General features: G+C 40.4%; 2 protein-coding genes across 4 annotated transcripts; both read left to right on the top strand.

Annotated features, from left to right (window-relative positions):
• Window positions 1-33,969: 33,969 nt before the first annotated feature.
• On the top strand, window positions 33,970-76,787 carry slc9a1a (solute carrier family 9 member A1a). Its single transcript, XM_026184573.2, has 12 exons — window positions 33,970-35,110; window positions 45,411-45,883; window positions 46,276-46,526; window positions 50,786-51,003; window positions 53,818-54,020; window positions 56,980-57,069; window positions 59,467-59,537; window positions 59,859-60,035; window positions 60,852-60,975; window positions 61,334-61,435; window positions 70,507-70,588; window positions 71,433-76,787. The coding sequence occupies exons 1-12, from the start codon at window positions 34,828-34,830 to the stop codon at window positions 71,720-71,722; spliced, it is 2,364 nt and encodes a 787-aa protein (XP_026040358.1). The 5' UTR covers window positions 33,970-34,827; the 3' UTR covers window positions 71,723-76,787.
• Window positions 76,788-84,719: 7,932 nt separating this feature from the next.
• Window positions 84,720-286,838, top strand: LOC113031368 (mannosyl-oligosaccharide 1,2-alpha-mannosidase IC). 3 transcript variants are annotated; one of them, XM_026183375.2, is made up of 12 exons: window positions 84,720-86,897; window positions 163,942-164,038; window positions 192,651-192,766; window positions 211,934-212,014; window positions 268,390-268,484; window positions 272,893-273,019; window positions 273,173-273,266; window positions 274,773-274,888; window positions 278,322-278,541; window positions 281,608-281,780; window positions 284,031-284,146; window positions 285,317-286,838. In XM_026183375.2, exons 1-12 carry the CDS (start codon window positions 86,352-86,354, stop codon window positions 285,456-285,458), a joined length of 1,923 nt encoding a protein of 640 aa, XP_026039160.2. In that variant the 5' UTR covers window positions 84,720-86,351; the 3' UTR covers window positions 285,459-286,838. The 3 variants fall into 3 exon arrangements, with proteins under 3 accessions (XP_026039160.2, XP_026039161.2, XP_080164185.1); XM_026183376.2 differs by having other exon boundaries at window positions 84,721-86,897; window positions 272,896-273,019; XM_080308059.1 differs by lacking the exon at window positions 84,720-86,897 and adding an exon at window positions 108,928-110,159.
• Window positions 286,839-288,286: the final 1,448 nt, after the last annotated feature.

The raw sequence follows: 288,286 nt of genomic DNA, 5'->3' as shown, positions 1-288,286 counted from the left end.
CCTCCTGTGTTTTTGTTGCTTGTTCTGCAGCTCAACATGACTCGCTCAGAAAGGTCAAGCGAGAGGGAAAGAGAGCGAGAGATAAAGGAGTGATCTCCACATTTCACGCACACCTGTTTCTCATTCCCGAGCTCATCACTCTTGACGGAGCGGACAGGCCGGTGAGGAAGCACGGTGTAGCAGAGAGCCACTGGAAATATTTTACTGAGGACATAAACAGGCTCTGAAACACAGAGGTGCAAAAGGCTCCACCCAGAGTGTATAAATCATACGCAGAGTCTCCTCTCCTCCAGTCATTTGTGCTGTGCCGGCTTTGGCAAACACTTTACACGTTACATTCAACAGAGCAAAACTCATCCAGTCAAGCTTCTATGTAGCTCACAGGGTAAGTGTTGAACTGATGTTTTAAAATAGGAAAATATGCAAATGTGAACCATAAAAATAGCAAAAGGGCTCAACAAAGCCTTAGAAGGTTATATCTTTTAAAACGAGATCAAGAAACATCTGTATTATAAAGGAAAGACACTTCCAGAATACAAGTTCCAGTTTCTGCAGAGCTAAGCTTGCACAGTACATTTGGAGCACCTTGAGATTGGAGCTGTGGCTTTTGTTTGCCACATCTGGGTGCCGTAACACGATCTACCATTCCTGTTCTCTGACCTCTGCCCTCACGGCAAAGACTCAAGGAAGCCACACTTCCTGTTGAGCGTGGTGCGCGAGGTGGCGCGTGACCCTCAGCCTTGTTTGACGCCATCCTCGCACCCAGGAGTAGGCCTACATTCACCCATCTCTCTCCACTGCTGTGTGGCTGTGGATGGCCGATGCAGCAGGTGGCAAATTCCCAGTACGATTCCTGGTGCCAGTGAGTTATTTAAGACCCTGTTAACTCAAGGCGATAATCCTGCAAAAGCTGTGAAACATCACGTACTGAGAGGGTGACTGAGACAACAGGGTTGCGCCCAGGCTCAAAAAGGAGATGTAAGGTTTCAACTGAGAAAAAGTGAGTTTTATTTTTGGTGGAGCTATGTGGAAGTGAGAGAGTCTCTCATCCTCAGTCGTACTCATACTTTTTTATTTATTTATTTTTTATTTGAGCCCCCAAAGTCTTGTTCTCTAAAAGCCCTTGTTCATTTAAAACAGCATTATTATGTACTCAAGCATCATTTAGGACAATTTTAACATTTAACATTTTTATTTTAACTACAACAACCAGAACTACCCGCCAACAGTCTCCTGATTCTTATTCAAAGGTTAATGCATCCTGATTGCTGCACCAGATGTGTCACCACCCATTTTCAGCGAAGCTCATCCAGCTAGAAGAGCTACTGCATGAGAGGAAATAGAAATACTCTTCAGATGCAACTACTATATCGAAGGCTGTTGTCATAAAAGGATTTATAGTTTCATGTGTAGTTATTTACATTTTGCACAAGTCACAGCAGACCTGAGCCTGATTAACTCTGACACAGCATGGGGGTGGGCTGAAAAGCAGCTTGCAGAGTGCAACAGCTGTGGGCAGGCTAAAACAACCTCGGCAGTGTGAAGACGTGAGATTTGTTGATATGCTGCGTAGGGCTGCGTAAGCTGAGCCATGAAGTTGGTTGGTACTGAGATCAGCTGATCTGTGGGCGAAGTTTAACTCCTTAGACTCTCGATATGCTCGATAAATTTCAAATGAGGGAATAAACAAAACTGTTGTAACTCAGGTAGACAGAGTCACTGCAGGCTTTTAAAACAAGTGAAATGTGTAACGATGGGTGGAAAGCTTTACACTAACACTAGTTTGAACAATGGTTCTTTACAGAGGAAGCTGCAGTCAGGGACCCTCTAAAAGCATTGCGTGGTCAGTAAACGATTATAGGAAAGCATTGAGATTATACTATAGGTTGTAGGTAAAAGATAAAACGTCTTAAAACTGAAGCCAATGCATGATTGGGTTAAATCTGCATCATTTGTAATAGCCAACAAGGTTTAATGGCTGTGGTAGCAAAAATATGTCTGGCTCTATAGCACTTTATAAGAAAACAGGCTTTCCTCTGTGAGCTCCATAGAAACTTGCCTGATTAGTTTATGGGCTCACTCAGCAGTTATAATCTTTGTGAATACAACAGGATGTTCATTTTGTAAATTATTGTCCACACTAGAGTAAAAAAAGATGGTAAAGTAGGATATTTATTTCAGTCAAGGCCATCCTTCGATCATCAAAACAGAGACACCGATGACCAAAACACTGAGCCTCAACAGGACTTCACTAAACTGCTAGTAACATCACAGTGGTTATATCTATCTGTGCCTAACTTTATTTTAAATTTCTTTTAATTTAGAGGTGATACTTTATGCTAATTTATATCACACAGAAGAACAACAATTATATTAAAAAGCCTCTCAAATCAATAAAATTGTTGCAAAAGACTGAAAATTTTCTAAAGGTCTCTTTATGAAAAAAAATGATCTCAATGACACTGAATACTTTTCAGTTTACACTGGAAAACGTACACTACATCTATCTTTTGGGAGCGCTTATATCAGAGGTTGCATTTGGTCAAATCCCCATATATCTGCTTGAAAGAGGTTATAAAAGCACTTTCCCACAAACTTTAATGCTCAAGACTCTTGGCGTGTCTGCTTTAGCACACTTTAAAGGATTGATGGACAAAGTCATGCCCAGCTGAAATGCTTTTTTATGTCTTCTTATTTGAATGTACCTCTTTCCTTAAGCCAGCTCTGAACTCGTTTCCTCAGGACCCTCTTTGGAGCTTCTGCTTGCGTGTATTATCTAGCATAAGAAGGCTTAACTCCCATGAAAAATCAAGGAGGTATTAACAGTGAAGTTGTGAGATTTGTGGGGTATGTGTACAGCATCACTTCATAGTTAAAAGTGGCACATGTGCAGAACACAACTGCCAGGTTTGTCTTTATTTACATTTAAGTTGCCTGCTTTTTATGGCCTGCGGGTTAATAAAGAAACATCTGATTGAACCCAACCTTTTAATTTTCATATGGATGCATTAATGGATGCACTTTAACAGTTAAATGGGTCCTCGCAAACATAAAAGCACAAACTCACTCTCACATAAACAATGTGGGACTGAGGATTAATGACACTTCAAAGGGAGGAAGCTGCTCAGTGGCCAGTTTCCTGTCCTGGCCCATTTGGTGGCATCTCTGTGGGTGACGAGGGCGTCGTGAGCCATGTGGTGGCTATTTGGACAGAGGTGATCTGTCTGAGGTGCCTGCTGATGTAGCAGCACTTTGCATTCTGCAGGTTAAGTTAAACAATAAGTGGCACAGGGTTAAAGCTCTGAGACTGAGCAGATGATTTGGCTTAAATTGTCTAAGATGTAAAAATGTGCATGGGCCAGACATGCATGCTGTGATTAACTTACAGACAGCTATCTTCAGTGTATTCCTAAGACGTACATTTCTTTTGGGGTCTTGCACAGTAATGAACTTAAATATCACCAGACTCTGCAGCTCTGTTGACCTCTAAAGAACTTTTTAAGAAGTTTCAGCTGAGCGTCTTTTGCCACACACAGATTTTAGTCACTATAAGATCTTGCAATCACTGTTTTCCACCCATGAGTGTATTGTCTTAAGACCTGCTGGTTAACCTAAACATGCTCAGACCGTCGTGTCCTCCTCGTGTTTATTTAACTCTCTGTGCTGACCTTTACCCCTCTCCCCACCACTCCTCTGCCAGTTACGACGCCTTTTGTTTGGAGTTTACATCTGGTTGGAGGAATACCATGCACAAGCATTATTCTGTTTTAGTGCTCACAATCTTGCTAACAGAAGACGGACAGCGGTGTAAAAAAAAAAAAAAAGAGGACAATGTTCACAAAGTCTTAAACATGTCAGAATTGTTGATCGAGTGCCACAGCTGCTTGGTGTACGTGAAGTCTTGTTTTGCTTTAGCTCCAATGTGCCGTTGCTCTGATTGATGTCTGGTTCGTGGCTGAATCCTGGCAAGCCGTGGAGGTCTGTGTTGTGGATCGTAGCCATCTGCTGGCACGGTGTGGACAGCTCAGAGCTCTATCATATTGTTTACTAAAGAGGGCAGTCATAACACTGCACTGGAAATTCTTAAGTGTATGATGAGAATGCCAGGGATGGAGAGGGTGCAGTATTCCCTTATATTAAAGCTTATTATTTGTTGTGTCTCATAGGAAGACATTCTCCTGTATTTCCAGCTGGCTCGGGGACTCATAGCCTTTGGCAGAATGCCCTTCCTGTAGTTGAATGGCTGCACCACAGAAGGAGGTGGCATTATGAAAAGCTGCAGAGAGACTTAGAGGTCAATCAGCCAAAAGGTCTCCACATAAACAGCTCGAACTAACACATTCAAGCTGTCTATGAAAACAAACACTGGAAAGTAAGGGTTTAAGGTTTGCATGCGGGTCAGAGTCTTTAAGATGCAGCGCTAGAGAGTATGTCATGGCTGGATGGCAGCGCTGCCACCTGCAATAATACTGAACACTGTAAAAGTCGAGGTATTTGTTGGAACAAGACTGAAAATTAGGACAGTGTGCTGGTTTAAAAGCCCCATAATTCCTGATATTAAAGTGGCACTCTAATCCAAAATCACAACTTTGCCTCAGAAACTTTATAATCCGTAAAGCATTTACAGCAAAACCCGTCTATCTTGAATCCCATGAGATAACTGTAGTGTTAGTAATGTGGTATAGAAGCATCTTATCTGTCAAACATACTGAATTTACTAAAACCAAACAGGAATCCCCCAGGTAGAAAATCAAGCCAAAGGGGAGGTGCTAAGAAATTATAGTTTCATCGGTAGAAGCTGCTTTTATGTTAAACTGCTTAACGCTACAATGGAAATTTTTACAGTCTACAAATACAGCTGTGGTCCCTTCATAACAGCTAAACATGGGCTAGATTCACACATTTAGTAACAGGTATGGTGAGTAAAATCCTGGTGTTTTATATGTATCTGTTACATGTATTTGTATTTAGTGCTAATAAGCAGGTGTCTTTGTCTGGTTAAACTAGCTAACTTAGCATGCCGCCTTCTTGCAACAATATGATAACTTTAGTTTCATTAAAACGCCAACATGGCGGCTGACAAAATGCTAAAATACAGGCTTCAGAGCGGGCCTTGATATACCAAAGAGGTATGTCCATCTTTTACATACACTATGAGCACAGTTAGCATTATGCTAATCATGTCTGCATTTTACAAGTTAAAAGCAATCTCTTAAACCCACCACTTTAGGGGATTGATATTAGATAGGCATGGAATATTACTGCATTTGTTGCACCTTTAGAAAGCAATGTGTTCACGTAGCAGCTTTTTAATGTTTCTAAATAATTTTGCCACATTTTCATTTTGTGGTCAACCTTTATTTACAGTGTTGCTTCACTCCGTTGAGTTTTGTAGGCCTTTGTTTAAGCACAGTTCTGTTAAGGTGCTTTCAGGTTGAGGTCTGAGCATCTGCAACACCTTGATGCTTTTGTCTTTTTGGTTGGGATCATTGTCCTGTTGCATGATCTAGAATAGTTTGGTAAACAGAGGAGTTCATAGACTTCATGAACGCAGGTGCTCAGGTCCCGTGGCTGCAAAACAAGCCCAAATCATCGCCCCTCCAACACTGTGCTTTGACAATTGGTATGAATATGTTTGTGCTGGTATGGTATGCTGTGTTTGGTTTTCACTAGATGTGGGACTGTGCATTACGACCAAACCTCTCCATCTGTGGCCATCTGTCCAAAGGTGAAGGATTCTTGTGGTTTGCTCTGTTGTAATTTTGCAAACCTAAGCCCTGCTTTTCTTTTGTAAGTCTTTCTAATTGTACTTTTGTATTTAACATGCTAGCCTTTTGGGTTTTTCCACATCACTGCACATTCTGACCATTGGGGTGAATTTGCTGGAACATCTACTTCTGGGAAGATTGTGACCTTTTCCAGTCCAGCAAACTGACAGAAATTCTGCTTTGTAGAGGTGGTGACACCTGCCAATGATAAGTTTATAAAGTACAGTTGTTCAGCAGCACCTGGCTGCTACTTACCATCTTAATTCCTATGGAAGTGAGGGTGCACGTTATTTCGAATCCTGTAAAAATGTTTTACTTTATTTCTGGTCTTTCTTTTGCAAATGACTGTATTTGCTGTGTTTTGTTTCTTTTTATACATTTTTGCTCATTTTGTACCAGTAATAAACAATCAGAGCAAACATACTTCAAAGGTTTTCATTACAGATGTAAGATGTCATCAACAGCCACCCGAATAAAACAAAAATCTGCCATACAGTTGACACAGAACAGATGCAGATTTCGCTGAAGCTAATCACCTCAGTCTGCACAAATGCAATCTTCTTCTCAAATGAAAACCTATAAACCTGTGTCTATATGCTAAATATAGCAAAACTTTATTATTATTATTATCATTATTATTATGTTACATTGTGGGTTTTTTGTCACACTGTCACTTTGCTGCTCTTGTTTGCACATTTGCACATGCACTTTGTTGTCTGCTGTCTGTATAAAAAAAAAGTCTTCCTTAGATAGTTAGTTTTTGTTAATTTATGTTGTAATTTATGTTAGGTCAGTCTGTCTTGTCTCTGCTAGCCAGCTAACTAGGCCTCTTAGTTAGCTAGTTTAGTGTTTTCTGTTAATTTATGTTGTAAATTTATGTTGCATGTAGCATCTTGGTCCTGGAGGAACGTTGTTTCACTTCACTGTGTACTAACTGTATATAGTTGAAGTGACAATAAAGCCAACTTGACTTGACTTGACTGGGGTGGCTGTAGCTCAGGTGGCAGAGCAGGTCAGCCACTAATCAGAAGGTCGGTGGTTCGATCCCAGGCTGCCTCCTGGCTGCATGCCAAATATCCTTGGGCAAGATACTAACCCCATGTTTGCCTACTGGTGGTGGTCAGAGGGCCCGGTGGCGCCTGTGTCCAGCAGCCTCGCAGTCAGTGCGCCCCAGGGCAGCTGTGGCTACAATGTAGCTTGCCATCGCCAGTGTGTGAATGTGTGTGTGGATGGGTGAATGACTGAATGTAGTGTAAAGTGCTTTGGGGTCCTATGGACTAGAAAAGCGCTATACAAATGCAGGCCATTTACTTGACTTGACTTGACTTGACCACCACCAATTAGGAACATTAGGGATTTTACAACATCTCAAACAGGCCACTTCCATCTTGACTGTACTTTGTCAGCAGATTAACCAGGTTAAAATAAAATGGTTTCCATATGTATTTCTGTTTCTGGTGATATATGGCTCCTCTGTGCTTGCTAATGAGCTACACTGAGCGCAGGGGTCATCTGGGAAAAGATGGTTTGCAGATTGAGTCCAAATCCCACAGTCAGTGAATAAACTAAACAAAGCCTCACCTACAGAGAGTAATGCTCCAACAACTTTTCTTGTTGTAATTCACCCTTGGATGAAGTCAGCTGAAACAGGATGTTGTCTATCTCTCAGTGGTCCAATAGTTCTCTCTGATTTATGCTCATTCAGCAGGAAGACAGAGGTCTCATCATGTGTCCCTTAGCAAAAGGTGTTGATGAGCATAAGTGGCCCTGTCAAAAGCCCCTATTGTCCCCTTAGGGATGGACATCTGCCCTACCTTTGTGCTTGCTCCTCAACAGGAGACACACTCCTTTTACCATGTAGGGGTTTGAGCCTGTGGTGACATGCGTGGGCTCACTCTTACCTTGTGGAGCGGCTCGGCTCTTTGAACATCAAGGTGGTCGGATGTAGACAAAAAGCTGCTTGTCAACACCTATCTTGTCCCAAAACACAAGACTAAGTGGGCGTACATTGTAGGGACGTGAGCTGTGACGACGCGGCACAAATTTCCGGCCTCTAGTTTGTTACTGATCCGGCTCACACAAGTAGATCTTTGATGGATTTGATTTAAACTTTAATACATAAGCTGGAGCAGAGCTCTGCATACTCAAATGGTTTTTGATATGAAAGCGAGAAGTAAGCAGAATGATATAATTTGAAACGTGTGGTATAGTTAAACGAGGTTCAAATTTTAATGAGAGAGGGCTTGCAACTGTTTGGATCGGCCATGTGTTCACCAAACGCTGCTCCAGTTAACGAGGGTTGGAGCGCAGCAGCTTGCCGCCAGACCAGAGGCTTTGCACCCAGGTGCCAGAGCGCTTGTTGTCGTTTTGACGAGGACAGCAAAAGGCAACCAGCATCTGTGCCAAGCTTTGGTTGTAATTCAACCGGTGCCCAAATGACCATGAAACCACAAGCCATGGATCAAAGCCAGGGGCATGGATATGGATCTCTTTAATGTTGCAGTCTTCTGTTGGTTGATCGTGATTTTAAATGACAGCCATTTATCAAACACACCATCTGAATTTATATGATGTCAGTTCCACTGAGAGAATATATCTGTTTGTCACTAATGAGTCTGTGGCCCCAGGGAAACAAATTTACTGTTGCCTTAAAGACGTGTCCCCACCCTAACAAACGTTTCATGTTAATTTGTTCAACTCAAACATGTGGGTAGAGAGAGGGCAGCTTTTCATGTGTCCCAGTGGGGCTTTCGGCAGAAACTGTGTGCAACCTTGCAAGATCTCACCATGCTCACAGATCTTTGATTCTGCTGTTGGGCAAATTTCATTCTGATGCTGGCCGTCTGTGAGGGCCCATATTTCACGGCTGTCATTCACAAGAGGTGGTCTTAGTTTGAAAGAGAATGGATAATCCCTGTAACATCAGCCTTAATCAAAATCACATTGTCTACAGAAATTGGCCCGTGGTAAGACTTGGAAGTTTATCCTGAATTTAACTTTGATTAGACCGGGTCTTTGGAGTTGGATGGAGTTGCCCACCATACTCTGCTCTTTGATCTACTAGAGCTCTTGCAGGAAGCTTTAGTACCCCTAATCAGCAGTGCATGGACCAGTCCAAGCTTCCCTGAGGGGTGCAGAGAGAACACTGACCCATAATGTGAGCATTAAGGGGTGAGACTGAAAGGAGAAAACAAGGCCAGATTGGCAGACGCACAGTCTGGCTCCAACCATGGATAACCTCAGGGTACTCCTATGCCTAATGTCACATGGTCATTAAATCAAGGAGCCTCCATTAAAGTGGACACAACTGCTTCTGATGCCAGATCTAACACACTGACACTCTTTATGTGAGCGTTACATGGACCATTGCCCAGCGCACAATTGTTAACAATAAGGGAAGTTTGTCAGTGCTTGAGGGCAGTGATAAATTCACAAAACACTGCTCCTTGACCAGAGGCGTAGTATACCATATTGTAAAGATTATCTTGTATAGATTACAGTCCATTTTTTCTCAGGATGTATATAAAATGATAGCGCAGAAGCTAACTATTAAAAATAATCACAGTTTAAAAAATTAATATATTTAATTTTGGAAGAAAATAAAGTCATAGTAGCCTTTAAACTGTTAGTTGTAAATGGCAGTATAAACCTGCTTCTCTGCTTTGCACAACGGCAAACAGAGTACTTTGCAAAACTCTTGTAGCCAGACTTTCTTGTGAGTTTCTTGGTAAAACCCTTGTTGATTCTGTTCATTTGGACGTGGCGTTTTCAGTGGGTTAAGGTTTCGTCACTCATCCAAGTGACTTCTTAAGTCTCAGCTGAATGCAGGTTTCCCCAGCCTTATACATTTGCATAGTGACTGAAACTAGCCCACTGACTGTGAGGTCAGTTTCTTTATCATTATCATGCAAATTGTCATGATAACTGATCTATGGCCACGAGTACCATTCACAGAGAGCTGGGGAATGTCTGCAATCATCGCACTGTAAAATGGTGAAAGATGTACCTTTAGGCTGCTTTTCGATTTTGAGATGGTCTTGAGTTTATGAAGTTTATAAACTTCTCTGTTCTCCAGGCTTTCTGAAGGTCTTTCTTTCTTTGGACATTGGCTGCTTTTTCACTAACTTTTTGTCCATTGTTTATATGTGACTATTTCTTTTTGTTTAACTACTTAACACTGGCCAATGAATCATTCATGTGTAAAAATGGCACCTAATTTAAGTGATGAACCAGACACATAAAATAGGCAAAGAACAAATTTAAATTGAATCTTTAGGCACTTTGTTGCCATCAGCTTGTCACAAAAACATTTCTATAGTTCTAACAAAATGCCTAATATAACAATTTCACAGGCATACAATTGTATTTTTGCACCAACAGGGTGATTCTCAAAGAGCTATTAGTCAAGAGCATGCGATATTTTAGCAAAAAGGGAAATTGAGGAAATTGGTACGAGAAGAGGGAAAAAAAGAAGTGACAGGCCTGAAAAAAATATCTACAGCAGATGAACAGTATCTGAAAGTCATGTCCTTAAGAAATAGAAAATCGTCCAGGACCTGAGAGATGCATCTGACCCTTTAGTTGATGTACATTTTACTGAAACTTCATCAGAAATGGTCTCAGAGGAAGGGCGTATGTCAAAGAGCCATTCTTAAGGAAAGGGAATGGGGGAAAATGTTCAGTATGCCAGATTTGATATTAGTAATACTGTCATCCAGTTTAGAAGTAATTTAACTTTCTAGGACCTGGCGTCCACATATGTGGAAATCACATTTTGGGTTGTCTAGACCAAAAAACAAAATTTTGCTCTAAAGGGCCTGATATCCACTTACGAGGACATTAAACTGCCACTGCTCTATCGAAATTTAAAACGAATGTCCTCATATGTGGATCTCATTTTTCTCAGAAACAAAAATCATGTATAAAAAAAAAAAAAAATCAGGTAATTCTTTGTTTTTACATTCATAAGGTGCCAATCAGCCCAAATAGAAAAGAGAAATTAAACATGCATGACATGAAAGAGTTCGGGTCTTAGAAGGTTAAATCAGCTGAGCTAAATCACAACAAATAGTGCTGATGAAGGGTACACCATAAAAACTGGCTGGCAAACACTATTTTTGTTATTAATTTTGTTCATCTTTGAGCAGGGAGAGGTAAGAATTTGGTTCCCACGGGGACTGTGTGTGCTAAAATCCAGGGCTGTCCAGTTTTATGGGGAAACTCAGCAGCGTGTGCTGGCCTATAGCTAAGTCTTGGTTGGAGACCCTTGTGCTTCAGAATAATGTTGAATGAGGCTTGACTTCTGTTTCTGGTCACAGGTTGTTTTCAAAGGTCACATGTCTGCTTTGGTCTGTGTCTTCTGCAGTTTTGGGTTGTTGGACTTTGTTCCATTATAATCCACAGAAGATGCCGGTGCCTTTTAAAACCTTTATACATATTTGTCTTTCGTAACTGTGTGAGTTTCCAGTTCACAAACAACACACTTGATTTGACCTATGTTTGCGTTGCCCCCTTTCCCACTCACGTTGATTTGGTTTAAAGCGCTCAAAAGTGAATAAGGAGCTGGACTCACTCTTCAAAACAGACACACAAGTCTAAAAAAAGTATACAAGTAGCACCATGTTTCAGATAGAACAACAAGATTACTGTCCTGATATCTCTAATAAGAGATTAGATGTGGCAAAAAAAAACACCATTGCAACTCCAAATGTGTTGGTCCTCATGTTATTCTTAACCCTTCTACTCTTTTATCAGCTGGAGGTTTCTGAGCTGTCTCCAGAGACAAAGCATTACCCACAGAGGCTATAAACAGGAAACAGCAGCGCTCTCTGGGTTTGTCTCATTGGAGTAAGACAACCTCATTTGGGAGAATGAGTGACACAACCCAGAACACACAAACCAAAGGTCCTAAGTATCTATTACGTATCAGGCTTTATTTACCTACTTGACACCTTAATCCTCCACTTGTTGACATGGCGAGTGGAAATTTACTCATGAGAGCATCGATCTAGCCTGAAAAAGTAATGGGATTCAGAAAGGAAATGCACATGGATGGGAGAAATACTTCATTGTTGCACTGAAAGCATGTGAAAGAGAGGAATTCTAGAGGAAATTTTGTGAATCACGATTACTGGAAAATAAGGAATTTATGCTTTTACTTCACTTCCTTGTGAATTTCAGGCAGCATGAGTTTTATTATCTTTTGACTCTCAGGACAATAACCCGAGTAAAAACAATGTCTATTAATCAGCAGGAAATGTTTCCTTGAAAGGTTACAAGTGTTTTTGGAAACCTGTGGAAAGTTGCTTCACGGATCACAATAATGTGCTTCGTTTGAATTATTTGTCCATGCCTCTCTTACAAACCCTAACTCTTCAGCCTCTATGACTTGAACAAACGCACGCCCACATTACAGATGAGGCTCATCCGAGTGGGAGTCTAACCTGACTGACTTGCAGCTGTGTCAGCAGGAAAACAAAAAAAAAAGGAGAAAGAAAGGAGGCAGGGGACTGAGAAGAGATAAGAAGAGGGTGTTTGTGTTGTCCCGCCCCTTCCTTCAGTCCCTGGTGTTCTGCTTGACACATGTTGAATGTGTCTGGTCTTCATAATGCTTAGGTGTTTGATTGAATCAAGCCCTCCTCTGTCTTTGTATCTGCACTTTGTTCTGTAATGACTGAGTCAGCATATGCAGGTTACCGCTAATGGAGCCGATGGGAATGATCAAGTGCTCATAACTGACAGACGCCTGTCGACCTGATTTGAGACGGACTTTAGGACTGTCAGTCATCGGTAGATTTGAGACTCTGATATGTGAAGGGGGAAAGTTTGCTTGAGTGCATTCTTCCACAAACAAAAAGTAGGACAGCATGTTAAACACGCTGTAAATTTCTTAATAACTACTGATATTAAATCAACTTTAGAGATATGTAAGTGTCACACAGTGGAAATTTGTATTTATCTTGTATATTGTTTTTATTCTGATTTTTAGTGTTTATTTATGAGTGTTTTATTTGCATGGTTTTATTCTGTTTCTATTGCATGGTTTTTAGTGTTCTATGTGACATGGTTTTTATCCACTGTGGACTGGCTGCACATGGGACAAATTAGCTGATAGGGACCACCTGCTGAGGCAGGGGTGTGTCCAGAGGTGGCCTATCAGCTGTGTAAAGACCTTTTAAAAACAGGCTAGCTGGGCACTGAAAGAGAGAGGCCCCAGACTGGAAGGTTAATGCGAGATGGCCAGTGTGATGCGGCGACCAAGTCCTGACCTCATGGAACGGCAACAGTAAGAGACAACGTGTGTGATTGGCAGCAGGGCAGAGGTTTACCTCTGCCTGCATTTGTGAGTAGGGTCTCTACTGTTGTTTACTGGGTGCAGCTGGATTGGGAGAGGGTCACCATGGCCATGAGCCAGGGCCGCTTCTGGGACCATTGTTCTGGCCCCTATTTGTTATGTTGCAGGACACCGACGCAAGGGGAGCTGTGGCGGTGGTCGCATCATGGATTCGGGTGCAGAACACAAGCCGGGCTGGGAAGTGATGGGCCAGCGGAAGGACAAGAAGATGGGTGGCTCTTTCTTGTCTGCTGAAGACGGGGCTGGCCTGGACTCTGCTCTAAAGGAGGAATTCCTGGCCTGCTGATGGACCCATAATGAACATGTGGCCTAATTATAGCAAGGGGGGGGGGGGTTTAGTGAATGTAGAAAATGGTAGTTTTATGGGTTTTAGAATTGTTTTTAGTAGAGAGCAAACATTTTATTATGTACATTTTAAGGGTGTTTTATTTGTGCTCCCTGGCCTAGTAATAAACTGTTTCTGATCAGACCTGCTTCCTCTCTGTGCCCGTGGTATCTGACTTGCTTGCTCCCCCTTGTATTTTAAAGAATCTTTCTTTTTAGCGTGACATTCTGGCGCGACCGCTTTAGTGTCCGCCGCGCGTTACATAAGCCCTGCAGTAGACTGGCGTCTAAGGTTTACCACACCTATTGCCTAATGACAGCTTGGATGAGCTGTTTTTAGGTAAGAGTGTGAAGTATGAAGATGTAAACAACTTTGATTACATATCTTTATAGTTAATGCGATGTGTGATATTTCTTCATCAAACTTTGCACATTAGTAATCATTTTTCTCTCACCAAATAAAGCAGCAAATACCAAAAATGCAGTTCCTCTTGTGGCCCCTTGGTGGCTGGCAGATAATCTGAACCTCTGAGGCGCTGATGATTCTTGAAGTAGCTTTAGGAAGATTATTAAAAGCCCAAGGATTCTTTGCTTTGGTGAGTGAAATTCTAGTATTTTATTAATCTGTGACTTGGCAGAAAATATCAGGTATCTGTGTTGCAACCATACAGATTAACCCATTTTAGGTCAAATGTTTAGGTCAAACTACCATAACTTTTAAACAAATAAATCAAATTCTAACGGTTTCTAGAAGCAGCAACTTTTTACTTTCACTGTCTGCGCCTCTGTTCCCATTACTTCCTGTTTTATTTTGGTAGTCTCCTGTCTGTGTGCACCATGTTTTTCTTTGCTTCTCTTACTTTGAAGGCACCATGTCTCATGTGTTACGTTTAGCTTTGCGTCCTCTGTCTCGTTGTGTGTAATTTGCCCCAGCTGCATTCCCCATGAGTTTCCTGTCGTGTTTCCCTGTGTATTTAAGCCTTTTGTTTTCTTCTGTCCAGCGTCGTGATCTCCCTCCTGGCTGTGTGTCTCTCCCTGTATTCAGATTCTTAGGTTTTCCAGTTTAATTTAACATCACCTTTTCCCAACAAATAAAGCTGTGTGTTTGAGTTCACATCTCGCCTTTGAGTCTGCATTTAGGTCCTATTCTGCCTCCGCTACACAGCTGACCTGTGACAAAAACGTTGTAAAACACCTTTCTAATGCCAGTGACAGATTAAACAAACGAAAAAGACCCCTACTAATTAGTGGTTCGATAATATTGAATCAATTGCACTTTGCTGTTTGACAGAAGCTATGAAATTGTACTGTGAAACTGCTTAAACTGCAAAGCAAAACAGAAGACTGCAGCCAACCAAAGCCAATCAAAATTACTGACATGCCAGAAATGCATCCATCAGGCAATTAAGTTAAACACTGTAAAACTCTGCATCAAAGAACAAGGAACGTTGCAGCGATTAGGCTTTAATTTGAACTAAAACATTAAAAGGGTACATTTGTTTTTCTGCTAAAATCAATCAAACTCTCGTTGAGATTTTACATACGACAATCAAGAAAATCAAGATATGTAAATGACAAAACATAAACACAGTATTTGCTGAAGTGGAAACATTATTAAAGTGCTCACTCTGGCAAACGAGGAGAAACTGAGCCTGCTCCTACACAGACTCCCACTTTGTGCACTAATTTTATATCTGGTGGTGTTAGACTGTGCTAGGTGGAGGCTTTTGTTACATTCAGCCGAGCAGTAATGTGAGGACAACACATGAACCCAAATAAACCCCAGAAGCTTCCGTGGAAGATTTATCCTTTAATAACATACACTTATATAAAAGACATGAAATTTCATGCTGGTAAATTATTCAGGTAACCTATTAAATAAGCTTTGTAACAGGGTGGAAAAATAAGCAAATTATTGATTAATAATATATCAAAGCAGTTGTTATTTATCTACTTTTACTTTATCTACCTTTACTGTGTCAAGTTTGATTCGTTGAGTGGCCAATAAAAGCACTCTGAGCAGCTTCAAATATTTACTGATTGTAAATTCTGTAAAACGCTGCTTTGACACATACACAGCAGGTCTACTTATAACTTTAATGGCCACGTATGTAATGTGGTGCTATGTTAGTTAAAGGGTTTGAGTTGGAGAGATTCAGCTTTGGCGAGAGCTCAGTAAAGCATGTTATGCACACTGGAGTGATCTTAGTTTGAACATTATCGTATTAGAGAAGCATCTTTGGATAGAAATACATGACATTCGTGTGTGTCGGTTATCTTTTTTCTAACACAAACACAGAACTGTAAATGTGCATATTATGTGCACATTTGTGTTACCGTGCAATATAATGAAGATCACATGCATACCCACCAAGGAACACACACATGCACACACGCCACATCAGACAATCCCCTTGTTCTCTTCGATATTAGGGGCTGCGGTTCCCAAACAAGCATCATGACATGTTTCTTTGTTTCTCTGCCCCATCCCCCCTTTTTTCTTACAGTCGCTGGTGTGGGGAAACTCAACCAACTCCACTTTTTGCTCCTATTCCAAAAGAACAACAATTGTTAGTTGTTTTCTGCCATCTTTCTTTCTTGTCTCTGTGGACCAAACACAAGACAATGGCTCATTCAGAAAAGGCCCTGTGAGTGTGGTCAAGTCAAAAGAAGGGTTTCAGTGTTAGTGCAGCAGTGATTGGACACATCTGGATGGCCTGGATTTTGCTAAACATTATGTTTTTTATACTCCAGATTCCAACAGTTTGTTTTAAGGCTTAGCACTTTACACAAGCTATACCTTTAAGGTTCTGGTTTATTAATCATCTACTTTCCCTGTCCAGACTGAGTCACCTGTAGGCATTCCAGCCACAAGTCTATTTCTTCGCCCTTTAATCTAACATTTCCCCCCTTTATTTTTTGTTTTTGCACCAGACTAAGTTCCTGTTGTTTCCACATAGAAGTGTGTAGCAAATTACATCTTCACTTGGAATCCATCAGTGGGCAGGGCTGATTACAGAGAACTGTTTGTCTACTGTATTGTTCCCATGGTTGCCGAAGTGTCTGACTCTTCAGTGGGCATTGTTAGTGGCTGTGACTCAGATGGAAACCCAGCACAATGTTGTTTTAGAAGCTTTATCATGTGTGACTGTAGCACTTGATGTGGTTGATGGTTAAATCTGCTGTAGTATGGGGCTCCGCGTGTTTTGTGGTCTTGTTTTTTTGTCTTGTTAGATGATGCTGAGCTGAGCTGCCAGATCCCCCCGAAGCATCTCTGTATTACCATTTAAAAGGAGAAAGCAAGAAACATTATATGCTATAGGCCACAAAAAACAGGCTAAGTTTAAATTCGGGAGTTTTTGCATCTGGGTATAATTTGCTAATTTTGTAGCTCCCTCAGGAATTAATACTGTCTTCATTTTTTTGATATTTATATCCTTATTTCTGCTCTGCAATCCTTCAGAATTCAGCCTAGTTTATGCCTGTATGCCCTCCCCTCTCTGCTCTTTACACATGGGGCTCTGTGGTTTTGGGTTTGGTCCAGAATACAACTCTGTGGTCAGCCACTACTTAGGAAGACTGAATGAAACAGGAGCTCAGTTTCCCTCTCCTCACAGTAGCACCTACCTAACATGTCATCACATTTATACAGACAGACAAGCATGAGCAAACTGTGGCTGAGTTAGCCCAGAATGAGACATTGGCCTGGAATAGAATGCCCCGGATCCTTGGGGGTTAGAGAAAACAGCTCCCCTGCTCTAATGCAATATTCAAATCGAGCCTGTGTCTGATGTTGCAGTGTGCCCAGCTGCTGCAAAGCTGTCCTTCCTTATCATTGTCCACGCTGAGCCACGCTTCCCACGCAGCCACTGCCTCCACAGCCTCTTGACATTCTTGGTTCTGCTCGAGGGCAGCAGGGGTGAGCACGCATGTGAAAAGACGGGCAAATAGAAATGCATGCACCCATGTGCTTGGAGAGCTGTAGATAAGTAAGAACATGGTCTATACAGCAACACATGCACATATTTGGACTCGTGCGGTCGTCTGGACAGAGTTAGATGTGTGGTTTTGGAAGATATTCAGTCTACGTGGTCATAACAAGAGTAAAAGTGATGAGCATATAGATCCATGTTTACATTTAAATCAACCTGTGCTTGCTGTTTTTCTCAATCACTTCGATGCACTTTGCACATCGAGAACATCTTTTCTGACCACCATTAATGCGCTTCTCAAAACAGTTAAGGCATTTCTTATAACAGATTCACATGTGCAAAAGATGCTAAAATAATCAAAACACTTTTAACGTGTTCTAAGGAGCTTGGAAAGAGACGTCCCTCAAAGCATTAACGCAAATATGTAATCAGTCAGTTAGATGGCAGCATCTCAGTGCATTTAGACATGCACACATGATAATCTGCTGAATTGAAAGGTGACTTTGAACCTGGCATGGCTGTTGAGGTCAGAGTAATTTTTTTAAACTGTTGATCTACTGGAATTTTCCAGCACAACCATCCCTTTCTAGAAAAAGGTTCAAGAAAAGAGAAGAAAAATATACACAACAATAAATATATTATCAAGTTAGGTTTGCTGTTAACCAAATGTAGGTTACTCATGTTGGATTGCTAGTGATAGTTTTTAAAAGCATTAGTTAATTCATGTGCTGAGACAATGATTTCAGTGTCTCCTTTCAGATCTACCCTCATTGTTATTTCATCAGCATAACAAATTAACCAGAGATAGCTGCAGATGATTTCATTATCACTCTTTTAAGCTCCTCTCCTGGATGGTCAAAAGCCCTAAAAATCACTCTTTATGAATACAATCATTTAAAGTAGCTTTTTTTCCCATGACAATAATCCCTCCATACCATACATGTTCAAACTGGAAAGTGAACAAGAAAGGTTAGTGTACAGGGGCCTCTACATATGGCAATGGAGTTCATATAACACTCTGTACACTCTTAGAAAATTGACGAATTACAATTCTTTGGCTGATTATATTTTTAAACAGTGAATAATGTTAATGATTGTCGGCCATGGAAAGTTTTTTTTTTCTTAGGCCTGTAATGCAGTGAAACCAAAGCTGTGTGTTTCTGAGAATGCTGTGTCATGACCTTGACTGATCTTTCTGGTCATTATATGCTTTCTACAATAAAAACACCACAATCACATTGATATCAGTTCCTGTGTCTGTTACAGTTAAGTGAAATTACATTCACTGTATTTGAATTTTTATTACAGTTACTTCAGCATGGAAGCAACTATTTAGAGCTCTCCTGCTTTTATGCGTCTTATTTGAAATAAATGGACAACATGCATTAATGCTCTGTGGTGATTCCCACATAATAACTGCTCAGGAAGCAGAATTCCGATCTATAGTGAAGTGGACAAAGATAGCCAGGAAGGATGTGGCTTGGCCTATGCTGTGCTGGCTCCTCCTGGCTCTGTCTATGTACTATATATGTTCACATGCAGGGTTACACTATTCCACATTCTCCCTAGCTCATAAAACAAGTCGTCACGTTGTATCAGTGAGTTTATAATTCAGTTTGAGCATGCCCCAATAAGTCCCACAGCTCCCTTAAATAGAAACTTTCAGAGAACTACAATACCTTCCTGCATATTTTATGAACAGCTATTTTTTTGTCATTCCTGCACTGAAAATAGGGTAAAGATAAAGTTTGTGGTTCTGTCTGTACAATGAGCTGCTCCTTTTATAGACTTGACGGTCATTGTGTTTGTCTTCATGTGGTTTCAGCACAGGACACAGTGGCAGTGACCTCTGGAGCTGAGTCTTTACAGTGGCACTGTTTAAAACTGAGAACCTTTGCACTGATTAAAGAGGCTGATCGAGCATGGTGGCATATTTAGCAAAGAAACAGTAAATGACAGTTTACATAAGAGGAATGATATTTAGAAAGAAATATATGGTATCATGCTGCAGTGGCCCAAAAACCCAAGTCTGTATATGAGCGAGATACATTCAGTCATAAAAAGTATCATCACTATGTAAATTACAGCCTTTTCTAGCCACTCAGAAAGCATGTCATGTAGGGCAGGACTAAAACCAAATGCCTCTGGGAAAGGAGCGAGTGAAGCCAAGGCATTACACTGCTTTTCTGTGGTATGATACGACATAGCATAAAAAGTGTCCAAAGATATAAAATTTGCTTTTATTCCTGTCGAAGTTTTTGCATTATCAGCAAAAAGTGTTTACTTTACATGTTTACTTCAACTCACTAATTTAGTTCCAATTACAAGCTAACATTTGCAGCAGTACATATGCTAGTGTGTTAAGAAGCTTTAGTATATGCTCAGTCCTACCCAGTATCAGGTATCTAGGTGTTCAGTTGTCTTCTACACTCAGTCTGCATCAAACAACAACCTCAAGGACTGAAAAATGAAACTGAGAGTGACGAGTACTGCAGTTCCTCTAGTGGCGATTTGAGACTGGCCTCATTTACTCCTTGGGATGGAAAATCTTTTGTTTTATAACTCATCCCGATACTGGAATAAGGGGTGTGGCTAATTTAACTCATAGCTGTAACAATTTGGTGTCTACAACATCAAATTGGTGTTTCCAGGATTTTACAGAACGGACCAAAAATGTAGCAGAAGTGGTTGGTCAGAAATATCTGATAAATCTAGAAAACTGATATACAAACCATGATTTTCCAGCTCATGTGTAGCACTGCATGCTATTGCAGATATATAATGTGAAAAGTGGAGCTTCATAAGAATATAAACACAACATTTTAATGGGCAGTTATTCTGCAAAGTGCTAAAAGTATTTAGAGTTTTTATTTTTACTTTAAGTAAAAATAATAATCTTACTTTAGTAGCTTAATAGTTTTAATAAGTTGTATATTCAAATATACTTAAAGTTCCAAAAGGAAATACTGTGGGTACATGAGTACATTTCCTGGGGGGTGATGGTCCGCCCTTCTAGTCATGCCCCTGGTCTGCCCCTGATCTGCAAGGTCTCGGCTAATTACAGTTACTGAAACTGACCTTTCCACCATGTTTGTTGGGCTTTTAGCAGCATTTTTAATGGAATTATCTGAATATCAAAACCTGACCGCATTTGCGCCACAATAAGTTTGTTCTTCAGTTTAGTGGATAATACTCTAGTATTGTATTACTCTGTTAATTAGCTCTAATTAAAGCAGATGTCTGAACATTGCTGACCAAGGTTTCTGGCATTAGGCGATAAATTATGATTTGTGATACCATATAAAAAACATGGCAACAGCCAACGAGTGGCTTCAAAATGCACATCCAAAACTATATAATGGCTGATGTCACAGTCAATGTTTTATACAGTCTAGGTCTGCATCCCTTTGCATTCCATCAAGACGGCAAGGAAGCATGCTACTGCTGGCTGATCAGTCTTAAACTGGACCTATTAAGATTTCCTGTAACAGTGAGCAAATGTCAGTTTATATCAGACTGTTCTTGTGCTCTGTTTCTGACATTTTTTTTCCTACCCTTAGAGTTTTATGATGAGTTATCCTTTATATTGTTATCTCAAGCACAGAAAGAAGCCCCAGCCACTTGCTGTTCAAACCTTCTGTTTCAAATGGACAGCAAATAAACAGAAAGTTGGCTTGAAGCTAAAATTGCTTTTTTTCACACAGTGGATGGACTGAGGGCCCAGTATAAGCAAAATAAGCAATGTATCCAACTGTGACTCATGCAAATCTACTCCAGGAGTGTCCAAGATTAAAAATAGGAAGCTGCAAATCAGCATATAAGTAACCCTCGAGGGGGTGAACATTTCAGGAATAGATGAATATAATTTTTTAACTATCCTGCCTTCATGTTTTAGTAACTCGGGCTAAAGTTATAGAAGTCATCTGTATTAGAAAAAAAAACTTTTACAGTGTGAAAAATTCATAATATTCTGAAACATCACGTTGAAGTTTTTAAATCTGCAACAGCACTTTTTTCCCCATTGGGAAATTTACATTCAGATGGGCTGAAGGCAACCCTAGGGCACATCTGCAGCCAATCAGAGCAGCTACCTGCATTTATTTAACACCAAATACATCGTCATGCTCACCTGTGTGAGCAACATAGCCTTTCTAACAATGAAACTACTACAGGTAGCTGCAAAAACAACCATAGAGTAATAGTATGAAATTCACTCTATTATGTCTCTAGACCTCCTACTCACGTTCACTACTCTTAAACTCTCAGAATAGTCAGCACAGTGTGGTCATAATTGCACAGAATAAAAAGCTCCTAGTCCAAATGACTGGTTATTCTATTTAATAATACACGGAAGAAGAATTTCTTGTGGTGGTAAATTATACATGAAAACTCTGGCGGTGAATTACAGAGCCACCATGCAAAGGTACATGCTGAAACAGCGCTTTGTGACTGGCAGTAACCAGCTGAGAGGATGATTAGTGTTCATGCTTGGAGATTGTGAGTGCAAAGGTTGAGTTAAATCACTGTTAAACACAAACAAATTTGTGAGTGGAGTGAATATTTTTAAAGAGGAAAACTGACAATATTTATTTGATTAGACAAGGAAAATTAATGCATTTTTTTCTTACACCCTGTGTGTTCATGGTTTTCTCTTTTTCAGCCTTTAGAGCGCTGACGTACTGACAGCTCATATCGGAGCTGGCCTTGGCTCGTGCAGCCGGAGTAAGTGATTTACTACGTGTGTCACTCATCCTTGGCCTTTAAGATGAAGTCATAAGTCTAGCAGATGTTCACAGGCGAAACTGCACTTTGAAATCAGTGTGAGCCCTCTACAGGTCAAGTAAGAAACTCACTTTTATACTCGTGAACAAAACTTCCCTTATAAAATAAACCACAGGCACAAGATGATCCATCTGTATTCCTTAAATTTAACAGAATGCATTATCACTCAAGCACCCAGCCTTTATCAAATATGGCAAGTGCATTGTATAAGCAGTGGAATACTTAATTTTGCCGCCTGCTATGAGGTTCAAAGTGGTCCTCTCCCCCCATCCCCCCTTTTCTATTCCGGGTGTTACCAGATGTGACCTGAGCAGAATCGCTGACTGAGCGCACCTTTCATGGAAATGAGGTAAGACTTATGATTTGCCCCAGAGCCAAAAGGTCTGCCTGGAACACAAAGATAGGAGCGCTTTGGAAATGTTGAGCTGATAGTGCAGAGCAGAGTCTGCCTCTGGTGCACAGAAACCCTTTTATTAAAACAGTGTGTGGGGGGAAAATACAATGTGATGTTTCTCTTTTTGGGTAAGGCAGCACGCTTCACACCTGAAGTGACATATACCAGTCAGATATGAAGTGCATCTTTGTTTGAAGCATGTCTTCGCTCAGAGATTTTTTCATTGCTTTTCATCACTATTATACATACATCTGTGTACAGTACTGAACATCTGTCTTCACAGACCCCTTATTTACCGGTTTAAACTTACAGAAACATCATTATTCCAATTTCCCCAATTATTTTTCAAGCTCACGCCAATGTATCCTAAGAGTTTTACCTGAAAGCTGTATCTGTATTCCTTGAATGATGTCGCCACCTACAGTCGGACACTTGTACATGCACTGCTTTGCACAAAATGCTGACATTGGGTTTCTGTGTCATTTGAAGGTGAGTAGAATGAGTCAAAATAGGTTTTTATTTTTAGATAAAACTGTATGATGAAATATATTCTCCATACTGGTAGTAATCACTGAAAGAAGAGAAATGAGTGAGCAGCAGAAGAGGCTAAATAGTTAAGTAATGTTGGAAGGAAGAGGCCGAAGTTGGCCTCTAGTGCAGGGTCGTTAAACTCCAGTCATCGAGACCTACTGTCCCGCAGCTTTTAGATCAGGGGTCCCCAATTCCAGTCCACGAGGGCCGGTGTCCCTGCAGGTTTTAGATGTGTCCTTAATCCATCACAGCTGATTTAAACGGATAAATTACCTTAACATGTCTTGAAGTTCTCCAGAGGCCTGGTAATGAACTAATCATGTGATTCAGGTGTGTTGACCCAGGGTGAGACCTAAAACCTGCAGGGACACCCGCCCTCGCGGACTGAGATTGGGGACCCCTGTTTTAGATGCAACCTTGTTCCAACACACCTGAACCAAATACATGGCTTGTTACCAGGCCTTCGCCGAACTTGATGGGATGCTGAAGAGGTAATTCAACCATTTGATTCAGCTGTGTTGGAGTACGGACGCATCTAAAAGCTGCAGGACAGTAGCCGTCAAGGACTGGAGTTGGACACCCCTGCTCTAGTAAATCAACAAAAGATAGTGCCCGAAATTAGAGCTTGACTGGAATTTCAAAGAGAAACAGAGAACAATTAGAATTGCACATGAACAGCAAAATCATTTATGGTATACATGAAGGATTCTTGAAGAAGTGTAATCTGCACGAATAAAATTAAGCAGTATGCCAACTGGTGCTGTTTTAACACCAGTTTCTGTTGTTATGATTTTTTTTTTTTAAATTACGTTTATGACATACCACTCAGAGAAACATACAGCACCAAGTCCTCAGTTAATGCGTGTTGTGACTCATCCCACAAGAGATCATTTTGTTTCCTTTACCACAGCAGCACCTACAGGAGCAAAAGCACTCAGGGATGGGGCACTCATGCTGTGTCGAGCTACCAAATCGCTGATGTTTTGAAACACTCCTCCGGACTGTGGTTCCAAACGCACAAGTCACACGATCGAGGAGTTTCGGCAGGTAAACCACCTGTCGAAACTCCTCGATCACGTAATGTAGTATGTTTTTTGAACAATGACGGCAGTTCACTTCTAACCGCGAAACATCGTCGTGGTAACTTAAGCTGTGAACCTGCTGTTCCAGGGCAGGGCCCGTAGTTCAACATGCCCAGGGTATCTTTCCGTTATGCGGATTCACTTACTCAAACACCTGCAACCGAATTGCTGATTGTAGAAATTTAAAAATAAATATAAAAAATAGAAACTCAAATAATAAAGCTGACCCTAATTATTTCTTATTGATCGTCAGGGAGACACGAGGACACTTTGACGCCGCTGTCTGCGCACGGAGCTCTCCGAGGGATCTTCCCGGAATGGTGACGCTGTTTTCGGAGAACTGATTGATCAAAAAACGCTGAATTCCTCCCTACTTGTTGATCAGGCTAAACAACCTGCTCCGGAGCAGCTTATTTTCAGCATAAAGAGCACTTTGGCGATGTGCACAGATAAGAATTGAGATACCTGGACAAGGGAAAAGACGAAATATTTCGGTAACGCCAGGGTTAACCCTTGGTTTTGTGCACCACAATGGTGGTTCACCTCTTATCGAGGTAACAAACTAAAGCAGTTTCCACGCCTGCTTTATTAGATTACTGTTGCTCACCTTTGATGTTAAAAGTGAATGTGAATGCAGTTTTGGGGCTCTAATGTGCAGCCGCCACCTCACATTTAACGTTATTGCGCCATAGCTTAATAAAGCAGACGTGCAAATCGCTTTAGCTTCTCAACAGTTCAAAGTCATATTAATTTAACTGATTGACGAGGTGTGGTATGTAAGGCAGAAAAAGTTAAACGTCCATGGGGCACAGTTATGTGCTCTGTGCCTTCAGTGTAGTGGCAGCCATCCAAAGTAAATCTTGTAATATGTTATCATTCATGTCAATTAAAATATCATATGTGAATTGTTCACTGACAGGTTTTAAAGTGTGCTGCATCAAAGCATCTAAACTTATTTTGTGATTTTTTTTTCTGTTATTTTTATTTTGTTTTTTGGCTAAAGGGTTCTTGTTTTCCTCCTCCTCTTGGGCACCATGTCTCTCCTCTCTCTCCCTCCACCCTGTTATTGAGAGGTTGGGGAGAATCCACATTTGGTAACAGTATAACACACTGCTTAGTGATGTGAATCCATCATTATGGATGTGGGCAAACAGAGGGTGCCTTGGCTTTACTATGGATTTGACTTTGACTACATCTCCAATCTTACCTCTCCCCCTCTCTCTTTCTCTTTCCTGTCTTTATCCTGCTCTCTCTCCCTCTCTCCCTCTTTGTGCTGTCATGGAAAAAGATTTTACAACCAAATTGACTCTTATCAATTTATACTACTGACATTGAAATTAGAGGTAACCACCTTGCTTTCACCTGGATTTAGCTTTCCCCCTCTTCATTTAAATAAAAACAACATGACTAACAATGAGGGGGAAAGAATTACTATAGTTCAGGGTTTCATTCTGTGCTTGGAAATGAACAATAAAGCCCAGAATAAGAAACTTTAACAAACTAAACAAATTAGCTAGTAATCTCTAGCAATCGAGCCTACGTTAGCTAACTTCCTTAACACTATCTAGTAAACAAAAAGCAGACACTTTTTGAGTCACAGCAGTTACCCTGTTTTAATGTAATCCGAACAGTTTGCAGTCTTTCTTGTTAATCTTTAACGTAAAGTTCCTTTTAAATCTGCACCACCGATTTGTGTCAGTTGTCTCTTCATCTCCTTTTTCCAACAGCAATGCAAATCTGATTTATTAACAGCAAACGTGGCTATCGAAGCATGCAAAGTCTGCTGTATCCTTTTTTTAGGGGTGCTGTGGTGAAATTTAGAGGTGCTAGAGGACCCCCAATAAGGGTCTAAACTTGCCAATGCAGAAAATTCAGGGTTAACGCTGAAGTTACCTGGATTAGCCAAAAGCCTGCTTCATGGTACAGGCCTCAGGGCCTAGATTCAGTGTAATCAAAACCTCACACAGAGTGAATAAAACATCAAGGCCATGTCATGAGATAAGGCACCCACAGCACTCTAAGTTGTAAAAACATTAACGACTATTTCTTCATCCTCCCTTAAGCAATCGCTGAACCGTGACGTTTACTCACATTTAAAGAGTATTGGTCAGTGTGAAATAGGCTGTTCCAAATAGTTAGAATTAGCCTGCGATAACTTAATGAATGTTACCTTTTAATTCATTTTTAAAGAAGCAAAACACATTAAGGCATTTGTTTATTTAAAATATTTCTCTTTGAGTTACTGAACTGAAGCTGTTTTGACACAACTCCTCAAAAATCAACCAAACACACCCAAACTTTGGATTTGCCTTTTTTCCAGGGCTGGGGGCAAACATGTGTGCTTATCACCATAAACACAGCAGTCTTTGCTTCATCTAGTTTGCTTTCTAAATTGCTTGGTTGTGCAGTGCACAGAATTTACGTCTACTACAGTCACAGCTTGCTGGCTTGAACAATCAAAATGGTCTTTCTTTGTTTGTGTGACGATTTCTCCAAAGCACGTATTAGCCATAATTATTGATCTGGTATATATAATAAGCAGCCTTGTTTAGTGTTGTGCAATGCTGGTCTGCGTCACTGTTTCACAAAATGTCATTATCAAGATATGACAACAGCAGGCCAGTAGGCGTGACCGTGGAGATGGATGTCAGACTGTTTTTAAACCTTTCCAACACAACTGCTTGAAAATGTCTAAGCCCTGCTTTTCCCATCGCTACTCAGAAGTGACAAAACCTTAAAATATACCTTACCAATACAATTACTGCACATGTATAGTTTGGAGGTCTGTGTCGAATTAGCCTGCTTCATTGAACAAGACAAAGCCCTACCATCTACCACATCTGATACATGAGCTTTTGTTACTCAGCACCTCCCACTAATACACCCATTATTCTCAGTACTGCTGATTCTCTTGCAAATCTACATTCACATACACTGCATTCTCTTAATCTGGCCATTTCATAATATATTTCTTTATTTTTGAGATGTGTGAGAAACTCTGAAGCCCAGAGAATAACAAGTAAGAATAACAATAACTTAATAGGATTGTAAAATATATGTTATGTGGCACCAAAATAACTGTTGCTATCATTTCATGTATTTGACCATCCAGTGCTGTGACAAAGTATTTCCTCCTTTCCTGATTTCTTAATTTTTTGCATTTTTTTTGCAATTTTGCAATTGTCACATTTCATCAAACTATGAATATTAGACAAAGACACGCCAAGCGAATACAACATGTCGTTTTAATTTATTATGTGAAAAAAAGCCTTTTAAGTCATGAATTTCAGTTTCACAGGCCACACCCAGGCCTGAATACTGCAACACCTGCTGAATGAAGAAATCCTGTAAACAGAACCTGTCTGACAAAGTGACACAGGAAACAGTTGAGAAACAAAATCACTGGCATCTGTCAGTCTGGAAAGGGTTACAAAGCCATTTCTAAATTGTTGATTCTCCCGCAAACCACAGTGAGAGCTATTTTCCACAAATGGAGAAAACTTGGAGCAGTGGTAAACCTCCCCAGGAGTGGACCAAAATTACTCTAAGTGTGCAGTAATGACTCATCCAGGAGGTCACAAAAGAACCCAAAACAACAGTACTGTAGGCCTCAGTTGCCTCAGTTAAGGTCAGTGCTCATGAGTTAATAATAAGACAGAGGCTGCCCAAATATGGCATCCATGGGAGAGTGCCAAGGCGAAAAAACCACTGATTTCCAAAAAGAGCGCAAGGGTTCATATCACATTTGCCAAAAGACTTTTGAAAAATATTCCGTGGACTGATGAGATGGAAGTTTGAGTCCTGATATAGCTCGTGTAAAATATCATACCAGCAGTCAAACATGGTGGTGTTATTGTCATGGCCTGGGGCTACTTTGCTGTTTCGGGACCTGGATGACTTGCTGTAATTGACAGAACCATGAATTCTGTTTTCTACTATTTCTGGTAGAAAGCAGAATTCATAGCTCTCATGGCAGCCATCAGTTCAGGCCTGAAGTTCAACCACACTTGGGTTACATAGCAGGGTAATGATCTGAAACACAACAGCAAGTCCACCTGATTATCTAAAAAAAAACCCCAAAATGATCATTTTGAAGTAGCCTTGTCAAACTCCAGACTTAAATCAGATTGAGATGCTTTGGCCTGGCCTTTGATAGTCTTTTCATGCTCAACAATCTAGCTCAGGGGTGTCCAACTCCAGGCCTTGAGGGCCGGTGTCCCGCAAATTTTAGATCTCACCCTGGGTCAACACACCTCAATCAAATGATTAGTTCATTACGAGGGCTCTGGAGAACCTCTAGACATGTTGAGGAGGTAATTTATCCATTTAAATCAGCTGTGTTGGATCAAGAACACACCTAAAACCTGTTAGCCCTCAAGGCCTGGAGTTGGACACCCCTGAGAGATTTAATTGGGTTTAAGTGACATGACCACTTTTTCACATTGGGCCACAGAAGTTTTAACTTTTTCCCTTTAGAAATGAAATCATCATTTAAAAAACCGCATATGAACAAAAAACAAAAACAAAACAATGTCTAAAACAAAATAAACCACATTGACAAGATTGCCACTGTGGAGGGAGATTATATGTTTTATTTCATGCTAAATTAGAAGGCTAAAAATGATATTAAAGAATCAAATCAGACTTTTTTTTGTTACCCTTTTCTCCAACAGTGTTGGACGGCATTTATTCCAAACCTTTTGTTAAAGTAAGTATCACCACAGGGTTGGCTGTACGTGATATTTCTCCATGCTTTGTACTACAGTAATTATTGTTCATCTTACAATGATTGTTTCCAACAGTGCGTGCTGTGAGTTACAGTAATCTACTTCAACCATCTATGTTATACTGGTCATGTGGATTCTGATCAGTCACCAGATTACACAGACACTACAGTCACTGTCTGAACCATAGCATGCCATGACCACATGGCCATAATGAGAATTTTGGCTTAATGTAAGATATCAGAAATGATACCCCAAGGACACAGGTGCCCCACAAGAGCTATTATATATTTATTATACATGATGTGATTTGGCATTAGCTAGAGTAATAATATTTTCAGCAAATGGGGGGAAAGGTTCAAAGCAAAGGACACTCTGGGAGAGACAGGAAGCAGACAAAGAGAGAGAGAGAGGGGGGGGGGGGGGGGGGGGGGACTGGACATTATCCAGATGCTTCAGCTCAATCTCAGAAATGGCTCTTAGCCTAGAGAATCCTTAAATAACTACCTCTCCCTAACAGAGTGCTATTCAAGCCATCAAAATATTTTGCCACTATTCCTGCTGGCAGACATGCTGTCAGAGCTCGTCATCATTTACACAGCTAATACCAGGTGGCATCATGTCACCATTTGTTTTTCTAAGTCTCATTCCAGGTTGCTGCTGGTGAAGCTTTACAAATCCTGAAGGTGACAGCAGTGGATCCTGCTAGCCTGTACAGCAAAGCCACTTTATTAGTGGTCAGCCCGAAGCCAGGACTGCAACAGTGATGCAGACAGCTTCTGAGTAGAATATTAAGACAGTAATTTACAGCTAAACTTCTCTGAATTTCTTATGTGATTTTCTAACTCAATATGACCTTTTGTAAACTGCAGATATTTATGTAAACAGGGATTTATGGCCCTAAATATTCCATTTTTTCTGTTTGTGTTGTGCATATCTGATCAAATCTGTACATGCTTCAGGGTTTTATACTGGAGTCATTTTTCCCCAAATGAACGCAAACAAATGAAAAAGTAACCACGAAACTTCTCAATTGCCTTGTTTTTAAATCCAGTGGAAATGGTAAAAGTTGCAGCTTTTTTTTTCTTCTTCAGAGGTTCAAATGCTGCCTTGCAATAATTGACTTGTTTTGCTCCACATTAAGTGGTTTGCGGGTAAAAGCAGAGTGAGTAGCGCCATGCAGATAAACGCAGAAAATAGAAACTTCAAAGCAGATACATAAACAATTTTAGTGTCAGGGTGAGCTGGTAGAGTTTTACGATTGAAAATTGTGTAATTGCACAGTTCAGAAGAAGAAAAATTGACTTCTATCATTGAGACTGTACTTTCTTTAGCTACAAGTATATGAAAGAAGGTCTACCAAAAAGGAAAAGCAAACAAGCTTTGGACTGCAGGCTTGGTCAGTAGAGTTCAATAAAATTGTTTTTGCCTGATCTTAGATGAACTGCTTTCAATATGCAGCTCCCTTTTCCTCGGGCACAGGATTTATTTTAGTCAAGTACAATTTATCTTTGATCATATTAGAATTTTTGGCTTCAGCTGTATGGTGTAAAGTGGCCTTAACTACAGCACTGAACCACCAAGGCTTCCAGTTCATGTGGCCTTAAAGCACATAATCTATTTGCTATAATTAGTTTCAGCATCAGTACGATAGGCTGGCCATGCGGCTAGCACCGTCTTCCTGGGTAATTTCCCTCATATCTGCTAACCACAGCACCCTGCCCACTATTATTTTCTCCAAGGGCTGGATGACATTTGGAATCATGGTGTAGAAATGTGGGTTCACACAGCAAAGCTTTTGGCAACCAAGCTTTACCACAACAGAGCTAAAGAGGGCAGATAAAGGTTATGAATTTAGTTCTAACCTTGACCGGTTATAAAAGGTCACTGCTGTTTTTGTAGGGAGTTCATTTACAAGTTGTTTCAGAAAGTCATGCTTCGTATGGTATGTTCTGTTGCAGAGTCTGACTTTTGAATACCAAGAATAACAACACTACATACAGTTTACATTAGTAAAGATGTACAGATGTTTGTACACATTCATATTCATAGCAATAATTTAATTATTAAACAATTAAAAGTTGTCAGAAATTACAGTGTATAATGAATTGGGTAGTACCAGCAAAACAAGGCTTCAAGACTTCTTCCAACTAAATGTGTCTAAATTCGCTGCTTCTCAGCTCAAGGACAGCAATCTCTCAGAAGACAAAGGGGGCCGGAGCACACTGATTAATTTGCAGTCTTTAATTTTACAAATACTTAAGGGCTGTGAATTAATCAGTGTGTTTCTGTTCCTTTTGCTCTTCTCGAAAAGTTACTAAATCTGAATTTTAGAATAGAAAACTAATTTGAAAATACAATCCACACAGTAAAAGTGCATTTAGTGAATCCTCAGGCTTGCTCTAACTATTACTATAAATACAACTAGCAAATCAATAAACTCAGCTTCTCTCTCACCCGCTATCTGTGGCTCAGCACAATTGCTGTAATGAATTTAGATGCTAAAAGTAAATAAAATGAAAACTGACATCCTGTTCCATAATCTTAGGAGCATGAAAAAAAAACACAAGTTTGTGAAGACGTTTCACCTCTCATCCAAGAGCCTTCTTCAATTCTAAAAACAAATGGTGCCCAGTGAGGTTTTTCCCCTTTGGAGGAGGTCATTGACCTACTATTGATCGTGTGCGCCATCACGAGTCAAGGTGAGAAAATCATGTGTGTGATTGGAGTCACCTGAGGCAAGGTATGAAGCGCCTGGGAAGGAATCTCAGGACTGCATTGTATGCAGGTGGCTAATAGCTGGTGTTGTAAGCCACCACCTCTGTTCAGCAATGGTTATCCACAGTGGATATAGATGGCCTCTTTTACTCCTCTCTCAAACCATATGTCTTATTGGTCCATGCACTTGTGGAGTGGCTGTTTGCAATCTGCTATTTAGACATCCAAGCATTTGTCACTGCATGGCACACACTACATTGTTTAGCTTGTATTTGGGAGTTTTGTCTTTGAGTTGACAAAACATTTTTGTCTAATGGCGTGGCTGGATCCGAAGTGCACGGGGATGTCATGGTTGGAGATAATTCTCCTCAGTTTCTTAAACAAACCTGCTACATAAGCAATGGCAATGTTGTTTGGTTTGTCATTCAGTTTCTCCCTATTGGTATCTGACTTTTTTTTTCTGTGCATCTTTGTGGATTTCTGGTGAGGTGAGATGTCTTCAGAAACTTTAAAAAGTCCATGTTCTTTTTTTTAAGCTCTTAAGAGTACCATGAATGGATGACTGAGAACCTACACAGACATCCAGCTCCATACTACATAATATACAAAACAGCCTTTGCTGCATTTGCAGTGGAAAAAGTGATGAAAGTATTTATATTCAAAACAATCATCATGTATAGTAAATCCTCTAATGGATGTGCTTGTTAGTTCCAAAGAAAATAAAATTTCCTCACAGCAGACATTCATTCACTATGCATAATAAGAAAAGAAGTGGAAATATTATTAGTGGCTTATTAATAAACTGTGACAGTGTGAGAGTGAGCCACCAATCCAAGTAACCAGAAAACTGAAACCAAACACAGCTAAATTAAATTTAGTCATCAGTATTTAGTGTTTATTGTCTGTGCTTCCCCTACTGGGACAAAACCAAATATTTTGTGTTTAAAACTTGCATACTAATACCAATTACAGCATCCTACAAAGATCAGTAGTACATACACATAGTATATAATGTATACTTTTAGTACCAGAGAGGAAATCAGTGATCTATTGCCACCACAAAGTCTGTTAGCCACAGTAAAGCAGAAGCAGGTTCTGTGGTCCCCCTGATGTAAGTAACTGACAGAAACCATGAAGCGCCATAGAAGCCACAACAAAGAGCTGTAAAAACCAACGCCTTATAGTTATAAAGTGTTATAAAGATATTAAGAAATAAGCGACAAACAGCACAGACGCTTTGTCACCTGAACTCTGACTGAAACAGAGTTTAAGTGGTGGGTGTAATGCAGTACACTGTTATCAGCAGTAACCATACCTTATTATTGGCACACTCACAATCATTCTGACAGACTAGACGTAATCTAAGTTACTTTTGTTTTGCAGGTTGGACGTAGAAAATTAACATCTTCTTATCACTGGAAAGTTCCTTATCTAAATGTCCAGTTACATGAGCGCAAATCTACAATCAGCTCATGTCGCTTTTCATTTCCTGTTTTAGCGTGACCTAACTTTTGTGACTCTTTAGAAAAAAAGTGAAAAGGTAAATAAGTTTTAAAAAAACAACAACAATCTACCGCAAATTTTATGGATTGGTTCTTTAGTCCTTTTTTTGTAATTCGTCCATTTGACAAAAATGAACTACCTTCTAGCTTTCTTTATGCACTGAGGGTCGTGTGTCAACTCCATCAGGGTATCCTTTAAGCACAGAAAGACTGGGTTTGAAACTCAAACAGAAGCAACCGTTGCGATGCAGCAGGAAATTACATGTTGCTAAATCTGACAGGTGTGTTTGGAAAATCACTAGAAAAGTGCTGAGTCATTATTTGTAACTTACATAGCCACTCCCACAGAGAGAGTTTTGTTTTTTTACAACTACATTTCTCACAATAGCAAGCATGCACTCTAGATATGTGTCCTTGAATGGCATATTGAGACCTCTGTGGGCTGCAGCTGGCAGCTGAAATTGGCCACTGACCCTTCACTATGCAGCTATCACATTACTAATTATGTATTATAAATATCACTGCTCACCATGCTTCAATTGAGAATTAAAATTGCATCCCCAGACTTTATTTGGCTTAAGGCAAAGGCACAAAACACTATGGTTTTATTTGAAGCATCCCTAATGAACAATGCTTTCTGAACTCTTGTTTGTAGTTAACTCTGATCTTTGGCCTTCCAGCTGCACCCACATGCCAACAATATCAGGCTCCACACAGCCCATTCAAGAGTAGGCGTGCAGAGGAGAAACGCTGTGGAGATCCCACACCTTAAACCTCCTTTCCTATAGGTGTCACTATATGCGGACGCCCCACCCCCCCACCCCCCTTCAGTCTACTCCTCATCCCACCCACTAAAGCTCCGCGAAAGGGTGTGCTTTTTGAAGGCTGTATGAGGCTATAATACAGCTGCAGACAAGTCAAGTCGCCACTTGGTTTGACACCCCGGGAAAAAAAGCCTCCGAGGCAGAGGGGGAGCATACGCACAAGTACCCCCACCCGTCGGATCCTCCGTCTGAGCTCAGCACAGGGTCTAGTCTCTCCGGACATACCGTGGAGATGCGGAACACACGAAGGTTAATATAAAAAAAGTTGGTGTAGTCGGGGCACACGGTAAACACATAATGTGGCAGCTGCCGTGTAGCTTCTATTCAAGGTCAATATCTGAGCACGGCCGCCGCACGGACGACTGTCTTAGGTAGGAGGGGGAGAGAGGAAACGCTGAAGGGATGCCGCTGTGCCTCGTTTACCTCCAGCATCAACGATGACATCTTCCACCGAAGAAGACGTTGATAGTCAATGACAAGGAAACGGACAAACTTGTGAAACGCCGCTACGAAGAGCAACTGAGGGCACTGGACTGTTGTAAAAGGAAAAAAGACACTCTTTCAGCATCTTGGCGTTTCCTGCTTTCTTTCCGCAACGACTTGTGCTGGAAGCGGCTGTTTACCTGGCTACAACAAGCGAAGAAGTCTAGCTAGCTAACGTTAACTGACATAATGAGGGGTCTGGTTCGGTTTCGCTTTGCTTCAGTGTCAGTTTGACGAACTAACTGTCAGAATCTTCTACGGTTGACGAGCTTTAACTAACGCGACACTACGAAGCGATAACTGGCACAACTTCCTTAAACTTGCCCGGTTTTTCAAGCCGACTTGTTAAAAAAACCCAAACAAACTCGGATTCATTTTCATTCAAGGTCGCCTTTATTTTTCAGCAGTAATGCCTTCCAGGACTGTGTCACACGGGGCTTCGGGCCGGCTTCGTGGACTGTTCTTGGTGATGGTTTTAGTGTTTCTGGAGGGCTCCGTGTTTACCGTCGCTGTTGCCAGCTCCGACCAGCATTCTCCTATCACGGCACACTCGGGCAGCCACAAAGCGACTGACCATGGCAGTCACAACAACACTGGAAAGGCTTTCCCTGTGCTAGACTTGAACTACGAAAACGTACGGGTCCCGTTTGAAATCTCATTATGGGTCCTCCTTGCCTCTTTGATGAAATTAGGTGAGTGTGATGTTATGCGAAAGCTCCACGTGACCTGTCAGTATGAGTGCAGCCTTTTCTGGAAATACCTGATTTAGTGTTACCTTATTTACCCAAATTCTATAAGTCTCTCTCCTACATCAGGTAACAGACAGTTTTTCAGGTGAATAATTACATTATGAAAAACACGCAGAATTACAGTTCATAGAAGGTACATTTGAATCAAAAGAGTTGAGTTAAAGTGCAGTTTTCCTGGTGATCAGATAGTAGATCGCACAGATAAATCACATGGAATGGAAGTTGTCAAGCAAACCAACCATAATCTTAAAGCATCATGTTTGACCCCTAGGCCACCCTACTTTTGTTGTGCATTAATGATGACTCTGGTATGCAGACTTAACTAGTTTGCTCAAAATAGCTCAGCTCAGTCTGTGAGAGGGCAAATCAATATTGCTGTTCAGGAAGATTACTCATCAGATCTGCCAGTGTCATGTGGTGAAGATGTTTAAGAGCTATATTCACTCCCTGCTACAATGATGACTAAGCAACCTGATACAGCAGTCTGGATATGTAGTCTTCAGCACAGTGGGGCCCTACCTCTACCTTGCAGTATTGTCCTGAGCGATGTTTTAGAAGCAGCTTGCTTTCCCCCCCCCCCCCCCTTACTGTTTGTGTTCTCCTTTATACTGTCTTTACCATCAATTTCTCCTGGCTTTCTGCTTTCTACAGAACACTGTATTGTCCTGAGCCATCTCTTTTTTTCTTTTTTTTTTCTTTTTAAATTATGAGAGCCAGCAGCTTGTCACTTGCCTGTGACATCAGGGGCCTGACTGAGCAGCAGCCTGTAGCCAGGGAGGATACTGCCTCACTGTCTGGGCAAGAAGCCCAGTATCTCAGGGGAGAGGACAGGAAGAGGGTCCACCTGGTTTGGGTAGCTTACTTGTTAGGATGCAGCTCAAGGACACACAGTAAAAATGATAGATGAGCATTGGCAGAAAGTGTGAGCAGAAGGAATGAGGAAAGTACAGAAAGTCGAAGAAAGGCAAATTAAAAAAATGAGACTAGATGAATGTGTAGGCTGACAGCAGCAGAGGACAGTGGTGACCTTAAGCCTCCGATTATCCCTTGACTACTTAAAATGGGCTCTGAACGATTCAAAGTGGCTGCTACCCTGCTCTGCCTCAGCCATGTCTCTGATTCATGTTCACTGAATTTATATCTTACAAGCTAAAAAGCGTATTCACAGACCATTTGTCTCTGAAGCAACCTTGACTGTGCATGGTGCCTTTTCTCTGCCTTTTTTCAACTGAGCACTTTACATAAATTGATTATAGCCACCCCCAAATCTTCTCAGATGAATCAGAACCAGGGGATGCAATTTAACTGACAAGCTGCCATTACCGTAAACACTGGTTAAGAGTCAAAGCCTTTATATTCACAAGGTATCTATTTTTGTCTCTGTAATCAGGCCATAAACACTGTACCACAAATATCATATCTTATCTTGTGACCCTAAAGCTAAGTCCACTTGAAGTGCTAGATAGATAGATAGATAGATAGATAGTTCTCATAAAAACATGTCGTCTTTGTGTTAAGAGCAAGGCTGTGTTTGCAAGCATCCATTTTTAAAAAATTGTTTTCTTTAATCGGGATGAAAAATATGCTTTAGCTGAATTTCTTTCCACATTTAGCATGAGTGTAATTTGTTACTTAGTAGAAATTAGATTGCAACCTGAACCTTATTTATTTCTTGTAGGGAAGAAAAAAAAAAGGAATAGATCCTAACATGAAATGGCCATTGCTTTTTTTTAAGTTGTAAGCAGATTTGTGATCGTGTGATATAGGCTTGTAGTGATAGATAAAAGAGTAAAACAATACCTACACAGATTTCCTATCCTCTCTCATAAAAAAAACAAAACAAAAAAAACCAAGCCCCCGTGGCTGCAAAACATTGCAGTTCTACTAGCAGTCCCTCAAGGTTGGCATATAAAGCACATGTATCTCCACTAGGGCTGCCACAAACGATTATTTTGACAGTCGACTAGTCACCGATTATTTTTGCGATTAGTCGACTAATCAGATCCATTGGACGTAAAACGTACAGCTTATTGCACCAGCAGCATCTGCTCTTATATAACTAGCATTAGCTTACAGCTTTAAGTGTTTAAGGTATGTGCTAACTAAAAATAAAGAAAAGATGATAGTTTATTAAATTTTAATGAAATTTGCAGATTGTTTCGGTGAAGTTTAATAAACTCCTTGCTATCTAAAATATAACAGGACACTGGAGTAAATTCTCCAGCATCTCACACTTCTGATAATCAGCTGTCTGCTTGACGTTTATTCAGCTGTGTAAAAACTATAACTTTAATCTCAGCCAAACCGATTTACTCAGGAACAAATAAAATACTAAAAAAGCCAAACAATAACATTTTTAAGTTATCTAAGTGACTCATATATCATGTTTAACCTGAGTAGCGAAAGACGGCGGTGGGTTTGAAAACGATTTGCCGGGAGTCCGGTGTTCTCACAGCTCTAGTGACCTTGCCCCCGGCTAGCTATCGAGCTAGTGGGTAACAGACGTCTCCGAAAACGTCGGAGCGCTTTTGAAAATATGTGGTGTCTTGATAAACTGAGCAGATATTTGAGGTTTCCACAGCTACATTCTCGCCTAAAAATATGTTAAACGTGTATTTTGTGACCCAGAAAGAATAATAAGAGTAACATTAAAACTAACTAGCTGCCGCCATTGTTGGAAACTAAGCAGGGCCGCGCTATGAATTCTGGGACACAGCTTCTTCTTCGGGGTTTAATGGCAGCTGGCATCGTTGTACATGCAGTGCTGCCATCTTCTGTTTCAGTCCGTTATTACACTCTTAAATCCTGCTACTCATTCCTGCGTCTTTTGGGATCTTACAAAGCTTCAAACGACGCGTCGACTATTAAATCAGTCGTCGACGATTTTGATAGTCGACGTAATCGTGACTAGTCGACTAATCGTGGCAGCCCTAATCTCCACAGACTCTTATTTTAAAATATCCTTAAAATATCCAACCTTACAACAATAATAACTCTAAAAAGAACAGTTTTGGCCTTTATGGATAGTTCCCTCTCCTTTAACTTGTCTATCTGCATAGTGGAAAAGGGGGTTTGACCGCTTTGACTGACAGTTTTCTTGACATAGAAAACTAGCCGATTGGTGTTTGGGAGGCCTCACCTCATCTAAGTTTAGTCTGTGAACTGGGCCTTTATCAGACAAATAGCTGTTAGGGTTACAGGGCAGGAAGTTTTTTTTTCCCTCAGCCAGAGTTAAATACTAGTATATTATTAGCCTGTGTCTTAGTAAATTAGCAGATACTTGTGTCTGTGCACTGTAACATTACAGTTTCTGGAGGCAGCTTGTTAGCCAACGTTAGCTTATAAGTTAACACTCCACCCTCTCTCCAAATATGGTAAGTTCCGGTTTCAAAACACTAGCATTGCAGTGGCCAAAACGCTAACAGTGAGACGTCAGAATTCAGAGTCTAAAACTAAAGAGGAATGTCATAAAGGTGTTTTGTTTTGGTTTTTTTGGCTATACAAATTATGGTTATCAATCACTGTGGCTTAAATGTGTGCCAGACTTTGCCATAATATGGAAACAGGTTATAACTTTAAGTGAATGAAGGCATGCATTTCTATCGCTCAGAAAATCCCACATTGAGTGGGCATATATAAGTGTATGGTTTTGTTGATGTTAACTAAAAAAATATGGCCTTGTTAAACAATGAGAAGAAGAACATAATCAGTGCCAAAACTCAACCCAGAATTGCAGCTCCAGCAGTTAATAAAATTGCTGATGGTGTTACATGTCTTTTGTGGTACCTTTTCGCACTTTTAACTGTTTTCATGTCTGTGGTGACGTCTTTGTTTCCTTCCTGTTTTTAAACTTGAGGGATTGCAAGCTTGTGGTTTGATTTGTTCCCATTTGTGACTTGTAATCACTAGAAACTGTGTCTTGAGTCGAGATTCTGAGGCTGTTAGGCTAATTTGTTTGCTTAGTAAATGATCCCCCAGGTGACGCTCACAATATTTATTTATTTTTTTCTCTCATTGTAGGTTTTGTTTTTTTGTTTTTTCCAGCTACTATATATTGTTGAAGCAGCCTGCCAGAGTCAACCAAGGCCTGGCTTATGAGTAATTCAAGTTGTAAAGAGTGTGCGGCCTAAGACGTGATTCTGGATTTTTGCAGTAGAACTAAACAAGTTAGATATGGGCCTTAGGTTGTGTGGGAAATATTCCCAGTACAGAATTTGAAACCAAACCCTTGGCAAAGAATGACTCACTCTGTCACAAAGTCTACTCCACATACCTGTATGGTGTTATTTATTAAAACCAAGCCCAGATTTTTTAACAAAGAAAAGTACTGAACTGCCACACTTACAGAGAAATATCTTTGCTTAAAAATGCTTACAGTAAATACCAAGTGTGTTCATGCAAAAGGCTTTTAAAGCAATTGGACATATTGACCAACTGGTTTAATGGTTTATAATCAGATATAATCAGCTATATCTCAGTTTAATTTAGAAAATTACCTCATGGGTAGATAAATGCAATAAAAAGCCATAGAAAGAAAGTTGCTTTACTAATATTTTTAAGTAAGTCATGGCAAATCAGGCAACAGCATCGGATTTTCATCCTTTTCTTTTTCACTGCTTTCAGTGTTTAAAACCTCAATCTATTCGCTTAAAAACATGTGTTCAACTGACACTAGTTATGCTCACTAAATTGTACTCCACTCAGTTGTTATAGTAGAAGACAAAACTCAGAATCATATCCTTGCAAGGAAACCCCTGCGGTTGTTTTGTATAGATATGACGTCAGGGATCATACTAAATTATACCACCACAAGGCCGTAATAAATAATTCAAAAACAATGCTGTGTTCCACAAGCAACTTGACCCCAATGGTCTGCACTGAACAATAACTCACAACAACTTTTATACAACACTTAACTGGGACTGCATCTCACTAAAATACATGCAAATCTTGGCCTCATTGTGAACGCCAATGTTATGGTGTTGGAAAGCTGCCTGCCGTATCACAATTACTACAAAGGAGACCAGATGAACGTCACCATTTTAAACAAAGAAACTCTTTAAATATGTTTGCTATCTTTTGTGTCTGCTTAATGCAGCTGATTTGGTTGCCAGTGGTTTGTAGTAAGTTACCTGGCAACAGGGCACACTTCCTGGTTTTGGGAATGACAGTGTAGTTCATACTAGGCAGTACTGACACTGGGTACACATCCAGAATTGAAAGAGCTGTTACTCTTTGCTAGTTTTCAATAACCTTGTTGCATAAAGGCTCCCAGGAGGCAATGGGGCAAGGACACAGCAGCTGCCCTTATTGAAAAGCAGCCATGAGAAACTGCCTAATCTTCTACTTTAAGAACATGGCATGAAAAAAGTCTTTATTATCTTACACACTACATGGCCCTTCAGACATTTATTTCCTACATACCCATGTCTTAATCATGATAGAGTTGTGTACCAGCTTGTGCCAGTGTTCTTTGAAGTTCGCTTCCCTCCTTTTCTCTATCTTATCTTCTGTGTTATTACCCTTCATTAGATGATTGCTGAAGGCCATAGTTGGAGTTGTGCTTAAGAGATTTAACAATGTGCTGTCAACACTTAGCTTAGGATGGGTTGTTCAGTCTACTTTAACTTAACCTTTAGCCCCCAATATTGCATGTGTTAAGAATTTTATATTTAGAAGGGTCTGTAATGATAATGGCATACATGTCCAGCATCTACAATCACTCATGAATGATAATGGCACATTTAGTTTCTTTCTTGGGTCCAGTATTAAGTTTGCCTCTGCTCAATGCACCAGCAGAAATACATTTATACCATACAGTTGTGACCTGTTTCCCCTTTCCTCAAGTACCATACTGCCCAACATTTTATCAAAGGGCTTTGTGTTTCTTTGCAACACTCAGTCATTAGAGCAGTTTAGAAATGTTTTGCAGGGGTATTTCATGTCCTTGAGATTGAACTTTATTTTATTCTAGATTCAATCAGCGTCAATCAGAAGACCACTTTGCAGAAGGGATCTTCTGTTTGTCTTCTATTAATACCACTGCTGGCTTCCCACCCTCTTACATCTTTTGAAAAAAAGAAAATGCTTTGGGAAAAACCGTACATGTGATGTAGATTCCCTTTACTCAGACTCACAGTTGGGTATAATGAGATGCTCTTTTCTTTGAATAAGGCTACGTTCACACTGCAGGTCTTAATGCTCAATTTCGATTTTTTTTTTTTTTTTTTTGATCAAATCCGATTTTTTTTTTTTTTTTTATCTGCTCATTCACACTACAAATAAAATGTGACAGCAAACGTGCTCTAGTGTGAGCCCTCAAAGCGGCCCGCATGCGCAAAAGAAGACGTCACACACAACACACTCTGTTTAGACCCAGAGCAAACAATATTGTTTGACTGTTTCAGACTTTACGTTTCCCAATTTTTCTCTAAGTTATAAAGTTATTTTGTTATTTACATATGGCCTAATAATTATCCTTATTGCAGTTTTAGAGAGGAGCGGTGCTTCAAAGGATAGTTGCAGATTTCTGTCAGAATCTGCAGATTATACAGTACAAATAAAATGTTCATGTTTCTCCAACCTTGTCTTCCCAGCGGTTTCACTAACATCTACACTGGATGGCCAGGAAACCGTCTTCTCGGGCACTTCTCCGGCGCTGATAATTGGCGTCTGTCCTGTGTCAGTGACGTAAAAGACAGATTTGATGCGACATGACCATTCAAACATCAGTCGCTTTCTAAAACATCAGATATGTATTGGATTCAGTACCACATGCAAAAGTGACCCAGATCGGATTTGAAAATATCGGATTTGTGCCTTTCACACTGTTATACCATGATCGGATATGGGTCGCATAGGGTCCAAAAAGTCAGATTCGATGCGCTTTCGCCTGCAGTGTGAATGTAGCCTTAGAGCTCTCTCCTGGTGTGACGAGAAGTTTAGACTTGTAAAATCTTTGTATGACACTTTGTGCTTTCTGTGTGAGCATTGCTAAAAAAAAATCATATTCATTTAAGTTACAGGACTGTGTTAAAGTCATGTGGCGCCTCTCATTTTTTATGTTTTGATAGGAAAGTGGGAAATGGGTGAAGTGATCTATTGAAATGTGCAAGCAAAAATGGAAATGGGTATAAGATGAAAATAGTAAACTATTCCTGAAGATGTACTTTAATCTTCAGGAATAGTTGTCCGGGCTTGAAGAACATTCAAAGCTCTCTGGATTTTGGCTTCCTTTTGCACTGTTCTTTGCCAAGATAACCCAACAGTCCTTTAATAATGTTGAGATTCCGGCTCTGGGGAGGCCAATCCATGACTGACAGTATTCCAATGTATGTGTGTAATGTTTTGGGGGTTTTGGGGGGGGTGTCAATACAGTTTGGGATCATTGACAGGCTGAGAAATGAAACTGTTGCAATTATTTATGCATTATCAAGGAAGCAAAAGGTTAAATGGATATGACCTACCACAGTTGTTGGCAGGCATTTTTGTGTAAAATGTTATCATGGGTATTAATTCTGAGGAAGGCCTTTCACTTTAAATTCTGTTCAGCTGAGTACCAATTAGTTTAGCTTGGGGTGTGCAGGCTGATTTGTGTAATGTGATGTCCCCCACACTAACAGATATCCCTGTAGTGTTGATGCCTGCAACACGTTTAGAAGAAGCTTTGTAATTATGTAACCGTGTCTATGGGAGTCGAGATGTTGTAATCAACAAGGTGCTAATTTGTGGTGCTAATTTAGCCTTATATTTGAAGCCTCTTGAGAGCACATCAACCCTCTCTTCTGAGAAGACACTGTGTTTTGGAAAATTCCAGAAATGGTAAATAGCCTGTATTTATATAGCGCTTTACTAGTCCCTAAGGACCCCAAAGCGCTTTACATATCCAGTCATCCACCCATTCACGCACACATTCACACACTGGTGATGGCAAGCTACATTGTAGCCGCAGCCACCCTGGGGCGCACTGACAGAGGCGAGGCTGCTGAACACTGGCGCCACTGGGCCCTCTGACCACCACCAGTAGGCAACGGGTGAAGTGTCTTGCCCAAGGACACAACGACCGAGACTGTCCAAGCTGGGGCTCGAACCGGCAACCTTCCAATTAGAAAGAGCAGCAGAATTTCCATCCTGCTCACATCCCATCCTTTTGGCTGAAATTTCATAAAGTTCTCGTTTACTGTGTTCAAGCAGTTCTCATAGAATATCTTTGTTGACCCAGTTGGATACTGAGCTTCCCAGGAGGTTTAGGTGACGCTCTTTTTCTTTTTATATTAAGGTTATTTGAAAGAGCAGCACTTGAGTTCTGGCATCTTATCGTGGGGAAATGAAGTCTTCTTAGACCAGTTAAGATAAAGCCTCTAATCCTGCAGCTGTGTGACGCACAGACATGCACTTGTTGAGCTTTCTTTTTCTGAAACACTGTTAATGTTGTGCTCAAGCTGCCCTAGCGTGAAACACACCAAGACCACCCCCACAAATGCCCAACTTGTGATGCTGGTGTTTTACATACCGTTAAGACATGTATGCTTATGTGCTTTCACTATAAATGATGCGTTTCGTTGTAGCAATAAACGTGCGTACTGGCATGAAGGTCTGATAATTACATGAGAAACAACCTGTATTATAACTGAGAAACATACTGTACTATGCACTAATTGGTTCATTCATTTAGCGTGCCAATAATCACATTGTGTAAAAGTAAGCCGATCAGAGGGACCATCTTCATGCCTCATCTCTCCTTGTTCAAAAGAGGGGTAACAAATCCAGCAGCTATTATTTCAGGTGGTACTGCTTTCAGGCACCAACCACTTTTGTCCTATGATGATTGAACTTTGTAACTATGTTGCTCACTGATAGTTTCACATGTGCTATTTTAGATGAATGTATTCAATATTAAAATACCAAATTTATTGATTTACAGTGTAAAATGATCTTTCCCAAAAATATTGTTTTGTCTGGATGTGTTGTAACCCTGCCCTGTTTAAGTTTCTGTTTATGCTGTGTTATTTATTACACTGCGAGCAAAATACTGACACATACCTGTGTACAGTAAAAACAGCCCCACTGTGGGATGCCTACTGCTGTCCCTTTGAAGTCTTTATTTACTGTTTTTCCAAAAGTTGCAGTTGTTCCGTTGCCTCAACATGGATAGGCAACTTGTGTATGTATTTTGATAATCAGAAAGATAGGCTTTCAAAGACACACTGTATATGTCGTTTGTTGGGAGTGTCAAAGTCTTACTGTGAGCATACCGTATTGACAGACTCTGTGCCTTGACATGAGCTATGTAGCCTCAAGCAATACCACCTGATTGGGAAAGGTTATTTCAGTTCTCTGGAATGTCCACCAAATTAGATTAGCTGATCAAATAAAAATTTAATGTAAATTAAATAATAAAAATAAAGGTAAAATATAGCACTTATGTATTGTTTCATGTCCTGAACGTAGGGCGATAGTAACTTTATTTAAACTGCACGCTTGACTTTGTTGGTCTCTCGTGTCTCTTACGATCTGTCTACGTTATATCTTTTGCATGTCATTTTCATTTTTTTTTCCTTCAAGAGTACATAAGGTGATGGTGTTAGGATCAGGGGTTACACAGGTCTTTAACATACCAGCAGCTGCAGTTTTTTTTTTTAAATTTTTTTTTTTATTAAGATGTTGGAATGAGTACGTGAGGACAGGCAAGCTTTGGCAAGTCTATACAGCCCACACAAAATTATTCCTTTTGCATTTCCTGCCTATATCACCAGTGCAGAATGGTGCATTTCATGCTGATGTTAACAGTGATGAATAAATTCAGAAGCTTATTTTTTGTGCACTATTTTAAAAAAATAAATAAATAAATAAATAAAAATAAATCTAAAGCACAAGAAGGAATTAGCTGTGTGGGTGGTAGCATAACACATAAGTGATGTATGTTACAGATGATCGCTTGTGGTTAGTTCTGTGTAATCTCTGTAAAGCAGAAAAGAGCTCGAAATAATTCCAGTTAATTTCAGGGTGTGTCCACACTATTTGTTTATTACTTATCATTTAACCCACAAACCAACACAATTTTTTTTTTTTTGTTTTTGTTTTTTCACTTAAGATCCATTTCCTTCGATTTTCACATTGAATTTGTATTACTTCTGTTTTGTAGTTGACAGTGAGTACAGGTGGTCAATACTATATATACAAACCTTCTGCTGCTCATATCAAGCACTTGTTCATGTTTGTCTCTTCTTTTGTTTCCATCCAGGGTTCCATCTGGTTCCTCACTTATCCAACATTGTGCCAGAGAGCTGCCTGTTGATCGTGGTGGGCTTGCTGGTAGGGGGAATCATCAGAGGTACTGGTGAAACAGTCCCACCAGTGTTGGACTCTAAATTGTTTTTTTACATCCTGCTGCCCCCCATTATCCTGGATGCTGGCTACTTCCTGCCCATCCGTCCCTTCATGGAGAACCTGGGCACAATCCTGATATTTGCTGTCGTGGGTACTCTTTGGAATGCCTTCTTTGTTGGGGGCTTGCTATATGGTGTGTGTCAGATTGGTACAGAAAGCAGTTCAATCCTTAGCAGAATAGGGCTTCTGCAGTGCCTGCTCTTTGGTTCCATCATATCAGCTGTGGATCCTGTTGCTGTGCTTGCTGTGTTTGAGGAGATCCACATCAATGAGCTCTTGCACATCCTGGTGTTTGGCGAATCACTACTCAATGATGCCGTAACTGTGGTGAGTGACCAAACTGCAGTCTAAGTAGTACAGTAGACTGATATATATGAGGCAGACATTTTTCAGGCTAAAACTGTTTGGCATTTGGCATTCTGCTGATTTGTTTACCTGGCATTACAGGGACTAGTATATACATTTTATTCATACAATGTGTAACCAGCCCAGAGGCCAAATTTATTTTCATGTTAAAAAATAAAAGGAGCTTCACAGTCAGCAAACAATGCATTCTGTCCTTAGCCCCTTGACTGGATTGACTAAGACATTAGTTCATGTCCTTATCACCCATCATAATCCTGTTTCTTAAACTATTCTCCTACCAATTCATATTCATTAGTTAGTACCTTTTTTTTGTTATTCAGTTTTTCTTCCCTCTTTCACTCTCCCTCTTGTAGGTATTGTACCACCTGTTTGAGGAGTTTTCAGGCATTGGCTCAGTGACGCTGTTGAAAGGCTTCCTGGGAGTCATCTCCTTCTTTGTAGTCGCCCTGGGTGGCGTTCTAGTTGGAGTTCTGTACGGGATCCTCGCTGCCTTCACCTCACGCTTCACCTCCCACACGCGCGTCATCGAGCCTCTTTTTGTCTTTTTGTACAGCTACATGGCCTACCTGTCTGCTGAGATATTCCACCTCTCTGGCATCATGGCGTAAGTTTGTTCAAGTCTGGTATATAACAACTCACGAAAACCCCAGCGTTATAACACATTGTCAGATTGTGTTCTACATGCAGGATATGGCAAAATTGAATCTCAGTATTACTCTATATAATGAATAAGATTATTCCGTTTTACTGTGCAATATCACTGAATTTTAAGTGATTCAAAGTTGTGTACATTTACAGTAATTGTACCACTGCTAAGTTGAAATTCATGGTACTTGAGTAATAATAATGGGTTGCATTTATATAGCGCTTTTTGAGACCCTCAAAGTGCTTTACAATTCCACTATTCATTCACTCTCACATTCACACACTGGTGGAGGCAAGCTACAGTTGTAGCCACAGACTGACAGAAGCGAGGCTGCCATATCGCGCCATCGGCCCCTCTGGCCATCACCAGTAGGGGGTAGGTGAAGTGTCTTGCCCAAGGACACAACGACCAAGACAGACAGAGCTGGGGATCGAACCAGCAACCTTCCAGTTACAAAATATATAAATGTAATCCATTATTATTATTAGTAGTAGTATTAGTATTATTATTATTATTATTATTATTATTCCAGTGAAACCTAGTACACATTGTGACCAGTGCAGCAAGACACTAAGCAAGCAATTTCCAGTTAAACTGAATGTAAAATTGTCCATGTCAAAGTCTCTAAATACCATAAACTTTGTCACCTTTGGCCTGTTGTTTTATCTAATGCTTCATAGCTCCACATGTTAAGAAACTGAAACTAGCAAAACACCAGGCTGAGAGATTTCAGTGGTCGGATGGTATTAGTAGGCTGTTGAAACATAGTTGCACTGGTGATTGGGTGGTGTAGAAACTGCTCCGCTACCAAAAACAGGGGTTGGCCTAATCAGAAAAGTAAGTAAATGGAATACAATTAAAATAAAATGATCACTGTCGATAAGAACCTCACCAGTCCCTTACTGGATGGGACATATGTTTAAATTCATCCACTTAATCAAGATGACTGGCTTGTCTGGCATTGTGACACGTTTAATTCACCTGTTAAGAATGAGAATGTCTGAAGTGTATGTAAACCAGTGGGAGATCACCAAATTATATTTAACTGTTTCATTCACATACAATGTGAATGATCCAGCCGACCTTCGTTAGTCGAAATTAATAGATTTTAACTCTGGTTCTTTAATCCCTCTTTTAATGTCTTCATAGTGTTTTTTTCAGTTTTGTTTGTTGTTTAAGAACAGTCTGAAACTTGAAGAGGAACCTGACCCATGTTGGATGTTGGCTAATCAGTGCTGTGGGTGGGACTATCGCAGCCGTAAAGCTGCCAGAATGATGTCTTGTTTTTTGGCGGGGGGTTTTCTCCACACTTATTGCTTGTACAACTGTACAACAAATGGAGAAATATGTTGAATTGTTCTCACTCCACTGCACTCTTAGAACCCCAGCGAGCAGTATAATGGCATGACTACACATCTGTACTGAAATCCGAAATGACTGATCAGTTGGGGGAAAGCTGAATTTGATCACCCATGGAAACTAGTTACAAAGAAGAAGAAATTCTTCCTGATTCCAACATAGCGTTACATTGAGTGAGATACTCTTATGTTGTACTGGACCTCTCCTCAGTGTTTAGATGCCATATTCTTTATATATTCTTACCACTGGGTGAAAATTACACTTCTTATATACGTTCAGGAAAATTATGTTCTATATATAGCCAGTGGTTTGGGAAACTAATCTAATCTAATGCCACCTGAACCAAGCTAGGATTTAGTGGCATGTCTGTGAAGGTTCTCAGTCATCCAGGTCATTGTAGTCAAAGGAGCTTGCAAAGAAAAGCGTCTGGACTTCTTTAAGTTGCTTGAAGACGTTTCACCTCTCATCCGAGAAGCTTCTTCAGTTCTAAGGTCAAATGGTGGAGAGTCCCAGATATAAACCCCCCACAGAGGGACAAAAGGACCCCCTGATGATCCTCTAATCGCCTGAGCCAAGGTGTGAAACTGGGTGTGGGTCCCAATCAGCCAGAGTTTCGGGTGAGTTCATTGTGAAACCTGGCCCCACCTTATCATGCGAATTCCTGAGATCAGATGGCCCAGGATGTGAGTGGGCGTTAAGGCGTCTGGGAAGGGATCTCAAAATTGGATTATAGATGGCAGAGAGTTGGTGTCGTAAACCACCGCCTCTGTTCAAAGATGGTCGCTCACAGTGGACATAGACGGCTTCTTTCACTCCTCTTTCAAACCATCTGTCCTCTCTGTCCAAAATGTGAACATTGGCATCCTCGAAAGAGTGTCCTTTATCCTTAAGATGCAGATGGACTGCTGAGTCTTGTCCTGTGGAGGTGGCTCTTCTGTGTTGTGCCATGCGCTTGTGAAGTGGCTGTTTGGTCTCTCCAATGTAGAAGTCTGGGCATTCCTCGCTGCACTGTGCAGCATACACCAAGTCTGTGTTTTGGCGTTTTGTCTTTCGGGTGAACCAGTTTTTGTCTGAGCGTGTTGCTGGGTCTGAAATGCACCGGGATGTCATGCTTGGAGAAAACTCTCCTGAGTTTTTCTGGTACACCGGCTACATAGGGGATGACAATGTTGTTGCGTCTGCCCATTTAGGATAGCCGCACGTTTTGAGTGCTTCCTTTACATGTGTGTGTTCCTTCTTTTTTCCTTCAGGCTTAGAGGGAACAAGTTCTGCCTGGTGGTGTAGGGTCCTAATTACTCAAAGTTTGTGTTCCAGAGGGTGATGGGAGTCAAACAGGAGGTACTGGTCCGTGTGTGTGGGCTTCCGGTAAACTTCGATGTTGAGGTTGCCATTCTCTTCAATGTGCACAGCGCAGTCCAGGAAAGGCAAACAGTTGTCCTTTGTGTCTTCCCTGGTGAACTTGATGTTTTTATCCACAGCGTTAATGTGCGCAGTGAAGGATTCCACTTCTTGTGTCTTGATTTTGACCCAGGTTTCGTCTACTGTAGACGACACAGCCACTTCACAAGCGCATGGCACAACACAGAAGAGCCACCTCCACAGGACAAGACTCAGCAGTCCATCTGCATCTTAAGGATAAAGGACACTCTTTCGAGGATGCCAATGTTCACATTTTGGACAGAGAGGACAGATGGTTTGAAAGAGGAGTGAAAGAAGCCGTCTATGTCCACTGTGAGCGACCATCTTTGAACAGAGGCGGTGGTTTACGACACCAACTCTCTGCCATCTATAATCCAATTTTGAGATCCCTTCCCAGACGCCTTAACGCCCACTCACATCCTGGGCCATCTGATCTCAGGAATTCGCATGATAAGGTGGGGCCAGGTTTCACAATGAACTCACCCGAAACTCTGGCTGATTGGGACCCACACCCAGTTTCACACCTTGGCTCAGGCGATTAGAGGATCATCAGGGGGTCCTTTTGTCCCTCTGTGGGGGGTTTATATCTGGGACTCTCCACCATTTGACCTTAGAACTGAAGAAGCTTCTCGGATGAGAGGTGAAACGTCTTCAAGCAACTTAAAGAAGTCCAGACGCTTTTCTTTGCAAGCTCCTTTGATTTAGTGGCATGTATAGCATTTTCTGACATACCATTTCATCAGCTCTTGTAGTACGTAGCAATTGATTTTCTGTTTACTTTCAGGCTGTTTAAGATTGCAGGTCTTACTGATGTTCCTGACGGGAGGTGCTGATGCAGTTTCACCCCTAAGTCAGGAATGATGGATATGTAGCTTCAAGGACAATCCTTTGCCTGCAGCTGTGTTGCCCCTCATATTAAAATCTGGATTTGGTTTTCTGTATTACTGGTCTGTGAAAGAGGAAAGAAAGAACTTATTGATGTGATTTCCTTTTATCATTTCTGCAAAACCTTGAAAGGCAATACTGACAAGGAGGAGGAATGTTGACCAGCTGCTGTGGATTATTGAGCATATTTGTCAGTTGCTTTTGGCCCTTTTTTTGACACACAAACATTGCATGACTAGATTAGAACAGGGAGGTGGCTGCCAGACAGGAATTGTGAGATAACTTTGTTTATTTTTCCAAATTAGTCCGTAACTGAACCTCTGAGCTTTTTTATTTTTTATTTTTTAAAGTGGTCACTCTAACTGGCAGCTCAGGAAAACTGGTACTACTTTTAACCATGTTTTCCTTTTAAAACATAAAGTGGTTCTGTGTTATATGACTTTATTGTGGTCAATAATGTTTTCAATTGGATGAGAAATGAGACCAAAATAACCCCACATTAATTGTTTCTGTATATCTAAAAAAAATTCTGTTATTACTATTTCTCTTCCCAGGTTAATAGCATGCGGCGCCGTGATGCGACCCTATGTGGAGGCCAACATATCCCACAAGTCCCACACCACCATTAAATACTTCTTGAAAATGTGGAGCAGTGTCAGTGAGACTCTAATCTTTATTTTTCTGGGAGTGGCCACGGTTGCTGGACCTCACGATTGGAACTGGACCTTCGTTACTGTCACAGTCATTCTGTGTCTTGTTGCACGGGTTATAGGTCAGTCCTGCTTCTGTATTTTTGCACGACTTCTTCAAATATATGCATGAAAGCAAATTTCAAGTGTGACATAGTGTATGCAACAGAGGAATATATTTGTTATATTATTAGCATTCAAGGTTAGTTTGCTTTTTGTTTTCTTTGGCAAAGGAGGTGATTGGGTTACATTGTGATTCTCATTCTTGATAAAAGAACTGGGATTAAGTGTTTCCATCATGTGTTATTACACAGCTGTTGGTGGAATTGCCCCTGAGGATTTCTCCACTGAGTTGTCACAAGTTCTTCTTGTTATTGATTTGTCATACTCTCTGTGTCTATATATATATATATATATATATATATATATATATATATATATATATATATATATATATATATATATATATATATATATATATATATATATATATATATATATATATATATATATATATATATAAATAAAAATATAATATTAGGGGTGCAACGATACACAAAATTCACGGTTCGGTTCGATACTTTGGTGTCACGGTTCGATATTTTTTCGATACAAAAAAATGTTCATGCATTTTTAATTTGTCATTTATTAAAATTATAAATATATATTTTAACTCAAAAGTACAGTTTTTAAATTTAACCCTAACCCTTGTGCGTGTTTTTTATTTTGACAGCGAATGCGCACCTGCGGACCACTTATGTGCAGCCCTGGTTATTTAGCTCGTCATATCGCAGCCACAGAAATTCTTTTTCCATGAAACCATAAAGCTGCACTTTCTTTTTGCCTTATAGTCTGATTTGTCATAACTTCTCCGTTTTGTGGTAAGCTTTTCTTTGGCTGTCACTTCTTCACCCTGACCTGTCTTATTTGGCTCAGCAGAACTGAAATGCTTTTACACGCTCACTCACATAAGCTCAGCGATTCTCTGTGCGATCAACCTCTCACATGTTTAAGCTGCGGGAGATTTCACTTGTCATGTTTGCATAGTAAGCTAACGATTAATAAGATGATGTCAGAGGAATTGGTGCACAAATTATCATCACTCACAGATCAGTGCTGTCGCTCTCTATACACAGTTCGCACGATTGCAAAGTGAAAGCAAAAAAACGAGCGCAAATTCAAACGCGACTTCAATATGTCACATATTGACAGTGGCTCACCGATGCCAATGACATAATTACCCAGCTACATTTCTGAAAGAATGCAAAAGCATTGCCATATATTTTTCCTACAATAGCCCGACGGGCAGGGCAGAGATAGATTTTGGTAGCCCGACTGAAAAAATCGCTAGCTCCAGGACGTCGGGCTAGCGATATTGCAAGCCCTGTATCTGATTGAGGAATCACTCATCTTTGGAAAAGAGAGTTTATTACAGAGAGATGGCTCTTTCCAAAATAAAAGCTATACTATCCGCTTCTTCTGGGCTATATTCTCAGCAGCATAAGGAGAATCATGTGCTAACAGCTGTCTAAATGACTCGGCTAAAGTTAGTAGCATGCTTGCTTTTTTTGTCTGCTTCCACTTGTCTTTGCACTAGGATGATGTCGGCGTAAATGTGCAGTCATATTCGTTGTGTTCCCACTAGTGCTTTCAGGTTAATCTCGTTGAAATGACCTTAACGCCACAACACGGCAAATCTCCGTTAATGAGCTACCGCTGATCGCTCCGTGCATGGGGCTAGACGGCCAACACGTTAACGAGCTAACTGCGCTAGCACATTGGTTCACACCAATGTAATTGAGCATTGCGTGGCACATCCAACATACTGTTTTACTTTAGTCCATGACTCGCTTACCTTCAGGGTCATACGTCACATGAAAACCAAAATAATTCCAAACGCCAGATCTGAATGAGGGTGGGGGAGGTGCCCTGCGCTCTTCCTTCTGACTATGCTGTCTGTGTTGAGCGCTCAGTGGATCTGCGCTGGACAGTGCAGCCTAGGCGGAGTAGTCGAACACAGATTCACTGAGCGCTCAACACAGACAGCATCGTCAGAAGGAAAATTGATAAAATAAATTACAAATGTTGTATTGTTTGATACATATGCGTACCAAACCGAAAGCACTGTATCGAACGGTTCAATATCGATACGAATATCGTTGCACCCCTAGTATATACGTGTGTGTGTGTGTGTATATATATATATACGTGTGTGTGTGTGTGTGTGTGTGTGTGTGTGTGTGTGTGTGTGTGTTGCCGGGGTGGCATTGAAAGTGAAAGTATCAGTGACTGCAGGGTTCTCTCACTATATATATGATCAGTCATAAGTCACACACATCTTACTTGGATCATAAGATACAGCATCTTATGATGGAAAGCAGTTCCAAGTTCTTGTCTTGTGATCGTTCCAGTGGTTTTTTTTGTTTTGTTGTTGTTCTTTTTTTTTCCAAATTCATAATTTTTTTTTTTTAATAGTTCACACAGAGGTGCTCAATGCTTTACAGTGTATGCTTTAGCATTTTTCATATGTTGAAGAGTTGTTTTTTTGTTTTGTTTTTTTCCTTTCAGGTCATTTATGTCACTGCTATAGATTTTCATATTTCAGTGGCTTTGGTTGATTAGTGTTCATGAAAATTACCTAATATTTTCAAGTGGATGTTTTGCCTTCCTCATACAGCAGAAAAAATTGCTCAGATTCTAACTGACCCTAAGAGGTTAACCCAAAGCTAGAACAGCACAGAAAGATATGGAGAAAGTTAGATATTCTTCTGAAATCTTCTGAGATTTCCGTCCTTTCTTTTTGTTGCAATCCAAAGACACTAGAAAGATTGCATTTAGAACACTTAAAACATCACTGACACACAAAGCCTGACTAATTTGTACACTGTTCTTTCCAGGTGTTGTTGGTCTGACCTTTATAATCAACAAGTTCCGCATTGTCAAGCTGACCACCAAGGATCAGTTCATTATAGCCTACGGTGGCCTGCGAGGTGCCATTGCCTTCTCCCTTGGTTTCCTGCTTAACAAAGAGCACTTTCCTGAGAGGGAAATTTTCCTCACTGCCATTATCACTGTGATTTTTTTCACTGTGTTTGTTCAGGTATGAGTACTCTATTTATTTATGTATTTATTTATTTGTTAATCAGAAAACCCCTCACAAAACTTGTAAACAGTTGGCGTTAGACTTTTGTAAGAAGTTTTAATAAAAATCCATTTTACACCTAAAGGTCACTTTATTAGATATTCAGCTGCAGTTCAGCTGCTTGTTAATACAAATCTACCCAGTCACTCACACGGCAGCAACTCAGTGCATTTAAGCACTGGTCAAGATGTAAAGATGGCCTTCTGAAATTCATATCTGGCATCAGGATGGTGACTTTGAATATGCCATGGTTGTCAGTTCCAGACAAACCTGGTGTTAACATTCAGAATCAGCTGGTTTTCCCACATAGCCCCCTCTGAAGTTTAGAGAAAGAGAAAATATCCAATAAAGAGCAGTTCATGGAGCAAAAATGCTTTGTTGATGCCAGAAATCGGAGGAGAATTACTAGACTGTTTTGAGCTGAAAGGAAGACACCAGTAACTCAAATCCTAGAGCAGGAATCCACACCAAGTACCACTCCTGTCAGCTAAGAACTGAAAACTAAGGCTGCAGTTTGCACAGGCTTGCCAAAATTGGACAGTCAAAGATTGGAAAATGGAGTTTGGTCTGAGTCTTGATTTGTGCTGCTGCCGATGGGGTCAGAATTTGGTGTAAACAATGTGAAAGCATTGATCCACCCTGCCTTGTATTAAGTGTTCAGAGTGCTGCTGGTTGTGTAGGGGGGGACATATTATTGGCACACTCTGGATCCTTAATACCAACTGAGAATCATTTAAATGCCACAGTGAAAAGTGGCTGGTAAGTGTAGGTTAGACATCACATCAGTTGTTATCACGATATGTATTTCTACCCACTCATGTCCATCTCTCTTTGCAAGAGAGCTCCTTTTGGTCTAGTATATTTGCATCTGATACATCTAGTTTGAATGTTTCCTGTACTGTTTGTCTGTCAATTTAGTCTCTCAGAACAAATGTTTCTGCAACCATTCATGCATGCAGAGAATTAAACTAAAATAAAAAATATTTCATAGAGCATATTTGCAGAAGGAGGCTTATTACTTCCTCCCTTAGGGGAAAAAAAAGCCTATTTTTATCACACCAGTTCCTCAGCTTCAACTCCTGTTTTCTTTTCTCTGAGCTCCTGTTTTTGAAAATGTAATTTTGTGCTGTAGGTGTGTACGCTAACACAAATGCAAGTGAGAAAATCTGTAGATCAAATGCAAAAACTGTGAAGGAGTAAGAGATATGGGTCTAAAGACATGCAGTTTTGCTCTGAAAGCTTGGTTCTGGAAACATGAATTCAAGATAAAGACACATTCAGTGTTGCACATGCATTGTGTTTTGTTTATTTTAAGCACTGCGGTGCATCACTTAGCCATGTCAGATAAACCAGTCTCCAGGTGGGATTGTAGGAAGATTTTCAGAGGTTATTTGGCCCCAGACAGGCAGCAACTAAAATAAAACCCTGAAAGCACATTCTCTCGCTTTAAAACTTAGATTTCAAACATATTTTATTCATGCTGCTGGAACTCTGGTTCTGTCGCCAGCGCAGACCAGGAGTTTGTAATTAGAAGCCTCTTTTACCTCCAAGGTTTAGTTTGTGTCTGTATCTGCATGAGCATTGTTATTTGGAAGTTTTACTGATATGAAGTGAAAAGCTTCATTATTTTATTTGTCAGTCGGCATATGAATGAGATTTCCCTTTTTTTGGGTTACTTGTGTTTGTCTCCTCGTGGCCATTACACTAGGAACTGAGCCCTTAACAAGTCTGGATTTATGATCTTGGTCATGGCTAAATGTCTAATTTAGTGTCAGTGATGTTTTAACTGGCATGACTGTTTATTCAAGATGGCCACGTGAAACTATTTCGTTTGGTAGGACATTCATGATGTTTATAATGTAGTTAAATTTTAAACTACAGTACAGAGAGTGTTATATTTCTGTAATTATGAGCAGGCATTGTTACAAGTGTAGAAACATGATAAAATTCACTCAGACTAAAAATAATGGGTCTTTTGTTCAGGCTCAGATGGCAAATTGTTAAAAAATACAATCAGTCTTATTGGGCCAGCCTGACACTGATTAGCTGTGCCAATGAGGTGAAAGTGCAGCATTTTAATCAAATCGCAAGTTCCCTGAAGAAAGGAATGTCATCTTTGAAAGTTCTTGTATATTAATCCTTATATATGTATGGAGTAAACATGAGGTGATAAAGGCAAAGGAATCCTGTGCTTACATGCCTGTATTATTAAACAGCAGGAATCCTCTGTCATCCAGTTTATGCCATTACCGTTAACCAGATGGCTGTCTTAATCTGTTTAATAAGCAGAATGATACATTCAAGCTGCCGAGGTGCAGAGCGGTGCAATTATGCCATATAATAACATAAGAACATTTCCAGTATAACTAAGTGAAAGTTAATTAAGAGAATGAAAGATGCTGATGTTTGTTTCTGTTTTTTGTCAGAGTTATTTCTCAATGTTTGCAGTTTAAAAAGCAGATATATTTACAAACATGAAAACAAACATTATTAGGCATTATAAGATGGGGAGGATGAAGGGAGACCCGTACAGAAGACTTGTTCGTGTTATGCAAATTTTTAGCTCCATTTTTACATTTACTATGTAACAAACTAGTTATACATGATTTTGTTGAAATCTGGGACTTCCTGTACATTCCAAAATATTATGTGCTGTGGGATTTTCTAACAAATGTGCATTGTAACACTACTCAGCCTTCAGCTGATTTCGGTAACCGGGACTGATCTGATTTAAAAAGTGTGGAGCTTCTTCATGACTTTGACAAAGAGATGAAGAAATGTTAGAAAAACACTACAATAAGTTTTAATTGTTTGAACAGACGGGTAGATGCAGATACGTTTCTGTCTTTACCACGTTAACCACTGTAGGGAGGTGTGTACATTGCATAATGTTTTCTTCCTCTTATCCTCCTTGAAGGGCATGACCATCAAACCCCTGGTGGAGCTGCTGGCGGTGAAGAAAAAACAAGAGGCCAAACGCTCCATTAATGAAGAGATCCACACCCAGGTACAGCCTTCTGCCTTCAGCCATTCACAGCAGTCAACTGTCAGTTGCAGTGATTGCACAGACAGATGACTCAGAACCTTTTGGGATGTATTTGACAAATACTGGAATTATTTGAACTAGTGGAATTTCAGTTCAATGCAGTTTTATTTATGTAGCACCAAACAGTCACCTCGAGGCACTTTATTTTGCAAGGAATGTGTGCAACATCCACCCAACCATCAATCAGTCCTTTTTCTTAGCTGCTTATCAAACTTGGGGTCAGTGGAATCTAGAGCCTATCACAGCTGTGGGTGAGAGGCGGTGTAAAACCTGGACAGGTCACCAGTCCATGTAAGAGCTAACACAGAGAAATAGATATCCAGGCACCCACGTAGCCACACCTATGGGCAAATTGCAATCACCACTTAAGCTAACAAGCATATGTTTGGCAAGAAGGGTGTTACACATTCCTTTCAGTGGTAGTTATGTAATATTCTCCTGAGAGCTGAGGAAAAAAGAATCTTTCCATTGAACTTTTTTTTTTTGTAATCTCCTGCCTCTTTGGAGCTAGAAGAGGCCACACAAACACATGAGAAAGCCAAGGATGTCCTCTATTTAGTACATCAGGCCTGGTAGGGTAGCTCAAATAAGTCAAAAGATATAGACCAAAAACAAATGCCCATTAGAGAGGACATAAATGAATAGCCTGGTTCTCAGGAGGATATGTGAAATGCTTTTCAACTGATGAGGCCTCTGAGGTCGTTTAGGTTTTCAAACTTTGGTCGTTGCTCCCACCTACTGACAGTGTGGTGGTACTGCATAGTTGTATAACGTGTTTGATGTACACGCAGTGATTGTCAATTCACACTTGGATCATAAAATTAGTTTTTGGTGACCCGTACTATAATACCAACACTTTGGTCGTACAGTTTTTCTCCTTTTTTCTTTTAACTGTCTGATTTAAGTCAAACTCATCACATCCAAAAGCATGTCTGGTATCTGTACTTTTTGATACTCTAGAAATTTTAACCGCAGTGGTTCACTGACCTACTGTTAAAGTCATTAACCCATCTCAGAAAATTAGACTGCACATGAGCAGACACACAAACATGCACACAGGCATCTATGAGTCACCAGCTTTTGATGCAAAATAGGCAGGCAGCCCTAATGGCTTGCCCTTCACTGTAAAACACCAGAGGTTAGATTCACTGAGATGCTTGAGGAAACTCTGCACTAAGTTATATTGTGGCAAATAATCTGCATACTAGCCCATTTTCTGCCATCTCCATTGTGTTTGGTTGCTTTTCTTCATTTCCCAGTACATTGCTGCTGGGATACATTTCTCAGCTTGGCATTGGTATCAGAATGTAAATTATATTCCGTTTGTATAACTATAGAGCTGAAAAGGAAAATATCACCTTGAGATGGTAAGATTGTTATCACTACATAATGTGGTGTGGTCATAAAGAGTTAAATCGGACACAGTGTACTGGTTTCTGTATTGAGGTGTTGAATAGACATAAGCTGGTCTAAGGAGAAACCCCACAGTTAAGGATTTTGTAGCTGAAGAACATTACAGAATGGATCCCTATATATTGATCTTTTCATTATTTAGCATCAATTGCTGCCGCTTTTAAAAATGAGACCTTTTAACCCCCACTGTTCAGGGCAGTCAGTCTTTATGTGAATCAGTTACTCCTGACAAAGCAGAAGTAGATTGCACAGTTCTGCTTAATGACTTGTTCCCATAGCAACACCGACTGTCAGACTGTCATCTGCAGGCTTAGTCAGAGCACCGGTCTGATTGGCGAACCAGCTGCAGGCTGAGCAACAAATCCATTGGTGTGTTTCTTCAGTTCTCTGAGCAGGCATGGTGCCACTGTTAAGAAATCCTGTCAAATCAATCACCTGGCTGCTGCTGCTGCTGGTCATATCTCATAGATTCTGTTTTAACCTGAATTGTCGGCTGCTGTTTAGTACAACGATGATGATGATGTCGGACTAATCTCAGAGGGTGTTTACAACAAATGTAACAGCAGTAATGCAAGAATTACAAGATGTAGCTGAGTATTGAGTGTAGTATAAGAGTGAATGTAATCATGGTTACACGACAAATACTTTCACATTCAAGTGGTATGCTGTAGATGGAGGGATGCAAAATATAGAAACTTGCAATTGTTACTTACATAAAAGAAATTTGCTCTAAATCCAGTAAATGTAATATGTTCCTTTGGATGTAATTTATAATAGATGGAGGGTTACTTTTTGCGTCTTTGCACCACTCTGAGCCTGTTTTACTATATATGAGACTTCTCCCCAGAGAGGACCTGGGTCAGTAGAGTCCAGAAAGTCTGATTCATTCTGGAGTACAATTTTTAAGGCTCTTCAGCAACTATTGTGGCTTTTTCCCATCCCCAGTTCCTTGACCACTTACTCACTGGCATCGAGGATATCTGTGGACACTATGGACATCACCACTGGAAGGACAAGTATGGATTTTAAAGAGAATCAATCTGACATAACATTATTAATTTTATAACTCAAATACAGCTAACTGTAACAATACTTATTACAAATTACTTGTATGTATCGACTAGTTTGAAATATTTAGTAGTTGCTCTTTTTTTTTTTTTTTTTTTTTTTAAACTTGTTAATTGTCAAAATTGAAAATGTTGAACTTGGCCTCTTCTTCATCTAATTACAACATATTTATTTATGTCAATAAATGCAGAAATGCTGTTGCCAGTAATTAATTCATGTATTTCACTCTTTGTCTCTGTCTTAATTTTTCGCTCCCTTTGTCCTCTCAGACTCAACCGCTTCAACAAGAAGTATGTGAAGAAGTGCCTGATTGCCGGCGAACGCTCCAAGGAGCCGCAGCTCATTGCCTTCTACCACAAGATGGAGATGAAACAGGCCATTCAGCTGGTGGAGAGTGGAGGGGGAATCAAGATGCCTTCTGCTGTGCCTTCCACTGTTTCCATGCAGTGAGTGCTAAACAGCATCGTGCTCAAAGTCATTTTTATCGTAATGTTTTTTGTTTGTTTGTTTTTTACAGTGTTGGGAACATTTAGGTGAACGCAATTCATCTACTCACTAAATTGTACAACAGTAGTGACATTAAGGCCTGATATGGTGGCGTAATACATAACCACAGAAAAAAGTTGACAGGCTTAAATTTCACTGATATCATAAACATGAGACACAAATGAACATATGACCATATATATGCTCATTCTTTGTGTGTGTGTTCGTACATAATTATACATTTTTTAAAGACATTTTTAGCCCTTTTTTATTATCTTTTGGGTTTGTCCATAGCTTTGAAGTTGGGAAGACTGATGACAGGAAATGGCTCATGCTTAAATGGTCACTGATGCATTACAGATTCTTTGCTAATACTTTTGTATAAACAACACCTTCTCTCTTGTTTTTCTTCTACCAAGTAACAAGGAGTGTTTGGTAACTGTAAAGGTCTTCTTGGATAGTTGTATTATCCAAGAAGGATAAGCAATCAGTGTTAAATCACTAAAGGATCCTTGACTAGTCTTAATTTCTAGTGTAAGTGAGTCCATCTTCACCAATTGTGAAATGGTGTGTGCACAGTAGGAAACAGTAGTATTAACACAAAGGAAAATCCTTTGTGTTATGTTGTGCAGAAAGATAAGTAGCTGTGCTTCATCAAATGTGTCTAATCTTTAAGCATCATCGATGTGTTTATACACGTTTAAGTTGTGTAACTGTTGTGCTATACAAACACTGTTATTTTTTTATTTTTTTTTCCCCCTCTGTGTCATTGTCAGGAACATCCAGCCCAGGCCTTCTACCAAGCCTGCACCAGAGCGAGCTATTCCACAGCTGTCTAAAAACAAAGAGGAGGAAATCCGGAAAATCCTCAGGACCAACCTTCAGAGGACACGACAGAGGGTAACTTTGCTTACAAATGAATAGTTAGACTCTTTATTGATATGCTTGTTTCTCATCTGGATGAAAAATTGCCCTTGTCTCAATGGGAGTTAAGCATTCCATAATAAGTATTGATTGGTGCTCACAAGGGATCTCCCTCCCATTAGTTCATAACACATTTATTGATTTTTGAGATAGACTTGGAGTTAAAATAATTAGTTCTGCACATTTTTTTTTTTTTTTGTTAAAGGACACAAAATTAATTAATTTAGTTTGGAAAATAATTTTATTAGTTCTGATCATAACCTGCCTAAATGTGCAGTGATGTTTGCAGGACTGCAATCTCTTTAACGTGTGTTCATGTGTCTGTCTTTCTCAGCTGCGCTCGTACAACAGACACACACTGGTGGCCGATCCTTACGAGGATGGACTCAGCGATTTATTCCTAAAGAAGCAAAAGATGTTTCAGATAGAGAAGAAGGTAAGTTTCAGTTTTTGAAGTCGAATTTTTTCGAACAAACATTTGCCAGAATAAATAAATCTGTATTGAAGAAAACAACCTATTGTGACTCAAAGTATATTTCATAGAACCAAAGGAGCAGTTTTTCTACCTTTTTTTTTTTTTTTTTTTTTAAGTACTGGGTAGCCAACAGTATAATGATTCAACTAAAACTATGATTTGTGTTTTAATTAGAGTCCACCCTCATTCTCTTAAATTAATTTTCCTGTCACAAATAGGAGCTGATTGATTCTCACAGTTGAGTGGCTCTGTGATTATTTTCATTTTAGCCAGCCTGTAATTAGATAATAAAAATAGACTTCTGTTTAGGCTAAATTGAATGTGCTAGAAGTTACTGTAGGCTCAAGATGATGTCTGCAGAGTTTAATGAAGCGACACATAATTTTAATAAAGTTGCTGTATAACATTGATTAATGATGTCTCTATCTCTGAGCTGGTTCAGTTTGGTTGCTGTATTTTCCAACCAATTTAATGAGACAGAAACTGGATTTCTTGCCATCTGAGATTTGTACATTACTGATTTTGAATGTTTAGATATAGAACTGTGCAAAAGTCTCAAGTCACCCACGTTTCTTTGTTTTGCGTACAAGGAGTCAGGCTTTATTGTAGTTTTTTTTTTTTTTTTTTTTTTTTTCCCTCCCCCAAAGTGATCTTGAACAATAGTTCTTCAGCCTTTCTAAAGGTCTTACAAAGTTTGTCTTTGAAGATTCCGAATCAGAATCAGAATACTTTATTGATCCCTGGGGGAAATTATTTTTTGTTACAGTGCTCCATTTTAAACCAACATTAAGACAAGACAGACAATACGCTAACTAAGAATAGTACAATATATACATATATATACATACATACATACATACATACATACATACATACATACATACATACATACATACATACATACATACATACATACATACATAAGTCACTTATAAATAAATATTTGGAAAAGAAACATGTGTAGTTGTAGCAGCAAACAGTGTGTTAAGTGGATGCGTTGTACAGGGAGATGGCCACAGGCAGGAATGATTTCCTGTGTCGTTCAGTGGTGCTTTTCGGTAATCTCAGTCTCTCACTGAACGAGCTCCTGTGACTGACCAACATGTCATGGAGTGGGTGGGAGGTGTTATCCAACATTGTCTTTATCTTGGACAGCATCCGCCTCTCCGACACCACCTTGAGGGAGTCCAGCTCCATCCCCACAACATTGCTGGCCTTACGGATCAGTTTATTAAGTCTGTTGGCATCTGCGACCCTCAGCCTGCTCCCCCAGCATGCAACAGCATAGAGGATCGCACTGGCCACCACAGACTCATAGAAAATCCTCAGCATTTTCTGGCAGATGTTGAAGGACCTCAGTCGCCTCAAAAAATAGAGACGACTCTGGCCCTTCCTGTAAAGTGCTGTGGTGTTTTTAGCCCAGTCCAGTTTATTGTCAATGTGTACTCCAAGGTATTTATAGTCCTCCACAATGTCAACACTGACCCCCTGGATTGAAACAGGGGTCAAGTGTTTCCTGGTCTTCCTGAAGTCCACGATCAGTTCCTTGGTCTTTGCCACGTTGAGCTGCAGATGATTCTGCTCACACCACGTGACAAAGGAGTCGACCACAGCCCGGTACTCTGTCTCATCATCCCTGCTGATGCATCCAACCACCGCAGAGTCATCAGAAAACTTCTGAAGATGGCAGGTCTCTGTGCAGTGGCTGAAGTCTGTGGTGTAGAGGGTGAAGAGGAAGGGGGAGAGGACAGTCCCCTGTGGTGCCCCTGTGTTGCTAATCACCTTGTCAGACACACACTGTGGGAGACGTACATATTGTGGTCTTCCTGTCAGGTAATCAACAATCCAGGACACCAGAGAAGCATCCACCTGCATCGCTGCTAACTTATCACCCAGGAGGGTCGGCCTGATGGTGTTGAAAGCACTGGAAAAGTCAAAAAACATGACCCTCACAGTGCTCGCCGGCTGGTCCAGATGGGTGTAGACACGATTGAGCAGGTAGATGATGGCGTCCTCTGTTCCGAGACGAGGCTGATAAGCGAACTGAAGGGGATCCAGATGTGGTCTTACTATGGGTCGCAGCTGGTCCAGGATGAGCCTTTCCAGGGTCTTCATGATGTGGGAGGTCAGTGCCACGGGCCTGTAATCCTGGGGGCCACTGGGACGAGGCGTCTTTGGTACAGGGACGAGGCATGATGTCTTCCACATCACCGGGACCCTCTGCAGACTCAGACTCAGTATAAACAGTTTATGAAAGACTCCACACAGCTGGGGGGCACAGGCCTTGAGGACAAGGGGACTCACTCCGTCTGGTCCAGCAGACTTGCCTGAGTGAAGTCTCCTCATTTGCATCTCAACCTGGTATTGAGTGAAGGTGATGGGTGGGGGAGGGGTGTCAGGAATCTCACAGGAGGCAACATGTGAAGAGAGAGGCTGGCACAGTGGTGTGGCTCTGGATTCCAGGCTGACTGCAGGTGAGGTTGTGGGGGTGGGAGCAGACACTGTGGTGTCGAATCTATTGAAAAACAGATTCAACTCGTCGGCTCTATTCTCACCTCCCTCAGCTCCCCTGCTGTTGGTTGGCCTGAATCCAGTGATGGTCTTCATGCCCCTCCACACCTCTCTCATGCTGTTCTGCTGGAGTTTCCACTCCAGCTTCCTCCTGTAATTGTCCTTAGCCTCTCTGATCTTGTCCTTTAGTAACACCTGGACCTTCCTCACCTCCTCTTTGTTGCCCCCTCTGAAAGCCCTCTTCTTGTTGTTGAGGAGGGCTTTGATGTCCTTAGTCACCCACGGCTTGTTATTTGGGTAACAATGAACAGTCTGAGCTGGAACAATGGAGTCGGTGCAGAAAGTTATGTAGTCTGTGATACACTCAGTAAGCCCATTGATGTCCTCGGCGTGAGGCTCACAGAGTGTTTCCCAGTCGGTCACCTCGAAACAGCCCTGTAGTTCCGCTATTGCCTCCTCTGACCACCTCCTAACAGTCCTGGTGGTCACAGGTTCCCTCCTCACAATTGGCACATAGCGGGGGGTGAGGTGAATCAGGTTATGATCTGACCTACCAAGTGGGGGGAGGGAGGAGGAGCTGTATGCATCCTTGACGTTAGCATACAGTAAGTCTAAAGTTTTCTCTCCCCTGGTGGGACAGTCCACATATTGTTTGAATGTTGGTAGTGTATTGTCCAGTGATACATGGTTGAAGTCACCCGAGATCACAATAAAGGCACTCGGGTGCTGAGTCTGTAGCCGAGCTATGGCAGAGTGGATAGTGTCACATGCAGCTGTGGGGTTAGCAGAGGGAGGAACATAAACAGCCACCAAGATGACGTGAGAGAATTCCCTGGGTAAATAATACGGCCTGAGTCCAACAGCACACAGTTCAATGTCTGGGCAACAAATCCTTTCTTTGATTGTTATGTTGGCAGGGTTACACCACCGGTTGTTAACTAAAACAGCAAGCCCACCTCCTTTCCGCTTACCGCTAGCGATGCTGTCCCTGTCCGCCCGAACAGTGTGGAAGCCTTCCACGGAAGCATTCTCATCGGGAATGACCTGGTGCAGCCATGATTCGGTGAAACACATCAGGCTACACTCTCGGTATTCCCTCTGACTCCGTACCAGTGCTGAGAGCTCGTCGATTTTACTTGCCAACGATCGCACATTTCCCATCACGATAGACGGCAGACACGGTTTAAACCTCCTCCTCGCTTCGAGCCTCCGCTGTCTCACCGTCACCTTTTTTCAATCAATCAATCAATCAATCAATCTTTATTTATAAAGCACTTTTCATACAGAGAAAATGTAGCACAAAGTGCTTTACATAGTTAAAAGCAGCCCACCCCACCCTCCAACTCACTCCCCACACTCTCAATACACATATATCCCCCCACCCACACACACATACACACACACGCGCACACTTAAAGAGTAAAAATTGGGCTGGGCTCGCATGAGCCAAGTGAGGAAACACTATAACAGGGAGCCGTCTGCACCGGGAGCCGGTCACAGACCGCAGCCTCCAGGCTGGGCACACAGCAGGAGGGAGGCAAAGAAGCCCCCCAGCCAGGCTGAGAGGACCCCAGAGACCCAGCAGCCACGGTCAATAACAGCCCCGGTGCAGAGAGCGCCCTCCGAGGAAACACTGGAGATATGACGCAATACAATATATATAGGGTAAAATGATAAAATAAATAAGAACAGGATACAATATAAATATAAATAGAATAAGAAGATTAAAAAATGAATAAGAATAAAATCAAACAAATATTAGGTAAATCCTAAATTAATAATAGAATAACAGGATAGAATAAATAAGCATAAAATAAATAAACGCTAAGTAAAAGCTAAATTAAAAAGGTGGTCTTGAGCCTGTTCTTAAAAACATGTACGTTCTCTGCGGCCCTGAGCTCCTCCGGCAGGCTGTTCCACAGACGAGGACCATACCACTGAAAAGCTGCCTCTCCGTGAGTATGTGTCCTGACTTTAGGGACAATCAAAAGGCCAGTACCAGAGGACCTCAGGGTCCGCGAGGGTTCGTATGGTAAAAGCAGATCTGAGAGATAAGAAGGCCCAAGACCATTAAGACATTTAAAAACCAATAAAAGAACTTTAAAATCGATCCTGAAACACACGGGGAGCCAGTGCAGCGATTCTAAAACCGGTGTAATGTGGGCCCGCCCTCTGGTCTTCGTCAGCACACGAGCTGCCGAGTTTTGCAAGAGTTGTAAAGTTGAAATATTCTTCTTAGGAAGACCAGAGAGCAGGGCATTACAGTAATCAATGCGACTGGTAATAAAAGCATGCATCAGCATCTCCGTGTTGGCCCGAGAGAGAATAGGGCGGACTCTGGCTATATTTTTTAGATGATAAAATCCAATTTTAGTTACATGTTTAATATGTGGGATAAAACCAAGCTCAGAGTCAAAAATAACACCCAGGTTTTTCACTTGTAGCGAAGGACATAGTGAAAATGCCTCTAATTTAGGCAAGAGTTTCTCTCTCTGAGCCTCAGGACCGACAATTAAAACTTCAGTTTTGTCCTGGTTAAGTTGTAAAAAGTTTTCTGCCATCCAAGATCTTATATCCAAGATACAGTTAAAGAGGGCATCCATTTGTCTGGTGTCATCAGGAGACACGGAGATGTACAGCTGCGTGTCATCAGCGTAACTGTGGAAGTTCACTCCATGCCTCCTGATGACACCGCCGAGAGGGAGCATATACAAATTAAAAAGTACAGGGCCTAGAACCGACCCTTGAGGCACACCACATGTCATTTTATGGATCTTAGAGGAGCATGTATCCATACTCACCATAAAAGTTCTGTCAGAGAGATAGGAAGTGAACCAGCTGTGTACAGCACCAGAGAGGCCCACCATGTGTTTCAGTCTGTTTAAAAGAATAGCGTGGTCTACTGTATCAAAGGCTGCGCTTAGATCCAGTAGCACCAGGACTGAGAGCTTTTGGGAGTCCCAGTTACATCTAAGATCATTTAAAACCTTTAGGAGAGCCGTCTCTGTGCTGTGGTTCACCCTAAATCCAGACTGGAATATCTCCAGGATCTGTCTATCATTGAGAAAATCAGTAATCTGAGTAAAAACAAGTTTTTCTAAGACTTTACTTAAAAATGGTAAGTTGGATACAGGTCTGTAGTTATTAAAATCATTACAATCCAAATTGCTCTTCTTCAGAAGGGGCCTCACCACCGCCGTTTTAAAGGCAGCAGGGAAGACACCCAACTGAAGAGAGCAATTCATCATGTATAAAAGCTCAGCCTCAAAAAATCCATAAAGTGTTTTAAAGAGTGAAGAAGGAATTGGATCTAAAAGACATGTGGTGGGTCTCACTGTGGAGAAAACCTTCTGAAAGTTCTCAGCATTAACCAGGACAAAGCTGTCCAGTGTCTCCTCAGGTACAATCGAGCCCTCAGATGTATTTAAAATCATATCGCGATTAGATAAAATATCAGATCTGATGGCGCTGATCTTTCCCCTGAAGTGGTCTGCAAACTGCTCACAGAGCGAGTCTGTGGGGGTTCTTTGGGAGCTGTTAAAATCAGGGTTAAATAAATGATCTATGGTGGAAAAGAGGACCTTGGGATTATTTTTGTTAATACTGATTATTTTGGCGAAGTATGAATTTCTTGACTTCCTTAATGTATTATTGTACACTTTAAGTTGCTCGCAAAATATTTGATGGTTGATAGTATTTTTATTTTTCCTCCATCTCCTTTCTGCTGCCCTGCAATTTCTTTTGAGTTTTTTGACTTCTTCGTTTCTCCAGGGTGATGCATGTTTTACGTTAATCTTTTTGGTGGTGAGTGGAGCAACGGAGTCAAGGCTTTTCTTCAGTTTGCTGTTGAAATAACTAAAAATCAAATCGCAGGATGCAGGTAAAATCACAGGGGGGCATTCGTCTAAAACCCTGGTAAAATTTGCAGCCACTTCAGAGGTTAGATAGCGCCTCCTCACAGTTCGCACCGAGGTCTCCCGCTGAATAAAACCGGTGATGTTAAAAAACACACAGTAGTGGTCAGAGACAGCCAAGTCAACAACAGAGGACACGCTGGTGGACAGCCCATGGGTGATGACCAGGTCCAGAGTGTGTCCTCTGTTGTGAGTCGGCTGCGTGACGTGCTGGGTAAAATCCAAACAGTGAAGAATGTTTAAGAATTCTTTTGTTGCAGGGTCAGAAGAATTATCTATGTGCAGGTTAAAATCACCGGTTAAAATTATCATGTTATATTTTGAATGTATGTTTGTTAAAAATTCTGAGAATTCCTTGATAAAAGCAGCGCTGTCTTTAGGTGGTCTATAAACTGTGACAGATAAAACTGGAGGGCTGCTGAAAACAATAGCATGGAATTCAAAAGTGGTAAAATGATCAAATAAAATTTGTTTGGTGGTGAGTGTGTTGTTGGCTAAAGATGCAGTCCCACCACCTCTCTTACCACTTCTAATAGAAAAAGAGAAATTAAAATTTGGTGGGGAGGCCTCAGTGAGAACAACTGGTGCATCCGAACCCAGCCATGTTTCAGTTAAAAATAAACAGTCAAGTTTATTATCTATAATTAAATCATTAATAATAAAAGACTTGTTCGACAGAGAGCGTACATTTAAAAGTGCCATACTGATTGAGACTGGTGGATTTTTGACAATAGAGTTGGATGGATGTTGATATTTTTGAAGAGGCCGGAGGTTATTAATATTTTTGGAGTTACTGGATTTATGATAATTCTGTTGCTCTCTGTTTGTGATTATGACGGGTATTGTGTTGACTGTGGGAGAGAAAGGTCCTAGTCCAGAGTTTTGTGTATTACTGTTAAAAGTGGAACAAATATAGGAGCTGGGACCAGGGGAACATCAGTCAGTGGCAGACGGATCAGCAGGTAATGTCAGTTTGGGGTAGTGACAGGGCGATGTGCGGGAGTGCTGTACGCCAAATGCCAAATTGGCGGACAGCAAACGGCGTCCCCAGGCGTTGAGGTGGAGCCCGTCTGCCCCAAAAAGATGCCTCCTCTCCCAGAAGGCATCAAAGTTGTTAATAAAACCCACGCCGTGGGAGACACAGGCGGAGGAAAGCCAGGTGTTAAGGCTGTCCTTGACCTCTGCATCCCCGATGTGTTTTCCTCCAAATTTCAGCTGGTACTTCTGCGGGCACTTCTGCGGGCCTGGCCAGCGAGCCGGCCGGCATCAGGGCGATCAGCTGATCTCTGGAGTAAACAGTCCGTGCGTGTAGGAGATGTGCCGCGGTCCCGTTCCATGATAAAAGTAACAGTTCCACGGCCACCAGAAGAACAAAAACTCTCTCAATCCACAGGATTGAGTAAGAGATAGAAAACGGAGGAGAATACAAGTCAGAAAAAAAAAAGAATACGTAAGAAAAAAGAGCTAAACTAAGAGAAAAGCAGGAGCGACTGTAACAGGCTGCACGCTGGTTGGCGCATGCGCACTTAACAGATTGTGTGCTTTTCCACCCATTTTGTTTTACCTCACTATTTTCAGAGCAGTGTTGTTGTTTGTTTTGTTTTGTTATTTGTGTGTTGTAAGCTGCTTAACACTGAGGGATGAATCATTCAGGCATAAAAAAAACACCTAACTCGAGGGATGAACCAGTGTTGTGTCTGCACATACCAGACAACTTAGCAAATAATCAGTTTTAAATTGTATTTTTATGCATTAAAGGCACTAGCAGCCTGTCACAAAAACGCATAATTTTTTCCTTTTTTATTTTGTTGAATCTGTGACAAATGGAAAATTTAATACAATTTGACAGACGGGGTGATTTCACAAAGGGATATTAGCCAGAAACTTGGCACAGCTCAGCCTGGTGTGCAGAGTGTCCTTAAAAATTAAGGAAACTGGACAAGTGGAGGACAGAAAAACTGCTTATAGCAGATAAGCAATATCTGAAAGTCATGTCCTTAATAAATAGGAAAGAATTCAACAAAGACCTGAGAAGGAACCTAAGAGATGCATCTGGCCCTTCAGTTAATCTATCTACTATTTGCTAAAGCTTCATCAGAAATGGTCTCAGAGGAAAGAGGGGTTGTCAAGAGCCAAAGGAAAGATAGTAGGGAGAAAAGGCTGAGGTAGGACAAATTACACGACTGGGCTGAACAGGTGTTCACTCCAGAACAGGTGTTCTGGAGTGATGAATTTATATTAGAAAATTTTTGGATCAAATCGTTGTCGGTATGTATGGAGTAGCAGTGAGTGTCGACAGCCATCTGTAAAGCACAATAGAGGCTTTGTCATGGTTTGGGGCTTCATTTCAGGCGGTTGTGTTGGGCAAAAATGATGGAATTATGAATGAAAAGTACCATCAGATTTTGATCCAGCATGCAATATCATATACAAGGCCTCTGATTAGCAAGAGCTTCATTGTTTCCATGTTTCAATAAGTGTTGCACCCCTTTTCTATGGCCAGTTTTTGACACTTGTACAATACTGTATTATATGTTTTGCTTGATTACATGGAGAAGGCTAAACCATCCCACACCAACAATATCTGTTTTTGTTTTTTTTTCCTAGTTAAAGGAGATGAATACCTACCTGACGGTCCCTGCCCCTCCCCCTGATTCCCCGACCATGTGCAGAGCCAGACTGGCCTCAGGTAAATGCATGTCTGAATCATTCTTAGCTCCAGCCAAATGAAAACAGCCAGTAGTCTCAACCATCTTACTTTCAGGTACCTCCTGAAATAATGTAAGAAAATGTCTTTAATGGGACACAGAAGATTCAGAGATTGTATTTCGTTAGGGTCACACGATACCATTTGCAGAGCAATAAAGACCATAGAAACACTATTACCGTTCCCAGCTGCAACAAATATTTCCCCACTAATGGAAATGTGTTTGCATGTGCCAGCCAGCATGTAAAACAATCTGTGGTTTTATTTTAGGCAAACATACTGATTTCAAACCTGATCAGGTGCAAAAAGGAAACAAAATGTGTTCAGGTATGTTGTGAGCGTAGAGAAGATTAATCGTAAGCCGTGCTATCACATGAGCAATTCTAACACGCATGTGTCAGTTACCCTGCTTGTAAGCACTCAGTAATCATTACTAATGATGTGACTCATTACTAAACTGATAAAAGCCACGTACAGGTGATTTATTGTAGCCAAGCATATTGGAGTTGAGCATGTTACATGTGAGGAGTTTCAGTTTGTGTTCTTCACTTTAACTGAAAGTTGGCATGTGGTGCACCTTTAATTGATCATGACTAACTTTACCCTATTTTTTGTTACACTAGAAATAATGGGAACGGTCCTAAAGCCTGTTGTTGTGTAGTTTTGTGCAGTGATTCTGTTGCCCTTAATATTTGTTCATCTACTTGTACATCCACTGGTACTTGTTCGTGCATGCTGAAGGAATGATTGTGTGATATTATATCCCTTTTAAAGGCTGGTGAAATAAGTTGAAATCCCTCATATTCTACCTGTGTCCTGCTTATAGACCCGCAAGCCTACAGCATTAAGCCTGCATCGAACAAGGTGCCCATGATCCAGGTAGACCTGGCCTCTCCTCAGTCTCCAGACTCAGTTAATCTGTTGGATGAGTTCGGACAGGCTAACCAGCAGGAGGAGGAGGAGCAGGGCCTGATGATGAAGCCCCCGTCGAGGCCACGGGAAGCTAAAAAGCCGAGTGAAGAGGATGAAGCAAAAGATCAGCAGAGATTAATGAGGTGTCTGAGCGACCCTGGTCCCAGTGCAGACGAAGATGAGGATGGGGCCTTCCTCCCCTGAGACGACAGACTAGTTAGAGGGAAGAGGGCTGCTTCACCGCTCTGCTCTAAATTATCTCTTTGGTTCAGAAACCAACAAGCCAAAACTGCAAATGCTGTATGAACGGGAAACAAAAAGCAAAAGGAGAGTTCCTGAGAACGGCAGGGGGAAGAGTCATTAGTTTGTGATTCTCATTGCTCTTTATTTTATTAGGTAGCAGTGGTAGAGCGACAGCTGGAGATGGTGGAGGGTTTTGATGAAAGTCTGAGACATTCAGGAAAGAACTATGCATTACCAAAGGTTTGGACTGTTCCAGTTTCAGACGATCTTGTTTTTACTTTAGCATCAGACTGTTTTTTTTTTTCGTCTTGATGATAGTGTTGTTGTTAGTTTTATGTTTGGTCATGTTTTTACAGCTTCTGTCTTCAAAAACCACGTTCTCACTTGCTGGGTAAGCCACAAAAACGACTTCAACCTAGCTTTGACTTTTATTGCACTCGAGTTTCTCGCCGTCATTCTGTCACTTAAAGTTCCTGGGCATCCAATTGTTTAGATTGTAGCTTTTTAGAAATTTCTAGGCCTTATTTGATGTCAAACCTTTTCACTTGGTGCATTTTTAAAAATCGTATCTGTTTTTTATGACATACTTTAATTTCAGGGACGCAAACATCTGTTTGTGGGTTATGGGTTGAAAGCTGGATGTTTTTTAGTCGCTGTGTAAACCACAGTTGTTTTCCTGTCTGTTGAGCGACTTTATGGGGTCTACAACACCTACAAACCCGAAGAGTTTTACAAATTTCTTAGGCTGTAAAGCAGTACAGATGTTTTGATCTGCCAGTATACATATAAATTCTCCACCCAAGTTAAATCACATATTGTCATATCCTTTTATGTATGTTTTATTTTCAGTTAATAAGACCCTTTAAAATTCACTCAAGCATCAGTAGAGTTGTCAAAGTAGATGTTATTAATATACTGCCCATCAGCTTTCACACTCATATTTTAGACCCATATGTATTTTAAAGACCTTTAACCTTTTTTTTTGTAACTGGCCTCATTGAGAAACATTTTTGCCTCGCATTATTGTTGAGGGTATAATAGAGCTGGGCGATAGAACGATAACGATATGTATCGCGATATAACTTTTACTCGATAGAGAAATTAAGCTATCGCGATAGACCTCGCCGCTCTTGTCCTCAAAAAAAAAAAAAAAAGTCAGCCAATCCAAATTAAGTAGCGCAGAGCCAAACCAATCACAGCCGCAGCGTCACGTCGCGTGACTTGTTACGTACAGCACAAGTGCCAAGCCGCACGTGTGTTTGTTTGGGAAGCAGCCAGCGGGTAATGGAGCCAGCGTGTGTAGTTTGCAATATTTGCCTTTATTTATCTGAAAAAGTCTCATGTTCCTTAAGTACATCTACCCTGTTGAACTTATTATGGGAAATAAATATTTAAATAAAAACAAGCTGCTGATTTTTTCACATTTTACTTGTGAGCAACGGCACATTTAAATCTTACAAATATAGTTATTTGGCTTATATCGTGATAGATATCGTTATCGCCTGAAATGAAAAAAAAACAACATATCGTGATATGAAAAAATCTCATATCGCCCAGCTCTAGGGTATAACAAGAGTTGAGAATTGAGGGTTAATTTGTGCAGAAATCAGTCCATGCCTCCTAACCTTCTTTAAAAAGCTAAGACTGCAGGCATGTCATGGCAAAAAAAAATCTAACTCTATGCAGCTCTGTAACAAATTCAGACTAAACAAAAAAGCTATATTAATGAATACCATTCATAAATTATGGCTTATACACATCATTGCTGAAGGCAAAGTTAAATCTACCCCTGGCATTAAGACAGTCTTTACACTTAACTAGAGTTTTTTGCACATCTAAGCAAGACTGAAACATTACCTGCAGGCATGAAAACTGAGTCTAGTGTTTCTTTGATATTCTTTATGGTTGAGCAGTGTGTTTGTAAAATACATCCACATCTTTTTACAGAGCTACTCAGTGATTTGGAATATATAACATTCGTTATTTAAGTTACTGATGCGATAAATTGCTGATTCCTGCTTGTCTGGTTAAATTCAATAAAAGGACAGTGGCCGATGCCACAGAGTTATTAGACGCGGGTGAAAGAACAACTCATGGGTTTAAAATCATATCGCTTGAATCGAGTGATGAATTTGGTTGTTTTCTTGGTGTAATTAACAACGGAACCCTTTTCAAGGTTCTTAAACCACAAACCTCACGTTACACCCGAGGAAAGAATAGAAGCGCCTGACTGTCCTTAGCTCCTCCTCCCATCATCTGCAAATTTCTAGATGTGGTTACTGTAGCAGGGGATCACATGCACTCATCTGAATGCGTGTGAAAGGGAGTAAATCTCAGCATAGCTACACCATTGCAGTTGAGTTTGGTTGTCTAAAATCAGTTACAGCTCACAGACCTTTAAACATCTCATTTCCCTGTTTCCTGACTAAATTGAATTTCCCTTTGCTCTGAAATGTCAGCATGTCTGTTAGACTATCAGGAGATATGTGGTGAAAATGTCAACAAGGATGTGGTCAAAGACCAAAGAATTGTACCAGAACCTGACTTGCAGAACAACCCTCCAACCTCCTCTTTTTAAAGTTCCCTTAAAGGCTGTAATATTTACACGCAGCTTTTATGGCCGTCTAAATTGGCGTTGAACTGAAATTGCTGAAATCCTGAGAGCAGTTTCTCTACATCTCTTTATCATCGTCCCAGGTGATCTAAGTTTTAGCAACTTAAAGGCACTTTGCTCTTAACCCTTTAATGCTTTGCAGAATCTGACTATTAGATTTTAGGAAAGTTGCAGCAAGTAATACATTTCTAAAAGGACTCCTACTTATTAGTATGTTTAACTGTTTAGATGCAAAGCAGGTCCCAGTGTTCAAATTCTGTCCAATTACAACACGCTCACAATACCTGTGCATGTGCTCAAGCAGAGGGAAGCCAAAGGAGGCACATTTAGATTAAAGCAGTTCCTATAACAAGACGCCACATCGTTAATTTTTATATTGTATTGTTATGTTATTCCAAAGAGTTGAATTTCTCCAAAAAAGGAAAAAAGAAAAAAGAGAGAAACCTTTATTTTTCATACCAAATGCATATTTTGGGCAAACGTTATCACACTCCATGGAGGGTAATGTTTGGTGCAGAAAACTTTAAACAGAAGCCATACAGCCTATAGAAGAACCTATTTTATTGTAACCATATATATTACAAAACGTCATGTAATGATCACTCTTGCCTTTGTTTTGCTTGTTGCACGAACAAAAAAACAAAAGCCTTTTAAAGTTAAACTGCCTGTTTTCTTCATACATTCTTCACATTTTTGCTTCTTGCTCACTGAATGTTTTTCTAAATCGATCATCAAGCGGTGCGAGAGCAGAGCCGGATGTTTGGGATCGGTGCCATTTGTTCTTGTCAGCAAGTTTATGCAGAAACTACAAAGCGAAACTTAATCACACTTCATGCAAAGAGTTGGAGTGTGTACAAAATAGAAGTGATTGTAAAAGTTTGGTGAGGATCGGGATCGTTGTTGGGTAATCCATCTTTGTTCTTTGCAGAAGATGTGCTGTCCGAGTGTCCTTCTAGATTTAAGTTGTGATGTTGAATTTACAGAATCAACGGCGTTGGCTCGCCGGTGTTGATTTCATCTTTTTGTTTTCTTGTCATATTTCTGTGTTCATTGAAACACACCCTGTGCTTTATTTGTTCTTTCATTTCTTTTAAAGCGTTGTTTTTATGAGCTTATTCCAGTGTGAAAGTTTTTATTGTAAGTATTGTATCTGATGTTGTGCACTGCGTCATTTCATGTGCTTTTCAGAAGGCTGTACTGTGCGTTTTCTCCATCTTATGTTTACGTTTACCAGGAGTTTGGAAGCATTTGTCATCTGTGCTTTGAAAGGTGGAGTTCAAGCTTTACAGAGTAGAAATGGACTGACTTGCTTCAAAGTATAAGTAAAGCTTTATTACTCACTCGGTGTTCCAACCAACAATCAACCAAATTAACCTAAAGTAGCTTTTGCATGCTTTTTTTCCCCTGAATAGTTTTGTGTTTTCCTTGATCTCCAGGCAGCTATCGTTTTCTGTTCATTGACTACAATATCTCAAATCTCTGTGAAATCTTCAGCTCAGTCACTCCAAAGGTCAAGTCAGCATCTGCATCTGATAGATTTTTGAAATGCACTAATATAGTGGAGATTCCTCCCATTCAACATATCTGTTGGGTCTTATGTTAGTATTGATGGATATTAATGAAGATTTGACAAGAAAGGGCAGCACAATAAATGTAAGCACTAATTTGGTTATGACTACATGGGCTAAGACATGCTAAAACACTGGCCGTCGAAGTACTCCTAACATTTCACCAGCTGGGCAGTAAGAGGCTAATGATTATTAAAGGCAGTAATCTGAGAATGACACACATGTTTATATCAGCACTGTAATGACATCCAGTGGCATTACATCGCCATCCAAAGACTGTTTCCGTCTTCATTCGTGTTTACTAGGCTCTGTTGTGTGTCACTATTTAATGCTGAGCACTTTAGTCAAGCGGTACCTTTATCTTTTAACACAAACGTTACAGACGGAGCAATAATGATAGTGATGGATTGTACACGCTGTGTGCGATTGTCAGCCGAAACGTCACAGGATAAAGGAATGTACTTCTTGAAGGGCCTTATTATCAGGCATGGGTTTGATGTTCTTAGTCGTAAAGCAGAGAAGCTGGAAACGGTGGATTATAGTTCCCTTTTAATTCATTTGTTTATTTTGTGTCAGTCATTTGTTTGTTTTCAAATGGAATTTTTGCGTTGATTAAAGGTAATTTTTAATTTTATATACATATGAATGATAATATAGAAAAATATAGAATAGCAGATTTTATTATATGATGTACAAATCTGAATCTTAAGGATGTCATGTGTGCACTTTCTTGTTGAATAATCTATAGCTTTCAGCATTCCATTGTAATGACCTGTAAAACTAACAACTGGTAATAAAACCACATCTGAAAGTATATCTGAGATTAAAGGTTTACTTTATGACACACCTGAGTCTGACTCATCATTTAAAGAGTTGTTTTGTTTCCTGAACTGTTGGTACAAGGTAGGTTGGATCCCTGCATCGTGTCATTTATGCCACATTCTGACCCTACCGTCCCAATGTCACAGAACACACTGAGACTTGTTAGATCAGGCAACGTTTTTCTGATGAACCCATGTGAATCATTGCTTCAGTTTCCTGTTGTCACCTAACATGCTTTTCTGCACACCTTAGTTGCCACAAGTGGTTTTTTGAGTTCAAAGCAGTCCAGCCATTCTCCTCTGACCTCTGACATGAACCAATACCAAATATAAGTGACTCAAAAAGTTCTGCTTGTTTGATCTTTACTTAAAGTTTAGCTCTCTGAACGAGAAGACATGAAAGTGGATTCGCTGTCATCTACTGATGTTTGTTTGCTTTCTGAGCAAAAGAATTATTACATCATTGCTCTGCACTGCTGCGATACATTAAAAAATAAGAACTTGACGAATATATTTAAATACTAATACAGTGTTTATTTCTGAATTTCTGCCTGTTATATTGGACTATAATTATTGAGGAGCCAATGCACAAATAGAATCTGAAGTCTTGATTTCGTAAATGCATCTTCTTATTCATCTGGTTTGTAAAGCCTTAACCTGCAAATTTCAATCAGCAATGACAGATGAGTGCAGTGGATTAAAATCCTTCTAAAATGTAGTGGATAAGTCATAAGCTGAAGTTATTCCAATCAAGTAAAACTGCCACAAAAATACAACGGCTACTGAAGCAATTGTGTGAAAGGGATCAACATAACTCCCTGGATGGATCATTACACTAGTTTGAACGTGCAATAACCTTTTTTAGCCAGAAGGGGAGTCCGCTTCATCTTATAATTAAAATAAAGTCAGACAGCAGTCAGACCAAACACTGTCCCAAAAGTAAAATATTAAAGGGATGAGTTGGATTTATATATCTTGGAGACATTTTATAATTGGATGCTGAGTCTAATAAACTCGGAATGAACTGTCTGCCTTGTTAAAACGTAAGGGTATTACTCGGGTTGGCAGTGCTGCAGCTTGCTGGGAGATCCAGAGAGAAAGCTGCAGCCGCTGTAGCGATAGTTTGTTTATTCCGTCTTTATATCTGTTAAATGGAAAATCACAATGACTCGTGTGCTTCTTAACTAGCTTGGCCTGACAAACACATTTACTCTGTAATACTTGCAGAATGGATATGCTCTGTTTATCATAACCACCCATTAAAATTGATGGCATTTGTCGCATTCTATCAATTTTCAGCAGAGACGCTTGGTTGCCAAGTTAATTTTACATCTGAAGAGTCTGATTTGAGACTCCAATTACTGTAACTTTTGTTGGCTTAAAAATCCTCTTTGTATTTAAATTTGCCGGCATTTAGCTGAAACTCATCCAGAGGAATTAATGGTCAGTCAACAATAAGATACGCTTGAATTCCCAGATCACTGATATTACAAACAAACAAGAGTTGAGCTCTTCTGTCCAAAGAATCAGTGACGTAAAAGAAACCGAAGGATGATGTGTGTGGAGCAAATAACAGTGAATTGTCTGGACCTTGAGGTACATAAAAGACGTAAAAACAAACTGATCACTTGTATGTAAGAGAAAACTTTCATACAAGTCTTTAAAAAATGTGTCTCCAGTTCCAGCTTTAGAGCCAGGTTGCCAAATGCTTAAACATCCATGCCAGTGGAGCCAGTTGCTTTTGTTACTGGGCAAACCAAGACTAGATGTTTCCAGCTGCTTGTGCACAGCTGAACTAAACCTTCACCGGTGAGTATGTATGGTTTCCAAATGGTGAACAATTTAAAGCCAGGGCATCAGACTTCATCTAACCCCTTTTTGATCTAAACTACTCCAGCAAAACCATTTCACCATAACCAGTAAAAAATAAAAACATAATAAATACAGCAGAAGTCTTGAGCCAGCCTTCATTTCTTTGCTTTTCAAGTTTTTTTTATTTTTTATTTTTTTCATTTTAAGTCCAGTCAGTGGCGTGTACCTGACCATTTTCAAAGGAATGCCTTTTGTTTGTTTGAATCACACCATTTAACATTGAATTATAAATTATCCAAGCATATAAAAGGAACCTTGATCCAGATACACAAACCACACAACTTAAAAAGAATCACTTTTGTCACAAAAATACTTATTTTTTTCCCATTTCCTTTGGTGAATTTATGAAAAAGGACAAAGTTAACACATTTTGACAGGCATAAAATTGCATTGTTGCACTGATTCCAAAAGAGCTATTAGCTGAAAGTTTAGGATTTTCTTGGCTTGGTGATAAAAATTTGAGTAAACTGGACAAGTGGAGGTCAAAAGGACAAGTGGCATGTCTATAACTTATCTACAGCAGATGAAAAGCACCTGAAAGCCATGTTCTTAAGGGGAAAAATCTATCCAAGTACTGGAGCAATGAATTTGGTGTTGGGGATCTGAAATGTTAAAATTGGGGGAATTGTGATCAGAGAAAAATACCATCAGATTTTCATCCTTCATCTAACACCATCTGAAAAGTGTCTGATCGTCAGCAGCTTCATTTTTCAGCATGGCAGTGATCCCAAACACATTACCAGTGCATCCCGGGATAAAAAAACACAATGGAATATTGGAATCAGGCATGGATTGGCCTCCCCAGAGCCTGAACCTTAACATTACTTAAACAGTGTGTCATCATATTTACAGAGAATGCAACAAAAGCAGCCAACATCCAAAGAAGAGCTTTGAATGTCCTTCAGGAAACCTTGAGAACCGAAGACTACTAAAAGACTGACATCTTATTGCAATCTGTCCAAGAGAGTTCAGGCTGTGATGAAGGTTTTTATGCCAAATATTTACTTTCAAGCTCAAGAGAACAGTACAGTCCCTTATTTTGACTTACATACTGTATTTCCATGCATATTTACATATGTCTCAATAAGGTGTTGCACCAATAAACCAATACATATAAAGATAGGACACATATGGTTTTGTTACGTCCGAGTGTTTTTTTCATTTTTGAGCATGACAGCACGATGATTTCATTTTCCTCATCTTAACTCATCTTCTGCCTGCCAGCTTTCACATCAAATGCAACTTTCCAGTAAAAACAATAAATAAAAATAGTTCAAGTGAAGCTGAATGCAAAATGAAGTACCCGCTGTTTGTGGCTCTGACTTCCCAGGTCATTTTAGCAGTGGATTAAACACACACTTAACTGCCAAATACCAGATATGTAATAGCCCGCCCCGCTGCTGCAACATTTACATGTGGAGTGTGAAATAAGCCTGAAAGCTTTTCAGATGGATTTGTCCAAGTGTTTATTTATTTCTAGTTAAATCACTGTGTCTAATTCGCCTGTCAACTGGGTTCCCGTCATCGAGGAGCCAGTCAAATTGGTCTTGTTTGCATGAGGGCTCTTCTGTTTATTTTCCCCTGATTGCTCTTTAATGCTCGGAGTGGATGCTCTTTACATGGAATGATTTGGTTTGTTTTTAATATTGGACTCACCTGACCCTCTGTCGCATCAGAATGCGCATTCAAAGGGGACACACCTGAGCGTTTTTATGACTGACAGGGAGAGGTAGTTTCGCTGTTAAACGTGAGCGTGCAGTCTGCATGCTTTATGCGAACCTACCAGCAGATGGCGCAATATGCACGTCAAATTACTAAAGTTCCTCACAAGCGACGCCTTCACTGATCGAGCTTCGACTTTTTTCACTTTCCCTGCTGGAATGGTTTGTATGCTGAAAGCACGCTGACATGTTTAATTGGCGTGTTGGGGAGGGAGTCAGACTTTGTGTGGCCCCATTCCATCAGCTTAATGGTGTGTTTGCTATTGCTTTCCCTCTCATTTACATGGCCCATATACCACATCTAATGTATGGCTAATTGTTGTGTTTAGGCAGTAAAAACCCTGAACCCTCGCACCGATGTGAGCCTCACAAGCGAATGTTCTGGTTTTTGGGCTGCTGTGCTTTGAAAATATTTTGTTACACAACAAGAAATGTTTTGATTATGAGTGTGGCGGAGAAGGGTCACTCGAGGGCCGCATGCACACAGCAGTTTGCTGTTTGTTTTCTCTATAAAAGGAACGGACAAATATAACTGCAGCAAGGCAATAATGCTGAGCTTATTGTTCCACTGATTCTATTTGTTGTACTGAGTTGTGCTCAGTTTATGACGTGCATGAGATGCGGCATGATAGCTGTTGTACACACAGTGAGCAAAAGTGCATGCAGCGCTGATGGAACATATTTATATTTGGGTTTTGTTTTTTATTTAGCTCTGTATTGAAACTATGCTTAATCTGGGATTTCCCATCATATATATAATATATAATAATTTTCATCCACAGCATTTATTTGCAGATTCAGATAAAGAAGCTCTCTTATGTATTAAAATTAGACCCGCTTCAGCAAACTAAATTCAAATCTTACTTATACATTGCTGACCAAATTTAAATGCAAGCAAGAAAACATGCAAATTTTAGAAATCTTTTATTTAAAACCAAAAATGATGTTGTTTTATTAACAATAAGCTGAATTCGTGTTTTTATACTCAAACACTGGACTTTTCTGAGAAGTCTGGAATTAACCCAGCGTAACATTCAACCATCAAACTAATTTTAAGTAGTAAACAAATGTAATTTGGCATTTTCATTAAAAAGATTTTTTGTAACTACTTTTCAGTAAAATTGAAAATTCATGGATAACATTATGTTATAATTTGCTTATATTACTGTGATTGACACTGGTCCAGCTAGTACCTAAGTGAATGATGATTAGAGTACTTCTTCTACTGCTGCAGTTCCAGAAACTCTGTCTGTAATGAGATGATCCAGAGTTTTTGCTACTGAGGTGCCAGAGTTGCATCTTTTCTGCCTAGAAAAGTTTACAGCAGGGTTCATATCTACGCATTGCTTCGTCAGGCCTTGTATAAGTCTAACATCACGCACAGGGGTCGGCACTCCATCCCCAAAATTGATTTCTGATATTCGTGGCTTAACATCAAGGATCCTGCCAGGCCACGATTCCCAGTGTCAGTGAATGCTTTCCAGCAGCGCACAGAGAAAAAAATAGCAGGCAGACATGGTGACATTATTAATCCAGACACACTGGCACGCGCTAACACATCTCTGCCTGCTGTTTCGTGTATTGGAATGAGCGGAAAACAGAGATGGACTTTTTCATTGGCATCTTGTTTGATGAATAAAACATCAGGGGTGGGCTAGGACAGAACTGAATGGTTGAATGCAGGAACACTTTAAAGACAGCCAGCTGGTTCTGCATATTTTCTGCATACGTTGTGACAAAACCAGTGTGATTATTTCCAAAATCCCAATTCTCTGTGACTAAACTAGCCTTTTCTTTGAGCGTGAGATACTTCCTTACTGTACATCTTTCTATCTCTGTCATCGTTATCCAAGCCGATTTAGAGCTGATAAGAGGGCACAAAATCACAGCGTCTTCTCCCTAATGCATTCTGTTTGGGGAAAGGCTTCCCAACTGATAAACCGTGATTTAGCCTGATAACAAAGCCGAGCAAAGGGAGGCATTCCTATTAACCACATCCAAACAACATCATGTGCAACCCCCAGATTTCCCTCACCGGGCTTTTAAATTATGTTTGTACATAAAGGATCAGTGTGTTCAGCTCTGAGCTGATGTGGATGCTGTTGGAGTGTTTGTGTGGCACCAAGGGCTGCATGAGGAACAGTGAAAAGCCACCAAAGGAAAAAAAACAACACATTTCAACCTGGAAATAAAATAAAAAAAACACCATCCAGACAACAGCAGTTGGTTTCAGGGGTGAGAGGGAATGCAAACTATACAAGAAATGGCCTTTGTGGGAACCATTTGCTTGTATAAACCATTTATTGTTGTTGAAAAATGCCTGTGCTCAGGTTTCACCCTCGCCTGTTGGTAGTAGCGGGACTGTATTGCCTCACCCATCTATCCTAGTGATAAACTAGGCTGTCACTGGCCAGAGCGGCTTCATGCAAGCTCAATGACTGGACTCATGTATAACGTGGCCTCCTGAGAAACCCTGACTTGATGTGTCTATTAAGTTGTTTTAAAAAGGTGGCGGTTTATTTTTTGGGAATCAACCTGAACGTGGTGATAGTTTGCTCATGCTAAAAAGCAAAGATCATTCTTTACTAGACAGTCACTTCCCTTGGGATTTTACCTACGGCATCTCAACCTTTTAACCGTTTAATCTTAAAACATATAATTTAACTAGTAAATGATAGATAATACAAACTGGGCATCGTAACTTTACAGCACAGCTGTTGTTAGATTTCCAGATATTCCATTGCCTAACAAAGAGTGATAAAAAGATTCAAGCCTCATTATGCACAAACGCTGAGCCATCATAAAGCCCCCGCCTTTGACGACAAACTGTCCTTTTGTCAGTGATGAAGGCCACAAAACGCTTCATAGATTTACCTACTCTCTGAGGAAATGGTCCTGGATCAAAAACTAAAAAGGATAATTCAACAGTTCTCTTTTTTCTGTTCTTTAGATTACAGAGGATCAGCATTCGGACTCAATTAGGCTCTGGTGAAAGATGGCTTAAAAGAGAAAACATGGGGTCAAATGCACTACAGATGACCTTGAAATGAGGTCATCGCTCTATATGCATCTGACAATGACAACAAAAGAGTCTGTGGGAGGTTCTAATAATGAACTGGGAAACGTTTTAGGAGGAAATATTGAAAATATCTAGTCTTATTAATCTAACAACAGAGGAGGAAGCAGATGGAAAACCACAGGAAGAGCTGTGGTTAAAGTTCACCAGAGGTCATCAGATATCACACGCAATGCCAAGAATATGAGTGACACCTACTGCCACCATTAAATCCATTGATTTAAAGAATATCCAGAGGCGACTTTTGGACAGCAAAATGAAAACAACCTCCCTGGAGGCCTTTTGTGGGTCGTGAGTGGCATCCTTAATTGATTTTCAAACCAATATTGAAACCGATCAGGCCTTTGTTTTCTCATTTCTGCTTCCAGGGGCATTAGCCCAATAGTGCTGCGCAGGCTCTTCAGTAATGGTCGACTCATTCGCCCATCTATCTTATTTAAAGCTGAGAAAACTCTGTGCTTACAGTTCAGCTTTTAATTTGCTTATGTGAACATAATTTAAGCACGCTTTTCAAACTTTGTTCAAAAGCACACCCGAGTCAAAGCGTTAAATTTGAACTCGCTTCAACTAAGAATCTATCAAAGTTAAACCCTCCTCACTGCCTTTTATTTGAGCTTTTAAACACACTGGGCTGATGCCTTCTCCTGCATGGATCTGTTGATGTACACACTGAAAGCTCCAGAAAAAAAGCTATGAAAAAGATTGGTTCACTTAGCTGGAAATCATTGATATTAATTATTATGTGCAAATACACAAAATTCCATATTTAACCAAAATTATTAGGCTATTTGTAATAAATTGTATTCTCTAAGTAACAGGATGAGCTGACAAGAGTACAGAAGTGCTTTAGAGAAAGCTGAATCAGGGTCAGGTTTTGCAGCAGCACAGATACATTAGAGGGAATGAAAAAAACTAAACAAAACCAGCGTGAGGAATAGATAAAATGTATTGCAATCTATAGACCTCGTGTGTTTTGCAAGATTTCACAAAAAATATGAGCTAGTTATAGATGTAAAAAAAAGTTATTTATAGGGAACAGATAACTTATCCTGAAGAAAATAATAAATCCGAATGGATAGTTGACTGTTATCCATCCAGTAGATAATGGATCCATTTGGACTGGGCTCAAATGAAGGGTTCAAAACCTCCAAGAAGATGCGTCATGTCCTGCTATCAAAGAGCTGGATGCCAGAAATTCATTAAAATCATCTTTTGCAACCAGCTAACATGATTTTATTGTTATTTTTTTAAACTCTGGATAGAAAAAAATATGTGATTAATTGAAACAAATCTTTTCAAATCCGGGGTAAGTGCTTTCAAAACAAATGAACTTGGGACCCTAATTAATACTCAATAACAAATCCTCCTGTGGATAAAGGATCAATTCTGAGGAACGTGTTGAGTAAAAATAACTCATCAGGTGGAGGGTTTCAGGTTTCATTCATGGACAATGAAAACAAATTTGAACAAAAAAAAAAAAAATCTTATCTTCCAACATGCACAGAGCCCACTGAGTAATCACTGACTCTCTCTTGTTTTGTGGGTGTGTGTGTGTCCTTCTTAATTGCTGTTGATATCTGCTGCAGATATATCCATCCTCTTCAGCTTTTCAAGGATTTCCTCGTGGGCGTGTGTGTGTATGTGTGTGTGGATGCTTTCCTAACGTACAGGGCCACACAGACCCCTCTCCCTTTGTCCAAACGGCTTAACTGTGTTTTGATAAGCTGTTGTGAATTTCCATCAAGAAATCCGACCAGCCCACTGGATTGTCGAGCAGCGGACCGTTTCCCCCTCCTCCTCTTCCTCCTCCTGCCTGCACTATATGTTACATTTCCAGCTCTCTCCTCTCGCTTTTTTTACGCAAGCGTGGACGTCCACGGCACGGCGACACAAGTGCGCACCACAAGCGAGGGAGAGCGAGAGCTAGGCTCAGGCTCGGCGGGCGGACGTTGGCCGGGTATTGGAGAGACGACGCGGCGGGGGTGTCTGTCTTTGTTGGGAACCGGAGGACTGGACGGTGGATTTGTTTATTCTCCGGATTTTGGATCGTGGGGGGGCTAGGATAACTTCGCACGGGACAAAACCCGCCTTCTTTCATGTCATCCGGCGATTTGTTTCGCCCGGCGTGTTGACGCCAGTGAGAGGGGGAAAGAAGAAGAGGGGAAAACGGGAGCACGGAGGAGCGCATCTGACAGACGAGCGGCAGGAATACACACGCGTTCCCGTGCACCAGCTGCACCAGCACAGGCGCTAACGACATCGGCTCGTGATTCTGAAACGTGTTTTAAGGAGCTTGTGATGCGGCAACGTGGGTCGGTGTGAGCGGGGACGAGGGAACGATGCTGTGCCGTTCGCTCGAGGCTGTGCACCGTAGGGCAGCGTGTTATTGATGATCTGCACGGCGTGGAAAAATGCATCGAGTCGCAACTTTGTTCAGGGGTCTGACACACAATCATCTCCTTTAAAAGTGCATTTATATGTTCCCATGGCGTGCGCTGTTTCCATGAATATAGCTTAGTGTTTCAGTGAACGCCTGTGCCATTTGTTCATCATCCCGGAAGCCCTGTGCTGTTTATGCTTTGAATTTTTTTAGACCCTGCATCCTGCAGTGTGTTGATGCCGGCGGGTTGCGTTATATAGATGAACATCTTCAGATTCGTGTTGCCAAATGATTGGTAGGCTGAATTGTGAATGTGGGCAGGCCTAACCTTCGCTTTATGCAGATCAAATCGATAGCGAGATAAAGACTGCTCTGGCAAGCTCTTTATGCCACTCTGCAAGTGTCACGGGGGGTGTGTTTGGAGTCCCGCATTTTGAGTTTTTACGCAAGCCTCGGGGCAGCAGGGAAGCTGCTCAGTGGAGTGGAAACTGTCAAAACACTGTCTCGGCTGTAAGGCAACGTCTCAAGAAAACTTTCAATGGTTTTCCGAAAGTTGCCCGGTGTCTCGGCATCGGGCATGGGTCTGCGCCTGTCCCAGAAATTCATGTTTCTGCTCTTTCTCTCGGGTTTGGTAACACTGTGTTTTGGGGCCCTCTTCTTTTTGCCCGACTCTGTCCGACTAAAACGCATTTTTCTGTCCAAGACAGAGATCCAGCCAGTCACCGTTGGCTCCGGCTCAGAGAACGATGTCAGGGAGCACTTAAAAAGACCCAAAGACCAGGGCATGACCTCGGCTAAAGGAGAGGCTGGCATCAAGCTGAAAAGTCAGAGCCGCAAACCCCCAGTCTCCTACGAGGCGACCGAGGTCCGGCTCGCCGGGGGCAAAGCGCAGGAGGATCTGAACCTCTCCAGGTCTAAGACAGAGTCCGCGTCAGAGAAAGTGACATCCTCTAACCACGGTGCCAACTCGGATACTTTTAGTTACAAGAAGTTCAGAAGGTGTTTGTTCAAACCCCCGCTGGGAAGAGACAGCGGCAGACCGGCCGACCCGCAGACCAACGAGCGCCGGGAGAAAGTCAAAGAGGTAAGGAAGCCACTGTGACTTTGCTGCCGGAACATCAAGTTCAATGTTCCTGCAAGAGGTGGATGACTGGCACGTGATAGGCACAAGTACAACATAGGCTGTGTTGAGATATGAGAAGTAAACCTAACGGGAAAAAACAAAGCAATACATTTAGGGGGGAAATGGAGGCCAGATATAATCCAAGATAACGCCTAATCTATCAGATAGACCGAACAGGCTGCAAGCAATACTTTTGTGTTTATGTGGCTTTATCTGTTTTTAATGTTGCTTTTGAACGGGAGCTTTTTCATGCTATCAAAACACAACAGACTAACACAGCAGATAAATGGCAGTCTGCTTTTACGTGGAAAAAACAGGCGTTCACTCTTGAAAGAAGTAATTATATTTACAATGTTTAATCTGACTTGCCCGAATTTGGCGCACAATACAGGCAGAAGCAGTGTGGCTGTTGTTTACTGAGCTGCTGTCCAACAGCCAAAATAAAGCCCTTTTCAGTCATGTTATTTGTCTAAATTTACCCAACGCCTTTGACTATCGTAGTTTAATTCCTGCTGGAGTTCTATTAATAAAGACAGAAAGCGGTTTCTGGACTAATGATGGACTTAATGGTCTCCCGTTTGTGCACAAAACTAGAATAGCAGGGAACATAGCATCTTTTTGAAATATATATATATTTCTTATTAAACAATTATTTCATTTGCCCATGTGACAGTCCTTAAATTAGCTGTGGCACCTCTGTATCTGCCTCACACAATCAAGCAAATGATAGGAGTGCGTGCAGCTTCTCTTTGGCCAGGAGCTCTCCAAGCTGTGTGCCAGCCTTTGTTGAGCCCTATGGGTCCAATAAGGGCTCCAGAGTGGGAGCGTCTGAGGATTCACACATCTGTACCCACTCAAGGCAAGAGAGGCTGGTGATGAGGGGAAAGAGTAGTAGGAGTGGGAAGGTGGGATGTGTTGGGAGTAATCGCTGGCCAGAGTGTTACAGATAGGTTTCAGCCTCGGTATGTGACACTCATAAGTCCTGTTGTCACTCTCGCTTCCAGCTTGGTGTCACCCTCGCACGCTGCTCACATGCCTTTCATACCCAGAGGTGATGTGCTCCATAATGACTGAGGCGTCAGAGAACGGAGGGTGATTTGCCCTCATGCACTGAGCTCTCACTGACTCATAGCTCCTCCTTTTTGATGCTCTCTCAAGTGAATGTCAGTGTGACTTTGCTTGCCTGGTGCGTTCAGCTGAGCTCTGCAAAATTCATGCCACGGGGTCGGAATCGTTGGAGGAAAAGTTATTTTCCACCACGCCCTCCACACCCACTTATTGTTGTGGAATATTCATCTTGTTTCCGATAAACCGAGACGTTTATCAAAGTGCTGAAGAGCAGACGTCAGCCGTGCTCACTTGCATTGTATGCTTTCAGGTCTGCGTGCTTGGCCAAATTTATGTTTTTGCTATTTGCTGTTGTTGTTGCTGCAGTTCCCATCACCTCAAGCCTGCTGGCAGTGCTGCAAACGGCTTCTTTTTTTTGTTTTGTGTGCTCTTGTTTAGTTTTTGGGGTTTTTGTTTCCTGGAGGCTCACATACACCCTGCCAACACAGGCTGACACATTGTGAACCTGTGTTTTGTCCAGGTTCACAGATGCAAAATCAAAAAGCAACTGTAACAATAAAACTGACATGTTTTGATGCTTTCTCTCTCTCTTTTTTTTTGTATTTCTAATGTGTGTTTCTGTGAAGCTGGATCTGTCATTCAGAATACATGTTTGCTTTTTGTTTGCTGCCAGTCATCTAAACTCACAATGTGGTCTACATCCCTGCAAAAGCACTCCCTTTTTTCACTGTAATGGAATGCAGAGAGAGGGTATCCCCCTCCCAAAGCTAACAAAAAGGCTCTGGTCCAGCCCACTGAGTGCCTCAATGCCCAAACTGTGAATGGGCATCGTTTTTCTTAAATGCCAACAACTAGAAAGCAGACTCCCCACCTTCTTCCACTGTGTGTATGCGTCCACTGGCAAAGAGAGGGTGAATCGAGGGACAATGGCTGCCTGATCACACATTACAAATGTTTAAAGGCAGCCCAACCCTGGATCAGGCCCTCAGGATGAACTGCCAAAGTGCTATAAGTGTTTCGGAAACAAACTCTGGGACAAGTTCGCTCTCCACCAAAAGTCTTGAGCAGGATAAAGATAGGAGGCTGTATGAAAATAACCCTTATTTGTAATTCTGTGACGTTATGGCTCACTGAGTCGCCTGCATGCCTATACTCCTGCCTCATTGGCTCTGGCATAAGAAGTCGGATAGCAGAGATCGCACCACAAAAATGCGTGCCTGGAGTAACAGGAGGGGTTTCCTTTTCTGCATGCACATTTTGTTGCTGATGTCCTTTACATTCAGTAAGGTTAGAACTTGGAGTGCAGTAATCCAGATCCAGAGCACAGCCAAACAAACACAACTGCAGAGCAAAGGAGATGTCAGGGAGTGATGGGAGCTCTGAGGCACATCCAGACTGAAGCCTCTGCATCGTGTGGTTGTCTCCATGACATCACATACATTTAAAAAAAAAAAAAAAAAGAAAAGAAGAAGAAGCAAAGTTTGCATTAAGAGGTGGTTTCTTTGAAGCCTGTGATGTGATCTCTTCTCTGTCACCTGAATGTTTAGCAGAGATATGCTGGTACAGGAAAATGAAGCTCTTTGCTTGTGTAAAGCAGAATGTGATGTGGCCTCTAACATAAGATGTATGTGAATGGAGGAGATGGAGTTGACAGCTTTGAGTACTGCAGTGAGAGGACAGAGCCACTGCAGCCTCTTGTGGCAGAGCCTCCTCTAGTGGAGCAATAAAACTCTTCAGGGCTGCTGTGTGTGTGTGTGTGTGTGTGTGTGTGCACTAGTTTGTCAAGTGCTTGGGGACAAATCAGAAGTTTGACAGTTTCAGTTTTGTTGTCACTGTGCTTATTCATCCAGGCCCGAGCCCACCTGCATCACAACAATCAAATGAGGTACATCTGTTCTGTTTTGAGACAAGTCTATTTATTGGTCAGCTGGCTGTGTGTGCTTGCCTGCGTGCAATTCACAATAATGAGCAGTATGCTAGAGAAGTGGAAAGCCCCCTTTTTGTGTATTTGAACCAAAAATAAATAAATAAAGTGAGACAGTTTTTAAAGTACAAAGTGAGTAAAACGACAGCAAAAAGTACAGAGCAGCGATAAGACGGTTTAGTTTTAGTTAAACCACCTTCAGTTAGTCTGTCAGCGAGGTGAACAAACAAACAGCAGCATCACAGACCTCATCTGCCTACTTCAGCTTCCAGATGAGTAAACAGCTGCAGGGAAAATTGCTTTATTTCCAGCAGAATTTACCAGAAGACATTAAAAATTCCCAAGATACTAGTAGTTTTTTTTGTTTGTTTTTTTTTTTTTACGTTTCAAAAAAGAGAAACCGATTGATGTCATGTAAAAGTGAACTGAAACGGCATCAGCTGCAAAACTGAAATCCCCTGGAATACGTTTTGGTTAAAAAAAAAAAAGTGCCACTGTGTGCCATATTTTTAGATACAGTAACGGCTTTATTTGTCCTTCAGACAACACAGTGGTACTTTAAAGTAAAGTGTAAGTTTCACTCTTCTTTAAGAGTATAATTGTGGGGGGAAACCAAAATCTGAACCGCTGTATGACACAAACATGAGCACACTCACACAAAACCAACACAAAGCCTCACAAATAGGTGAGCTTGTAGCTGGACCTGAAATCCCCTTATAGCCGTAATGACCAGTGAGCTGGGTGACTGTCTGAATAAAACGCTGCCGTTAAGCTGGCGCCTCCTGGCTGGCTTCGAGCGCTGTGACCTCCCTCCGCCCCTCATTCCCCTGCTGTCTTCTCCTCTGAATCAGGTGTGCCAAACAACCTCCAGTCTGAGCCAGGAAAATGGCCGCCTGCTGAGAGAGAAGAAAGAAACGGAAGACGAACAAAGTCTTAAGAAAAGGCTTACACTCTGCTGGTGTTCCCACAGAGCTGGAACATTTGTGCTTTTCTTCTCCTCTGCGGATGCTGTGCAAATGTCAGCGCCTGGAGTTTGGAATGTGAGCCCATCGTTGTCTTTGGTCTGTTTATGTGGGGAGAGAGCCGCTCGGCCCGCTGGATATTGATATATTGTGCAAGTCAGTGGCGGCTGAGGCAGATATTATAAACCCGTCAGTGTTGCTGAGCACCGATTCCGGCCTCCTCCGCCACACAAGAAGTAATCGACCCTTTCATCTATGATCTGAAACTTGAGTTTGTGCTGAATTAGAATTTTTTAGTGGGTTTTATTCTGGGCTACTTAGCACTACCTGGGCAATGTCACCGGTTAATGCAGTGAGACAACACCAAAGCCTGGCAAGCAAAGCAATCCATTATTTACCTAATCTCCATAAATAGAATCTGTATGTGAATATGCAGAATCTGTTGGGATGGGATTTGTGGCGCTGGTTACCTGGTCACTTTTTTTCCCTTTTAAATAACCAGCACTGGTTAAACAATGAAGTCAGGAAGTCTTGGACAGGTCCATTGGAACATTTTGGACCAAAAATATTAGACATCAAATTGGAGAAAGCCACAACATTTCTGGTTGTGAATCAATCTAGGGAACCTGAAACTGCATCTGGGCTTGTGTTCTACCCACTTGTCTATCAAGGCATTTTTTGCTCACTTACAAGCAGTGAATATGGTTGTGACTCATTATTCTTATAGGTTCGTCACTTTTCAGGTCACTGCTGGATATACTGAAAGTCTCCTGCTGTTGTTTCATAGAAGATTGTTGCAAAGTCACCAATGTGTTGGCGGTGTTAAACTAAATTGAGATCATGTGACGTAACCTTGCATTGCGAAAGCTTCAGCGAAAAACAATACACTCAGTTATAGTAGTGAGATGACATTTGCAGAGTGTTTATAGAGGAACATTAAATATCTAAGCTGCTGATTATTTAAACTGCATACTGAGTCTGATTTAGATGAAAACTCAAAGTATCACAGAACAGCACCTATTACTTAATGACCAAGCAAACGCAGATATTTGCACGATGCCGGTTGTAGTTGTGAATGCACGGCCACTTTCCACTAAACGTTCAAAGCGGGTTTTTGGTATTTTAATAATTTACAAACATGAATACTTTTCTTTGCCTTTGTTTTGCATTAATGTACAATTTGTCATCCCCGTGCATTGTACACAAATAAAATGATGAGTACTAGTAATCAAGCATACCTTTTTTAAATATGATGCTTGATGTCTAAGGGAGAAAATGTCAGCTGCCACAGCTGATGACCTTAAAGGTCAACCTATCTTTGTCTAGGAAACGTGTGCTCTGCAGAAAAACCAATGATTGTAGAAAACACATGCATATATATATATACAGTCATTGGGAATAACGGTAAGATAGAGAAACGTCAGGGAAAAATTTCCCCCATCAGAGCCACCAGAGTTGCTTTTTTCTGTAGGTGATAAAAGCTGATTAAACTACACGGCACCAGGTCTTTCCCCAGGCAATCACTGCAGGAAGTAAGTGATCAGGTGAAATGGAGAGAGGAAAAGGAAGGATGCAAGTGAAAAGAGGGAGATGTTAGCTTCCATCCTTTTGCATTCATGGCAGTTTTCTTCCTGGATTTCCTTTGTGGTGAGGGCACTAGCTTCAGGGAAAGTTTCTCTGTTTAGGCATGCTTTTCAAGAGGTGTGTATCTTTGTGTGCGCGTGCGCTTGTGTGTACGTACATATCTCTTGTGCAGGGCATTCAAACGAAACGCTTTGTAGATGGCTAAGATGTGCAGATGGGCTGCTTTGTACAAGTATATTTGTTTATTTTCGTGTCTGCTTTTCCATGCGCTGCGTGTCTTTGAGTGTGTGTTGGTTTAGATTACAACAGGAAGTGGAGGATCATTTGACAAGGGAGGGGCTAAAAAGTCCACATGTTCAACCAGAATTTTATAATAGTGCAGTTTAGGTTTGGTATTTTTACAGCATTTTGTGTGCGTGGTTGTGTGACAGCTTGAATTCTGTCCATTTTTAAAATGTTTTTCAGTTGAAATCGCACACAGCTATTAGACTTTCCTGATAATGTGGCCTGGTCAACAGTTTGCAGATGTTTTCACTTGTTACAGAGCGAAAATCCAGCTGTTATCCCCCCAACCTTCTTGTCATTTGTCCCTGTCCATATTTGCACAAGCTTTTAGATTTTATCTGCCTGTCTGTTTGCTGTTCGAAGTCCTGCTGGCAATGTTTACTATAGCCTACAGGTATTACATCAGTTACCAGAAAAACTAGACTGTCAAGACCTAAGGTCGGGACCACTTTATGCCGCACTTAGACTCTGTACTCAAACAGCGGAGCTGTGCTCTTGTCAGCAGTCGTGTGTCTTTCTTATAAGTAAATTTCCACTTTACTAAGATTTTGTTACACGGTCCAAAAACCTTTTTTAAACCATCACCCGTTCCATTGCTGTGATGTTGCAATAGGTTCCATAGAAGCTCGTTTATCCTGAGTTCACAGCGTTGCTGACATAATGAGGTCATAGTGTGTATATATCTTAATCCTGGCTTCTGAAGGCCTGTGATTACAGCAGAGAAACACTTTTTTTTTTTTTTTCCTGACTGGATGCTCCATAGTGTTCCCTCCTGGGGCAGTAGGTTTTTGATAAGGCCAAAACTTCCCAGTTTCTAGCTACAGAGGTTATACATCATGTCGTATATCATGATCATACATCATAGTCTCACACCACTTTTAGGCTTAAATAAATAAGAGCGTATAATCATGTTTTCCCAACCATTATCTGCCCTCTTTGACTGCTCTGGCAGACATTATTAGCTCCATAATAACAACAAAGGATGACAGAAGCAGCCTTTGTGACTGTTTGTTGCTATTTCTGTGAATGTATGTGGACTGCCGTCTTCTTTCAAAAGCACTCCCTCGTGGCAAAAATCTTCTTGTTGCACACATGCTTTCAGCCTCCTTGAGTTTTGGCCATTGTATGATGCCTGGCTCTGCGTGTGTGTGTGTGTGTGTGTGTGTGTGTGTGTGCTTGCTACAGATGAAGAAAATTGCAAAGATGAAGGGTCCAGGCCTTGGCCTTGTTTGCTGCAGACTCTGCGTGATGTCCTTTGCTAGGTGCCGGATGAAATTGCCCCCACCGCTTCTAACCCCCACGTTCCCTCTTTGGCCTTGCTGCTCAGGCAGGGAAGGAAGGAGTGGAGAAGAGTGGCCTAGATGTAACCAGCAGACTCTTTGAGCCCCCAGCTGAGTTCCAGCCTCTTGCCTTTATGCCTGCCTAATTGGTCAGAAACAACATGGATGGCTATGTTCACAGGGTACAGACATTAAGGACCTGGCTTACCCTCATATGTCGTCCTTATCTCGTCTGTCTTTGTCGTCTGTGTACTTGTGATTTTTTTCGTTTTAGAAAGCGCTGTCACTGACTGTGTTCTTCCTCCTTGCATCTCGGCTATGTGTGTCCTCGGGCATGTTTACTGCCAGAGCTCTGCCAACCATCCCCTTCTCTGCATCACCAGAGAGTCGGCGTGCTACTGTCGCTGCAGATTGGCCTGTCTGCATTGTTGTTGTTGTGTTGTGACATGGTTTCAGCCTACTTTCAAGATGGCTGAATAATGCTGTCAAGCATTTGACCTACAATTTAGCCGGATCCACAGAAGACAGCATCAACTTTTGTTGGCCAGGCTCATGTTTTCTGCCACGGCGGGAACAATAAGTTACTGTGGAAAGTTTGCTAGAGCGTCTTCACGGTCAGCACAGTGCTGTCTAGTTTTCTGTGGGTTGAATGGGGAAAATGTGTCTCCCTAGCGATTTTCTTCTTCATTGGCATCAGTGGGCAAATTGCCATTAATTAGCTGAATGCTTACAAGACCGTTTTAGCCAGAGCCGGGTGTATTTGTTCATTATTATCACAATTAAGCCCCTAATCAAATGACAGCAATGGTGCTCAGTGCTCATTAGGGACCCATATAGATTTCTTTCTTTTCTATCAAGGTTGGTTGGATGATAGGCTTGCAAGATAATTGCAATTTTCATTCATTCACAAGTCTGTGGAAAGGCAGTTTAAAAACAAACTGATGTGATAGTCTGCTAATGACTGTTTGTGCATGCGAGCACTACCAGTCTGTTAATCATTAATCGGATGAGAAGTGTAGGACAAAGGTTTTTCATCATATTTCTTGCAATGAACAGACGCGGCTTGATGTGGAGAGATGCGCCCGTGTGATGCATTTTTAGAATAAGTAAACCCTCCGAGTCTCTTAGATATTTATCTTGACCAAGGCAGTTGAAATTGAACTGTCAGTGCTCAGCGAAATATCATTCAAAGTACTCCTGTTCTGGAGAGCAGCTGCCACAGAGGGAACATTTATGAGCTTTTCAAAATTGCTATTGACAGAAATCGTTTACTTAAAAAGTACAGCTAGAACCCCCCATAACATGTAAGTGTTGAGTAAATATACTCTCTCAATATAATCTTTCTAAACATTTAATATCCTGAAAACTACTTTCTTTTTCTCGTGTGATGTTCTAATTTAATCTGTTGTCTGCTTTAATTTACATTCAAAGCCCATTTGTGAGGCAGTGTCAGAGTTTTGTTTTATGTTGGGAATTTTTTATTACCTCCAGAGAAAGAAACTCTGAACTTTTTGTTTTGTCATTCAGACAAGGGTGGGTGATGATACAGAGAGCTTCGACAACAGGAAATGGGTGTAACTCCTCGTCCAGTTTCGAAAGTGAATGTGGGTAACGTTTTTTTCTTTTTCCTTTTTTTTTTTTTTTTTTTTTGAGAACTCCAGATGTGTCGTGTCACTTAATCAACTGTGACAGCTCGAGGATACGGGGCATCGTGCTCAACTTGAGGAAAACCAAATTGGTGAAAATATATTTGCGTCATTCTCGTATGCCTCAGAAAATCCAAAATGCTTTTAAATGGTTTTATTTATTAAGAGTAAAGAGCTATTCAAACCTACTTGACCCTGTGTGATGAAGTAATTGCTCCTCCTTGTAAATTCATGAATTCATCTCGATTAATTATGTTTCTTTGGAAAGCTGAGTTCAGTTTAAGGAGCCAGATCCAGGTCTGAAAACTGCCAGACCTGCTGAATTAAGAAATCCCTTAAAACAAGCCTTTCTGTCAAAGTAAAGTAGATTAAAAACTGTAAAGAATATCACAGCCGTTTCTTCAGGACTCCACTCAACCGCGGTGAGAGCCAATATCCACAGATGAAGAAAATTTTGAATACTGGTGAACCCTCCCAGCAGTGGTTGTCTGACCGCAATTACTCCAAGAGCGCATCGGTGGCTCATCCAGAAGGAAAAAATTAACCCACAACAACATTAAAGAACCGTAGGCCTCACTTTTCCCAGTTAAGGTCAGAGTTCATGATTCATAAATAAGAAAGAGACACATCCTGATGATCCCTAAGAGTTTTGGGCAAATATTCTGTGGACTGACGAGACAAAGGTTCACCCTTTTGGAAGGTTTGCATCAATGTTTGTCTGGAATATACCTGACATAGCATTTCATAAAGAACGTCATACCAGCAGTCGAACATGGTGGTGGTAGTGTCGTGGTCTGGAGCTGCTTTGCTGCATCAGGACTGGGACGATTTTCAGTAACTGAATTCTGCTCTCTACTAGAAAATCCTGAAAGTCAGTGTCCAACCATCAGACCATCATTTTCTGAACTCGAGTACACTTTGGTTATTCAGAAGAACAAAGAGCTGAAACATGCCAGCAAGCCCTGCTCTGAATGGAAAAAATAACTAAATTGAAGGTTTTGGAGTGGCCTAGTCAAAGTCCGGACTTTAATCCAACTGAGATGCTTTGGCATGACCTTAAACTGGCCATTCATACCTGGAAAAGAGAAAAAGTTTCTTGAACATGCCTAGAAAACAACTTTGGTGGTCTTTGCATCAGTTCTCCAAGTCTCTTTGGTATTTCAGTGATCATGGCGGAGAGGACGGTCTGACATGCTGGTTTAGATCATATGTGTTAGGTTAGACTGAGAACTATTGATGCCAATGGCTCGTAGAATAAGAGTAACGTGTTGTTCATAGTCATCCAACTCTTCGGTGACTTGTAATCCTGAAAGAGATCACACCCTTTACAACAGAAATGTTTCATCACACAAGAGGGTTGATCGCTTAGAGCAACTTTGCACTGACATGCAGCAACCCATATTTCTAAAGAGACCCAAACAATCTACACAAAACCTTTACCACAGCATAAAAGAGTCTGTCCTCTCTGTACATGTCAGAGGTTTTCTCTTATTTTTTGCCCCTCCTTATATTCAAATACAGGAACTGAAACAAAGTCGTGCAACCTTAAATCTCACTAACCTTAGTATTACTCTAGCATTTAAAACAACCAGAGTAGCTACAGCAAAAATTCACAACTGCTGACCAGTAAAAGCTCAAATATAAGATGAAGTCAAATAAAAATGTCCATTAGTAAATGTCCCACATGGACGTGCATCCATTTAATTTAAGCCAGGACTGCAGTTTTATCTTCGGAGCCATGCAAAGTAACCGTTTAATCAGCATCTAGGACACAGATATGTCTCCTTTTTTTTTTTTAAATATCTATCTTTGAGTGGAGAACTTGTGTGTTCTGCTGTAGTCAAAACATTGTACAATGCTGATAAAAGTTGTATGGCATCTGTTCAGCTTTCATGGCTAACTGGCACACTTCCAAAGGCTTCCAACTGTGAGCCCTCAAACGACCAGATAGGCCTTTTTTTCTTTAAATTTTAAAGATAAACTAATTTTATATTTAAAAAACAAACAAACTAACCAATGAAACATACCTATTAATTGCAACCCTGCACAGAATCTGCCAGCCAGTCAACAAGCCACTTAGTGCATAGTCGCATAATCGGCGCCCGCTGTGAGGAAAGTCAGTTTTCACCTTAGTCCTTTAAGTTTGTACTACAGTGCTTCAGAGTCATGCAGATGATCTAATTAGACTTCAGACTTTATGTGCTAACAGTGATCCATCTTAGTTAATTTGGCCCACCGTTAGAGTGGAAACCTGCTGCTAGCTAAACCTCCCCCAGAAGATCTGAGCCTGCTCATCCACTCTCTCATTATCTCGTCTGTCGTGGTCTTCCAGACACACAATGGAATTAAGATAGAAATGAAAACAACTCTTCTAATGACATCTCTGGGTGACCGAGCTGAAGATGTCTTTTACCTACAAGGGAGGAAAAAAACAGTGTAGCTAGCTGAGATCATGCTACTTTTAATTTACTCGAATTCACCGTGCATTTTGAAAATGATTACACAGTAATGACACGGCAGCAATTTTCAACATCATAATATTAATTACACACATTTCATAAAAGAACCTTAATTGTGGCAAAGTGCAATATGTCTAAGCTGGGAAATTTTAATGAAATCTGCCTTTTAGACTGACATAAAGAGAAACTGATGGTAGACGTGAATGAATAATTTACTGAGTTTTAACAGCACGAGTGTGTATTCCCAGTCAGTGAGGCCTTGAGATTGGACGTGTGCCCGAACCTCATGAGTTCTCTATCTAAACGCAGGCTTGTGACTTAGCAACAGCTCAGTTTATTTGTGTTTGGTCCCAAGCAAATCAGGAAGACCTCGTCTCTTTAACTATCGGTTGTTATTGGAGATTAATTGGTATGAGAATTTGCAAACTTTCAGGTCGGAGTGACGCTTGTTTTTATTGATGTAATGTAAAAATGGGAAAGGGTTAGGGAGTGCGGTGCTGCTCGCGTGCATGTAAAATATCTAATATTCAAATACTGAATGCACTTGAGGCTTGAGCTCAATACTGTTTAAAAGTAGCACAAAACATGTTGGAATATAAATGCAGCTTTTCCCTCTAGTGTTAATTATTTGCTACTTGAAAAGTAGCCACAGATTTCCCCCTTGTTCAAATAAGCAAACCTTTGGTGTTCTTGCGTTCCTGTAATATTTTCTGTTTTGTTTTTTTTAAACCCTGTTGCAGTGACAAACATGCTCACTGCAACAGGGTCAGTACAGTCTGACATTACAGTTTAAGATAGCCAGCAGTGCAACAAACCTGAAGCTGTAAACCAAAGGTCAGCCAATCTGCTTTTCAGTTTAGAGTTAAGAGAATTATATTTGTGGAACAGCCTGTGGCTCATATCAGCTATGTGACAACATTAATACCTCCTGCTTAATATTGTGTATACACCCCCTAGTTGCCAAAACGGCTCTCTCGGGTCCTGTGCATTGTGGGATGTTGCCTCAGTGAGTCAGGCTTCTTATTTGCATCCTACAAATGCTCCGTCAGATTGGGATCTGGCGAGGGGAGTTTGGAGACCAAACAAAAGTCAAAGCCCAGTTAACGCCTATGGCTCTTGTACTCTTTGAGGCATTCCCAAGCTGTTTTTGTGGTGTCGTTATGTGCATTGTCTTACTGGGGTAAGCTGTTGTCTTTGGGGGAGGGGTTGCTTTCTTTGCAGTGATGTTTAGGTGGGTGTTTCCCAGATGAACATTGTATTGAGGGAATTTAATGCCGTTCTTTTGGCTGATCAGTGCACATGGCAATTTGATCACCTCATCTTTTAATAGGGTAAGAAACATGAGCTCTGTGATGATCAGGAAGACTAAACAAGACAGATTTTTGCCAGATAAGCCACAACTTTATATGACTAAACATGAACACGCATGCAGTATTGCTCATAACTTAAAAAAAAAGAAAACTTGAGTACGCAGGTATGACAAATACAGCAGCTCAAGGTGTGAAGCTGTGAAATGGAGCCAATCGAGCGAATGGAGGACTTGTTTTGTAACTTTTTGGCATTTCCTCATGTATTTTGTTTTTCAGTTTTAATTTTATGTAGGTTTCGTTTTCTGTCATTCTGAGATCAGCTTTAAGGAATCACAGATGTTTTGAGTTATTTTACTATATCTGGAAGTTATTCTAACACTTGTCAGTGCACTGCATTCACCCTGTAGATGAAACGTGAAGCATCTGTGTGCTTGCTTTCTTCCAAAACTCCAGGCTCTCAGCAGAGGACTGAGTCTAATGGAAAAAGTTTCGGGAATGAAAAACAGACTCGTCTCGAGGGGGTACAGAGCACAAAACGCATGTATGAGAGTCCGTGGGAGGCTTACGGTGTTGTGTTTTCCAAGTAAAATGAGATGGATGCTTGCAATTAATTCTGCAGTGACCATTAGCTGAAGAGTCGAGGCAAGCAGAATCAGCAGCAGGAGGCTCGGACAAAACAACAGCCTGTGTGTGTGTGTGTGTGTGTGTGTGTGTGTGTGTGTGTGTGTGTGTGTGTGTGTGTGTGTGTGTGTGTGTGTGTGTGTGTGTGTGTGTGTGTGTGTGTGTGTGTGTGTGTGTGTGTGTGTGTGTGTGTGTGTGTGTGTGTGTGTGTGTGTGTGTGTGTGTGTGTGTGGTGCTTTAAGCACAGTTTGCTCGAGGACCTCTGAGGCCCACTGAGTCTTTACAAGAGGTGACTATATGCTGACTGGAGTGAATTAAATCTGATGGTGCCATTCAGCATCTGTTCTTTCTTCTGCTTATTTTCTATATTTTTAGATATAAACATAAATTAATGATATTAATTAATTCTATAAATTAACTATTTTTAAAACAGGTTTAAGTCTGTAGAATAGTTTGGGGCACACAAGGCAGAGAGCAGTTGGATTTTACGTGACATTTGGGGTAAGCACATACAGTCAGAAAACAGCCCGTCGACCTCCAAAGATGCAAAAGGTCCTGAAGGCTTTTTCCTCAGCAAGACATTTCACCATGCATATAATATGAAACTAATCTCCTGTTTAGTCAGATTATTCAGGATCATAGCCCCCCTCACCTCTCACCCCCCCCCCCAGTTTTTTTTCTTTTTTCAACTAGGGCTTCAAAGGAAGAAGGGAAGAGGAAGAGAAATGCGTGTAGATCTAGTTTAATCTGCTCATTATGGCTACTTCCTTTAATGTTGTTGGTGGAAACGGGCTATCAGTCTGCCTTGAGGCAGCTTCTTTGGCTGCTGCTTTAGTTTTGTCGATATTGTTGCTTGTTGGGAATAAAGCATGTTACTCCCAATCATATCACTTTAACCTGTTAGCCACACAAACACCTGAAAATGCTTTTTTTCTATGTATTTCATACATTCAGATGAAAGGTGTTGTAATGTACGCAGACATAATATCACTAGCGAGCAGTACTTTTCCTGCTTGATCCTCAGGTTGCTGCAGTTGGTCCGTCTTGCTGTGATGGAATCGGATATTTAGAGAGGTATTTGGTGTGGGAGCAGAGCATGCATGAAATCTAGATTACAGATGGTTATTCAAGGCAGTGTGCTCAAGAGGTGCGGCGGAAGGAAGAACTGGCATATCCCGCAAAAAAAATTCAATTTCCATAGCGACTTAATTAAAAAAGGATACGCATGTTGGGGGATGCACGGCTCTGAGTGGCACGAGGGTCCAATTATTTTATTTTTTTTTGTTATCTACTTTATAGTTTGACACCTGACAAAAGTGTTTTAATCACTGCTGGAAATGAAAGCTTCATATCTGATTGTGGCCTATAATGTAATGTCGTATCATGCACATGTGTAATTGAAAATAGCGAGGAGGCAAATAGGTATCACTTAATTAGTTTTATTAACAATCCAGCCAGTTAAAAAAGAAGAAATCGCCATTTTTTTAAATTTGTATTCTGTCGCAGTGCTGTGGCTGCTGGTGTGTTCAAAAAAATAGGGTTTAATGTGACACGTTGACCTCAATGCTCAGCATCCACCATCTAATGAGTACCACTGAGATGAAAAGCATCGGGCTTGACATGTTAGATTTACACGATTATTATGAATTTATGCAGCATGAGAGGAACAACTTGTTAAAAAAAACCAAAACCCTGAGTCATCTGTGTTTTGTGTTTCTTTCAGCAGCTGGCTAAGATTTGGATACTTGTGTTCTTACTGTGAACCAGTCTGTAACAGCAGTGCGGTTCCACATGTAGGGGTCTGTTGGCCGAGGGCGAACAGACTTATTTTTGCAGGGGAGTTGACACACGGGTGAACGTGCAGTGCTAACAGAGCTAAAGGAGCTAACAGAGCAGAAAAGCCCAAACCTAAACAAACAGAGGGCTCATGTTTGGCACAGGCTGCCACAGGCAGGCCAGGCTGACAGTGGTGGAGTTGTCACAGTGACAAAAAGCACCATTAATATTAATGCTAAAGTGTTTCTTTCTAGGTTTAGCATTATTCTTTTTTTTTTTTACCCCTATGGCATACCAGTCTGGCACCCATAATCCATCTATGCACATTAGAGGATTGGTGTTGTTTTCCATCCTTGCATCTGGGGGTGAGGACTAAAATGAATGTAAACCCAGTAAAAACCCAAAGCTGAACAGCTGCTTCAAAGCAGGAGTAAAATCACACGTTGATTAATCTGACTTTTGATGTTTTTTAAATGAATCATTTGAAAAATAAAAGCTTGAACATTGAGTTCAATTTACAATCACAACCACTTTATTAGGTACATGTGTTCGACTGTCGGGTAATGCAGATATCTAATCACATGCCTGCTACTTTATGCAATTAGACACGTAGACATGGTCAAGATGACCTACTGAAGTTCAAACTGAGCGTTGGAATGGGAAGAAAGGTTATTTAAGAGACTTAATGTGGCGTGCTTGTTGGTGTCAGATGAGATGAGTATTTCAGAAACTGCTGAGCTATCGGGATTTTCCCACATAACCAAATCTAGAGTTTCAAGAAAGTGGTCCAATAAATAATGGATTGCATTTATATAGCGCTTTTCGAGACCCTGAAGGGAAAATATTAAGTGACGGGAAGTTCCCTGGGTGAAAATGTTGGGGTTAAAGGTCAGAGGAGAATGGGCTTTGAGCTAATAGGAAGGCAACAGTAACTCAAATAACCACTTGTTACATCCAGCGTATGCATAAGAGCATCTCTGAACACACAACAGGTTAAACTTTGAAGCAGAAGACCAAACGCGGTGCCACTCCTGTCCGCTAAGAACAGCGAAAGCTACAGTTTGCACAGGCTCAACTATATTGGACAACAGAAGATTGAAAAATGTTGCCTGGTCTGTTGAGACGTGTAAACATGGATCCATCCTGCCGTTATTGGTGGTTCAGGATGTTTATGGTGTAGATATTTTCTTGGCACACTTTGGACCCCTTAGTACCAGCTCAGACCATGTTTATCCCAGACCATGTTCATTAGGGATGCTGTAGCTCAGAAGTTAGAGCAAGTCCTCTATTAATCAAAAGATCGCTGGTTCGATTGGTGGCCGCTCCAGTCTGCAGGCCAAAGTATCCTCGGGCAGGATGCTGAACCTTAAGTTTCTCCCTGATGTATCCATTGGAGTGTGTATATGTGTGAATAGCTCAATTTAATTAGTGCGACTGGTTAGCGTGAATTCATTAGTATTTTTATTACATGTTCATGTAAGTGGCTAAAAATGTTCCCATAAGAAGTCATTGTTTTTCATAAGCTACGCCTTTTGTCTTATATCTAGTGTTAATGCGTTTGTGCAGTCTGTCACTTCTGGCCTCTTGGGACTAGTCCATTTTTGGAGGTTATCTTGGGGGACTTGCCACTTGGCGCTTCATCTTCCCCTCCCTGTTTGCTGAACTCATTTCTTCTGTGCTCGCATTAATAATTTATGGCAAGTGTGAACTAAGGGGAGTCTCTGCTTTCTGGTTGTAAGGCTCCTTTTCCGTTTCCTCCTTCAGCCTTTTGGTTGTGTTGCACTTCTGCTTGCACACTATTTGAACTGAATTTCACATCACTTTTTCTTTGTCTGTCCCCTCCGCACTCTCTTCATCTGTCTTTCTAAATTTCACTCCGTTGCTTGTTGCGTAGTCTGTCTCGCTGAGGTAGAATAATTGCACCGTTGTGTTTCTGTGCCTGTCGAGTGAGTTTCTTCCACGTCTGCCCGACTGCCATCATCCTGCCCAGTGAAACAGATGGTTCTTCTGGCAAACTGAACTCTTGTTAGAATACTTTACAGACACTGCAGGTTAGAAGCCGTGGTGATTGTGACAGTGATTCATACTGTGGTTATACAGTGTCCGTCAGAAATGTATAACCCAGTGGGATAGTGGTAGGGCAGCTCTGCATGTTGCTACAAAGGGATAGGCTTGCTCCTCAGCTGTGCGCTGCAGCAAGCGCAGACATGATGAGGCAATTTAATTACTTGCTGTGATTTAGTCACCAAATAAGGTGATATGAATCTAATTTGGGTGGAGCTTGTCACTCCTGCCTACCTATCTAATGCAGGGAAACAGGGAAACAAAGAGGCTTGCAAGTCCTGTGAGCATTAGTTGATATTCACACAAGGTTATTACACTTGGTCATCAAATTAAATTAGCTGTGGAAGCCAAACTCCTAAATGAAGTTATGAGCAATTCTGGAGCCTGACTTCAAAGGCACTTAAGCCCATCCAGTGTGTAGCTGATGATGTTATTGATGTTGCACTTGGAGCCGAGACAGCAGAACATTAAAAACGGGGCAAAATAAAATGAACTTTGGGTACGAAAGTCATTAAAAACAAACGCAGAGCCTTCTGACCCCAAGAAGTTGTAGGACTCCCGAAGGAGCTGCCTCAAGGGACATTAACATTTACAGTACACACCAGAACAAAAAATAAACACGCACAGCGAGAACAAAATCAATAAAAGAAAACCAACAGCATGTATATGAATGCAGCATCATGGCTTTGCTTGTTGCTCCTTGAAGCGTTTTTGCGTCTCAGCTCTCGGCCCAGAAGAAGAGCGAGCAGGATCTGTACAGTAACATCCTCAACCCCGGGCTCATAAACTTAACCTCCAACTCTTATCCTGTTCCAGCACGTAGGATGCTGCATAACGACCCAGATAGGGGAAGCTGGCTGCTGATTAATAACCGCTTTGCCTCCCACGCTATTGGACACTAAAATATAGACTGAACAATACTGGAGAAAAGCCAAGCAGAAGCCCACACTGAAGAGCTGTTCTTGCCATGGACCTTTTAAAGCCTTTATTTTCTTAAACAGAAATCCTGCATGTTTAAACTATGAAGCTAATATAGACATGCCTTCTTTACTAAGTCGTGTCACTGCTTTTATGTGATGTAACATGTAATTAAACTGAAATGAAAAAGGGGTCGAGTAGTCCTGCAGGATTCTTCTTAAAGGCACTTAAGATAGCTGTTGCCATTTTAATGCTGAATGTGGAGAAATATCTATTTTATAACTGAGCTATTTATATTATTATTATCAGTAGTAGTAGTATTGAAACAGCGAACTGGAAGATGGAAGGTTTACAAAACCATCTTGGTTTATGTCAAAAAACGGCCTCATAGTTGGCAAAAGAAAGAAATCTGTTTAGTCTTTAAATACATCAACTCAGCATCAGAAGAGAAGATCGGGCCGAACACTCAGGTAACCTTGATGATCTAATGTAGTGTAACTGATACATGTCCTTTATATGTGGGCTATATATTTGGAATGAGGAGCAGCTGGCTGTGCTTGGAGGACTGGATCAGATGATGAGTTGACATGGGAAATTTAATAGTTACAGCTGGTGGGCAGGTGCAAATTGGTGGCTCTGGAATGATGACAGAGGTTATTGCTGTATGAACAACACAGAGATTAATCAGACGAACTTGAGGTGGGAGACGAGGATGAAGCGATGCCAGTGAATGTGATTTTTAACTTTTTTTTTTTTGAAGACTTGCAGTTTAGTTGAGGTTTATTGTGATGCGTCTTTAACACGTCTTTTTAAAAACAGAACAAAACTTCTCCCTTTCATTTGCTGTAGAGATTGATGACAAGTGCCTTCTTGCCACAGATCTCTCGCTCGTTTGACTTCCTCTCCCAGCAGTTCTGAGTCAGCACATTTTTCATCCACTTAACATTTGAACATAGACATTAATATACTGGTGCCCAGGGCTGCCTGCGACCTCCTGACATGCATTTTCATAAACTGTAACCTTCTAAATGCTTTTAACCGCCAGAGCACCAGTTTTTGTATGCAATCATATCTCATTTGGATTGGAAATATATAATATAAAATATATTTGTTCTGTATGTGGGCTCTAGCACCCAGCCTATCCTCATCTGTGCAGTCATCCTCGCAGTGATGAAGCTCAATAATACCCTCCCTTGCACAGTAATATAAAAATGCCTACTCTTGTGTTTCTATTCTCAGAGCTCATTTTAATAGGTGTTTTTGACTTATTTCCCTGAGCTATAGAGACATTTAGTGAGTCCTGATGCCCTGAAACTGCCCCTGAGAAACAGATGAAGTTTTTCAGTGAAACTCGCTTAGTGGCTGAAAACTTTGGCTGAGGTATATATATATTTTTTTGCCAGGTCAAAAGCAGGAAAACAGGAAGTGGACTCAGCAGATGTGGTATTTATTTTTCTCCCCCTCCCTACAGAGATCAACCTTATCGGTGTCAGCCTGTCGTCTGTCTTCTATCCCACTGTCAACATCTGCACATTTACGGTCAGAGGTCGCTGCGCACTCTTCCACATAAACAAAAAAAAGCAGAGGGATTGGAGAGAGGAATTTCTACTGCCTGTTATTGGCACTTCAAAGGTCCAGGAGACTTTGAGAAAGTGCTTTTTCAGCACTTTGTATTCACCCCTCTCCGGCCTGCAAGAAGGACTGCCTGTTTTTATTAGACAACACAAGGAAAACAATTGAGATTTATGAGTGAATGCGGCTCTGTTTGCTAACACTCTGCTCTCTTATGTTAGCTCTGCCATCCCAGGCATGTCGATGAGCACCTTGGCATTAAAAAGGTGGGAAGAGGTCCTGGTTTTACTGACAGTTTATTCACGAGCAGTATGGCTGAGCAATATAGCATCAAGTTCACTGATGATATTTCAAGATATCTGATTTGATTGATGCTTGCATCTTGCTGGCAGCAGCATTTCCAAGTTTAAGTAAATACATAAAAGGGATTTCCTACCTTCTCTTACAATGAACTGCTGTCACAGATGAGGCACTTCTTAATTTGCAGCGGGAATCTATTGAAACAAGGTGCCAGCAGCAGCTGCTTAAGTAGCACCTTTTTTTTAGGAGCTAAATTGTGATTGGAGGCTGAAACATCCCTGCGCTCGTCTTTATTGCTATAGCCGTTGCTATAGCAACGACGCCACCGTATGACATCATGCTGATGATATGAAATGGCGCGTCCCTAATGGACTGCCGTGACGTGACGATCCACCTCTCACTTTGACGCCAGCGGTTAATGCCGCCTGAATGTGGGAAATATTAACTGGAAACAAGTGATTTTTAAATGACGAGTACAGTTGCAAGAGAGAGCAGAGCGTAACAGGTGAAGCACGCGGTTGTGTTTGTTTTTTTTGTTTTTTTTATGACACTTTCCTTTGAGGTGTATTGAAAAGTGCCCTTTGCTTCTTTTCTAAGAAAGTCTCACTTCAGGGGTCTCCTGTAGATTACAGCTAAGCAGATGGAATAGAAGAAGAAGCGGGTAAATGTCGGCTTTTGTTTTGTGTGTGTGTTTTTGTTGTTTTTTTTATTATTTGGTAGAAGAATGTGTTTCCCTGAGACGGCTCAGTAAGTCCTCCGTGCTCTTTCCTCATTTTCAATTCCAGAGAAACTGAATATGTGGAGGAAAAAAAAAGATTTTTCCCATGCGCTTCACCAAAGTCTGAGAATAAATGACTCGGCGGGATCATCTAATCTCTCGTATTCCCAATAAACCCTTTTGGCTCAGCATAAGCACACGTACAAAGACTTATTCCTGTATGTTTTCCCTTCAGTACATCTAACATATTTCCCACTGGCTGCTGTGTCGAAACGGCCACGTTGGAAGACCGCTATGGGGATCAATAAAGCGTTTTTCTGTCAGGTCAGCGGCTGATACTCAGGTTATTTACTCTGGGGCGTTAACAGAGGACTGTGGCAGTGATTGGTTGCTGGGGGTTTGCCCATGTTGCTGATACAGGATGCCTTTCTTACCCCATCTCTCTGTGAACACTTGAATTCATATCCAATAGCTTCTGCATTATCCCACAGGTTCAAATATAATAGATTTTATATATTTATAGATAAAAGACTGAGCTTTTTATGGGTCCCTGAATGTATTTGAGGTTATTTGGTTGCTAAATTCTGGGCAAAATGTATTGCGCTCATAAAGGGACACAGCTACACCCAAGCAGATGGCTTGTTTAACTGTGGCTGTCCAGACTTCAAGAGTGATTTCATGACTCCTTGTGACACTGAATGCATTTCATGGAGTGACAGATGTGGGTAAAGCCAGTGTAGCTTGAAGCTTCAGAGCTGCTCCTGCCTGAGTGCACAGAGCTAATTGCAGCAACACAAGCACTTTAGTTATTGAAACCTTTTGGCTCTAGGAAAATCTGATGGATACTTTATAGTCCAAATCACTACTTTAGAAAATACCATGCTGGTTTATTGAGAAGACAATAATTGTTTGTTGCAGCCCTTACTTTTCAGTGATTACTTCACTAATTAATTTGTGCACCTATTTGTGACCGTTTCAGCTCCACAAACAGACTTTTTCTCATTTTGGGTTTCGATTAGATCGGGGATTTCTAGTCTTTCTCAACTTTTTTTTTTTCTTTTCTTCCTGTATTAAAAAAACATTTACACATGCAGTGTAAGTTTGTGCCGTTGAGCCACACCTAACCAAATCTCTCTGCAGCATCAGCGTCGGTGTACTCACAAACACACTGTGGCTAAAACTGACTTCCTATTCGTAATGTTTTCAATTCTGCGAGGATTAGCTCAGGAATCCAGGGCACTGAGTGACCTATTGATCTGTGCCGGGGTCTGACATCAAGTGCCTTCAGCCTCTGTACTTCCTGGGTCTTCCTAACAAGCAAGTGTTGTTCTGGAGTGTACTGGCATATCCCTTGGCAAATGCGAGTTCAAATAAGTCTGAGCAGCTTTAAAAGAGACCAGGCCTGTCATGCAGATGAGGCCCATTAGTGCCCTGTTTTATTCTTTTCAAGCTCAAAAGAAAGATTGCGATGATATTTTACATGGTGAAATGGGAATCTGAGAAGATAAATCAGACTAATGAACGCAGTCATTTTTTACCTTGGCATGCGTGGACTTTTTGTCAAAGACAAGACAAAGAAGCTGAGGAGACCATTCTCACATCTCATGTGTGACTTCAGGAAAGTGTACACTCACATGCACCCAGAAATGTTTCACTTAATGATAAGTAGCCCACTAAAACATTTAAATGGTCGTTTTAATGATTATTACCTACAAATGTGTTTGTGGTTCAGTTCAATGACTTTTCTCCTTCAGCTGAAACTCTACTTTGACCTTGCCAACTACAATTTGAATATTTGATTTGTCTCATAAGGGTACCAAGCTATACTAATCACATTGCTCAGCCTGCCAAGTATCAGAATCTATTTTGCCTCTGTGCCAATAGCTGTAAGTAAATTCGGAGCGCTGCGCTGAGAGTTCAGGTATATACTGTCACCCCGGGGACTGAGGAAGGTCCAAGTTGTGTGAGAAAAGGGGCTTTATGCAAATTGTCTGCAACATATACATTGGACATATCGTTGAGTTTTCCAATTTGACTGCAATGCCCGGGAGAGATGTTCTCACAGCACAAGCTCATCTTCTTTTCAATTACAGCAGCAGTGCAGGTGAAGTGGCCTATTTGCCTGTCGAGGCTCACGGGGTGCACTCGGCTAGTTAGAATGACTGGCAGCGAGGAACAAAGACGGGGATAAGAAAGGAGGGATTTACATTGATGCAGATTCTCTGCTTACACGGAGAGAACAGTCAAGTTTGTACCACAACATTGTTGAAAATAAAGACCAAGCTCGCTACAAGTCTAAAAATAGTCGGTGAGAATGTAAATGTTAGAGGCACAGGTAGAGCTGGGCGATAGAATGATAACGATATGTATCGCGATATAACTTTTACTCGATAGAGAAATTAAACTATCGCGATAGACCTCGCCGCTCTTGTCCTCTTAAAAAAAAAAAAAAAAAAGGTCAGCCAATCCAAATTAAGTAGCGCAGAGCCGAACCAATCACAGCCGCAGCGTCACGTCGCGTGACTTGTTACATACAGCACAAGTGCCAAGGCGCACATGTGTATTTGTTTGGGAAGCAGCCAGCCACCGTACCGCCCGGGTAATGGAGGAAATGAGTGTGCCGACTAGAAAAATCAACCGAGCGTGACCGAAGGTTACCGAAGAGAAATCAGATGATGGTTCCAATGCCGGAGAGATTGTCGAACGGAAGAGCCAGAGAAGTTCCGTAGTGGGAAGGTATTTCGGCTATTTCAAGTCTGACAAAAAACAGAGTAGCGTGCACTGTAAATTGTGCCGAAAGCAAGTCTGGAAATACAATAAACTGGTGCATGCGTCACACTGTGCGCCACGTTATTGTTTCGGTGAAATGAATTTCTACAATACTGTTACTGTTAATTCTACTCTCTGCAGTGTTTAAATGCTTACATACACACACAGTTACTGTCCGTCCACACATACGACTCGGTTCTGCTTCTATGTCCCAGCTTTGTTTACTTTTTCCCACCGAGGCTTCTAGACTTCTGATTGGCCAACATTTCTGCACGGTTAGGAATCTAGCGCCACCTGCTGCTTTGGCATGTTCATAGCAGCGTTTTCCTTCATTTCTGCCTTTATGTGTGGACGGGATTATTTTTTAAAACGTAAACGGAAAATCTCCGTTTTCAAAAATACCCGTGTACGTGTGGACGTAGCCTCAGTCTCTGACTGGAAGCGCTAATTCGGCTTTTGTCAGACTAAAGTAACTGTTAAAACTGTTTGAAAAGCTCAGCTATACAACAAGGAGAGATTGAGAATTTCCTTTTAGTTCTCAGTTTATTTGATATTGACAAAAGTTAGTTTTGTCTGTTCTTCTGTAAAACAAACTAAGATTTATTTTTAGAATTAATATTTTGTTTCTAAGTGGAATTGACAATTTAGTCTGTTTCATTTGTTCTATTTTGAAACTTAAACGCTTTAGCGGCTGCCTTTTGTGTAGTTTGCAATATTTGCCTTTATTTATCTGAAAAAGTCTCATGTTCCTTAAGTACATCTACCCTGTTGAACTTCATCCATCCATTCGCATCATTCATCCATTCCATCCATTTGTAAATGCTTAATGGATGAACTTATTATGGGAAATAAATATTTAAATAAAAACAAGCTGCTGATTATTTCACATTTTACTTGTGAGCAACGGCACATTTAAATCTTACAAATATAGTTATTTGGCTTATATCGTGATAGATATCGTTATCGCCTGAAATGAAAAAAACATATCGTGATATGAAAAAATCTTATATCGCCCAGCTCTAGGCACAGGTATAGTACGCCTTATTTACACTATATACACATTTGATCCATTTGTTCCTGTTATTATTTTGCTTTTTTCTCCATCCTGCCTTTGATCGAGTTTTCAAGTATAAATCCAGTTGCTTAAATTCTTTGTTTTCCTTTTATTTGAGGCCTTGACACTAAAAGGCACAACGAGTACCGTCACATTTCTAAGTGTAATTAGGATGTCTGAATAGTGGCTTATTCTTTTATTCTCACTAGAGCCAGCTGCCATTCTCTTATTTATTTTTGCGTGGACCTTGTTTTACCCCAGCAGGAGCAGAATATCTCGAAGTGGATTTAATTGCATGTGTCTGTCAAATGGAGTAGCGGGACAATTTTGTGTTTCTTTTTTATGTGTGTGTGCTTTTTGTGTTGTATGTGTCCAGTGTTGTTTATACTGCCATGCTCTGCTGCAATTGTTAGGATGATTTGTTAATGTCAGGTATGAACTAGTGCTGTCAGCGTTAATCTCGTTAAAATGACATTAATGCTATAACCGCATTAACGCAGTAAATCTCCGTTAGCTCGTTAACACGGATCGCCCCGTGCGAAGGCTGCACGTCATCAACGCATTAGCGCCATGCAGCTCTCTTGCACGGGGCGATCCGCGTTAACTCGCTAACTGAGATTCACTGTGTTAATGCGGTTATGGCGTTAGCTTCATTTTAACGAGATTAACGCTGACAGCACCAGTATGAACACAACATCAGACCAAAAGCAACCAGTTCATATACTGCCTACTTAGTATGTACATATTGTGCAGAAATGAAATGTGACAGGTGGTTGGTAAACCTCTGCAAACTGCAGATTTAGCAAAATCGTTTTGTACTTTCTTACAATAAATATAGTGGAGCCCTGATGAAATCACACATAATGCTTAAAAACACTTAAAGTATGAGTCATAAGTTAAGTATGTTGCTACAGCTAAAGACTTGGACAGATCGCACACAGATTTTTATGAAGATGCATCTGAGAAATATGAAAAAAAATTCACAATTCTCAAAGTGTGGGCTGCAGGCCAATCTTGGTAATATTTTGCACGGTCCAAGGACACTATGAAGTACTCCGAACATCCATAATTTAACTCATTATGATAACAGCCCAGACAGCAGAATAAACCATTCTAACATAATGGTGTCAAGAAATATATAAGCCATATATGATTAAAACCCAGTAAAATCCACAAATTGATTTTAATGTGTGCATTTTTACTGTGTACCACTCATTCATACGCTGGCTCTTTAAGCTGGAATATAGTCATTAAAACTTTGTGAACTCCTGCTCTGTAATATACTTTATAATCAGTCAGTGGTTTAACAAGCTCCTGGTACTTTATATGAACTGTTTTACTCGTCCAATTTGCTGTTGTGACGTGAGCAATTGCTAAAACAAAATTTCTAATTTTGTGTAATTTCTGGAGGTTTATCAGCGTGACTGCTCCCTTTTCCCCTCTCCTATGGCTTTGGCTATGTGATTCCTGTGCCTGTGCTCACTTTTCTTGTACTTGTGCACTTATCTCAGGGGTGGGCCTCGAGGGCCGGTGTCCTGTAGGTTTTAGATGTGTCCTTGATTAAACACAGCTGATTCAAATGGCTAAGTTACCTCCTCAACATGTCTTGAAGTTCTCTAGAGGCCTGGTAATGAACTCATCATGTGATTCAGGTGTGTTGACCCAGGGTGAGATCTAAAACCTGCAGGACACCGGCCCTCGAGGCCTGGAATTGCCCACCTCTGACTTATCTGGACCTCCACTAAAACTAAAGCCAGACACTAACCACTGTTTTTGATCATCTTTTGGGTCACTTTGGACCTCCCTGGTAACCCCCACGTTTAATACAACAAATCTGTTTCTTATTGTTTCAATAAATAAAGAAATGCTTGCATCAGCTAAGTATCTACCTTTATCGTTGGTTTAAAGGTATTCGGTCTAAGGCTTATGTGCTATTTGGGTGAAACGGTGTAACACTGAGCTGAAGTGAGATTGAGACAGAATACAAATAGTTCCAATAAAAGACGTTATCATGGCAGGAGAGAAAAACAAGTGAATGAATGATATGTGGAGAGCTGGAGTTGTAAAAGGGACTTGAGAAGATGAAACAACACTTGTAAGTCAACAGAAGACTTCAGTGGTCAGGGGAGGGAAAACAGGCGGCGATATCCAGCTGGTCTTTGTCTTTAACAAAAGACAGCATTGCTTTCTTTAGACCACTCCAAAGATATCTCTAGCTGGCACAGACGTGAATGAGGAGAGGCTGCACTTGTTTCAGAATCCTCACCTCCCCCCTGAGCTCATGCCCCGGCACCCAACCTCCCGTTGATGAAAAGTGGAGAGGCAAACAAAGACGGGCATTGTTTTACTGTCAGCTTAGGAGGGGTGCTAACATGGCATATACCTCAAAAACAAGACGCAGAGAGAGGCCTCTCCACAGGCCTGACACCTAATTGGGTGAGTGACAGCCTAGTTATCGTACCAAGGGATTCTGGGAGGCTTTGTGAGAAGTGGGGAAGGAGAGCCATTCACCCAGAGAGCCCCCTAAATGGAAAACAGTAGCATTCTTTGCCATAACTGAGGTCATGGGCTTCAGTTTTCACTGAGACATTGTGTTAGGTGAGGAGTAGTTGGTGAAAGGGGTAGGCATATAGAGGCGGGAGCAGGTCTGTGAGAGGCATCACCCCACAGAGGCCCGCGTGGCCCCTGTGGTGACGTCACTGATGCATTCAGTTCTCCCCCCGCTGAGCACCAATTAGCCTGTTGCTGCGTGCTACTGGAGAGAAGGCTTTTTGTGCTCCACAGCTGAGCAGCAGCTGCACTTTAGTCACCAACTTGTGGTTTAAGCCACACGTCATCTAGTCAGGAAACGGGAAACTACAGCACTAACTGATAACACGCATGAGCTGTCACTACTCTACCCTGAAATGCTTAACTGACATAAAAATTCACACCAAATATGTGCCATGTTACAAAAATGTGGTGCATATTTGATCATTGTTATGTCACGGCTATTTTTTTTCCCTGTGCAGAGAAGGGAAATAGGAAGGACAGCTTTCTAACTATGATCTTAGTATTTGTAAGATCATCAGTATTTGTAACGGGTTGTCAATCATTTTTATTATACTTGCGAGCTTAATTTTACCAGCTGTGATGTGTGTGCGCTCAGACTTGACAGGATTATATAAGGTGAAATATTGTTTTAAAATAAATCAGCTCTCCAGCTGCAAAGCTATTGGAGTTCAAGAAATTAATAGCATTTTTACAGAATGGGGTAATATTACCTGATGCTTTTTAATAGAACAATAAAACATGCAGTCTACAAATCTGTTTAAACCCTACAACAAATAGGATTAAAGGAAGCCACACGCCGAATCGGCTGATGTGCAAAACAGAATTTTCAGGACACGCACAAAGCGCGCACACTCAGATAGTCTCCTAAAAGCTTCAAAAGCAAATAAACCCGCTGTAGACACAGTTTGCAGGTGCAAATTCAAATGCACCAACTTAACAAAATCACTTTTTCCCCCAAAAGCATATTTTTGAAATTCATCAAATTCCAGTTTCAGTTGGTAAACAAGTAACTCAAATAGTTTAATCCCTCATTGTGGTTTCTTGTCACATCTGACTTTGGATAATCTGGGGATTGATGCTGACTCATTCAAAGGAAGCTCACAATGGCAGCTCTTGGCAGGATTATGGCGGCTGTGAGAGCACACAGTGTGAACGGTGTCTGTTGGAGATGTTGATCCAGGTCGCTGCCTTCCAGCCAGTCCATTCGCTGTCAGTCAGGACGCGCTTCATCTCCAGCACGCAGCGGTATGTGGCATTTGTTAGGTGATGCAGGTTGTCCTCTTTGGCCTTTTGTGGCCAGTGGACCCTCATGCCTGTTTTGCTTTAGTCACAATAAGAACATTCAGTTTTCCGTCTTCATCTCCTCTCACTTTGGTTCCATTACCGCAGAAGGTGCTTCCCACTGTGGACAAAGAGAAGGCCATTTAGTTGAGTGACTGTGTCATACAGCAGCGTCGTAATTGCCTACTCGTTCAGTGTCCTTGTGGTGCTCCATCCAAAGCAACTGTGAATCATTGACAGCCTTATCAGAGTTGTCATATCATGTCTAAACTCTGGCTGGATTTAAGGTCAAAATTATTTCAGCCCTTTGGAAGATTACTTTAAAATCCCATCTTTGGGTCAGGCTCAAAAGCTTTAAAATAATTTGAAATGAGATTACTGAATCAACTTCTAGGACACGTGTGGATAACCTTGACCTATTCCAAACAAACTTTAGTTAATATCCACAGCACTCGGACTTACCTCTCAGTTTCCAGCTCCTTATTCCCTCCTTTAGAGCGCTCATGAAATGTTAAAGAAATGGTTAGATGTTTGTTTTATATCCTCCTACCAAAGCTGACATGTTTATTTTTCTTTACGCCTCAGTGCTTTGGTAAGCCGCTGCCCCATTATACCATTTTCAAGCTGTACCGGATCTGACCGTGAAAGAAAATAATAGTGTGAAAAAGCCTTTGCGACATGAATTTTAAACCTAAATAAAACACAGCAATTTTGCAGATAAAAGCTGGATCAAAGAAACTTCTTGTCTGGCCTCAGAATGAGTCAATGTGATAACTCCTGTGCCTACTGTCCTCTGTTGATGCTGGCGAACTTGGTTTTATACAGTAGCCTACTGTTTGCGGTATAATACAGCCATAGATTACATCCCTACCATATAATCGAGGCTTACATATGAGACTTTGGACCCTGCGCTTCGTGTGCACTGGGAAAGATGCTACCGCTGTGCTCACACACTGATATCATCACGTTGCTCTTTCCCCATTATACTTGCAGATTGGAGAGGTTTGATTTGTTATGTCGTGTCACCCGCCGGGACACCTCTGGTCTACGTGAGACATTTATTTATTTTTTGACAGTAGTAGTATTTAGCTCATACCCATATGCCCGTGTCCTTCTGAATCACATAGTGTGTAGTCTTGTCTCTAGTGGTCTCCTGGGCACATGCCGTTTCCTTTCCAAAAGAAAACTCAGCTGATTGACGTTTTATTATTGGAGCTTGCATCTCTTTGACGGAGCTATCAAGCATTTGAGAAGGTGATTATATGATAGGGTCCCTGCAATGCATATGTGAAGCATTAGCACTCCAACTGACATCCTTTTGTTGGATTAAATTGAAAAGATGACACTATGCAGCATTAGGGCACTATAAACTCGAGTGTGATGTCTTGTAACACTAAGACATCTTTTTTTAACAAATATCTATGCATACAAAAAGGATCACATAGCAAGCACCACAGATGCACATTTATACCCAGGCCCTGCTTTTACCTAAATGCATGCATTTAGTTAAGGCATTCATAGGTTTTATGCTAGTAACACTCAATGTTGTCTCGTGCGGGCTGCAGAGATCTGCAGAGAGCTTCCATTGTTCCACACCCCCAGATGTTTTTTATTTTGACACTTATACTTATACTTTGGACTTCAGTGTCAGTGAAGTTCTCCTCTAATAAGATGTGTTATATAACATTAAAATTCACATTTGAAGTGGAGAGGATGCTGCCGTGTAGCTGTTAGTCAGTCGCCGCTTTTCTTTGGTCACACCTCTTATTCTGCTCAATGCGATAACAGTTGTTTCTGGCTTAACTGCTGTTCCCAGCTCTGTCTTTTTAGAGCTGTGTAATTCAGCTTCTTTTTACTTTCCCAGCATGTCTCTTGGTGTACTCCAGCGCTAGGCCCTAATTAGGATGTGGATGCTTTCCTCCAGGGCGTGAATATTTGCCTGTGTAAGTGAGTGTGTGTGTATGCATTTGTGGTTCTGAGAAAGCAGACATCAGTCTGTATGTTGTGCTACTGAACCAAATATGGAAGCTGCAAAAGAAGCACCAGCTTATAAAGGTCCTGTCATATAACCTCGAGTCCTCACAGGGGTCCTTCTGACTTTTTAAAATTTTTCCTTAGCTATGAAATCTATAGTCAGGAGCATGTACAGAGTTACAATGACAAGCACAGACAAACCACAGAAGGTATCTCATGTACTCATTAGCCATAATAAATTGCCACATGCATGATAATTTAGACACTGACATGCTGAATGCAACAAAACATTGCAATGCTAATTCTCTCATTGCTTATGTACATATATTTAATGTTCTGGCTCGTTGTTGTAGAGCGCAGCCGATTGATCACTTTGCCACAAGTGTTTGAATTTTGAAGGTCACTCTTTTTGTATTGAGCTTTGAACTGAAAAACAAACAAGCAAAAACTTGCAGTGGATCAGGACTGCCCTCAAAATACATTGTTGAATCTACCCTGCAGTTTGAATATTCTGTTGAATATCAGTTTCCTTTTTTTTAGCTATGTATTCTTTTGTCAAAATGCCATTTCCAGTAAAACCAAGACATTTTATTCTGTTTTGTAATTTCAGTTTATATGTAGTGTACATTACTTTTTAAAGCTACTTTTTAAATGTTATTAAAAAGGTCAAAATGCAACTTTTTCTTGAGTCTAGCCAGGCTTTTTAGCCATCACTTTTCCAACTTAATCTTCAGTGATGAGAATTGCATAAACGTAACCTTTTTATTTACTTACTTTTAGTTTAGGAGGCAGATCACAGACTTTCACAACTTTTGGAAACATTAGCAGTAAGTTAATCAGCCCTGTCAACATGTACTTAACAATGGCAATGTGATGGCACGAGGATCCCTCACTGCTCACAGTACTTTACCTGACGTATATGTAAGGCCAGTGTTGGCTTGGCTCGCATGTGGATAAACAAATGCTGGAGAGTGCTAAGAGACTGGGATCTTCTGCTAATGCTTTGAAGGCATCAAGTCTACAAAATGATAATCAATTAATTCCTTTCAAAAACTAACAGATTAAATCTTGTTTTCTTTGCCTGTGACAGGAAAGGAGACTTCTTTGCCTTTTACACTGTTGGTTGAACAAAACAGATTGTTTGGATAGTTTTGGGAAATTACAGTTTGCAGATTTACTGTGTTTCACCGAAAATAATTGGTCGACTAAACGATAATGAAATGATTTGATTGTTGTAGCCATAATCTGTTTAAATTCCCAGAAAATCCTGGCCTGCACCAATTTATTTATTTATTTTTTTTCTTTTTAGCGTGACGGTTCTAAATATAATCACGCACTTGACAAACTGGATTATTTCCTCTTAGAGAGAAGCAAAACAAGCTGTTGTTTTTGTGAAAGATTGTGGATTATTACCTCAAGCTATTATTTACTGGCTATAAAATCCTGTCCTTGGATCAGGCTAATGCTCATATGCTCATACATGATTGCATGTAGTACTTTCTTCCACCCCCACATATTCCCACACACGCTGCCCATCCTTTATCATTCCATTACTTCAATTAGAACAACAGCCTCCAGCTTGAGTGGTGTTGTGTGGCTGAGACTACTCTATCAGTCTTTGTTGGCCACAGTTACGCACACAAAGCATGACAAATGAGGGAGACCTCTCCCTCATTACCTGAACTGTAATCACTGTGTTGCCTGATAAGATAACTGTCACACTTCATGCTCCGTTATTGACATTATTGGCAATCCAGATCGGCTATCTGTGCGGTCTGTACAGGTGTGGTGAAATGGAACAAATGGCCAATGTGATTGATTGCTGCACTTTTGACCTTTTTGGGGATTTTTTTTATGTTTTATCTAATATATGAAATTAAAATGGATTTGCTGGCAGAGGCGGCCATGAAGCAGATAAGCTCGCTGTAAATGCGACACAGATGTACTCAACCACATGCAATTATACTCAAACGGTCCATCGCTCCATTCATTCTGTAATTGTCAATCTAGGTTTTTTTTTTTTTTTTTTTTTTTTCTCGTACGTGAGCTGGCAGGCAGCATGGCGAAAGTGACTTTTGAGTTGACGGTGCCAATTCCTAGCGAGCAGCTTGTCTTTTCCTCCCAGTCCAGATCCCAAGGGGAGCCTCGGGCTAGAGAGAGATAAGAGCACCACTGAGGAAGCTGTCCCGAGCTTGGCTATGTCTGTTGTTGGCTTGTCCTCAGCGCACCCCCTTTCATTTCTGTTTGAGCGGCTTCAGTTGGTTAAACAAAGTTTAACATGATTGAGCAGGAAAAGAAAACTCTGTCTAAGAAGAAAAGACTTGGCGTTACTGGGATTTGATGCATTTGTGCGTGATCTTTGTTATAATTTCCTCACTATGCTGCTTGAAAGTAGCCTCTTTAATTTTGCAATGACATCATTTGAAGATGAAAGAGGGAAGGGGGGCAACAGAAAACATAAAAATAGATGTTTGGTTTCAAAACTGACCACATGTAATATAGTAGCTGCTTTTAAGTATGTGTCACAGGTAGTGATTACAGAAAAATGGGCACTTTTTTTTTCCTATTGCAAGTGAAGGTATGAGGCTGTGTTGGTTGGAGGTTTGCCCTGTCACGGTCATTAGTCATACAGACAGTGGTCGGCAGGCCATACTGTGTAATTTGGCCCAGATGTAGGTGGAGACTGTGCAGCCAGTCTGAGCCGAGCTGGAGGCTGTTTCCCCCCCGATCACCCACGACTATTGTTTTTCCTTTGACTTTGGCTCAGGGGTTTTCCATTAAAAAAATGAATGTGGGTCTCTGTGTTTATTGAGTGGAATGGTTTGAGAGGACCTGTTTAAATCTTGTCTTGAAGAGGCGCTCATAACAGCCCACATACTGTTGGGTGATTTTCTTTTCCTTGAGGGCCAAGCCTTGTTCTGTGTTTTGCGAAAGCCTGTCTGGAGTTGTTGTGTTATTTTCCCCTCTGTGCTGTTTCTTTCTGGTGATAATGCACTGTGCTTGTCAAAAATTGAGCAACACAGGAGCAGAGAAAATAGGGGGAAAAATGTTCTAAAAGATTACCACAGGTTGAGGCTGGTACTAGAGGTGTGCAGTAATATTCCTTTCTTTCTGTGAGAACAGCCCCAGGCTTTGACATTTTAGCCATCTTCCGTCTCCGATGCCTGCTTTTTAAAAAGCCGATTCTCCTTCTTCGCGCTCTCTTCTGAAACTAAATGTGCATGTCAGAAGAAAACTGTGGAAGAGCATGAATGTCAACAACTGATTAAACACAGTTTAGTTGTGGAAACCAAGTCATCTACTCTGTTCATTTATGCCGTCAGTTCGTGTACTCCTGCTCACTGAAATGAGGCATAATCAATTTTAATTGCACATTATCTACCACATCTAATTTATGTCATTACTTGACAGAGTAGTTCTGCAGCTGAGCTGTGTAAGGTCACTGTTCATGTGTCTGAGCCATAACTTTGCCACAACCTTTGTCTCTGGTCTGCTTAATTTAACAAGAACCTTTGCGGGGGTTCTCTTATAGTTTATTGCTGGATCATTTCTCTTCCTTTGTGAATATTTAAAACAAAAATGCTCAGGGAGGAAAGTAGATTTGCATATTTGCATTGATATGCAATTCCCTTGGAACATTTGCCTTTCATTTGACCTACTTGTGTAAATTTCCAAGGTATGATCCTCTGTTCTCTCTTGCTTCCTGCTTTTTCCGATGAAGTTTTGCAGTGAACTGATTTGTATGGCCACTACATGTCTGAACCTTTAATCTGTTAAAGCGAAGACAGAATTGTGTGGCAATTAGACGCTGAAGACCTGTCGGCACGAGCAGCGCATCAGTATAAAGCTGGTCTAAGTGATAGATGCAATATCAGTGATAGGAGATAGAAAAACAAGGTGATTGGTAGAGCAGAAGAATAACAAAGGAGGTAACATAATGTGGAGGATAAAGGCCAGTCTATAAGATGAAGTATCCACTGACTGCTCTGTAAACAAACTAAAAGTGGAGCTACACTCTGGTGACCACAGCACTGCTTTAATCATCTTTTTATATTCGCCATATGCTTGTGATAACACAGAAGGGTTGGCTATCAATTTGTAGTGGCTACAGCTCACACACATTACCCACCTGCTGTCTTTCCTTCGCATCCCAGCGCCACGGACCTGGACAGATTGACCAAATAGCATATGGCTCATTGGCTTATGTGGGAGGTGACAAAAACCTACCATTTACTTCAGTGACACTTCAGTTAAAATCTCATGTTTTGTGGATGAATGACAAACAATTGCTAACTGGGATTTCTTTCCTTGAAAGTAATGGTCTGTCTCATCCACTGAAATTCAAATCGCTGGCATAGAGATACAAATTTGTTTCCTGTAGGAAAATCTGAGGCCGCACAGAAGACCCTATTAGCCTGCCGTAGCAACCTATTAGCTGAGGACAGGCAAACTGGGCGCAGGCCCTTTTAAAGCTAATCACAGCTTGCGTCATGATGCTAGATACAAGGCAAACTGTGTGGAATCCCTGATGTGAGACTTTGCATAAAACAACCATTTCCCAAGCCTTGTAAACAAATCATTAATTTGCCACACAATGTAGCTCCAACCTAATTTCCTCTCTTGTTGAACACTGCAACCTTGTTTTGACTGGGATTTTGTCTGGATCAGATATTTTAGAGGCGAGATAAGGTCAACAGAAAAGTCTCTAGAGCTTTGGCACACACTTCTAAACAAACCGAAGCATTTCCACTATCTTAAACTCTAAGGATCCTTCTACAATCAGTATATACTTTGTATCATGCAGGTTTTTAGCTAGAAGGCTGTGCTTACTTCTAACAGATGCAATATTACAAGTAGGTATGTTGTCCTATACCAGTGGCTCTCAAAGAGTGGGCCAAGCCCCACTGCTTGTTCATCAAGCTGCTGCAGACGAGGCACACACAAGTATGCTCCTGTAGGAAATGGAATGCACCAATGAAGTTATTTAGGTAAAATTCAGCATGGATCCCTTTTTTATTATTGTTAGACATTTACTAAATTGTGAGGCTATGGGGTCCTGAGTTTGTGGTCTTGAGTGCAGGATGCCAAAAGAGCTTTGAGAACTGCTGTTTTATATCAAGGCTTCCACCAGGTTTTATTGCCTTGGGATGGAAAATATTGAAACTTTAAAAAATTTCTACAGTACTAGCAGCATAGTAAGACGTAGGCAGCGACAGCTGTTTCCTTGAGTTTCAAGAGGTCTCAGTCTGACGCTGTGCCCCTCGACCTCAGTAGTCACGCACAGTGCCTTCAATGAGCCACAACAATCCATATTTATTCTCTTTATCAGAGCATTTGTCAGATATATAAACAGAAATTAGTAGAGTAGAGAATCATGATGTGTCCTCATGATGCATGTATCTGTCTGACGTAGAATGCAGAGTTATGTGTGCTTGTTTTTCTCCCTGTGCCTGGCTCTGCATCAGTATTTCAGTCCATCTGTAACGCTCTGTGTGTTCTGCCCCGTGACTCTGCTTTTCGCTTCCATCCATCTCCCTTTCCTCTGATCCCCCGAGGGGGGGGGGGGGGGGGGTGTGTGTGTGTGTGTGTGTGTGTGTGTGTGTGTGCCTGTCTTCTGTAGAAAGGGGGAAAGCACGTCAAATTTCAGCATGTAGACTAACAACTAATGACTAATGACAGTCTCTGTTGTCTTCCATAGATTGCCATGAGTAAAACTGATAAAATCTATCCCACTAGTAATATCTTAATGGAGCAGTTTAGCATCCACAGAAGTGCACTTAGATGAGTAAGATGAGAAGATACCACTGTAGAAATTTCTATGGCAAATATGAAACCACAGTGAGGTATGCGTAGTGCAGCCCTTGTAAAGCTTCCTGATAATTATATAAATGTTGATGTCAAACTTTGTTGGATTCAACATCAATTGGAAAGTCATAATTACTTTAATACTGATAAACATGTGTGTCTGAGATAGAAGCTCTTGCTTTCTAGATTTGAAACATATGTGCTGATTCATTACAGTTAAGAGAATAAAACTGCGGTATGACATGATACTAAAAATGTTAAACTGGCACTGATGGAGGTGCAGGAACAATGTTCTCCTCTGACAAAAAGAAAGCACCGCTCTGTAATAAAGAAGCTACATTAAGCCAACAATAGCCTCATTTTATTTGGGACTGTCACTGAGTTTTGTTCCTTTATGATGGGATACATGCGGTATACTGTGCTCATTAGTTATGGCTTCTGAACCCCTTTGAATCACCAGGATTTTGCACCTACAAAAACAATATTTGCCCCCTTCCTGATGAATCTTTTAAGAGTCTTCCTCAGCACTTTGGAGGAGAGTGTGCTTTAAGATCATGCCAAAGCATCTCAATTGGATTAAAGTCAGAACTTTGACTAGGCCACTCCAAGAGCTATATTTTGCATAGCAAAAAAGCACTTCCGATGTCCTTTTAAAAAAATTTTTTTTAAAAACATTTCATAGCAGACTAGTAGGTAAAAGAAAACTTTGGTGTTAGCAATTTCCAGAAGATTAAGGAGACGAGGTCAGAATTGTGACATGTAGTTTATTATTATATACGTAATTGCTTAAGAAGTCTGGTTACTGACCGTGTCGGTGTTTCTTAAGAATGATTGGTGTATAAACCACAACTAAAACATAGCTTTCAGAAGACATTAGAAGATGCATTACCGGGATGTGCAAAGCTGACGGACTGACATGTTTGAGGCTTGCTATCATGAAAGGAAAAAGGGTTCAAGGTTAAAGTCTTGACTGTAATCTTACTGGGATGCAGCAGCATCACCTGAAGAAAGCTGTTCAGTAGAGCACCCCGAAAATATGATGAAATGATAGTTTTGCCAGGAGGAATGGATCAAAATTCCTTTGGTCCACCTGATGGAGTTTCTTGCTGCTAAACTGGGTCCTGAGTTGTTAAATTCAAGAACTCATTCCGCTTTCCCAGCATGCACTCTGAGTATTTAGTGAAATAGTATATATCTTGGTAAATGGTTGGAAGCTACTATAAGGAAAAAAGGATCTAGACTTAATCTTTTTTATTTTTTTTTAATCTTATTTTATCTTTTTGTAACCTCATCCTTCTAGTGCAGACTTTTAGCAGTGAAAATGAGTTTAAGAAAAAGGTGGGGGGGAAGAGCCAAATGAAAAGCCTTTTGATATCAGCATATGATGAAGCGTACCATTCTGCCAAGGATAAAATGAGACATACCATAATCTGTGCCTGTCAGGACAGCTAGTCATCTGCTCGCTGTGGTATGTGAGACCGGCATGTTGAGGCTGGTCATATGACTCTCGCTGATGAGTCAGAGATGACAGTGGGAGTCCTGCCGCACATCTGACCAGCCTCAGCCTGACCCTGGGGCAGTGCTCTGCCCCGCTGCGCCAAGTCTCTGCCGCTCTCTGTTGCTGTTCACCCATTAGCTTCAGTGGGCCAGCGGACCTCCCTCTCATCCAGCAGCATTAATGCCATAATGGGGGTCATGGTCGGGGGTAATTTTGTGAGTGTGGTGGCAGATTGTTTGTGTATAGAGAGAACATATGCGCAGGATAGAAACAGTTGCGCGTGTGCTCGCGATTGAAGTATAGAATGATTTTTGGATCATTGCTTGGGACAGTTAAGACATAATGGTGTTTAAATAGTGTAGAGTGACTACATGTCTTCTATGCTAACATCCTGCCATTGACTATGAAGTTTAACCAGCATTAGTCATTATAGCCAGAACAATTTAAGGCCATGTTTTTCTTCTTTTGCCTCCCTTTGTTAGCCAGACATTTTCACCTAATCTTATGCATTTTCAGTTATATATTTCAGTAATACATTGTGTTACTTTTTAAATTAACATGTTAAATTATCTATATAGACTGATCTTTATCACCAGCAGTGACTGCAGAGCCTATCCCATCTAGTCACCAGTGTGTCACAGCGACAGTGGTTGGTGACGATTGTCTTTACAATGTTTTTATGCGTAGAAATACATATCCAATAATGCAATTGTAATTACGCATGCACATTTTAAACCTTGAAGGACTTGAAGGGTTACTCTTGTGAGTATTGTAGGCCTTCATCTCAACTGAAGTTAAACAGTGAATAATATTTAAATGCGCACTAAATAATATGTCAAATCTAACAAAGGTTAAGTGCATTTTTGTGGCTGACAGCTGAAGTACAGCTATTAGGCTACTTGTAGCCAGATTATTGCTGGGCTATAAATATTACAATGTATTTCAATAAGCTACTTATATTTATAGTTTTACTTGCAGGGTATGTGACTGAGAAAATCTGTCCGATCGTGGCAGTTCGTCTTGTAACCGGAAGGTTGCCGGTTCGAGACCGGACAGTCTCGGTTGTTGTGTTCTTGGGCAAGACACTTCACCTACCGCCTACTGGTGATGGCCAGAGGGGCCGATGGCGCGATATGGCAGCCTCGCTTCTGTCAGTCTCCCCAGGGCAGCTGTGGCTACAACTGTAGCTGCCTCCACCAGTGTGTGAATGTGAGAGTGAATGATTAGTGGAATTGTAAAGCGCTTTGAGGGTCTCAAAAAGCGCTATATAAATGCAATCCATTATTATTATTATTATTATTATTATTATTATTATTATTCACAACACATTGCTGCAGGTATTTCATAATAAAATCCTGCTTAAGAAATTGGTTTGTTTCCACTTGAACCTCAGAGGGCCTTTACTTTTAAAATGGATATAAGAAGAAACAAGTTTGTTCTGCCATCTTAATGCAATAACTTTAAAAATGGCAAAATAGAGCTGAATAAACAAGGTTTTGTTCTAAAATATGACCTGACCAAGTCAAATCCAGGAAAGTAACCTGTTCCATTTTGCAGTTTAGGTAAATATGGGGCCTGGTTACTGTTGGACTGAATCTGGTCGGAGTAAAACTTTCCAACCAGTTGATCAGTGGCTCTGTCAGATCTACTGGATTATTATGTAATTTACACTGATTTGTTGTCTGCGTGAGATAGTAACTCCTGTATTTCCATAAAGAATGAGCTCGCTGTGATGGTTAAAAGCACAAGTACAAGAGAAGTCATCTGAGGTGAACAAAATGGGTGGTAACTTGAAGTAATTCACTGATTACATCAGCGACGTTTACAGTTTCTGCTGAGCTTTCCCTGAACGAGACACTGAATCTTAACATGCTCCAAGGATACTTTCTTCTCTCCCTGCATCATCTGAACAAATCTGTGTGTAGCGAGTGACCCAAACATCGTTGCTTAGGAGACGCAAAAATAAAGGACACGAAAACAAATTGTAATCTCGCTCTTTTTCTTTCTGTCGATCACGCTGGAAAAACAGCTGCATACTTTTTAAATGTGGGAAGTGTCTGCTTTTAAAGCACCCTCCTGGCAGAGGATAGATATAGCTTTCCACTCTGCCACTCACTCTGTCACATGGCTGCCATTTCCTCCTCAGGGTCTCCTCTCTTGAGAGCTGGCCTGTCAGCCAGAGACGATGTGGGTTGGAGGTGTCAGATTTGACTGGGATGTGGAGCAGCTAGAGGAGGAGAGAGGTGCGAGGAAGAGTCACTGAGGTTGCGTGCTAAAATGATTATGACTACCCTGCTGTAGCGTGAATGCAAAGCTGCTATGTGGGGAGTTCTTATTTTTGTGCAGTTGTGAATGAAATGTTTGTGCTAATGCAAGTACGTTGGCTTTTATAGTCAGCTGAGCATACTGTAGAAGTCTTTACCTGTTTAACCTTTGCTGCCTCCGAGCCCATGCGATGAACCATGAAGCTGTGAGGCAGTACATCTGAAGCATGATTATTATTGCCCTTGCACCGTGTATTGACCAGGAGAACACTACACAACTTCAGTCTTCTTCAGCTAAACCAAGTAGACCAAACACACACTTTTGCTTGTGGACGGTCTCCGCCCGATCCCATAAACAATCACGGCTCTGGCAGTCTATTTAGCTGATGGATTTGGTATTGACTTTATGGGCTCTTGCTCCATCTGCAAAGGGCTGACATGGTTGGTTCCCTGCGTTTGGATGGAGTAAGCTGAGGTGGATGAATTGACCCGCCTATCGATAACTCTTTCTACTTGTCTGTGCGGGCGGATATTTTATTGCCGCAGGAGGATGGGATGGCGAGGTTAGAGAGGAGGGAGAACTAGCATAAAAATCTGGCCCGCATCAGCTGGATTAGTCTGAGCTGTGGAGGTTGATGAACAGACTTGAGCAGTTTTGGAAAATAAACTAGAAACAAATCACTCATCCCATTGGCTTGTTTTTCATATCTGACTTTATACAAAATGTCTGAAATTTCACATGGAAATGAGACGAGACGAGATTAAACTTTAATGGTCCCCTTGGCAATTTCAGTATTACTAAGTTATGCGTGAAAGTCTGTATATTTTCAGCCACTGCCTGTTGTTTTGCTGTCATCAATTAAAATGAGGATTTTTATGGTAACAATTTGAAATTTTAATGGCTGAATATTGGTTTCAGAGTTCGGTTTGTGCACGTCTGGCAGTCTTACCCCGCTCTGCTACAAAACCATGCCGACAGAATATCTTTTAGTTATTGGAAGTCATGCAGGGATGAAGCTGTATTGTTTTTCAACTGGTCCTTTTTATGAATTGTGCCACCTTTTTCTATTTTTCATATCAGCTTTTTATAAAGAGAGAGAATTAGTTTTTTTTTCCCCTCGGATTTGCTTACATTACTGTTGCCTTTTTTTTTTTTTTTTTTTTTTTTTCAGCCAAGTTTTGCAAAAAACTTCACTCACTTTGTTTAAATACTTGCGTGCTAGCTAAGGTCAGCAGCCTAATATCAGGCATTGACTACGCATTTGTCTCAATTCTATTGTGTCCCCTTTATAAAGGTTATTGATGGCTGCAGAGTAAATAGCTGCAGCCTGCGAGTGAAACTGCCTCAGCTTTTGTTTTCTCATCTCACACAAACTCTTAATAGCCTAATTGGATCAATTAGAGCCCCTTATACAAAGGTGCTTGCTAACTCATGATTTAGCCAGCTTTCATTAGATTATTGGGGTTGTAAATGGGCTTAGTGCGACCGTGTGCACTTGTTGGGATTAGGTGCAACTTTTTTTTTTAATCTTCCTTATCTTATTGACGTTTTAATTTTAAACCATCGACTCACACTTAAAGTTGAATAAGCAGGAAATGCTTAAATACACCGGTATGTTCTTTGTGCCATTTTGGGCACTTGATCAACTTTTTAGCTGAATGCAAAGTGGGAGGAAATTCTAAACATGCAGTATGAATAATAGGTTTCTGCAAACAGTCATACAGTAAAATTACCCTGTGAGTTTTCACATACACGTGACTGGAATTTGAGTCTAGAGTAACCCTCCTACTAAGAGTCTGGCAAACAGCTCACCGCTTACATATATGAAAGAAGCTTTGACATACAGGCACGCGCATACATGCAGCACAAAAGAAATGGAGTGTGAAGCAATCTCCTCTGTACCATCCAGTGCAGAATGGGTTTCCACTGGTGTGTTTCATATTTTTCCGCTTGATGCTCAGCTCATTTTTGTGAGAAATGCAGTGGCAGAATTTAGAAGGCTGCGCTAGCTTCTTCTTTTTCTTTCCTTTTTAAAAGCGGGTAAAAAATGTAAATTTACTCAGTTTGGGTGAATGTTAACGTGAAATGATTAGTTTTAAAGCAAACACTCTTACATATCATCCATATTTCTCCTTAGAATCTGTATATATTAAAATGAAAGATTACCAGATAACATCAGAACAGGCTGGTTAAAATGAACAGCGTAATCACGTTGTTATCGAACTCAGTTATATTATGTATGTTATGTGCTGCCACAGAGGTAAGCTGCAGAGGAATGATCTATATTATTCAGTGTGGTCAAAATCTGAGTAGTAGATTGGGCTGTCTATCCATCCAAAAATGCCTTAAATGTTACTGTGAGCGTTAGGCCACACAACAGAGCTCAAGTAAATGTTTGTTTTGTCATAACACTCCAAATCCGCTTCATCTTAATCATCAAACTCTTCTTAAAAAAATTTAGTTTTGCTGTTTGCAAAAGTGCACATTTTTGTGCTTTCAGGAAAACAACAGCCACACGGTTTCAGCTTCAGGTGTCTTAGTGCCTTTCTTGATTGTTGTTTATTGAAAAGATATAAATCACCTTAGGCATCCTGATAAATAGTCCTCTGAACATGAATATGGTGCTTGGTAGCAGCAATTGTCGCATCTTGGAGTTATTTTTATAAAAAGTGTTTGCTGGAATTTGCCAGATCTCTGATGACAGACCTATCATAATCTTCCACACCCTCCCTGCTGTGAAGAAATCCTTGATATTGTCAGACACATTTGGACAGCCTTCCTGATTCTGGTTTATGCATCAGTAAGAAACCGCACAAGCTGCCAGGCCCCTCGTGTCAATCGCATCTGCACTCGCCGACTGGCGTTTATCTGAATCTTTTATAGCGCATCCAACATTAAGCATTCACCAAAAAATGGTAAGTGCTGTAGCAGAGCGTTACGGCCTATGAGATGATGAAATATTTGTGACAGTCGTGAAGCGTGTTACACAAGCAGCTTCACCAGCCTCCCTACAATTACATGAACGTGTGTGTGTCAACAGGTTTGCAAGTTCCTTTAATTCAGCTGAATCGGCCAGTGCTGTTATCTGTGCTGTAGAGACTCCATTTCTGTATCTTTTGAGTTGGTTTTAAAGGCTGGTGCGTCGGTGCACACGCAGCGTATTAGTAGGCCAAATGAGATTAGGCCAATTCAAAAAGAGCTCATTTATTGTCTGTAAACTCTCCCACCTCCACCCCCGCTCCTCGTAGCAATAGAGGCTTTTCATATCCATGTTTCGAGGAATTTAAAAATAACATGCTTGTTATTGCGTGAACTCATTGGGATCTTCCCTCTCTCCACGCGTTCCCTTCGCAAGTGCTTCTGAAAATAATGCTTGTGGACATCACAAAAGGGATGTAAAGCAGTGATGGGTAAAATCTTCTATCCCTGCTGGATAATGTATGCAAAGAGCCAGCACACATTTCATTTAACATTTCATTAAAATATTGCTAATATTAAAAAAAACAACTTTAAAATGAGTCATTTGGCCGCTTGTGTTCAACCTCATAGGTCCCTGATGAAATGCATGGCATTGAAATGGATTTAAATTGCAGTGCAGACACATTGTGGGCAATTGTTCTGGGAATCTTTAGCAAAGTGCTTCCTCTTTTTGAAGTTTTGGCTGTTGTTTTGTTCTTTTACAATATTGCACTCAGACATAGCGGGCAAACCGCAGCAGGATTAGACAGTGATGTCAGAGCATTTGGTTATTTCCTGCATTCCCAATTATCCCCATACCTCTGTGGCTATTCGCTTTCCGTCTTCCGCTCCCTCTTTACACTCCAAATGTTGGCAGTTTGTCCACATCTGCTTCTGAGATTCTGAAATCTAAAAATCCCACATTGTTTACCTCCCGCCAAATCGGTCTCAGATGGACAGAATGAAAGAGAGAGGGAGAGTTTGTGAGGACACAGTTGTAGGCTAGTAATAGTTTTAGTCTTACGGGGGCTCATGTGGCCTGTGGAGGCAGCGGCTTTGTGATGCAGAAATGGAAGTTCAGCCCTCTGCAGAGGTACGAGCGCCGTGACATTTTCACTAACAAGGGAGAACAGCCGAGTATGTGGGATAAGGGCGCTCATCCATGATCGCGTCTCATCAGGTCCGTCTTTGGGCCCTGAAACAAACATCTAGCGTGTGCCAGAGACCGGGTGCTAAGCTTGATTTAATTCGGGTTTTTTTATACACATACGTGCTGTGTGTGTGTTTTTTACTGACTGCCTGTGTACACATTCATATGTCTTGTTAATGTTCAGATGCTGCTTATATGCAATTACGCCTACTTGTTTTTGTGCAGCAGGGAAAATATATTTGACGCGTTGCATCTCTAAGTAAGTGACCATTAGTGCACTCTGTGGGACTCAATGGAGCCTTTTAGAGCAGGAAAAACAGAAAATGCATCCCGCCGCACGGCTCTTTGGTTATTTGCTTGTGATTTTGGACTATGTTGACTTTACAAACAACCCAGTTTGGCCCACGTATTTACTTGACGCTTCTCTGGACTGTGTTTTCCTTGAACACAAACAGCTTTAATATGGGTCAAATGAGGACAGTGCCAAAGGCGAAGGAGACTGTGTCTCTGTGTATGTTTTGATAAAGCTGGAGAGTAAAAGGAAAGCCAAAGATGATGACTAAAACAGAAAGCTATTTTATTTAGTTCAGTTTTATTCATGTAATGCCAATTGACATCATCCGTCACATCGAGGTGTTTTTATAATCGAAGGTAACGACCATGATAGGGTTTTTCTGGACAAAGCTCCATCAGTCATGTGTCCCACCCTATGAGTGAGAACTTTGTGACAGTGAAAAGGGAAAACTCCCTTTATAGAGGAAGAGTCCTCTGGCAGACCCAGGCTCAGTGAGGGACGGCCATCTTCCAAGACTGGTTGGGGAGGGGGGGAAAGAAAGCGTATAGGGAGACAGGACAGTAATTTGTTTCCTAATTATGTAAATGATGATTTTTGTAGCTGATTAAAAGTTTGTGGAAATGCTGCTTATCAAAGGTGCAGTCAAGGAATCTTTTAGCTGCATTTATTATTTAATTTCTAGAATAATAAAGCTCATCAAGTATAAAAACTCCCTAAACTGAAGAGGAGGGGATGTGTTGTTTTTATATGTCATCGACTGCCTTAAAAAAGAGAGGACTCGTCTGAATCCACGTTGGCGTGATTTCGCCACATCGTAGCTTTCATTGCAGCCAGTGTCAAACGAAAACATCTCGGGTGAAATGATCAGTGATGTGCTGATCATCTGCAACAGCAAATCTGTGGTATGAATTTGACCCATGATATTATGGCGTTTGAGCCATTCACTAGCTCAGTAATGCAGCTCTGCAGAAATGGAAAATTGCAGTTTTCAAGTGGCACTTGGGTTTTTGAGTGTGAATAAAAATGCTAACCTGTGTTTTTTATCTTTCTTTTTTCTTTTTCCCAATTTGCTGCTGCCGTGATCGCTCCCTCTGCGTTCCCCTTTCAACAGGTAATGTGATTTTTTTTTTTCTTCTCCTTTTTGATCTTCTTCTCCTTCGTCTTCTCCTTCTCCTTCTTCTCCGCTCACTTTTCCCTCTCCATTTATCAGTCTTATCTGTGTTATTCTGCAGGATTCCAGCCTGCAAATAACAGTGTCAAAGACAGCCGTAATGGCAGTTATTTATTAGATGTGATCTCACCGTGGCTCGAAAAATACATATATTATCCCACATAATCTCCTGCTGGAGAGCCGCACTTAAATTGTCTCTTGTGTTAACAATGCACACGTACAAAAACAGGAAGAAAATTCATTTTTCTGTCTTTGGCGTGGCGTCTGGGTCAGGAAGGGGTTGAAACCAAAACAAAAATGTGACTCAGTGTCTCTTGAATGGTATGAGCTTTGCTGCAGTAGTTTTTAGAGCCTTATTGTGGCGTGATATTTTTGGAGTTGCCGCTGTAAGAACAAAAATGGAAAAAAGAAAAACCCAGAACATTAAACTCTAGCAGAACCCAGCATTTGCTCTGAGTTTAAGAGGGCGAGATCTACATCTCAGTAAGGACAAATAACTTCACTTTAATCCCTCATGGCCCATCTGGTCTGTCTATCTGTGTGTGCGCACGCGTGTGCACGTACGAGGCTGTCACACTGCCCTCATTCACAACAGTCCATATTTCAAATCCTCTGGCGGCCCTTTGCGCCAGCTCGCTCCCGCTGCAGTGATGTTGTTTGATGTTTTCCTCTTTCCACTCTGCATCACTCCTCACGTGACATTTTATAAGGTTTGTCTAAAGCAAACAATATCGTAAACCGCCCTCTAGCGTTTACATTTTTCCAGGTGACCCTGCGGTCCTGTTAACTTTCCTTTGCCATATTTATCTCCTTCCTCCTCCTCCTTTCTTTAACCACTCCCTTGCTCCGATTTAAAACGCGTACTTTTCCATCGTACTCCATCGCAACTTCATAAATATTTCAAAATGTTTGCTATGTTTTTGTCTGCCTGTCCGGTGATGTTCCAAGCCATTGCTATTTGCAGCTGTCTTAAGGGTCGTGCCATGACACAGTCCGGTAATACAATAACACACGTGTGCTAAGCAGCTGTGTTTCAGTGTGATTTGGTCTCTAAACAGCAGCTCATTTGCACAATCTCTGGACTCGTTTTAAAGGCGACTAAAGACATTTCACTGTAGGCGAGCATCTGGATAATATGTTTGCAGCAGGTCTGCTTTTGTTTATTTATTAAGCATACTAAACGTTGCTTCCCAATTTTATAGTCTAGTGCTGTACGCTTTATAATAGCCGTGCTTTCCTTTTCTTGCTCTGCAGTGACTGACTTTAACCAATTAACTGTGTTTACAGTTTATTTAGAGGTTACATTTCTGTGCAGCTTAAGGCTTTTTTCAAGTGACTGTTTCGTTTTCTTGGCGAGTACCTCTCATATAGCCCTAACATTTTCTGTTATCTGTATTTTTTTTTTCTCATCCTCTCATTTTTTTCATTATCGGATCCTGAGCACCCTCAGGAGACTGTTAATGCACTCCAAATGTCATAATGTGACAAACCCCGTTACCCAAAATGACTGTCTAGTGCCTAATGCATTATACAGAATATATGCGCTCTGGGATGTTGTGCTCATGTCTGAGAGTGTCTGCTTTGTCTGAACAAACAAACATCATCTGGACTGGGATCGTGTCCTTGCACCAAATGTGACTCTGGTAGCTTGTCTCTGCCTCGATGAAGTATTTAGATGGAGGGTGGAGATTATGAACTGATTAATTTGCAGGGGAAGATTTCGGAGGGGCCAAAGGAGAGGCAATGGCAGTGAGCTAAGCATCTGGGATTATCCAGACTTAATGGAGGGAATAAAGAAGTCTGTGGGTGGCAATCCGCTTTCCATCCGCGCAGATTTCAGTCACACTGACGTGTGATGTTGCGGTGCAGGAAACTCACAGGAGAGCAGGGGGGGTGTCCACACCAGCCCAGTAGGTGGCAGTATCCTCAGTTTCGACTGGTTTGTTTTTTTTATGAGCATTTATTTACAGAAACATTATAAATAAAAATAACAGAATAAAATGAAAGGAAAACTGGGTTTAACGTAGTCATTGTCCATGCAATTTCTGCGTTTACTCTAATACATGCACATTTTAAAATATAAACAGTCACCACCCAGACAAGCTTTTTTACACACTTTTCGAAATAACAGCAATGGCAAACAGTAACAGAGATTTATTCTCTTGGACTAAAAATCTAGGATTGTTACTGAAAGCAACCCACAACCCACATCGTTTCAGTGGAAGACATAATTTAGGTGACACTTTACAGCGGTATGGGGAGCATTATTCATTGCCAGTGCAAGCCAATGCCAGTGAGACGGAAACACCCACACTTTTTTTTTTCTGTGTGTGTATATATAACAGTTGGTGTGTATAAAAACAGAAACAGCAAGAGAAGTTAAAAACTGCAATAAAAAAACAAAAAAAACATGAAGTAGGTGTGTTTTTCTACCCTTTTTTTGTGCCTAAACCTTACAGAGTGAAAATAAGATATCAGCTAGTTAAAAATAGTAAAGAGGGACCGTTAACAGTGTGGCCAATATCACTGTGTCCTGTTCATCAAGGACACCTGGTGCTTAACTGGATGCATCTGACAAAACCTCATTTCGTGACACCCCTAAACGAGCACGGGTCCATCAGAAAAGTCGAGGTAAAGCACTATCAGTTATGAAGGAGTCTATGAGGTTATTTCTTACCAGAAAATTTCTAGAGGTTCAGGAAATGTGCCATTATGGCTTGTTTTGATGAAAGCGTCTGCCATCGTCTACTTATTTGATTAAAGTTGAATTATGTACGAATAAACAGTGCAAATTTGAATTACACGGTGGGGAAAAATGGTTATCCACTGTGAAGAGAAGAGAAATGTGCTTCAAGTAGGCGAGAATTAAAAAAAAAAAAAACATAGCTATATGTGGTAAATTAAACGTTTTGTGAGAATTTTTTATTTGTAATTGAAAGGCCTGGCTTTGAATATAAACACTATTTATCTCTGTTATTATGTTTTTATGCAGCTATCAAATGTGGCTGGTTGGATGCCCGAAGCTCTTTTTAAATTAAGTTAAAAATTTCAAATCAGATCGTGCGACTGATGGTGTTCTTGGAGGACTGGATCCAGTGTCCCAAAGTGAGATGACTCATGTTGTCTTCATTTGACCAGACTAATCTCAGCAGCCGCTAATGATTCACCACCATCGATCAAAGGAGCGACGGGGGCAGTCCCGTGTATTGCGTTGTCTTTGAGCTGCGTGCTTGCAAGGTTGATTACCCAACAGGAAGGCTCCTTGATGAACGAACGCTCTCCAGATTGATGAGCGTTAATAAGCAAAAAGAGACTGCTGACCTCATCCTCTGCAGATGTAACCCTATCACACTAAATGGATTTCTGATGGTTCAGATTGTTTCTTTAGAGCACTCCCTGCTGTGGTGTGTGTGTGTGTGTCTTTGGGGGAAAAAGATATGAACAGTGGGTGGGTGGTTTGTGTTAAGATGCCGGCATGTGTTTTTGAGATGCCCGTGGGTGGTTTAATTTGTATCTGTACTGGTGCGTGTGTGCACGTTTTTCTTTTTTTTTCTCTTTATTTATGCTCATGTCACAGTGTGTGTACAGAAAATAAAAAAACTCAAGTGTGTTTCATGTGAATTCCAGCTCTCTGCAGCTGGCCCATGCATACACACCCTAGGGCCAAAGAATTCAAACCAATCTAATGTTTTCATCCCAGGAGTCCTTGAAATCCACAGTGAATGGCCTTGAATGTCCACCATTGAAAGATTTATGATATTTGCTGTGCATTAATCTTCCTATAGATAGTGCTGAATGCCCCCCATGAGGCACAGCGAGGCATACGTTTGACCGCTTTCCTGCTTGATAAAGCAGCCAACCACCCTTATGTGATCTCAGTTGTCTTCTTGTCACTCATAAGGTGCTCTCACAATGTATCGTATGAAATGTCTTTGTTAAGATGATGGCAAACTCTCATCGATCTCGCCTTTTTTCCCTTTCCCCCTCAGAAGGTGCCCAACAGCTGGTTTGGTAGAAAGTCACGGACTAAATTTCCCAGGTGACTTTGTTTCCACAGAGCGACCTCTTCTGTCAGCATGGAGGCACACTGCCTCGCTTTTCTTTGGTTTACTTGGTTCTGTGGTGAAATGTGTACACTTTAAAATGATCTGAAAAAGCAGGATATTATTTGAGTAGCTTTTATGACTCCCTCCAGTAGTAAGCAGCAATTTTCACCTTGGAAAAAAGCTCAAATCATTTCCAAAAGTTGACAGATGCTTCACTTATGACTCTGCCTTCAGTCACAGCTCTTATCCAAATGCTTTTCTCCAAAGGAGACACTTCATATAAATAAGTTCTTCACTAATCCCTCCAAAGGTTCTCCATATTATAATTACTCTATGTATCTGCGCTCCAAAGTGCAGACTTTCAACGAATTTCTTCTTTAACGAGTCTCCGTATTGTTCACATGAACAATGGGGGTACTTGGAGGATCATATCCCTCCGCCTTCGCCCTGCCTCCTCATCTCCCTCGTGGATCTGATAAGTCTTATCTCACCACTGCCCCTTCTGAAAGAATAGTGCTGCCTTTTGCTTCACAGTTCCTTTGCCTCAGATCCTTTCGTACGAAAAAAGGGGGAAAAAAGAGATTTCCTTCTGGGAAGTCATACCTGCAGGAGAGTGGACTTGTAATGTGGAGCTATCCGCAACCATGGTTGATTAGCAGTATGAAGATCTAGTGTCATACATAATAAAATCTAAGTGTTATCTTGAGGAGATGATTGGGGGGGGGGATTCCCCTGTGGAGCATTTCCTTGCTGTCTCAGCAAAGGTGGAAAATAACAAGCCACAGCTGCTGTAGATAACTGCACCTGTGCAGAATTCACACTTTATTTTCCCGTGTTTTATCTACTCTGGGAGGGTTTTTTTTTGTAATTATTATGCTTATCAGGTTTATGGAGGAGGCACTGTATTCATCCCATCTCAGCTTGCATGAGCTTTTCTAATATATTCTGCTCTTTGGGCCTTTTGTGGCTCAGCAGGATGTCATTTCATAACAAAATGTGTGGTTTGATCACTCTAACACTAAATTGCTCCCTGTGGTTTGACCAGTACTTAACTTGCTATTATTGCATGCATGTCTAAAGCTCTAATTGCAAACAACGCTAATGCATTTTCTGTTCTTTTTCTGTTCTACTTAAACAGCGCTGTTGAGATTTGCTGGTTTAATTTGTACTTTCACCCGTAAGACATTCAACATATTGGCAGGGGATGTGACATCTCCACTTCTCAACCTAGAGTATGTCAACGGGGCGTTTCCAGGTGGGAAACAAAACAGTGGAATGTGAAATGGAATTTGGGACTTAATTTAAACTGAACCTAAACTAAGGTAAAATCTGCTTAACTTTTCTTCTTTGTTTGTCTCTGTATCTGAAGGGCCATCTTTAATATTGTTGACTCAAGAAACACTGAGACTGGTTGTGAGCACAGAAGCCCCGCCCACCTGGTGTTTAAACCTTCTGTTCCTGGGGGGCACCCAATCAGATAAAAGCTTGCTTAAAAGTAGGGGAAACGGTGCTAAAGCTGCTTGTTTTAGACAGTGTATGATCTAAGGAGCTGAACCAAAGCACAATATCTACCAGAATAGGATGCAAACCTATATAAGCGGAAATAATTAAATGAACGTGTATCATTTAGATCTCATAACTCTTTGAATATTTATGAGATGTTTACCAAAAATACTTATATGTATGAGATGTCAAAACTCTAAAGTGTATATATACTAATTATTGTAGTGTTATTGGGGGGGGAAAAAAAAAAAACCAGTGTGAAATTACAACACAAAGCCTCAAAGCCAGCTTCTGTTGTTGAACTCAGAAGGAGCGACTAGCTGTTTTCATGTTTTTGTAGACAAGGGCAAGACTTGACTCAGTGGTCGTCCTTGGGTTGATGACAGAGGAGTAACTGAAGCTTCGGGGTGAAGTCTGTGTTGTGCAGGTTAGGAACCAAGGAGCTCCAGTTAATAACGGGATTGGGTCTGCGGGTGGGCTGTGTAAGCACGCATGTGTGCTTGCATTGGCGAACATAACTCTCTGAAAAGGTGATTGAAGAAGCAAAGCGATGTGGCTCCTCGGTGTGTTTGTCATGAAGAAAGATGGGGAAGGCCAAGACATGTGTGCAGTGGTTTGCTGTGGAAGAATCAATGCAGCGATTGAATGATTTAGTTTCATCTCTGCCTATCCCTCTTGAGCTGTAATTGCGATGTTTCTACAGGTCATAAATTGCAGTTTCAGTGCTTCGGTGGCTAAAACTAGTGGGGCATGTCTGGTGTCGTGGAGCTGCAAGTTTTTCAGGTTTAAATTAAATGCTTATCAGGTTTGATTAAAATGCTTCACTTTGTAACTGATTTGACTTTACTGATTTTCATAGATAGATATAGATAGATATATAGATAGATAGATTCTTAAACTCCTACTCATGCTGTGAGCTGCTCTGGATGAACTCATCATGTACTCATTCCAGTACATGATGATCTTGCATTATAAACTCTTGTTTTGACGCATACCTAATTCACACCTTAATGCCATAAGATGCTTAAAAGATTATGTCTTATGATTATATATAATCCATATTATTATATCATAAAGTACCAGTGTGAATACATTTGAAATGAAAACCATTAAACCATTAACTAATTTTCTTCTTTCTTTTTTTTAATTGGAAAAGATTTTCCAGTTTACATATTTTCCTCCATTGTAATACACTTGGGGTCTATATGGTTTTAAGTAATGTGGCCCAATATATTCCCTTTGCTATGACTGAAATACTATCAGTCATTAATGGTTCTTGAGTTTTTTTTGTAACTGTGAAAACTTTTTCCTCACTATTTCTGAAGTTAGCAGGGAGCAAGGAGCTCCTTCACTACAAGCCTCTTATCTCTAGTACATTTGTTTGTGTGCAATATGCAGTGCTTAAAGAAACACCAGTTAAGAAGTGTCAGCAGCACAGCTTCCAGAGTCCTGGATAAAGGAGATATGTGCAGTATCTTGTGCTCTCATACACACAGGATGATGGTGGAAGTCAGAAAAGCATGCAGCAGCTGCACGCTGGTGTGTAAGAAAAGTCAGAGTTTGGATTTATTTTTGTGTGTTTTTTCTTTTTTCAATCCCGCCCCATCCTGCAGCACACTGACGTTGAAGTCAACATACTCTAGCTTCACTTTGTTCAGTCATCTACATGAGCATCAGTGAGCCAGAGGTTCCTTACTTTGTCCCGTCACTACTGCTTGTTTTGTATTTTGTCTGCGGGGTATTTAAATCAGTCTGTGTCTGCTCTCTGCGAGAAGCTGCATATGTATTAGTGGGGCAGCTTAAAAAGAAGCCCTCCCCTACCTGAACGCTGTGCCTTTCTGCTCACAGAGTCCCTCGTCTCATCCTGCGTACAGTGTATTCTTCAACTCCTCTCTCTCCTCTTGTGTGTGATCGGTATTCAGCAGTTAGAGGGGAAAGTGTCACAGGTTTCGCCAGAGCTTGGTGTGGTTACAAACACAGCACAAGTGGCTCATTTCCCCTGATTTTCCCTGTGGACATTTTGACCGTGTCACAACCTTCCTGCAAAAATAATTTACATATAAATGTTTCGGAGAATTTTTGCAATTGTGCGCACACACACATGAAAGTTTATGTGAGCCTAACCGTAACATCTGCCCTGTTCTTCAATCCGTTTCTGATATCATAACATGTTAATGACCTGATTTAAAGAAAAGAAAGAAAGAAAAAAGAATACCATTACACTACATTGCCATTCTGATCCCATTTATTTTGGGTTTATGGAGTGAAATTGTAATTTAAAAAACACAAGAGGGCTATCCCACAATGCTGACTGCTGGTTGATCGAGTCACATGAATCCTGCCATGTGACACAAGTTGCAGCTTAAACCACGTCTTTAAATTTGTTCATTATTGTGAGTCATGTTGTCCTATTGGATTATTTTATGTAACATGGACAATGACAGTTACGTATTCTATCTAATGGTAAAAAGGCTGCTAAATGTACACATTTGTGACATAGGTTTTAATGAGTCCTTTCTTAAGAATAGCAGAAATGCAAGTGGATAATGACTTTGCATTAAATGTTCAAATAATAAGAGTCATGAGTGAAAATGAGGGTTTAAGATGCTTTTTAAAGACAAATTTGTCCTCTTGTGGATGTCTCCGTTTATTAAAGACACAGATGTGCATTTTTAGAAAATGTCATTCTTGGAACACAAATCCTTCTTGTTCTAAAGTATCACAATTTAACCTCTCACCTCTTCCTCTCCTGATTAGTCCCCCGATTTCATCACACAGTTTCTTCAAAGATGGCCGGTCCTTGTCGGGAGTGTATAACCCTCTTGTTCCTCTTGACTTTGAATTAAGTTGGAGTGACTCTGATAATCAGAGGACAATCTGATTTTTCTTGCTGGGCTGATACTAAACCTACAGCCATCACATTTACATTTACATTACATTACCGAATATTTATTCATAGCGTACTGTCACTGTGGGCCCTGAGTGGAATGATAGATGAGCTAATGCATTTTACCGAAAGATGGATGGAGGAGCAGAATCAATGGGATCTTGAGCCTTTTTACTTTGGTCTCTATGGTAATATATTTTCTCTTTTTTATTGTTTTTGCATCCCGAGCTTCCTTCTTAGCCCAAAGTTGAGGAACTATGGAGAAAAATAATCACTTTCCTTGCCTTTGATTTTTATGATTGACATAAATCCTCGCATACTGGCACACTGGGCATACTTACTGCATATTTAACGAGCATGATCTGTGTCAGTCAGAGCATCCATGTCCTGTTAGATGAGTAAAGGGCAGCAGCAGGCATGTGTGGGCTTATTGCTCAGACAGGCGTTATGTTCTTTGACGTTTCCTCCCATCACCTCACTGATATGGACTGGGCTAAAAGGGACACAAGCTGTGTTTCCAGGAATCAAGGAAGAGCACAAGTCCTAAGAGGCAAGTAAGACACCAGGAACTGAAGTCCAAGAGGAAGAATCGGGTAGATTTGTAACGATGGAGTGGATTTTTTTCTTTGGTTAAAAAAAAAAAAAAAAAACAAAGAAGAAGAAAAAGCAAAGTATTTTCAAAATTACATCCAGGAACAGGTCCCTTTCTTCTACTCATGTCCAGTTTTTTGTTTTTTTTTTTCTTCTTCATTTGAGAACCATTAATCTTATAATGAGTTTAAAAACCAATGCATTTATTTTCAATGCAATTTAAGCTATAACAGTGACATAGATTTATTGTGGTCTTCATAAATTAGCTGTTCTCTGGGAAGGACATGCAGACATGAAAATGAGATTAAGGCTGGGATTCTGTCAAATAGAAATAAAAGTTGGAGGATAGATGTCCACATAAAGCATCGTGTTTACCCTCTGACTAAATTGACCTCACTTGAGACCAAAAGCTGTTCCCATCTCTGTAATCTGCTCAGTTTTAAACTAATCGGAAAACCACTTCTCAAAGTATCAAATATACTGCAAAAATTAGACATTATTTTGAAAACCAGTCGTTGCAAACGAGAATATGAATCTGTGTAAAAATGGCGTTTTTGCAACTACCGTGGGGCATCCTGTAAAAATAATTTCCATTAAAAACAGAAGTTTGAATATAAAGTGAATAAACAGGAAAAATTCAGGCACCACTTATTGTTTCTTCCTCCTCAGTTTAGTTTTTGCTGTTCAAGGAGAAAGGATTTTTTTTTTCCCCCCCCCCTCCCTTTTAACAACCAGGAAAGCCACTCAGGATTTTTCGCCGCTTGTCAGTTTATGTTCGCTCTCCAGGCCATGTAAAGTGGCTTAGGTGACCCCACTGTGATAGAGGTCTTTTTATGCTTTAAGAAATCCTCTCCCTGTAGCCTTTACCAGCCTTAAAGGCTTCACTTACACTCAAAAATACACGTGCTTGCACATATACATTCCACACTTATTAGGTATCAAGTCAAGCTGTTATAGGGCACAGCTGTGACCATCCTAAGCAGTAAATCTGAATTGTGTTGCTGATGCGCACATTTGTTTTATGGCTCCTCTGGGACTGTGGAGGGGGGCAGTTTCTGGTCTCTGGATGGTCTGTTTCTAATCCGCCTCAAGATCAGAGTGGAGGTGTATATGCTTTCATAGGTCATGCATTGCCGACATTGTTACCCCCTTTGTTTAGCAGGTGTAAATACAGCCCATATGCTACATAAATCTTTATATGCTTACACTATATGTATTGGCACGACATACAATCCAATATCCTATACAAAGATCACTATTATACTTTCTCTGCAACTTCAGGCATCCATTTAAAAAAATGTTTCAACATTGATTAATTTTTAGAAATCTAAAAGTTGTGTAAGGTAAGTTCTGTCTTCTTCCAATATTTTCCCTTGCAGCTGCACTTTTATACACACCGCAGCAAATTAACCATGCTTTTATTCTATCGAATACGCCTTTCATTGACTTCTCCTACTCTTTAACAGACCAAGGTCCCCAAAGGCACGTTTTAAACTCGCCTTCCCAACAGTTTCGCTCCTCCTTCCCCTAAATTACACAGGAAGTGCCCAGGAAGCAGGCAGGTGAGACGCCCTCCCCGTTGGTGCAAAGCTTCCTGTCTCTTACATGCTGTTTGGCAGTACATCTCTTTCTGACTCCTTTATCGCCGTCACATTAAATTGCTGCTGAATCAAACACTGTTGTCTTAGCGGGCCATCTTCTTTTATTTTACCGGAGAATTTACAACACTAGCTTTATCCATCAGTGCAAGCAGTTCATTTTAACATGTGGTTTATTGATTCTGAACCTGCTTACAGGGCAGCTCGGTGGCTCTATTTCATTATTTCGTTTTCCAACATTTGAAACTTCTCTATCCATGCAGGTGTAGGTAATTCAATTGGACTTGGTTTCCGCCTGCTTACTCAGACACCTGCTCACGCGTTAGGGAAATTAGCACCACAATCGTAAAACTGAATTGGCCACCCAATTGACAGTGCGATCTGTGGAGAGCTCGCATGTGGGTGAGAGTGTGTACAGCCTTTGCTGTACTGTGCGTGTGCATGTGTTAAGCACTCTGCAACTCCTTAGCTGAGTTATAGCACATTAATTGAACCAAAAATGATTTGAAATTAATACGTTTTCTTAGGATGCTTTTTTTCTTCTTATATCCATATTTCAGTGTTCTTCCCTTAATTTGGCAATTTCTTTTCTCTTTTTTCACTCCTGTGGCCTTAATGCCTCAACTATTTGTATTACTGCTGGTTAGTTGTTTCAGAGACCGTTTTAAGCTCCATATTAGTCACATAATCATGCCACACATCAGCTTTCAGCAGGACTTGGGTTGTGCATAGATTATGAGCAGCTAAATATTCAGTAAACAAAACTATTTCTGGGATTTGGATGATTTCCAGGTGGCTTTTGTTCACAAACATCAGCTTTTTGCCTATTGTAGCCTTTTCTAATCTCTCTATAAAGAAGTGATGCATAAAAGAAAAGTTTAGACAAATAAAAGCAGACAGCTTCTAGCATTAAGAGAAAAAAGAAAGAAATGTGCTAGAAAGGAATAGACATTTGGAGCTTTTCTAACTGTGATAAACACTTTTAAGTTTGGATTCATGAAGTATTCATATTCAAAGTGACTCGGATCCCAGTGGTTTTCTGTTCCTCTCCCTGACTGTCTACTTCTTCTCTTATTTCCTCTTTTGTCCTATTTCTATTAGTGTCTGTCCTCTGCGCTCTCCTCCAGTTTCCCTTGATATACACGTCTTTATCCCCTACTCAGCCTTTCCCTTCCTCTTTTCTTTCTCTTTCTTGTCTGTCTTTTGTCCCAGAGAGTAGGTGATCCTTTGCTTATAGAAAAAAAAAAAAAAAGCATCAACAATTAGTCATGAGCATCAAAAATTTGTTCTGTTACATTTTCCTCCTCATGGACACTTTGGGGAAAAATGGGCGAAGGATGACTTCGCACCGTGACAGGGAGGCCGGGATGGGCTTGTTTCAGACCTTTGTCAGTGAGATCAATGTTAACTTCATTTTCCCTCTCTAACAAAAAAGACCTGATGGGAATCTTGATTCTCTGACTTAAAAGAAGGGAGGGGAGAAGAAAAGGAGCAGCTTCAGCTGGAGGTTAAAACTGGCTTCAGATGTTGCTGTTATGAGTCTTTTTACTGTCTGAAAAAAGTTTTGGGTGGAAATAAGATTAAGCCTTTCTTATGCTAGTTCCAGGACGCTGCAGTGCAGATTATAGGATAATTACTATACATGTGTAGTAAACTAAATTGCAAGAAATTTAGTAACATAGATTAACAGCAGTGAATGAGGTCATTTTTTAAGTTCTCTTTGTGTTGCCTGCAAGTCTAAACTAATGCTGCACTAGGGAAAACACAGAAAAAATACAGTCTGCTCTATTTGCAATGCAATGGGGTCAAGTTGGCAATTAAATGGACTGCAGTGGTGATTATATACTGATTAACTGTTGTAAATTGGTCATACTCACAAAACTGCTGCGGTCTTTTGTATATTTGTTGCTGTGCGCATACAGGAATTCACATAAACTTATATAAAGTCCAGCTAGAATCTTATAGAAAATTCCTCCAAAGATAGATGTAATTACTGAAGAATGGCAATTTAATGCAAAGTGAAGTAAAGATAAAAAGATCAAAGCCAGAAAGTAATCAACCTAAATTATTTCCATTTATTTTTCTTTCAATGGATTTTCACTGTGAAAACTAGGACTTTGTCATAAGTTCTATCCATATGTCTTGATGCAGGATTCATCATCCAGGTAAAGAAGTTCCAGAATAGGAATAGGGATTAAATCGATTTTAGCTTGAATAAAGGGATATCAATTCATTAAATCCTGTATTTTAAATCAGAATCAGAAATACTTTATTAATCCTGGGTTACAGCAGGCAGCATGCTGGTTGGCACATGCGCACTCGCAAAGGAACCCAAAGAAATATAAATGTGTTTTGTCATAAACCCCAGACTCTCAGGTTAAAGCTTTCATTTCAACAACCACCAAACAGCTAAAAGAGCAAATGAGCAGGTAAACAGATTCCACACAAAGATGTAAACACAAAGTGTGGACCCAACGCATCAGAATCACTGAGATGTCGGCTTTCTCACCCGTACCCGGACACGCCTTCGTGGCTGAAAGAAGACACTCACAGATTCTGATGCTGCAGGTTTTGTCACTCTCTGACCAAAATCACTGAACCAGCAGTAAAAGAACATCAGAAATACGCTTCACATTTGATAAATATTGTCAATAATTCCCTCTTACCTTTGGCATTTTGTTTCCACCACGATAAAAATCGTTTTTTTTTTTCTTTCATAAATTACCTCCAACAAGAAAGCCTAATTTCTGCTCTTCTACACCGAAGAAAAGAAACACTGCTCTGCTTCACTTCAGCAGCATATCTATTTGGTTGAATCGATTTTAGAAATCAGTGACTATACCCAGCCCTATTCCAGACCATTGATTTGATTCATCTGGATGTAGCGTTTTTAGCAGGAGAAATGTTTTGTCGCTCATCAAAGTTATTTCTTCAGTCTCAGCTGCTGAAACGAGCACCGTTGACTAGCACTAAGAATTTCTAGGTATATCCATTTGGTGGAGGGCGTCTGTGTTGATGCCCTTAGGTTCTCATCTATTGTTTTTTGCAGATGATGTCGATCTGTTTGCTTCATCAGGTGGTGGCGTCCCGCTCGCACTGGAGTGGTTTGCAACAGTCTGTAGCAGTCAGAATGAGAATTGAGAACTCTGAGGCCGAGGTCACGATTCTCAGCCGGAAAAGAAGCGAGTGCCCACTCCTAGTCGGTAGTGTCGATGGTAGAGGATTGATTTTTGCAGTGTTCCGTAGATGAAAAAGAAAGCCTGGATGAGCTTCGAGATCGGTGATTCAAATTTCAAATGCTTGTCCAAAATAATACCAAGGTTCTTAGAAGAAGATTCGATTTTGCCAGCGAGGGGATAATGATTGACCTCCTTAGAAAAGTTTTAGGGCTGAACACAAGAACATTAGTTGTCTGTGAAGGTTCTCAGTCATCCAGGTCATCGTAGTCAAAGGAGCTTGCAAAGAAAAGCGTCTGGACTGGCACAACTAAGAACATTAGTTGTGCCATTAGCATATGAATACTGGTTGGTTTGTGTGGCTCTTGAAAAAAATGTAAGAAGAGGTAAGGTAGCAGAATCCAAACAAACAGAATTTAGGCATACAGGGATGACTGAAGGGCCACAGGCGGTGGCGTAACTTGGGTTAACAATAAGCTGTTTTGTCATTGTGCAACATCGAAGTGTTGCTTACAAAGAAAAACATTGGTCAAGATCTGTTTCCTGTAATACATTTTTTTAGGAGGATGGGGTCCAGCGGTGAAAGTGAATAGTTAGAGAAAACTGTAAAATTGATGTTGTTGCAAAAGAGGCAATAGAGGTTTAAAGATTTTCACAAAAACCTGCGCTGGTCCTTCAGGCTAAGACCACATATTGACCAGCTCTGGATCGTGCCTGGATTTTTACTTCTGATCGATGTTTTGTGGTTTTATAAAAAAGAAAAAAGGAGAAAAGAAATCAGTTTATCAGTTTGGAGCAGTGTATTCAGTAGGTTTGGATTCAGCAATTGATCAACGTGACTGCTGCGGGATCACAGGAATATTTTTGAATTCTGCTGAGCACTGAGAGTATCTGTGTGTGTATTAATGGCTTGCTTTGTCATCGTATTTGTTTTTGCCATCCTGCTGTCAGTTTTAGACTGATTTTAAGACTAGACGTAAGGACATTTTTATTGTTTATATCTTCCACCATTCCTGCTTTTCTTCTTCTGTCATTTAATGGTCGGGCATTGTACAGCTACAAGCATTTCACCCCCATGTCATACTGTGTATGGTTGTGTGTGTGTGTGTGACAAATAGAATTTGAATTTGCTCGTAGTCGGATAATTCCAATCCTCATGTATCATTTCTGTCACATACAGTCTCTGCATGACACGAGAGACATGACAGACTACATATTTATCACGCTCTTATTTACAATCTCTGATAAACTGTGCTGCTTTAGCGTCGGCTACCTGCAGGTTTCAGCGCCTCACCCAGCCTGTGAGTAAATAACGTGAGTGAAGACGCAGACACCTGCCCCGATCCGCTGCTGAGTTGATTAATAACAAAGGCTCCCCCCGCCTTTCTGTCAATGGATTTTCTTCTTACATTTCCAGTCAGAATTGTTCTTTCTTTCCCTTCCTTTTTCTCCCTGTGTTTCCTTCTTTTAGGACACACACATGCAGGGAGGCATTCCCACATACAAACACATAGATACACATTAAAGTAATAAATAAAAGCCCCAGGGTATGATTACAAAAGAAGGAGAGAGGAAAAAGGGGTGTAATATGAGCCTTTCTGGGACTTATCAGCATTTTGCAGAGACACAGACACCAGAGAGACAAAAAAGCATTTGAATCTCAGCACAATGTGCAGGGCTGCATGCACTTGCCGCATATCAGAATCAACAGTATCTAATGACAAAAGAAGCTAGTTGGTGCTGAAAAGTGTCTCACTGAGCACAGTACTCTCAAGGCTTAAATGGCCATAAAAAAGTCCAGAGTGAAGTCACTCACACAAACGACAGTTGGACAAATATTAGCAAAACAAATCAAAATTGATTCTGTTTTTCTAATACTGTATCACTTCCCAAGCCCATCAGTCAAACCAAAATGGGAGACAGAGCTGAGGTAAAAATGGATTGAAAAGAGGCACATAGGAAAAAAACAAATAAAGAGAATAACAGAAAAGATGGCTAAAGCAAGGACGAGACAGTGGAAAAACAAGCAAAAGGACCAAAAAGCAATAAAAATAAAAAGAATCAAGAGGCGGAGGAGTAATTTTGCACAAAACATCCAAGACAGCCGTTTTGGTTCGTTTGACTTTCTCTCCTCCATCTCAGTGGATCATCTGTAATGACCATTCTCTGAAAAGCAAGCAGCTGCACGGACTCTAACTCATTTTCTCCTGCTCCCACGACACATTTTAGGGGGTAAAATGGATTGGAACTCAAGCGCAGAAAGCTTCTTTGAGACACACAACTGCTTTAACACCACGTTCCCAGACTGTGGTGGTTGGAAAAACTCGGGGGACGGACAACTTCCAAATGTGGAAGAAACTCTCTCTGTTCTAGCTAAGCATAAAGACTAGGCTGATTTTTAGCTGAGATTCATGCAAAAAGAAAAATGTGTAAAAACCTAAATCACATTAACTGCACTGAGGCCGTTTCCTTTTTGTGCGAGAACTTGCCTTGTTCGACAAGCTTTAATCCAAGGTCCTTACTTTGGCATGGCTGAATATAGTCCCTGGGTTCTTTTAATGGGAACAGAGCTGCCTTATACACACAGAGGCTTTTCATATTTAACATCAATCCATCCTTTCTGAAAGATTATGGCACCATAGGTTCTGTACCTGCACCTGACTCAACTGTTTACTCGACGTTGAGCTGCATAAAGAGCCTCCCCTCCAGGTAATAAGTAGACAGAAGTTGGGTATGAGTTCCACAGCAGGATGCCTCTGAGCTTGTTATTAGGTCTATTTTGAGTGGCTTCTTAAGCTTTAGCATTAAAACTAACTAAAAACAACACTGACCTTCTTTGAGACTGCTCAAAGACTCCAGAAGGCTTTTGTTCTGGTTGCTTTTCAAACGTCGCCCCCTCATCAGTTGAGGGTTGAAACACCTGAAAGAGAAGTTGCATATGATTGCATAGTGGTTATCAACAGACTTCCCTCTATGCTGGAAGGAAAGAAACCCCTAGTAGAAGAGTTGCTTTCTCTCTGCTGGTTGCGTTTGTCTGGAGGGGGTGTTAACTTTTGACTTGAATCCTTTAATCATCTGGACTTGAGAAGAAGCTATCCCCATCCTTTTTTTGTTTTCCTGTAGGCACTAGTACCAGCTGATATTTTTATTTATTTATTTTATGGTTAAAATTTTAGTTGTGCTTGTTTCATACTGGTTTAATTTTAACACTACAGACCTACTCATATTCGCCATTTCCCCATCTTTGCTTAACCTCTTTTTATGATAGCGTGTCCCTTTAAATCATCAGTAATGACTGCTCAGATTTTTCAAGCCTGACCTTTTATGGACTCCACGTCTGTCTTCACCTTGTTCCTCCCCTCAGGTGTTCAGCCTTTGCCTCTCATACCTCTGAAATGACACCATCCGTGTACACTTGTTTACTCACCCTCCATCTTCAAACAGAGCCATATCAAGAGATGGCGCAGAACGCACTGCTGCACTCGAGAATCAGGCAGCACTTGTATCCCACAACCTTTGTCACCCCATCTCTCAACACCATCTTCCTCTGTGACTTCTGCAGCTGTGTAATAGTTGTTATCTGAGAGGCCAGGAGGCGATACGATTAGTGTTTCTTGAGGTGCGGATTTCACACTAAGGAAGAAAGACTAATCCTATGGTTTCACATCTGTGTTTACAGTATATTATATTACAGGGTCACCTTCAGTTGATGTTTTTTCCTCCCTCCTTTTTAACTGTTAATATTTGTGTAGTTTTTCACCTGAACTGCTTGTAGCCTCTGACTCTGAACTCTCTGCTCTCTGCTCTTATAGCCCTGGACATCATGTTGCATAACATTAAAGAATAGTAAGACCTGGCTCGTTAATGCATTTGGAATGGATCGATATCTTGGCACACAAGTGTTTCCGTCATACCAATAACATGGCCTTTAGTCTGCAGCTTTAGAGCGTTTCAAAATGTCTGAGTGAGTTCTTGACCTTTTCTGTACAGACACTATAATGTCTCGCGGTCTAAATCTTTTATTCCCCCTCCAGGCTTGCGTTATAAGAAAATATACCCTGGATGAAAGTAGTCAGTAATCCCTTCGTCTGTGGCTTTACAAAGGGCTTTAATGCTTTTACATTAAACCATTGATGCAATTTGCAGTCATGTCACAGCATGCTGTTTTGGTTAAATAACACACGAGACACAGACTGTAAATAAAGATGAAACTGAAACATTTCTCAAGTATCCAGGATTTGGATTATTTTCCATAGTTTGTGTGTGTGTGTCTGTTCTTTTTAAAAATAATAATAATCAGTGCATTTTTTTAATGATTAAAAAAATCATTAATATTCATCCATTATCTGCTACTTGTCCAGGTCACGTTATATAATCTTGTATATATTATCATGAAATTTTGAGGCAGCAGTCTTAATCCCACAGAGCTCAAGGTGCTCAGCTTTTTCTATGATTGGTGGAAAAATGCAAGTCAATACGAACAAACCCTACCAGTTTGAATCGCACAAAAAAAAAATACAGATTTTGACACAACCAGTTCTGTTTTGAATCCCTATAAAAGACCTTTTATCTCTTTTCCTTATTTTGTATTGGGAACTATAATAAAAACATAAGAGACAAATGTTACTTCTCACTTATAGATAGCACAGGCAATAAAGAAAAAAGAAAAACTGAATGAGCATCAGATGTATCGGCCAGACAATCGGATGCCCGCGCCTGTGAGTGTTCGTCTAACTGGATATGGATCAAGCCATTTTTGGAAGGGTTAATAATCACTATACTGGGACTCAATTCATCTATAATCTGAAGAAAATTTTCAGTGTTGGCCATGGCAAGCTGAATCAGGCTGCTCATGTTAAAAACTGGCACATAAAAGCTAAATGTACTGACATTCAATAGTGGATTTGAAAGGATTTGGATATGATAAAATCCTAAGAACAATTTTAAGATGCAGGAAATGATTCACGGCTCTGGAAAGATGCTAGAGTTTGCATGTGATTATTTCTCTTTATGTCATTTTGCTATGGTCATTAGCATGCAAAGTGCAGCTTTGTACTGTAGTGTATATTACAACCTCATAAATTATTATTATCGCTCCTTAAGTGAAGACCTGTTACAGATGCAGTCAGCAACAGTTGCTCTGATTTTAGCTAAATCTCAAGTAACATATTCAATGAATATTTATCCGTCTATCGCTGGATGTCAGCAGGCCGGACGTCACTCTGTGCTGCTCAAAAATTCCAAAGAGAAGTATTGACGTGTTAATATAGTCATGATCCGCTCAAAGGCTTAGGCTCCCATTGTTTTTAATTGAAGATGATATTTGGGGGATTTACTGGATGTGGGTGTAAGCAGTGAGATGCTCTGCTGTGTGTGAATGTGCCAGAGGATAAGGAAGTGGAGGGTTTATTGTCTGAGCATTGAAATTGGGGTTTTTTTTTTTCCTGCGTTGGGATTTCATTAAAGTGAGAGAATAGGGCTGTCAAACAGTTCTAGCAAGGTGACTGATGTCTCCTCGCTACCTCAAAGGCAAAGAAACAGAATATATAATGTTCTTCATCCTGCGTTCGTAGCATACCGAAAATACTTATTGCATTTTGAATTACTGGTGACTGAAAGTGATGATAAATTAAAGAAGGATTCCTCAAAAGAGGTTTTTCTGCTTATCTATACATGTGGCATGCAAGTTGAGTTACTGAATTAAAAGTTAGGAGGTCTGTCTTGTCATGCTAATGGAGGCTGAGCATTGCAATTTTATCCGTTTAACTAAGTGCTTCCTTTATGATCGATGATTTGCTTAAGGGGCAGTTGGGCATTTCTGTTTGTACTCAGAAAATGATAATCCGACAGATGTTTTGGAGAAAATATTATGCAGAAGTAAAGGATCTCATTTCTCATCAGTTTCATGTGGTGGACTTGTACCATATTAATCCAGTAAAGCCACAGCGCAAACTTTTGAGTGCATATTGAGTCCTATCAGCACAAATGTAATCAATAATATTGGTTTCATTGATCTTTTCTGAGGAAATACAGTTTTTTTTATCAGGATATATACAAACTAATTCACTACTATCAACATTTGGTACCCAAATATATTTTTTTTCTTTCCTGAGAAGTCACAGTTTTAAGATGCAGCGGTGAAGCCGATATCCTCATGACATCCGAGTTCAAAGTCGTGTGTCTGTTTGAAGAATCGTATGGGGAAAGGAACGTATTTCAAAGCTGCCTGCATATAGTAATGGGTCTGTATAGTGTTCACACATATTGAAGAGCCATTAGTGAATGCATTTGCGAACATTTCTTTCAGCTTGTTACCCGGACGCACACTTGTGACACGTTGTTAATGGTTTGCTCTGTGAGTAAATTTGTGCCACTTTTGCAAAATGTAGCAATTAAAAGTAAAACGTGTGCAGCTCAAAGTTTTCTATGAAAGATTTTCATGGTGGAAGTTTGTGTTTTGTGGAGCTGTGTGACATCTACCAACTAGATCACATTGTCTACATTTTATGGTCTCTGGATCACTATAAGCGTGGAGCAAATCCAGTGCCACAAACTATCACGATGGTCAACCCAGCAGAAAATGATCTGTACTGCCCGACCATCATCACCACTCCCAGTTATTTTGAAGCAAAGGACAGAATTTTTGACTGCTCAGTGAAGTCCATGTTATCTCAATCTAACACACTCTTCACTCTGAGTGATTGCAAAACCTGCACTACATATCCAGCTGAAATAATATATGCATTTCATCTGGATATTATTAACTGTCTCGCTTTTAGAATGCTATACATCCCAAAGTTTGTGGCCTCATTTCAAGATTTCTACAGCAGGACATTGAAAATTTGTTTCAAAATCACGATCCACGCAAGAAACAAGTCCAAGCGTTTCCAGGTTGAACACTATCCCCAGGCAGCTCACTCAAATAATCAATATGTCGGAGAAAAATTACTTCTGTAGGTCCTTCTTTCACTTCTGCTTTCTGCTGTTCCTCTACCTTTTACCTTACTCTTTCTAATAATACTGTAAAAGCTCTGTAATGGTTTATATTTACTTTCACCAACCCATCATTTTCTGTAGCATCCCTGCAATTTCATCACTGGCTTGTTTCTGAGGAGAGAGCTGCTGTCAGCAAGAAGTGTAAAAGTGGATGATAGTCAGTCAGTTAGGGTTTTCTGAGGGATTCGGGGGCATAAAGTACTTCTTTGGAAAAGTTTCTGTTACTCCACTAAGTTTTGAATCCCCTCTGCTCTCCACTTGTTCAGATTCCATCAGCTTCTCTGGCAAGGTCTATTGATTGGGCTGGCTCGGTGATCCCCAGTAACTGAAAGGAAGGAAAACGGTTTGACTGGAGGCTCCTGTGCAAACAAACATTACTTTGGAAAGTAGGGCTCTGAATGCATAAAGAAAGAGCAGCTCCTTGAACACAAGCTTTAATCCAGTGTTTCAACAATGTTGCGTATTCTAAACAATGCGCGCCACTGAAGCTCTGAATCGAGAGTCGAGAGATGTTTATCTAATAGCGAATGTAACGTTTGCATCGAATTGTTGTAAAGCAAAGGACTAATTATGCGTTGTTTTCTCTTTGGGCTTGTAATTATGTTCGGAAAGCAGGCTTGGTAAGCCACGAGCAACACTGCGAGATGTGCAGGAGGCCTAACAAATAGTCTGATATTCATTCTCCCGCTAGCTAAGGTTTTCGTTTCCACTTCATCTCTAGCTAAAGCTGATAAACCAGCTAGTCACCAACCCCGTTCATCTGGTGCCTGGCAGGCAGCGTTATTGGTGATGGTGAAACTGCTGTGGTGAAAGCAAAGAGAGTGAGTAGCAACAATTAAGCTCCGATATGTTCCTGTGAGCTGTGGGAACTGCAGACTCTTAAGCTTTAGTTCCTGTGATGGTCATTAGATGCTGGCTTGGAAAAGCACACTTTAACTGTTCTGCAGTGCTTGAAACAACCCAAACTTCTCTGTGTATGCTACGTGTTTATACTAGTTGCAGTGGCTAACGAGGGAAATGATGTTGAGCCTTGCTTTGGTGCCTCTGCCTGAACAGTTTTACACACATTGTGCTCAGTTTTGCATCGTATTGCTGCAGTGACTGATCTATAAAGAAATAGCTCACCTGGAGTCACCTCAGAAACAGGTCAGTGATTTTACAGATACTATGTCCATTTTTTTTTTAGTCTGGGTTTTGTCTACATAAAATATTTCTAATTTCCATTTCTGCAGGTGTGCCCCTGCCAGTTTTAATCATTTGCAGCAATTCAGTGCAATTCAATTCAGGTTTATTTGCATGGTGCAAAATCACTTTCATAACTGGCACGTCAAGAGGTTTTATAGAACAAGGTAAAGACCCTGCAGTATTTTAAAGAATACATAGAGAGACAGCATTATGTGGTTAGGCTTCAATTCTAACTTTGTTGCCTTTATGAATGTTGGAGGGTTGCTTTTGCCCTCTATAACTTCTAAAGCTGATATAGACTGCCAGGAGTCGTTTCAGGGCTCATACAAGATTTAGCCTTTTATTTGAGCTTGAAGCTGAAATTGAATCTAGTTTTTAAGCCTTATTTATATCTTTTTTCCAACTCTGCTGTCATATTTCCCTTTATAGAAAACAAGTAGACTCTACTGGGGCTATTTTAGCACATTAACAGTTCAGGTTTACCTCTCCAACAATTCAACACCAGAGTCCAGACACTTTAATAGGGTCCTTGTGGCACTTCTCTCTTTTCTGGCATAAATCTTTCATGGTGCACCGAAACACTCAATCCACTAGTGGTGGACGCTCAGGAGACAGTTTGGCACACGCTAAGGATCTCTCCTAATGATCTGTGCTGGAGAGAGCAGTGTGGACACCTGCCAAAGAAAGAGGGATACTTTTTTATTTTTTATTTTTTTTATTTTATTGTGGTAGCTGGCGTGATGAATTTCACATCAGACAAAAATCCTGAAAGATTATTTTCTGGTTAGTATCTGAAAAGGCACATCTCAAGCTTGGAGCTTGAATCCAGGTGTCCCCATCAGTTGTAACACTTGCATGCTTAAATAATGTTCCTTGCAGCTGGGTGTAAGTGTCTCTGAGTGTACCAACTGATGCTAATTACAAACACTATGTGGACACATTCTAATCAGAAATCTGTTTTGGCTTTACAGTTATTTAACTTTCAGTATTTTGTAGCTTCTCTGGGGGAAAAAAACCCCAATACAACTCTGACTTTTAATAAAAAAATAAAAAAAATAAAAAAGCTTATACTCTGAAGCATCTTTTCTGCTCCGCTTGCAGTATTATCCCCCAATTTAAACAATATCTGTAATGGGGATGGTTGGCTGATGTTGATCCCAGACATTCATTAATTCCACGCATGAATGATCTACAGCTCAGTTCGTCCTGGTTGTCCGACTGTGGCTTTTGTTTTGGGACTTGCTCGTAATTGACCAGAGTGTTGTGCTGACTCAGGGTGGCCTCACTGGCCTTCAGAGACCAAGAAGGCTGTGTCACCGCTCACAATAAATGTGGATTTAATAGGCAGGAAATGGCTCTGCTCCAGAGCAGGTCTAATACGAGAGGCAAGAGGAAATTCGAGAGGGAAAGGTATTCAAGTTTAGGTGGGAAGTTTAAGGCAGAAACAATGGGAGGAAGCTGATTCTGTGTTTTTCCTGCCAAAGGTGCAGCTGGTTTCAGGTGATGACACAGCACCTCGTTAACGCAGCAGTGACTCGAGGCTATCATGCCAGGGTGCCGGGGTGATTTATTATCCGTTTTCCAATGAAAGCCTCCTCAGATTAGAGGGATGCCTCGCTTGTGGAACCAAATATAACAACTGCATTACAAAACAGGCAGGTCGGGAAAGGTGTCAAGAGCATTTTGAGGCGCGCTTCATGTTTATTTATGAGAGCAGGCTCTTGTCCGTGTAGTCTGAAATAATCCAAGTTGTTTATCTGAGGAAGCGATAAACAAGTCAACATGATTTGTGTATTTTTTTATTTTTTCCCCCCCACAAAAGGAATACACAGAGCATACAGGTATACGGGGGGTTGGCAGTTTCACTAAAACGGTATAGAAGCATACCACTGGCTCGTTTACTGTATAATCGACCTGTGAACATCAAAATACTGGTCCTTCTGTAACCGTTACCTGCTGCTGTTTTGCATGTATTTTTCTGCCTTTACTATAGTTTCTTATGCCAGGTCATTGCTGGATATGCACTGTAGTACAATGAAAAAATCCCATTACAGAAGGGGACCAGATTAGCGATAGTACAGCATATAAAATGAACCACTTACTGCTATTTTAGATTTACTCAAACGTAACAAAAATACAAGTCATGTAGCTCTGTCTCCTTCTTTCCCGGATAAAGCTCTCTCTGTCTGTGTCATGAATGAAGCTGTGGGGAACATTAATCTGAAAGTGACCTTTATGTGAATGACAGAATGACGTTACAGATTGATGAAGCAATAAATGTCTGAAAAAATGGGCTTTAGTTGCTTTGAGGACTTAATTGAGCTTAAAATCAGGCTGATGAAATTTCATAGTTTTATAGTATGTGGGGAAAAAAACAAATATGGATGACATGTGACACATGAATCCAAAGTAACATCTTTTTCACGTATTTTTCGGGGGGTGTAAGATATTTCTCAAATGTTTTCTTAATCCCCACAGCACTGCTATAGATGGTGGTGATGTCATGGTGTGCAAGAACCGTTTCTGTCCCCATAAATGAAGACCTGCTCTAAATAGTTGTCTAGAATAAACTACAAGCCGCTTATCATTGTATATCTCTTGGCTCTGGGCCACTGAATCAAAGCTCAGTTGTTTACAGTCAACCAATAAGGTTATCTTCAGCTTAAATGTTATTTAATAATTGTGCTATATCTATTTTTTTTTTTGGTCATCCTTGTTTATAAAGTAATAACAATACAATGATAACACCCCAAAATAGTTATTATTATTAACCAGTTGCCATGTTTTCTTTTCTACTCATGTACAGAAGTTACACTCTTTATGCTAAACGTTGATGTGCTAATTATGATGCTGTAATAACTACTACAGATACTGATTAATAAGACTGAGGAGACATGTTTTTGGTTTTGGTAAACTGATCAGACATTTAGAATAAAATTAGTCCAAATGCTGTGATAGGACAAAAGGTTTCACTGTGACAGCTCCTGACTGATTGTTACAAATAATTACTAAAAATAACATCATTATGTGCAACTCCGCAACATGAAGTCATAACCCTTATTATGTTTCCTGAAATGATTCCATAACGGTGTGTTATGAGCTCTTCTTCTGGTGGGTGAGTTATGCTTGCTTTGTGTTTGGAGATGATGTTCATAGCTGTGATGAATCTTGTAACATCCGGTGTTTTTGAGAGGAGGACAGAAATAAAAGGCAGTGTGTCATCTTTAGATGTTGTAAAATCCAATCGGTAAGATAAACACATGCATAAAAGCCTGCATGTTGTAGCCAGCGCAGCAGTTGGTTGCCAGTATTGGGGTGCAGTGCCAAGTGAGCGCAGCTTGTTCCGGTCTGACAGAGTGGACTAAAAAAATTCAGTTACTTATTATTTTTCCTTGCTCAATAAGAGCAGAGACACTATGTTGATAAAAAAAAATATTGAGCCTTTTAATCTTTGAAATTACATGTTTTCAGTCCCATTAAGTATAACGAAATGTGATATATAAATACAGTTGCCATTGCCACAGGTGTATAAAATCAGGCACCTAGCCAGGCGGCCCCTTTACAAACATTTGTGAAATAATGGGTTGTTGGAAAGAGCTCGCTGAATACGAGTGTGGTGCTGTAATGGGATGCCACTATTGCAGCAAATCAGTTTGTGAAGCTTTTTCCCTTCTAGATATTCCACAATCAACTGTAAGTGGTCTTATTGCAACATGGAACGATTTAGAAACCACAGCACCTCAGCCACAAAGCAGTACAGCGCATAAAGTTAGAGAGGTTGCAGAGTGCTGTGCTCTGCTCACTGCTGCAGATTCCCAGACCTCTGCTGGCTTCAATATCAGCACAAAAAGGGATCTTCACACCTGTAACATCTACACAACCTCTACAGAGAAAATATCCATCCATCCATCCATTTTCATCCATTTATTCAGCCCAAACAGAGAAGCCCAGACCTCCCTCTCCCCAGCCACCTCCTCCAGCTTAGGAGGTGACCGGGGGAACAACAAGGCATTCCCAGGCCAGCCGAGAGATATAATCTCTCCTCTGAGCCCCTCCCGAATAGCCGAACTTTTCACCCTATCTCTAAGGGAGAGGCCAGCCACCCTTCGGAGGAAGCCCATTTCCGCCGCTTGTATTCGCGATCTCATTCTTTCGGTCACTACCGACAGCTCGTGACCATAGGTGAGGGTAGGGGCATAGATCGACTGGTAAATTGAGAGCTTCGCTTATACACTCAGCTCTCTCTTCACCACAACAGACCAGTACAGCGTCCGCATCGCCGCAGCCGCTGCACCAATCCATCTGTCGATCTCCCGCTCCCTTCTCCCATCACTCGTGAACAAGACTCCGAGATACTTGAACTCCTCCACTTGGGGCAGGAACTCGTCCCTGACCCGGAGTGGGCACTCCACCCTTTTCCGGCTGAGGACCATGGCCTCAGATTTGGAGGTGCTGATTCTCATTCCCACCGCTTCACACTCGGCTGCAAACCGTTCCAAGGTGAGCTGAGAAAATAACAAAATGATAAGAGGAGCATCTCAATTTCAGCTTTGTCTATTTAAAATTTTGTGTTATATACTGGGATTTTTATTATTTGAGCTATTTTTTTTTTTAAATATTTTGTAAATGTTGTAAATTATTTAATTGGTGTGTTGATTTGTTACAACTTACTCTCTTTAGCAACTGTGACCACATAATTACCTCTGGGATTAATAAAGTGTCCTGATTCATGACATGGTCTCAGGCACAAAGAAGCCCCGCCCACTTGCCAATCTTCTGTGAGCATCCAATGAAACGTAAGTTGGCTCAAAATGAAGGAGTAAAGAACTTAAACATCTTGTTTCAGACAGTGGTTGAACTGAGAGGTTGCAAAAGACCCTGTTTTAGATAAATAAGTGTTACTTTGAACAGTGAATCAAATATGGAATGGGAAATGAGAAATGAGTCCCTCTCTACTTCAAACCAAAGACTATAACATAGTGGAACATATTCATAAGTGCCTAACAGAGAAAACACAGAGCATTATGTCATCCTGTGGTTCTTATGCAACACCAAACAGTGGAAGCAGCAGATGGACGCCATCGACTCTAAATTATGACGAGTTGTGAGGGGAAAACTGCAGATTTATATTGTTTGGGAATAACCATATGGGAACCCCCTCTTGCTGAGTAATTGAATTGTGTTTGCATTTGCTGTGGAATGCCGTGGGTCACATTATTAAAATATATGCTCAGCCCTACCGTTCAGAGGACTTATCACTTCATCAAAACTTCCGATTCAGACCTACCCCTCTGGCACTCTCTCGTTATACGGTCTCTTTCATTGTAGCAGTGGTTTTGCTTTAGAAGCTGCTTTTTTCTTCTACTTGTTCTTCTTCTTTTTTCCCGTCAGAGAAACCCCAGCTCAGATTGTCTCTGCCAGATGCTTCCTTACTCTAAATCATCTTTTGAAGTTCTAATCACGGGTATAAAATGGCCCGTAAAAGCTCTTTTGTGGCTGCCAGTTATTGTATGTCCAAATATAACAAAATGGTTTGAACTCACAAAAAGTGACCAACCAGCTGTCGGCTTTAGATCCTCAACCTCTTGCTAACAACAACCCATTGAAGTCCCTTTTCCACTTGTTCTTTCATGACTTCTCACACATGACTCACAGATTTGCATATCAGCCCCCTCTTAGTCACCGGCAGTGTGCGATTATGCACCTTCTGATACATTCTGTTTGTACATTAATATAAGCAGCAGATGTGGATTGAACAGATGCAGGAACCCCAAAGCGTATCATCCTTTGAGTGTACAAAAAGCACATCTACACATTCAGCAAAATTGTTCTAAATGATATAACCAGCCATTCATCTTTTGTGTGAAGCTGATGCATAACTGTTCAGTTTATACGGATTACACCACTAACAGAGTCTGATATACACCTCGAGATGACAAATGTTTTGTCTTTTGTATTTTGCAACCTTAAAAATGTAATTTTTCACTAAAATTCATGTCAAGCTTTTTATGGATTTATCCCTAAAATGACTCACTTCTTTTAATCTTGCCACAGCAAATGTTTAAGATCCTGTTTCATTCCATTCCCCATTTTTGTGGCTTTAGATATCCTTGCTATTGCTCTGATTGATGCTGATCAGTTTGGGGTCCCTGCAGTCGAGGATTTTACTGACTTAACTGTACACTCCTGTAGTGTAAGGGAGATTGATGAGCAACTCTATAAAACCACATCTGGATATCCACTATGTTTTTATAGTCTAGGTGGTTCTAATCCTCTGGGCTGACATTAACTAGATTTAATTTCTTTTTAGCCAAAAAAAACAGTATTGCATTTTTAAAAAATGTAGCAGGAAGGGAAATGAATACTTGGATATGATCTGGATCACATATACCCATCTCGGCCATGTGATCAGCAATATATCACCATGTGACCAGCTTTTGACCTACGGTCCTGGTTTGTTTTAATCACTGGCCCGCTCGTGGATCGCCTCTCCCAACAACAAGCCAATTAGTTCAACCAAAGAACAGTCGGAGCGCTGTCAGATCACGTCTGTGTCTTCTCTGTGTGCCCGTGGAAATGGATCATTCATCCATTTGCCCTCTTGAATAAGCAGCTTTGGGGGTAGCATGCTGGGCTGCTGCTGCAGCAAATATTGACCGGTGCAGATTGCGTCACGATGGTGTGTCGATGTGTCGTGTGTCTGTACACCAACAGTCGTATAGCTGTGTGACCTCGATCTTCCCACGCTGTGACCCCTGCAAAGCAATACAGCAACACAGATGTGAGCTTCAATAGCAAGTACTGGCTGCAGTTACATGCACACATAACTTGAAATTACTTGAAGTGGAAAGGATTTTAACACTGATGTTTTTGTATTCACCAGTGCATTTGATTTTCATCTACCTATTAAATAGTACCGTTTAAGAATGAAATCCTCTATTTTAGCATACTCTGAAGTCAATCTGTTGCTGATTAATGCTGCCATTTTACTTCTTTTGCTTTTCTTAACATTTATTTGATGATTATAAACTCCAACTTCCATCATGCCATTTAAAAATTTTTTTTTAATGCTGTGGCATATCGTCTGTAACATCCTTCAAAAAGAAACGGAGAAGGACGAGGAGTTTTAACATTTACCAAATCCTGCATTTTGTGCACTTTTTCCTATTTCTTTTGTGCTTTGGCTTTTAAATCCACCAGAGGAGTGAGACAGGCTGACATTATAAAAGATGGAGTAAGTTTCAAATAAAACTTGAGACATTTCCTGGTTTTCATTCTGTGAGGCAGAGCGTTCTGTCGAGACGCAGCGAGGCTGGCTCTGGCTATTTTTGTTCTTTAAACATTTACTGGAGAAAATGATTACCTTCGTGAACATATTTCCAGCGTAAGATTCATTGCTTCTATTTCCCTTAATCATATTGGGTGCTTGTTTTTCCACATTCTGAGCGATTGCTGCTGCTTTCATTGTCGGTATTCATTTGTGTAAATGGGAAAAGGCGCTGTTTAAAAAATGCTGCTTTGTCAGATTTAATGCCAGGTCTGAAGTAAGGAGAAACAACAGTGATGACCCTTTACTGATCTACGAAAGGTTTTCACTGCATAGTCATTCAATATGTGGTGCAATTAAAATGCCAAGCAACAAATTATACCGGCACCGCAGTTCCAGAATAGTTATAGAGCTCATAATTCATTTGAAACCAAATCTTACCACCCTGAATTTAAGACTAATTTGAGCAGTGCGGTTGTTTCCAGTGTGAAGGATAGCCGGAGCTCTGTATGCTTTGTGGTATCTATAATAAGCTTTTAGGGTGAGAGGATTTTCAGCTGGAGGCCCTGTCAGCAATAATCAGATTCATATTTATTTCCCAAAGCTTCATATGAAACCACCTTCAGAGAGAAGTCTTACAGCATACTATACTGATAATAGAGATGACATCATCTGGTGGGGATTTTGGAAATCCTGACTCATCTGCCCACATCTGTGCACATACTGACCGCTTTGGGTTGTGTTTGCTGTATTGTGTGCAACAAGAAGATGAATTTAATGAACCTGTCACTACTGAAAGCACTTTGTGCAGTTTGAGCTGTAATTACTTTTTAGTTTATTTTCAAGCATTCTGCACTGAGCACCCGTCCATGCATCGTGGCGTTTCTTTTACGATGGTATAAAAAAAAAAACATTACATTTTTATTTGGGGTGCTTTGATGCCCAATTATGATAGCCGCTGAACTGAAGGGAAACGTTGCTTAATCGAGAGGTCCTTTGTAACTACAAATGATCCATGTTTATTAGCAGTACAGTGGTTGGAGATGCATTTATATTGTGGAGCTAAAATGTAGGATTCCCATTCATACGAGTGCATTCAGAGTTGCAGAGCCTTTGCTAGACTGTCTCTAGCGAAGAGCTCAATGTCATTGTGTGGGAGCTGGAGATCTATTGGTAATCAACAGCAAACACTGGAAGCTTTGGCAGCAGGCTCGGTCTGGGTGCTTTAGCTCACTGAACAGTTCAGTGGGAGAGAGTGGAGTTCTTGCAGGAGAGAAAGACATAAAATAAAAGGCTGTGAAAAGTGGGTAAATCTTGCAACAAAGCGGCAACATTGTTGCAAGATTTACCCACTCGAGTCAGATGGTGGCAACAATTCAGTTTACAAGAACTAAATCATGATGATTTAGTTCCACATTTTAACCAAACCAGTATCCTAGATCTCAATAGTTGAATCAGCTACGGTGTAGATGTGGGGACAATGGATGGAATCCCATTTTGTGCAGATGTTCATCGACCCCAGAAAACGACTCATTGAACCCTGATTTTTCTTTTCTTATTGTAACCATTAAGTCAATATTTGTTTATTTCTCATGAAGTTTTGCTATATTTACGTTACATTTTCTACATATATTCATATTCCCCTCAGGATACTTGTAATCGCTTTGTTGATCTCGGTAAAAAGTCAAGGATGTAAAAATTGATGCTGTGATTCACATTTGATTCTTACTCTTGTTTCATTATTAATAGGTTTCAGAAGAAAGTAGGCTAAAAGAGAATTTTTACTGACTCAGTTCTGATTTCTTTTTATTTTTCATTTCATCGCATTTACAAATTCTTTCTCAAGCAAATACGGACAATGTTAAGATTACGCTGCCAAATTTCTATGGCCGAGTGCTCAGCTTGCACACGGATGTATTGCAACTGTGCCCCCTTAAATATTATTCAAACTGATATTTAAATCAACATTTGATGTAATCTTCTGACTTTTAGCAGTTTGAAGAAGTTTAAAGTTGTTTTCTTGGAGGTTGGTCACTTCTGGAAAGCTATAGTTATTACATGACATTTACAACAAAGAGCTATGAATATAGTTGATTAGTGTGCTGCTGGTGGATGAGAACGCTTTAATCATTTCTTGTAATCCTCTACTTTTTTGTCTTGCTCCTTTTTGTTCTATATTATTGCATTGGGAATTTTCTTTGCAGACCACAGCTATCTGAACAGCAATATGTGCTGCTCAAAGAGGTTTACTTTTGTCTGCAGACACCAGTCAGTCTGTCATTTATAACAGTAGCTGCTGTGAAAATGTCAACCGTATTGTTTAGCAGTGTGGTTTATGTGTTTATAATTGCATCCGTGTCCTTAATTCAGACCTGATCAATATCTATCATTCTGTTTGCCTGGAGCTATACCAATTTAATTATGACTGGGTTTGGAGCTGCGATGCTTTGCTGTCAGCCGACTGACCCGTTTGTTTGCCCTCTGTTTATTTTGCAGATGATGAAGTTTGCCTGGGATAACTACAAGCGCTATGCTTGGGGCAAGAATGAGCTGCGGCCTTTGACGAGAAATGGGCATATTGGCAACATGTTTGGTGAGTATTTGCTGGAGACTCAGAAGGCCTGAAAGGTCACCTGGTTTTTTGGTATTTATTTATTTATTTTTAAGACCCACTGACCTTTCTCTTGGAAGACTTTCATGTGAAAGACAGACTAAAACTAGGGAGGGAGGCAATTTTGTGATCAGTAGAAGCACCAGCCACAGAAACTAATTTAAAATCTATAGTTTTGTGTTTGGGTGGACAAAAGAAGGATAAGAAGGTTGCAAATGTCTTTATTAGAAACAGACCAGGGCCGACTGTTTCTCAGTTTGGAACGGATGGACAACTACACCAATCTTAAACTCTCACAGGCTAGCACTGATTTAGAATTTCAGAGCAAGTAGTCTGCCTAAAATAACAATTTGACTGAAAGTTGATTTTTGGCTTTTTAATTCCATGTTTTTGTGCTGTGCTGGGGAGAAAAAAACACTTCATGAAAACACTTTTTTTTTCCCACAGCAAAATTAATATGACCCAACAGATAAACAACACTGACATCCTGATAACAAGCCAATACCGGCCCATCATGATGTTCCCACAGTATATTTGGAGATGGTTTTTGTCCCGTTGCTTACTGATACCATTTTTTTTTCCAGTTCTGAATGTCTTTCTAACAACTAACTGACCGCGCACACAAACAAAAATCAAATTTTCTTCAATACAACATGTCATCTTGGCAATTTAAAAAAAATAAATAAATATTTAAACTATATAACTTCCCCCTAAACCAAGTTACATAAATTTTCTCTCACTTTAACAACTAATATTAAAACATGCTCACATTGGTGAAGTTGGTTTAAGTTTTTGTTATAAATGTTTTGGCAAACTTTGTGTCTTCAGTCACAACAAAGACTTTCCATGCTAACTAAATGTTAGCACGTGGCCTACTGCTGTGTATGCGTTGCACATGCACGAGGCTGATCAGCTGGTTACTGATTAGGGCAGAGAAAGCCGGAAATCAGCCGATTCCGGTTCCTCGCCTGTCAATTGTTGCATCTCTATATATTATTGCAGCGGTCCCCAACATTTTTTTTGCACCACGGACAATATTTTCATAGACCGGCCTTTAAGGTGTCACTGATAAATACAACAAATAAAACCAGTACCAAAAAAAGAAGATTTATTCATGACACACAGGAAAAGATTAAAAAATAGTGATAAACACAGATAAAACCCCAGAAAACCATAAATTTCCCACTCGAACATTGCGGCCCGGTACCAAACGACTCAGTGGGGGTTGGGAACCGCTGTATTAGTGCATCAATATTCACAAGCCCTCAAATGTACTCAGGATGTCGTCCAGCACCTCATGACGTTAAATATGACAGACGTTAAATAAGCCAAGAAGAGAAACATAAAGTCACAAGGTCCTTCGTAATTTTGGATTTTGATCATAAGGCAGCACACATGGATAATCTAGTTAAATGAGGAAAACCAAAGAAAGTAGTTTAAGCTCTGCTTAAACCAGAACTGACATCCAACTCAAAGCACAGAAATAAGTGAAGTGCTATTAATCCTTTGCTTTTGACATGGGCTATGTTGTGTAACATATCTCCATAATATTTCCATAATTAGACATTTGACGTAACTGTCTATTAACTGATTCAGAGAAAAGCAATAGTGCCTTAGACATGCGGAGGTTAGTCTCATATTGTAGCCTACTTTCAGACGGTAGGCACATTGTTTAATTTTAAATTAAAAATTAAAATAAAATATTTATCTTTTGTGTCGAGCTTAGAAATAGAGGTTGTTTTGCACCGTTTTGCTTCGTTGGCTTCTGATCAGCTCTTTCAATACTGAATAATAATTGAAGCCATGTAATGGGCAACAATTCTTATAGCTTATAGCTTTTTCACTCAATAATCTGTATTTGTAAATTCTGTTTGTAAAAGACAGTTAGTTTATTTAGAGGTCTTTATAATGCTCTTCTTCTTTTGCTTGTGCTTTGATGGGGCTGCTTTTGAGAAGCTGCAGGTAGCAGTAGTTTAACTCGAATTTCAAATGAGACAAAAGCAACTGGATTTCTACAGATATAAAAATATATTATACCTGCACACCTTCTGAAAACAAATCATAAGTAATGAATTTTTAAAAAATCCAGCTGTCATAAGAACGACAACACATCGCACTTATTTGCACCTCAGTGAGCTTTTGACACTATGTTTTCTTGAGCTTTCACTCAGCACAGGAAACCTCGCAACCTGCCAGGGGTGTCACAGTCTCCCAACAGCCTCTAATTGGAGCCAAACCCAGAGGGGTCCTGCAGTCCTCTGCAGTGGAGCATATCAGTCAGTTCGCACTTCTGTGCCTGAGGGAAATCCCACAATAAAGCTCTTAATAAAAGGTGGATCAGCTCTTATTAAGACTTGGGCTGGTACTGTCTTCCATACCTGAGGTCTTCCTCTTTCACTTCTGTAGGGATTCACAAGTATTAGAGAGGCTGTGGTTAAGAGGAGTCACTTTAAAGCAAAGGCCTTGAGCCACGTTTTAAAGCAACTAATCCAGGATCACCCTTAGATGAAAATGACCAAAAATAATTCAAACACAGATTTTGCCATCATTTGTTTATTCAACCGGTTTGGTTAATGTTTGTAGTTAAAGCTAAGACATCAGAGAAAAGTTTTGTTCTCGACCTATTAGTTATAAAAGAATAAGGTTTTAAAATCTGTTCATATGCCAGTTCAGTCATTCTCAAACTGTGGTAGGCTTACCACTGGTGGTACGTGGGCTCCCTCTAGGGGTACGCGGGAAGTCTCCCCCCCAAAATTTAAGATTAAATAATATACCATGTTCTGACTGAGGGATTTCTGAAAAAAATCTAACGTACAGCTCTGTTTCGACGTGCACGAACCATGAACAAGGGTCGTGAAGCCAAAAATCCAGCAGCTTAACCACCACAGCAAAAATTAAAACGTACAGCTCTGCTATCACTTCCAACATAAATGAAGACGGAAAACTAAACAGCAGTTTGTAGGGTTAGTGAAGCTGGGCTAGCTGGTATATAATGATGTGCTACGTGATCGCTAGCTACACAACTATGTTAGCATAACATAAACACAGTGAAGCTGGAGGATGAATATGGGCTCAAAATGTGGTCATAAATATTTTGTACTTGTAAATCAGTTTTGTACTTGTAAATCAGGATTTGTATGTGCAAAAATCAGAGAACAGATGGGTTTGGCTGTCGGAGGGGCGCTTTTTTTGAACTGCAGGTCTTTGAAGGGAATAAATGCCCTTTTACATGCCAACCAAGCGTTTTCCTTCATCACCATGAAGGAAAACAGTCTCTGGTCGTCCGAGTTTGGTGATTTTTGTGTAACAGGTCTACATGTTTAATACAGGGACTTCCACAGCCTTTTCAACAGCGCTGCGGACCGCGGGGGGGCGGGCAGTGTTTTGGAAATGACAGTCTTCGTTACAAAGCTTTCTTCGTTATGAATTAGCATACATGTTTTTATTGAACATTTGAAGAACTAGCAAAAAAAACCAAACTCTTGTAGAGGACAAAGTCAGAGATAGAAAAGACAAGGAGCAGGTGCATCTAGTACAGGTAGAGCTGCTGCAAAAACCAACAGAGCTCAGCAACCAGCGCAACAAATTCTGGATCCTTAGCTTTTAGTTAGCATTAGCAGCACATGTCCGATGTGAAAGGACTTTTATGCTGCGCACTGTGACTTACAGCAATGGTCCCGGGTCAGCCCTGACTTTGTGTTAAACTAATCCTAAAGTAATAATAGTATTTCTAACCACTGACATACCACAACTTTATCCTTTCAACAGCTGCTGAAAGTTAGGGGACCTAGCTGCTATCGGATATTTATATAGAGATCCTCCAGCTTCAAACTGTATTACCCTCAAAGACCTGCAGTTCAAAAAAGCGCCCCTCCGACAGCCAAACCCAGGTGTTCTCTGATTGGATTGTTACATTTGTGATTGACATGACATTGACCAATCAGATGAAAGGAAGAAAAAATAGGGTCAAAATTTGTACTTGTAACTTGCAGGGTTTCTTTTGGCTAAGTCCACACACAAATATTTTTTACGCACCCACAAATTCTCTTTACACATACAAATCTTTTTTACACATACAAAACTGATTTACAATTACAAAATATTTATGACCACATTTTGAGCCCATAGATGAACTCTTACTTTTTTCCACTCGATAAAAGTTAACGTCATGGTTCCCGATGGTTAGGGACAAATGCAATCGCATGGCTGGATGCTGTAAAAGGACCAAACTTCAGTCAGGAGAACAACTGAGAAAATCCATCCACAATACGAGGTTAGTCATTAATATACTGCTGCATGGGCTGGGCTGCAGTTACATTGTAAGGGTGTTCATGAGGGTGAGTTCGATGAGAAAGAGGAGTGCAGCGTTATGTCTGTGTTATCTGATGAACTGATTATAAATCAATCTTTTTTTCCATCTGTGCTTTTTTGTGTTGATACTGTGTGTTATCCAGTATTTTCACAAGCACAATGAACTGCCAGCATCATTCAGTGAAAAACAGAAGAACAAATTAGATAACAAGCGCTCCAAATATAATAAATCCAAACTGTTTTCCCCCACTCTCTACTGTTTTAATGTAATAAATTTAGTTGATTGACTTTTCACAATGTAATTAGGCTGATATTTTGCTGCAGAAAGCCTATTTTGTTAGTCGATTTTGTTGATTAATATGCTGCAGGGAGCAGAGATCTGTTAGTTTTTACTACAAGTCGTGTTTCAAGATGAGTTATCAAGGCTTCATCCACTTACTCTACTTGTGAAGTAAGGGATCATTAGGAAGGAATATCAGCCAAGGACACTGAAAGTTAATGGACTGTACCGTTGTCAATATTAAAACTTGAGAGATGATAGAGATGATGATAAACTTGCAATGATTTGTTCGTGTTAAAGCTGCATTAAGCAATGTCTGACTGCTGGGAGATATGGGACTCCAAACAGACTCAAAGCAGTGAGCCTTGATATCAGCTTATTAAATTGTTATTGGTAGCATATTCACAAACAATCACTTCATCACATTTACACATTCAGCACAAACAGCTTGTATTTTATACGGATTCATCCCCGGGAGCTGGATTTATACCTGACGCTAAAGGTTAATGGCACTTCTAGCTAGCTGAGACGCAGCTTATAAATTATAGCTTGGTGTCAGATTGTGATGATAGCACAAGCATGGCGCTAGTTGGATTCAATGCAGTTATGGCTAAGTTTTGTGGCGTTTGCATGCTTTTTTCATTTTCTTTTTTCTCCAGGCGCTGTGCTAGGTTAATGCTGGATCTCTTGGCCAGGACAACCTAACATAAGAATAGCTGTGTGTCACAGCTGTGTTTTGCATTCTTTTCATTTACTTTGTGATGTAGGCAGTCAGAAAAAAGGCATTCCATGTAAAGGAGATTGCTGCTATACAGAAGGTTGACAGCGAGGTGACAGTTTGCTAGACTGTATAACCTGAGAGAAGATATTGAGATTGTTTTCATCCTGCTTTATGTTGTATTCACGCCATGAAACCATCAGTTGTATAAGAAAACAAATATACTGGAATCTGGCAGTGGGGCCTGATACGGCGAGAATTTGCAACATGCAAACAACATGATGCAATAATTAAACAAACACTCAACTATGCATATTAGCTGTGCAGTTCATGTGTCTTTTAGCTATAGTAAATACACTGCTAACATAGACCCCAAACACTGAATAACAATGGCTATTGAATAAATAAGTGAAATGAATTATTTCAAGCATGCTTTCATTGAACAAGGTCAAACTTTTTGCATGCTGAGCGTGAATACATGGTGCGTGTAATTAAAATCCCTTCGCTTACTCGTTGTATATCAAGCAATCTTGTGCGACATGTTTATTGTTCATGCTTCTATTGCAGTGATGTAAATACGATCTATAAGTCAGCACCATTTACAAGTTAGAAGCAGTGTGGTGCTCAGTGCTGAAGGATTCCTGTGAGACATATGCAAAGTGATTCAGCCCTGTGGACCAAATAAGTCCACACATGGAGGTGAAAAGCTGTGAAATATGCAGGAAGATGCAAAAGGGGTTTGCTAATTTTCACTGGGATTTGGCACACTGTGACACATCAACATTTAATTAATTTAGGAAAAAATTAGATTTGAACTGAAGAATCGGTTGATGATGGATCGTACTGTTTTTGTTTAATTGTATTGAATTAAGCCATGGTTACACACTGATATTGACAAGTATAGCAGTCACCTAATATGTTGTTTCCATATAAAATAAAATTTTTATTATATATATATATATATATATATATATATATATATATATATATATAGCTTTTGCATTCATGAACGATATCATAAATCAGTGCAATATTTTACAATGATTTATTTATTAATTACATGGCAAATTATTAATTTGGAAGTCAGTTTTTAAATGTTTTGATGTTTCTATAATATGTTTAAAATATTGAAGAGTACAATGCACAGCTTCTCCAAGTAATTGCTGTCTTTATCCATACAGCACAGCTATCCATTAAGAACCTTAATGCCGATCCGACTGATATCCGAACAACAAAGGTAGTGTAGAAAAAGCTATTTATCTCTGGCAGCACCGCTGAGGAATAGTCAAGTCTCCAAGTATGAAGGGAAGCGAAAGACTTTGTTCAACAGAATATGGTTAATACTGTAAGAAAATGTTTTTTCAGTCTGTTGAAAACTGTCATCGTTTTCCTGCTTTCAGCTATCCTCGTGTGTTGCACAGTGCATTATCTATGAATAGAGAGTGGGAGGTTGTCAAAGGGAGAGGAAGGGAGAAAGGGCATCATGCTAGTGAGTAAATGTCACATTGTGAGGGGTGGTGCAAGAAGCCAGGTATGAAATTGGATGCTGTGTTCTTTAATTTAATCCCCAGAGCAAACAGAAATGCTACGAGATTGGATCTACAGTACGGTTAGCAACGGCGTCTGAGGTTTGTCAATATGCTGAAAGTAACCAGAACATCCCTGCTGCTCGACCTACAGCCCGGCCCAAACCACAGAGAGGCAGAGAGACATTTTACTCCAAACCTTCTGTCACACTTTCACTTTTACTATAATCTTCCTTTAATTCTTTCTTTCAACCCTACGTTCCTTTTTATTTTTGCTATAATCCCTCTTCCCTTTGTCATGACCCTCAAGGCTGAAAGCGTCTCTCTTAATTCTTTTCTCTGAAACAAAGTTCTGATACTTCCTTTCCTCCTTTTACTTTTGTCATTTAAATTACTTTATTTCTTCAGAGCTTATTAAAATTTCTTTTGCCTTGGGCAATTAGAAAGCTAATTTTTTTTAACGTACTTTGAACAATCGTGCCTTGATGTGAGATTGTGTGGGAGGTCCCACTCAGCCAACGTGTAGTCATTTATAATAAAGTTAGCATATACGCATTCACGGAGGTTAAACTTTGATTAACAAGCATTTATTATAATATGTTGAAAATTTGTGTGACATAATAAAACTGGACAAGAAAATCATCACAGATGTAATTTACTAATTGGGTATAAAGCAGTTGGTAGCGCTGTCTTGTCCCTATCCGGTTTCATGTCAGGTTAATATTAAATCTCCTCGAGCATTGTGAAGAGGTGAAAATCAAGGTCACCTTTTACTTTAGTGCATATGACAGCAACATTTGTTTTGTCTCCAGCTTAAGAAATCATTTGTTTTTGTAAAATGAGATTCACGCAGTAGCACAGAGGAATATCTGTCACCCTATTCTCAGTGCCTGAGGAGAATACTGCATAATGTAAAGCATGTTCAGTGTTTTTAATTTAGAAAGTAAAATTGTAGTGCTAATTGAAGCTTGGATTTATGTATTAATGGCATGCAAAAGCGTGCACTTTTTTGGAAAAGTTGAAACTCTTTTGAAGCAGATGCAATGGGGAGGTGGTTAAGTTGAAGGGCTTTGTTTTCCATTTAATGCATTTCATTGATAAATTTCAGCTTAAAGGTGGAGATGACTGTGACCCAGATGGAGTTTGTGTAGTTCAGCACTTGTTATATTTACATGTTAATAACTTTTACCAGTCGGCTTCAAGTTTTGGTGCTGATATTATCAGCAGCTTTCACCGTGGCTGACATATAGCATTGAAGGTCAATTGGATGATATGCAAGATGTCTCGCCTGCTGCCGCTGTTTACTTTCAGCAATAATAAATCTTAAAGCATGGGGTGCTTACCGGCATGAAATCTGAAATGGTTTTGTCTAATCACTGGAAATAGATGCTCCTGAAAGGAGCTTGAGTTTTCACTACAAAATATCCACCACAGTGGGTTTTATATTGCTAGTCTAAAAATTTACAATAGCTTTCTAATGGAAGACAACATTTACATATGATCACCTTGAAGGTTATTTGGTATACTGGTTTAATTTACACATCCAGCAGTTGCAGAACACATTTATTATAATTGATTTGGAGATGTTTCTTTTTTTTCTTTCATATTTGACCTCTTCAAGTCCAGTACCTCCACTCTTCCTTTGTTTTTTGGCCAAATGAAATGTCTGCTCTTTAGCTAAATGTTCAACATTTATATAGTTATAGCAGCTTGAAGAATGAAAGTTGAACACAGTGTTGAGTTTTGAATTATATATTTTGAATGCGTATTTGCTGATTATATTGTTTTAATGTAAGAAAGGCCTAACTCTGAGTACACTCTGTGCCAAAAAGTGCAGTCGGGAAACTGCATGCTTTTGCAGAAGCGCTTTTGCAGCTAGAATGAAGTGAAAGTGAAACCAACTAGGCTGTTTGATCGAAACTTAAAGTGTTGCATGACGTGAGAGCAAGTATATAAATAACTAGGCTTCCGTTTGTGCTTCAGACCTTGGGTTGTGTGTTATGAGAAAGGTCTTCATATCTGGATATGTAAAATAAAGATCATTTTTAATGATCAAAAGACCACTTTTGAGCCTTGTCTCTTTTTGGCCCTAAGAATCTAAAAGAATAGTTTTTAACAACAGTAAGTGTAAATCTGGAGGATGATTTGACAGAACTACTGTACCTCTTAATTGCTTTGGTTTCGGTTTTAAAGTGGTCATTTATGTCCTTTGTTTAATTCATCTTCTGGTTTCATGCCTCTGTGAGATCAGCTGAGGTGAGCTTTTACTTTTATTGATCAGTTCATATTGACATGGTGAGCAAGGAGGCATCATAGAGAGTGGAAAATTTTTGTTTAGAGAAACAGTGTGATAGCTCGGGGCAAAGCAAGACATTATGATATGAGATTTTTCATACTTCAGGCTATCAGGAAAGCCTTAACTCCCTTATTTAGATCTGAAACTTAGATCTAGAACTGATTTAAGAGAGTGTGGGAAAGTGATGCAAAGTCATTTTGGGACACTTGTTAACTGCAAGACTTGCAGGCTAAAGCTCTCAGTGCAATGAATTATTTTCAATATTTGATTCCCAGAGCTCTCGTGCCCTACTTGTATGGTGGAGGGCATTAGCTAAAACAATCAGCAGTGATTGCTCTATTTCCAGCTTATCTCAGTGCAAGACTGAATGGTCGTCTCAGCCTTGAATTCAGAAGGCATTGTTAAACACAAACAGAGCATCATTCTGAAGAAGTAATGTATGATATACAGAAAAGGTATATATGGCATATAAGTACACACTTAAGGATTTGCAAAGGAAAATACTGATCCTAAAACGACTACTCCCAGCTTACCAGACAAAGCTAAAGAAAGCCAAATAAAATACTTCACCCTTTCTTAAAAAGTCTTGTCTGCAATCGTTATGATACTATTGAGATAATGTACCTAGATTAGCTTTTTTTCTTTTCTTTTCTTTTGAGTAAACACAAAGGTTTTGGCATTCTGGGTGAATCACCATAAGATGTTTGAGATTTTCTCATGTGCTTATTCACAGCCACACAGCTAGAAGCAAATCCGAGTGGACAGCTTGTTTATGGTATTAATCTTTTATCACCAGAGCCCTACAATAAAGGCTGTTTTCTTTGATCTGAAAAGAAAGCTAATTTAGGATGACTTGATTGCTGAGAGGATCTCTTCTTCCTGGAAAGACTCCAAAATGCATTTTCTTCTTTTCCTTTGTTACCATTCTGGGGAAAAGCCAGAAAGCCCATGTCAACTCTGCCTACTTGTCTAGTGTTTTGAAACCTTAGACTTATATTCTGTTCCCTTTTGGGCTACAACAAGTATACGGCAACCAGATGCTAGCTTATTATAAAGTACAGTTTTGGGTGAATGACAGGGACAAAAGTATTGGACCATAACTCTTAACCTTTCAGTTCAGGTGTTTTTAATGAATTGGAGTGTATTAATATGTAGTTGTAACAAGTCAACATTCCATCAACTGTAAGTGGTATTAGCTCAAATTGTATTATTTTAGGGAACACAAGAAAATCATCCATGAAGTGGCAGACCACAAAAACTTACATAGTCAAGTCAATGAATGCTAATATATGTATTGCATAAAAGTCAGCAACACTGTGCTAACTCAATAACTGGAGTTCCAAAAACGTGTCTGGCTTTAACATCAGTACAAAAACTGGGTGCGGGGAGCTTCATGGCAAGGGTTTCCATGGCCAAGCAGTTCTTTTAGGTATAAAGTATTGGTGGCCCAGTATTTTCATCCATAATAGGGTATGATGCTTTTAGATTGGTACAAAAATCCTTTACACTCCTCTCGTGCAGCTTAAGACCCTTTCTTAGTTGAAACATTGACCAAGATTGCTTTTAAATTCTGCTTATATATCACCGGTTGTTTGGTCGTTTTATGTCATTTTCTAACTGATGTTGATTGATTAACTCAAGCCGTAAATGGTAGAAAAGCTGGGAATTTTATTATCACAGATAAATAAGTGGGTCGAAAACTCTGGAAATGGTTTTATTCACTTTTTTCCCCTCAAAATTTGGATAAGCATTATCTGTGTTAGTTAGCTTAGTGCTCAATTAGCCTAGCATGTGCAGACCCAGTGACTACAAGCACACCTAAAATTCACTAATTTACAGAAACAAGAAAAAAATAAATATTGAGAAATATAAATACTATTAAGGTGCTAATAATTCCATTTTTGTTTATTAGCATTTAGCTAAGTGCCTAACTGCTGTGGGCTTATATTAGCGTACAAGCTAGCTAAAAAAAAAAGGTGTGATGCCCACTTTTAGCTAGCCTATCTATCAAGAGTTTAGTTATATACACTACCAAACTATGACCATTTAAACCATTTCATATGTCACATCCACTATATCCTCTTTAGATTCCCTCTTTTGCTAAGTTTGACAAGTGTAATTTACCATTATTATTAGATGTCTCATGTACTACTATCACTTTCTCCATTTGCTTCAAAGTGAGGAGCCAACCAATCCAACAGGCTAAGTGGTGGATTAGAGAGATGTTCATCCCTCTGTGAACGACGTCATTACCCCCATGCCTGCATATTTGGGTCACTAGCTAAGGCACATTAAATGCCAAGCCAAAACCGTAGTCTAACAGATGCTAGGGACAAGGCTTGTGATTGTGCTGAAAAAGAGAGAACATTACATTAGGTGTCACAGCTGCCCCTCCCTCACTCCAGAGATTTTTCATCAACAATAGATGTCCTATGGCTGTTAAGGGGATTGGCCACATGCTGCTATTCACAATTGCTTTCCAGTTCTCTGCTTCTCTACAACAAATGAAGGCATAAAGACCCCTTTTTACGCATTGAGAAATAGTTTTCCATTTTTCTGCCTTCATCTTATGATTATTTAATCCTGCATTTTTTTTTTTCCATTTTGTCCCATTACCTCTTTACCTTTCCATTCTCATCCCAAGAGGTGCAATTAAAGAGCATAAGGTCATCGGTTTTTGCTCACAGTTCTCCTGGCATGCAAAATGAGCTGCTTCTAGCAAAAAAGGCTGAACCATTCACCTTTTCTCTTATGGCACGCCTAAGGACAATTTGAAACCAGTAGCGTTTATTAGGAAACCCTGAGGGCTTTTTAGATGATGTAAAGCATTACCAGGTACTCTTACATGATAGAAACCTGAAAACCAGATTTACTCTGGATCGATGGCCCAAATAATGAAGTGCTGGATATTTATTATTTAGTTGGTCTGGTTGGAGGTGCTATTGAAAGGTGAAATACATTTTTTTATAACGCACCTGGCGGTTCTCAGTCATCCCGGATCCCCCCAAAGTGATGTTGGATTTTCACCAATTTTCACTGTCTTTCACTGTCTTACATCATCATAACCTACAGCAAACAAACTGGAGCTAAACATATCCGCTGTGGCATCACTTTTCCAAAGACAGTGCTGCTTAAAAGGGACTTGTATGTACTGACATACATGCATACTAATACTTGGATTTTACTGTTACTGATCGAGCACCTTTGCACCTGTGTCACTTGAAAGCTCCTCCTGTTTTGTCATTTATGGAACATTTATTAAAAGCAGTCAGCTTTATTCAGGAAGCACTTCGCTTGACAACTGCCTGCTGTTTCCTCAGCCTACATATTAAGCAGACAGGTTTTTTCCCCTCCTTAGCAATTACCTCTCTGTAGACCTTGCACCTGGTTTTAAAGGGGGGCACTGTAAAGGTTAGAGAGAGCAAAGGAGGGAGTGGCAGCTTCCCTTTCCATTAAGGTTAAATGAAGGGCTACGCAAATGGTGCCCATCACCACCTGTCACATGCAAGTTACACATAGAAAGAAGGGGTGCAACCATCCACCCACTTTCCTTTTCTTCCCCATCAATTTCTATATCCCACGGGCTCCATCACGATGGGGTTGAAATCATCTGTCTCCATAGCGACCAGCACTAGGTGACAAATCAGGATCTGGTCCCTCACCCCATCCTGAGAGCACATCCCAACCCTCCATTCAATATTGCCTATTTGTTCTGGGACCAATAGGGCCTAAAGTGGAACTGCTGGCTGGCCACATCGTATATCATGATAATTGGAGGATATAGAGCAGTAGCAGCAGCAGTAGGGCTTTGGGAATTACTTTACTTTACATACTGTCACTGAGATATTCGTACAGCCCAATCTATATGGATTTTTGGGGTATTGTTAAAGTTGTAGTTTATTTTAAACATTTGTCAATGTAAGTATTTGTAGGACAAATGTGTGAATTAAGATGTAATAAAATAAAACAATATTTTCTCTCTTATTGCAGTTCTAGCTATTTGCAGTTTCTTTTTATGTGAGCAGTCTCAGCCAATGATATTGGTCTAGTTCAGGCTGTGTTACGTTGAGGAGCAATATTTAAATACTGCTTTTTACTTAGTGGTGCAAATGTTTGCTGTTGAAAATCCACTGTGCTGTATACAGTAGTCAGAAAGAGTTGTGTTTAAGTCTGCATAGTGTTTCAGTCATAGTCTTAAATAATATGAATTGAATTTCATTTTTCCTAAAGGCTCTTCTCCACAGGTTTTATATTTACACTGAGTCAGAAACTTTTTTGTATTGCATTCGCTTTGTTACATCTAAGGAATTGCACAGCTTAGTGATGCTACAGCTGTAAAGCATAGTTTTCTGTTTTTGAAGAATTTTGAATAAACTGTGATAAACTGCTTCTCGGAGTGGACATTTTTCACCATTTTCAGTTTGCTGAGAGCCAACAGCAGGAGATGCGGTGTCACTTTCATGGCACGCCAGTACCTTTACCATCTGTAGATGAATTATTATACTTGGAAAGTTTTTCCATTTTCACAAGATTTAATGAAATGCTTTATTAACATAAAACTAACAACTTGAGGGTCAACTTTTATGGCTTGAACCACACTGTGGGAAACATGGAGAAACTGGTCAATGAACCAGAATGCCAAAGTTGTGGATGATTTAGTTGTGGATGATTGTTACATTTGTTTTACTGCTGGAAAAAAATGTCTTCGAACACTAGTGAAGATTGTAAGGTTATAAGAGCTGTTCGCTCCATGAATCCAGTGAAACCATGAGATCAGAAGGATGATGGAAATATTTTGCCCCCAACTGCAGGTTAATGCTGGAGCATTTAAGGTGCAGGCTCATAAGATACTAGACAGCAAGCTTCTGATAATGCACTTTTGGGGCAAGCCTGCTGTCAGAGCAGGTTTCGTCCCACTGCATGTAATGACGATCCTGGCTCGCTTCGCATCACTTGGCAGTGAAACGGTGGCAACTGCACAGAGATCACAGCACGCCCAACGTGGGCTCAGTGCCTCCCTCAGTCCAAGGGAAAGTGACAGGGTTATAAAAGCATGGGTGTGTTGATGTCATCAGGGGGTACGTAAGGATAGCTGGCTATCACAAAACACAAAGCAAGAAGAAATTAAAACCAAAAAGTGCAGAAGAACAACACATTAAAAATACAACATCATGACCTTTAATTGTGTCATTTCTGATAATCTGCTGTGGGACTTTTCTGTGCCATTAAATTCACAGTATGTTTGTTTTGGGGGAATTGCCTTGACAAAGAAAGCTGCTCTACAGCATTATAAAGCAGAACTCAAGATATCAAGATGAAAGGGAAGCCATCTTTTATTATCATCGCCACTAAATTTCTGCTTTTCCCAACTCGGATTAGAATGAGTCCCCCTCAATGGGCATGAGCACATCATCAAGCCTTTGCAGAGGGATTATAGCCAAGATGATGAAAAAGTGTTTGCAAAATGTATGACGAAGCAGGGGGATTATAATGGATTGTACTCTGTGCTACTGTAACAATTCAGTTGCATGAATACAGTGAGGGTAAAATTTCGTGGATCCAGATAAAACGCTAAAACCTTTGTTGTTATTTCTCGGTGTTTACCATCAGGATCCTTTAAAAAAACAAAAAAAACCCCAACTCTGTCTTTATGTAATCTCACTCTTTGATGACGTAGATCCGGAGTCACTGATGACATGTCTGCAACTTGAGACATGTTGCTGCTGGGTAGTAATCAGTGTTTGGCAGTTTTAATCACAAGTCTTTCATGCCAAGCTTTTAAGCGTATTAGGGAGCAGATTTTAGTTCATTCACTTATTTTGGAGTCTATTAATATACAGCACCTCTTTTAAGCATTTCTTCATCGCAGCTTGTGTGTTCTCCGACCATAGTGTCAACCATTGTCTCTTTTAAATCATCAGATTTTCAGGTTCTCAGTGACAGTCCTTTTTTTTTCTTTTCTTCTTGGTACAAAGGAGCATTTAGTTTTTCCTTCAGGTTGTCTTATCACTCTCCAGGAACTCCTCAAATATTGCCTTTTGTTTTCTGTGGAAACACAGTTATGTTTAAGTTTAAGGATATACTGTTTCTGTGTTTATCTAGTGTTAGGGCTGCTCAATTAATCGAATTTTAATCACGATTACGATCTGGGCTTTCAACGATCATTAAAAATGACTGAGCCGATTATTAGCCCCTCCCTCATTTATCCGCGACACCTTAAAGGCCTCCGTGAAAATATTGTCGGGCATAAACCGGTCCGTGGCGCAAAAAAGGTTGGAGACCGCTGATTAAGAGGACCCGAGGGAAGCTCAGAAAGCTAAGCAGAAGTTATTTGGAGAGGAGAGTGACTGCCGTTGGTTGAAAAGAGAGGCAAAAAAAAAAAAACTTCAGTGGTGTTGCACACTATTTTATATTATTTTTTAAAGTCATTGTTAACCCTTTAAAGCCGGTCAGAGCAGCACGCTCCGTTTTGTGTAACTATTTTTAAATCCCTGTAGAACCTGAACCGTGTAAGCTAGCGCAATAATTTGTTTTGCATATGAAACCGGAGGAGTTGTACTTACATCTTATGCCATCAGCTTGTCCTCGGTCACGGTTTCCTTCCACATAAAGCTTTGCAAAAATTGCATAAAAAGCGCTTGCAGGAACAAAAACATAATATTCCAGAAACACGCTTTGCCGACCCGATCAGCTGTTCGTAACACTTCCCACAGTGAAACAGACGTCAGCGCGAACTGTCGCATGTCCGCCATTTCCTGCCCGAAACCGGAAGTGACGTCATTTTCGCGGAAATGTAGTTTTTTACTTGTAGGCCTTAAAAGCCTATACTGGTCATGTTTGACTTTTCTGAATAGTTTCTGGGATGTTTAGAACTCGAATTGCACTGCTGGAAATAGTTTATTTTGATGCACATGCTGTTTTCTTTGCAAATTTGCATCATAGGATTGTTTTTGTTTTTGTTTTTCCTGCAGTATATAAAAATTGGTATATCTCCAAAATAAAACTATGAAGACACTCAAAATAAGTTTCCTGTTGTTGTAAACTATTTTTTGCAACTTTTTTGTATTTAAAGTTTTGAGGGATAAACCTCTTAAATTTCTCCAAGTAGAAATATATGTAAAAAAACAAACAAAAACGATTTTCAAATTTTTTTTGTAGTTTATTGCACTTTTTTGCAATTAATGTACTTACTATGGACTTAATGCATACATATTATTAAAATATGGGCTATAACAGTTGTATAGCAACTTGAAATGCTCCCATAAATGGCACTACAACATGTAAAAAAATAATATAAGCTCTGGCGGACTTGGTTCTATACTAGGTCTTAAAGGGTTAAATAAATATCGTCAAATAATCGAGATCTCAATTTCAGTGAAAATAATCATGATTATCATTTTTGCCATAATCGAGCAGCCCTATCTAGTGTTGCTGTTTTGGGTCTTTGCATGAAAAGACTTACTTTGACATTAGGTCTAGCTGCGAGCAAATCAGTGCCTCAGCTGCTGCAGCTTGTAGTGTCTAAAGCTCATGCACATATGCACATATTTCATCCTGCCTACACAGAAGACACTTTCCTCCCATTTTATTGACAGTTATCAATCCAATCGCTGGCAGGTGGGACTCTGTCTGTGTTGAGTGAAGGGAAGGAGGAAGCTTGTGCCACAATGCATAACTGCAATTGTAAAAAATCATTCATTCCTGCAGCAAAGATTGGAAAAACTTTCAGAATCAGCCTGACAGTGTGGGAGACATTTCATGGTTGTTGTCGGTGGCTTGGTGGTTGGGGTTGAATAGACCTAACAGTCTCTGGCATCCTGGGAACAAAACACGGTAAAACCGAAATGAACTCAGGAATTGGTAAAGCAGTGAAAGAGAAATTGATATTGAGTATTGTGGACAAGTGTTTCAACTCACATTCCTCCAGGAAATATTGTTAGAAAGTTTGCATTCCCTTAGTAATTGAGTGTGAAATTGCAGGTGAGCAAGCTGTAGTATCTTTCACCAGCAGCTTCTAAACTGGTTCTCTATAGATTTGTCAGAAACCTGAAATAGTTTTCTATAATTGAAAACTTTTCTCCCCAAATAATCTCCCACTTTGACTGAATGTAAACTTTTTATTTTGCTGCCCGTTATGCTGCCAATAGTCACTGAGTGCTCTAGACTAGTCAAGAAAAACAACAACTCTAAATGTTTGTTTTTAAAAATCAGCTTTCACTATATGTATATCTTTTGGACAAATACAGATGGGTGACAAATTAAAGGAGAAGCCTGAATTACAGCTGCAGTTAACCTGGTAGCTGAAGCATCTTGAGGTGACTGTTGTTGTGATTTGATGCTGTATAAATTAAATTGAATGTAACTGTCCTGGCATGGATATTTTGCTATTACTTGTCCCCATAGATTAAAGAATTACTGCCAATCAGTGATCACTATTTAACTCTGATTTGTACGCTGATGGGACTGATCTCCTCCAGGATTACAGTGCCTAGGGCATGAGGGCACATCTGTGGCCTTTAAATATACAGTAGATCTGGAACTGATGTGTTAGAAAGTGCATCCACCAGCATTGTCCAAACACAAAATGATGGAATATCTGTTGAAAAAAACTAAAACTGCCCTGGCGGGTAATGATGGCCCAACACTGTAATGAGACACTTTGTTTTCTTTCTTTTTCTTCTCTTTAAATTCTTACCTGTCTGTAGCATTTTAGTTCCAGGATCCTCCTTTACCTTTAAATGGCTGAGGTACTGAACAAATGAAGCAGAGCAGCTGCTCGCTGAAGATGGCTGGTTTAATTTCTCCTGCTGACAGGTGCTTTTTGTCAACAGGTTATTACAGCTCTCCTAAATGGCCTGGGCTGCACATTTTTTCTGTGTGCAACTAGTGAGCTAGAAAGCACAGTTCAGATGAGTAAACGTCTGGTGTACGTGATGGAGAGCAGTGCCTTTGTTTTAATAATGAGAGGAAGTCTGTGTTTGCAGGGCGGATTTCTATCGAGCATTTATTTATTCATTCTTTAGATACCAGTTGAATGACCTCACAACTGGATGAATTGTTAGTGCTTTATCAACTGCCTAATCAGAGCCTCTAGCTTTAGCTGTCATCCCAAATCAGGTTTTGTGGTTTGACCGAGCATCAGATGTTTAATCCCCCCCCTCTCCTACTGTTCAGCCGTGTCTCTAGATCAATGCAAGACAGGCTTTTAGGACAGGGAGGAGGCGAGGGGTTCGATAACACTGTGTGCGGTGTGTAATCTTATCTGAGAGCCTGTCATATCAGACAGGGCTGCTCCACTGACACGCCACGCTTTCCCAGAGTGGCAAATTAGATTGCTGCAATTAGATTGATGTGTGTACTGCTTGAAGTCTAGAGCCTCTTTAATCATGTCTGGACACTTTGTATTTTGTATTTGTTTCCGATTGGATTAATCTCTGCTAAGGTATGGTGATTAGCTTCTTAGTCTTTGACACTTTGATAGTGTATTGGTAATTCTTCCTGCCCCAGCACTGTGATCTGCCACAGCGGATCACAATTCTCTAACACAGCATAACACATCTCGATATATCCATCCATCCATTCGCTTCTGCTTATCCTTTTCAGGGTCGCGGGGGGCGCTGGAGCCCATCCCAGCCGTCATAGGGCGAGAGGCATGGTACACCCTGGACAGGTCGCCAGTCTGTCGCAGGGCTAACACATAGGGACAGACAACCATTCACACTCACATTCACACCTAGTGGCAATTTGGCTTATCCAATTAACCTATCCCCACAAGCTGCATGTCTTTGGACGGTGGGAGGAAGCCGGAGTACCCGGAGAGAACCCACGCAAACACGGGGAGAACATGCAAACTCCACACAGAAAGACCCCGGCCTGATGGTGGAATTGAACTCAGGACCTTCTTGCTGTGCAGCAACAGTGCTAACCACCGTGCCACCGTGCTGCCCCGGTGGCACAAGTTTTTTTTTTTCTTTCTTTCCAAATGTCTCCACTGGGGAAATCTGAATACTTTTGAATGGCCAGAAGGTTGCAACTCATCTGGTTCTAATTGTACTGTAAGTCTGTAAGAAAATCACAAGTCTTTTCAATTGATCTATGTCCTCAGTAAACACTTTCCTGACAGTCACAATGCTTGCTCAATCATCCAGGCAAGGAAATCCCAGAAAGTTGATTTTGTTCTGAACGTTGCGTTTTCATTGGGAGAAACCTTTCATCTCATCGCCATTGATCAATGACAATTTGCATATCAATGATCCCAAAGCTGATTACATGCCCCATTGTTAGTCAGTGCTGCTACTTTCAATCATTATGCAAATATACTGTTTATAATGTTGGGGACATCTGCAATCAGCCAAGACTGAAGAAATGTCCTGGAACTCTTCCACTGAAAACACAACATCAAAATGAACAGAACCAACTTTCTTAGACTTTGCTGATAGCTTTATTGTCTATTTTAATACCCTGTGATCTTAATTTTTAAATCATGATCTCAACTAGAGTAAAACTGATGATAAAGCAGGATAAAGCCTGTCTGATCCAGCCATCACTCATAATGTCCAGTATTCAAAAAATACACAAAGGTAGTGATGCTTAAAATGCTCAGCTTGAGACCTCAAGGCGTGGGTGGTGTCATGATAATTGTGGCTGCATCCATCTACATGCAGTCTATGTCATTTACAAATATTGAGGCTTGCCTAACACTAAAGTAGTCCTCCTTAAAGCTCGGTGTCTCAGAATATGTTAAAATGCATTGGGAGTCAATCACGCATCCACCCCCCTGACAAGTATTCACCAGCTTTCTTGTCCAGCACGTGGGGACTAAACAATTATGCGCTCTGACATAAAGGATATCTGCTATTTGCAGTTCTAGCTGAAGCCTCAGGTTCAGTCATCTCCCTCTCCTCAGTCCTCCTAATGGAACAAATTTCCTTTGACTCCGGCTCTAAAGTCCCTTGATCTGCCAATTCTCTTTCCCTTCCTCTGTCTTGCCAAGAAATGGTTGTTGTTCTGGAAGGCACAAAGAACCATTAGACGCAAGCCTTTTGCAGTTCGACTACGTGATTACCATAATGGTGAAAATGGAGATGCTGAAGGGGGCAGAGATGAGCATATGTGGGGTGCAATTACAATCAGATGTCAGCATTTCTTTTTTCCATGTGGTCCATTCTAGGTACTTACTATTTGCGTAATGAGTAGAATAATGTCATGTTTGTATGTGCGCGCATGCAATACAAAAGCAGAGAAGCAGAAGATTTATATGCATGGTACTGCTAGTCAAGACAAAGCAGACATGCGGATATATTCGCACACTGTACTCTGAGAAAAGAACGACTTCCATTTCTAGACAAAGACTGCTAACTTTATTGAAAAACATCTCCTATAGTCTTTTCTTAATTGACGAGTGCATAAAATAAATCTGTGAATAAAATTATTTTTTAGTTTTATGATTATAGATATCTACAGGTTTGTGAAATTTCTTCTGCTGAAGAAGATCATGTAATAAAAGCAAAATGAAAAGCAGAACAAAATACAGATAAAAAGATGGCGACGTACGGTGATTTGGTAATTTAATTCTTAAAGGTATAATTCGGCAGTTTTGGGTCTTCAGCTGAATCAAGTAAAAGCTGTTTTTATGTGTTTTTCCAGTATCTACATAAAGGATGAATTCTTAACAGCAGATCAGTTGTCTAGTCTCTTGTCTATTGTTTTTGTCACTTCAATAAGAACTGAGCTGATTTCTGACCCTTCCATCTCCTTTCTTCTTATCCCAGCGTAGTTGTTTGGAAATATGCAACACACTCTGCATATTTCTTGGTGCAGGGTCAGCTTTCCTTAGCCTTATGATTTAAGCAGTGCAGCTCAGTAACAAGTCCTCTGCAAACAGCTCTGTCTCTGCAGCTGCCGCCTGCTCTTTCACGTTCGTTTTAAACATGTGTCATATTCTTTGTTGAAGGAAAGAGAAACAAACACCAGACAATTGGTAGCTTGTTGCACCAAAACTGAAAAATAAGGTAACTCTTGTTTGTATTGCTTTAGACTCGGTCTTTTTAGAGATTAGTAGACGTGAACTATGCAGGCACAAATTAGTCCAGTGTAAAGTGAACAAATTGTGCAGTCTTAATTGAAAATAAGGATTCAATTGAACATGTTTAACAAGCCCTGTGTATGCAGCCTAGTTCTGTGAAGTGACTGGTAGCATGTGTTTAAAATGTTAATCAGGAGGATTAGGTTTCCTGACTATCATCTTGTAGCAAGTGGGATAGGATCTGGGAGTAAGTAGCTTCTATTAGCTGCTACAGAAGACTGTCCCCACTGATTGTGGCACAGTTTTTACTATTGGCTTATCTTTAAATGGCTGCCATCAAACCTCAAATAATGTTGAGGTTTGATGGGACGTCTACCAACGTATTATGCCATAATCATATTTTAAAATAAAAATAAACCTTCAAAATATCCGATTCGTTTATCACTTTGATTAATTTCCTATCTTGGCTTGGCGTTGAAGGCGTATATAGGCTAACCAGGACCCCCCCCCCCCCCCGAGCTCAACCTCCTTGCTATGCAAACTTCATCACTCTGATGTTGTCTGTGCTATAACGTCTATGCTGTGTAGTTATTGCAGTTAAAACCAGGCTGACATAAAAAGATGCGTTTTAATGAACGGTGATATGCACCTTCAGGGACAAGCGTATATATCCAGATGATCCACCGTCCTTTCATTATTGATATTCAATGACTTATCTGACATCTTCTCCTCAAAGAGGCTAATGCACACAATTGGTATTGCAGCCCTCCAGAAAAGTCAATCTTGATTGATGGGCATGACATTTCACACTCTGTGTTTCTCCCAAGCTTTTTCATGTTCTGCTCTGTAACCCTACTTAATCCTACTCCCTCTAAAACCACTTACTTCTTTCCCCACTGTTGCTCTGTTGGTGCTCTTCATCAAAAGCCCACTCGCCTACAGAACCATTGCCTGTGTGCTTTATCTGTGATGCAGACCATGTGCTTCGAATAGCAACCAGCTAAATGCCTTTAAAATCACACAGACACACTGATGCACTTACTGTCTTACTGGTGTCAGGTAGCATTAGTGCAAACAAGATGCTTATTAGCCTTGCAATTGATAATTGGTTACTGGCAACCACTGGTAACGGGGCAGTGCAATTATTGTAAATCCCAGCTCTTGCATCAATTAGATCCACCCGGCAGTTTAAATATCCATCCATCCAGTTTGTGAACCGCTCGTCTATTTCAGTGTCACAGGGGAAGCTCGAGCCTGTACTGACTGCCCCAGGGCAAAAAGTACAATAGATCCTGGACAGGCCCCCGGTTTATTGCGGTCCGAGTTTTGAGCACATTTGTAATATTTTATTTTTTCAGCTTTGTGCTGTGACTTTCCAGCAACAATGAGAAACAAATAAACTCTGATTTGTCTTTCTCATAGGTGTATTAAAACGATCCATCTCTGAGATCTGATTATTCTTATCTGGTTAACAGTATTGCACTTTTAATGTACTTAGTCGATGGAATTTACAATGATCATTGGATTTCATTTCAGGAGTATTACCATACATTTGGCATGCAGTATGTGCTGGTTAAATGAAATTAGAGCGGAAATGTTGCCTCTGAGCTATCCCCCGAGGGATTCAATAAAGAAGTGTCTTATCCTGATTCATATTTATCAGTGGTGCGTGCATGCATTTATAGAAAAGAAGAAGAAGAGAGAATGAACTAATTCTCGCAACATGAGCGTGCTGAGTGATTGATCATGTGGACCGGGGCCGTCTAATGTAACCCCGCCGACCGACACTGACTGGCTTGTGACAGCTATGATAAATGAAAACCCACCGGCCAATGTCTTACTAATGGATTTCCATGTACTCTTTGTACCTACGCACACACACACTCTGGCACTCGCATCTTACTTTCCGGTAGTGATGCTTGCAGGACACGAGTACGCTGGCGTATCCAAGCACACTTTGAGTAATCATATGAAATATTTTTATTTGATCTCAAAAGTTATATTGTGTTTTAGAATTTATTATTTAAAATAAATAAATAAAACATTCAAGCCTTTGCTGAACTAATGACTTCTTAATCAGTTCTTGAGAAAATGTATGAACAATTTGACAGTCAGTTTTTAAAGTCATTCATTAAGAAACCGTGTCCAACCCCAAACATAAATCAGTCGAATCGTGGCCATTTAATGTCAAGTAGTATTTCAGGCTGACTCCTAACGGTTGGGTATTTATGCTTATATTGTTTGTTCTTTATTTTCCAAGGCATTAACTGAGACAGCTTTGGTTTCTAAATAATGCTTGTGCTGTGTGTACAGTTTGTTTTCAACTTCGCATTAAATATGTAAAATACATTAAAGAGGGCAACAGGATGCATGAGAATGCAAACGAGATCGTGTTGTGATGAATGTCAGTGCGTGTGAATGTTGATCAGTCTTTATAAATACAATAGGGCACACCAATTACCCCCATCTTCAGAGGACCCCTCAGGGTTTCTTCCATTTGTAGCAAAAAAGGCCACAGAAATAAATAGGGTCTTATACCATGGAAGTAGGAGGAGTACACCATGATGGATTGATCTGCTCCGTCTGCTCCTCAGAGTCAATCAATCATCTTAGCTTTGGTGCTGTTTTCGATAGGAATTTTCCACACTCTGTTTTGCCTGCAGCCACAGAGAGCTGCTTCTGGGTTTGGATAACCAGAGGGCATTGGATATCTGATTACACCCCTCCTCTCAGTTGTCATCATTACTATTTGTCACAGAATAGAGATAAGGCTGCTAGAAAACAAACTAAAAACAGTACTTCCCCTTCACACAGAATGAAGGCTTGAGTTGCATCTGAAAACACGCTCGGTTTCTGCACGCTCTTATACACCACGGACAGTAAATGGTCGATAGTAGGTCATATATAAGCAGTGTGAGTCTTGCTTGAAGCTAGCACTACCCCGTCGATGACAATATAAAGTATACGACAACAAGACGAAAAACACAGCAGAGGGTGTTTAAAAAGTGAGATGGTATTATAGCTACAGCCATGACACTGCGACCTCATCAGGACTTCAGTGCTGGAACAAAGGGAGTACTATTACAAGAATGTGGCTTTAAAATTGATTTACCAGACAGAAAGCTCCACATCATGTTTCTCTACATTTTTTACATTAAATGCTTTTAGATTTATGGCCAAAGAGTGTGACTTCCATCATTCAGTCAAGCCAAGTCACTCATCTGTGCTAACCTCATCGGCTAATTCATACAGGCATGGAGACGAGGTGAAAGGCAAACGGTGAAGCGGAGAGTTTTGCTCTCATGCTAATAATGTTGAGCAGGGTAAATGCTGTCAGAACTGAAACTGCTCAAGATATAAATAGCTGAGTTGATGATTGAAACAAGATTTTAAACAAACCAGTTGATGGAGAGAGATTTAAATGTCTCGACTTGTTTATTCTTTTTTGCTCCTGTTGACTCGGGAGAGGCAAAATGCCTCCTACCCACATGATGGAGCAGTATTAACTGCAACTGAGGACATTCTTGGGCGGTGGAAGGAATATTCGAGGGTGCTTGCATATCCTTGAATATACATATTTTCTTTTAGTTGTTCAGCACTTTTGTCAACAGTTGCTTTGGCGGGTTTTTGAGCCTGCTCATAAATAAATTGAATTGAATGTTTTGCGCTCTTGGAAAATGCATTTGACTGCATCCTTTAAGTGTCCTGGGGGGAGTACTTAGAAGTATGAGGTATCTGGCCTGGTATTGTGGCCTGTTTGATTCCTGAAAAACGAAAAAGTTTTTATTGCTGGCAATAAGTCAGACTCATTCCCAGTAGGGTGTTGGACTTCTAATCATAATTTAATTTCTGAGGGATTTCAAGGCACAGTCAATGGCCACAGGATGTCCACAGGATGTTATCTTTGCTTTTTGTGGACGATGTGGTTCTGTTGGCTTCATCAAATGATGACCTCCAGCTTGCATGATGAGCCCCAAGTCTCCCCAAGTCATGAGTGAGAGAAGCAGGAGTTTGACAGTCAGATTGATCAAACGTCTGCATGAATGTGACACTGTTGTAGTAATGACAGACCTGAGAGTAGAAAGCAAGGCTCTCAGTTTCCCAACCCTCACCTATGGTTGTGAGCTCTGGGCAGTGACTGAACCAATGACAGTAGTGGAAATGAGCTTAATCTGAGGGTTGGCTGGGCTCATCCTTAGAAGGATGTTGAGGAGCTCAGTCATTCAGGAAGGAGAGGTGAACCATTATTCCTCTACATCAAAAGGAGACAGTTTTGTGTGGTCTGGGCATCTGACTAGGAGACCTCCTGAACACTTCTAGGTCAGGTGTTGTAGTTGTGTCCTACTGGGACAGACCCAGGACACCCTTGGGACATTGCATCTGTCAGCTGTCTTGGGAGTGCCCCACTGGCCACTGCTATAGGAGGTGGCTGGGGAAAGGATGCTGACATGGACATGAATGGATGGGGGATTTATTGTTATTGCAACTAGGGCTGCCACAAACGATTATTTTGATAGTCGACTAGTCACCGATTATTTATGCGATTAGTCGACTAATCAGATCATCATCCACTGGACGTAAAACTACAGCTTATTGCACCAGCAGCATCTGCTCTTATATAACTATCATTAGCTTACAGCTTTAAGCTTTTAAGGTGCTAACTAAAAATGAAGACAAGATGATAGTTTATTCAATTTTAATGAAATTTGCAGATTGTTTCGGTGAAGTTTAATAAACTCCTTGCTATCTAAAATATAACAGGACACTGGAGTATATTCTCCAGCATCTCACACTTCTGATAATCAGCTGTCTGCTTGACGTTTATTCAGCTGTGTAAAAACTATAACTTTAATCTCAGCCAAACCGATTTACTCAGGAACAAATAAAATACTAAAAAAAAGCCAAACAATAACATTTTTAATTTATCTAAGTGACTCATATATATTTAACCTGAGTCGCGAAAGACGGCGGTGGGTTTGAAAACAATTTGCCGGGAGTCCGGTGTTCTCACGGCGCTAGTGACCTAGCCCCCGGCTAGCTATCGAGCTAGTGGGTAACAGACGTCTCCGAAAACGTCGGAGCGCTTTTGAAAATATGTGGTGTCCTGATAAACTGAGCAGATATTTGAGGTTTACACAGCTACATTCTCGCCTGAAAATATGTTAAACGTTTATTTTGTGACCCAGAAAGAATAATAAGAGTAATATTAAAACTAACTAGCTACCGCCATTGTTGGAAACTAAGCAGGGCCGCGCTATGAATTCTGGGACACAGCTGCTTCTTCTTCTTCGGGGTTTAACGGCAGCTGGCATCCTTGTACATGCTGTGCTGCCATCTTCTGTTTCAGTCCGTTATTACACTCTTAAATCCTGCTATTATTCCTGCGTCTTTTGTGATCTTACAAAGCTTCAAACGACACGTCGACTATTAAATCAGTCGTCGACGATTTTGATAGTCGACGTAATCGTGACTAGTCGACAAATCGTGGCAGCCCTAATTGCAACTTTCCTTCCAGATAAAATAAGCTAATATAGAATATGCTAAGATATAGAGCTATAGAATATGCTGTAGATATGGAGAAACATTTTTTTGTTACTTTGTTTAACGGATGATTATGTGAACAGAGTGACAGAATCAGTAGTAATAACATTACTGGGCTAAAACTGCAGAGCATTAAGGTCGATTAAATGTCCAAGTGGAGTTTATAGCTATGAAACATTTTCACTTACACAAACTAATTTTATCTGTTGTGAGTAGAAAAGTATTGAGGTCGTTCTAGCAGTTTAACACAAAACATTAACAAAATCACAGCGTCTGTTGAGAACAGGATCTGAAAAAGTTCAGTTTTTCAGTTCTGTGTTGTCACCTAAAGGCATGGTTGTGATTTACATATTTGGCAAGCTTTGAAAATAATTCTTCATAAAAATTGAAGTCTTTGATGTACCTGGTTGCTGAATGGTTGCATCAGATCAATCCAACCATCTACTCTAGGCTAAGTTCTCAGAGATGAACAGCAAGCCTTTTCGTCACCTCTCCTACTTAACCAGTTCAGTTTCCACACTATTGCATTTTTTCACCTCATCTACATTTTCAGCCCGCAAGAAGTTTAATTCTCTGCCGGTTTAGTCCCACTTTCTTCTTATTAAACTTCCAAACCCCAATTTGCCTTTAAACTCTTACACAGTAATTCATTAAGGGTAATGTGTATTCTTCCTTTGTGCCGCGCTGTCTTTGTGGGCTTCAGGTCCATTTGCATAATATTTGGTCATATGAGAATGAAAATGGACCATGCAATCTCTCATAAGGATGGAATAAACATCCGTTAGCATTTCTCGTTTAGTTTATGAAAGGAAATAAATAGCTTGAGATTCACAAAGACAAACACTCGTGCATCCACAGTCACTGCAGACAAGCAGATTTTACACTGTGACATTTACGCAGAGTCGATGCAGGAAGCGCACAAACTCCGGGAAATCCAGCAGCAGCTGCTGAATGTTTGCAATAATCAGTATACAGGTTCTTTTATTCCCCTCTGGTGGTTGGTTCCTAAATGACTTGACTTTCATGTTACAGTGACTGGTGCTTTGTAGCGGATGCTTTAATCTCGGAGAGAAGATGCTTTAATCTCGGAGAGAAGATGCTTTTCATGTGGGCCACACAAAGCTGTTTTTGTATTATCATTCAACATCACTGCAGTAATTACTGAAGCTCGGCGCGAGGGAGACTTTTATGTTTTAGTTTTTATCACACGCGCTGTCAAGTTGCTGTTGCTAACCACCACATTAAAGGTTTAGAGTTAAATCTCAGTAGTTATCCATCTTCGAAGACTTTGACTTATGTAGCAGGAAATAAAGTAATGATTTGTCGGTTATTTATTCTACTTTCTACTTTTTTTCTTTTCAAATCTTCTTTAAACCACCCTTTTAAAAAATTAGTTGAAATGCATACTGTCTTAGTGGACAGATTACCGCTTTAGGGATTAGTTACTGTAAAAATAGCATCAGTGTTAAAACAATACTCCATGCAACACGCCGATAGCTCATGTATATGCATATAATAAGATAAGAGGTAGCAGTAGTGACTTGTTTTCCACCCATACGTATACTAATTTTAGAAATTTAACCGATAAAAATGTATTTTGCTTCACCGTGGAGAGGATCGACCAGCTGTATAAAGAATACACTGGGAAAAAACCTTGTCCACACAAAGAAACCTCGGGGTGGTCTGAGAAAGACTTGCAGTCACAGTGGAAAAGTCAGAAATAGCTTTATTTGGTTGGATGTTGCGAATTGTTGGACTGATTTGTTGTTGTGTGAATAGTTGACAGGTACTGCATGTTGAGATTTTTACCTTTTCACCTCATATCCTGCTAAAAAAGAACCTAAAAACAAGCAGAACTTGTCTCCGTGCATAACTGTGTTTTCTCTGATTTTTGCAGGTGGCCTGAGAGGAGCATCCGTCGTTGACTCACTAGACACTCTGTACATTATGGGTTTGATGGATGAGTATAATGATGCCAAGGAATGGGTGAAGACCAGCCTGGATCTAAATTCGGTGAGAAACTCATTTTAGTGTCAAGTTTCTTTCTTTTTTTTTTTTCTTTTTTTTCGCATTTTACTTTCGGGCAACTTGGGGGCAACATCCTCCCCTCCATCAAGCTTAACCACACTCTTACTACATAAGCATAATGAAGTTTTCAGCTGTGACCGTGCATGCTCGATTGATTTCAAGCTGTGCTTTTGTGCTTTAACAGCGACATTGTGTCCACTGAGTCTGACAGTTTTCCAAAGCTCAGGACATTCCAGCAGAAATCAAAAGCTTCCTGTGTGGCCACCAGCCACGCCGTGTTACCGACTGATGAAATTCTCTGCCTCTCTGAAAGGTCTTTGTGGGGCAGAAAATGTGATAAATAAAGGAGAGAGTGCTGGAGCAGGGTTTAAAGGGTGTTGTAGATTAAAAAAATGTGGGAGAGAGGAGGCAAAGAGAGGCCATGACCCTTTCATTGAGCGAGTCTGTAAAGGCTGGGTTGCAAGCAGCGTGGGTTGCCAGTTCTGATATCATGTTGAATTGAGCGAAAGCGGCAACCAGGAAGGGCTTTTAGGGAGTTTGCTGCTAATAGGTAATGTGTGAGCCTGTTTGTCAGTGTGTTTTGTTTTTTTTATGCTTTGCAAATGAAAGGGGTCATTTCCGGACCAACCTTGTCAATAAAATGTGGTTATGTAATAGTGTGTAATTACACAAAGCTTGCAAACACAACTATGTCATTATGACTGTCATCATGGTAGGCTACTGTAGACGCTAGGCAGTAATTATACCAATTCACTGCCTGTTATGACAGCATGCCAAATGTCTCAAGTTGAAGTTGTTTTGTTTGTTGACAGTTAAGGCCCCAAAAACACTTGTTTATTATGAGTGTGTTGGTGAAGAAAACCAATCTTAACTACATTTGACACGTGTGGCATACTGCACATGATGCTAGTAACACTGAACTGTATTTGAATAATATGCAGTCAACAGCTCTGCTGGAAAGCAGAGGCCTAAAAAACACTTCCACTGCGTTTGAGATGCGCTTTATCGCAGCACGTTGTCGATCACTGCCAGATACGAGGCCGTAAAGAAATGCACAGTGATTGTTATTGCCTGCATATCAAAGCTGTTATTTTTCTCACTCATGGCACGCACAGATGTCACTGATACATACCAAGGACTTGGAATGAGACGTGACACACACCCACACGCAGTTAATACAGCGAATGGCCTTTTCCAGTGAAGAGAGAAAATTCTTAACTATGACTGCAGCTGTGGCTGCTGGTGACGGCCAGTAATTGCAGCTGCTGACAAACAGCCACAGTGTCACTAATAAAGACAACAAACGCGGGTTTACACTTCACAGTGCACTTTGTCAGGGGTGTTATATGCCACAATTTGTTTACTTCACCACTTCCTGTCTTCATCAGCGGTCATTGCAGGGCAGAGGCTTGCAATTATTCTCTGCAGGAAAGTTGAAATTATTTACATGTCCTCATTAAAGTGCCGTTCTTTGTCCTGTAAGATCTGATTACTTGTCACATTTTTTAAAAATATCTCATTTTCCGCCCAAATTACAGCATTTCAAGTACAGTAAACTGTGCACTTTAAACGCAAACACACACAGTGACTTCTACATCTTCTTTCTTAATGTCGTCATTTTGATAATGAACTAGTTTTTGCAGTTTGAACATATAAAACATATAAAACAGCACACTGGCTCATCATAGGGATTGTCAGATTCACTTCACCAAGCTTGTCGAGAGCCTACAGAAATTTTTCTGATGGCCTCATTTTTTTTTCTTTTCTAAATGCCACTTAAGGAAATACATGCCGCATAAAAGCAAAGGCTGGAAAAATGTAGCACATAAGGTCAGTAGTTTGTTTATTATTATAAGAAAACAAGCAAGGAAGTAAAAAATAAAAATAAAATGCTTTATTTTTCTCAGATTTAAGAAATTATTTTGTTGCAATCCTTAAAAAAAATTTAATAAAAAAATGGAATGTATAACAAATAGAAGTGTTTTAATTAGATTCATTATAACATTAATTACAAATAATATATATATAAAATCAGTGTTGCATTACACATTACTTTACCATTGTGTTACTTCATTACTCTTGGGAGAAAGTTCTTCACACTACTCATAATGTAACCTTAAATGCATAGTCACATAATTACCAGTTATCTATATAAACCTGAGGCTATAGTCGCACACACTGACAGATTTTTCTTTTAGTGTTAAAGTTCGAACAAAAAGCTAAAAGCACAAAGTGAAGTTGAAAACCAGCTGAGAGAGGCTTCAAAACGATTGCCTGTGCTAGCCTTGTGTTAGCATGCTGTTTGAAAGAGCTAATGTTGTGTTAACATTAGAATGCACAACAACATAGTAGTGATAATGTAATGTGATTACTTAATTTGCGCTGAGTCATGATATTACTGCACTAGCAAAAAATGGAATGTGGTTAGAGCATTGCATTACTTTGTAAAATGTGACACCTCACACTGTATATGACAATTTTTATAAGAATTTCAAATTACTTATGATTTGCATAAAATAAAGTGTAATCTATTTCAGTTAAAGGTGCATACAGTAGTACAAGGAATGGAGCAAGGACACACGGGGATTTTCATGCTCACATTTTTCTTTTAATTACATTACTGTCAGCAGATTCAGCCAGTCACACTGCAAAGCACTTTGTTAGATTTATCAGCTCAGGCCTGTCTGTCAGCCATAGCTTGACACGTTGTGACAGCTGCTCTGTAACTTGTCAGCAGTGAAACAAGGACAGAAGGAAGAGGACGGTGTTACACTAGCACAGACTTGACAGTGTTTGCAGCAGGTTTCAGCCTCTTCGCCGAGAAACTTGGACATCAGCTGCTCATTATTATCCCGTTTCTACAGGATTTCTTCTTTGTGTCGGAATGAAACCAAACATACCCACGTTTATATTTTTAACAAATGCACTTAGTAATACAGAACTTTAAAACTCTGTGCCATGTGAACAAATTAAATTCCTTGAAATCTTCCTTAATCATATGACTTTGAAGCATCTACAAGCTTCGGATGCATATCTGAATGAACAACTCAGCAGACAGACTGGCCATGCTGGCGGCTCAGCCATTTACCAAGACAAAAGGAGCTCCAGAGTATATCTACCCGTGTTAGCCTGTGCCATGCTTCTCTACAAGCTGTTGTCGCATAAAGACTGAACAAGTATTTGGCAACATCATCACACATCAGCACCGAGGCACTTATTGAGTCTGATGAAGATTTATTTATGTAAAGAATGGTTTGGTCAGTATGACGACTAAGTTTCAGTTAAGTAAAGCAGCTGCCCTCTGTGAGCTCATCAGACCTTTTCCCATTAAAGCGAGTAATTAGGTGTGATTAATGTCGACTTTAAGATTGGACTGTATTCCCTCATGTTCCCTTCCAAATTTTATTACGCTTTCAGAGCCTCCCTTCCTCCATTTCTGCTCTTTCACTTAGTTATTTCTAATCTCTCCACGGCATTTTCTGTCTGGCTCAGTTCTTTTTATTCATCATCGAGAAATCTATGTGTTGAGTCTGTTAAAGCAAAATTGTGGCAAGTGATCGCTCTGATCTACGGTCATCCAGTTTCATCATGTTGCTGAGTGTTATGGAAGGATTGTTTTTGTCTGTTTGCTAAGAATAAATGCATTTTCAGGTGATGACCCTTTAAGACAGCCGCCCCCAACCCCCGGGAGTCGTTGTTTGGTACCAGGTCGCGAGAGTTGAGGCTCGGGTGTGAAATTTATGGTTTTATAGGGGTTTTATCGGTTTTTATTGTTATTTTTGTAACGTTTTTATCATTAACCCGGTTTTCCTGGGTCTTTTCCCGTGTGTTATGAATAAGTCTTCTTTTTTTGGTACCAGTACTGGTTTTATTTTGTTGTATTTATCCAGGACACCTTAAATGCTGATCCGTGAAAATATTGTCGGACACAAACTGGTCCCAGTTGGGGACCGCTGCTTTAAGATGACATGAAAAAAATGTACTTTAAGCCATTATTAAAGGAAGATCTTCTTTCAGATCAATTAAAATCACTAAATATTTGATTATGTCAGGTTGGGTTTGATAAATCATCAATAGGTTAGGCAATATATATCATATATGATTATTTTTATATTGATCAATCATGATATTAAGGTTTTCACACGTACTGTAAAACTTCTTAAATTGCAAGGAGATTAAAAAAGAAACCAGAATTATTAAGTAGTGTTTTACCTTTTTTTTTTTTCATTCATGACATTTTCCAAATGTCAAGAATAGATGTGTTAATACGCCCAACAATTCATTGTTTATATTATGCAAACGTATAATGTGATCTTTAAACTGCACTGTGTTCAAGGTGGACTAATGTGTACAGTAAGTAGAAGTGCTGTCATATTAATTATCCTTCACAGAAGCTGAAGTGTGCACATCTTCTCACTAAAGCTCAGCCTTTGGTGATTTTTAAAATTAGTGCTCCTTATAGATTGAATCTTCCCCCTGTGATTTTGCTGATGATTGCTATGAAGCCTCTTTAGCATAACTAGAAACATCCACCAGCAATAACTTCTTATTTACCACATTGACGAAGCTCCAGAGCCCCACCAGGATGGCGAAATGACTGGATAATATGCACGCTCAGGCCTGTGATTCCACATCTCAGATCAAGTTAGTGTGAAATCTCCTGGGTGTTATTGGTAGAGACTGGAGTAATGAGCTGTATTTTATTTTATTTTTTATATGTCGTGGCATGTGCTGCATTTCTCCATCCCTGAACGATTCAGTAGCGTGGATGTTGGCATGTGTAAGCCGAGTGCCACTAAATTGGACAGAGTGCGTAAGAGGAGGGAGCTTGTTATTATTTCTGAAGGGAGGTCGAGATGCTGACAGTCACATGCATACACTGCAGCCTGCCAGTGTGGTGTCAGAAGAAGGAAGAAAGAGCTGTCAGATCTGGACATGATGCCATTTTTCTGACCTGTTAAGAGTACATGGTGAACTTAGTACTCCTCAGCCGTCTCAGGTGTGCTGTGGCTCGTCTCTTCTCATGCTCTGAAGAGAAAATAAAAAAAAGTCAGACTTTTGTGGGTTTGTCTAAACTGTAAATATACTGGCGATGTGGGAAATATGTGCATGGGAGCTACTACTACATTTCATATTTTACAATTATTATATTAAAAATGGCATATTTTAGCACAGTAATGGCTATGGTACCTATTATATTTTTGCATCTTGTTAATGGTTATATGTATGAAAGCCCATTTCCGCCACTAAAAAAAAGTATCCATAACTGGAAATTTCGAGTTATTTTCTCGAAATTTTGATTTATTAACTCGAAATTTGAGTTAGCGCTGCCAATCAGTAATCTATGTGAATGATGTCATTTTTTTGTTACCAGGAAGGATAAGGCGCAGAGGAATGCACACTTAAAACCGGATCGTGAGCTACCAATTTATAAATTGACGCTTTCCAGAGTACGTTTGCTGATAGTAACGCCTTGTGATTCGGCTAATAACGCAAGGATATAATGTGAAGCCATGCTGAAAATACTCAGCAATTTGTGCATTCATGACTGGCTGTAAAACTGGTAGCTTAGCTGTAGCATTTGTAGCTGAGGGCTTCAGGTTCCGGGTTACAAGGAAATGACGTCATTCACGTGATTACTGATTGGCAGCGCTAACTTGAAATTTCAAGTCAAGTCGAAATTTTGAGTTATGGATATTTTTTAATTTTTTTAAGTGGCGGAAACAAGCTTCCATATATATATATATATATATATGTGCACAGATTTGTGCTATAAATCTTCATTCCCACGTTGCAGAGAGAGATGTGTACTTGTGGTGTCGGTGCCCTCACATTTGTTTCAGGTCCCCTGCTGTTAGCTTATGTAACAGATAATTATGACTAATGATACTAATTGATAATGTAGTAGCGTTGCATCCAAGTAGTGTCAGAATTGTATTAATAACACTCTGCCCTTGTTCTCTTGTCAGTGTTCTCTGAAGCAAACACTAAATAGTGGGTGAGTGATTGAACACACGGACAATCCAAGCACAAGCTTAGTCTTGTTTATTTTGCATTTTTTTTCCCTCTGCCCTTGTTTAGTTTTGTGGTTGCTTGCTGTGAGCCCAGTAGGGGTTGTTTCAGTAGCAGTGAAGCAATGAGTGTTTTCTTCAAACTGTGGTGGAAGCTGAACAAGCGTGCCTCACCCCAAAACATCCAAGAAAAAAAAAACAATTCTTCAAATCTCCCTAAAGTCTTTTCTGTCAGCTCGAGATATCGGCATTAGCTTGAGGTCTCACTTTCATTACATCCAAATCAAATTTGCAGCTGCATAAAGCACGGCGTCGAGAAAATAACCAAAGTGTATTTATACGAGTGTCGTTATAATCCAGATGTAATTGACTTTTTGGTAGAATGAGCGCAGATACATTGCACATTGTTGTTGCTGTTAATCTTTTGAACCTCGGTCCGGAGGCCAGAAAGAGTTTGTGCTGCCAGTCCAGATACAGTTTCAGACACATGGGATGCACTCCTTTCACAGAGCAGAGAAAGTTTGGTGAGAGACTAGAAGAGAATGAGCAACTTCATCAAGTATTTCAGAGACTGCCAGCAGCGTCCCACCAAGTACTGAACAATGCGGTGTATCTACTGTGTACACATGTGCAACACAGAGCGAAACCTGAGAGAAATGTGTGGTAACTTTTATTACCAGAGAAAAAAGCTGTTGACTGAGTTCAACTTTGCAAATGCCTCAGGCAAATATAGAGCGCTTGTGTAGGTTGTTATTCTAAAATATTTTAAGCTAACAAAGATATTCTGACTATTTTATGCATTTTCATGATGACAGTTCTTAACTTGGAGATGTCATCACATTGTTGAAAAAGACAAGCGGTGTTCCCCACCATATTTTTAATCTCAAGGCTTGTAAACCAGTCTGTTTTTAATCAGTTGTTTGTGGGTTATTTTCCAAATGCGTGCTCACATTTGAGGACAAGAAAAAGTGACATTAGTTGGTAATGAGGAGACCTGGAGCAAGGTTGTTGTTTACCTCCAGAGAGCTGTTTTTTGACCCCCGCTGACACCCTGTCTGGACTAAATTAGACACAACTTGCTTCTAGTCATGAAGGCGTCTGAGGAAAAAAACGGTGTCATTTGCAATGCCGAGGGACGGTTCGGTAAAGACGCCGTGCCCCTAAGCTGAGGTCAAGCTGAGCTGACATTCTGTCCCAGGATGCGCAGGGCAAAGGACGTTTTGTGTGGGTAGTTCATCATTACGGATATTTACCAGCACATTTTGTATCATTCATGCACTTTTTCCCTGTGGAGCCATTTCGCACAGTCAACCGCTGACACTGGATTCTGGCTACTACAGCGGGAAAAGGGTTGTCTTAGTTTCACAAGCTCTGATTTACATGTAGACGTTCTTTAAAAATAGTATTGAATATCTTAGATGTTAATATGGAAAGATCTCTGGAATATTAAGACTTTTTTTGAAAAGTGCAATGAGGTTGCACTGTAATGTCTTAATAAACACAAAGTCTATGACTATGTAATAATGACACTCTCAAAAAATGTTCATATTTCAGTTTACCTCAGCTCTACATAAGCAGCACCTGTTTTCAGCTTAAAGGCTGCAATAAACATGGTGCACACCACCTACACGGCACCACACTGCAGGTAGACAAAGTGTGCAACAAGCTGGTGATCATAGCAATTCACATATTTGATAAGAGGGTGATCAGATAAGCTAGGAGGAAAGCAGTATAAAGGTGGTGTCTTTATAAATAATTCAGAAACCAAATTTTCTTAGAGCAAGGAAGTCGCTGGATGTTAGCTTTAATTTAATTTTCATGCTACTAAAAAGACATGAAGACTGTTATACTGAAAAAAATAAATATATAATTGGTGTGTTAATTAGCTGTCTTAATGACCTAATCTGCATAACTCGATGTTAATATATATATCAGCATGAATACGCTGAAGCATTAAGCAGCTCAAATAGCTCTTTGTTTTTTTTCTTGGCAGTTTGGGAGTTAGCAGCCGCTGAGGAAAAAGTGAAGGATGTGTCTCAGTCAGCAAGGCCAAATACAGTGGGAGGTATATGATGAGAGACAGAGGCAGACAGTTAGACACAGAGTCAGGAGGAAGGAAGATGGACTGCAGCAGGCTGAATAATAACAGCAGAGAGAGAGTAGAGCAAAGTCCCATGAGACCCAAGCATTATCATAGAAGACTCTGTGGGGGAGCTACTGCAGCCCCCAGGAAAGAGCAGAGACCTGTGCACGCAAGAGTTTTGTGCGTGCGTGTGCATTTGTGTGGGGAGACGGCATCAAAAGACAGAGATGAAGCTCTGAAAATAGACAGATGCGGGGAGACCAATATTCTCTGATGGTGGCTTGATGGGTTGGGCTGTAATTCAGCTGTAATTTATCACCGTGGCAGTATTTGATGAATTATGCACCAGGCTGTTGATTTACAAGTTTATGCATTTAGTGGAGATGTTTTACGATACGAGTGCATCCTCTCTTTTGTGTGTACACATGATGTTTGAGGTGAAGTTGGATGTGCATTAATTACTCGGGTTAAAAAGAATTTTCAAAGAAATAAAATGATGAAACTTAAAACATTAGCCAATAATATTCTCTGACTATTTAATCACATTTTATTGGTCTGCAACTGGGATTAATTATTTACTGAGGTTATCCCCAGTTTGTACAAATGCATGATGGGAGTGCAACAAGTAGGGCTGTTCGATATAACGATATATATCGGATGACGATATAAAAACATCTATCGTTTAATTTTACGCTATCGTTTATTTCGTGGTGTCGCAAAATAAACTGTTTACAGCAATATTTTTTCATTATTTTGATGGTCACTGTAGTGGCTATATTAATTTCCTTAAGTTCTCTCTTTCTCTTATATTTAATATAACTAAACTACAGACTAGAGATGGACCGATCCGATATTACGTATCGGTATCGGTCCGATACTGACCTAAATTACTGGATCGGATATCGGAGAAAAATAAAAAATGTAATCCGATCCATTAAATATCACGAAAGCACCTCACAAAACTTGCAACACGCCGTAACTCGCCTCAGAACGTTAGCATGTTGGAGCAGTGTGGTCACGTGATAGAGCGGCTGTGGCATGCGGGACCTGTCGGTGGTCTGGATAGCATTTGGAGCTTCGCTAGCAACCCAGCATTTCATCTCCGACAAAGTTATCCCGAGAGAAGTAAAGCAAGTGTGTAAGTCCATCTCTGAATGTTTGTAAAGCATTCCTGCGTTAAGCTTAACAAGCGACTGCCTCTCCTGCTGCTACTTCAATCATGAAACTGCTTAACGATCAGCTGATCGGCTTTTCTGTCGCGAGTCCGTGTCTCTAGTTTGCTTTTGGCCCACTTTGCACCAGAAAGAGGAAACCAGCGGCTGAACAACAGCAGCACGTTTAAGCTTGATCAGCTATTGTTAGAATGTATTTAATATTACTTTCTACTCCAGGATCTTTTTCTACAGCTGACGCTGGTAACTGTGCAGGGGAGGATCTAGCAAAGTTTAGCCAGGGGGGCCGATAGGGCATTAACAGGGAAAAGGGGGCACAAAGACATACTTTTCTTTCTTATTCTCATTTAAAATGTCTAGCTTTTAATAAATAATTATCTGACACCCAAAGTTTTAATTTGATGTAAAATGAATAGAAGTCAATTACTGTATATAGTAACTATTAAGTCTAATATATATACCCTAGTAAGCTATAGTACTTTTTCCTTTGGGAAGGTACCATCTGTGCAGTCTGCAATTTTGTTGAAGAAAGATGTTGAATCTATTTAATATTTCTTGAAAAATAATTGATTTCTGTGCATTTTTTTTCACACTGTATCAAATTAAGGTTCATTACGTCGATTAAGCATCATGAGGTGGAGCGTGAGGGGTGGTTCCCTATTTTTTATTTATTTATTTTTGTTGTTGCTGGGAGTTGGAACCCTATTAGTTAGGTTGCTTAATATTTACGCTAAGTACTCTTTAAAATACCAGAATAGGGAGGAAGGTGTAGGTTTAAGTTTATTAGATTGATCAGTATTGCTGAACTATGAAATATTTTTTTTGCATACAGGTATAACAGAATAGCTTTAGTGTAGTTGTTGTTTTAAACTTGAGTATGAACTTATACAAAATGCAGCAAGATATTTAAAAAACCGTTTTGTTGATTAAAAAACACTATATCGGATTCATATCGGTATCGGCAGATATCCAAATTGATGATATCAGTATCGAACATAAAAAAGTGGTATCGTGCCATCTCTACTACAGACAGACAAGCCTTTGTTTTTATGCGTTGTGGTTACCAACAACGACGGTAGCACCATTGCGTGTCCGCTTGTTTATGTTCCACATAAACCTTTCACAATAAAGCTCAAGATCCTGTTGAGACTTTTCAAAATAAACTGAATCACGTGAAAGATGCAGTGTTTACAGATGAGAAGCAAAAAAGAGCCGTCAGGTGCTAAAAAATAAACCTTAGACTCAAACGTTAGAACAGGCTTTTCCTCGCAGCAAGCCATGTAATAAATACTCACAAAGAAAACGGCGGCCGTTACAACTTATGTCTAAAGATGTATAGTTTCATGCATCGGTTAAAACACTCGACTCCAGGTATGCGACGCCCAGCTGGAAACACTTCACGCAAGTCGAGCTGCCCGAGATTCACAGAATTTACAGAAAATGTTACATTTTTGCGATTTATATCGTTATCGGACGATGGATGTCTTAATATCGGGATATGAGATTTTGGTCATATCGCACAGCCCTAGTAAAGGATTATTCTATTCTATTCTAGTAACAAGAGGGCAAAAAGTTGACGTATCACAGCTGATGACCGTTACTGGCTAATATCTGTCAGTTAAAATTTGGTTTCAAAAACTGATAAAGGCTTCTTTCATTTCAAACTATTGCGATGTAAAAAAAAAAAGCTTCCAGAATAAAAGAAAAACTGTTCTTGTGCCTGAATAGTTTTGTAACTTTGATTAGTGTGGGATCACTAAACGGTAAGAAATGGGAAGGTCCTCTTGAAATGGGCTCTTGAAATGTACTCGTCTACTGTAATGTTAAAAAAAAAAAAATCACTGAATTCATTATGTAAGCCTCTTTTAGGAATAGTTATGTGAAAAAAGCCAATATTTGTGAGCAATATTATACAATTAACTTTATTATTATGCTGATTTCACCCACCTGAGTGTTGCGCTGAGTGGGCTCATTTTTTTGTGAAGTCGCTATTTTGGCTTGAATTTCAGACCTCCCTTTATGTCAGAGAAAGCTGTTTAGCATGCTCCACAGGGTTGCGGGTAGGGTCATTAACGCTAATGTTGTAGACTGCTCTCACAACTTGGACACTGATCAAGACTATAATTACTGCACAATATTTTTAAAAAAAAAGAAAAGAAATAGAAAACGCAGGCGCATCTCGATGTCCTGAAAGCAGCAAGTTGGAGAGGAGCAGCAGAGGCAGCAGCTTTAACAGTATGTGAGAGCCAGGGAGATTAGAGTGAAAATTGATGATTTCTGTATCTGTATTTTAATTAGCAATGTTAAATTCAATCCCAGCCAGCATGTGTGAATCACCAGCTTTGGTAGGAGAGGCAGTCGTCTCTTTCCATCCTTGGCTTATCAGGTCATTTTGTCTGTCACATCAGCCCGATTTGGCGTTAGCATGTAGCAGTCAGTCAGAATCTGGATGGCAGTAATGCTAACAGACATTTGCCCAGTGACAATGATGCCTCTTTATTAGCAGTAAATTATTACATTAACATTTGAGCAGGACACAACTGGGCAATAGTCTAGTCAGCTCCTTGGCACACAGCAGCACAGTGGCCATGCCAATCAGGCTCGTGTCCCAAGCAAATCTGGGCTGAGTAGGACAGAAATCTTTCCTTTGACTGTTGAATACACATCAATACAGAAGGAGAGAGCACCACCAGCAACACTGCATTGTATGTACCCCAATGTAATGTACCCCAATGAGTCATTCTGTTCCTTATTTTCTTTTCCTGTTGAGGCTCCTCCTCCATAAAATTACATTAGCTAGTATAATTAGTTTTTCTCCCAGTAGTACACATTTTAAATAGTTACAGCGTTGGTAAAAGCAGTTGCTTATTTAAATGAGCTTTCATTCTCTATTCTCTGCCACAAGGTAAGGAGAAAGAGGAGCACACACAGATCATCCACATAATTAAAACCACCTGCACCCTGCACATCGCTAATACAGCCACAACATGGCTGGACATGGATAGAAATGTTGACAGATGTTGGGGCAATGGTTAGTTGTACTGCAAAACATTTTAGGTGGATGATACCTAATGAATGATGGCACTGTGGGGTCTCCCCTGGTTTGTGTACTACTTTTTAAGTCCTGAGTAGCTGGATTATAACCACATTTGCACACGATGGCTGACTAGCTAGCTAGTTTAGCAACAGACATCTTTAAGTATATTATTTTAGCAAAAAGCAGGCTTGAAAAAAAAATACTAGAAAACCTGAGCATCCCATTTAGGGAACACAACAAGTGTCCATTTGAGTAACTGCTACTTTATAGCTTTATAGTTGCCAGATTTTGGATGGCAGGTGACAAATTATGCATCAATAACACTGAGGTTCCTTAAAAAACATTGCATGGTAATGCGCTATTTTGGCTGTATGAGGGGTACTCGCGTAACTCCTGATGATCTGTGTTATTTACTTAATCTGTCAGTGATTTATATTTTGTGGCTAATTGGTTTATATCATGAACATCAACTGTATATATTAGATTTGGTGTGAAGAAGCAGTGCGTTAATGGTACTTTAAAGCTGCACATTTGTTTTCACTGATGAGCATTCTTCAGAAAGTCGCTTACTTTTCACTGCGGCAGGTTGAGAAGAACTAACAGAGAAAATGCAGACAAGCTTTTTAACTTGATGGCAATGGTGATGAAAACTTCTGTGTTTTTCTCTGACAGCCTTGTGTTGACTCCTAATTAGACCCTCAACTTGAGCACCATGAAGAGAGACAAGGCGGGGGAAAAAATAAAAACAGGTGTCATCCACTTATCCAGATTTTCTGGTTGTGCTTGCGGGGCAGCTTTAATGCTTGCTGCATCGTATATAAACGTACCTCCAGGATAAGCAGCGCATGTAAATTGAGCTTTATGACATTGCTTTTAGTGTTTTAGTCATTAAAGATACTTCTTTTGGGTTAGATTTGAGAATCCCTTCTTCTTTTATTAGGATTCATCTACTGCTTCATTGAGATAAGTAATCTGAACTGGAAAATATAACGAAAAACTAAATAATTCTCTTTGAGCAAACATAGCAGGAAGGGAGGACATTTGCCTCCATCATTTGGGATGAGGGGAAAGTGGAGGGAGGAAAGATAATCATTAACACGTAATAATATAACACTAATTCCTAATCCCATTTTCAAAGCCTAAAACACATTCACACAATTCAGCCAACTTTGTTTTAGCATAAATATTGAACAACTGATTTAATCACAGACACAGAAATTAGAGGACTTTGGTCTTTGTTTAGTGTGAAGTTCATTAGAATTGTGCAAAGAAACAGGGATATTTCAATAATTCAGTTTCCCCACATTAGCTGGTGTGTTTGTCCAGTTAACAGCCAAACGCAGAGCCTTAATAGCTTGTGAAAGCTAATAATTTTATGCTTTAATGTGGAATCTAACTTTGATAATAAATAAAAGAAAAGCATTCGGCTTCTCCGGTGGACAAATTACTTTGTAAATCTTGTAAAAAGCCAAATTTTCAGGCCTTATGCCCCAGTGAACATAATACGCAGATTTGGTTTACTTCAAAGAAATTCGTGTCTTGATGTTAAACCCGTTTGAAAGTCAGCCTCACAATCAGATCCAGTCAGCTGTACCTCCACCCGTTTGTACATTAATGTGGAAATTTGAGATTGAGTCATATACAAGCAACCTTTCAGAGGACACAGTTTTTAATCTTCTTTCTTCTTGTCTTACTTAGACCGTGATGATTGAATTGCTTTGTCAGTGTGAGTTTTACTATTTAGTTTACGTTCTCAGAGCCTTAGGGTTTGCCTTTTAAGTTCATTTAACGTTGAGGCACGTTTGAAGGTTAGGTTGCCCCGTTTGCAGTAAGACGCAGGGCTTGCAAGTAGCTGTTCCTGAAAAATAAATCAGATTCAAATGCAGAAATCAACAAGCCAATTGAGTAGAAAGATTGCCTAGGGGCTTGTTTTTCTTTTGTTTGTTTTTTTATTTTATGTAAATGTGCGTTAGGTATATTTTCAAATTGGTATGAATGGCTTCCTGACTGATTTATTGAGTCTTCTAGGACTTAAAGTCTGACTGGCAAAACCTTTGTCAGCACTGTATGTCCTCTCTCACTGTACCTTCTGCCGGTCTTGCTGAGAGCTACAATCACTAGTGATAAATAGACACTCCATTCCTAATCACTGCCATTGTAGTGTCATTACTGAATGGGCCACTCATTTCAGGGTTGGCAAGATAGCTCAGTTGTCCTGCCAGAGGCACTGGTGCTTTGTCTCAGAAAATGTCACCAGTGTGCAGAGTTTTCAAACGGAGCCAGCGTCATGCTGTTGTAGAATCAGAATCGTAGAGTTTTTAAAAAGGGAACTTATCAAATAAAACAAACAAAAACTGTACAGTATTTTTGCAAAATGTACTTCCGTTGCCTGTAAAGACCTCTATATTGTTTGTAAATGTAAATGGACACTGACTGTGACCTTGAAATTTTTAAACCCAATGTTGCAAGGGGTTGAGGAACTGGGTTCAAATGGCTCACAGTAGCAATTTTCAACATCCAATCCAGGTTACATCTGTGTTTTACATGGTCCCTGAAGGTTCCATTAGAATCTTCATAACATTTTCATGTTTGTGCATGTGCATGTATTTGAATCTGGACTCTGAAGAGAATTGATGGATGGATGGAATATTTTGTTGACGTGTCAAATAAACACGGTGGTTATAAATATTATGTATTTATGTGAAGTACGATATAAACAGGATTAAAAATATGCATTTTTAAAGAGATGCATATAGAGATAAATAAAAGCATAGTACAGATGCCACTGACTCCTTAACTCAATTCTAGCAAATTGCCCTTTCTGCCACCAAATTGCAGTTTCCTTATCAACCACGCTCGAGCTAGCAATTTCCTTCTCAATGGGTCTCCAAGTCAATGAGTACCATTCTGCTTTAACCTTCAGCTGGCACAAGAGGCAGTAATTATAGTGACATACTGAGCAGTACCTCTTATTTCATACTTAGAAAAGAAAATATAACGTGCATATTTCATCTTGAAATTGCAACATAGCAACAAGTCCTCTTGTCAGTATTTATTTTTCTAAAAAAAAAGAAAGGAGAAAAGTAAAATTGCAAACAAACACATGTTTTATTGTATTGTGTGATAAAACTGCCCAGCAGTAGATAAAGCTGGATATAGATCAAGACATTCATTTGTGTCTCTACTCCTACGGAGAAAATTGAAAAACGCCCAGAGTATATTAAAAGCAAACAGTAGTGTAGAGTGAGGACTGTTGAACAGAAAGTACAGTTTTGTTTGCTTTGTCTGTTTGCGATACTCTTAAGATGTTACTTTTCCACAGAAAATCAGAACAAGGCTGCTAATGAAAGCTGAGGAAAATTACAAAGGGATCGGAACTGCACACTCTGCTCCATACTCTGAAGTCATCCCGCTGTACGTTTCCACATCTGGATGACAAAAGAGCCAAAATACACTCGCCGTTTCTCTTTCTGGAACGGTTCTCCTAGCAGTTGAAACATCACAGGATAAATATCTGTACAGTAATCTGTAGACTTGGTCCAAAAATTTTTGAGACTCTAAGTGACCAAAAAACAATGTAAGAGGAGAAACTGATGGCAAAATATTACAGCAGAGGTTCTTGAATAAAATCCAGCTTGAACCAAACTTGCTCCCTACTAATCAATACTGCCTTGCAATTGCAAGAGTCTCTCAGACAAAAGAGGAAACAAAACACCGGGGAACACGATTACATGGCTTTGACTTTCTAGCCTGACTTTTTGAGTCTGCCCTGGCTCTAGTCGTTGATTTCTTTGGAGAGAAAAACTCCATTACAACCGAGAGAGAGGAAGAAAGAGCACGGGGAGCTTTGTAGTTCAAGAGCTTTCCTTATAAGCACAGAGATAACCTGTATGTGGAAATGACTTGGGTAGATTTTTGAATTATTTTAAAAGTGTTTGTGCATTACTTGAATTGCAAGCACGAGAACAAACACTTAATCTAGTGTTGTTTAAGGTTCTAAGTGTGCGTTCATATTAATGCTTCCCACTATTTTTATTGATTTATCATCTCTGTTTGTTGCTGTCAAAATGTTATGAATACAATTAATTCCACTAATGAGGAATACGAAGGCTAACCAATCAGTCAAAAGAGGTTTTGCAGTTTTGTCACATCATCGCTTAGCAACCACTTTTGCTGTTTCCATGGGGATTGACTGTAAAACTGCCTTTATGTAAATAATAACACTTCGAGTCGCTTTGAAGTGGAATTTTTTTTCTTTTTTATACTTTTATTTTCTAAAACTGTAGAATTGAGCTGTCTCAAATGTTTTGTTATTTCAGTGTTGTTTTTGTCAAATTAATGCCTGTAGGGCTTCAGCCATTCAGAGAGATTTGGTACTAGACTGTATAGAGGTGGACAACATGAAAGCTCGAGCGCGTGAGACAATTATTTTATTAGAATTTAATAGATATCCATAGTGGAGGTTCATGACAGTTTCAACTATGAGGTGGCAAGTGCTCGTTATCATAGCTAACATGCGTACATGTAAGTATTGCTTTTTTTGACTCACTATGTCTATACCAGGGGTGTCAAACTCAAATACACAGTGGGCCAAAATTCAAAACTGGAACAAAGTCGCGGGCTAACGTTAATATTTATTGAAAAAAAAATCTTCCTCTAGATATAAGAATGAATCTTTTCTTATGGACTCAAACAAGTTTTGCTGAAAAACTGAATATGGAACAAGCAAAGCTTAATACTAAACAATATATATATTAGCTGTATAATACCAGTAGGCCAGCTCTAATAGTAATTTGGTATGGCTTCGCAGGCCAAATATAATTAGGCTGTGGGCCAAATTTGGCCAGCGGGCCAGAGTTTGACAACTATGGTCTATACCAAAACTTAGCCATGCTAATTTGTTCAGTGTTCTTGTGGGTAAAGTTTAGTGAGTCATCATTCAGATGGATGTTTGGAGATGTTGCCAAGATGGCTGCTGAGTGACAAGACTTACTTCTGGAAGAATTTTTGTGTTTTTGCTGTTGTTGTTTCCAGACTGACTCTGTTTAGTGGTTGCAGGGTTGCATGGTAATGCAGTCCCAGGTTAGTGGATATGTTGATTAAAGTTCACGTGTATTATTGGTTAGTATGGTTTAGGTCCGTTAGAGTTTAGTGACATACATTTACATTTTATTTTTATGTTAGAGTAACAATGATAATCCAGCGTGTGTTTGCTTCTAAGCACAGTGTAGTCTGTGTACTTTAATCCTCTCAGCCATTAGCCTCCCTTTTATCCAACAAGCATTTAAATATTTATTATTACAGTAAGCTACTACCTAATGCATCAGGTCGATGCTTGAAAATGGCAACAGCAACAAAACAAAAACACAAAGCATTCGGTTTGCATAGTGACATCTGCCTCTTTTTTTGTGGGAACAAAAACAATTTATTTATTTATTTATTTATTATTTAATTCATTGTTTATTGGTCACCGAGTACAAAGACTTTTAAAGATGAACCACGGCTGTTGAATTCAGATGAAGTGGCCATGGTCACAACCCAATTTGCCTTGTGTTAATCCAGTATGACTCCTCTTATGCACTCACTCAGAATAACACCATGCAACGGCATTGCTTATTAGAAATTGCTTTTTTCTCCTGAGATATAACCACAGTTGTAATTTATTGTGATTATCTATGGTCCTTGTAAATAGAAGTCTCAAGAAATTAAGTTATGCTCCTGGTTATGCCATCTTTACATTTATTTTTTTTCTTCTTAAACTGGCAGTTGTGTGAGTATACCAGAGGGGAAGTTCAACTTAGCCACACTTTTGTTGCATTAGCTGGCTTGAAAAAAAACTTAAAATAAGTAAGTAATAAGTAAAATAAGTATCACAATGGTGGTTATCAACTTTTTCTGTCAAGTCGGGCTTTTTGCTTCAGGTTCTGTAAGATCACATGACTCTGCTTCTGCACAAATTGAGTGCCGCCTACTCTTTTCAGAGACGTCGTCAAGTGGTGATAATGAAATTGTGATAAAAATGTAAAAAGGAAATTAAAAATAGAACTGTAAAGTGCCAAACTGTTGCAAGAAGGACCAGAGACCGATGCTGCAGAAACTGTTAACCTTGGAATTTAGTACACAGAGCAGTAAAAACAAGCATTTTAATTAAGCCGATTGTTTTAACACTGAGCGCGCTCTCAGTGCTGCTGTTCGTTCTAATGTGACCGTTACACATTAGAGCTCTGAAACTTTAAAGTGCATACATTAAAAGTCCCCTAACCTAATGAAGTAGTTGTGGAAATCACTTTAGTTTGTTGGCAGATGAAAATGACAGTGTTCTAGTAGCTGGTGTTTAAGAAACTTGGCACCAGGTTAGAATCAAGTATAAATATGTGCACATTCCAGTGACAATGTGGTGTACAGTTTAGTATAATGCACTCTAGCTAATTAACCCATTAATCTCACTTCTTAGTACACCACTCAGGAAAACCTCAGACTCTCCAGTAAACATCTTCATGCATTAAAGAATCTGAAAATCTATTAAACAACCAAGAAATGCTGATCTGCACACGTGAACATAATAAATATTTACATGACCCAGAGACTTTATGCTGTGTGAAATATTAAAATATTTATCTTCCCATCTGACTACACTACTCCAAAGACATCTCAGAGAGCAATAAACCTACCACATAGCTCAGTTATTGAATGAAGTAAAACCATGAGTGGAGTAAAAAACAGTTCATGGTGTCTTTAGTGTGTTTTTTTGTTTTTTTGTTTTTTTTTTCCCCGTACAGCCACTTTACCCCCGACTGAGGACTTAAATATGACATTTGACAATTTGATCTCTCTCTCTTGGTTCAACAGAACGGCGAGGCATCACTGTTTGAGGTGAACATCCGTTACGTCGGCGGGTTGCTGTCGGCGTACTACTTGACAGGGGAGGAGGTAAGATTAATAGATGTCTGTTATCCCTCTACTCTAGTGAGATCTGCTGCTTCCTTTATCTCACACCAGGCCTGCAGTTTGAATGATGAACCGGCTGCCACTGAGGGTGACAGCATTTGTGCACATCAGTGTGTTTAGGTGTATTTATGTGTCACCGCTGTGCAAGCATAAAATTATCTTGGGCCATTTCAGCATTTTCATGTTTTGGGCTTTTCTGTTGTTTGGAATGGGAAAAAACTGTCTGTGTAAGATATATAGGTAAGGGTTTAAATATGTACTCATCCTCACCAGTTTTATGTTGGACCTAATTGGTTTATACATATTTTTCACTGGATGTCAGCACATGTCCAACTTGTCTGCACCTCATGGTAATCAAGGCCTTATTTTGACAACCGAATAATCTTTCATCAAATTCTAAAAAATGAGATCTTTTAAAAAAAATGCATCACATTTAGTCATTTCCAGCTTTAAACGATCACATTCAAATTCATTTTGAACTGGAGCTGTTTAGTTTGTAGACATGTAGATATTTCTGAGCTATAGACACAAAAAAATGTAAAGCAACCTCACTTGCATATGAGAATGAGGGTTTGAAGAAGTAGCAGATGTAAAATGTATGGCATGTAAGCTGCATTGAGCATAAAATTAATTAGTATCATATTACGGTAATGTGAGTTTTAATGAAGGCTTCATGTCAAATTCATCTGTGAATTTACTAGACTGACTAATCTGCCGGTCACAGATGCTGAAAGTGTGGAGAGTAGAGATGGCACGATACCACTTTTTTATGTCCGATACCGATACCGATATCATAAATTTGGATATCTGCCGATACCGATATGAATCCGATATAGTGTTTTTTAATCAACAAAACTGTTTTTTAAATATCTTGCTGCATTTTGTATAAGTTCATACTCAAGTTTAAAACAACAACTACACTAAAGCTATTCTGTTATACCTGTATGCAAAAAAAATATTTCATAGTTCAGCAATACTGATCAATCTAATAAACTCAAACCTGCACCATCCTCCCTATTCTGGTATTTTAAAGAGTACTTAGCGTAAATATTAAGCAACCTAACTAATAGGGTTCCAACTCCCAGCAACAACAAAAATAAATAAATAAAAAATAGGGAACCACCCCTCACGCTCCACCTCATGATGCTTAATCGACGTAATCAACCTTAATTTGATGCAGTGTGAAAAAAAAAATGCACAGAAATCAATTATTTTTCAAGAAATATTAAATAGATTCAACATCTTTCTTCAACAAAATTGCAGACTGCACAGATGGTACCTTCCCAAAGGAAAAAGCACTATAGCTTACTAGGGTATATTAGACTTAACAGTTACTATATACAATAATGGACTTCTATACATTTTACATCAGATTAAAACTTTGGGTGTAAGATTCAGATAAATATTAAATAATTAAAAGCTAGACATTTTAAATGAGAATAAGAAAGAAAAGTATGTCTTTGTGCCCCCTTTTCCCTGTTAATGCCCTATCGGCCCCCCTGGCTAAACTTTGCTAGATGCGCCCCTGCACAGTTACCAGCGTCAGCTACGCAGAAAAAGATCCTGGAGTAGAAAGTAATATTAAATAAATTCTAACAACAGCTGATCAAGCTTAAACGTGCTGCTGTTGTTCAGCCGCTGGTTTCCTCTTTCTGGTGCAAAGTGGGCCAAAAACAAACAAGAGACACGGACTCGCGACAGAAAAGCCGATCAGCTGATCATTAGCAGTTTCATGATTGAAGTAGCAGCCGGAGAGCGAGAGGCAGTCGCTAGTTAAGCTTAACGCAGGAATGCTTTACAAACATTCAGAGATGGACTTACACACTTGCTTTACTTCTCTCGGGAATAACTTTGTCAGAGATGAAATGCCGGGTTGCTAGCGAAGCTCCACATGCTATCCAGACCACCGACAGGTCCCGCATGCCACAGCCGCTCTATCACATGATGCATACTGCTCCGACGTGCTAACGTTCTGAGGTGAGTTACGGCGTGTTGCAAGTTTTGTGAGGTGCTTTCGTGATATTTAATGGATCGGATTACATTTTTTATTTTTCTCCGATATCCAATCCAGTAATTTAGGTCAGTATCGGACCGATACCGATACGTAATATCGGATCGGTCCATCTCTAGTGGAGAGCCAGTTACTCTTTACTAAAGAAGCAGAAATGCACCTCCTGTTATCTCCCAGTGCATCGTACTTGCCCTACATGATGCGTTTCTTGATTGTAAGGCAATATTGCAGTGCCAGGTTCAGGCTTATAAACTGCACACTGCTGTAGCTCCCGAGGCTAGATGCTGATGTCCAGTAAATCCTTCCTAAATGATAATATTAAACTGTTTTTTCAGTTTCTGTGTATTTTTAATATAATACCTATAACATGTGCAAACAAAAGCTTTGAAATGGTTTGTGTGGCTTTCCGGTAACCTGTTAACTACATCACAGAAACACTGCAAGCCATCAACTCATATTAAATGATAATTATAATTAGATATAAATAAATTGGAACTTCTGGAGGCTTTTCTTTAGCTTTTCAATGTTTCACTGGATTCTCGGGGGGATTTAACCTGAATTTTAAATTTAATCAGCCTCTAAGAATGTGCTTTTTTTGCTTTGTCATTGTAGTATTGAAGTGTTGCTTAGAGGTTAAAGAGCCAAGCCTGAGCAATTTGATTAAATTTAGAAGGCAAAGTTGAATGGAAATTTTTTCCCATTGCTGAAAAAGTACAAGAGCTGTGTCCTTGTAAAAGCTCCAGTCGCTCCAGTGAAGCTGTTCAGTGGCTCTGTATAAAGGCCCGAGGTTACGATGGACAGCATCCAGGTGTGAAGCTGTGAAACTGCACGAGTGTGAAGCTCGGCCATGTCAGAAAAAAAAACGTATGAATGCTCTGTAAGCCTTGGTTGAATAAATAAAGGTTTAAAAATAGCCTGCGACAGCCACGCTGCACAAATGGGCCGATTCATTATCAGTACAGTGTGAAATCACTGGAGGTAAAGGTGTTGTCATAATGAGCATCTGCCTGTAGCAGCCCTGGAGAGCACGCACATGACATACACTGCAGTTGTAGTGTTTTTCGTGCAGTGGAAAAGGCGGAAATCTTCGTGGCAGCAGAATTAATGTGAAAGGATCCAGTGACATATGAACACTCTGTCGCTTTAATGGACATTGATTTGCAGGCCAAGCGAGCTGAGGGGAGAGCAGCATAAAATTGTCCAGCTCTGCTGGATGAGTGAAATATGAATACATTACTGGAGCAGAATATATTGTTGAATCCATTATTCCACATTTGCCTGCCATTAATGCCATGCAGAAAATATTCTTCTGCTTTATCCACTGGTCCATGGAAATGTTCTATATACGGCACAGAAAATGACATTTCGAATATGAGTGTATTCCTCATAAAGTTTGCTTTTGTCTCACCTTGTCACAGAAGGACATGGCTGCTAAGGAGCTTAGGTGAAGCAAATCTGTAGAAGAGACACCTTCCTGCTATCTTTGCGTCATTTAATCTTCCCTTTTTAACCTCAGTCTATGTCACGAGTTTCCTTAATCTGTTTTGTTTGAATGACTCCAATCCTTTTCCTACTTTCTTTTCTTCACATTTGGATTGCCTGACTGTTCACTGTACGCAGTCTCTCTTACGAGATCGAGTACACGGCCTCCGTTTCCTGACAAACATACTGTATCAATACCCTTTACTCTGGTGCCGCTATCCATCACATGACTCGGCTGCGTGCTCTCTGTGAAAGTTCCCGGAAAACAAGATGGATAGCCATCTCTGATCCTCTGAGTCACCCTTTGGTTCTCCCATTAGGAGCTTCTCTTAGGAGTATGCAGTTCCATTCGAATGATAAAACCAATAGATTGAAGGTCTGTCACTGCCGCAGAGACTTAAATCAGTTGAGATACACTGTTGCGGACTATTACGAGATTGTGCATCAAGTTTGACCAGAGGACATTCGGCCGCTGGTGCTGCTGTAAATGATTGCCAGGAACTGCGTGATGATTATGGCTCCTTGCGGGACACAGTTTGCTGGAGAAATGCTTGGAGCAGAGCTGGAGAAACACCTGACCATTAATAACCTCCTGTTGTTTTGACCTAGTGGAATGCATTGTTTATGTGTGTGTGTTTTCTTGGAGCCCCAGAAGGCTTGTGGTTGGTCTTTTTTATGGAAGCAGTTTTCACGTTAAATGTCTTGTTCAATCGGGTCTGGCTGCTACTGCCCCACTCTTTCATCATTCACCAACACACACTTCTGGCAGTCCACATGGCTCTGAGAGCAGTGGCAACTACTCCAGCAGCTATCAGGAAACATTATTGCCCGATGGTGGACTTTGTGCACCAAAAGCTAATCTTTTTTCTGACTGTAACTTTCAATGTGTGTTGTCCTGATACAATCACAACTTTTGCTACCACAACCATAAACAGTCTTCAGCCTGTATTTAAAATGTGCTTGGTTCACTACAATAGTTTTTTAAATAGACTCTAAATATAACAGATGTTTTTGTGTTTGATAAATCATTATCCTGAAAAAACTTCCTTAAACTGGGAATCTCTCCATGGGTTCACATACTGGACATGCTCATTAAACATGCCTTGAATTTCCCCGCTTCCTAAGCACACCTATATAAGTATGCATGTTTTTGAATGTCAGCTCGGCCTGAATTTCACCACTGCTTGGATTCATGCTGCATGCCTTCTTCCAGCCATCTCTGTGCAGTGGGTTTCATTTGTCAGTGTCCATTTATATGCAGTGTGTGTGTGTGGTGATGAGACTTTGTTGCTTCATCCCTTTTCCTTATCAAGAGCACAGAACAGTGAAAGGAGAAAAAGTGGAGGGGAATAGGAATGAATTCAATCAGCCTTGTGTGAAAATTGCCCGCAGGGCTGAGCTGAAACAGAGAGCGAGCCAGCAGTGAAGAAAGACGCGTGCTCATGTGGTCATCAGCAAAAGGAAACGAGGAAATGGAGCAAGGGTGCTCAGGAGAGGTCGCAAGGAAAGAAGTGTGTTTGTATGAAGGAGTGTAATGTTATCAGTTATATTCATGGGGGACAGAAGAGATTGAATCCTTCTCAGTGTTTGAAGAGAATAAAGTGATCATCTTTGGGATGGCTTTGAGGAGATTCCAAACATTGCAAACAAAGACCCAGAGAAACAGAGTTAATGATTTAAAAAAAACAAAACAATAAAACTCCTAAAAACCATACATTTCGCTCCCGAGTCTCAACTCTCGCGGCCTGGTACCAAACGACTCTTGGGGACCGCTGGTCTAAACAATGGATGTAAATCTAATGCTGCCAAAAAATCAATCCAAACTCTGTCATTTGGCCAATGACAGTCCATCTTAGTTTTTTCTCCATCTCACGGAGTTTCCAGCTGCAGTTCTCATGTTGTTAAACGAAGCAGAACTCTGTTGCATGTAGTGACAGACAGCTGCCAGCCTCTCTGTGCTACAACAGTAGTGTGTCTCATTCATCTGAGGGAGGCGAATTATAAATGTCCTGTTTATGTTTAGTACATAACAGATACAGAATGGTAGGTAAAGAAATACAGATCAATATGGAAGAGATTCAAATATTAAAGGGGGGAAATAGGGAAGATTAAGAACAAGCACGTAAAACAGTTTTAAAGTGACATAATATTACAGTTTATATATATATATTGTTGTTGTAGTGAGCTAAAAATTAGGAGTCTGAAATTACAATCATTGGTCGCAGCCACATTATGAATCCCTTTTAATGCAGCCAAATCTCATCAAGCCAACAAATGAACGTCGTGGTATTTATTTTAAAAATAAACTTTCTGCAATCGGTACACAGCAACTGATATCGAGACATGTTTTCTGAAACACGCTGCTGTGGTTTTCTTTCACTGAGGGGGAAAAAAAAAATTTTCTTATCTTGGTCCCGTCTTACTTTTATTCTGGGTCAATCACATTCATGCCTGTAACCAGTCAAGAACTTCAATGCAGAGGAACTGTTTGTGAACTTTTGGAGAACATGCAAGAGCCGCAAATCTAACCTTTTCTGTTCTGGAACATTGGAGCTGAACACTGAGTTACTGTGACAGTTCAGGCTGAGATTTTTCTCTACTCAGGTTCACAAACTTTAGTGTTTGTCTTCGGCCTGTGGGTTTCTATTTAAAGTCCTCGTGGCATGTGTTTTTGGATGCGCTGATGAGGGGTATGGTGTTTGCATCTGTCCATGTTGTTGTCGTTCTAATTTGGGTGACCCACTTATGTCGCTGAAAATTGGTTTATTTTTGGGTCATATCACTCGAGAGCACTGCCATAAAGACAATATAAATATCACACACATCACACTCGGAAAAAATGCAATAAATTGTAAATACTGTCAGCGATGAGAGTCTAATTATGTTTCTCTGTTTGTATCCCCGTCTCAGCATCATTAATTGTCTGGGGGAACTTGCTGTCATGTAATGTGTAGATTAGCAGTGCAGTTGTCTCTCAGATTGAGTGATTCGAACTTTTCTCACCTGCACGAGAAGATCATGCACAACAAATAAATATTCATAACCAACCTATCAAAACTTACATGCAGAAGAAATATGAAAATGATCTTTTTCTGTAGATGTGCTGCATGTGTACGCCTCTCCCTTCCTCTCTGAAACTCATTGTTACAGCGCCTCCAGAAAATTTCTGACTCCCCAGACATTTGCTTGGGGGTATGCAGCTGAATTTAAACAGCTTACATTAAGATTTCTTTCATTTCTTTTTTTTAAATAATTGATATTTTTCTGGTAGGCAAATATTTTTAAACTTGACATTGGTACTTTTGATAAATATTCAAGCCTTTTGAATATTTGCAGTCTTGTTATGGTGCATTATTAGTAATTTTGTCTACATGACGGGCACATCGGTTATTTCTTGTAACAATGTATAAGCTTAACTATCCTGAAGTAGGAGGTAAAACAGGATTGCTGGTATTTGTGTTTGTGCTGCCCTCTTTCCATGGCGCAATCGAGTGTTATCCTCCATAATAACAACCATTGCATGAACACTAATTACCGAAAAGCTTTTAAACTGTTTGGTGTTGATATGTTGGCCAATTTGGCTCAGACAAATGTTGCCTAATGTTAACATGTGAATTATAGTCAACAAACTTTTTGTGTGAGGCAAGATGTATGCAATAACACTCTCTCATATGGAAGCCCATTTCCGCCACAAAAAAAAGTAGCCGTAACTCGAAATTTCGAGTTATCTTTCTCAAAATTTTGAGTTAATAACTTGAAATTTTGAGTTAGAGCTGCCAATCAGTAATCTACATGAATGACATCATTTTCTTGTTACCTGGAAGCTGAAGCCCTCAGCTATAAATGCTACAGCTAAGCTACCAGTATTGCAGCCAGTCATGAATGCACAAATTGCTGAGTGTTTTCAGCATGGCTTCACAAATGATGAAATCCTTGTGTTATTCGCTGAATCACATGGTGTTACTATCAGCAAACGTACTCTGGAAAGTGCCAATTTGTTGCTAACCATTGGTAGCTCACGATCCGGTTTTGAGTGCGCATTCCTCTGCGCCATATCCTTCCGGGTAACAAGAAAATGACGTAATTCACTGATTGGTAGCGCTAACTTGAAATTTTGAGTTATTTTTGTCAAAATTTTGAATTAATAAGTCAGATTTTGAGAAAAGAAACTTGAAATTTCGAGAAAGATAACTCGAACTTTCGAGTTATGGATACTTTGCAGCAACACATGTTTGCATTTTTGGTATAAAAGTAAGGAAATAGTTGAATTGTGTTTTATACCAACACAAATACATTTTTTCAATTATTACTTTTAATATTCTTTAATAATATTCTTAATATACTTAATTGTTGTTTAGAGAAGCTTCAGTATGAGTAGATCAGATTGCTTTTATGCCGTTAAAGAAACACTATGGTCCTGACTGAAGACAAAAACGTTATTTAACTGTAATCCCAATATTTTCCCAACTTTCAACAATTTTATTGTGTCTTCTATAAAAGTCTGCACATTTTCACAGCTTCCTGTAACCTAACATAACTCCATTACAAGGTGAAACATTGTGTAGCTGAGGATAGAATATGGCAGCAGTAGCAGCAATATAGTTACATGTCCCCATCCAGTGTTATTGGTGAATTATCAGTTTTATCCACTATAGATTTTTATTTGAAAGCAGGCTTCCTTCTCATTTGGATTTTAAGGTCTGTTAAATAAGCACCTGTGCCTAACATTAAACATTTCACTTTGCAGTAGAACAACATCAAACCTCCCCTTTAAGCTAATATAATTTATGATAGTCACTGGTGGTTCTGCATCACTCAGGGACATCAGAGGGCTGTGATATAAAACACTGCACTATTAAAAGAACAGAAAAGAGGTAATTTGCTTAGTCATGACTGCCAGGCCTCACAATACCTTCTGCTGATGTTTTGTCCTTATTTCACATCATTTCTAACCACGCTTCAATTGTACTGTTTGCTTCCGGCCACAATATTTCCCGAATGACAGAAGCTGGGCCATACCCACCTGCACCCTGGTGCATTGAAGATGTGCTTTGAACTGTGTGCCACTGATTCACAGATGTGATCTGAATTAATTCTTTATAGAAGCACATCAGTTACCTACTGTAGTTGTCTTGGGGTAGCTGTTTTTTGCTTTGTTGCACAAATGATATCTCGTACTATTCCCTCTCTTCGTTCTGAGCCGCGATGGTATTACGGTTCTGGCACGCTCCGGTATCGCTTGGACGTCTTTTAAAAACAATGTTCAAACACACCAAAGCAGCAATTTTTCTCTGAATCTGGAAAAAAAGTTCAGCATTCATGCTGCTCAAGTCTGATTGTGGAAAATGTTCTCTGTGTTTGAGCCTAAGCAGTCAATCATGGCCCTTTGTGTCTGTCTGCTCCTTTCAGTTCTCTGCCATCACCCACAGCAACAGCCAGCAACAAGACTTGCATCAGCTTCCCTGCTGTGACCCTGCATACCATTGCAAAGAGTTAGGTTGTAGCAGAGATAAATATGTGCCAGGTAACCCCCCCACCCCCAAGATATTTACTCTATGCAGGAATCCAATTGAATAAATTTGAGACAGAGCAGTCCAGAGAGTGCTTATTTTTTGTTACCAGAAATATGCATTGAGAGGATCACTTTTCAGCCATCCTTTAGGGACAAACATGGTTGTCTTTTGCCAGTTGAAGGTTACAGTGTCTTTTCACCCCCTCCCCATCATACTGGCTGCCTCTTACATAAGCTATGCTGAGAGGTAAGGAAATATGGGAAGATGAAGTGTGGTTGAAATATCAGATATATGGGTATCCAGTGCAGGTGTGGGAATTGCATATGGAGTGGATATATTTTGTGGATGTATGGTGCTTATGTAAAAGACTAATGGTTCCCTTTGTTTAAGAGAATACAGTATGTGGATTGTTTCTTTTACCTTTTTCATGCTACATGGCACTTACCTACATGAACTAAATTTAAATCCAGAACATTTGGATGGTGAGTCTGTTTCTGGTATATATTTAACAATGTGAGCACTTGGATCCAGTCTAAAATATCTCAACAGCTACTGTATATGGATTCATGTGTCTCTTAGGGCAAGGTATTATATATTTAGTCACTTTTACTTAAGCTTCACCAGTCACTCAAAATTGTAAACACTTGTTAATGGAATTACTTTTGGCTTTAGTGACAGAGGTATAGACTATGTGCACGTTAGCATATGCTACTTCCTGTGTGGAAACTCCTGTGGGGAGCTTTGTTTCCGGTGTCCTATTCGCGCCTTGTTTACGGTCCAAAACAAATGAATGAATCAAGCGGCGATTTACATTTCAATAGATGTCTTGGGCATTTACCCAATATATCTGTAAATGATGTTCATCAACTTGTCGATGTTTTTCCAACGCGCCTCAGAGCAAAAGAGAAAAGGGATTCAAATGTTATATTTCTCAGTATCTGTAAACAGCTGTCCCTCGTTTATCGCAGAGTCACACTGCTAGTGATCGATGCAGCGATTCTGTACTGTACAGGAGAGACGTCACGGAGGAGATCGTCTGCAGCGATCACGACACAGGACACAATGTGATGTAAAAAAAAAAAAAAAAAACATGCAAACTTGCACTAAAAAAATCATAAGAGCAGTCACTATACAGAGATGTGTTTCCGAATGTGGACGATGTGTCTTCTGATTTTGTAGTGCAGTTCTGCTTGTGTTGAGTGATGTAAACAACTGATCGATCTAAACTCTTTAAACGTCAAAATTGATCATTAGATTCTTTGTGACACAACAGTGGTGAGTGTTCGCACCTTCTGCTCTTTGTAACTTAACGCGATCTTTCCGTTTCGAGTTTTGGACATGATTTTTGGAGTATATCTTCGCAGTGGCGATTGACCGCAAAGTAAAGCTACCAGAAATGTACAACCCTACATTAGCATTTTCTTGTGCACAGGGTCTATTTTTGCTGTTGGTTTGAAGAAAGAGCAAGATGTTAGCATAAGTAGCATGTTCACGTCTAGTATGCTAATTACTTCATTGAACTCATTATACTGCTTTACCAAGTTACAGTTTTGCAGAGCCAGTATCACTGATGTTGACATTTGTGTTCTCCTGTTAAATGATCGCTCCCTACATTACAGACTAGCAGAACTGGTCAAAATTGCTGCCTAGTTAGGTTTTTTTTTAACAGCTAAAACTACTAGCTACTACTTTAGCTAGTTGCTAATAGTTAAACTTTAAGGCTTGCACAGGCCAGGTTAACATTGATGATAACTGCTTAATATGTAACATTGTTGAAACAAAAGCTTCAATTATCTGTCAAAATTCCTGAAAGTGTTTAGTGTTGTGAACATCAGCTACTTGACTGTGTGTCTGTCTGTCTGCTAGTCTTTCGCAGTGCTGTGTTCATCTGGGCGTTGCATTCTGAAACGTCCAGATGAACAAATGTATGTATTCTAGCTGTCCTGTTTAGTATATTCCACTATTCCTGAAATAGGTAAAGTTTGGAGCAAATTTCAGGCCTTCGAGAAAAGACTTGGACCTTTTCATTGAACTTCAAAGTCATACATTTCCTCAACATTTCACTGAATACCATACTCATTTCTCTCTGAAAATATTTACTAATTAAGGAATATTCTATAATCAATTTACACAGAGTGTGGTACTTCATCATTCTGACACTGCAATTGTTTTAATACTGAAATCAGGCAAATATATTAGTAAAGTGCAAATGAGCCACAAATGGCACTTGCGTGCTTGCGTAATCTTCACATACGTGTGAGTTCTGCTGCTTGTGTATGAGCAGTGTGGCTCCATGTTAGGGGTGGGTTTTTATAATCGATTCATCGATTAAAATCGATTCTGGCTTGGATAACGTAAAATCGATTCATTAAAATCCTGAATCGATTTTTTAATATAAATTTATTTTGTCCGAAATGCCAGAATCTCTGGTGACATCTCACAAAATTTCAAGAACCACCAAACAGTAAATGAGAGCAGGTACAGGGATTCTTCACATAGACTTAAACACAGGGCGTGACCCGCGGATCAGGATCAGTTAGATGTCGCCTTTCTCACAGTCGGGGCTGAAAGTGAAAGCCGACAGCTCGCTGATCCGGGTCCGCGCTTTGTGTTCACGCCCTTTATGCGCTGATTCTAAGGCTGTTAGTTTGATCTCTCTCCAAACAATATTGACCGAACCAGCAGCAAAAGAAGATCCAAACGCTTCACATAAACATCGTCATGAATTCACTCTTTTACTGTTTTGCTTCCATTGCGATGCGCAGCTCTCTCTCTCTCCCTCTCCCTCTCTCTTTCTCTCTCTCTCTCTCGAACAGTTTCCCTTTCTTCATTATTCGCTTGCTTGTTACGCACAAGTCTACTGTTGCTTACAGCGCTGTCGGCCGCTGTTTTTTTCCCTTTTACATTCTTCCGAAAAGAAAACCTCATTTCTGCTGTTCAATACTGAACAAATTTAAACTTTTTAAAATTATTCAAAATGCAAAATGCTTAGCCGTGTCTCTAATAAAACCGCTGTAACGTCAGAGGTAATGTTCATTAATTAATGGTTTTCTTTCGTTTTTGATGTACTGCAGAATATTTTTTATAAAATCCCAGGCCAGGAAAACCACCTACATGTTTTTCTGTGTTTTATCTTCAGCTACTTTGACACAAAGGCATCTGCTGTGATGCTCACAGCTTGGATAAAGTCTTGCGAGTGTCAGCTTCCTTTTTATAGATACAAAAATATGTAAATGTACTGATCTGAATTATATTTCTGACTGTCAAAATTTCCCAGATTTAAATTGAATCGAATCGAATCGAATTAAATCGAATCGTGGATCGAATCGATTCGGGACCTTGTGAATCGGAATTGAATCGATTCTAGAAATCAGTGACGATACCCAGCCCTACTCCATGTGCATTTTATCTGTTTGCCCCCCCTTTTTTTTTTTTTTTTTTCGCCTGTCCCGTTTGGCTCTTTTGCCATCAGAATTGTTGTCTAAAGGCAAAGAAAGATGCCCAACGGATTTACTTTACCAAACTGACCATCCCAGCCTTGCCGTAATGGTCCATTTGATTCACCTTTTATTGTTTATTTTATTTTCACTTACTGAATACGGGACAGACTTGACTGGGGGAAAGAAGGGGAGAAAGAAAGAGGGAAAGAGAAACAGCTGAGAAGAGGGACGGGGGAGAAGGGCAAAAGACAAAAACCAACAGAACGGGCAGAGAAAAAAAAATGCATATATCAATCACCTGGATCACCTGCTGAGAAAGAAAAAAGAAAGCAAGCAGAAGAGAACAAGAGTAATAGAATAAACAACATCACAATGATATATGGGAATATGACAGTAAATACTAAATGTTAAACATTATTGTGCAGCACATAAGATCAACAGAACACAGTGTGCTTTGAGGTAGGAGCCAAAAAGGGTGTAGTTTGTGGGTGTGATCACCCGTGTGTACACCTGTGAGCATGGACGCGCTTGTTTTTTGTTTTTTTAAAAGGTTCCTTCATGTAATAATCTGCTAGAGGGTGTGGGGGGGCCACAGCCCCGTCCTCCAGGGCGTGAAGCAGGTGTGGAGGAGATCAAAACTCCAGACATCCAGAGGCCCCCAGAACACAAGAGACCAAGGAAGACCAACAGAGGGGCAGCCGCGCCACTGTCCCAGAAAGAGCTGAGGAGAGTCCCAGATGAGGGCTCACTCAGCAGCCGCGGAGCAGAAGCCAGGGGGAGTTGCAGTGACGCGCCCGTGAGCTCCGCCGGCAGCCAGCTGTGCCTGAGTGACCGAGCCCCAGGCCGAGAGGCCGGGGGCACCCCACCTCCGAAGTGGCCCGAGCGAGCCCCAGGCTCCAGGCCCCGATAAGCGGCCGCCAAGGAGTGAGCCGGTGTGTACCTGGACGCCCATCCCCGGACACAAAGAACCACCAATGCACCGATGTCTGAGGGGGTCCACCACTGGCAGGGGAAGTGGTGGTAGGGGGAGATAGGCCTCCAAACCTTGGAGGGCCTGAGATGTCCCCAGAGAGGTGGCGCCTGACACCCAACCTGACATATAGACACAGACATACAGGCACACACAGATACAAACATCCATTCCCACCCTCATGCTCTCATATGCACTTACTCCACACTCAACCAACGTGGAGACAGACATAAAGAGACGCTGTACACACGATCACACTCCCCAAGCGTACTCTACAAACCGGGTCTAGGTGCCCCCGCCCCTGGAGGGGGGAACTGCACCCAGACCCAGGTGGTGTTTCCCTTTTCCCTGCGGTGGGGGGAGGCAGACCGCCCCGACTCTGCAGCAGCAGGAAGGCTCCACACTCCAGACCGCAGTTTGCCCCCCTTCTTGCTGAAGAGCAGAAAAGTGGTCTTGGAAGAAATTTCATTTCCTCAGATCAAAGTGGATCATCATAATCGCACAGTAACCTGCCGTGCTCTGTAGTCCCCGCCGCAGGCTTAGCCGCGAAAGGAAAGCTCCCTATTCCCAAACCCCTATTCTGCTCTGTGTACAAACACCTAATCCCATTTGTGCAGAGTTAAAATAACTGTGCTCAGCTGTACTCTTACACCTTTCAGTTTTATTATGGAATTAAGAGACGCTGGGTAAGAACAACATTCCATAACCAGCAGCTCACATATCTTGCATTACCTTGTTGAAATATTATATGCAACAGAGCATGCAGCTTATTTAATATTTGTTTGGGTGCTGTACAGTCAGCTAATAATAACTCTTTCACTGAATAAATCTGTCAGTCAACAATAAGCTAGCAGCTTGTTTTCGAGGCCTGCGGCCAGACTGAGCTTATAGGATACATTTCTGTGACTGCTTGAATTATTATATGATTAAGAAGACGAAGACATCTTTTTTTTTTCTTTTAGGCTGAAAGGAAAAACATAAGGTTCTTTTCCTGATGTGTCCCCACTTTTTCATCAGCCAGTAGGATAGTTTTCTTTCTGTAAAAGCTCTGCAATTAGTCTTTTTTTTAGCAATACATAACATTCTGGCTGGAGTAATTGGATTCAGACTTGGATGGCTTTGGCAAAGGTCCAAATGAGCCCAAACCTCAACAGAAGCCCTGTTCACAGGCTCATGGAATTTGGATGTTGTTGTTTTTTTTAAAGTGTGACACAGGGCAAACAAATCAAATCCAGGGGATCATTAGGCTACTCTTAATGATGTCAGCCTTGTGGTATTCAGGCCTTTTCGTTGAGTCCTTGCATAGCTCACAGCTGCCTAGGGGCTTTATTTTACAGGCTTCAGTGCTCCTCTCTGTCCATCAGCAATTAAAGCAGAAAAAGAGCCTCATCTGTGCCTTTAAGGAGGAACTGAAGACATCTCAACAAAATTTTAAAGTTTTCAAAAAGCACTTTAAATGATGGCAGACAAACAGAAATGTAAAATGACGTTTTAACTTTGTTCTTTGTACTTTCTGATGAGACAAAAGATGTGAATTAAGCAAGATGGGCTTCATTACCGCCCCAGTCCATTATGCAGTATTATTTAGGGGTCAACGAGCTGGCTTTTAACTGTGAAACTATTGATCCTGGCAGCTTTGACTCTAATCAATATCGTCCTGGAAATGGAGATCTGTGCCTGGTGAGACTGGTGGCTGATTTGTCGCTGTAGAGATTTAGTGATGCATGCAGAAACTGCATTTTTATTTACTACATTTTTTCAGTGTAAGGTCAAATAAAGGGAGACAATTTAAAGGAGTAAACTGTAGATTCGTGGACTTTGGGAGGGTTGATTTCTTTAACTTCATATTTTCATTTGACATTCAGATTTTTGTAAATTCGAAGTGAGCTGTCAATATGTACAGAAGCCAGTAGATCCATTTTTATTTATAAAAAAATACAAATAATTTTAAAAAGGCCAGTAGCCAAACTGAGTTCTGCCAGGGGACGTGCCTATTATTCTTTCTCAGGCTGAAAAAGAAATGGAAAACAATGAAATCTGAATTGATACTATTTGTTTTTCACATGCTCTGGCTCATCCTGCCAAGAAGGTATTTTGAATTCAGACAGTGTTGGCCATAAATGCTTTTCCTTCAAACCGAGACCCCCCTTGGAATTGGTTTGGGTGGCATCCTCTCTAAACATGAGCTAGAGAGAAAAACGCGTGTGCCAGTGTGAGTTTGCACATCTTTGCGCTTGTGTGCGTACATGTTTTGTTTGTACACAAAGCAATAGCTCTTCACCAAATATGGCAGGTGCAGCACATTGAACATGATGTCCCACACACATGAAACCTCAGCGATGTGTCACCAGCAGGAGCCCAAGCAGAGGACAGGATGGTTGCACTTTTGGAATAAACAAGTCAGAGCAAAACTGCAGAGATTGTTGACAGCCAAGTTGATTCAAAGAGTATTTTAGGTCAAGAGGAAAACTTGAGCTGCAATATTGCCACAGGGGCAGAATGACAACAATTTGAAAAATAGTCCAATTTGGTGCAGAAGACTAAATCTGTCTCACAGAATTTCATTTTGGCTGATTAATGTCTCCTTGCCATCCCCAGCACTGCAGTATGGCACAGGCTTTCAATTTCACATGTAATTGACTGTGTGTTTTTCATGAAGCTGTGCTGGCCATTAATTAAGGACATAAAAAAAGCAGCACATTAATTGTGGGACAAGTTAGAAAGCCTACAAGCAGTAATCAATTAGATGATAAATAATGAAAAAAAAAAAAGACTCCCCATTCACCGCCTGGGGAAATTCAATTATTTATCATCCTCATTTCTTTCCTCGAGGAACCTCTATGTCTGTGTAACAGCTCGGGTAAATTATTGTCTTAACATCTTCACCAGAGATAGGCTTGTGTGAGTCAATCCGCACACATTAACACATGTGCTGCACAGGTGCATATAGATTAACACCCATCCACACCCATTATAAAACCAAAAAACGAGCATTATCTCGATCCCAGGCAGAGATAATCTGTCTCTTTCTTCATATTTAGTGGAACACTCTTGACTAACCGGCCGGGCATCTTTGTAAGTATACAAGCATAGAACTTGAAGTACTCCCTTCTGAGCTGATGATTGGGGAGGATGAATGGGCGTCATGGTTGGGCCTGCTGAGCCTCGCTCTTCCGCACTAACAAATAGCCCTCTCCTGACGTAAATGTACCATTATGGCTGCAGTACATGTCCTTTTGCTTGCTGTGTGGGTAATGGAGGCACGTCTCGCTGCTGCAGAAACGTCCTTCAGCCTTCAGTCAGAAGGACGTGTCCAGACACCGGTTCCTCAGAGGTGCAGTAATGATTTACTCTTTAAAATAAATAATATGATACAGAGTTTCTACTAAGTTGCCTTGAAACATTAACTCACAACTTGATCAAACTTTACTTTTGGCTCCTTATTTTTCTGTTGTTATCTTATTTTTGTCCCTTTTCCTGCACTCAGCTTTATCTTCTTTATCTTGGTAGTAGCAATACTCTATTTCTCTGCCAGCTGAATGCATGGCTTCTTTCTTTCTCCCCCTTCCTTTTGTATTCTCCAGGAATGGTTTGGCTCTTAGCTGCACACCAAGTTAGATTGCCCTGGGATGCAGGAGTCAGTCCACAAACTCCGCCTGAGGTAGATATGCTTCACTGTGCGTCTGAGGAACAAGTGTCCCCTTGGGCCGGTGGAAGAGGGTGTTCACAGCACGCCTTTTGCTGTGGAACTCCATACGTCTCAGTGCTTGAATGACAGGTCTCTCAGTTGGTCTCCCAATCTTTTCTGTGCTTCTGCAGGCAATTCACAATTATACATAGTGCACTACAAATCACACCATGGTAAATAAGCTGGGCAGACCCAATTGGCGGCCTGCCTCCAATAACCTCCTTTCAATATCTCTTCAATCTGAGTTCATGGTCCCTCATAGCTGAATAAGCAGAACTACTCAAACAGAAAATAGGAGGCTTTTTCAAAGATGCACAGATGGAAGCTAATGATAAATTATAGCCCACTTTCAATATGTAAATGAAATATTGTTCACTCAGTCCTTTTTATCAGCTAATGAATCTCACTGGCATTTATTAAAGTTTTCTGTTGCATGAGTATGTCAGAGGGACAGCTCAGGTTGAGATGGTGGATACAGTGTATTGGACGAGGACTGGTGATGATTGAGCTGCCAGGCAGGAGGACAACAGGAATAGTCATGATCGTGGTGAGTGAATGCTAGAGAGAGGGTGAGATGAAGCCAGATTCTCTGCTGTGGTAACCCCTAAAGGGAGCAGCCAAAAGAAGAGGAAGATTGCTTTTAATACTCACAGTCCCGTGATGCAGGCTGTGACTGGGCCAGGCATGACCATCAGTGGACATGTGGCTCACCGATACTGCTGTTTACATGCAGCTTGTATTAGGATCAGTCTGTGTGCACCAGTAGGCATCATCTCTGTGAGTGGGCTGATTCAAGTCAGAGAACACAGTTAGTTATGGCAAAGCACAGGCCGTGCTTTGAAGGCAAAAAAAGAGAGAGAGAGAAAAAGTTCTCCCTAGGAAAAAACATGCTTAAAAAAATCAATCCTGAGTGTTTCACAACTCTTCTTTGCAACAGCCACTGGTGGGTTTTGGGGGAAAAGAAGTCACACATCAGTCACAACCCAATGTCTGAGCCTGCACTGTAGTTTGTCTGCCTAGTCATGCAGGAAATACAATATCTGTGTGGTCACACTGTGCTTTATAATTCCAGTCGATGCTTGAAGGGTAGAGTACATGTGTTTTTACAGCAATTTGCAGTTTCACATTTACTGGTACACATACTCACACAAGCTGCTGCATGCTCTGTTACACAGGTGTGAAAAAAAAACACTCAAATTGCAAACCGACTGCACTGCAATTATAAAGCTTGTCATCTAAGAGTGATGCTAATTGTGCAACTTTCCGATGCCGTTGTTTACGTTCTTGTTGTGTAGTCGATAAATTGATCAGCTGAACGACTGAATTTTTAACTTACAGCTATTTCATACTTATAAATGAATCGTTAGCCACTCTTTCTTTCAAAATCACCAAATTACATCAGTTTCAGCTTCTCGGGGATTAAGGGCTCGGGAGTTTCCTTTAACAGTGTGATAGTAAAGTGCATGTCGTTGTTTTAGACTGATAGTAATTCAGTTTTATTCATACAGCACCACACAAGACGCTTTATATTGTAAGGTAGACCCTACAATAATACATACAGAGAAAAACCCAACATCATATGACCCCCTATGAGCAAGCACTTTTGCAACAGTTGAGAGGAAGAACTCTCTTTTAACAGGAAGAAACCTCCAGCAGCACCAGGCTCAGGGAGGGGCAGCCATCTGCCGCGAAAGGTTGGGGTGGCATGACAAAACAGCATTTGAACACATCAGCCTCAGGCTTACAAAAGGCATTTTTCACCCTTTTGACATTTTAAGATCCAGAAGATTAATCTAGAAAAAATAAGCAGCAGATTAACAGAATTGCAGAGCAAAGAAATACTGTCAAATGTGGGTAAAGCAGACTGAGATTATTTTCTTACAGATGGATCTAAGGATTATTTCGATTGATTAATCAGAAATGAAATGTCAAATAAGTGAAAATGTTTTGCAGTTTGTCATGTTTTGTTCATCCAGCAGTCTATAACTCAGACATATTTGCTGTTTTTTTTTTTTTACTGCTGTTATAAATCAGAGAAGTATATGGTGCTCATATATGGAAAAACTGAAATCAGCAAATGTTAATAGTATCATTCAATTCAATTCAGTTTTATTTATATAGCGCCAAATCACAACAACGGTCGCCTCAAGCCGCTTTATATTGTACAGTACATCGTACAATAATAGATAGAGGAAAAGCCCAACAATCATATGATTGCTAGGCTGTTGCATTTCATGAAGCTGCTGTTGCTGTTGTGTCCATACACTCATCATTTTTATTTGATACATATAGCATATGCAGTGCATACAACTGCAAGAACTGTTTTTGCATGTTATCTCCATATGCTAATACAAACACTTATCATGCTCAGCTCTGAGACGTGTGCTGTATTTAGTTGGTTCTCATGTGGAAATGCTTGGTAAATTCTTACACCGCCCTCATTAATCCTTCTCTTGTTATCCTTTGCTCAGTCTGTCTAATCTTCCCTCATATGGATGATCAGCTTGGTCTTTTTCCACAGGGAGCTCCCCAGTATAACCTGCCTTCTCCAGCTGGGAGTTGTGGACTTTGCACACGAATATTTCAAAGGTAGTTTTCAGGTTAAAAAAGGGAAATAGCTGTTCTTGTTTCTGTTAAGAATCTTTTAAAACCACTATTTTTCTTTTAATTAACAGAACACTTTTTCTTCTAACAAACCTAAGGACATGTGTGGCATTGATATCAGGTTATATTTGGCTTCCTTCTTTCTCTTGTAGTTTAAATGTAACGATCAATGGTGACTTTTTAAAAATATGTCATATCCACATTCTCTGGTGGACCCATTACTCTGAGTGGGTTAGAAACAGGATTACAGAGCAGGCAGGGGTGAAAAGAGTTTGATACATTGATTAATATGCATGCAGGCTTAAGCCCCCACAGCTCTGGGCTTTTTCCCACATGGAGAGGTGTGCAGATCAGGTATTAACTCTGCTGAATGGCCAGAAGTGGTCTTTTCTGGAAAGTAGGACAACTGCCATCTTTGCAGGAAGGTATTTTATCACCTGGTGACAGTAACCAGGTGGTAGATGTCACATTTAGTGGGTACAAATAAGGTACAAACGAATGAGACCTCAGTGTGTGAGAGCCCAGATTTAGGCAGGCTGATGCACGTACTGACAAGCCAATATAAAATACAATGACAGGAACACACACACACACACACACACACACACACACACACACACACACACACACACACACACACACACTCTTCTGCGAAAATGGGCCCCATCGAAGGAGAAAGGAGGGAAAAATCAGTTGTCTTGTCTTTCATTACAGCTACCTGACTGCTTTTCCTCTTTGTCTGACAGGTGTGGAATAAAGAACTGATTTCAGTCATTGTTAAAAATAGAACGTTGATACGAAATATACTTTTGAGTCATTCTTCCTACCTTTTTGTGCAAGTGGTCTCAGGTCCATCACATTTTCCTACCTGCTAAATGTAAATCTGATTTGGTAGCAGGTAGTTTAAAAAATGCATTTGAGTTCCTGCAGCTTTGAACTCGAAGACTTGCTGTCCTTTATAAAAGCTCCATATGCTTCACAGCTTAAATCTTGTGGTGTATTCAGGTTTTTAGATGTGGCACTATTTTAAACAATCAAAAGAACAGTCTGACTTCTTGCTCTTTTTTTCTCATAGAAGGGCAAATTAAGACAAATCCTTCTGAATAGTCCACATTAACAAAGGCTTCATTGTATTAATATATATATATATATATATATATATATATATATATATATATATATATATATATATATATATATATATATATATATATTTCAATTCATTCTACCAGTGGCTGGACTGAAAGACAGCACAGAGGCACTAATCATGGCAGCACAAGAACAAGCTCTGAGTACAAGATCCATAGAGGCTGGGGTCTATCACACCAGGCAAGACCCCAGGTGCAGGCTGTGTAAAGATGCCCCTGAGACAATCCAGCACATAACAGCAGGGTGCAAGATGCTAGCAGGCAAGGCATACATGGAACGCCATAACCAAGTGGCCGGCATAGTGTACAGGAACATCTGTGCCGAGTATAACCTGGAAGTCCCGAGGTCAAAATGGGAGATGCCCCCAAGGGTGGTGGAGAATGACCGAGCTAAGATCCTGTGGGTTTTATATATATGTGTAGTTAATTTTGCCCGATTATGTGATCATGCTAAAATGTTCAAGGTGAAGCACTATAAAATCAAATATTCTTAATCATCTATTAATTAGTTCTTTTTTTTTAATGAAACAAGATATCTGAATAATAATCACCGCAGCAAAAGTGAGGAAAGAGAAGTATATGTTTTCTACCTCATGTCAGCTGATGGGTCAGTAGATTATGCATAGGCAGAGGGGTCACTCACATTGTAATCAATAATTTACCCATGTGATGTTACAGAATAGCGAAACTCTTTGGAAAATTACACCAACAAAGCTGGAAAATACTAATATTAAAGGTTGGAACCCTGTTTCGGTAAAACAAATGTGATCAAGGCAGCAGCATCAAAGTTTGAAGGCTTTCAAGTTTGAAGACGTTTTGAAGTAAGCTAAGCACAAAGACAACAAATAGCCCGATAAAACTTAGATTCTTGAGGTTCTTTTTCACAAATGTCTGATTCAGTGATTCAAATTATTGTTGAGATATTATAAATGGCTTTAGCGGAGAAGATGAAGGCTTTCTTTGCCTTTTTAAACAGCACCAATTCTTTTTCAAGTTTTTCCAAGTTTCACACTGACAGGTTTTTCCAAACATCTTGGAAAACTTTCCATAATTCTTCTGTGGCTTTGGGCTGTCTGAACTACCTCTAGTTCTTCACGCATTCCTAGACTGACTTTGTGATGTTGAGACTCGATGGATGCCGTACCAGCTATTGCAGGACTCCTTGTTCTTTTTTGCTGAAAATAGCTCTCTGACTCTGGCTGTACGTTGGAGGTCGTTTTTGTGCTGCACATGATTTCGGGACCTATCAGAAGATGGTATTAAGTGACAGATAAAATGATTTTCATACATGGTTGATTATCCCGACACAAAGTTTGACTTTCTCCTCATTTTCTAACTTTTACTGCCTCTTAAAGAGCTGCAGAAATACAGTACAGATCTGCTCTTGCAGTGAATACCATTGCACCTGATGTGACGCGCCTGCAGCTTAAGATGGCAGGTGTCAGTCCGATGTTCCCATTGAGACGAAAATAATGAATTCACCGAGCAGGAAGAAGTGTTTGGCAGCGTATTAGCTGGGTCAGCTGCTAAATTGAATCAAATCCTGACATTTTTAATATGTTGAAAAAAAAATCTTTTATCCTAAAACTGTTCAGTAAAACCAGTACACTTTCTGTAGTCTGTCTGCTTTGAAGCCATAATTGTATGATTGTTTGCACATCTAATTTAAAATTGACTTCTTTTTTTTATTGTAATTACTGTAGCAAAGAATAACAGTCATTGTTATTCCCAAAAGTGCTTATGCTTGAAATTTGCATGATCTAATTATCAAATTGTGAAAAGTAGAGTGAAAACGAGTTCGGGTCCCGCCTTGTTCTCTTTTTTTTTCTCTTTTTTTTCTTTTTTTTTTTCACTGTAACCCCTGGTCCACCTGTATCCATGGCAACCCTGAAGGCAGACAATTATACCAAATTAAGGGAACTAGAGGTGGAGAGACCGGGCATATTTGTTGTTCTTCACAGCGTATGAAAGAATGTGGCAGGCATTAAATGTGTCTGCACTTACTTTTTCCATTCAGCATAAGATTATTGTGAAGGATTGATTAACTGATTGATGAAATGGGAAACTTAAAGGGAATCTGTAAGAGAAGCATAAGAAAACTGAGCTGATAAAAAGATAAAAAGCATCTTTCATGTCCATTTGAATCATTATCCAACTCTCTGTGGTAAATTTTTGTACCGTTACGCTCAGATTAAAAAGTTAAATGTGTAAAACGCCAATCTCAGACATGATCATTTCATTAACCTGTAATTACGTCCCAGAGACAACAGGGAACGTCACTGCTGTTCTGCCCGACTCCATCTGCTTCTTCCACATCATTGCCTCAAGTGAATCCAGAACGTGTCAATTCTCTGCGGCCAATTCCTCCACACTGTTTCTGCTCCCCTTGAGCTCATTTGCCGCCAATTCCTCTTCCATCGTCCAAACAGTTTTTGGTGGATGAGATTGAGCCAATTGTAGCTAGCACGACATTTCATTACAGCCAAAAATTGAACACATGGTGACCTTTGCTCAGCTCTTCACTCCCACATCAGGTCAAGACTTCCTCTTTTCTTTTCTCTTCATCAAAAAATGTGGGGGTTTTTTAACAACCAACTCTCTAAAAGCTGTGGCTGCACAAACACTCTGCTCATAATCATATCAATGAGACCCAATCACGGTGCTCCCCATTGAAGTTGCATACTAATTTGGGCCTTAATGAACCTCATCTGAGTATGCTTTGTCGCCAGCTCTGTGATTGCATTGATCAAGTTAACCTGCACTGTAACTCAGTGGGGGGAACATGCTTGATTTGCCTGTCAGACGTTCATGAGGAGAAAATGTCCTCACAGCTTCAAAGCAGAGAATCTGTCTGAAACTGGCAAAAGCTTGCAGTGACTGGGCTTAGTGCCAGTATAGTGGGGCTGGCAACTGCTTTCTTTTTCTGCCAAACAGTGTTTTGGCACCATCTATATCCTCACATTCAACCCACGGAGCACGGACATGGAGTTTGGCATTGGCTCAAGGTATTACGCTAAGGGAGGGGGAGGGGCTATCATGTTTCTCTAGTTCCTAAACTTTTGACCCTACCTCTCACTACTGTGGCTTTTCAGGTGCGACACGCCATGTGGTGAGTTGGCAACAACATGTAGTCAGATAATCTGCCGGTGCCACAGAATTCTTTTACATATTAATTATTTTTTGAAAAACTCCTGTGTTAAAAAAGGGAAAAAAAAGATTGTATTGTTATATATGTTTATGTTCGTTTACTTTTGACTGTTGAAGTCGCAGTAGTATCAGTTAGTCTCAGTGAATTCATACAATGTCCACTCTTGAAAACAGTGGTGAAGCATACATGTTAAAACATAGAATAGTGGCTGAGTCACAGAGTCAAAAAAAACCTTTCTGTGAGTAAGAAAAATTGGTGATTGTCCAGTGATTGCATTGAGTGTTTGTTTTTTTTGTTTGTTTTTTTCTTTTGCTGCTGGAGACAAGTTGAAATAGCTGCAGTGACTTCTTGCAAAGCAAGCTGACCAGCCACTTTCAGTTGCAAGGCGACTGCACAGGTCGGCTGTGGGTGGCAACCGGTCTCCAAACAATCACAGCCTGACTCACTCAGATTAACGAAGGTAATAATTTAAAAACACAGACTAATTGTTAACATTTTACACTCGATCTGAGTCTATCTGTGCTGATGACTACAACTCATCTGCATTGCATCATTTCGCTATAAGGGATTCAACTCATCTGGTTGCCATCTTGGTTGTGTCCTGATTAGACTCTTAAAGCAAGGTTACCAAATCCCTGTGCCCTTTTTTTTTAGCTAAATTGCCAACCTGCAGCAGCTACATTGCCATTTGCGGAGGATTTTTTTTTTGTCTATTTCAGATCTGTAAGGTTCTGGCGGGATTTCTATTCTAAGAAGATAATTTGGATTTCTGTGTTTGAAGACAGCAACAGCTCTGCAGTGACTAGTTGTTCACTACAACTACTTGCAACTGATCTCCATCCTGCATCACACGGCAACCACCAATTTTTACTCTACTGCGACTCTTTGTCCTAACAAGTATTCTCTAAAAGGAATATTGCATGGACTGAAACTTGTTGGTCAAACTTCAGCCTCAAAGATCAATAATGAGCTAACATAAACTAATATAATGAATAGATCAATGATTATTTTTAATGCACGACGTACATAAAATGATTCGTATGGAAAACTTAATTGGACAAAGGACAAAGAGGACAAAGATGAAAACAAAATTCTGGGAGTGGAGAAAGAGTCTTTCAGCAGATGTAATGAAGAATGCTGTAGTACACAGAGGTGTACTTGTATGTGATTGTCCATTATAGTTTCATTTCATTACAAATATCAAAGAGAAAATAACTGCAACTCGGTCATAATGGTGAGGAAAATACACTTTTAAAATTGCACTGAACTGATACGACTCGTGCTCTCTTAAGATTGCATTCATGACCGGTTCAACCTGCTTCAGGTGATCATTCCTGTCGGCTTCTCCGCCAAGCCTGCTGCCACTAAAATTCGTTAAGGCTGTGTTTTAACTGGAGATTTTACGGAGAATTGGAAGACCATCACAAACCTCAGTACTGGGAACAAGCTAGCAAAAGAGTTTAGCTAACGTAAGCTAAAGTGGCAGTGTCTGTTTTTGTTTTTGACGCTGTCGCCGGTACGAGATTCCGGAATGGCACCACTTACCTCAACATCCAGCTGTGAAAGCTGCATCAACTTGAGCCAAAAAGTGATCGAGCTGGAACAAAGGATATCCACGCTATACCAAATCCAGGGGGCTGAATGCGAACTTGACACGATCCTCCTTGGCAAAGCTCAAACCACCGCTACTAGCGCTGAGCTAGCCGACACAGTGCACCATCCAGCTGCTGTGTCCCAAGATCCCGCCAACAGTCAACACAGGCTCTCAACTTGCGTCGCTGCTGCTTCTGCCAAGGACGAGAACTCCTGGTTTCAGCTAGGGGCCAGACCCAAGGCTCTGGTCAGCTCCACTCCACTCCAACCAGCGCCATGGACCATGGTTGAGACGCGTGGTGGCTGCAGGAGGATCCGTCTCTCGCACCCTCACCCCTCTGGTGAGGTAGTATTGGAGAATAAATTCAATGTCCTGGATCCTGTGGACTTTCCTCCTCTGACTGCTAGCCCTCGCCATCCCGCTGTGTCGCAGAGGTCTGCGCCATCTCCACCACTACGCCCCCGGAGCCGCGGCGGGCAACCCGACGCTGTGGTGCAAACTCACCGCGGAGAGCTGTGCTTTACCCCGGCTCCTCGGAGAAGAGGACCCACGGCGCGGCTACCTGGGAGTCACTCACGCAGTCCGGCTGGCGCATCTCCATCTGAACACCCCCGGCGTCGCGGCGCGGGCATCTCAGATGGCCAACAGCCCCCAGTGGCACCTCCTCTCTCCACGCTGGTCCTCGGGGATTCCATCGTCAGGAACGTGCGGATGAGGGGGGCGCTCACGCTGTCGTTCCCGGGAGCCACTGTTGTTGACATAGTGGACAGAATTCCCAACATTCTGGCATCCCACCCACAGGTTAACCGGCTCATCATCCACATCGGCACCAATGACATCCCCAAACAGCAATCTGAGCTGCTGAAGTTGGACTTCCTCGAACTCTTCAGCCTCCTTGGTCAGTTGCAGGTGAGTGCTTTTATCTCTGGGCCCACCCCCACCTGTGGCAGAGGGATAGGCCGCTTCAGCCGGCTGCTCAGCCTTAACACCTGGCTTTCCTCCGCCTGTGTCTCCCACGGCGTGGGTTTTATTAACAACTTTGATGCCTTCTGGGAGAGGAGGCATCTTTTTGGGGCAGACGGGCTCCACCTCAACGCCTGGGGACGCCGTTTGCTGTCCGCCAATTTGGCATTTGGCGTACAGCACTCCCGCACATCGCCCTGTCACTACCCCAAACTGACATTACCTGCTGATCCGTCTGCCACTGACTGATGTTCCCCTGGTCCCAGCTCCTATATTTGTTCCACTTTTAACAGTAATACACAAAACTCTGGACTAGGACCTTTCTCTCCCACAGTCAACACAATACCCGTCATAATCACAAACAGAGAGCAACAGAATTATCATAAATCCAGTAACTCCAAAAATATTAATAACCTCCGGCCTCTTCAAAAATATCAACATCCATCCAACTCTATTGTCAAAAATCCACCAGTCTCAATCAGTATGGCACTTTTAAATGTACGCTCTCTGTCGAACAAGTCTTTTATTATTAATGATTTAATTATAGATAATAAACTTGACTGTTTATTTTTAACTGAAACATGGCTGGGTTCGGATGCACCAGTTGTTCTCACTGAGGCCTCCCCACCAAATTTTAATTTCTCTTTTTCTATTAGAAGTGGTAAGAGAGGTGGTGGGACTGCATCTTTAGCCAACAACACACTCACCACCAAACAAATTTTATTTGATCATTTTACCACTTTTGAATTCCATGCTATTGTTTTCAGCAGCCCTCCAGTTTTATCTGTCACAGTTTATAGACCACCTAAAGACAGCGCTGCTTTTATCAAGGAATTCTCAGAATTTTTAACAAACATACATTCAAAATATAACATGATAATTTTAACCGGTGATTTTAACCTGCACATAGATAATCCTTCTGACCCTGCAACAAAAGAATTCTTAAACATCCTTCACTGTTTGGATTTTACCCAGCATGTCACGCAGCCGACTCACAACAGAGGACACACTCTGGACCTGGTCATCACCCATGGGCTGTCCACCAGCGTGTCCTCTGTTGTTGACTTGGCTGTCTCTGACCACTACTGTGTGTTTTTTAACATCACCGGTTTTATTCAGCGGGAGACCTCGGTGCGAACTGTGAGGAGGCGCTATCTAACCTCTGAAGTGGCTGCAAATTTTACCAGGGTTTTAGACGAATGCCCCCCTGTGATTTTACCTGCATCCTGCGATTTGATTTTTAGTTACTTCAACAGCAAACTGAAGAAAAGCCTTGACTCCGTTGCTCCACTCACCACCAAAAAGATTAACGTAAAACATGCATCACCCTGGAGAAACGAAGAAGTCAAAAAACTCAAAAGAAATTGCAGGGCAGCAGAAAGGAGATGGAGGAAAAATAAAAATACTATCAACCATCAAATATTTTGCGAGCAACTTAAAGTGTACAATAATACATTAAGGAAGTCAAGAAATTCATACTTCGCCAAAATAATCAGTATTAACAAAAATAATCCCAAGGTCCTCTTTTCCACCATAGATCATTTATTTAACCCTGATTTTAACAGCTCCCAAAGAACCCCCACAGACTCGCTCTGTGAGCAGTTTGCAGACCACTTCAGGGGAAAGATCAGCGCCATCAGATCTGATATTTTATCTAATCGCGATATGATTGTAAACACATCTGAGGGCTCGATTGTACCTGAGGAGACACTGGACAGCTTTGTCCTGGTTAATGCTGAGAACTTTCAGAAGGTTTTCTCCACAGTGAGACCCACCACATGTCTTTTAGATCCAATTCCTTCTTCACTCTTTAAAACACTTTATGGATTTTTTGAGGCTGAGCTTTTATGCATGATGAATTGCTCTCTTCAGTTGGGTGTCTTCCCTGCTGCCTTTAAAACGGCGGTGGTGAGGCCCCTTCTGAAGAAGAGCAATTTGGATTGTAATGATTTTAATAACTACAGACCTGTATCCAACTTACCATTTTTAAGTAAAGTCTTAGAGAAACTTGTTTTTACTCAGATTACTGATTTTCTCAATGATAGACAGATCCTGGAGATATTCCAGTCTGGATTTAGGGTGAACCACAGCACAGAGACGGCTCTCCTAAAGGTTTTAAATGATCTTAGATGTAACTGGGACTCCCAAAAGCTCTCAGTCCTGGTGCTACTGGATCTAAGCGCAGCCTTTGATACAGTAGACCACGCTATTCTTTTAAACAGACTGAAACACATGGTGGGCCTCTCTGGTGCTGTACACAGCTGGTTCACTTCATATCTCTCTGACAGAACTTTTATGGTGAGTATGGATACATGCTCCTCTAAGATCCATAAAATGACATGTGGTGTGCCTCAAGGGTCGGTTCTAGGCCCTGTACTTTTTAATTTGTATATGCTCCCTCTCGGCGGTGTCATCAGGAGGCATGGAGTGAACTTCCACAGTTACGCTGATGACACGCAGCTGTACATCTCCGTGTCTCCTGATGACACCAGACAAATGGATGCCCTTTTTAACTGTATCTTGGATATAAGATCTTGGATGGCAGAAAACTTTTTACAACTTAACCAGGACAAAACTGAAGTTTTAATTGTCGGTCCTGAGGCTCAGAGAGAGAAACTCTTGCCTAAATTAGAGGCATTTTCACTATGTCCTTCGCTACAAGTGAAAAACCTGGGTGTTATTTTTGACTCTGAGCTTGGTTTTATCCCACATATTAAACATGTAACTAAAATTGGATTTTATCATCTAAAAAATATAGCCAGAGTCCGCCCTATTCTCTCTCGGGCCAACACGGAGATGCTGATGCATGCTTTTATTACCAGTCGCATTGATTACTGTAATGCCCTGCTCTCTGGTCTTCCTAAGAAGAATATTTCAACTTTACAACTCTTGCAAAACTCGGCAGCTCGTGTGCTGACGAAGACCAGAGGGCGGGCCCACATTACACCGGTTTTAGAATCGCTGCACTGGCTCCCCGTGTGTTTCAGGATCGATTTTAAAGTTCTTTTATTGGTTTTTAAATGTCTTAATGGTCTTGGGCCTTCTTATCTCTCAGATCTGCTTTTACCATACGAACCCTCGCGGACCCTGAGGTCCTCTGGTACTGGCCTTTTGATTGTCCCTAAAGTCAGGACACATACTCACGGAGAGGCAGCTTTTCAGTGGTATGGTCCTCGTCTGTGGAACAGCCTGCCGGAGGAGCTCAGGGCCGCAGAGAACGTACATGTTTTTAAGAACAGGCTCAAGACCCACCTTTTTAATTTAGCTTTTACTTAGCGTTTATTTATTTTATGCTTATTTATTCTATCCTGTTATTCTATTATTAATTTAGGATTTACCTAATATTTGTTTGATTTTATTCTTATTCGTTTTTTAATCTTCTTATTCTATTTATATTTATATTGTATCCTGTTCTTATTTATTTTATCATTTTACCCTATATATATTGTATTGCGTCATATCTCCAGTGTTTCCTCGGAGGGCGCTCTCTGCACCGGGGCTGTTATTGACCGTGGCTGCTGGGTCTCTGGGGTCCTCTCAGACTGGCTGGGGGGCTCCTTTGCCTCCCTCCTGCTGTGTGCCCAGCCTGGAGGCTGCGGTCTGTGACCGGCTCCCGGTGCAGACGGCTCCCTGTTATAGTGTTTCCTCACTTGGCTCATGCGAGCCCAGCCCAATTTTTACTCTTTAAGTGTGCGCGTGTGTGTATGTGTGTGTGGGTGGGGGGATATATGTGTATTGAGAGTGTGGGGAGTGAGTTGGAGGGTGGGGTGGGCTGCTTTTAACTATGTAAAGCACTTTGTGCTACATTTTCTCTGTATGAAAAGTGCTTTATAAATAAAGATTGATTGATTGATTGATAAAATGATTCGTATGGAAAACTTAATTGCCATAATATCACAATCAGATTCCCAAGTTAACCTTATTTAATTGCAAACTGATAGAGCCTGACTCTGTATCACTGCTGTTTTTTTGCCTTCCTGATGGACCAAAGTCACTTTGAAAACAGCAGCTGACTGTGAGTGATTGCAGGCCTCATTCCCATCTTCAAAGGAACCATTTTCAAAAGCAACAAGATTGTAAGTTCATCGCACATTGTCACAATAATTTTGGTTGTGCCAGAGTCTTCAACCACTGTTTTCTCTGGTGTGATTGCAGCATAAGGCAGACTGCAGAAAAACATTTAATTCTTAAAAGTTGACTTTGTTGTAATGTTTTTGTCATGTTTTATGGCTTCTAAGTTTCAAAAATAAACATTAAAAACTACTCGTCAGCTTGTCGGGTGTAATCTAAGGGCATCGGACTAATTTAGTAATTGGGACAGGCAAAAAAAAAGAGAAAACCAAAAACACAGTGACAGTCTAGATATGTCACAATCAGGAGTTGAACTGCTGACCTTTGTTTATCGGATGCTGTTGGTAATTTGAAAAGAAAAAGTGTTTACAACTGGGACAAAACATTATGAACACACCTGAAATGCTTCAAGAGCATGAAATGAGATTTTGAAAGGTTTAATATTCAAAATGACATCGGCTGTGTTCTCTCTCATCAAGACAGATAAAGATTCTGGTTGAACATTAAGTGACTGAAAAGGAAAATAGTGATCTGCCGCTTTTAAAAAAAAAAAAGATTGTGGGATAGAGTGTTAGGCATAAGGCCCCTGGTATAATCTACAACCTAGTGTCTAGATTTATTATAAATGTGGTGCAATATATTTGATTCTAAAATAGAATCTAAATGGATCTAAAAGTCCATCAACCCTGTACTCAAATGTCTCAGGGAATTAGTAAATGTAATCTAATACTGCTAATAAATGGTGGCGGTGTGGATTGGGGGAATGAATAGAACAAAAGGAAATACCCGATCTGTACTAAGCTGTTCTAAACATACACACTTGTGTATGTACTAAGAGGACAAAGACTGACGCTGAGATGTGAGAGGAAAAAATGCCAATCAAGAACATGAGAATGTGTTTCTTTTTATATAATTAAGCTTGGATTGCAAAGCAGAGCACTCAGGTACAGTCATTGCCAGACACTCAAGCCGCTTTAATTGCCATCCACAGGTAAAAACAGCTTCTCTCCTCTGCACACTTGACTGAATTCAGACATCTAATGGCCTCTCCAATGTTTTATATTCTGACTTTTTAAGTTGGCGTGAGCAGTTAAGTTGCTTCTGTGTGTGTCTGCTAATTGGGATGTTTGAGGCGTTGGTAAATTGGTAGATCATTGGTCTAAGGAGTCATACTGAGAGGCAAAGACAAAGAGGGAAAGAGAAGGCAAGTGACAAACAGAGCTGCAGGGAGAGGGTTCGCAGCTGCCAAGCAGGTAGCGGCCCTCACAATGTGACACGTTTGCCACCTCAAAATGGGAGCACAGAGGAGCTGCCAACCACCAACAATCCTGCTTTTTCTCTCTCGTGCTCTTTCAGTCATACTCCTACAAACCAGGCAAGCTCTTCTCACATGCTGCTACTCTCTGAAATGAGCTGTACTAGTGCCAGGTGCTGCTGAAGAGAAAGAAAGGAAAAGGGAAGAAAGAAATGTTAAGGCTCCTGTGTGGACATTACTGTGGCGGGAGTGACAGCATGCCTTCGCAGGAGACACCTTGGCTCTGTTATTGTCACCACTGTGGACACAGCAAGTTCCTGCTTCCCTCTGAAATTAATACAAGCTGACCAGCAGCCTGCTCTCTCCGCCTCAATGTGGACAACTGGCTCATTCAGGGTGACAGAACCTGTGACTTGTCCCAACATAGCCTGGATGTCCCGACTGGGCTGGGCCATTAACGAATGCCACTCTGCACAAAGCTCTCCCTTGATTACAGCTGACCTTGGCTTGGGAAAATGAAATCACCATGCCAGGTTGACTTTCACAATGCACAGACTTGGCCGCTGTGTAAATAAGCATATCCGTCGTTTAGGTTTGTTACCCCGGTATGGTAAAACATAGCTTACCCTCACCGACACACATCAGATCGTCCTTCAGGAATTGCTACAAAAAAGGCAAATAGTTTGTAATGTAGCGCTGAGTTAAACTGATTGTTTTCCATGCACCGATAAATAGCATTTAAACATCTGAGCTTCGACGCAGGGCCAACCACTGATACGCAGCAGCACTGACACTCAGATGTGACAAATCCTGCCAATGCACGCACAAGTACTCAAGCGCACAAGACCCCTTTTGGAGTTCAGTGTTGTTATGCCGGCTTATCGATTGAGGACCTCCTGATGCGATCAACAGCTGTCCCTCAGCTGAGTGGCCGCCTGGTGTTGTTCTGCCTCAGCGTTGCCCTGTCAAGGTCACATCTCCCATCACTGTCTGTCTTTTTTTTTTTTTTTTTTTGTGCACATTTCTACACTGGGCTGAATTACAGTAATTGATGCTCTCAGACAGCAGGGCTTCTTTGCAGAATAGTAGCAAGATTGTTGGTTGCTGGGAATCACATCACGTGGTTCAATCCCTTCCTGGCTCAACGGACATAAAGTTTCTCTGGCCTTGAAAGCAGATATGGTCTCTACTGATTGAGGCCTAACTATTTCTCTCTGTGTGCTTTTACTCTCTCCTCCTTTCCTAAAGCTTTCAGAGTTTTATAATTCTGTTTTACTCAAGATGGAAATTTGCTTTTGCCTACTTTTTAACAGAACATCAGGGTTAGGCAAACAAATGGTTCTTTTTCATGCATCAATCATCGCACATTTACTGGCCCCATTTCCACTTGTGGCTGTAGACACACCTTTAATGAGCTGTTTCCATATCAGTGCTTCTGCCTGCTACACCACTCATTAGCCCTGTCACATAAAAAAAAAAATGAACTGCATTATTACTGATCGCGGCACGCTATCGAAGTCCTCCAGCAACATCGGTGCGGCTGTAATGACATGGCCGCACCGATGTTGCAATTAATGACAAGTGGCTGAGTCATTAATTGACTAGAAGTAGCTGGAAAACAACATTGTAATACATCAGTCATCATTCTTGAATATCAGACAATCTTTTGCTGACAGCAAAATGTCCATTTGTTATTGTTGTTCCTCCATGAGTCAAATGTTTATTTCTTAATGAAGTTGACATTTTTATATGGATAGACATTCATAGTAATTTCACTTTTTTACTCAGTTTTTTTTTTTTTTTTTTGACATGTTCTATGTTTTACTTCAGGTTTTTTTTTTGCCAATATGAAGAAAACTATTGAAAGAAAATCACTTGAAGACAAAAGGCCTCAGATTTTCCCAGCAGTTATACTCACACCACATACACACACCCTTGAAGTACACCTGTTGAATTCACCGTCAGAGCCTGGCAGTGTTTCCTCTTTCCTATACGCGGTTTACCATTCCTATCTCCCCCTAGGCTTAATCTTTGAAAAATATAAAATTTCTTATCACCTCTATGCCGATGATATACAAATATATTTTCAAGTAGATGATGACGACATTGCTCCTTCGTTGCACTGCTTCCTCGAGTGCATGAGAGAAGTCAGAGAATGGCTTTCAGGCAATTCCCTTATCCTGAATGAAAAGAAAACGGAAATTGTGGTGTTTGATGAAGAATGGACACACTATCGTTGTACCTCATATACCACACCAAACCATCACTTTTGTTGTTCCAATAGTCTTGGAGGGATCCATCCAATGTGGGTTAGTGTCAGGCCAATAGCGGTGGTTTTGTTTGTTAACTTCACCGTTCACATAAAAGTTTGCCTCATCACTGAACAAAATCTTCTGCGTGAACTGAGGGTCCTGTTCCAGTTTTTGTTTTGCCCATGTGCCACAAACAGGACTTTAATATCATCAACCATTCCCATTTTATTACAGTGTATCCATATAAATGGCCCATCCTGTAGATTGGATTACTGTAATTCTCTCTACTTTGGTCTTCACTCCGCTCTCCTTCATAGACTCCAGCTCATCCAAAAAGCTGCGGCTCGCCTCCTGACTGGCACTAGAAAGCATGCCTCTATCACCCCTGTTCTTATTGATTTGCAATGGTTATCCATAAAATATCGCATTGAATTTGAAATATTGTTGCTCACCTAAATAATTAAGCCCCTCGTTATCTTGTCAATCTTCTTAGTCTATATGTCCCTGGGTGAGCCCTCAGGTCTTCAGCCCAATTCCTCTTGGCTCAGCCTAGATCTAATGCTTTTGCCCTGGTTGCACCTAATCTGTGGAACAACCTTCCCATCGCTATCCGTGCGTCAGACTCAATTTTATCTTTTAAATCCCGTTTAAAAACTCACTTATTCAACATAGCTTTTCCATCTAGTTAGTGTCCCTATTTTATATTTGGTTCAATTTTTTATTTACTTATATTTACTTTATCTTTTAGCTATATCTGTTCTTAGTAACTTTGTTCTTATATTCCCTTTTATTGCTGTATAATTAGTGCCCTCAACCTGATGACATATGTGGTACTTTGTTAATAGTCTTTTATTTAATCATGTCTTAGTTTTCCCGTTTTTATTGTAAAGCACTTTGGTGTACCGCTAGTTTTTTTAAACGTACTATACAAATAAAGTTGTATTGTATTGTATTCCTTATTGAACAGACCTTGCCTCTGCTAGTCTCGAGTGAAGCTCAAGTTTTACGGAAGACAAATGCATTGCACTCATTCTTCCAGACATGATGGACAGCGTTTATCTGCTGCAGTTTAGCCTTTGGTCTGGTGCTGTCAGCCTGTAGTTGAGTATAGATGTTTTACGCTTGTCTTTTAGGCTGCGGTGACCTATTTTGGGAGGGTTTGGAGACATATGTGAACAGTGCATATAAATTGGCCTATGGCTCCAGTCTATTGTAATTGTTGTTGCTCAGAATAAATAAGTAGTAGAAGCCTTCAAATATGGCCACATATACATCGCTCCCCAGATATAAATAATCTATGTGAGTTGCAGGGTGTATATGTACATAAATTATTCAAATTAACATATTAAATTAATAAATAAAATGAACGGCTAGATACAGTAAAAGTGCAAAAGTCTCAAGCCACCCCTCATTTCTTTATATTTTGGTTGGAAAATGGGAAATGGGTGCAGAGATTTATTAAAACATACGTACAATATACAAGGCAAAGTGTGTATAATTCAAATCGATCCCCAAGTCAGTCTTTTCACTGAACAAAGCATCATCTTTAAATAGTCTTCAGGCTTCTTGAAGGACATTCAAAGTTTCTTCTGGGAGAAGAATGGGGCGATCGTGGCTCAAGAGTTGGGAGTTCACCTTGTAATCGGACGGTTGCCGGTTCGAGCCCCGGCTTGGACAGTCTCGGTCGTTGTGTCCTTGGGCAAGACACTTCACCCGTTGCCTACTGGTGGTGGTCAGAGGGCCCGGTGGCGCCAGTGTCCGGCAGCCTCGCCTCTGTCAGTGCGCCCCAGGGTGGCTGTGGCTACAATGTAGCTTGCCATCACCAGTGTGTGAATGGGTGGATGACTGGATGTGTAAAGTGCTTTGGGGTCCTTAGGGACTAGTAAAACACTATACAAATACAGGCCATTTACCATTTTGATTTTGGCTGCCTTTTGTTCTGTTCTCTGTCAGCATAATCACTCACTGCTTCAATAATCTTTAAGTTCTGGGAGGCCAATACCAGACCATGATAATGTTCCATTGAGTGCTTTTACATCCAGGTATCCCTTTTCTGCATTGGCAGTGGGTTTGGGATCACTGTCAAGCTGAAATATGAAGCTGCTGCCAATCAGATGCTTTCCAGATGGTACTGCATCAAAATCTGACAGTACTCTACTGATGGCTCTAGAAACTCTCTGTACCTCTCTCCTGACCTATATTGACAACAACAATTTGAACCAAAAATTTCAAATATGAAGTCATCACTCCGTAAGAATTGTTGCCAATGATTTTCTGTCTAGTTCTTCGTTATTTGGCATACCTCTGTCTTTTCTCCTCGTTTCCCTTCCCTTCCCTTAGAATGACTCTCTGACAGACATTTTTCCACTGAGACCATGAGTTTTTGTCAAGGAGTAGATGGACCAACTGAAAACCCAGATGCATGTCTTGGGCCCGGCCTCAGGTCTTTTTTTTTTTATAATTGACAGGATCATAACACCTGTCAATTATTTGAAATTGACAGGTGAAAAGTCAATGAAATTGAATTGCATTACAATAATTTTACACGTGAAGATTTGACAAACAAATTTAGAGACAGTTATCTATTTGTAAAGTTATTTAATTTACTCTGATACTGCAAATCAAACAGCGTGTCACACATGGTTACACGGACCTTCCCTCCCCTGTTTTCCTTACAGTCCTTTTTTCTTCTCTTGCACTTCCTCTTTGTCTTGGCAGTTGGCGAGCAGTAACATTTAATTAGGATCAAAGAACTAAGGCCTAAGCAATGTCTATGAGCTGTGACATTTATGGCAAGATGGGACCCTTCAGATGACCTCAGGCCTTCACACATCAAAGGGTCTTGGGGAATATCAGACACTATTACTCACCATCTTGTAAGAATATTCAGCCTAAAATCTTCTGCCTGAAGATGTTCCAGTTCTTGCGAGAGGTCAAAAATCCATGTGCTCTTCTTACAATGAGAAGTGTCAGAGTGATTCGTTGTTATTTATGTAGTCACTACTGCCTGTAGTTATCTTTTAGTAGTGCAGTGCAATTTCTTTTTCTTTTTTTTGAATTAGTGATCTGACTACCACTTTAATTTTTCTTGGATGTTATTTTTAATGTGACAAAGCTGTTTCAACAAAAAATACCACCACCCTGAGGAGAAACTGGGCCCATACTGGTGTGCTCTGGTATAAATGGCTAAGAGCCAGCAAGCACAGTTAGTGTTGATAACCACAGGTGGAAAAGAGGCAAGCATCATGCCCTCAAGCATGCCTGTACTCTGGCATTAGCTCATTGAGCACATAAGCTATTTCACCGTTAGCAAAACTGGCTATACTGCTGGTGGTATTTTCTCATATTGTGTCAATTATTTTCAGACTTAGACCAGCTAATTTTCCAGTAAGTAGAAATGTAGTGTTCAGTGATGGAAAATGCTGGAAACCACTCTGCTGATTTAAAGTGAGACTGAAATGTGAAATAAGCTGCAGTTTAGAGTTTTTGATTATGGAATTTGATCTGGTTTAACATTTTTCTGATATGAATGACCTTGTTTCTCTTTGGAATTTGAATAGCTTTACTTTACATCTTTGTATTCCTCACTCCCAGTGGTTGAAACATGCGCCTGGGTGTTTTGGCAGGAGTTAAGCGTATCTGTTCAGCTTCCCTAACATTATTTTGCCTTCAAATTGACGAAGCATGTCCGACACCAAACAAAAATCCTCTTTGCTGTCGAGCTGCGCGTGAACTTGAGTCAGGCACCGTGTTGATCTGTGCTAGCACAGACACAGAGGAGTGGCAGCAGGATGGATGCCACCCCCTACTGAGAAAATGAGTGGAATCACAGCATTTTCCACCCAGCTGACACCCAAGACAGATGGAGCTAGCAAACACTGCAGCGCAGCTCAAGTCGAAACCATGGCAACAGCGAGGCAACAGAAAGCCTGCCAGGCCAATCGCAGAGAAGAATGCAGTGCCGTAGAAGCAGGTCCCCGAGGTAGAGTCAGAGATGATGATTGCCTAATGGATGTGAGGTTGGTGTTGAAAGAATCGGGGGGGGATCCATCATAACAGGGAAGATCGGGTGGAATTCACATTATTCTTTTTATCCTAAGGGGTTGATTTTTATATAGGCAGAAACGAGCGAGTTAGATCACAGACAAATGACATGTCATCAGCGAAGCCTCCGTAGTGTTATAGAACAGAAGCTGACTGAAGCCCGAAGGCACGTCTAAAAACATGGTTAATGTTTTTTGAGAGTTTACACAGTGGGTTGATGTCTGAATTCAACTCATTCAGTGTGAATTCAACTCGTTTACCCTCCTGTTAGATTATTTCTGTACTGCTGCTGCCCACAGGGAATTTGTCATTTGACTTTGCTCTTCAGAGCAGAGGATCACCTGAATGGCTGCCATGCCACTGATGGAAACTAAATGTCTCGCTCAAGGACACACGACACACAAGGAGCACGCTCGAGCTCAGGCTCTGTAGGTGAACGAAAGTACAGTACTACATTCTTAATGAAACAGTGCATTTTTGTGTTTGACTGTTTTGAAAGGTGAATTTAAAGCGAGGGATTTATTTTAAATTGCGACAAGATTTGAAATTTAAGAAGATTGGCATACCAGACTGTAGAGAATATGCATTCTTGTATTTTCTGTGCTGCAATGGGGGAAAAAAATCATTACATGTTATATTTTAGGAGGCTAAGTGAAATATCACTAAACTACTCTTGTTGCATTAAAAAAAGTGAAGCATGTTTACTAGAGTGAATGTTTAAACTCAGGTCGAAATCTCTTTATTATTGAATTCATGTTAAATGAAAAAAGCATCAGTTTTTCTATTAGATTCAAGGTCTGCTTGCCTGATACTGAAGCTGTGCACGACCCCTGCGTGACCCTATTCTTCGATTCTCTCCAACTCTGTGCAGCCTGTGCTCCATTTACATATGCCCAAAAAAGAAAAAGTCATCTCTGCATTTGCAGATAAGCTCAACAGCAATAAATCACCTTTGTTAAAACCACTCTGTATTTGTATCAGGGTGTGGCACAGATAAAACGAGCACTGACAAAGATACAGTATAATTGCACATTTTCTCATCTGCAGTACTTTTCACTGTCATGAAGTCTTTAGCTTTTTACGCCACTTTTCGCCATTTCTAATCTTAAAGAATCCAGTTTGACTTTGCGAGCTTGTATCAACTTCTTTCTTGCTTTTAAAAAATATATGGTGTTACAGCTAGCTGATAAAATGTCTATCATTATAAGAAGTGACTTGCTGCCTGTGCACTTACCCCTTTTGAAGAACTTGTGAAATTGAGTTTCTGAAGTGTCTTACATGTTTCGATTTTCGAGGAAAAGCAGTTAAATTTTGAGGGCCTGAATGGCAGTTATCTACCCTAAGCAGCCTGTGCACTGTGTTAAACTGAATTGCCTTTTCTTTCCAGACTCCACAGAGGCTCGGTGATTATGTAGGCTCTATTTATTTGTTTATTTCAACAAGGATATATTACAGAGAGTTTCCGTCATTCAGAACAGGAACTGCTCTCCAAAGACAAACCCCAAACAGCTACAACATTAAAACAAATGAAAGGTAAAATTAATCGTTACATTACAATATAGAAAACAATAGATCCCTGCATTTGTGTGGTTAGGGTTATTTTGACTGTACATAAAAGATGATACAGTGATATCGTCATCATCTTTTATTGTAGCAATACCATGGAGCACAGACTTATTAAAGGTACAGTACTAGTAACTAAAAGGCGTTCCATATTATTAGTGGTCTAAAAAAATCCATCAACACCATCAAGACATCCAATTCAGTGACTCAGACTGGCAGAGGTGACAGTTGGAAGGAGTGGTCACACTCTCAGTAATGCATGACTTCAATTTAAAATGATGTCTTAACTAAGGGAGGTGTTAACAACAGACAAAATCATTTTCATACCCAGGATGTAAACATTTCAAAATCTGTGAAGTTGGATATTGCAACTAGGGCTGCCACGATTTGTCGACTAGTCGCGATTACGTCGACTATCAAAATCGTCGACGACTGATTTAATAGTCGACGCGTCGTTTGAAGCTTTGTAAGATCACAAAAGACGCAGGAATAAGTGGCAGGATTTAAGAGTGTAATAACGGACTGAAACAGAAGATGGCAGCATTGCATGTACAAGGATGCCAGCTACCGTTAAACCCCGAAGAAGAAGAAGAAGCAGCTGTGTCCCAGAATTCATAGCGCGGCCCAGCGCAGTTTCCAACAATGGCGGCAGCTAGTTAGTTTTAATGTTAATCTTATTATACTTTCTGGGTCACAAAATAAACGTTTAACATATTTTCAGGCGAGAATGTAGCTGTGTAAACCTCAAATATCTGCTCAGTTTATCAGGACACCACATATTTTCAAAAGCGCTCCGACGTTTTCGGAGACATCTGTTACCCACTAGCTCGTTAGCGAGCCGGGGGCTAGGCTCACTAGCACCGTGAGAACACCGGACTCCCCGCAAATCGTTTTCAAACCAACCGCCGTCTTTCGCTACTCAGGTTAAATATATATGAGTCACTTAGATAACTTAAAATGTTATTGTTTGGCTTTTTTTTTAGTATTTTATTTGTTCCTGAGTCAAATCACAAATCAAATCACTTTTTTATTGTCACATCACATGTGCAGGCACACTGGCACAGCACATGCGAGTGAAATTCTTGTGTGCGAGCCCCACAAGCAACAGAGATGTGCAAACACAACAACACAAACGAGCAAAATACAAGAATGGCCAACCTGAAACTAATAAATATATGTACAATATATAATAGTGTATGCATTTCTGGATGTGTATACTAAATATTTTCCTACGTGTGTGTGTGTGTGTGTGTGTGTGTGTATACACATTTTTACAAATTAAATAGTAAAAAAATAAAATAATAATAATAATAATAATAATAATAATAATAATAAAATATATAAAATATACAGAGTTGAATATGTGCAAAACAAGTGGCATTTATATACAGTGTGGAGTGCATAATGTTGAAGTTCCAGTAGTGAAGCTGAGGTGTCTATGAAGTGTTCAGCAGTCTGATGGCCTGATGGAAAAAGCTGTCTCTCAGTCTGCTGGTACGGGACCGGATGCTGCAGAACCTCCTTCCTGATGGAAGCAGTCTGAACAGTTTATGGCTGGGGTGACTGGAGTCCTTGATGATCCTCCCCGCTTTCCTCAGGCAGCGCTTCCTGTAGATGTCTTGGAGGGAGGGAAGCTCACCTCCAATTATCCGTTCAGAGCACCGCACTACTCGCTGGAGAGCTTTGCAGTTGTAGGCGGTGCTGTTGCCATACCAGGTGGTGATGCATCCAGTGAGGATGCTCTCAATGGCACAGCGATAGAAGGTCCTGAGGATGCGGGGGCTCATGCCGAATCTTTTCAGTCTCCTGAGAAAGAAGAGGCGCTGCTGCGCCTTCTTCACTGTTTTGTTTGTGTGTACTGACCACGTAAGATCCTCAGCCAGGTGTACGCCAAGGAACCGGAAGCTGCTCACTCTCTCCACAGCAGCGCCGTTGATGGTGATGGGGGTGTGTACTTCTCTGCACCTCCGGAAGTCCACTATCAACTCCTTTGTCTTTGCGACGTTGAGGGTGAGATGGTTGTCTTGACACCAGTGGGTCAGGGCGCTGACCTCCTCCCTGTAAGCCGTCTCATCACCGTTGGTGATAAGACCCACCACTGTAGTGTCGTCCGCAAACTTCACAATGATGTTGGAGCTGTTAGTGGCTGTGCAGTCGTAGGTGTAGAGTGAGTACAGGAGAGGGCTCAGTACACACCCCTGTGGAGCACCAGTGTTCAGTGTGATGGGGGATGAGGTGATGCTGCCCAGTCTGACCACCTGGCGTCTGTCAGACAGGAAGCTAAGGATCCAGCTGCAGAGGGAGCTGCTCAGTCCTAGATCCTGCAGTTTCCTGTCCAGCTTCGAGGGAACGATGGTATTGAATGCTGAGCTGTAATCTACAAACAGCATCCTCACATACGTGTCTCTCTTCTCCAGGTGTGACAGGGCAGTGTGTAGTGTCAGGGCTATGGCATCATCAGTGGACCTGTTGTGGCGGTATGCAAACTGTAGAGGGTCCAGTGAGTCGGGTAGTGCAGAGCAGATGAAGTCCCTGACCAGCTTCTCGAAGCATTTGCTTACGATGGGGGTCAGGGCTACAGGTCGCCAGTCGTTCAATGAGGAGATGGTGGAGGATTTGGGTACAGGGACGATGGTGGCCATTTTGAAGCAGGCTGGGACTACAGACAGAGAGAGGGAAAGGTTGAAGATGTGTGTGAACACTCCAGCCAGCTGAGCCGCGCATGACCTGAGGACGCGGCCGGGAATCCCGTCCGGACCAGTAGCTTTGCGTGCGTTCACCTTCCTGAAGCACTTCCGCACATCCTCCTCAGACACAGTGTGCGCACTGACGTCATCCGCGGTGCGCACACTGTCCGGTGTCATGGTGTTCGCTGTGTCGAATCTAGCGTAGAATACGTTTAGATCCTCACACAGAGAGGCCGTGGTCTGCGGTGTGCTGGTTTTCCCTCTAAAGTCTGTGATCGTGTTTAGTCCCTGCCACATACTCCGAGGGTTGTCAAACTGTTGTTCCACCCTGTCCCTGTACTCACGTTTGGCTGCTTTGATCGTCTTCCGGAGTTGGTAATGTGCGTGTTTGTAGTCCGATGTGTTCGCGGAGGCAAAGGCGGTGCTCTGTGCCGCGCGAACATCTCCGTTAATCCAGGGTTTTTGATTTGGGAAGGATTTGACTGTTCTGGATGGGACGACATCTTCCACGCATTTCCTGATAAATCCACAGACTGAGTCTGTGTATTCATCAATGTCTCTGGCGGCCACGTGAAACATTTCCCAGTCCGCGTGATCAAAACAGTCCCGCAGCGCAGACTCCGATTGGTCCGTCCAACAGTGCACCGCCCTCTGGGTTGGAGCTTCCTGTTTCAGCTTCTGCCTGTAGGCGGGCAGGAGCAGGATGGAGCAGTGATCTGATTGGCCGAATGGGGCGCGGGGGAGGGCTTTGTACGCATCCCGGAAAGAGGTGTAACAGTGGTCGAGTTGCCGGTTTCCACGTGTGTTGAAAAGGATGTGTTGATGGAGTTTTGGTGAGACTTTCTTCAGGTTTCCCTTATTAAAGTCTCCGGCTGTGATAAACGCTGCCTCTGGGTGTGCGGTTTCCTCGCTGCTGATCGCGCTGTACAGTTCCCTGAGTGCACGGTCAGTGTCGGCTTGTGGGGGAATGTAAACAGCCGTAATAATCACTGCTGTAAATTCCCTCGGTAGCCAGAATGGCCGGCACTTAATCATCAGGTACTCCAGGTCCGGTGAGCAGAAGGATTTGACCGGGTGCACGTTCGCATAATCACACCAGCTGTTGTTGATCATGAAACACACACCACCGCCTCTGCTTTTCCCAGTAAGATCCTGTGACCTGTCCGCGCGGTGCACAGAGAACCCCGGCAGTTGTATTGCGGAGTCCGGTACTTTGTCCGACAGCCAGGTTTCTGTGAGGCAGATCACGCAGCAGTCCCGCATCTCTCGCTGGAATGAGATCCGTGCCCGAAGCTCGCACAGCTTGTTCTCCAGAGACTGCATATTAGCCAGTAATAAACTGGGTAACGGTGGTCTGTAAGTGCGCCGTCTCAGTCGAACCAGAACGCCAGATCTTCTCCCTCTGCGTCGGCGTTTGCGGCCTCCAGGGCCAGAGAACAAAGGCGTCTCAGGTGAGATGAATGGGGGGTCTGCAAACGGAGCGTCCGTGTTGCAAAACTTGAACTCCGGAAAGTTATAAGAAAGACCGTCTTTTATGTCCAGTAAGGTTTGTCGGTCGTACACAAGGAGACAAGTGCTGCTCGTGAAAAAATAAAGGAAAAGTAAAATTAAACACAGAAGAAAGCCGTTGCTTGGGGGAGCTCGCGACGAGGCTGCCATACTCGGTAAATCAGTTTGTCTGAGATTAAAGTTATAGTTTTTACACAGCTGAATAAACGTCAAGCAGACAGCTGATTATCAGAAGTGTGAGATGCTGGAGAATTTACTCCGGTGTCCTGTTATATTTTAGATAGCAAGGAGTTTATTAAACTTCACCGAAACAATCTGCAAATTTCATTAAAATTTAATAAACTATCATCTTGTCTTTATTTTTAGTTAGCACCTTAAAAGCTTAAAGCTGTAAGCTAATGATAGTTATATAAGAGCAGATGCTGCTGGTGCAATAAGCTGTAGTTTTACGTCCAATGGATGATGATCTGATTAGTCGACTAATCGTAAAAATAATCGGTGACTAGTCGACTATCAAAATAATCGTTTGTGGCAGCCCTAATTGCAACATAAGAGGGAAAGCCAGCCTTAAGTAGGAAGACCTGATTTGTGTGTGTGCATGTGCGTGTGCGTCTTTTTTCACACCGGTTTAAATTCCATGGAGTTTAACCATGGAGTTTACAACCATGGAGACGAACCACTGCCCAGATCCTAATCATCTGTGGGAATGTGCTAAAACAGTTCTGATCCACACAGACCCAACCCCGCAATCCACAAGACCCCAGCGGATTTACTGCCACCCTCGAGCTGCTACACACCACATGACACCCACAGGGATCTATACCTCAATGGGTTAGTGGTTTTAGCAGGTAACTGCTAAGCTACACAATAACATGTGTGCTACTTGGACTGATATCCCTTCCTTCTTGGCAACCACTGTTTGAAGCTCCAATAGAAGATTCACGTTGGACTCGTTAATCATTAAAAGTATGATATGTGCTTTCTTAATTTAGAGAAACACATTCTCAGGCAAGCATCTGTCACTCCAGCTTACACACACACACACACACACACACACACACACACACACTCACACACAGTCGCTCCCCCGCATACGAGGCATCACAGTGGCCATATCCTTCACTGAGTCGAGTCTTTGATGAGGCAGCCGATGCTTTGAAGCCCGGCGCTGCCATGAGGGGCTTTTAAAGAAACCCGGCCTCTCTCTTTGCATCTTTCTCTTACACTCCACAAACAACTAGCACATATTGCCAACTGAACCACTGATCCGCACTAGGCCAGAGTGATCTTCCTCATTTCATCTTGCCTTCTCTCATCCCAGTCCTACCACAAACCCCCATCTCTCTCTCTCGCTCTCTCTTTTCAACTGAGGCACTTTATTCTCAACCCCTCATCGCGCTATATTCCCCAGATCTCATTACCACGCGTGAAATTGCATTTTTTTCTCTCAGATCGTTTCATCTCTTTTGAAGAACCAGCAACAGGTATATACGGTATTATTGTTCAGTGTTCAGAAATATCTTAGATTAAGAAGTGTGAACTCTTTAAAACAAGAGATGGATGTTTCAGCGCTTAGGGTGGTCAGTTAGAGAAGCCATATATAAAGGCAAGTACATCCTGTTTGTGTGCAAAACAAAAGGGTCATGAATGTCATGAATATTAGGAAATACTTTAGGAATACTCCAACAATTCTCTTGCTATGAACGTTTGTAGAAACATTCATGGTGTCCAGACAATTATTCCTAATGAAACTGGTGACTGAATTTTTTTTCTCTTGCGGCACCAGCAGGACATTTTTCTCTCTTATTATCCGATAACGACAGGCTGTCTGAACAACAAAGTGCCAAATACCAGAGACTTCATGCTTCAGGAAGAGTGCTGTAGTGTCACTTCAAACACATATTTCATTTGCATGAATTTGACATGTAAACAAATTGTATGTTGCAAGTTAATGAAATGTGAGAATAAATTGTACCTGGCATTTTGTTTTCACGTTGTCTTTGCTCAGTGTAGTAAAATGTGACCTAACCTAACATGCATCTTAATTTTTCAGCAAAATTTACTCCATTTATTCCAAAACATCAAAGACTTCACCAAGGGAATTTTAAATCCGGTGGGCAGATTTACCTTAGACTATCCTAATTGTGATCATTCTGAGAGCTTTCCTCTTGTGCCACAGAACCTTCATGTTCTCAGTGGGGTAAACCGCTTTTCATGGCAGTCTGGGTTGCCCTCCAGCACCTCCCTGAAACTTATTTTTAATGCAGTACTATTACAGCACTTTCACACTGAGGGAGTATAATGAACATTACGGCCTCTGCATTATTCTGTTGGGTCTCAAATGTTTTACATTCTGTTGCAGCCTGCAAGTTTCTCACAGGATATAACAAAGTATGTGTGAAAACTTTAATCCATCTCCTACACAGAGTTGTGATGTCTTCACCATTTGCATGTAGCTCACAGGCGCAGTCCCAGACAGTTTTTCTCTCTTACACTTTAACAAGAGCTCTTAGATTTCCTACAGTTTCTCTGGGAGCGTTGTCTGTCGATGCCCACACAGGAAGGTACCTGTTAGCTCTTGTGTCTAGCTGAGTGGGCCAGTAGGTGCCTGTTGTCCTCCTACACCGAGCCTGTGAGACTGTTAAGGCCCTTATGAGAATTGGATCTGACACCATCAGCCCCATCTTCTTCCTGTTCCTCTTCCATAGTAATAATGATGGAAAGGTTGTGGCACCCTGCAAATTGCAGGTTGAATTATTGATGTCTGGTCCTTTGGTACAGCGAGGACTGATCATCTATGACATCTGTCAATACGTAAACGGGTATAACAGCGTTGCTATGTGACGGACAAGCTTGTTTTATTTGTCCTGTATGCCACAGGTGGGGAGTGTGCCAATATTATTATCTCTCAAGGTGCTAAGACAATGATTCAAAGTGATTTGCCGTCGGCTAGCTTGGAGATGGCTCCATAAATCGAACATGTGGAGTCTCTGTGTATTTATTTTTAAAAAACACAGTAAAACATGAGTAGGATTAAGTCTTCCCTCTGGCTGTTCTTTTTATTTATTTATTTTTCCATTTCATGCAGACACTGTGTTGCAATAACACAAAATAAGCAGCTTTGGATGATAAAACGTACCATTTTGGTTCCCAAATCAAAACTGAAGCATATACTGCCACTTGGTGGTTATCCTGTAATATGGAAAGAACATGTTAAAGTTGAAACAACTGAATAATGACCTCTTCTGTTTTTACAACCAGCACCCACATCTTCTTCAATAATTGCATCACTAAGCTGACAGAAAGAACAGCTATTGTGTTTGCTACATAATACAGAGGCAGTAGCCGGCACACTGGAATGATTTGTATAAGCCCAGTTTAGTGGGTCAAAAGGAGGGGCAGAAAGTCTGTGGGCGGCTCGTGCACTTGAGAGAGGAACGTTTAAGCTGATGAACATTGCTTAACAGTATAGCTGTAATGTGGACTCATTTAGAGCTGCTTCTTTCCAGTGGGGGCTTGATTGAGCAGCCGCCACTTGTTTGTTTTCCAATTTGGGCTTTGGTGGGTACTTCCATTTTACCACTGCGTTTGTTTTCGGCAAGTCCTCATGTCTAATTTATTGGATCTGTTTTAGCATGTTCGTCTACTCGCTCTCAGGCGATGGTATGCTGCATAAATTATGCAGAGTACTTTTGATTTACGACATCAGGGGCTGATGTGAGACTGCGTGCTGCGAGTTAGTGCGTCTTAAACCCAGCCTGCTATGTCACTGTGCCAGCTTTTCAGATTGAGATGTTGAAACGTGAGTGGGGTACAACAATGGAATAGGAATTTGCAGTGAAACCACTGGCTCGGATAACGTTTAGGCTTTTAAAACAATTCCCTCATTGGCAATAGTAAAGATTTACAGAGAAGCAAAAGAACACTTTGCAGTCCTTCTACTATCTTGCCCAAATTAACCTTGAATATTCATTGAGAATGTTACACACCACTGTGGCTAAATATAGCTTACCATCTGTAGCTCAGTATTCAAAGTAGGGGTAAAGCTTGGTCAAAGGCAACAATGTTGATGTAGTGAGATTTGGACTTGTTGAAGCATAGTAAAATGATGGTGCTGTGAGCTGTGGACTTGTCTGCTTTTCAGTCAGCTCGCACCAGCAGCTTGTGAAATGAAGAACGAAATCAATGTGCATCAAAGGGTCTCCTCCTGTCAGTCTTGTCAGATCCAGTTGAAAGGGTAGATGTACCGGGGAAGACTATTGAAGCTGAGACTTGTAATATTCCTTTCAATCAGTGACATCTGCAACTAGTCACTGAGATACCTGCACGGTGTCTGTTTTATTTGGAATATTTCTATGTTCCCCTATCAGGCTCATTAAGATAAAGAGGACAGAAAAGGATCCTACTAATGACCAATGCCGCTGGGAGAGAAATTAAACAAGGTGCACCCGCTACTTATAAAGAATTGTAAAGAATGCGTTCCATTCGCCTCGCGCTGAGAAAATGAGTGTCCTGTTGGAGCCTCAGTAGAATTAAACCACAGCTATCTTTCAGCCTGCAGCAAACCTGAACCTTGTTTTAATGTGTTCTTGGGTTTTTTTTTTTTTGGTTTTTTTTTCCAACTTTCAACTGTAGGACGACCATTTTCCAAAACAAAATAATTACTCCATCTAACACAGCTAAAACACCCCCACGGGTGCACAGTTCAAGTTATGATGAAACATGTAAATATGTTTTACAACCATTCCCTCAATTTGCTCGTTTGCAGATGTCCTTTTGCATGTGTTTGTGTATTACATCTGTGATTTACTAAGTCTGTGGTGAAAGTGGATTCTGTTTCCACAGCAAAAGCAGCACCATCATTTACTGACTAAACATCGTTTGAGGTGTTGCATGGAGCTCAACTTTAGCTGACGTTAGGCTCAAAAAGTCCTGATTTTGTTATTTGAAGCTTTTCCCAGCTTTGACTCTGTAAACTGTATGTTCAGCATAATTAACCTGTGCACATAAAAACAGATTATAGGGGTATTCATTGTAGGATTTGGAGGCTGACAAGTTGTTTTAGGAGAAATGGGAAAAGAAAGAAAATTATGGTATATTTATACTAAGACTAACAAGTGAAAGATTAGTAAAAGTGAAAGATCTGTTTGGATCCCTGAAGAAGAGACAAATCCCACTGGGGGTTAGACCAGGAAAGGCATCCGGTGTAAAAATGTGCCAAATCAAACATGCAAAGCTACCTGCTTTGGCGATCCCTTATGAATAAAACAGCAGCCAAAAGTGTCCCTTTTTTTTCTATTAACACTGATCTCTTTTCAAATTTACAAAACAAAAGCTGTTTTTGGTTTGACCTCTATAGGTTATGGAAATGTATCAGAATATTTATTAAGTAGATACAAAATTTACTACAGGTAAGCAGAACATGAGCATTAGTTCAAACAAAGAGCACTTTGTTTTAGATATATTACTAATGTGAATACATGAAGTCATTCTGCAATGCTGAAGATGTCACCTTAGTGTAGAAAATTGCCATTGCTCATTTTATGTTATGACAATGTAATATATAGTTAGCAGATGAATTAGAATCGGAAAATAAACACGTTTTGCTGTACAGTGATGTGTTGCCTACAAAGTGATTTCACAAACACGATTTTCTGTTTTGTCCCTGGCTCATCATCATGTGGCTGACGTCATTACAAGGTTTTCATTTCTTGTTAATTGCAAGCCGTTAGAGACGGTTCAGTTTTAAGCATCCTTTGTTGTGTTGCCAGAACTAAAAATTCTGTCCTAATTAGCAAACGGTATTCAAAGATTTTCTTATAACTGGAATGTCATCTAACAAGATGTAAGATCTAACCATACACATAAGTTGCGAGTGGCTGTGTTGAGATTTTAGCTATATTTAGAAGTGAAATAATGACTATAAAAAGAAAGTTAAAAGCTTGTCTTGCATAGTGCACAGACTTTCCTTGGCTGCTACAGCTCGCTAAACCGTAGAGAAAAAGAGAGATGTGTGCCTCACCTGTAATTTGTATAAAAAAGTGAAAAAAGTTTCTTTGAAAAGTTGCTGAATCTTGCAACAAAGTCCCAACCATTAGGTTAACTTGAGGATAATGATCACTGCTGTTAGTGAGAGGGATGGTTTATATTTCCACACGAGAAGTCCCTGCATCACAAAAAACCCATCCAAATAACAATTTTTTTGATACAAAAGTAATCACAACTGCTCCCTGCTGCCTGCAAGTTGCTTTATACATGTATTTTTGACCAGCAGCTCTCCTCTGCAAGTCAGAACAAAGGGAAAAATCTGTGAGAAAACTACTGCAGACTCACACAATGCTGAGCTTTGAGGGATACGTAGGAGATTAGTCTGAAGATCTGTACTCATAAGCTGCCAGAATATGAATTATAGATCTCTGGTCTAAAGGAAAATGCCTTTATTTTTCTCAGCTAGGCACCAAGTTTCTCAAAACGCCAATACTCACCCACTGAGTTTCTTAGATTTTATTGTTACTTGTCGATCAAAGGAAACCTGAAGTGATTTCAAATGAACTCTTCTTAAATAGGTAACTAGTTGCATGAAAATATCCGTGTTGAACTGCAATCAACATATGATTATGCATGCACTCTGCATACGCTTTGCTCTCAGAAATAGAGGATAGAATCCAAGGAGCCACAAACCAGCCCCCTGGATGAAATTTGCCTTCAAATTGCACATGATGACCCTGCTGCATGCCACCCCTGTGTCATCTTACGCAGGTCAGGTTTTCAGTTAGCTTTGTCTCCTGCATCTCTGTAGTATGAGTAAAGAGGAAATGATGGCAGGTGTAGAAGAGACAAGGCTTTGTTTTCACATCAAAAGACTCCCATTTTCACTTCAGCACCAGTGACACAGAGAGTGAGGGATTCAAGCAGCTGATGATGCTCTTTGCTGGCTGCTAAAACGCCGTCCTAGTCATTTATTGCCACATTATATTTTCACCATGTGCGTCACCTGTCTAATCACCCATGATAATGTGTCCTAAATGACAAGAAGAAAAGGGAAAGTTGCCAAGAAACATTAAGAAGAGTCAAAAAATGCATGAATAAGGGACTTAGCTTACGATTGAAGAATGAGGTTGGTAAAATTCTATTTTTCTCCCTTCTCAGATAAATGGGGATGAAAGCAGTTATCAAACTTTTGCAACACAGGAAAAATGTCTTATTCTTTAATGCGACAGAGTTCAAATGTTTGCTGTCCATGTTCGATTTGTTAGTGAAGGTGTGATCAGTATATATATATATTCTGTGATCAAACATGCTGCAGCTCTTAGCCCACTCTACTTTTCATAATGCTAAGCTTAGCATAAGTTCAGAGAGGCTACGTTAAGGTTGTCTTAAAACCCTGCTGAATCAGCCAAGCTCAATAATCATCCCCCTCATCAGCTGATGGCTTTGCGTGCAATATTTAAACTGCATTAGCCTGCTCGCGGTTGCATTTGCAAGCAGCTTTGCAACCCACTTACACCCTAGCTTCTCCTCGCTGTAGCTGACGCAGTCATTGTTATGCCGGTCACAGTGCCTGCTTTTTCTGTATAGGATGTTAGTGCTGCTCTTATTACATCCAGCCTTCCACATAGAGCCATCAAACCCATATAAATTACTGAAGATGGAAAAAAAAATTGCTGGACTATAATGGTCCTGATTGTGTTTTTAATATATTTTCTAGTATCCAACAGAATTTAAATATTTGTTTGGTTTCAGTTAAGTTTGATGGGAATGTTTATGTGAATCAACATTGTATATTAGCTTTATTACTGTGGTGACTGTAGCATCTACTGTGCCACAATAACTGTAACAGAAAAATATGTTACACAACTACAAGAACAAAGGGGTTTGGGGCAGAGAGTGGCAGGAAACAGAGGTTCAAAATTACTAACACTGAAATCTGGGCATGTGGAAGAGTGCATAGACCTCTTTTTTCCATGTGCCATGTTCCCTGGAGTGAGGACTCAGAAGTTTTTAGTGGTAAACAGAAGTGGCAGACCAAGAAAAGTTTCTCTCCACTGGGCTCTGATGATGTTTGTTTTGAGAGAGATGACTCCATGCTTGATGTGTGTCTTCAGCAGTTAAGAGCTGATAGAAAAGCCATTTGTGTCCAGCCTCCTATCTGCCAACTGACAGAAAATTTCAACTGAGAGAGAAGAAAGTGACCTGTCGGCTGTCACATTCTATCAGCGTTGCTCTTTGCCTTGCTCCACCATCCGTCCATCCTTTTCATCCCTGCAGGGAGTCTTAAATATTAAAAAAAAAAAAAAAAAAAACACAGAAAGAAATGTAAATCCAGCCAATCATGGACTTTACTCATAGCTTCACATTGGACAAGATGCAAGTGCAATTACAGTAGCACTTCAGGATGGAAGCTCGTGTGCTGGAGGAGGCTCTGAGTGTGGCACAAGAGAGCAGTGGCGTGTCGGCAAAGATAGATTTACGAACACGGCCTTTCATTTAGATTGTGTGCTGTGCACTGAGACGATGCCTGCCAAAGGGGTTTTACTATAATTAATCATGTAATTTATAAACAAGCAAACAATAATAAATGAATGCAATATAATCAACAGCTTCTGTTTCATGTTTGTCTGTTACTTAATGTAGTAAAGGGAGTTCATTTAAATGTGATTGATTGCATGATCTAAAGTATCTTTCTGTTGTGAATCCTTAATAGACGCAAATGCAAAACGTAAACGAGGACAGAGTTGCATTTGTGTTGGTTTTGGGTGTGTGTGTGTGTGTGTTTGTGCCTTTGGGCTTCTAGTTTGCTCGCGCAGCACTGGCGGTAGAAAGGGGCGATGAAGAGAGATGAGACCAGGCGGAGGGTCATTACCGCGCTCTCTGATAAAATGGAGAACCAGGGGACTCGAGCGAGTGTGACACACACAGATGTGCACTGACACACGTCAAGGGGGAGGCTGTTCTAGCTAGAATTAACAAGTGACTGTTGCCACCACGGTCCCATAAAATCTTTCAATAGACACACATTCTTAAACTAATACAGTGTCTGAAACCAATAATAATTAAATTTCTTTTTATAAATATCAGCCTTACTGATATAGGAATTTTATGACTCATATTCGGTGTCTGATCTAAGAGAGATCTCATAGATCTTGTTAAAGTCTGATATTTAAATATATAGGGTGAGATTTTTTTCCATTTCACTTACATAAGAAATAAACAGATTTCCCTAATGTGTGTAATGTGTAGTTATTTATTTACTCAGTTATTCCCTGGCCGACTGTCCTCAGTTAGGCTTGTAGCTGTTTGTGGCGTCCAAAATACATGTTGTTGCAAAGTACCCTCTAGTAGACAAACTATGCAACATCAACACTCAGAATATGGTTGAAGGGTGTTTCTTGCATGTCTTCTTTATATGGGGCGATTGTGGCTCAAGAGTTGGGAGTTCGCCTTGTAATCAGAAGGTTGCCGGTTTGAGCCCCGGCTTGGACAGTCTCGGTCGTTGTGTCCTTGGGCAAGACACTTCACCCGTTGCCTACTGGTGGTGGTCAGAGGGCCCGGTGGCGCCAGTGTCCGGTAGCCTCGCCTCTGTTAGTGCGCCCCAGGGTGGCTGTGGCTACAATGTAGCTTGCCATCACCAGTGTGTGAATGTGTGTGTGAATGGGTGGATGACTGGATGACTGGATGTGTAAAGTGCTTTGGGGTCCTTAGGGACTAGTAAAAGCGCTATACAAATACAGGCCATTTACCATTTATTTCTTTACTTTTATCTCCACTTATCAGACATTCTAAATGCTGATATGGAGATATTGGCAAACAGGTTATATCAACCAGCTTATCGTTCAGGTTCTATTGATGAGTATTGCTAATCTTAAACTTTCTTTTTACATGTATGTAGGATGTATTCCTGTTCTTACTGCTGTCCTTATCAGTATAAAGTTTCTGACATCATAAGTGAAGTTGTTTTTGTGTTAGTCCTTGTATTCAAGGGTGTAAAAAATAATACCATTCGTATTCTGTGATGCAGTTTCTTGTGTTTCTGGCTATTCTTGTGATGTACATACTACTAGGATATGTACAGTGTAGTTTAAATGAGTACATTACGTGTATAACCCACTGTGCAAAGTTTACATTTAAGGTATAGATATAATTATGGTTTTATATGGCACTTTTCTTTTCTTACTGATGCTGTCTGCTATGGAGACGCCATTTGGTCCCAAGGACAAGGTGACATTGTGAAACAGGCTCGCCTTTTCTTTTTTAACATCAATGTTTTAGTTTTGAATTTTTTTTTGATGGGGTCGCAACTAATTAGTAGCTTTCATTATTTATTCATTTGCTGAGTAATTAAGTTGTGAAATGACATGCGCTGCGGAAATCCAGATTCATTCATTAGTGTTTTATTGTAAATCACAGTTAAAGGCTCAATAACTAAATTTTTTTATGTTAATTTTAAGTTCTTTTTTTACATTGTAGTAAAATCTTATTCTTACTTTCATGTTTAATTTTAGTTTTATGGGAGCTTTTTTAATTATGTTATTCCTTCTAAAGGTAAAAACAATATGAGACTCATTAATATTTTTAATGTCCTCAAGTATTAAAATAACCCAGTGATTGTTTTCTGAACCAGATTCAGTCAGTAACAAACAACCATTACCAAACAAATGGCTCTGAGGCTGCTTTAAACTTCTTTTCTTCCCTATATAGTTATCTATATAGTTATGGAGTGAAGAATATACGGGCCAGTTGTAAATATTTAATAGAACTCTGAAATTCTCTTCAAAACAACTGCACACTTCAAACTAGACTCTGCAAAGTTCTCTTCTACAATAATAATCATGCTAAAGACAAGTGGGCTGTAGCTATCTGGCTGCAATTTCTCTTCTCATCTTCGATTTTTCTGCTGAGTCACTGCTCTCTTGCACGAGCTCTTTCTGACTGCGCTTTGTCCTCAGCTACACCGTTTTCTCTCCATACAACACGTCAGTGTCTCCTCAGTCACTTTCTCTTGTCTCCAGCCTCTGAGGTTTTCACTCTCTTTTATGAATCTCACCTCTGCTCAGCTACCTTTTTGTCTTCTAAGACATCTCTCTCTTTGTCGAGATTTCAATGTCTTACTCTTTTATCTTCTTTTCCTTTTTTCCCCCCAAACACTATTCCCTCTGGTTAATGGTGGAGAATGAATGGAGATTTGATGAAAGATAGTCCAGCTCATAAGATGATACTGCCTCGACGTGAGACTGTTGCTAGTGCAGATGTGAAGGGAGTACAGTTTTAAATAGACTTTCGTAGAGCACATAACTAAGAGTTATTTTAATATTACAGTAGTTGTGTTAATGCTTTTACATTATTGGTTTTGTTTTATTTGTTTGTCTTTTGAGGGGGGAGGGTGGTCAGAGGCAACGTGTTTAACTATTTATGAGTAAGAAATAAACAGAAGCTAATTCACACACGCTGGATGTTTTACAGTCATCTAAAAAATAACTCTTAGTACTCCTGTGAAAGTACATCCAGTCTGAGATTATAGAGTTACCTTTAGCAGAAATAACCTGAAGTAGTAATTTAATCTATTACTTTATCAGTTTGTCACATTTATTGGGGGAAATTTGACCCACTCTTCTATACAGTGTTGTTTCATGATAAAGGTTTTTGAGGTTTGTGGGATTCATTTATGCATAGCTAGCTGAGGTCTAGACTTTGGGCCAATGCAGCACCTTGATTCTTTTCTTTTCACCCATTTAAGTGCTTGGGGTCGCTGTGTTGCTGCATATCCCAGTTTCATCCAAGCTTTAATGGTCAGACAGATGGTGTCATATTCAATTCTTTGGTATACAGAGGTGTTGATGGTCAACTTGATCATGGCTGACTCCAAGAAACAAGGCCACTGTGGCTGTGAAACAAACCCAAATCACCTCCGTCACCGTGCTTGACAGGATGAGGTGTTTGCGTTGGTATGCTGTTTGGTTTTTGCAAAACATGGCGCTGTCCAAACCTGTAAACAGTGTTCCACAAGTTTTATGGTTTGTTTAGATGCAACTTTGCAAATCTAAGCTGTGCTGCTATGTCATGAACTTTACAGAGCTCAGTCAGCATGTTAAATGTTCGAGTCTGAGATGTTGTTCTCTGATGGGGGATGGGTAGTTTCTCTTAGTATTGCACAGTTTGAGCACTCTTGGGAAGATTGTGGTGTCATGATAACACACACGTACATGCTCAGTCAAAGCCTCTGCTTTTATAGAGGTGTTCACACTTGCTGATGATCAGTTAATCAAGTGCATTTGATTAGCAGCGCCTGACTGCTACTTACCATTTTAATCCCTGTGGAAGCAGTAAGGATGTACATAGATGTACTTGCATGACTGTATGCATACTGTATTTTTGTCAGTTAATATTCACCAAGTTGTATTTTGTGTTTTCTCTTCAGTTGTTCAAAAATAAAGCAGTGGAGCTGGGAGAGAAGCTACTGCCTGCCTTCAACACACCAACAGGAATACCCCGAGGAGTCATCAATCTCGGGAGGTGAGTCTCAGCACAAGTCATCGCGTCCAGCTGTCCTTCTTCTCTGATAAAAGACGATTGAAAGCTATCACATTTTTCTGACATTCAGGAGTGAGCAAAACTTTGGCTTTTGTGAAGAAAAAAAAAAACAAAGTTCAACATGCAAGTTGTCATTAAGTAAGATAGATGTTGTTTGAATGTGGCGATAACATCAATTAAGGAAAGCGAAAAACATCCCAGTCACACAGGCTCTGTTTACTGACAGTGGATCAGCTGCAGGCTAAGCTTCATAATGCAGATGACATTTAGATAAGAATTAATCTGTGTTCATAACCACTTCAGAAGATCGTCTGAATAATATTTGCACGTTTTTAAATGAACAGTGTTAATTTTTCAATCTGTTCTAAACTATTGCCTTTCTAATCTAGAATCTGTGTTGACATGATCTTCTTAATGCCACAGTCATGCAGCACAACTTTGAGCTATTCTCATTTTCAGAGCAATTTCCAGCGTGGAGTTTTGCTTCTCCGCTTGTTTGGATGTGGGTTTGACCCTTTTTAGGCGGGAGTGGAAATAAAGAGGGGAAAAAAGTGGCTTACAGTTTTATAGTGAGACAGAAATCGGAACTGAAAAGCTTACAATAAAGAAATCTGACAAACTGATGAATGATAACAGCACTGTGTCGGTCGGCTGTGACAGGCAAATTATCATTGCTGGCCTACATTCATGCAACGTGACTATTGTCTTGTCATCACTCGTATGATGTATGAACAACAAAGTGTAAAATGTACATCATGATGTGAATATGGATCAAAATTACGTGACCAAGTTTTAACTTTCAGACTCTTCTTCTCATTAACTAATCGTATTTTCTTATAAGATACTTCCTGGCACCCCTGTCTTCCACCTGCTACCAATTAACCCACCAGCCAAGCTGGACAGCTGCTGGAAGATTTAATTACCTCAGTCTACAGTTAATTCCTTCTACATTACAAACAGTGCCAGTCCTACAGATGGGCAGGAGGAACCATACTACCCATAGTGTATCACACAAAAACAAACCCACGTCACTTTGGAAGTAAACATATGCAGCGTGTGAGAGAACGTGTGCACCCTGGGGAAGTCAGTTCAGGGGAGTTTCCATTAATTGATTTTTTTCCTTGTGATAGATTCTTCGTATGTTTAATGGTATATAGTGCGTGTACTACTGTGTTAGTGTGTGTACATTATATAAAACAGTGTGGTAAAACTGATTGACAGGAAGTGCATATGTAGACTTTCTACAAAAAAACACCACAAGTTTTTACTCTTAATCGCTCAGATTATTTCAGTTTCAGTTGACAGAAAGTTTGAACATGGTCATGATCACTATCATTATAGTAATACGCTCCAGGGAGCCTTCTTTCAGCTTTGTCGAATATTTAGAGGAAGAAAATATGTGAGAAAATAACATATTAGCTAATAAAATTCTTGATTTTGTGTTTGGTTTTTTTTGCTCTCAACCTTATAATTTAGATTATGCAATAACTCACGGATTCCCCTTTTACAAATTAACAATGTCACATTTCCTGTTCTGTAGCCAAAAACCCCTTCAACGTGCTAAAGATGTTCTTAACGGCACTTAAACCCCTTAACAACATTAGATGTAGTGTTTAATTTATGTTTCCTGTTAAAATGACAGCGTAAACAATGCTAAAATGATTGCAGTTAAAATGTAAAAGATCCTACTTTTCCCAAGCACATTATTCCCAACACGTGGTATTGATTTCCATTTCTTAATCTGTTTTTTTTTCTCTTACACTCGATTATATTTCTGACTGATATGGAATAGATTGTGTTTGTTAAAGAAGGTGAAAGGGTTAACAGATGCGTGCCAGTGATGTTGCTTACCAGAGACTCCAGAGACTACCACCCTATGCCCCTCCCTCTAAAAACGAATGCAACACCTGCTGCCCTGTACCGAGTTTCAATTGATTCCACTTGAAGCGGGAATCAGATATGACTCTAGCCAGAAGTATTAACGATGCAGCCCCTAAACCTTTAATAGGTGCATTTATCAGAGTGCCAGACTCTTTGATTCCTCTCTGCTCTCACTCGCCAGCCACTTCCCACCATTTCTCTCCCCTTTCTTCTCACCTTCTCAACATTTCAACTCAATTCATTATCCGATATCACATATCCTCCAGCAACTCTTAGAGGATATGTAAAGTCATTCTTTTAATGTATTATGGACTAACTAATCATTGACAAGCATCAGTTCACCACACTAAGCTTTGATTTGTTGAGTGATCTTACCCGCACTAACTAATGGGCCAGCACTGCTGACCTTGGTGTGCAGTTTCTAAAACACTTTTCCAGGTTTATATTAAGGCATTGAGTTTGACATTGAGTATAATGAAACTTTAAACAAACATCAATCACAGCAGTCGAACATAAATTAATGTTAGATGATGGAGAGGGCTATTTTTTATAGACTTTTGATTAGTTTATTTTTACCAGACAGAGGGCCAGCCCACATCAGCTGCCAAGTTAATTTTATGTATTTTAAAACTACCACCACCATCGGAAAAAGATTTTTAAAAATGCACCCACTTGGAGTGTGTAACTACTGGGAATAGTTCTCTGAACGTTATGTGCTGCAGTTTTTATTTCTTAGGTCAGTGTCATAAGCCGTTTACAAAAAGCACAGAAATGTGATGACCTTAGGTTAATAATACAAGATTTAATGGGCAAAGAGAGAGTTTTTTAAACTCATTTGACTAAATTGGAATTACATAACCCGATTTTTATTGTCAGTGAAATTAACATTTGTATTGTTTATTAATTTATTGACTGGTCGACAAAATGTCAAAATACACAGAAAAATGCCTGTCATGGTTATGTGCAGCACTATGTGATACAGGCTGTTTGTATTCACATAAACAGACAAAGACGTAACATCTTTACATCACAGGAACTGGTAAACATTTGGCATTTATGCATAAAAATGAAGAAAAATATGAATTTATAATTTCAATGTTGTCATTATGATATTAGTAGTTTAATAACCACATATAAAATTCAATTAGATCAGTGCACTTTGGATGGAATGCATTGTACAGATTGCAGGAGATGGTCACTGATTTCTATCTGAAATAAAAGGCAAAGCCTCGTGCATTAAGCAGAGACTGAGTACAGAGAGGTCCGACCAGCACTCAGAGTACTTTGTTCAGCTCTGTTCAGCTGCACTGTGATGAGAATATGACGTATACTATAACATCTGAAGAATCTCGTCTGCAAGTGGCCTTGGAAAAAATGAGATTTGCAAGTGTTGAGGCTCTTCCCTGGAGTTTGGTTTAATGCTGCTGCAGTGGCAGTATACCAGAAAGGAAAGCTAGAAAGCTAAAAATGCCTTTTAAACTATACATTGTTGTCCCAAAGTAGTTCTCGTGCTTTAATTTTGTGGAAACAAAACAAGGAAATTGATGTCATGTAAAAAAGTTGTACACAAAGGCAGCACAATGAGTAGATTGTTAGCTTCAAATACGGAGTTGCAGTTGGAAAAATTCCAATTATATCAGACTTTGTTTCACTGAGAGGATATTGATGGGTATCAGAAGGTTATCCTGGTAAGCAATCACAAACAAAATAATGTTGTGCTTTCACTTGAAAACCAGAGCAATCCTGTAAAGAGCGAGCATATAGAAAGTTAAACGCTTTATTAGCTCCTCTTACATCCAAATGAATATGCTTATCTGTTGAGCATGTTTTAGACTGTATGAATAAAACCAAAAAGATTAGGACAGCGATTAAACCCATTACGTTCACAGCATGCCACCAGTGAATGTAATTAATCTGCATTTGCAGTTAGCAGTGTCAGTTTCACAAAGACCCGATCCTAAAACAAAGATCTGAGCATGGTAAATATTTGTGTTTTACAGGCTCAACTACATATACCTGATGCTACAAAAAGATAAGGTGATGTGGCTTAAATTAATAAGGCTTTACTAATTTAAAAACAAGCACATACTATATATAACTAAAGAGAAACACAGGCTATGTGTGCAGTGTCAAATTAGCATAATGACTTAGCCACAGCTTTACATAAAATATTCAAACTCTAGCGCAATAGCAGCAGGTAAGCCTCTCAGAATTATAAAAAAAATGTCAGGATCAGCTAAGTATCAACTGAATCAAAAACAGTAAAACTGACAGGTGACAAACATCAGACGGGGTAACTGAACCGGCTTCTTCTTGTCTTCCTTAACACTTCCCAGTGGGCATTGCATATCTAACCACTCACAAACATGGGCACAGACAGATAAACCAAATTTTGTTACGTTTTATTATTATTTACATGGAAAAATAAGTGATATTTACTATGAATCTTTCTTGCTGAACTGTCTATTTTGCGATACTTAGTGGACGTGTTTGAATGTCATCCCTGTTGTAGTGGCACCAGCTGGAGCTGGGGTTGGGCCTCAGCCGGGAGCAGTATCCTGGCTGAGTTTGGGACTCTTCACCTCGAATTTGTGCATCTGACTGAGCTGTCCAGCAATCCAGTATACACGGAGAAGGTTCAGTATATGAATAACCCTTCCTTTGCAATTTACAGCGCTGAACAGAATGTTCTGATTTCCTATTACCACAATTTCTGTGCAAAATGCCTTTCAGCCTTGAGGTGATGGCATAATACAAATTCCCCTTGCCTAATGGCATGTGATTTGCAGGTGATGAACATCAGGAAACTCTTGAACAAGATTGAGAAACCCCATGGCTTGTACCCAAACTTTCTCAGTCCAGTCAGTGGCAACTGGGTCCAGCGTAAGTACTGTACTGTGCATAATACTTAAATATCAGCGCAGATATTTTAGGATGCATACAAGTTTTGTGATGAAGGGTAAAGTCAGAAAAAAACGTTTAAATTGAAATTGGGGTCACAGGTCCACTTGGGAAGGTGATTTTTGTTTCCTGATATTCACTGTATTACAGTAATTATGTGTACCCACTGTGGGTCAGGACTACAGGAGTGTGAGGTTGCTGAATGTGGTTTCACATTTCTTTCCTTTTCCATTTCTCTTTCTTTTCTTTAGCTTTCACATTACTGACAGACCTTGAATCACCTCACATGTCAAAGCTCTTTCAGCAGCTCGCCTGTGTCCTCCACCTATCCACCCTCTTCCTTTCATTTGTAAAACCGGGCTCCTACAGTAGCAAGGGCTATATGACTCCAGTTGCTCTGGGTTATTAAAATGAGAATGAATTCAATTACTTAAGGAAATTGGATCTTTCCGATTTACCTGAAAGAAGCTTGGGGGAAATCAGGTGATCAAACGGTGCCTGAATTGAAAAGGTGGCAATCTGAATCATTACAGAAGCAAACTGTTGTGGGCGAGGATGTAAACGAGGTGAGGAAAACTGTGTATGAATATCAACAGAAAAGGGGGGGTGCATTTGGCTTCATAGCTTTCTCTCATTTGTCAGTGTCAAGGACAAACACAGCAGCACTGTGATAACCTTGCAGAGGAGTTAGCAAAGGTGTATGTGCATGCAATGAGTATGAGTGGATTAATGAAGAGTTGCCTTTTATGTGAGATCATATTCATCTTTTGAATTCAAATTATAGCAGACAAGTGGAAAATCAACAGGCGTTTGTTTCAGTTTCCACTGACAAGCTTGAAGTGCGTTACATAACCAGAAAACACAAGAGTACTAACGATTTCTCAACTGCAACTATCACGTTTTAGTTCACGGTAATTGTAAAGTCTTCATCAAAACTTATAGCAGAAATACATTTGAATAACTTTTCATGGTTACATAATCAAATCATTTTAGTTGTACTGGAATCGCCATGAGCTTTGTACTTATTGTGATTAGCAGCAAAGTGTTTATATCTAAAATGAACAAAGAAGCCAATGCAGAAGTGACTGCATTCATTTAGGGGGCAGTTGTGCTGATTGATTCTAGTGCAAACAGACCTAATGCTCACTTGATCTATGATCAAAGGTTTTTGGTGGTTTTATGATCTCAATCACTAATTTCACAACTTATCTCAAACAATAAGGTGTCTACTTTGTAAGCTATGGTGTAAAAGCTTAAAGATTAGAGATTATTGACCACTAAGTCTCCTGTTTAAAGTGTGGTTGTGACTGGTCTCCTGAAACATATAAAATACTTTTGCCATCTTTTCAAGAAATTCTGAATTTGTTTAAAAATTTTCCAGCACCTGCAGAAAATCATGAATAAAAAAATCTGTATCCATGCATATGGGTTTGTGCGTGTGAGAGACTTTGCTGAATAACTCAGTTTACCTGTTATTTTCTCCTGTAGATCATGTTTCCATTGGTGGCCTTGGGGATAGCTTTTATGAGTATCTGATCAAATCATATCTGATGTCAGACAAGACGGACGACGATGCGAAGAAGATGTATTACACTGCACTGGAGGTATGGAAATCTTTATTTTTCGGTGTAAACAAAGGAATCAACTTGCTGAAGCATAGCTCAGTTAGATTAAATGATAATTACAGTAATTAGCATACACTTTTAATAAAGCAAAGCCCACAAACTGCTTTACACCCGTAACAATCAACAGCAGGACAAGCAAGTATGTTGTTTTTACGGACTAGTTGAAGGCTGAGCAAAGGATACAACACTGTAAATTATCTTTATCTGACACAGAATGGACTCAGCTGTAATCAGCCGAATGGAGCATGTTTTCATGTGGTGCAATAGTAAAAGCTGCTCTTCCACTATCAGCAGAAAAATATCCGTATACTTGAATGTGCGTGCTATGATCATGTATAAAATCACTATTATTTCCTCTTTAATGGAGATAATGTCAGAGTAAACCACACTGCCTGTGGCTACAATTACAATATCATAGAAAATAATTTAAGATTGCCACTGAGACTTCCTCGGTTTTCATCAGAGGGTCAAGCCAGAGGCAGAATTACTAATTACAGACTTTCTTTCTCCCCTGTGACTTGGTATTTAAATGGCAAAGGACCCCCGCGCTTTTAGATTAAGTTATATGCTACATGTTTATACAGAGATCTGAGGTGAAGGCATGGCACAACTCATTATCTTTGGCATCCAAATAAAAGTAGAGTTCTAATTAAAACGGTGCTGAATGAGAGAACATTTTCTAATTATGCTATGCCATGATTACTGCTAACAACAGCTAATTAGTAGGAAAATCATCAGCCGCAACCCTCAAGAAAAATGTTTTTTTTTTTCAGAGAACATGGTATTTATAAACTATTTATAACACCCCCTATTTAGCATGAAGTGATTCCCTTGCTGTAAACAAGAATTGCAAGTGGAAACAGCTGTTTTATGAAACAAAGTACTGACAAGAAACACCTGCAAAGAAGCAGAAATGTACAAAAAAGATTCTTGATTCCTTCAGTTAATTAATTTGCAACAAAAGCAATACATTTACTGTGCAGCACTGCAGTAGCCACACTGGACTAATCCCTTATAGGAGGAAAGATTGTCTATATATTCTATTGTAACGCAATTATCATGAATTATCAGTGTCTGATAAAAAATAATCAGTCGTTTTATCTCTTACTGCGGACCGTGTTAACGAGACGGCAGCAGAGTGGGTCTTTGCAGGTCACGGTCTTTGCATGGTCGGCTGTGGCTCCTGTCTTGTTAGCACTGTTATGTTATTACTTCTGGTGGACACCAACTACGTTTGTCGTGCCAAATTAAAAGTATGCATATTTAGTCCACATTCCAGTACCACCCACATACAGCACTGGTGAATAATAATCACTTTAATCTAAACTGCATGTATCACACCACATCTTGAGCAATTCTACTTTAAACAGTCATGAAGAGCTCTTTTAGGGAACCAAGCAGCTATCTTACCAGGTGTTATGTATAAACACTTTTCAGGTTTCAGTGAACAGCCAGTTGAATGATATGCATGCATGGAGTGCAAAGCATCATATTTGAATGTATTTGCTAGCTATCAATCCTTTTGCACTATCTTCTCCTATAACTTTGGCTGCATTAAATCATCTACAGATAAGTAAACATGACTTTGGACTTGCAAAAAATTCTGCTGCTGCAGATTTGATGTCAAAGTAAAAGATATAATCTTTTAATAGTACTTTGTGCGTTTTCATCTGTCAGGTTTTATCGTAGCATCCAGTTCTAGGTTTGTTGGAACAAACGCAGAGACAGACGGTGAGAAACTGGTGAATAACAAATGTTATGCCTCAAATAATACTGAGTGCATAGAGTTTGCAGAGAATCTCTTTACATGCATTTTTTTTAGCTCTCAATCCACTGTGATAATAACATAATAAGTCAACATAAACACACAAGTCTGTCTGATTGCTCTAATTTCTAAATATTAGAATAGACATTGCTACATAAACATCTAATTATCTGAGCTAGTCATCTGTAGTATGAAAGTCCCCACCTGCATTCTTGCACAGCAGTCTCTGTACTGTCTTCGTAGCCAATATTGGACGATAAAAAATGTCTTCCTCAGACCTTTAAGACTTTTCAGCCTCCTCTTCTAAGATGTCTGTAAGTCCTCTATGCTGTTCTTTGTCTCTTCATGTCTCAGTCCTTCCGACCTAAGGTCTGAGCAGAGGAGGCAAGGAGAAGACACAAGGAGATAGGAGTAAAAATGAGATGCCCTTGCTTCGGAGCAGTAATTTTAAAACAATGTCTATTAAAGATGACAGGTGGCACAGCTGCTTACTGCTGCTTTTTATGACCTCTGTCAGAGGAGCATAAAGTTCATGAAAAATTAGGCATTTACTCTCAGTCGAATTCATAATGTGACACACACAGTGACAAGAATGAAGGTATGTCAGCGGCTTTTATTTATTTAACGCACACAAACAGTTAGGGGTAGAAAAGTTGGTTGCACAGCTGACCATCGTTTAAATATCTAATACAACTCATGAATACAAATGAACACTTATCATTTGTCCTGCTTCAACTTGATTTCTGTATTCCTGTCTGTGTCTGTCAAACTTGTGTCACAAAAATTTAGATTTTGAGGGAAACGCTGCTGCTGCATCAATCATAGAAAACTAAAATAAACGGTTAAAATAGTCACCAAATATACTTACCCAAGTGAAGTTTAAGTGCGGTAAAGGCATCGAAGTGTCTTTGTGTCCAGAGCTCCTCCGGTAAGGCTCGTCTCTCCTAGAGATTCATTTATGAAAATCCTCAAAAAAAGCAAAGAATATTTCTGGGTCATGGAGAAATAAAACTAGAGATGTGAGAGAAGACCTTTCTCCTCAGTACCTCTCTGGAACTGTGAGGGGTCTGCTTGTACAGTTTAAATCAGACTAAAAGTAATTGGCTTTTTAAGTACACTATATGGACAAAGTATTGGGTCACACCTTTTAATCTTTTGCCAGAGGTGTATAAAATCAAGCACTTGGCCATGCAGCTTGCCTTTACAACACTTGTAAAAGAATGAGTCGTTCTAAAGAGCTCACTTGTTGCAGAGGTGTCTTCCTATCATAGTACCATGCTTGAATTCAATCAATTTTAAGCCTTGGTGCAGAGAGGAGCACAAGGGCTTAAATGTCGCCAATGCTCTGTTGACTCAATAACTGACTCTAAAGCTCCTCTGACATTAACATCAGCACAAAAACTGTGTGCAGGAAGCTTTGCGGCATAAGTTTGTAAAGCTGAGCAGCTCCTGTGTGTGTAATATGTATGTAGCCCGGTACTTTTGTCCATATCGTATCACTATTAATTGTGAACTCTTATACATAGAAGTAAAATCTCTGGTGAAAGAAATCTGTTTCCCGATGTTGATCACAGCAACAAACAGTATGCGAATGATGGCAGTGGGCACATCAGGTTCAAATATTCCCAACTGCGTATGTCATTGCAGGCAATCGAAGCCAACCTGGTACAGAAGTCGCCTGGTGGTCTCACCTACATGGCTGAGTGGAGAGGAGGAATCCTGGACCACAAGATGGGTCACCTGGCCTGCTTCTCCGGGGGCATGATCGGAATTGGGGCAGATGATGGCGCAGCGGAGAAGAGGCAGCACTACCTGGACCTTGCCGCAGAGATCACACATACATGTCATGAGAGCTATACTCGCTCAGGTAAATGTCAGGGCTGCTGTAGAGCTGGGTTTTTTTGGAATAGTGTCAAATACAGTAGCACTTGCAGGGTTTATGTTGGGTTTGAAAGGCACAACTGTGGTCGGTGGCTCCAGTGTCTGGCAGCCTCGCCTCTGTCAGTGCGCCCCAGGGTGGCTGTGGCTACATTGTAGCTTGCCATCACCAGTGTGTGAATGTGTGTGTGAATGGGTGGGATGACTGGTTGTGTAAAGCGCTTTGGGGTCCTTAGGGACTAGAAAAGCGCTATACAAATACAGGCCATTTACCATTTTACCATTTACTGCCTATGCAGATCTTGAACATATCTAAAGACAGAGGGTATACTTTTATAATTTCCACAAAGGCAAAGTAGTCTGCTTGCTTTGGAGATGCTTTTGCACAAATGGAAAATTGCAAACTTTTAGCAGCAGTGACCAAGTCACAGTCAGGTAAAATCATATAGGTTTTAAATCTCAGTGAGAACTCAGCTTCTAGAGCTTTCTTCTTTAATAATTCTGTTAGTGACCATTTCCTAGTGAGGCCACTGATTGGCTGTCAAAGAGGGATACCGAGAATTTTCCTATTAAATTAAATGAAACAATGAACCTAAATCCTAACACTTATGCAAAAAGGAGAAATAATTGAGCAGACCCTGTAGCCCTCCCACCCGTCTTGACCTGTCAGGTTGCCGAAGAGAATCTCCTTCTGAGGTGAATGACTGTTTTATCCCAAATCTATTTCTCAATTTGGTGTTCATTCTCCTTACAGCCAAGCCAGAGGAATTCACTGCTGTAGCGCACTATAGCTGTCTTGTTAGGAGAGTTTATGGTAGCATTCAGAGTAACGAAACTGAGTCTAGGGGAGAAATATTGTAAATTAAAAGAGCCTTGGGCGTTTAACCTGACAAAAAAGGAGAAGCATTCTTGGTGGCTTCACCTCAGCGGAGCGACGGCAGGTCTAATAAGGAGCAGCAAAGAATTAAACTTCAGTTATTCTGTAATGTCTCACAGCTGTAGGGCAGCAGCCAGGGAGCCTCGGAGTTTGTTTGATTCTGATAATAACAGCATGTTGAAATGTATCTGGAAGAAAGAAAAACGGAGAGAATAAGAGAGGGAATAGGGATCAAGTTTAGAAGAGTAAACACTGTGATAAAACCTCCAATGGTAAATTTGCTTTGGCTCCAGCCTATGAATGAGAATGTATATGGCTGCACTCTAAAGATGCACCCAGGGGAAAAATGCAATAAAAAAAAAAAAATCATATAAGCAAGCCTGCCCACATGCATTGGGAAGACCCTTGTTTGATTTATGCCTCGGTATACGTCTTGGTCCTGACAATAATCTCCCCTTCTAATTTCAAGCTTCTTTTTTTTATCCTTCCTCTGTTGGGTGGGCTGTAAGGATTCATCTTCAAGTGCTCGTTCGCCAGTAAGCTAATGTGACTCATCACATAACAGGTTCCTCGATACGCTTTGAACGCATTTTGATCTGCAGGCCCGCAAGGCTTCTCTGGCTTTCTCTTCTATAGTCAGCCACCAGGTTTTTCTTCACTCATTACAGGAACTGAATGGTGCTTAGAAGCTCTCGGATTAGCTGTCTACAGGAAAGAGAGAGAAGTGAGATTTGCTCTTGCATGCACATAAAGTGGCTGCCGTTAAGCTGTGTCTTAAATACCGATACCATAAAGACTCCTCCTGCTCCTACTTTTGGATCTCTGCCATCTTCACAGCATCGAGCTGGTGCAGGGAAATGAGGACCTCAAAGGAAGCAGTAGGAGATGAAGAGGTTATTGAGGTCGGAGTGTGTGTGTGGATAGATAGATGGATGTACCACAAGTGCAGTCATAATCACCTTTATGCTTTGAAAGTGTAGTAAGATTGTCACTCAGTGCAGCTGTGATTTAGTGTGAGCAGCTTGACTTCATGTTACTTCTGGTTTCGTTTTGCATCAGAGGTTGCTTTTATTGATTTATTTATTTCTACCTGCACTATTCACGCATCTGCTCAGCCTCATATAGACTTTAGGGAGGTGACAAACATCGTTTATACATCTACATTTAAGGGTTTTTGGGGTTTTATTTTGCTGCTACAGTGCAGCTCAAATCACTTCAGACTTGATTTTGCTCCTTTATGCTTAATTAGAGAAGTAGTGAGTCTGTTTTTCAGTTTGCTTTATTTTTTTAATTGAGTAGCATCCACTGGAGTTCTCCTCACACTGTTGACTTTGAAAGCTTTACCAATGAAAATAGTGATTCAGCAGCATCCATGTAGTTATTAATTCTTCTGCTTCCCTTTTCCCAAGCAGGTGGTGTCATAACACACTGAAGAATTTCTTGTTTGAAGTTGTCTTCGTCTTCCTTTATACAGTGATAGACCTTTAGTGAAGTTTGTGTGGAACATTAAACCATTTATTACTTTGATGTTTTTATGTGTTGCACACTTTAATGAGCCATAATGGCCCAGAATGCTCTGCTCCTACTGTTGCTGCTCTCACAGCAATGTCTTACAACAAGATGGGGGAGTTTTTTGGGACCAATTGAATGCTGCCACTTCCAACACGTCAAAGAACCTGTTTTCTCCAACCATATTCATGTTTTCTAAATGGCAACACGGCCTCTAAAATATGCCAGAATAGCAGAAAAAAAATAGAGCAAAGTAAGCACGTTAGGCAATGTTTCTAAATTTAAGATGTTGCTATGCCAATGCTCCTGTCCTGACCCGAGAAAGAACAGATTCCTTTGTGCTGTTTCTTAAATAGAATTTCTTTGCTATGTAGTCTTGAATTGTGGTTGAGATATAATGAAAGTGAAGATAAAGAAAAGCCTACAGACCATCTGACCAGCTGTGAGGATCTCATTTAATTTTTACCTCAAGCCTTTTTTAAACTGAGAATAAGGACTGAATTCTGTATGAAGGTGATGCACAGCAAAGAAAGAACACTGAATCATTGTTTTCATCGTCTTTTCTGAACAATTTTAGACTATAAAACTAAGCACAGATCTGTTGAAAAACTTTTCATTTGTACTGGCGGAAAATCATCCCACGTCTTGTCTGTGTATTTGTCTCATCAGCTACTAAACTGGGACCTGAAGCGTTCAGATTCGACAGCGGAGCCGAGGCGACGGCAACCAGACTGAGCGACAGATACTACATCTTACGACCAGAAGTAATTGAGAGCTACATGTACATGTGGAGGCTAACCCACGACCCCAAGTACAGAGAGTGGGGCTGGGAGGCTGTTGAGGTGGGATCATCAATTCAGCGTTAATATTTGCCTTATCTGTATGAATACGAGATCACACTGTAAAAGCGATGGTTTTCCATATTGGAGCTGGCTATGTGCCAGACTATTTCCTGCCTCTGAGAAGTTGCCAGGCAACAATAAAAATCATGAATTTATATAGCATAATTTTGCAACCATGGTAACACACATGTGCCTAATCAATCAGAAAGTCTAATGCAGGGAATAAAACAGATGTGTAGGTGGGTTTGTGTGTCATTGTTTAAATCTGTGCAGTTCCCTCCTTACAACTGAGGCAAATGTATCAACACCGTTACACAAACACCTAAGTGAGCTGTTAACACACAAAAAACAAATGCTTTCAGCTGCTCCCTTAGTCACAAAGGGGTCACAACAGCAGGTAGCTCATCATATTTGATTTGGCAGAGTTTTACATCAGAAACCTTTCCTGATACCGTTCTTCCCATTGTAGCACTCAAATGCCTTCTGTAAAGTTGCAGTTACAAAACATTCCCCTTGGAAAGCTTCTTGAGACCCCAAACATGAAGATAAAGAGAAAGCAATCATCAACAACCAAACTATCAGTATTTCCAGTTTTTGTTTATATTAATTTCATTTTCTGTAATATTTCTCAAAATTACAATATGTCCAAAAAAATGTGTCTATTGAACATTTTTCGATGCATAAACTGCAAATAAACAGCACACTGTTTTGCCCTGGGACCTGTGAACAGTTGTGAGGAAGGGAAACCCCGCTCGGACACTCGTGGGTCCAACATGGCCAGTCAGTCAGTGAAATTTGCCCTACAGTGATGGATAGGACTTATCTGCCTTTAGCCTGTAGCTATAATGTTATGTGGATTGTGAGCAATCATTTTCTCAAAACCTAATGGTGTCATTAGAGGGAGTTTAATCATAATAATAATTCAAAGAACTGAGACAGTTTTACATCTTCAAGTTAAAAACTGATAGAAAATAAACAATGATGGATAAATTAGATCTGCATTTTGTCGGTGGAACCTTAGGAAACAAAGTAAAAATCCCAAAAATGTGCCGCATGCAGAGTGCCCTCTAGTGGACAAATTATGCAACATTGACACTCAGAATGTTGAAGGGTGCTTCTTTTCTTTCTCAGCCATTATAAATTCCAAAGGACAAATTGGCAAATAGCTAATATTGAGCAATATTATAGGACTTCTGATAAAAAGATGTGGTTCCAGTGCTGAAGAGGGGGGTTAAAAAATAAATAAAAATGGGTGTATGTTGATGACTGTTGTGATCCCCAGCGCTGTTAGTTAGTCATCATTAATGTTTGAAGCTTTTCAAAGCTGAGGAAATGCAAGTCCAAGAGAGCCTTTAAAAGTCGATATGAAGACATATTTATTCTTTGGTTCCAAACAACTGAACTATAAAGCACACATGAGGCCAGTGCACTACAAAAATAATTTAATGGTTTATTTAAGCGTCAGAAACTGCACAGTGTAATTTTGTCCCCTATATCCTGTCTTATTGCTGGCTTGAATTTTCATTTTATAAATTGCACTCGCCTATTATGTCAAGCCCCTTTAACACCCTCAATTACCCCGAACTGCCTTCCTTGATATTGTGTGGCACTATACATTACCTTGTAGATCAAGCAATCCCACTAGCAGGAGGTGAAGGTTGTGCAGGGATCACTATTATTAATGTGGCAATAGACAGGACATTAACTGTAGTAAACTGTAAAGGGCTGCCATGAAAGATTTAGCATTAATTTAGTGCGCACAGAAGTGGAGAGATCAGGCTGACGAGTTTGACGGGCCTTTTAATTATCGGGCACAAAGGTTGAAAGCGGCGCACGACGTTTCTCTCCATGAACATCAAGCATTAACACGTCAGGGTCTTTGTTAATTAGCACGTATAAGGCAGCCCTTTGTAGCAGGGGTAATAATGAGCTAATCTGCTTGGCTAGCTCAGCCACTCTCCATTAGCCCTTGTCAGATTTAGCATTGCTTAAGCTTCAATTGTGCAGCTGGCTGAAGACCGTGGCATGCTCAATCGTAGCCTTTCTGTAGGCGCACATGGACACAGTGTTGTTGAGTAAAGGATTTTCTACTCCTGCTCCAACATTTGAGAAGAATAACTGATTGTTTTACTTCTATGCTCTGATTTGTTTGAAGTAGATTTTGTGAAATGCCCCATTGTGAGCTAAACTGGAGATGGTCTTCCTTTTTTCCACAATAAACATGCCATGTTCCTCTCCGCCTCCTGCCAGGCCCTGGAGCAGCACTGCAGAGTGGAGTCTGGCTTCTCTGGGATCCGCGATGTTTACACCACGAGTGTCAGCCATGATAACATGCAGCAGAGCTTCTTCCTCTCAGAGACACTTAAGTAAGCCCCTTTTCCTCTCTATATCCCCACTGGTGAAAGAACCGGCATTTTACAATCTACATGCATAAATTATTGTCAGTTTAAAAGTAATAGAGGATGTTGGGAATTCATCATAACCCATTACCTGTTCCGTCCATGAAGCACACAAATGCTGTGAATGAGACGCACTATTTTTTTGCAGGCATAAGAAAGGATGATAAATAGGTGGTGTGCAGTAGGATGAATAAATTTTACCTCCCCTCATTCCTGGGTCATTAAGCAAAGTAAACCATTCGGGATCCAAAGTTGTACTGCAGCTAGCAGATGATAAAGACCTGTTTTCCTCGGGTGCATAAGGAATCATTAAGGTTCTGTCAGACAAAGTGCATTGTCAAAAACTGTTTTAACATAATAATGGCAACATACCGGTGCAGTTAGTATGTTTACAGTGCCTGCAGTAGCTCATCAAGATTCTCATCTACACCAAATAATGTGGGTTATTTAACAACGAGCACGATTGTTTTCTTCTTTTTTTCAGCTCAAATCTTAATGTTAGAAACAGCTATACTGCAAACTTAAAGGCCCTCTGAGAGTTTCAATTCAAACCAGGGTAATGGTGTAATAATTTAGTACTGGAAGATTTTTAACTGCACTTTGTAGTGCACTGTTGACTTTCTTGTACTTGCAATAAGGGTAACAAAGGATCACATAAAAACAGGTTAATCATTTTGGAAACTACAAAGAATAACATGAGAAGACTGATTCCACTCTAATGTCCATGAAGGGAATGTGACGCTAACTCGGAGAGACAAACAAATTTAACAAAATCAGCTCTGAGATTATCAGTGCAGTGCTTTACTGATCTATTAGATCACCACCCAATGTAAGGCTTTTACAAAGCAGTAGAAAAAATAGTAAAGCATGACATTTACTTTGTCTTCCTGAACAAAAAATAAGTTTTAGTGTTGGAACGTTATCAATGATTAATTTTTAATTTCTCAGGGAAGTGCAGTGCACCGACTCAAATGCAGGTATACAAATGTGAACTCATTTTATTTGCCTGATAAATAAAAATATAATTTTTGTTTTTTAAAAATAAGTTATTGCCAACAAGCTGCTGTTTCTTGGAAAACAGACATCTATTTATCCAGTATTGACTGAATTAAATGAGCATTCTTCCTGTGTGTTCAGGTATCTGTACCTTCTCTTCTCTGACGATGACCTTCTCTCCTTGGAGGACTGGGTCTTTAACACAGAAGCCCACCCGCTGCCTATCATCCGCAATAGCTGCCTGCAGGATGATGCAACACAGGAAAAGACGGTCTCCGAATAAGACTGAACACCGACGAACAGTTGGGACAGTTAAAGACATCTGCACACACACAAACATAAATATCGCAAAACCCCAATTCAGTGCAGGTTCCGAGTCTTTCAGGAGCGTGTTACGGACTCTCGATTCCTTTCCAGTAAAGGATGTTGTCGTTTTACGCTGTGATTGTAAATCCTTTTGCCGGAGTTACTTCCTGCTGGCACTTTTATTTTGTGGACAATCAAGACGAACATGACTTTCATGAAACGAGCACCTTTTTTTCTTTCCTTCTTTCCTCTATGAGGAAACTGGTTTAACTTGCAGACCCAAATGTCTGGGAGAGAGGGGGGATGAAGCGTGGGCCATATTGTCGGAAAGAAAGAAACACACAGAAAACCACTTAAGTTTTGCTCCTTAGTTTTGCTGTTCCGTTAATCTTCAGTAATCAATGATTTCCTGAGATCCTCTCAGTGCTTTTTGTTTTGTTTTCCTTTGTGAGTACACACTCTTTGACCAAAGGTTTCTTTGCATTGCTTTTTTTTCCCTCTTTTAATGTGTTTTTGGTGAGATTTAGTGGAAAGTTAAACATTTACAGTGAGGTTTGAATATTGACTAATGTACAAACATGATATCTGACTCTGAAGTCCACCTCTAAACTGATGTTGATGTCACGTTTCTTACGGAAACAAGTTCGAATGAATTTTCTAAAGTTCAGAGGTGATCAGGAAAGTGGTCGTGTCTTATGCATCCAGGGACCATTTTTTTAAAGAATGATGTTGGGTTGTGTTTCCACAGTGTGCTGTTATTTTATTCAGTTTTTTCCCCATCAGGACAGTGCTTTCTCTGTCCTTTCAGATCAAAGTGACAAACGCAGTAATGTCAGTTCTGTGACTGTAAAAGAACCATAAAGGAATAGAGTACATTTGCTCTCCAGCTCCAAATGGGTTTTCCTGTTTCTGTTGTAGTTTCTTCTGCTTCACTCTGCCTTTACATGTGAATCCAAATGGCTGCCAATACCGATGTTAAAGGCAGTTAGGCTGCAGAGACGTCATCTTTCATCACTGCTGTTCCGCACAGTTGTGGAGCGAATGTGCTGTATATAACGGATGATTTGAGTGACCCCATATGAGCTTGTCTTGACGTTTTTCTTTCAACTATTTTGTGTCTTTTTCTTTTTTAAACTTCAGTGATTTTTTTTTTCTGGGTTCTCTTTTTATTTGCTTCCCTCAGGTGTTTCAGTTAAAAAAAAAGGGGGGAAAAAACTAAAAAGTTCTGATTTTAAGTCTAGTTATTGCTGATATTAATTATTGTTATTACTTATTCTTACTGTTTGATTTTAACTTTCATTGTTAAATATTTTCAAATACTGATTAAAAACTGTGCAACTTTGTACATTTAAAACGACCGCGGTTGCCTTGTCGTTATTGCTTTACTGAGTCTAAAACGTTTTGTTTTTGCTCATTTTCGACAGCAGGTAGCAACAACAAGATAAAAGAAGATTGGAGTCATCTGCTGCTTAGATTTGTTTCAGGATTTTCTTGCTGGAAGTTCATTACAGATTTAATTAAATGGGGACGTCTCAGGGTTATGGAACGTTCCAGCAATCACAACCAGAAAATGACTAATGGGCTTTAGCCATTACACCTTTTTCAGCGTGTCAGGCCAACAAAGCAAGATTTAATATCGTCCTCCCCAAATGATTTAACTCTACCTGCTGTCAACTGAATCCTAATTTCGGCATGATGGCTTGAAGTGATTTCACTTTCCCTTTAAATAGAAGACGCATGCGTTATTGACATGATTGACATTCAATGGTATTTTAAAAATGGTGCTTTAAATGTCACCGATCCAGTCACATTAATCTTACTGACACCTTAAATAAGAACCAATGCAAAGGTTTAAACAGTGTAGCATGCAAATGTAATCTCTGTTGCAGCCTGCAGCTACAGTGCAGGACCCTCTTCCTGTAGTAATGCAAAAAAGTAGGGGGCAAAAAATGAAGGGCACAATGTGTACGCGTGAACATGTACTAATCTCTCCCAGGGACTTAAATAGGGGGGGGGATCACTGTCCATTTGAATGCACCTGAGACTGATAGCAAAGGACAAACACTGCACATAATCCCCTCCCCTCTTTTTCTTTCCTCTTTGCTGCTCCCAAAGTCCCCAGCAAGCCAAGCAGGGCAGCTGAGACAGAAGTGTAAGGGCTGCTGTCCTTCTTGGCAAAACCTCCAGTTGATGTGCAATGAAGGAGAAAGAGCCATTGCTATCTCGCTGTCACAGTCGTCCTCCAGCTGTCTCAACCGGCACAATAATTTTATAGGGAATAACTGGCAAGTAACTGATATCTGGGTCCAAGTATTATTCAGCACTTTGACATAACTCTTCTTGCACTCTACCTTCTCACATTTCAGCTATCAAGTGAATAAATTCAGGCTACAAGGGAAAAAACACAATGTCAGGTTCTCAAGACAGTCAAAGAAAGCAAAGCAGCAAAGTATTATCACAGATTTACTCTCAGGTCACTCACTTGACCTTCAGCTAGAGCAAGTGTGCAATCTTGCACTGAAATCAAGAAAACATCGATTTTAGTTTGCTATGCCATTCCGGAAGGGCAAAAAAAGCATGCTTTAATGTTTATTTAATTTTTAAAAAAGTATTTTCTGTTATTTGCATCATATTTGACATCATGAAAGAAACATGCCAGAGTGTATTTACCAGATGAATATGGTTTATCTGTCACTACTGGGAAAATTTTTATTGCCGTAAGTGACAGCAGCTAAAATGCGGCTGAAGAGCAGATTTTCAGTTTTTAATTCAAGATGTTTAAGGAAATTGTCAAACTGTTAAAGT

Source organism: Astatotilapia calliptera, chromosome 11 (genome assembly GCF_964374335.1).
Source record: "Astatotilapia calliptera chromosome 11, fAstCal68.1, whole genome shotgun sequence".
Classification (NCBI taxonomy): Eukaryota; Metazoa; Chordata; class Actinopteri; order Cichliformes; family Cichlidae; genus Astatotilapia; species Astatotilapia calliptera.
Note: the sequence above shows the minus strand (reverse complement) of the source record. Positions and strands in the feature narration are given on the sequence as shown.

What these genes read in the sequence shown, in the direction of transcription:
- slc9a1a (XM_026184573.2), top strand. Translation starts at nt 34,828, where the DNA reads ATGCCTTCCAGGACTGTGTCACACGGGGCTTCGGGCCGGCTTCGTGGA. An exon ending in TCAATGATGCCGTAACTGTG is followed by an intron (nt 45,884 to 46,275) that starts GTGAGTGACCAA and finishes TCCCTCTTGTAG; the next exon opens with GTATTGTACCACCTGTTTGA. An exon ending in TCTTGTTGCACGGGTTATAG is followed by an intron (nt 51,004 to 53,817) that starts GTCAGTCCTGCT and finishes TGTTCTTTCCAG; the next exon opens with GTGTTGTTGGTCTGACCTTT.
- LOC113031368 (XM_026183375.2), top strand. Translation starts at nt 86,352, where the DNA reads ATGGTTTTCCGAAAGTTGCCCGGTGTCTCGGCATCGGGCATGGGTCTG. An exon ending in TGAGAGCTATACTCGCTCAG is followed by an intron (nt 278,542 to 281,607) that starts GTAAATGTCAGG and finishes TTGTCTCATCAG; the next exon opens with CTACTAAACTGGGACCTGAA. An exon ending in GGGGCTGGGAGGCTGTTGAG is followed by an intron (nt 281,781 to 284,030) that starts GTGGGATCATCA and finishes GCCTCCTGCCAG; the next exon opens with GCCCTGGAGCAGCACTGCAG.